The 288,358-nt window shown below is 40.0% G+C and overlaps 2 protein-coding genes and 1 long non-coding RNA gene across 5 annotated transcripts; 2 read left to right on the top strand and 1 right to left on the bottom strand.

Annotated features, from left to right (window-relative positions):
- The first annotated feature begins 129,006 nt into the window (after positions 1 to 129,006).
- Positions 129,007 to 213,434, top strand: RGS17 (regulator of G protein signaling 17). Its single transcript, XM_032216512.1, is given in 8 exon segments — positions 129,007 to 129,148; positions 181,330 to 181,473; positions 199,653 to 199,742; positions 211,106 to 211,254; positions 211,257 to 211,339; positions 212,639 to 212,740; positions 212,742 to 212,796; positions 212,799 to 213,434. Coding segments are annotated over 7 exon segments (627 nt in total). The 5' UTR covers positions 129,007 to 129,148; positions 181,330 to 181,354; the 3' UTR covers positions 212,828 to 213,434.
- A 17,533-nt stretch (positions 213,435 to 230,967) lies between these two features.
- On the top strand, positions 230,968 to 256,882 carry MTRF1L (mitochondrial translational release factor 1 like). 3 transcript variants are annotated; one of them, XM_032215937.1, is made up of 6 exons: positions 230,968 to 231,149; positions 231,816 to 231,979; positions 232,178 to 232,295; positions 233,199 to 233,335; positions 240,563 to 240,802; positions 252,000 to 252,086. In XM_032215937.1, exons 1-5 carry the CDS (start codon positions 231,053 to 231,055, stop codon positions 240,776 to 240,778), a joined length of 732 nt encoding a protein of 243 aa, XP_032071828.1. In that variant the 5' UTR covers positions 230,968 to 231,052; the 3' UTR covers positions 240,779 to 240,802; positions 252,000 to 252,086. The 3 variants fall into 3 exon arrangements, with proteins under 3 accessions (XP_032071828.1, XP_032071826.1, XP_032071827.1); XM_032215935.1 differs by lacking the exons at positions 230,968 to 231,149; positions 231,816 to 231,979; positions 232,178 to 232,295; positions 233,199 to 233,335 and adding exons at positions 253,423 to 253,513; positions 254,665 to 254,841; positions 256,061 to 256,882 and having other exon boundaries at positions 240,718 to 240,802; positions 252,000 to 252,664; XM_032215936.1 differs by lacking the exons at positions 230,968 to 231,149; positions 231,816 to 231,979; positions 232,178 to 232,295; positions 233,199 to 233,335; positions 240,563 to 240,802 and adding exons at positions 248,341 to 249,543; positions 253,423 to 253,513; positions 254,665 to 254,841; positions 256,061 to 256,882 and having other exon boundaries at positions 252,000 to 252,664.
- Positions 239,926 to 247,066, bottom strand: LOC116507644. The gene is made up of 2 exons (XR_004255231.1): positions 246,916 to 247,066; positions 239,926 to 239,972 (listed from the first exon to the last, which is right to left on the bottom strand). It is a non-coding gene; the product is annotated as an uncharacterized LOC116507644 (long non-coding RNA).
- Positions 256,883 to 288,358: the final 31,476 nt, after the last annotated feature.

The raw sequence follows: 288,358 nt of genomic DNA, 5'->3' as shown, positions 1-288,358 counted from the left end.
AGATAGTTCATCAGTGTAAACTACTCAGAGGTGGTGGCTATGTTCAGTGGAAGCAAGGGATCTATTTACCCTAGAAGCTTTCACTTGCATAACTGCACTCAGTGGCCTTCCAACCATTACACCCTGTGATAAGTCAGATGTTCTCTGCCTGCAATACATATTTTTCTGTCCTTTCACTGCATCCTCTACATCTGAACTGAGATGAAATCAAGCACGAACTCAACATTTGGCAAACAATCTCTAGTAGCTCTGATGGAGATACATATTACCATCTGCAGAATCGGAGAGATCAGTCAAGTTTGATGATGATGAGCATAATGATGTGGCTTCACAGCTGCTGACATACGGTTCTCTCCTACTAAATGTAATGATCACCCCAAGTCAGCAACTGAAAACTCTCAAGCTCAGGAACCATGGCCCTGTGTTCCTTGAACTTGCAAATTATTGGGAACAAGAAATGAATTGCTCAGTGGTAGCAGCCTGAAGGAAAATTAAATTCAGACTGTCAGACTGAGGTTGCTAAGGGCATTCGTGATTAGTAATGGGGTCTGGACACAGAAATAAATGATATTTTTTTTCTGATTTTAATAAGCCCACATACTACAAGGTCAAGGATTTCATAACGGCGTCATGGTATATTATATTTAGTGACTTGTGATTGCAAGAGAAATGTGAGTTGAGAAAATTGGCCTGGGGTATCATGTATTTTCTATGTTCAATTAAGCAATGTTGCTTAGGATTTAAATCACTGACATGTACAATTAATTGCAATAAATATTCGAACAGATGTGTCTATGGCAAGTTACATAAACGGATTGAACATTAAAATCATGTGATATCAAACAGAGTGAAAGACAAAGGCCATAAAGTTCTGTTCTGAGAAGAAGAAGGTCAGCATGAAAGTAAAAAAAGGTGGCAGTTCGCAGAAAATTTTACGCAGAAACTGACCTACTAAAATTTTGGGCTGGAGAGTTTCATCATTAAAGTACAATTTTCAGTAGCGAATTTGAATGAAAAAAAAAATGCAGTGTTGAATCATTTATTTCAGCCTCTATTTGTAACCTATCAAGAAACCTGACCACTGCACCTCTGTACAAATTTCAGGGTGGTGGGTTTTTGTTTTGGAAATTCAGGATAAGCTAATAAGGGGTTGCTTAGACTTGTGAAAGTAAAGGGAAAACCATTAGTTATTTGTTAGTTTCTTCATAGCAACTGTCTTGGTATACCTGGGTAAACGGAAATTACCATATTCTGGCTGTTTCAGGGAAGTGACTGGATCTGTAGCTGAAGTAATTTTGCCCACTTCACTGCACATAAAACAGAGAAACCAACACAATCACAAGAAAGAGGGAAATCAGAAATTCAGCCCTTTGGGTGTCTTTCTTCTTCTCAGTTCTTTTGTAGTTCTGCTTACCGATTACAGTCTGACAACAGAAGCAAAAGATGCTGTCTGAACAACACAAATAGCCATAGGCACTACACAAGGCTGGAATGTCCGGCTGCCAAAATCAAAGGCTACACTAAGTGGCCACCATTTCTCTTAAAATTCTGCCTAAAGCTCACAGGTGAAACTCAAAAAATTAGAATAGCGTGCAAAAGTTCATTTATTTCAGTAATGCAACTTAAAAGGTGAAACTAATATATGAGATAAGACTCATTACATGCAAAGCAAGATAGTTCAAGCCATGATTTGCCATAATTGTGATGATGGCGTACAGCTCATGAAAACCCCAAATCCACCATCTCAGAAAATTAGAATATTACATGCAATCAATAAAACAAGGATTGTACATAGAACAATATCGGACCTCTGAAAAGTATAAGCATGCATATGTACTCAGTACTTGGTTTGGGCCCCTTTTGCAGCAATTACTGCTCAATGCGGCTTGGCATGGAAGCTATCAGCCTGTGGCACTGCTGCGGTGTTATGGAAGACCAGGATGCTTCAATAGTGGCCTTCAGCTCTTCTACATTGTTTGGCCTCATGTCTCTCATCTTTCTCTTGCCAATGTCCCATAGATTCTCTATGGGGTTCAGGTTAGGCGAGTTTGCTGGCCAATCAAGCACAGTAATCCCATGGTCCTGCTGGAAAATGAAGTCAGCATCCCCATAAAGCTTGTCCTGTGGAAGAAAGCATGAAGTGCTCCAAAATCTCCTGGTAGACAGCTGCGTTGACCCTGGACTTAATGAAGCACAGTGGACCAACACCAGCAGATCACATGGCTGCCCAAATCAACATAGACTGTGGAAACGTCACACCGGACTTCAAGCATCTTGCAGTGTGTGCCTCTCCATTCTTCCTCCATACTCTGGGTCCTTGGTTGCTCTCATCAGAAAAGAGGACTTTGGATCACTGAGCAGGTGAACCTGCTTAGCCCAGGTAAGACGCTTCTGATGTTGTTTGTTGTTCAGGAGCGGCTTGACAGAGGAATACGACATTTGAATCCCGTGTCCAGGATCTGTCTATGTGTGGTGGCTCTTGATGCACTGACTCCAGCCTCAGTCCACTCCTTGTAGAAGTCCCCAACACTTTTGAATGGCCTTTTCCTGACAATCCTCTCCAGGCTGCGGTCATCCCTGCTGCTTGTGCACCTTTTTCTTCCACACTTTTCCCTTCCACATAACTTTTTATTAATGTGCTTTGATACAGCACTTTGAGAACATCCAACTTCTTTTGCAATTAACTTTTGAGGCTTTCCCTCCTTATGGAGGGTGTCAATGATAGTTTTCTGCACAACTGTCAGGTCAGCAGTCTTTCCCATGATTGTAATTCCTACTGAACCAGACTGAGAGACCATTTAAAGGCTCAGGAACCCTTTGCATGTGTTATGGCTTAATTAGCTGATTAGAGTGGGACACTTTGAGCCTAAAATATTGCACCTTTTCACAATATTCTAATTTTCTGAGATTGTGAATTTGGGGTTTTCATGAGCTGTAAGCCATAATCATCACAATTATGACAAATCACAGCTTGAACTATCTTGCTTTGCATGTAATGAGTCTATCTCATATATTAGTTTCATCTTTTAAGTTGCATTACTGAAATAAATGACTTTTGCACGATATTCTAATTCTTCGAGTTTCACCTGTAGTATGGAAACTCAGTTTGTTGTTCAACAGGAGCTCATCTGGAGCTTGGCAGAAATTCTGCCTGTCATCTTAAAGGCAGTCAGCTATGCAACAAAGGGATCCGTAGCAAGTCAGATCTGTACAATTGCCAGGATTACATCTGACTATGAGAATAAAAGGGCCTTGAAAAAGAGATGAGTAAGCCCAAACCCCAAAGGTATGGATATTTGGCCAGGCCAGCTAATTAAAGCTGGGAGGATGAAGCAAACACTGTTCAACTAATCCAGATTATAAATTGGAATCAACAAGGACAGTGAAAGAAAGGAGCCAAAGGTATTTTATTGGGAAACTTTAAAATTAATAAACTTTGCTAAGAATTATTCATCCAGCTTACTGTATCGCGTTATCTATAGTGTATAGCCAAAAGAATTCCAATGGTCAAAAAAAAGATTTATTTATTCAGATTGCACTTTTCTCTAATATAAAGTGGGAAGATTAACTGTATATCAGGAGTGGGATTCGACTGGTTCGGACTGGGGGAAAACCAGTTCGCTCTGTCTTTCAGCCCCCGAATTATACTCACCTATATTCCCTTTTTTGAAGCCCAGCTGATAGGTGCAGCAGAGTGGATTGCTATGACTCAACAGTTTTCCTCCAGAAGTTGCAATGCAGAATGTGGATTTCTCTGTAAACTGTGCATGCACGTGCTCAGCGAATCGGTTTGCTAACTGGTAGAATACCACTTCTGCCAACATTCCCATCACCCCAAGTCACAACATTCCTGGAAAAATGCCCCAGCTCATCTTTGGGAGTTGTAAAAAAGATGACACATAGAAGAATTATCCTTTCAGAGATACTGTATATGCTTAAATTTGCCAACTGGAATAGAAAGTAATCTGGTTACTTTCAATACTTATAATAGTACCCATATTCAACTGATGAAACTAAAATGTCCAAGATTATTTACATTCAGTTAAATTAATCCCCAGGTAGATGATTAAACTAGAGTAGAGTAGACTGTTTTGAAAGGTCTTAATGCTGTGACATTTTCCTGCTTAAAACTAAAAAGAATCTGGAGTTTCAATTATTTCTAAATTGGCTGTGGGACCGAAGGAGAAGGATTGCGAAATAATTGAAATCGGAAGTCAATTTGTTACATCCCCGTTAACTTTCTTCAGCCTAAATTCCTTCAGACGTATGAAACTACAACTTTCATTACTTCAGCCAAGCATGGGCGATGGTGCTGGTGGCAGAATCATCATCATTTTAGCGCAGTGGAGAGCACTGGAATAAATACATTTATTTCATTACCTTGACAGTGTGAGGTTAAAAAAAAAAAAGCTTAGGATTCTTGAGAAGTAATTACGGAACCAGCACCCAGGATAATGGTATCTGTCGGAGGCCTGCTAAAGTGTAATTATATTCGTTAACTAAATCATTGGATTGAAGATCTGATTATGGTTGATATTATGAGCAGATTACCTCCAGGCATAGATTTTGTATGGATAAATATAATGAAATATGGGACTCGTACATACAAAATAAGATAAGTTTTTTAAAAGTACTGTATATTAGAAAGATATATAAATACATACACACACTTGCATAATGTTTGTCTTATTATAATTATATATAAAATTGTAACTACTGATGTAGGAACATATTATAGTATTATACATATTATATTTATTTGCATTTTTCCGTGTTGTATTTTTTCACTTATTTTTAAATGTTTTATTCATTTTTTACAATGTGTGTTTTGTTCCTACTATATATTAATAATTTGGTATTATTTTAAAAGTAATTTAATCTGTTTTATGCTAAAATTTGTTTTTATTTTTGCATATTTATTACATTGTAATATGGACAATAAATACTGAAATAATAAAAATACAACAATAAACAAATATTAGTTAAATCACTAAATAACTGATTTGTTGATTTATTAAATCAATAAATAACCAAAATAATAAAAATATAACAATAAACAAATATTAATCAAATCACTTCATGGAACCATTCTATGCATTTAACTTGTTACTTCATCAAAGATAATTTTTATCAGAAGACAAATATTGTTTACTGACAAAAAGAAAGAGAGGGAAACTGCCATTTTTCACTTTCCTTTTCTGATGCCTCTAGTCAAATCCAGAGGTGAGCTCCTATCAGTTTAGGCCTGGTTTGGCCAAACTGGTATTGGTATGGTGGTGTGGGTTACTGGAACCGTCAGCCACCCAGGCCTGCCATGCTCCCAAACCAGTTCTCTGGTCGGCGCCTTCTGTGCCACCATCTTGTTTTTAAGTTCTGCGTAAGCCCAGAACAATTTTAATCGAACTGTGCATGCACGCACATCGCACATTGAGTGAACCAACAGTAAAACCATCCGGAACCCAGCCCTGGTCAAATCTAATATTTGTCTGGAAGCATAACTCATAGAGAGCATAAAACCTAATTGTTCAAGGTATGCTAGAGACATATTTAAGTTTTAATATTAAAGTGATTATGTTGAAAAGGAAATATTAAACTTCAATTTAACAATTACTGAATTATGCATGACTGAGAGCAATGGACAACATCCTCCTGGAATAATGGGCTAATCCATTGTATCTTAAGTAAAAGTCAAATGACATAAATTCATGTGAATTGTATGCATTTAGATTTAATGGACACTTGGAAAAACAGATTCTGCATTCCCTTAAGTAATCCTTTAACTGAGTTTTTATTGTATTGTGCAATATTCTATAAGAAGATTACATGTATACATTGTGCACAGAGAATGAATATCTTAGTATTAAAGGCTTTCACAAAATCACAGGTGATAAAAATATAATGTATTCAATTTCTCATATGGAAAAATGTATATTATGCTTTAAAAAGAATTGTCATAATATCAATGTTCTTTTATGAATACAAAATTTGGAGGGAAATGAGGAAAAATCTTTAAAATGAGTAATTTGAGTAACTTGCCACAAAAAAGGAGGTTGATCAACTTATTTTCCAAAGGACAAGAAATAATGGATAGAAACTAATCAAGGAGAGAAGCAACCTGGAATTGAGGAGAACTTCCTAACAGTGAGGAAAATTAACCATTGGAACAGCTTGCATCCAGAGGTTGTGGGGGCTTCATCATTGGAGGTTTTAAAGAAGAGACTGGACAGTCACATACAATACAATACAATAGCAGAGTTGAAAGGGACCTTGGCGGTCTTCTAGTCTAGTCCAACCCCTGCCTAGGCAGGAAACCCTATACCATTTCAGACAATGGCTATCCAACATCTTCTTAAAGACTTCCAGCGTTGGGGCATTCACAACTTCTGAAGGCAAGCTCTTCTACTGATTAATTCTTCTAACTGTTAGGAAATTTCTCCTCAGTTCTAAGTTGCTTCTCTCCTTGATTAGTTTCCACCGATTGTTTCTTGTTCTACGCCCAGGTTCATTGGAGAATAGTTTGACTCCCTCTTCTTTGTGGCAACCCCTAAAATATTGGAACACTGCTATCATGTCTCCCCTAGTCCTTCTTTTCATTAAACTAGACATACCCAGTTCCTGCAACCATTCTTCATATGTTTTAGTCTCCAGTCCCCTAAACATCTTTGTTGCTCTTCTCTGCATACTTTCTAGTATCTCCATATCTTTCTACATCGTGGCGACCAAAACTGAATGCAGTATTCCAAGTGTGGCCTTACCAAGGAATTATAAAGTGGTATTAACACTTCACGTGATCTTGATTCTATCCCTCTGTTATGCAGCCTAGAACTGTGTTGGCTTTTTTAGCAGCTGCTACACACTGCTGGCTCAAATTTAAATGGTTGTCCACTAGGACTCCAAGATCCCTCTCACAGAGACTACTATTGAGAAAGGTACCACCTATTCTGTACCTGTGCATTTTGTTTTTCTTGCCTAAATGTAGAACCTTACTCTTTTCATCATTGAATTTCATTTTATTAGATGGTGCCCAATGTTCAAGTTTGTCAAGATCCTTCTGTATCTTTAGCCTATCTTCTGGAGTCTTGGCTATTCCTGCCAGCTTGGTGTCATCTGCAAATTTGATGAGTTCCCCATTATTCCCCTTTTCCAAATCATTGATGAAGATGTTGAAGAGTACTGGACCTAAAACAGAGCCTTGGGGGTACTCCACTGCATACTTCCCTCCATGTAGATGCAGTTCCATTGAGGACTACACGTTGACTGCGGTTGGTCAGCCATTTACAAATCCATCTGGTGGTGATGCTGTCTAACCCACATTCTTCTACTTTATCTAGTAGTAGGTTATGGTCTACCTTATCAAATGCCTTACTGAAGTCCAAGTAACTATATCGACGGCATTCCTCTGGTCCAGTAATTTTGTTACTTTGTCAAAGAATGCAATAAGATTAGTCTGGCATGATCTGTTTTTGACAAAGCCATGTTGGCTTTTGGCTATTACTTTGTTTACTTCTAGGTGTTCGCTAATTCGTTGCTTGATTATCTTTTCCAGAATCTTTCCTGGTATTGAGGTCAGGCTGATAGGTCCATAGTTTCCTGGATCTATTTATTTTTCCTTTTTTGAAGATGGAACCACATCAGCTCTTGTCTGAAATGGTATAGGGTCTTTTGCTTGAGCAGGGGGTTGGATTACAAGACCTCCAAGGTTCTTTCCAACTCTATTCAGTTTTAGAAAAGAGCAAGAACTAGAATTTAAAATAAGTATACAAATGAAACTATAAATGTAATTTTATAACTGTGTAAATAAATTATATTTTTAAAATTTTTAAATGTTCTTTAAGCTTTGAGATTTAGGCCATTTCTTCTCTTTCTTTCTTAGCTAAATTGTGCAGATCAAAGAGATACTGAAATGAGCAGAAACTATAAAAAAAACCTGAAAGAAAAAAAAGGAGGAAAGCAGATCACTGGCTGACATACAGTACATATATTGGAGGCTAAATATGGTTTAAGTAAGTCAAGCCTAACAGAGACTAGTAGAGATTGTCAGGGCTGGCAAACTCTTAAACAGAGTTTAATAGAAGAAACAGAGAAGAAGTAGTCAAGGAGTATACAAGCAGTCCTCACTTACCAACTGTTTGCCCAGCAACCATTCAAAGTTACCAAGGCACTTAAAAAGGTAATTTATGACAAGACTCACACTTACAACCATTGCAGCCCTCCCTGTGATTCAGATACTTTGCAATCTATGTGCATTTATGAAGGTTATAATGTCAAATGGTCACATGATCACCATTTGTTACCTTCCCTGCCACCTCCCAACACAATGGAGAAGCTGGCAAGAAGTTACAAGCTGCAGTCATATAACATTGTGCTTAATGATTATGGGTGATTTGTTTAACAACTGCAGCCAGAACTGATGACAGAAGTCAGCATATTCATGTAACATTTCACTTTGTGTTTGCAATACTTAATAATGCAGTTGCAAGTCCCAACTGCAGTCAGTAAGTGAGGACTACCTGTAATAGTAAATTTAAAAACTAATTAGCTAATTATAAAACACAGCAATTGGATTCTGATAGTTATTGCTACTGCTGAACTTTTCAGAATTACTTGGATATTTCAATGCATTGATCTTGTAAGAGCTGACCTATCATTAGGATCTCCTATCATTTTTGGTAGATAGGGAAGCTTGCTGTAAAGTAGTTCAATAAGATCAAGATCACCAGGTCACCAGATCAGATATTTGCTGGAAATATCAAAAAAGTTTCATGCTGCCACTGGGATGATAAATAGCCAACACACATATCCTCCATTATTTTGTTCAACTTGCTTAAAAATGTTGGCTTGAAATACTGAGCCGAAATCTCAGTTCTTAAATATACCAACAACTATATAAGATCAGTGGTTAAATGGCAAACACAAGATTGAATTATTTGGACAGAGGATCCTTTAAGATCTGTCATACTTTCATATAAAGTTAATTCATAAATTAACAAGAAAAAGTTATATGTACATTCACTGAAATAAATCATTTTGACTTATAGGAATCATTAACTTTTCTTTTTAGGAACATTCATAAATGTAGAAACCCCATCTTCAAACCAGAACATAAAAATGTGGGCTCATTTATTCATCACATTTACATTACAAGCACATTTTTCAAGTTAATTAAAGGAACAGGAACAACACTGTAACAGTAATGTTATCTAGGTTAAATTAGTTTTGGCAAATTGTGAAACCATTATGATTGGCTTTACACAGACTGACGGCTTCCTTGCAAAGATAAATAGCAACGACTACATAAAAATACTGCATGCTCATAAAATGCAAATAATAATTGGCGAAATGGAATAGAAGCAAAGTGCGGGAAAGTGAGTAACTTGGAGATTAGAGTTAATTTTAGAATCTTTGTCATTCTTAATAATTGGAAACATAAAAGAACATAACAGTGTTAGAAGGAATGCTAATTATATGAACCATATAATGAAAATAGTTTCTGGAAATATGGATAGTCATGTTGCAAAAGTAATAACTAGGGATGGTATCTAAATTGGAAGACAGCTGGTTCTAGCAACAATTCACAACACCTAGGTATTTTTTTTTAGGTATAAGAATCCATTATCATATGTCAACAATATTTCCACTTTATAGTTTCCTTTTGTTCTGGACTGTGGACAGTGATCTTCTCTGTTTATTGATAGCTAAATTTACTGCTTTCATATCAAAGATAGATGATTTTCAATATAGCCTTCATATTGACTAGAGTAGAGATGACAAAAGCTTAAGTCTAATGGATACATAATTGGAGAAGTCTAATTTATGATATCAAAAAGAAAAAAATCTATATTTGAAAAATACACTAATTTCTTTATTTGTGAAAGTGACTAAACTAAGGAGCAATTTCTCTTTAACATTGCACCCCCAACCTTTTCTCTGCTTTACAATTCAAAAAAACTTTCATGGATATCCTTGATAATTTTCAATCCAGATACTTATGAAAACCAAGCTTACACAGTTGGTTATTAAAGGACTCCTTTAATATCTAGAAATATTGAATTTATTGAACCTGAACACTAATTTTACAAAAGCTGCTCTGCTTGGAACTCCCTATATCCTTAGATGCTATTTAATCATTCTTAGGTCCTTGGTTAGAACTTGAATTATTAAGTTTCCAACAGCCTTAGACTGAATTTAACTGTAGATTACCAACACATAATAACAGTGCGACTCTAAGATGCATACACTATTGCATTTACATTTCAAAAATCCACCAAGATGCAATGGAATAGTGCCAGATTATATTATATAACATATAAACTGTAAAGACTCATTTCTATGATAGCTTTGCAAATACAGATCCATCTATCCAATTGTTTGCTTTGTTTTTTCAGGTCAGTAATAAACTAGAAGTGATGCATTCAGTCATATATTGAGAATGTGTACTTTCTCCAATTACTTGACAATGATGCTTCTAGTTAGTTTACACCAAGGGCATATCACTTTCCAAGTTTTATTTAATATTATAATTGTGCAGACCGATATTCAGCAGCTTTGGATAGAGCTGTTTGAGGTTAAATTTGGAATGACATTTTCTGTCCAAAGTATTTAATTAGCATGTCATGCTTGATGCAAACCACTGAGACAATTAAGACTTACTGACAGAAAAACCATAAGTGCCTGCAGCTTCTCATATGACAAGATGGAAAGTAACAAATGTTTGGATTATTGAAATAAGTGCTAATGAATTCATGCCTTCAGTACAATTCAGAGTTATGGCTTCCATATTAAAGAGGATCGTATGTCAAATCATAGCATGCGGCAATATTGTATTTCCCACAAAACCACTACTGGTTCTTCTGCCTTTGTGATCAGTATGAATGCCACAGCATCACTGCAGAAGATACCATGGCAACACTCAGATGATTCCAGAAGAAATAAAAGGCAACTTTGAATCCGCTTAGCTCTAATAGGCTAACAGCATGGGAAAGTACCAAAAAGACCACCTGATCCAATCCGTGTGACTTGTATTCACCAAATGAGTTGAGAATACCAATGAACAGAGGCTTTTTGGAATCCAAAGCTGAAACAAAATCAGATTTCCTTGAACACACAGGTGTTCAGGATTCCTGATTCTAGCTGGTACTTCTATGTATATGACTCTCTCTTTATAAATTACAACTTCAGATTTGCAATTGAAATATGAAACACATCTAGAAGAACATTGTGGAGAAGGGGGGTGTCCTGACTGAAAGATTATTCCATGGAGAAAGAGTGACATTTCTTCTTTTATTTATTTATTAAATTTATATCCTACTCATTTTGCAATTCCAAGCGATCCTGAGTGGCTTCTTCTCATATTGCTGAGCCCTTAATCTGAATTAAGGCAGCAAACTTAATGAAAAAGGAAGCAAATTATATTACACGCACTTTGTTTTTAGACAGTAAAATGTAGGGTGGCATTGCTTGACATTAAGATGTGAACTCTTTCCAAATTTATTTTAGAACACTCTGAGTGTCTTGCCTTTCACAGCAAACAGGATTATTCCACACAACTCCTAACTGACACTTAGAATCACATTCAAGTGAAGGGCAGGAAGGTGATGCAAAGTGGAGAAGATTGAAGCAATATGCAGATGCACCTTCTGCCACTGATATTTTAGGATACTCTCCTGTATGCCAGAATTATAGATTTGCTGTATATATGAGCAAGTTACAGCAAGTTCTCAAGCAATGCAAACATATTTACTGTGACATTTTAGGCAAAGCTGCTCCAAAAAATTATGCTAGATCTTAGTACACCCTCAAACAGTCTTTGTGGCCTTTCAAAAGGATCAAAACAAACTCTTATAACAACAGCACTGCTTTTTGGTCATATTATGGAGCTAAAAATTTAGAAATAGTAACATGATTTGTGTGGCATTTCAGGTGTCAGGACAACACCCTAGCCTCTTCCTCAAACTGCAATTATACCAAAATATTGTCACTCACACAAGCGACATCGCCATTACAAATGCTGCCATTACAGACCTGCATCCTGATGTTTGATGCAATGATACAAGTCCTGGCATTTCCATGATGAAACCAATACATATTGTCATTTGCCCCCATTGCTTTCCTTTGGACATCAATGGGAAAACTATGACAGTTGGGAACTTGTCTCCCCCAAAAACAGAGCTTTGCTATAACTTGAGACTTAACCAACATAATTTCAATCCACTTCAATTTGTTGTTCCCTTATATGTTAATTTTCATCATGTAAGATTTTCTTTTTAAAAATGCAGGAGAATAATGCCATCTTCTTGCTTCATGAATACTATATTGAAATAGTGCAATTCATTCTTCAATGTCTGTATTCGTTATTGTTTTATTTATAGCAAAATATATAATAGGGGCAATCAATTTGATAATCTTTAGATGTTTCAATTACAACACATTTCAATTGCCAATATAGTTGGGGAACAGTGGGAGTTGAAATCCAAACTTTCTGGATTACATTTGCTTTCTCGACTGGCAAAGAGTTTTTAAACTTTGTCTTTGCTAATATGATAACAGCAAAAGCTTTGAGCTCTTGGGCTCCTTAAGCTGCTTATTTTCCATGCTGAAATGGGCTGGAAGTAAAACTGGCATAAGAATTGCAATCCATTCCTCCAGTTTGGCAATGGTACTTATCAAGTGATTTGTCTAGACAGCACTCTCCTACTTTAAACCAAGTACCACTGGTGAACTCTCTCTTTATCACTGTTAAAAATTTATTTTGTATAATTTAGATAGTTTCAGTCTTTCAACTATCCCAGCTTCTATTCCATCTGTGTTATCAGTGAATGATGCACATCACTCACACACACACACACACACACACACACACACACACACCAGGGATGTGCAGTCACTAGAGGCAAGGGAGGCGGGGGCCTCACCAGTCTCCTAAGGAAAGGAAAGAATTTTAAATATTTTTTTAAAAATAATTAAAGCCAGGGTAGTAGCTACCAGATTTCAAGTCACAGTGGCTTGGTGTCTGCTCTCAGTATTAACTAGGAGGAGGCCAGAGAACTCGGGGCCTCCTTTGCATAAGGAACTTTTTGCCTTTTAAAAGTTAAGAAAGGGTTAAAAAGCAAAAACTTTCATATGCAAAGGAGGCACTGATTCTCCCGCCTCCTGATCGGGGAGCAGCGAATCATGCCTTATGAGCATGCTTACGTTGAGCACGCTTATGTTGGGTGGACAAGAGGAGAGTTGAGAGAGTTTCCACAGCTGGAAAAGGTATGTGGATCGGATGGAGGGAGGGGAAGGATTCAATTTATTGTAATTAAATATGTAATTTTTTATTGTGGAGTATTGTGTGTGTGTGTGTGTGTGTGTTTCTTTCTTCACAGCGGTCCGATGGGGTCGGAGGAGGTGGGGGGGCAAGGCGGTGGAGCGCGGGGCGGCAGGGATGTTCTCGCCGCTGTGTCCCAACAGTCCAAGCTTCTCGCGTTTATGTCAGCCATAAATGCGAGACGCCGAGCCTGTTGGACGGGGTGGGCTGGCTGGCTGGGGAGGGGGGAGCCCTTTAAAGCCCTGCTGCCACATCTTCCCAGCAAGACTTCCTTTCGGTTCGCAGTTTCTCTTGCCTGCCTTAACTAACTTTAGAGTGCCGGCAGGCAGGGCTCGGCCGCCATTCAGCGAAACATGTTTCGCTGAATGGCAGCCGAGCCCATGCTTTTAAAGTGCTGGCTTGCCTTCTGGGCCGGCCAGCGCGGAAGGCAAGCCGGCACTTAAAGGCATGCCGACACTTTAGAGCTCGGCCACCATTCAGCGAAACATGTTTCACTGAATGGCGGCTGAGCTCTAAAGTGCCGGCATGCCTTTAAAGTGCCGGCTTGCCTTCTGGGTGTCCCGGCTCCATCTGAGATGCTTCTCGTGGCCGTCGCGCTCCACCACCTTGCCCCCCCAGCCTCCTCCGACAAACAATCCTGCTGCCCTGGCCTGCAGCCAGCCCAGCACCGAGTGGGGAGGACGAGGACAAGGACGAGGACGAGGACGAGGATGAGGAGAAGAGCAGTGAGTCTTTGTGCCGGCCGGCCGGCCAGGCAGGGAGCAGGTCGGGCGGGGGGTGGGTAGGCTGGCTGCAGGCCGGGGCAGCAGGATTGTTCATCAGAGGAGGCGGGGGGAGCAAGGTGGTGGAGCACGATGGCGGCGAGAAGCAACACCCCTGCCGCTGTGTCCAACAGGCGTCTCGCGTTTATGTCCGCCATAAACACGAGACGCCTGTCGGACACAGCGGTGGGGACGTTGCTTCTCGCCACTGCTGCGGTCTTGCCTCACCAATGGTAACCCTCACCGCACGTCACTGACACACACACACACACACACCAAACATTTGACTAAGATCAGGTTTAGTAATGTGATGGATCAGCCAACTTCTTTCCCTTTTTCACCCATGCCAGAATAGCAAGCACTAATTGCTGTCTTTCCCATGGATGATCTTTGCAGATAAGTAGCTTCCGCTTTCCAATCTTCTGACTGAGCCTTCTCTCTGTTGACTCCCCTTCTTTATGAGACTTTTGAATATTCCATTCTAGTGTGTCCAGTAGTCTCCCCAAGAACTCTGGAAGTTCTTTTCCATGTATTCCTGCATTTCATTCATTCATCCATCCATCCACAGAACCGTTTTAAAAAGGTTGAAGGAAAGATCCAACAGTTTATTAATTCACCAGTGGACTGGTTATAAACAAGGATCCAGCAGTTATTGGGTGGACCAGTTAAAAGAAAAAAGAAAAAAAACCATCAGTAGAAGGTTAAAATAATTAGGTTTATCAGTGAAGGATTTGTATAGTTGATACCTGCTGTTCACATTTTTCACCAGAATATTGGTACCCATATTTGCTAAACTGGGTCTTCAGATGAGCAGTATCTCCGTGTCCCCAAGGAACCCATGTGAGGCTTGAAATAGGCCTCTGTCTCTGTGCATGGCCATCTGATCCATTTTCCTTCTCGCTTCTGGAAGGGTTTTCTCCTGGGCAAATCAAGAGATTGCTTAAATATTCTCCTGAGAGGTTAACTACACTCTGCTGCTGCTTCTGAAGTGACTCCATACTTGCAGCCTCCAACTTCTTACTAAGTAAATGGCACTGAGACATTCTTTTTCAATCTGCATTGTGTGCTTGCTTACTCTCTTGTAATCTCTTCCTCTCCAATGAGTGTAAAAACACATATTAATTTTCCCTTGATAGTTAGCCTAGAACTAAGTGAGGATTCCAAAGGGCAAGGGAATGAGTGAAACGGACTATAAGAGTTACCCCTTTTTTCCAGCTTCCTCTTGAGTCAAGTTCCAGAACATGAACCTTCTCGTCATTAAGACTCACTTGGCTGTTTCGGTGATATCCTCCTGATGCTGTTATTTAGGTACAGTATCTTAATGAACATTTCTTCAAAACATTCCTTTCTTGGCATCTCTCTTGGTGTTTTCCTTCTTTGACATCCATCCTGCAAATTCTAATTCAAGTATCAACACACTGATTAGTGGAAGCAGCTTCATACAGCAAAGTATGTTCCATCTTTATGAAAGAAGGTCTTTTCAGAAGGCAACAAATGTTCTAGCAGCCCATGATTAAATGACCATAGCTAGTACCAACTAGTGACCACGGGAGACAAGGGTTTTCCACCACACTTAGCAATAGCAATAGCAGTTAGACTTATATACCGCTTCATAGGGCTTTCAGCCCTCTCTAAGCAGTTTACAGAGTCAGCATATTGCCCCCAACAACAATCCGGGTCCTCATTTTACCCACCTCGGAAGGATGGAAGGCTGAGTCAACCCTGAGCCGGTGAGATTTGAACAGCCGAACTGCTGAACTGCAGTCAGCTGAAATAGCCTGCAGTGCTGCATTTAACCACTGCGCCACCTCGGCTCTAGCCTTTCAGGGAATTAAATAATATGCAGAAGACCAATCACACAGCACTATTAGAAGGTGAAAAACACAACTTCTGATATCAGAAGTTGGGAACCCTATGCATTTCTATCTTCAAACAATGGTTAATAAATCGTAACCATGCTGGACCAAACTAATGAGCATTTTGTAAAAGTTTTTCACTTATTAACTACTTATTTCCACATAGCTGTGTTCTAGGTCAACAGTCCTTCATATGGCCCAGCCAGAAGTATTTGGGGAAAGTTTAATGGCTTCTTGATTAGGATTGAATGACAATGGTTACTTCTGGTAATGTTTAATTGGTTTTTTAAAAATGTGGGATTGAATTTTGATTATTTGAGGAGAAGAAATGGGCAGGGGGGGCTATTTAAAGGGAAGAGATAGAGTCAGGTTCGATGTCATAGATAGAATTTGCAATACTTAAGGATAAGGTAGTCAGGACATGGTGGCTCAGTGGCTAAGACACTGAGCTTGTCAATCAGAAGGTTGGCAGTTCAGCTGTTCGAATCCCTAGCGCCGCATAATGGAGTGAGCTCCCGTTACTTGTCCCAGCTTCTACCAACCTAGCAGCTTGAAAGCACATAATAAATGCAAGTAGAAAAATAGGAAACATTTTTGGTGAGAAAATAACAGCATTCTGTGCACCTTTGGCATTTAGTCATGCCGGCCACATGACCATGGAGAGATCTTTTTTAGCTTTGAAACGGAGATGAGCACCGCCCCCTAGAGTCAGGAAGTACTAGCACATATGTGTGACTGGAGCCTTTACCTTTACCTTTTAAGGATAAGGTTTGTGGGTTAATACAAATTGGGGGAAGATAGGGAATGAAGATATTTTCTTATTTTAAGAAATAGTTATAATTTCTTAATGTTGATACTTGCTGGGAATAAAAGGGAAGGTTTTCTCTTTTCTTTTTCTTTTCTTTTTTTCTTCTTTTTCTGCACTTTCTTGATTTTTAATTTTCTTTAATGTAACACTTTATTTCATAGTTGTATAATCTTTACTTGAATAATTTAATCTCTAACAAATTATAAAGTCACTTGCTGAAAGGGGCATCCATAGGAATCAAATAAATAAATCAAACGCCTTGCCAAGAAACACACACAAAATAGCCCTGATAACTTCCTTTTCTTGTGTCCATCTTCCCTGGCTTTTAAAAGACAAATTAAATGGCATTTATTTTTCTGCCTTTCAATTTTCAGATGTTGCAGAGATAAAATTGCTTGCTAATAAGGCTAATCCACATGCAAAAGCTAACTATATAATTAGTAGTCTGAAAGATTAAGTGATTTAGATGACATTTAATTAACTTGACTGTTAGCCATGTAAGGCCGCATAAAGCACAGCATGCTTACATTGGCAGTCTTAGGGCTATTAACAACATTTGATCATCTTTATTGCCCTGATCATTGCCCTCTTTATTGAAGGTTTTCCATTTGAAAGTTTTCCATTTGAAAGTGGCAATTTAAAGTTGACTTTCAAGGCAATTGGGTGCTGCCTGTATAGGAAAACCAAGCTAAATTCAGTTATCTACATGTATTTCAGCCAGACTGAGCAGTTGCCTTTTTTCGAAATAATAATTCTTATCGCTTCTCAAAACTGACATTTAAAAAATGACTAAGACCATTTTGAGTTTGTATGTAAATGTTACCCATTTAAGAAAATGTCGCAAATTAGATTCAAATAACTTCAAACACATATAGCAATGAAGTATAAGAAGAAAGTTCTGATGGGGAGGGGAGAATCCTGTCAAATATTTGGGATAGCAATGGGGAAACTTAAGGCAGATTTGTATACATATTTGCATACGTATTTAAGAAGTCAAATTTATTGCAAATTCTCAGGTTCTTGATCAATCGTGCTTCTTGCAAGCCCATTTTTCAATCATACAACCCTTCTTTAAAGTCCATCTAAAAATGAAACCTGAAGGTTTTTTTATTAGGAATAATGTCTGTGAAATACAAAAAAGAAATCCAGTATTTAATACTACATATAATTATGGCAGCAAGGATTGCCTTTGCCCAGAAATGGAGAAACAAATTAATTCCAAGCAAAGATGAAATAATAAGAAAGGTTATGGATTGTACTGAAATGGACAAACTAACTAAAGAAATCCAGGGAAAAGAAGAATCAGAATTCTACCAGATATGGGATAAATGGTATAGGTGGATGGAGGAAAGAAACAAGAATCAATGAAGGAATATAACAAAACTCAAAATATAATAGTTATGAGTAAAATAAGAGGGTTAAGAATTGTGAAATCCAAATGAAATACAATAGAAGGGGAAATAATATAAGATGAGCGGTATTGATTGATAATTGCTATTAGAAAGAACAGGAAGCTCCTGTTCATATTGTATTGTGTAAACGTTGTATACGTCTAGGTTTTGTGTGTCTGTATTTTACATGTTTGTTAATAAAAAATGAAAAAAATTAAAAAATGAAAGCATACAAGCAATGCCTGCCTATCTTCCTTTCTCCTTATTCCTTTTTAAAATTACAGTGCAAATGAACAAATCCCATTTGAAAACTTCTCACAGGCTTTTAAATGAATGCCAATCTTCATCCTGATACACAAAGATGAACAAGAGCAAACATGGAAGACAAGCATGGGAATTCAGGATAAGGAACTGTGGACTGCATTAGATAAGAGCAGGCTACAAGAAGAGGTAATCAGAAAAGAAACTATAAGACATGATTTCTTTCCTTTAAATAATACGTAAACAAAGTGAGGTTATCCATTGACTCTCAGTGTAGCTAATAAAAACCTTTCAAAGTTCCCAAATGTAATTTTTTAATGTAACCACAAGGGGAAATTATTACATACACGATTGGAAAATAATTGTGTTAGCTGTATTCCATTTAAACAAAATGAAACCGCATTTAGTTTTTTTACTTTACCTATATGCTATTTTTCAAGATGCAGCTTCCTGCAGCATAACCTTGATAAGAGAAGTGTGTCTCATCGCCAAGAAAGAATTGACCATCTCTCCTTTAAATGGAAGCAAATAAGCAACAAATAAGTCTTCCAAAAGTTTTAATCAGACCTTGAAACAAGGAAAGGAAAGAAACACCATGTTTTCATTGAGATAATAGAATCTAAGTGAAGTAAGAAAGTCTTGCAAACTTGCAATGTTTATAACAAACACACACACATTATGTCAATTTAGATGTTGGATGTAAAGTTTCTTTTTTTCAATAAACTATCCAACTAGCTCAAATATTTATATAATTGGGCTTCATATCGACCAAGTTGAAAAATGTGCTATAAAACATCCAGCAATAAAGTACATCCAGCTTTGAATGTACACTCCTACTGATAGAACCTGCAAGGCAAAGAATAAGTTTCATGTCTCTAAATTATGTCCTTGGCTTGGGAACTAATAGTAAAGAGATTTTATACAGTGCTTCTAAAATTTCATTTGGATAATTTTGCAGTATAATATTTCATCAGGTTATATTGGTGCTCTAGATAGTAGGCCGATTTACAAAATGTGAGATAAACAGATGAAAAAAATAAGATTTAAAAAAAAACACAGTCTGGGGAATCATTTAAAATACTTATGTCCAAATCTGCAGAGTGTAGTCCTCTATATCTGCCCCAAGTTAATTTATATATAAAGACTGAAGTATCATATTTTGAAGCTGCCTATTATTGGCCAGCCTGGGGCAAGAGAAGATGGGGCAGACACACAAAAAATCTAGTTAGAATCTTTCTTATGATGGAGCGATGCATTGGCTTTCTTGTATTGAAATTATAGTGATTATTCTGAAATGTTGCATATGCAAATGTTGGTATAAATTAGTAAAGAGAAATGTCACCCAAACTGCTGTTCTCCTTTGTTCTTCTCCTTTTGCTTTCTGATTGGAAATGCATCATTTCCCATTTTTGGCAATAGGAAACTACTCATGAAATCTTTGGCTAGAAAATATGGAATGACTAAAACACATATAGCTCCAGCCCATATGAATTTAACTCAAAAGTAATTCCCAACAGGGAAAAAAAACAAAGACATGACAGGGTTTTCTCCCAAATATCTGTTTTATACTAAAGCCTTTATTTGTATTTTCCTAGCATTAATAATTAATTAATAATTAAATTATTATGTGTTGGGGGAAGAAGGACATTTGTCACTAGGTATATGATTTCTATCTTTCTATGACATGTACAAATCTTGGAAAAGCCTATGTTAACTTGAATGCCATATATCATATGGAATTCTGTAGAGCAAACTGAATGCCAAATCTATGGATTCTGTATTTCTCATCTCCTTCCTTCCTTCCTTCCTTCCTTCCTTCCTTCCTTCCTTCCTTCCTTCCTTCCTTCCTTCCTTCCTTCCTTCCTTCCTTCCTTCCTTCCTAGATTTACAAGGAATTTGACTCAAAGCAACTCAGGTCAGCTTACACTAAAATTAGGAAACAATACACAGAAGACAATAGAAAGTAAATCCTACATGTCTGGAGTTATCTCACCCAAAAACACAAACCACTGGCTTCCACAAACGCCCTACCCCAAAGTCTGGGAGAACAGCCAAATTCTTAAAGACTTCTGGAACATCTCAACAGTGAGAGCTACACAGATCCATGGGAAAATATTATTCCAGACTTTTGCCTTTCCTGGGTCCTGAAAGATGACACTATTTGATTGAAGGGACCTGAGGCATGCTGCCCAAACTTATTGGATGGGCAGAAAGAAAGGAAGATTGGTGGTCTTTTTTCTCTTTCTTTCTTTCTGTCTGTCTGTCTTTCTTTCTTTCTTTCTTTCTTTTGTATATGAATAGTAATAATAGTGGCATTTAAAAAAATCAGTGCATTGACAAAATTTCACTAGCCTACATTGTTTGAATCTGCAAATATACTACACCTATATATTAACATCCTAGGCTCTTGGGAAGAAGTTAATGTCTATGAAGGCCAATACCAGTTAAATAACTGGCAGCTATGACATTACATTTTTGCAAATAGATTATAATACAAAGCAAGACAACATATTACGTAGCCAGTACATTAAAAAAAGAAAGAAAGCCAAACAGATAACAAGACCTGCCAAGAGAAGGAAAGTTGAAGAAAGAGACAGAGATGCTAATTCTGGTTGTACAAGACTAAGTCTTTAAAACAAATGCATAGAAAAACAGAATTGAGAAGACAGCAAAAGCTGCTTCTGCAAAGAAGCTAAAGAAACAGTAGATTACCTAGTTAGCTGCTGCAAAAAGATTTTATAGGCTGACTACATTGACAAAGTAGTAACAATAGCACCTTGGAATATAACTGCAAGAAATACCAGTTGCTTGCAAGCAAGAAGTGGTGTGACCATAAAATAAACAAAGTAATTGAAAATGAAGAAACTAAAGTGCTGTGGGACTTTAGAATTCAAACTGAAACAAATAAGCTCCTGCCACATAATATCTCAGATGTAAACCATCTCAGTGAGAAAGACCAAAAAAAAAGTCTGGATAGTGGACATTGCAGTACTTGGAGACTCCAGAATAGAAGAGAAAGAACTGGAGAACATCACAAAATACAAAAACTGCAAATAGAAGTAGAACGATTGCGACAAAAGAAAGTAAATCTAGTTCCAATAGTGATAGATGTTTTGAATACAATCTCAAAACACTTGGAGCATCAGTTGAACACCATTGGCATTGACAAAAATCACCATTTGCAAAAGGCAGCATTCTGTCATGATACCTGTAACACCCTCAAACAGTATCTAATTATCCCAGGTCTTTTGGAAGGATTCAAAAGCTAGATAAAAATATCTAATCCAATCTAAACATTTGACTGCCTGTGCAACAAACCATAGTAACACCATGCTTACAAACTAAATGGGGAACAGAATGACTGTTCAGTGTGCATATGCGTCCTTACCTCCTGCGATGCCAACGTGAGCCTCCGCAATGCTCCAGCTGCTCGGCAGAGTGTCACCCAGGCACTGTGCACTCCTTCTGCATGTGTGGAAGTGCCAAAGAGCTCAAATACAAGTAAGGAGCTTGGGTGGGCGGGTAAGCCCTCCGGAGCACCATACTGGAACGGTACCCAGTGCTCAGGGCAGGGACTGGTACGTCACAAACCACTCACAATAGAAACCACTTCACAATAGAAAAACCAGATAAACTTGGTCCTACTGTATTAAACCTATCACTAATTTAATTCAATTAAATAAAATTAGACCAGATGCAACAGAAAAATTAAGCCAGTTAGGCCTATCACTAAGTCCAATCCTGATTTTTTTTTACCTCATTCATCGGTCAAAAAACAAGCAAAACAACTCTTCCTTGAGTAATCTACAAAAATAATAATAATAATACAGTAGTTTATTTTGTGGCCTCATGCATATAATCATACAGACATACCACCACAAGAAAAACAAATTAGGAGATTGTGGGAAGACAAATAACCCCTATCAGCTTGGCAAAAAATAATAATGATGGAGAAGTCTGGAATATTATCTCATTTATCTCTTTTAAACAACAATGAAGAAAAAACAAATTTTACCATAAACAATTCTACGAGCAGAATTAAGTCTTTGAAGGCATTTTGTCGCCTGACAAAAATTGCTGCACATCCTTGGCAATGCAAACCTAACAATCATACATATAATAACTCTTTTATTTCTTGTCTTCATAGAGAGGTTGCTCAAGCTGGCTACTTTCCAAATCCAATATCCTTCATAGGCTTTTTGATTGGCAGAAGATTTTAATAAACTGTGGAATTCTTCTGGTCTGTTTCTAATTGAAGCCCTGAGCAATTCAGAAATCTTGGTAGATATTAAAAGAAAAGTGAGAAAACCCTTATAGTAAGTTCTTCAAATATTTTTTCAGCTAGATTTGCATTTAAAGTTTTTTTTTTTCCTGAACTTCATTCACATGTCATACATGTATGTCTGTATACTATACTGTTTTAGAGGGAACTCTTCTCCAATTTTGATTTCCTGCTGATTTGGATTGTGGAGGTTGTTTAGCTGAGTAATTGGGTTATATAAGCCTCATTACACAAAAGCTTCAAAATGCTTCAATAATTCTGTTTCTATGAATTGAGACCAAAATCAACCCATAATTCAAATTCATTCAAATCTGTTGTCCAAGGTATACCATTTAATTAGCTGCAGCATTTATTTTTCATTTACATGGCTGAACGTTTTGAAAAGCAGCATTAAATGTTATACCGCAAGCATGCTGGGTACAAGAAATACAATTATTTATTCTATTTTCAACTAGTGATTAATTGACAAATACCCATAGTGGAGCTTAAAATGTTTGTATTATTAGACATATTGTGTTGCCTACAATTTCCAGGCACTCTGGTTCCTAATTTTTTTCCTTAGTGAAAGCTTTGTGACTTTCTTTTTTGCAAAGGAAGTGCAAATAGAAATCTCGATTTCTATTTGCACTTGCACGAAGCAGTAATAGTTATAACAACAGTGAGATTTAAATGAAATATTTTCCATTTATTTTAGGCAGTGACATTCCTATTTCTGCAAAAATTATACTTATCATTTTTGATTGCTTATTTTGTCTCTTACTACAGATCAAAATATGAGGGATTTATTCTTGTGATAGGGCAAAATAAAGTAGTCCAGCTACTAAATGCCCAACACTGCTTCTTTCTCCTTCAAATTGGTAATTAAGAAAGCAGACAAAGAAAGAAAAAAGTTTCTGTTTATTCATAAAGTAGATCTAGAACAAGAATTTAATTTAATGTATTAGATTTATAGGCCACCCAATCCCGGAGGACTCCGGGCGGCTTACACAGGACAAGAGAAGAAAAACATACAAAAAATAAAAATAAAAAAATTAAAAAAATTCTCCACCACGCATACATTCAGATTGGGGCTGGACCCTACATAATAAGGTCAACAGCCCCAGGCCTGCCGGAACAGCCAGGTTTTAACAGCTTTTCTGAAGGCCATGAGGGTGGGTGAGGTCCGAACCTCTGGGGGCAGCTGATTCCACAGGGTCGGGGCAGCCACAGAGAAGGCCCTCCTCCGAGGGCCCACCAGCCAACACTGTCTGGCTGACAGCGTCCTAAGAAGGCCCACCCTGTGGGATCTTATCGGCCGTTGGGAGTTATGTGGCAGTAGGCAGTCTCGCAAATACGCTGGTCCTGAGCCATGTAGGGCTTTAAAGGTAATAACCAACACCTTGAATTGCGTTTGGAGACAATTGGAAGCCAGTGCAGCTCGTGGAGGATATGTGTAATGTGGGTGTATCTTGGTACACCCCAATATCGCTTGCGCAGCTGCATTCTGGACTAGCTGTAGTCTCCGAATGCTTTTCAGGGGTAGCCCCATGTAGAGTGCATTGCAATAATCCAGCCTTGAGGTGACAAGGGCGTGAGTGACTGTTTGAAGTGCACCCCGATCCAAGTAGGGCCGCAATTGATGCACCAGGCGAACCTGGGCAAAGGGCCCCCTGGTCACAGCCGACAAGTGGTGTTCCAGTGTCAGCTGTGAATCCAGGAGGACCCCCAAATTGCGGGCCCTCTCTGAGGGGTGTAAGTTTTCATCAGAACAAGGAGGACAGGCTGCAGACCCCTCATTTAAAGGGTTTTGGCCATCTAAAAAGTCTTTTCTGCTCTAGCCCCCACTCTTAGGAAATATCTTGCCACTTCAGCTGAGGTTTTCCCCACCCTTTTGACCTTCTGGAAAAGTATTAAAAGCTGGTTCTGCCAGTTAGCCTGGGGCTCTTTGTTGTAGGTGGTTGGTAGATTCACAGAGAAAATGCTACCGTTGTACTGATCTAGCCTTTTGCCACATCTCTCTGTCATGTTCTGAGCATGCGTTAAAATAAAGAGTTTAAGCGGGAAGCGCGCGACACCTGATTGGCTGATCGTTTGACAGCTCCTGTATAAATAGGGAGCTGTCCAAACGAGCAGCGCGCGTTCCTGTCTGAAGCCGGTTCTGAAAGTTAGCCTGTACTCGTTAGGGAATAAAATTTGTTAGCCTTTTATTCCCGTCTCCGCCTCAGTTCTTCTGGCTACCCACTGGTCTTTGGTACACACCACTGGCGACGAGGATGGGATCGCCAAACTGAGGTGTGGGAAGCTGAAGTCACTCACTGCTGAAGTCCCTCGTTGAGTCACTAGAACCGCGCTTATTTTGCCGCGACGAGACGTCGTTGTGCCTGACAGGAATGGCCACGTTAAACTTCACGCCATTCAACTATGGCACTGAGACGTGGGAGTCCTACATGGCTCGGTTTGAATGTTACCGAGTTAACGGACGAGCGAAAATGCGCCTTCTTCTTGTCCATCTGCGGCACGGACGTCTTCCATACTGCCAGGGCTCTCACAGCCCCTGAACCCATCAAGGCCATACCATGGCCCGTCCTTATGGCAAAGCTGATGAGCCATTACGGCCCGTCGCCGTCGAAAATAGCCCGCCGGCACGCTTTCCATCAGCGCAGCCAAGCCGAGGGAGAGTCAGTCAGCGCCTACGTTGCTGCCCTACGATCGGCTGCCCTCCACTGTGAGTTCCGAGACCTCGATGAAGCTCTCCTCGACCACCTCGTGTGTGGCCTCAGGGACCTCAAACTGCAGAAGCGGCTGCTAACTAAAGCAGACCTTTCCTTCCAGACTGCCTTCGACGAAGTTCGAGCTTCCGAAATGGCTGCGGCATCCCTAGCTATCATCGCAAAGAGCCGGTCTACTACAGCAGCATAGTCTGCTAATACGTTCAACACAGCTACCGGTCTACTGGAGACTGAAAGCGCTGATTCCGATCTCGAGAACCCGGAGGAGGACGTTAACCGCCTTCATGAGGCGAACAAAAAGAGCTTCCCTCAGCGGAAGGGCGACCCTAAATCTGAATGTAGTGGGTGCGGAGGCAACCACAAAAGAGCTGAGTGCAGATTTAGGCAAGCCCTCTGCCAGCGGTGTGGCAGAAAGGGCCACATCGCTCGGGTGTGCTGAGCCGCGCAGCCCATGTCCTCCTTTGAATCCCAAGCCGATCGGTCCCGGCAATCTCGGACCCGGGCAGAAGGCTCCAAGAAAGCTAGGATGGACTGCCATGCCATCCTCCGCAACTCTAACCAGGGACTCTCATGCCACCAGCTCCAGAAAAAGATCCAGCTAACTGTTACTGTGGAAGGGAAGCCCTGCGAGATGGAACTCGACACCGGTTCCGCAACCTCTATAGTGTCTTGGAGCACTATTAAGCGTCTTTTGCCGCAACTGTCAAAGCGCCAATTACAAGACTGTAACCTCACATTACGGGACTATCAGGGCAACCTGATTCCCGTAATTGGCGCCCGCAAAGTCAGAGTGCAGTTCAAGGGGTTTGACGGCCGGTTACCCCTCATCATAGTCGAGGGACGGCTGCCCAGCCTCCTCGGCCTCGACTGGTTCCAATCCTTAGGGCTGCAGATCAGCGGCATCCACCATCTCAGCACAACCGCCCTCGATTGCCTGGTCAACGAATTCCCAGCCGTATTTAATGGCACCTTGGGCAAATACACAGGCACACCGGTCTCCTTCAACCTTGACCCATCAGTGCAGCCGGTGCGAATGAAGCCACGCCGCGTACCCATCGCACTCAAACCAAAGGTGGACACCGAGCTGGACAAGCTCGTGGCTCAAGGCGTCCTTGAGCCAGTGGACCATGCATGATGGGAAACACCCATCGTGTTACCAATCAAACCGGACGGCAGCATGAGGATTTGTGCAGACTACCGCTGCTCCATCAACCGCGCTCTGCCCTCCAACGCATACCCGGTGCCAGTGGTCCAGCACCTACTCCACACTCTTGGTGAGGGGTCCATTTTCGCGAAGCTCGACCTCGCACAAGCATATCAACAATTAGTGGTGGACGATGAGGCAGCTGAGGCACAGACAATCATCACACACCGGGGCGCGTTCCGATGTCGCAGATTACAGTTTGGGGTGAGCATTGCCCCCGGACTTTTCCAAAGTTTGATGGAGTGCTTGCTCCAAGGACTCAGAGGCGTCGTCCCCTATTTTGATGACGTCCTCGTCTCAGCAACTTCCTTAGAAGAACTCATGGCCAGATTGTGAATGGTCCTTCAGAAATTTCAGCAAGTGGGACACAAAGTCAAAAGAGACAAGTGCCTGGTTGCGGTGCCCCAGATAGAGTTCCTTGGGTTCCTCATTGATGGCAGCGGCATCCACTCTACTGCTGCCAAGACCAAAGCCATCATTGAGGCTCCTGCACCCACTAACAGAGCTGAACTACAGGCCTTTTTAGGCCTACTCAATTTTTATGCGGTATTCCTGCCACATAAGGCTTCTGTAGCTGAGCCACTTCACCGTCTCCTCGACTCAGGGGCCCCCTGGGTCTGGGGCCGCCAGGAGGCTTCCGCATTCCTAGCTGTCAAACACCTACTTATCTCTAACGACGTCCTCGTCCAATACAGCGAACACTTGCCTCTTGTGCTCGCTTGCGACGTTTCACCCTATGGGGTGGGCGCCGTTCTCTGCCACCAGTTACCCAGTGGGGCAGAGGTGCCTGTTGCATACTTTTCTCGCACACTCTCTGAACGCAACTACGCACAAATTGACAAAGAGGCTCTTGCTATTGTGGCCGGGGTGCGGCGTTTCCATCACTATTTGTACGGCCGCACATTCCAAATTGTCACCGTTCACAAGCCATTGCTAGGGTTGCTGGCCGGCGATCGCCCTGCCCCGCAGGTTCTCTCTCCCCGAATGACACGTTGGTTCGTGTTCCTCGCATCCTACGACTACCAGCTGCATCACCGCCCCGGGAAGCAGATTGCTCACGCCGATGCCCTCAGCCGTTGCCCCCTACCAGAAGCTCCGGAAGACCCTGCTGCTGCGGCCCCTGTGTTCCTCATCGACGATCTCCACCTTCCAATTTCTGCCGCCGACATCGCCCGGTTGTCCACAAGGGATCAGGTAATATCCCGGGTACTAGACTGGGTTAGGCGGGGGTGGCCAAAGGACCCCGTAGATCCCGTCTTCCTTCCCTTCAAATCACGCCTGGCAGAGCTGTCCGTCCAGCACGGCTGTTTGCTTTGGGGTCACAGGGTAGTTGTGCCTGCCTCACTGAGGACTACCGTCCTGCAGCAGCTGCATCAGGCACACCCCGGCATTGTCAGGATGAAAGCCCTGGGCAGAAGCTATGTCTGGTGGCCTAAGCTTGACCAAGACATAGCTGACCATGTCGCAGGGTGTCACCAATGCCAAAGCTCCCAGGCCTTGCCTCCCAAAGCCGAGCCCCGGATGTGGGAACCACCATCCTCTCCCTGGTCCCGCGTTCACGTTGACTTTGCCGGCCCCATCCAGGGCCGGATGCTATTGATTGTTGTGGATGCCTTCTCGAAGTGGGTTGAGGCAATCCACATGTCCTCCACAATGGCAGAGGCTCTTATCGCGACCCTGCGCAACTTATTTGCCACCCACGGCCTTCCCGACGTGTTGGTGTCCGATAACGGCCCACAACTGACAGCTACCAAATTTGAGGCCTTTCTGGCTTCCCAAGGCATTCGACATGCCCTTACCTCTCCTTTTCACCCCTCTAGTAATGGCTTGGCGGAGCGTGCCGTGCGGTCCGTCAAAGAGGCCCTGGATCACCTGCCCTGGCAAGAACGCATTGATGCCTTCTTGTTAGCACATCACTCCGCGCCCTCTCCAGACTCCAATACCAGCCCAGCCGAGCTCCTTATGGGACGGCGGCTGCGAACATCCCTTGACCGATTGCACCCTGCCTACTCCACCCCAACCCCTTTGGATTCTCAGGGAGGGACCCGCTCCTTCGTCCAGGGGGAGGCAGTGTATGCCCGGAACTATGGAGGGCATCCCTTGTGGCTACCGGGCATAGTGACTGACCAAACCGGGCCCTGCTCCTACAGGGTCAGGCTCCACGACGGCAGAATTTGGAAACGCCACTGCGACCAGCTGCGGAGCAGGCGCCAGCCACTAACCGGCCAGCAGCAGCCACTGGCCGATCCACCAACTCCAAAAACTCCAACAAGCGACGCGGGGCCCAGGAACGAGGAGGCCGCAAGAGAGCAAGCAGCCAGTGCCCCAAACCGAAGCGGCGACTTACTTGGTGGGCCAGCTCCATCCTTGGCTGTTCGACGACCCGGGCGATCACCATCCTCCGACGCAAGGTCCTCGGGCGAGCAACCAGAGCCTCCAAGCGGTGCAGAAGGGCCCCGAGCCTCCAGCCGCATCAGGCAGCGTCCAGCATACTTAAAGGACTACGCTTGCGCGAACTTAGGGGGGAGGAGTGTCATGTTCTGAGCATGCGTTAAAATAAAGAGTTTAAGCGGGAAGTGTGCGACACCTGATTGGCTGATCGTTTGACAGCTCCTGTATAAATAGGGAGCTGTCCAAACGAGCAGCGCGCGTTCCTGTCTGAAGGCGGTTCTGAAAGTTAGCCTGTACTCATTAGGGAATAAAATTTGTTAGCCTTTTATTCCCGTCTCCGCCTCAGTTCTTCTGGCTACTCACTGGTCTTTGGTACACACCACTCTCTATATCTATATATTGCAAAAAAGATGTTGAGACTTTGAAAAAAGTGCAAAGAAGCACAAATAAGATGATTAAGGGCCTAGAGACAAAAACATATGAAAGACGGTTGCAGGAATTGGGCATGGCCAGTCTAGAGAAAAGAAAAACTAGGGATGACATGATATTAGTATTCCAATATTTGAGTGGGCTGCCAAAAAGAAGAAGAGGTCATCTTATTTTCCCAAGCACCAGAAGGCAAAACAAAAAACAATGGATGGAAATTAATCAAGGAGAGAAGCAACCTAGAATTGAGAGAAATTTCCTAACAGTGAGGACAATTAACCAGTGGAACAGCTTGCCTTCAGAAGTTGTATGTGCTTCACCACTGGAGGGGTTTAAGAAAAGACTCTATCTGAAATGTTATAGGGTCTCCTGCTTGAGCAGGAGGGATTGGATTAGAAGACCTCCAAGGTCCCTTCCAGTTCTATTCTGATTGTTGAAATAAATAATAAGCAAGCAAGCAAGCATGCCAAACTCTGAAAAAGAGCCCAAGAAAAATTGGAACATTGCTTTCTAAGTGGCAGCTAATCTAACAATTTCACTTCACTTGCTCTTTTTCAGAATCCTGGGGCCAAATGCCACCTGTATCCTTTGATTTCTAAACTTAAGGCCTCAGTACATTTCCAAACACTGAGTACTGGAATGCAGAGAAGCAAATGTGTTTGCCTCAGGCCATTAATTTTTAAGGTCTTGGTTCTTGTAGAAATTTAACAAATGACTAGACCACTCTTAAATCTGCAAACAATCAGCTGTGACCACACTTGGTTCAAAAGAATATTATTTTTATTTTCTCCTTCTCAGAGGTGAGTATTGGACAGGGCAAGATCTGATTGTATTTTTCCATTTATGTTTTTTAATAATCAAAGGTTTCCATTATTTGAATGCATAACAAAACCTATTAATCAGAGTGACATGACTTGATGGGTGGTATATTATTAGGGCATTTCCCATTTGCCCATAAATGGGTCCAGAGAAAGCAGTAACCTGTGATAGATGATGATTTGTAAAATGCAATTTTCACTTATACCCAAATGGCCAAATTCTGTAGAACCGAACTGCAGGGCAGTTCTACTAGCAATTTCAGTACTCTAAAGCAAACTCTGACACAGAAACTGAGTTTCAAGTTTCTTGTAGCTCATTCTTCCAAGGGAGGTATGGTAAACTGAAGATAGTTTGGTAACCATGATCTTGGAAAATTCCACCATCGTCCTGGTCGTGGGATCAAGAAGCTCCTGCAAGGAAGCTGCTATGCTGCAAGGGGGATGTTATAATAGTAATAATCCCGGCTGATTCTTAGAGGCCAACCTAACAAACAGGACCTCACAGCCTGAATTCCACTAGAAATTTTTCAATAACAATCATCACACATCCACACTTTCCCTGGGATCTTGCCATATGCTATATCCAAATCCCAGCAAGGCACATTTCTGAAAAGGGTCACTCTATACAGGCCCAGTTAGGTTTCAGTCATACACATCAGGCCAGCTGTCTCATCCATGATCACATCATAAATTAGGAAGGCCTTGCTACTACAGGCTGATCTGGTATTCAAAAGCAGCAGTTCAAAGCACAAATTTCCAAATGTCCTGGTATATTGTCCAAGAAATGGGTTTGAGTGCAGGAAACTGAATTCAATGTGGCATTGGTTCAAGACACCATGCCCTATGTTAGGGCCTTAACCCTAACCCAAAGGTATCCTGCTTTCTGTCTCCACCATAACTCCTGCTATCTAGTGCCAGAGAGATGTTCTAACCTGCCTTTAACCCTCATAGATCCTTCCTCTCCCTACCCATCCTGCTCCATTCCCAGGATTGAGGGTTCCAACCATATCACAACAGAAAAGTAATTTATAGTCCCAAGAGTTGTCTGGGTTGTTAGGACACTTTTGCTCATGCTCTTAATGCCGTCAGTCAATAACACCACTCTTCAACCAGCAGCCGCACCCACACATTTGGCACCCTAAGCCAGCCCCCTCTCACAAATTGCGAGTGTTACCCCCCCCCCCCAAGAATGACTTAAGTTGTTGTCCTCTTTCCAGATCTTACACAGTGGCCCTCATCTCTTACCAAAACAAAAACAAAAAAGCCCAACCCTTCACCAAATTTCATTGTTTTGGAATAATCCAAGAGAGAAGGAAATATTATCAAGTTATTCATCATGATCTAAATGCATGTCCAACTGCAAAATGTCTGCAAAAAAAAAAGTTTACAAATTCTGTGCAATTTTGTTTTCTCCTTTGGAAATATCTTGTACTTTCCCCTCTGGAAAAGTTAAGATATCCTTTCAAATCATTCCAGAGTTTGCCCCTATGTAAGAGGGAAATCTAACTTACAGCTACTATTGAAACAGAAAATTCAATTGGATCTTCACCCAATGAATTTCACAAGTAAGTTCAAGAACAGAGTGAAGTTCCTAGTTTTCATAGCTTACTCTAATGTGATGTTTACTAGTATCTTGTGGATATTACCCGTAGTAATGAATTGTAAGTTATACATAAATATGTTGTTTTAAATTTGATAGATCAATAGTTCATAGCTATGTTGTACTCACTTTTGTTACTGTGTTATCTTTTTCTTCCTTTTTCAGCCTTCCAGAATTAATACTGGCAACTTCTTGTTATCTTAAGACATTGTTTTCCCACAAGTAGCTGACTGGAATAGAATAAATGAAAATTCCACTCAGCAAATTACCTTGCAATGTATTTACTCTTAGATATGTACATATTTATTGTGGACCACAGTCTCTGGCCCTCATTTTACTGACCTCAGAAGGATGGAAGGCTGAGTAAACTTTGAGCTGATTAGGATTGACACACCAAGCTATGGGTAGTGTTAGCTGCCATAGATGATTCTAACCACTGCACCACCTCATCTCTTCCTAATTTTTAACAGGGAAATCCTCCTAAAGTTTTGTTTTCCAATTTCTCCTCAATATTCATCTTAGTAAGTTTTCTTAGTGGTTTGTAGCTCAAATTCATTTAATTGTATAGTGTATATAGTCACCAATAAATTAGACATCAACAGCCTTTTAATTATATCTTAAATAGCCCTCTAACTTGCCCTGTATCAATTCCCACGAGGGAATGCTGTAATTATTGACTTCTCTTAAAAATAATTCAAAACAGTGCTATTGATCTACAAATAAACAATGCAAGTAGATCATTAAAAATACAATAATCTCTCCAGTTATTACAAAAATGTCATCGAACCAATGCAAGGAAAAATAATGGGCAAAACTCCAAATCAAGATCAATACATGTAAGTTGAAATCTATGGCAGAAAAAGAAATTGGAAAAAAATGACAATAAATTCAGAAATGTTATAAGGTTTAGAATAAACTGAAGTGGTAAAGCGAGTGAGAGCAATGTCAGAAAACTATCAGTATTTCTCCAAACAAAACTTTTTCTAATACACTGAAATAAAAAATAAAATAAAATAAAATAAAACCAGTTGCTCAGAAAAAAATTGGCATTTTTTTGTTAACAATGAAAAAGCAAACCTATTCAATTCTTATTTTAGTTCAATTTTCTCCAACAAGGAAGTAAGTGTCTTACCATACAGCTAACAATAATAAAAGATCAAAAATATACCCTGACACTGGCATAAACATGGATAAGGAATACCTTTTTTAATTTTGAAAGCATTCAAATCTGTGAACAGAAGATGGAGGGAATTCTCCAGATTCTAGGGTATTGAAGAACATTACCAGCTAAATCTCTAATCCTTATCTATTAGAGAAATCCTTTGAAAAGTCCTTGAGGAGTCTTCCCACCAGGCATCATCCCTATATCAAAATATGGAACCATTAAACTGTCAGATTGACATCAGTAGCTAAGAAAATATAGAAGCTATCATAAAGTGATGGGTTGTATCAACAGAAGTATAATTCCCCATTGGGGAAAGTTACAGTTTCACTTGATTCTGAATGCATCACAAGTATTAAACAGTATACTTTAGGAGGACTCAGATAAAAATAGAATCGTTTAATGAAAGGTAAACACAATGTCCAGGTGATTGAAAATGACATGAAATTTATAGGAAGACAGATTTCAACTGAATATTAGGAAAACATCTGTGACTGCAAGAGGATTTTAGCAATAAAGTTATCTACAGAAGTGATTTCCTATCATTGGATGTCTACAAGGCAGGACAAGATCTTTAAATTAGTTTCCTGCCCTCATCAATGGCTGGAGTCAATGATTTAAGGGTTTCTTTCCAACCTGGTCTACCCAATTATGGGACAGAGCATACTGCTCCATTTTCCCTTGGTATAGCCTACAAAATGAAGAGAGCCCATGGCTTAGAGATTAATACATCTATCTAATATACAAGTAGCCCAGGTTCGAAAATACCTTGAAATAGATCTATAGTAAGCACCCTTTGTTTCTTTGTTGGTAAAACATAAATTCAATATGAGCTCTTTTGTTTATTCACTTATTTGTAAGAGTTGATAAAGCTTTGTCCAAGCATAGAGAGAAAAAAATTGCTGTCATATTTTCTGGAAGATATTCTTGGACTGAAATGATTTGACGTCCTTGTCTTTTAAGGGTTCCTGGTGTGCAAATAGATTGTAATTCTGGAGAAAGCAACTGTTTTAAAACAGATCTTGTAGGAAATCATTATATATCTGGTACTTTTTAAATAGTTATTTTATTAGACATAATTACAACAGTAAAACCTATACAAACTTTAAAAATATAGACAAATAAAACAGTAGAAGACGCAGAGAAAGGGGAAAAGAGAGAGAGAAAAGAAAGAAAAATAAGAATATAGTAAATAATACACATGACTTCTCATTGTCATCATAAGGAGTGAGTATAAACTGGGTAACTTATCACCTCCTGTTAAAATATAGACAATGATTTAATCTTCCCAAATCTTATACTTTTTAATCTACATTTTGTTGTGGCACAAGAATGAATTTGTATTTTTCCCTCTATTTTTGCAATGTAGAGTAGCATATTACCTCTCCAGTTTGTCTGTGAGTCTTCAGCCAACACTGTTTCATGGCAAAAGATTTGCTGTTGTTATTCCTATAGTTATTCCTATAGTTCTATAACACTATATATTGTATGGAGATAATGGAAATCAGAGGGCAAGGGAAATGGTTCTGCCAGAAGATCAATGACTCTTTTTATTTTGGTCTCCAAACAAGTCCCAATTCACAGGCTGCTGCTAAAGATTGTAGGAGGCAATGAAAGTGGAAGGGAAAGCAGCTTCTGCTTTTTTGGAGCTGGGACAAAAACTAGTTATTTCTATCTGGGTTTCAAATAGATCACCAATAAAGAAGAAAATAAAAGAAGAGTATTCATAGATAAGGATAATCTTTGCAAGTGCTCCTTTGCAGAGCTGTGGAAATCATAAATAGCGTTCAAATACAAATATATTACTCAACATAGTGACTAGACCAGGGGTCTCCAATCTTGTCAACTTTGAGACTTGTGGACTTAACTCCCAGAATTCCCCAGCCAGCAAAGCTGGGAGTTGAAGTCCACAAGTATTAAAGTTGCCAAGGTTGGAGACCCCTGGACTAAATTACTTGCACTGGCTGTCTAGAGGTTAATTTTTAATTACCCTCTCTCTGAATATTGAACTTCTCAGGAGTGTATGAAACTCAACATGCTAGGGAGAAAATGTTTAGAAAACACCAGAATATTCTCTTTTGGGGGGGGGGGATTCATAATCAAGTGATTCCATGAGTGATTTGGTGTTCTGACCTAGCCTTGGGTCAGACCCAGAAACAGACACCTTGTCCCCCAAAAAAACCCTCTTTCTTTAGCTACTGTGAATTCATGGCATTCACACAGAGAAAAGTCCAGGCAATAATCCTTCCAAGGGTTAACCGCAGAACAGATCTTATCAGTTCCTTGAATAATTGTCAGGCCAGTAGCTTCCAGCCAAAGTTGTAAATTAAACTCTGTCAAGCAGTGTCTGAGACACAAAGAACAATGAGCAAATCTTCCAAAAGAAATCCGAACAGTTGTCTCCTGCAACCTCCCCTCCCCTTTCCTCCTATTTATTCCCCAGCCAGGGAGAGGCCATTCAGCATCCCTGTGTGTCTTTCTTCCCAAGTTGTCTCCTTGTCCTCAGTTGTTCTCCTTTCCTAGCAGCTCTGTGCATACGCACATCTGGAACAGGCCCCAGCTGTTCCTCTTCCTCACTTATCTCTGACTCTGAAGGCAGCTGAGGAATGTCAGACAACCCTGGGTCTATCTCTGCTTCTGATGCAGAGCGTCCATCAGAGCCTTCCCCAGACTCCAGGACTGGCCCAAGTTCCTCCCCAACCTCCTGATTATCTGAGTCTGCCACCAACTCTGCTGGCAACTGGTGGGCCACAACATTTGGTAGCTTTCTAGAAGCACATCTTCTGGATTAGAAAGTGAGTCACACTCTTCCAGATGTGGTTCCAGTCTGTTGTTAAAACATTTACCAGAAGGTGGAACATTCAGAGCTTATCCAGTGTCAGGTTGGATTGTGGGTATGAATCAGCAAGAGTTTTTTGAAGTCAGAAATGAATGGTCTCCTGCTCACCTCCAGCCCACTATAAATGTAATATCCACCAGTATTTTCCTGCTCCAAACACAAAGTAAAGTTTGTGTTTGTTTGTTTTTTTTTGGCTCAGGCTAGCTCAAGAATTGTCATCCATTTGCCTGCTGATCTTTACTTTGTTCTAATCAGTTCCCTGCAGTTTGATTTGTAAATGCATAGAGCCAGGATTACCTCCCTAGTCATATTTTTCCTTGGCATTTTCTCAAAAAGATTAACTGCAACTTTTTTTTTACAGATCTTTCATAGTGGCTTATTGATTATAACACTTGGTTGACATACAAAATATCCCTGGTTCTGCAGAAACATTTTATAATCATTATTTTTCTTTCTTCCACTGCCTACATTTCCTCTGAGCTATTCTATTCTTTTTTAAGTTTGCTGATCCTTGATTTCATTGTTTACTAATCATTTGAGGTAAAGACCTTTCATTCCCAAATAACTATGTGGACTATTTGGTAGCTGAGATAAAACCCTTCTACCTCAGTAATTAGGAAAACAATGAAATGGAGCAAAGACTTTTAAAAAATGCAATGGAAAAAGATATAGAGGAAGGAAAATAGTAACTAAGTAATTAAAAAGAAAACATGAAATATTTCACCTAGTTTTTAACTGACAATGGTAAGCAAGTGGTATAACCATTAAGGCATTGAAGAAGAGCTGGTGGCAGATTTTGTTTTGAAAAAGGTAGGAATATGCAAGAAGGGGATATTTAAAGCCGGTTACTGGGGAGAAGGAGGAGCCAACATCGCAATAACACAACATGCGGTCTCGACAGTCCGAGACTGCCGTTGCCACTGTTGCCACTGGACAGTCCGGCAGGACCTAAACCGTCCCAGGGAGATGGTAATCAGGAAGTCAAAGACTTGCTGGTCTCAGGGACACTGGAAAGTCCCCTATTGACCCAAGGGAAGCGCTTCAAGCCAGCAGCAAACAGGCAGCCCCCAGGCTGATGAAGTTGGAGACGGCTCTGGAAGGAACGAAATGAAAGTGAGTCCATTGGGTGAGGTTTTTTTTTACTCTGAGAAAGATTGCCCAAAGAAACTAATATATAACTAAAATATTTTTTTCGTTAACCACAATAATAACAAGGAAATGTTAATGGATATTTTTGGTGATTAATAAGTAGGAATGTTAGCATTTTGTAGATTGTTTTAGATTTTTACTAAATGTTCATTTGTTAACATATAATTAACTATAATAATAATGAAATGATAACCTTAATTAGTAAAAATAACTTGAATATAAATTGTAATTTGGAATTTAGGGAAAAGACCTATAAATTTTATTAATAAATTTTTGTTTAGAGCTTGCTATAAAGGTATAATTTCTTTTGGGCCTGATGAGAGGAGAGGTGATATAAATAGTAAATAATTTTTAGTTAAATACAATAATAACAAGGAAATGTTAATGGATAATGTTTAATGATATATATTTGTGTGTGTTATACTAGTTAAAGCAAATTGGATATAAGCTTTAAATTGTGAGTTGTGGGGGGAATGCTTAGATATCTTACCAACTGAATTTGTTTCAGTATATTTCATAAAGATGTAATGTTATTGGACGTTTATTGAAACTGCGAATGAATGCCAGTAGGTGGTTGTGTCTTTAAATACAAATGATTTTAGATAAAAATATGTTTAAATAATTGTAATTAAATGAGAATTGTGGTACAGTGATAGTAAAATACATAAATTTTCTTTTTTGATTTAAAATGTACAATTCAATTTGAATGAAGTATATGTAAGGATTGTGGAAGAAACGCACAATATGTATTTGTAACCATTTGACATGCTTTCTACAAGATGTAACGAAAGATTATTCTTTTTTTGTGTTTTTATTTAATTAAAACAATGAAACTTTTTCAAAAAAAAGCACCGGTTACTGTGCTTACACATGTGTGTATTTAATATACGCAAATGTTATTAAGCTTTGTCTACACACACAACTGTATATTCAATAAGAATTGTAGACAGAAAGAAAAGTGATTGGCAAATGCCGTCCTGGAATAGATAATTGGAGAAGCACAGCAAGAGAAAAATTGCCCAATGTCAATCCCCATAGTAACCTGCAGTGTCCTTTGCAAGCTACTACTGAAATATCTCTGAACTGATTTTTCTTAAGCCAGATGAGAGTTAAGATAACAACATCACAGGACAGGTACAGCTTAAAGAGTACAGTGTGGATATGCTCTCAATGGGTGGGTTCCAGTGGTGGGTTCCAGATCCCGTTGCAATCGGTATGGTGCAACGGGGCCGGGCATCCAGCACATGAATGTGTGCAGCACGCGCACACATGTGTGCAGCACGCGCACACATGTGTGCAGCACGCGCACACATGTGTGCAGCACACACATGTGTACTTACCGCCCATGACACTCCAGCTGCTCGGCGGAGCATCGCACAGGCGCTGTACGCTCTGTGCAAGTGCGTGGAAGCCACAAACAGCTCAAATACAGGTAAGAAGCATGGGCGGGCGGGTGGGCTCTCTGGAGCACCATACCAGAACGTACGCCTGTACCGGGGCATATTAGTTGTATCCCACCACTGGTGGTTTCCCTTATCAAATTTGCTCTTAACAATCTTGTTTACATGATGACCTGGGAAGTTGATTTAATGATACAACAACTGAGCATAATATTTAATGGCCAGATTCATATATCTCTGTGGAGTTTGTTAAAGTGTTAGTCACCACTGAATTGCAGCAATTCAGAATCATCAGGTGGCCCATTGTTTCATCCTGTTTTAATGGCAAGCAATTTGGGATGCGGCAAACATATGAAGACCTTTCCTAATAATCAAACTTCCTCAACAGTGCAAGTTAAATATGTGCTTGAAAATATTTGCCTGAGTTTAGCTGGTATAAAGGCTGTAAATTTCTAGTGATTAAATAAGGCCAAAAAGGAGGTTTCATGAAAATGGAATATGATGAAATCTATGAACATCTCAGTAACGTTCTTGCAGCCTTATCCAATCATGTACACTTTTGTATAATAATAGCTAAAGAAGCATGCATTGTATGCAGAAGAAAGACTATTCTGTTCTGCCCTGCCTCTGATTCAGGCATTTCCTATTCTAAAAACTAACTGAATGGAGAAATAAAGAGTTAGGATAACATTGACCATAAAACCTGTTCAGGAATTTCATTCATAAGCAAGCATGTTAAATTAGATGGAAATGTCCAGGTGAGACATGACTAAACAAACAGCATATCTGAGAAGCACTTAGGCACAGTACCAATCTTTCTAAACTAGAATTGGACTAAATTTCAATTTCTCCTTCAATCCATGTCTACTATTTAGCCAGCGATCTCCTATAAAGATGGAGGAGGCTGGATGAATGCAGCTTCCATGGCTCAATGTTTTTATGTGCTTTACTACATGATACAATAACTCCACGTGCCAAAGGAGAGAAAGGTTTGATTTACACAGCAACATCCAGAAGGTAGACTTCTATGAACTCTGTATCTATCTGCCATATGTTACTCTTTTAATCCTCTAGATCAGGGGTAGTCAACTTTTTTCTACATACCGCCCACTTTTGTATCTCTATTAGTAGTAAAATTTTCTAACCGCCCATCAGTTCTACAGTAATGATGATTTATAAAGTAGGGAAGTAACTTTACTTTATAAAATTTATAAAGCAGAGTTACAGTAAACCCCTATCGCCCACCACTAGTGGGCAGTAGGGACCAGGTTGACTACCACTGCTCTGGATATTTCTAACAATTTCTGAAAATTGTCTAGCACAGTGGTCCCCAACCTTTTTATCGCCGCGGACCAGTCAGCCTTTGATAATTTTACCGTGGCCCGCTGAGCGCGCGCAGGGGTGGGGGGGCGTTGTTCGCGACGACACATTGATTGTTTATATATCAGATTGTTTTGATTAAACAACTTTTATTTTATTGTATTTAAACATGCCTTACAAAATAAAATACAATTACATAAATATAAAGTGCAAGGCTACGCTACTAGCGCTGTCTACGCTAGCCCTACGTAGCTGCGCAGGCGCTCTTAGGTTTTTTTCAGGAATCGGCCAGCGCTGAAGTGCTGAAAAGGAATGAGAAGGGCGGCGCTGGACACAGGGGGGCGGTGGGCCGCTGGTGACGTCAGAGTGCCACCAGCGGTCCAGTAACACCCCTTGTGCCAGTTAGCCCTAATTTGCATACAGAAAGAAACTATGGCCCCCGGCCGCTGCAGCGATCATGGCCCCCGGCCGCTGCGCGGCCCGGTGCCAGGTACTCCACGGCCCGGCACCGGTCCGCGGACCGGGGGTTGGGGATCACTGGTCTAGCAGAAACCAGTAGAAAGAAGGCTGTACTTTCAAGGCTTCAATATTTCAGAAGAACATGTTTTCTTTTTATTGGAGGAAAAAGTGTGGGCTGCCTAGTTTTCATAGCAAGCAAACTTTGATCTGAAAGTGTTATTCTAATCCAAACAGATTAACAGTAGTTAGGCAGATACAAAAACCAGTGAACATCAACATTTATAGTATGCTTCAATTAGCTACCTCGGTCTTACAGTTATGAAATTCTTTTGCTCTCTCTTTCTCTCCCTTATAACTAAAGAATCCAAAGTACACCTATTAAGGTTAGATTTATATTCTAAAATAGCATCCCATGCGCTGTTAGTTTATTGTTCTGTATACATTATGATGCCTTAATATTCCAGGGAATTCCAGTACTGTATATATTTCAGAATTAGACGGATTGAATTTCTTTTGGGATGGATCGGCTGCACAGAATATGTTTTGTTATTTTTTTCTTAGCCACAATGATTTGCAAAAGCTTGTCCCAGAGACTAAGCATATCATACCCAAAGTCCCGAAGCATCATTCAAATAAAATACACTTAAAGGAGATAAATACCTTCTCTGTAGAATAGACTTTGGGACTAAAACCCACAAAGTCCCAATTATTCTCCTTCATAAATATAACAATGCCTTTTAAAATGTCTAACGTGATGGACTCCTGGTATTTACAATTTCTATGAATGAAAGCAAAAATCACCATCAATTACCAATATGATCTACTGTATGTTTTTTCAGTTTCTGTGAGTTTGCAGGCTTAAAAAATTATATTGAAATAGGGGAGGGACGGACACAGAGACCATGCTAACCAATCAAATCAATAGAAATCATAAAACTGAAAGATAATGATACAATGAGCTAAAATGTTTGACAAATAAACAGACTTTAGCCAACAGGAGAAAGATCACAGTGTTGGTTATAATAAATTATCCCTGGTAGTGGAATTCAATTTATCAGCTATCATCTGTCTTTTCTTGATGTTGATCTTGAAGCAGTTCTAAACATATTCAGAATTGTTGCTGCTGCTGTCATTATCCATACAATTCAGTAAATATCCATCCTGCCCTTTCATTTCACCAAGATGAAATACAAGCCAGTAAGTATAAACAAAATACATAATATTAAACTCAAATTACAATAAGAAACATCCAAAATGAGAATAACGTGTAAATCTATTTTTACTGCAGTACAATGATTCAATGGCAGACTGAAATGAGAGAAAAAGAGAGAGATAGGGAAAACTTGATATTCTTCAGTCATTCAGCTGCTTCCAGTGCTTTGTGACCTGATGGATACCATTGTTTTTCATTCTATTGAAGTTTATTTTAAAATACTACTTTTAGAATAGAGATATATTTGCTGCTTACTAATTTATTATATTACTGAATTTTCATTATTTCCATAAGTTGCTTATTGTGGGTTGTGTCCTCTTTTTGAGCAGATTCATCAAGCCAGAAATTGCATTTATTTCTGTAAGCAAGTATTCCTTTAGAGCAGGGTTGGGGAACTATGGCCCTTTTATGACCCGTGCACTTCAACTCCCAGAATTCTTGAGCAAGCATGGCTGGCTCAGGAATTCGGGGAATTGAAGTCTACAAGTAACAAATGGACCATAGTTCCCCACCTCTACCTTAGAGGCAGAGCGAGGAGGGTAAGTGGGAGCAAAACATTAGTCCAATCAGCATTTAGCATTTTCGCTGAGATGCTTCTATGTGGAAAGTTTCTTGTATTTACCAAAGTTAGTCTGCAATTATTCCACTTTTTTTCCACCCTATTTCTTTCTTGGAAATTGGAAAGAAAAAAGTAAACAAAGATGTGAAACCATACAATGCCATCTGGACTCTGAAAGCAATTGCTGTAATAAGCCACTTGAACACTAACGGGATTATGGCCCATTTCCCAAGACAAAATGACTCAGCTTCATCATTATCCTTTCCCAATAAACGCCTTACTACTGTACATCAGTAATATCTATTTGCAGTTGCTTTTTGTATATTTCCAAGAAACTGTAGTTTGAGGACCTGTTATTTTCTGTACAGCTTCTCTTTTTCCTAAGCTGTTTAAAAAACAAACTAGAGTGTATTTTTGGAGATATGCTATCCAGATCAAGTCCAGAGTTCTTGTTATTTATTTTTGCTTATTCTTGTGTTTCATATACTAATTAGACATGGGGTAAAAGCAGAAAAAGAGTATTGTAAGAGTAAGGTGACCAGATTTTCAGATTGGTAAAGAGGGACACCATTGACCGGGGGGGGGGGGGGGAGGCTTGATTAAAAATTTTATATTTTGTCAAAAGGTCACCCCAGGACACTGAAACCAGCATAAATACGAATCTGTTGCCAAAATTTTGATCACGTGACCATGAGGATGCTGCAACGGTCGCTAAGTGTGAAAAATGGTCGCAATGGTCGCTAAGTGTGAAAAATGGTCATCAGTCACTTTTTTCAATGCCATTGTAACTTTGGTCACTAAATGTTTTCCCCCTCCTCGAGACACCTCACTTCTTCCTTCATTCCTCTTGCTTATCTACCTTCACCTTATCCGTCTTCTGCTCTTTCCCTCTCTTCCTTTCTTTCTCCTTCCATCCTCTCTTCTTTCCTCACTCACTCCCTTCCCCCTTTTCTCTTCCTTCTTCCTTCCATTCTTTCAGCTTCATTTCTTTTGCCTATCTACCTTCTCTGTCTTTCTGCTCTTTCCATTTCTCTCTTCCTCTTCGCTTCTGTTCCTTCCTCCTTCCATCCTTTCACCTTCCCTCCTTCCTATTTCTTCCTTCCTTCTGCTTATCTACCTTCACCTTCTCTGTCTTTCTGCTCTTTCCCTGTCTTGTTTCCCTAAATTCTTGTGGCTCATCTTAACTCAAAGTGTTCTCTCTTCCTTCCAGCCCATTTTTCTTTTCTTTTTTTAAGTTTACAAAGTAATTTTCACCAATTCAGTGGAAAAAAGAAAACAGACAGCCCTCTGTCTCAATACACACATTCAAATAGAGAGAAGTTCCCTAAGGATGGGCTCTCCAGCACAAGTCCCAAAGCTTGGAAGAGTAAACCTCTGGTTCCAGTGAATGATACAGATTGTATTCAGGCAGTTCTCTGCTCCAAAAAAAAAAAAATCTTGCAACGGGCCAGCTTTAAAACATCCCCACCCCTAATTGAGATACACTGGACAAAGGTCTCTTAAGAATGGGGTGGGTGTATGAAGGAGAGAGAGAAAGGAAGAGTGAGAGTGATTGTGAGTGGTGTGTGTATGTGAGACAGAGAATGACTGAGTGTGTTTGTGTGTGAGAGAGAGAAAGGAAGTTGAGCATGAGTGGGGTGTTTGTGTGTGTGAAAGAGAGTATGATTGAGTGTGTGTTTGTGTGTGTGAGAGAGAGAGGAAGAGGAATCCCTGCCCTGAAAAGGGAGCATCCTCCGAAGAGAGCAAACAAGCCCTTTGCGGGTAGGAGGCGGTGAGCGCTGCTTCCCCAAGGAAGCTGCGCGCCTTTTCTTTTGCAAGCGCGCGACACAACTAGCCCGGGAAGCTCTGCCACCTGTCTGGCTGGTTACCAAGATTTAGGCGGCTCCCCGCAAGTGAGGACGGGCCCGCTTTCTTAAGTAAGTGCGAGAACCGGGCTTGCCCTGCTCAGCTCCTGAAGACAGTTTGCGAGCCAAGCCTTTCCTTAGAGGATCTCCTGCAAGAGCCACTCAGCGAGGGATCTGCTTAGGTGGCTGGATCCGGGGTGAACGGGAGGCTGGGGTGGGCACGGAGGCACAAGCGGAGGGCAGAGAAGAGCAGCACCATCGTCGCCTTCGCTCTTTCTCCCGCCTTTCCCTCCTGTTGGCTGCCAGCCGGAGGAGGTGGAACTGGGGCGCGGGCAGAGAAAGGAGGCTGGGAAAGCCGCCCCGGACGGCGAGGGATCTGCTTAGGTGGCTGGATCCGGGGTGAACGGGAGGCTGGGGTGGGCACGGAGGCGCGAGCGGAGGGCAAAGAAGAGCAGCGCTGTCGTTGCCTTCGCTCTTTCTCCCACCTTTCCCTCCTGTTGGCTGCCAGCCGGAGGAGGTGGAACCGGGGCGCGGGAAGAGAAAGGAGGCTGGGAAAGCAGCCCTGGACGGCGAGGGATCTGTTAGGTGGCTGGATCCGGGGTGAACGGGAGGCTGGGGTGGCCACGGAGGCACGGGCGCTCCAGACGGTTGCAGCCCTGACTTGCCTCGCCCAGCAGCGGCCTGGACTAGCTTCCCTCCCGCCTCGGAGGCACCCCGCTCACCATCTGCCGGTGGGCATCTCCGGCAATCAGGTTGGTGAGCTTGACCACCCCGCTGACAGCGAAAAAAAGGCCCAACACCACGCGGAGGGCGGAGAAGAGCAGTGCCATCGTCGCCTTCGCTCTTTCTCCCACCTGTCCCTCCCATTGGCCGCCAGCCAGAGGAGGTGGAACTGGGGTGCGGGCAGAGAAAGGAGGCTGGGAAAGCCACCCCGGACGGCTTTCTCGCACATAGGGAAGGGGAGGGGGTGGCAGCGGCTGTTTCACCTCACGCAGAGGGAAGCGACCACGCCTCGCGGACTCGCAAAGGCGGGCTCGCTCGGGCTCTGGAAGAGGCGGAGGTAAAGAAGGCGGCGGTGGCGGTGGGACCCGCAGCTCGCTTCCCACCGCAGCAGAGGCTGTTTCACCTCGCGCAGAGAACTTCCACTCGGAGCAACAGCCCGGAGTTTCTGCCACCGCTGGCGGCGCCTGTGCTGCAGTGGGAAGTGACCACACCTCACGGACTCGCAAAGGCGGGCTCGGGCTCTGGAAGAGGCAGAGGGAAAGAAGGCGGCGGCGGCGGTGGGACCCGCAGCTTGGTGGGCATCTCCTTGCGGGACGGAACCCTGACTCGCTCGCTCCCTCTCGCCACCCGCCACATCCTGTGACTGCCACCATGGACGGGGAGGAGGAAGAGGTGGAGGAAGAAGAGGAGGAAGCGGTGGCCGAGCCAAATCCTTTTGAGAGGGGACGGGCATGACCTGGGAGACACAGGGAAACCGTTACTCACCAGTTAAGCTGCAGCAAGCAAAAGACAAATGAAATGGAGACTCGCACCGCGTGCTTAAAGTTTTCCATCCCAGCCAGCTCACTGATTGGCTGGAGTCCAGGCCAATCAGTGAGCGGCAGGCTGGGCTGGCTTAGATTTTTAGTGTAGATAGATGGAATGGAACGAGCGAGCGAGCTAGCAGCTGATGGGCGGGGGAGCGAGCTGCAAGCGCCAAAATAAAGCGGGTTTTTTTTAGAACGGCCCGGGACGCGGGAAAAATTATTGAAAGGCGTGCCTGTCCCGCCAGATGCGGGACGTCTGGTCACCCTATGTAAGAGGCCTTTTCATGGCCTCTTCAAGCCTCTTAATGTTAGGAGAGGTAAAGTCAGTGGTGGGATTCAGCCAGTTCGCACCACTTCAGGAGAAACAGTTGTTAACTTTCTGAGCAGTTTGGTGAACTGGTTATTGGAAAAAAACATTAGGCCAGCTGTTAAATTATTTGAATCCCACCACTTGGTAAAGTGTTAGATAATCCCATTGGAAAACGTCTGTGACATTATGAAAGGTTAAGCATGGTTAGGGCTAATCTAACTTCCTCTGATGAGTTGACTGGGTCAATCAGCCCTTCTTTGAAAAATTCATGATACAATAAAATGTCTTATTGATTCATTGAAGTTTATTTATTTAGCATATGGCATGTGTTAGCCAGGGATCACCCAAGTGGCTGGCTGCCTCTGTGAAAGGATTATTTTCAGATGATGTTATCTTACCCGCGGGATGCCTAAATGCCAGTAGGCAATCGAGGGAGGCTCCTTTCCTGTCCCTATGTGGTTTATTCGCTCACGGGAATCAAGCCGCCAAGCTGCCGACCTCAGAGGAGTGCTGGCTTGGCATCTTACCACATGAGCAATGGTGGGATTCAGCCAGTTCGCACCCCTTCGGGAGAACTGGTTGCTAACTTTCTGAGAAGTTTGGTGAACTGGTTGTTGGAAGAAATCATTAGGGCAGAGAAGCAGTTGTTAAATTATTTGAATCCCACCACTGCACGTGAGTCACTGCAGCCCCTTGAAGTATGTCACAAGAAAAGGCTAATAAAAAGTCTGGAAGCTTTCCTTGTTTTTCCAGTCTGCCTCTGTCTCTAAAGCAATTTTTCATTTTTTTTTCTCCTGTAGATGCATTACATATAGTACTAAAGTGCAACTTTATTCCAAAAGAGTTCAACCTTTCAGGGTGCACATAAAATTTACTCTACTGCAGAAAATCTAAAATGTGCAGGGCTATTTCATACACTTTTCAGTTTTTGGTTTACTAGAGGAAGAGTCTGAGATTGGGCCTGTTTTGTTACATGGTTAGAAGAATCATTGTGAAATTCCTCATAATTATCTGAAAGGTCAAAGCTAGCAATTGATACTAAATATAAGAAAATATACTGTATTTTTCAGAGTATAAGATGCACCTTTTTTCCTCAAAAAGAGGGTGAACATCTGGGTGCATCTTATAGACTGAATACAGCATTTTTGGCCTCCTGAAACCCCACCTCCTTTGCAAAAATGGCCATGCATAGTCTTTAGGAGGCTTCCAGGATGTTCCTGGAGATTGGGGAGGGCAAAAATGAGTGAAAAACATGTTGTTGTTTGCTCATTTTTGCTCCCCCCAGCCCCCAGGAGCACCTATAAGCCTCCTAGAGGCCATGCATGCCCTTTTTTGACAAAAACAGGTTGTTTTTTGCTCATTTTTGGTCCCCCAACCAGCCCCCAGGAGCACTCTACAAGCCTCCTAAAGGCTTTGCATGACCTTTATTTTTTGTGACAAAAAACGGATTCGTTTTAGCAAAAACAGGCCGTTTATAGGAGGCCTGCAAAAACTTTTTTTTATTTGCCTCTTCAAAATCTTGGTGTGTCTCATACTCTGGTGCGTCTTATACTCTGAAAAATAGCCCAAATCATAGTTTCATTTTTTTTAAAAAAAAAACCAGCCATTGGGAAAGATATCTTGGAGAATCATTCATTCTGCAGGCTGCCTGACTTACTACTCTTTTCCGAGGTTTACTTCCTTAGAGATTACAATTCTCTTCTGTATGGTGCAGTTGTATTTCACCAAGAGTTCATAGGTACATATCTGTTCATCTCACAAAAGCATTATAACAATTTTTTTAAAATACTGCAATACCTATTTACAAAAATGGGAATTTGCAGTGATCATTTGCAGCTTGTTCTTCCCAGTAAATTTTGGAAAATCTCCTGGGATAACCTAACAACACTGTATCTGATTAAATATCCTGTGTGCATATATGGAAATTCACGTCATTCTCCTAATAATATAACCTGCTACAGAATAGGTAGCACACACAATTATCTTTCTCTTTTTTTAATTTAGTAAATGAATGTATATGTCCAAATAACTCACACATTTGGTGACTCTTTCCTCAACCATCCTCTCATCCATTTTAAAAATCAACAACTCCTAACCATTCTATGCATTGAAAAGTTTTTGGAAATGTGAAAAGTTGCACCTAGTTTGTTAACCTTAAGCTGGACAAATATTGATGTTGCCTATATTAATTTTAGATTGCTTTCCTCCCCACCTTCAGTCAGTATGATCCCAATTTGCTTTATCCTGCTTTAATTTTTTACTCAAAATTCAACAGCAAGAAGGATGACAGAAAAAGAAATATTGGAATAAATTTACATTAGCATGATAGAAATATTGTTAGAAATTAGCATTAGATAGAAATGCCATTCAGAATCTGGACAAAAGTACAGCATTAACTGACTGCATCAGACAGAGCGTAGAAGAGAATCCCCATTTTACTTGTCTAATTAATTGATGGCATTTAATCCCTATAAGATTAAACAAGATTTCTCAGATGAATGCTTTCAAATGATGACCATGCATATTGATGTCATCATTAACTAGAACAACTTTATATCCAAGAAAATTGATTTCCTAATTATAAGTGTAAATTGTCTTAAAAATGAGTTTATATAATGAGTATATTTTTTACACAAAATATTTTTGCCACAGGGGGAAAATGGCATCATTTATTTAGAAGCAAGTCCTATCAAGCCAAATAGGAATTATATTTTAATATGGTGGCCAAGGCTAAATTAGATTTCATAGGACAGTGTTGGCGAACTTTTTTGGCACCAAGTGCCAAAACGGGAGCACTTACACAGGGGGGGAGAGAACCAGAAACTGGAAGAGCAGCTGCCCGGTATGCATGCGCAGGAGTGCTGGAAACCAGAAGAGCAGTTCCCCGGCACACATGCCACCTGGTATTCCGGTTTCTGGCACTCCCATGCACATGAAGACCAGCTGGTCATCACGCATGTGTGCGCCAGAACCCGGAAGAGCAATGGGCAATGGCTGGCATGCCCGGAGAGATGGCTCTGCATGCCACTTCCGACACACTTGCCATAGGTTCGCCATCACGGTTATAGGATTAGAGCAAAATATCTTTGAAACAAGAAAGTTTGAGTCTGCTTTGAGCATAATCATGATTTCTTGTCCTTATATCAGGAATAGCCTGCAATCGCCCAGTGTTGCTCCTGGATAATTTTAAATTCTGAATTTAATCATCTTAAATCTTCTCATTACTTAGTGCAAAATATTAGTCTACTGCATTAGATAATACTCTTATTTTGCCAAAGATCTGAAGGAGAGGGTAGGGCATGTCAATTTTTTCAACTTTCAATTTCCAAACTTTCGAACTACTCAAAAGTTGTGACCCTCCTTGGGGATTGTATAGATATTTTGGTTACTTTTAATATAATTTAGATTTGCTTGGTAAGCAGCTACATAAATATAACTTTTTAACATGTTGTTTGTTTCCTTTGGTACAAGACAGAGAGGCATGGACAGTGATGATCCATAGAATGTCTGAAGGTCACACATGACAATGAATAGCTTGCAACCATGCCTAGTTACATAAATAATATGTAAATAAACATGTAGCAGTAGAAAATATTTCAGAAGCATGAATCTAAATGTTACCATAAAGAATAAGCATTCTTAGGAGTTCCAATTAAGGACCTGCAAGACTTGATGCAGGAATTAATGCATAGAACATATTTGTCATGTCCCGTGGTACCAGTAGAATAAGATACCCTGTGTGGACATATGGAGTGTCTACTGTCATATTCCCTGTCTCCTTCATCAAGGCAAGGTTTGTAAAAAAAAAAAAAAAGTATTCTATGTGGATGTTCAATCATTCAGGTATGGAAAACCCAACCAACTCTAAAAATTTTCAGTGTTCAGGGTATTTGTTAATCCCTAATAGATGTGATTCCATCTCTCTAAAAATTCTACAAAAGTATTTGAGTTCTGGATACACAGAAGGGATTAATTTAGATTTCTGCCCATGACCCCAGCTTGTCAAGGTTGTCTACTGGCCTTGGTAGATAAAGTCTAAGCAAATTGGTTTTTAAAGAGGAGAATAATTTTGGAGACAGGACAGTAATCATAAGGGAAATGTTGTAGAGGAAAGGATTTAAGTGTTGCCCCGCTATCCATGCTCAGTCCAAATCTGATTTATAGATACTGCTCTTGCCAAGTTATAGATGAAAAATCATGTCTATTCTGTCTGCATCTCCCTGGGTATAACAGAAATTTTCTGCTCAAAGCTAATCTCTGTTTTGAACTGTGCAGACAACCTTTAGCAAACTTTACCTTAACCCTGATCATTTGTTGAATCAATACTATGGGCATTCCTATTTTACACCTTTAAGGCTGCATTTTGAGTTCTCTGAAAAGTAAATATATAGAAAAATGAACATTTAAAATTCTTATAAAACTCCTTTCTCCTATTTTTGTCAATTGCTTGCTGGTTTATACTAATACAAATGATAGAGAGACTTGAGAAATGATGGAGGAATAAGTGAAGCCAATGGACACAAGACAATAATTACCTATTTTAATTGGTGGTATTAGTATAATACCAACTGACAATGAATATTTGCTAAGCAACAGTCCAAAGCCAAAGCCAACATTACAGTAGAAGTTCCAAAGAGATTACTGAGTGATTATCTTGTCTAAAGCATTCATTTATTGAGCAGATATGACCAACAAAAGTATTACTCTTGCTTTATTAGGATAATTAAGAGGTGGGGGGTTGTCCTCCAGGGCACCAATCATCAATGATGAAGAAAGTCAGGCTAGAAGAAATTTGGCATAAAAGCACAGACACCTCTGCCTACAAGAGGGAATTCGTGTAATTTTTTTCACATAAATGTAAATATGAAACTGCTTGTGATCACTGACTGATTAATGCTGAATTCAGGGGTGAAATGCTACCATTTCAGACCAATTCACCTGAATCGGTAGTAAAAAAAATGCTACCGGTTCAGGTGAACTGGTATTTCCGATGATCAGATGGGCGATGATCAGCTGTGATGTACAATTTATATTAGCTAGAATTGTCGGATTTCCTGCTTTCTAGCTAATCTAAATCATGTGACACAACTGATTCTCCACCTCACTGTTCTACTTACCTTTGCAGACTTGGAAGGCTTCAAAATGTTCCTTTTTTGGTGCTGCACGGGTACCCCTCAGGCGCACAAAGTGTGCGCTCAGTAGCAGACTCACTGAATTGGTAGCAGACTTCAGAGGATTACACTGCTGCTCGGAAAAAATTACCATGGTTCAAAACAATCCAGAACCAGATATAATCTTTACTGTTGTATTCATGTATACATGCAATGAGTCAGACAGCAAATATTGGTTCCTCAAAACAGAAACCTCTGAGTATATTAGTAGACAGTCTGTCTGTACCATCTGCCTCAAATTGGTATCCTCCTATATTTTGGGATCACAACCCCAGAATCCCTGCCATGTCTAGAAGACACTGGATAAGGCCTAAACTACAAAGCATTGATTCAATGCTTGGAACATGTGCATAATTGAAATGAATTCAGTGTAGAAAAACTGTTCCTACATTCACACATTCAAAATTGAATTCTTTATGAAAAAAGCACCTCCTTTGTAAGCAATTAATTCTCTCCCCTTCTGCTCCAACATTTTAATATAGCCAAAGATACATTCTTGTCTTGCACCTAAGTAAGAGATAGTCAGCAGAGATAAGAAACTGAAATGAAATTCAGATTAGAAAAGTGTCAGAAATTATTCTTTTCAACATGCAAACGGGAAAGATGGAAGGTAGGAGAAAAGAATGACCAGCAACAAAGAAGATATACTCAGCTACAATGGCAATGAACGAATCATTGAAAAATCTGAAGAACAGTTAAGGGACAGGTTGTCATTGAGAAAATTTATCTATTGGTCACTAAGAGTTGATAATGATTTAATGTCACATAATCAATCAAACACATAATAAAACAGCAATCAATAGCATCCGTAACAAATTGCAGTGGTATCAAAATAATGACACTTATGTGATAACATTAAAGGTTCCCCCAGCATATGCATGCTAGTCATTTCAAGCTTTAGGGGGTGGTGCTCATCTCAGTTTCAAAGCTGAAGAGCCAACACTGTCCGAAGATGTCTCCGTGGTCATGTGGCCGGCATGACTAAACACCAAAAGTGCACAGAATGCTGTTACCTTCCCACCAATGTGGTGGTTCCTATTTTTCTACTTGCATTTTTTATATGCTTTCGAACTGCTAGGTTGGCAGAAGCTAGGACAAGTAACAGGAGCTCACTCCGTTATGCAGTACTAGAGATTCGAACCACTGAACTACCGACCTTCTGATCGACAAGCTCAGTGTCTTAGCCACTGAGCCACTGCTTTCCTGTGACACGCCACAATTATGCATTTGCAACACATCTGATGCAAACAAGTAAGTCATTTGTGTGATGATGTCGTTTCTGTATCCTCTATTTGCTGACACCCCTGATATTTGTGATAGTAGTTCTTTAAATGGTAGCCTTCCTTATGTGGTCCCATTGTCAGAAGATGATTACATTCTGCTTACATCTTCTCTGTCCATTATTGTTCATGGATTAAAAGGCTGAATCTCTAAAGTAGAGGCCTGCTGAAAATAAATCCACAAAGATCCTTGTGTCACAATGTTCTTAAAGATCTGCCTGAAAGTAGCAGAAAGCAGTGACCAGATATGACTTAGAATTTTGTTAAGAGTTCTCTGTTTTAAGGTTTTTCAGCCTAAACTCAAAACTTTCAGACACCTCAACATAAATTCTAAAGAGGAGAAAAATTACATCACCATTTATTATGAATAGCAGACTGAGTAAGTACACAACTCACTTAGATAGTCTTCCATTCTTGTGATCATTTCACATTTTATACTGGAGAACATATTTCATGAACAGCCTTATTTAAAAAAATGGATCAAAGTTAGTATGATGTGCAAATGCAGCTTCTTGGATTTGCTGAAAATGTTATGTGAAAATAACTATTAAACCCACAAATGATAAAACCGCTAAAATTGCACTAGCATCGATGCATCAATAGAAAATACTTGAAGCCCATTGACAGAATGATAAAGTTCTACCCTTCCAGAACTTCGCCCAACCACCCATTTGATTGGATGAAGCCATCTGTTTGCAATTCTTCACTCAGGATTTCAATCTGACGTCTCTGCAAGGTGAGACAATTTTCTTGCTTTTCCCTAGGTCGATCATTCCCTTTAACAACTTTGAAAAAATGAAACCATTTTTGCTGCAATGCACCAAATTCATTATTTTAAAAAAAGTAGAAGTAATATATTTGTCTTTGTATTTGTTTATGATGCTGTAACTGTAGGATTAATGAGGTAATGGATTGACATTTACCTGTGTTAGTCTAAAAAGTTAAAAAAAAAAACCTCAATATTTATGATCCATAGAGAGGCTGGCATGTACTTCTTTGCTGCCTGAAGCTGCCTTGGAATGTAAGCAGAATGCATTTCAAGGACCACTGCAATTTTATCTGTCTCAAATGAGGCTCTTCCCTCAACTTTGAGGTGGGGAAAACATTAAGGTCATGGGATAATCTTTAGAAGCACATTCCACACTTCTGATGATGTCACAACCTTGATCCATTTCATACAGTCATTAGCTGGCAATCCTGTGTGGGTGGACTTTCAGTGCAGGTAAAAAATGATGGGCTGTCACTTTATATGCATAAATATAGGCTCAGTGGCTAAGACACTGAGCTTGTCAATCAGAAGGGTTGGCAGTTCGGTGGTTCGAATCCCTATCACCATCTAACAGAGTGCTATCACCATTACATGTCCCAGCTTCTGCCAACCTAGCAATTCGAAAACATGTAAAAATGCAAGTAGAAAAATAGGGACCACTTTGGTGGGAAGGTAACAGTGCTGCATGCACCTTTGGCATTTAGTCATGCCGGCCACATGACCATGGAGATGTCTTCAGACAGCACTGGTTCTTCAGCTTTGAAACGGAGATTAGCACCACCCCCTAGAGTCGGGAACATAATTGCACATATGTGCGAGTGGAACCTTTACCTTTATCTTATAGCCATGCACACATGAAAACATATCCCAAAAGGTTCACTGCTAAACAAAATAGGGCATGCATTCAGAACTTCTAATCATATACTGCAGGGCTCATAGGATCTGTCTTTGGGTGCGTGTGCCTTCATGTGTGTTTGTGTGAAACAAAATACCACATATTACTAAAACATGTCTGTGTTCAGAGGGAGGTGTTTTCCTCTTACAAATGTTTCTGGTGAGGCAGTTATTATCCAGGAGTATCTTAAGGTTTTCAGGGACACTGTGCTACAAGTTGCCAGATGTTTCTGTTATATTAGCTTCACAGCTGTATAGAGAAGAGCAACAAAGATGATTTGGTGACTGGAAGCTAAAACATATGAGGAACAATTGCAGGAATTGGACATGTCTAGTCTAATGAAAAGAAGGGCTGGGGTGACATGATAGCAGTGTTCCAATATCAAGGAGAGAACCAATCTAGAATTAAGGAGAAACTTTCTGACAGTTAGAACAATTAATCAGTGGAAAGACTTGTATCCAGAAGTTGTGGGTGCTCCAATACTGGAGGTTTAAAAAAGAGATTGGACAATATTTTGTTTGAAATGGTACAGGGTTTCCTGCTTGAGCTGGTGGTTAGACTAAAAGACCTCCAAGGTCCCTTCCAACCTCCCAACTTCATAACCTCCTTGCCTGAGTATCTCAACTCTGCCTCAGAGTCGGCATTGGAATTCCCCAGGCTTGTGATCCATTATGCTCTTATTAGCATTGAATGGTGTGAAATCATTCCTTTCTGATTAGAGCTCTAATCTGTTCTGATTTTTAAAATTGCTTGTTTGCTGCCTTGTATACCCACCAGAGGTTTTGTGACACCATTTTTTTAAGACACACTGAAGTGCAGAGGTTTGATGCGAGCTACAACTTCAGGGTGGGATTAGAGTTTCATAAAAATCAGAGCTGGAGAGACTTTCCATGGTTGGGAAGGTGAGGTTGAAGATTAGCAAAGGAAAAAAAAAACTGCTGGGAATGATACAAAGCAAAGCAGGAATGTTTCATACACATTGGCAAGCTCTGGATCCGTTTTATTTGCCTGGAGTTTTGAGGAAGAATGTAGAGCTTTCCTTTTCATATAATAATGTTAAACTTATTTCAGGGTTTAATTGACAGTGTTTATGCTTCTTGTCTCAAAATGGTGGTAGCCATACTTTTGGATTTTGATCATTGTGGATCGAGGATAAGCAAAAGATGCATGGGTACACAGACATGTGTTTCAGGACTTGGCACCTCTTTTTCAAGATCATTGTTGGAAAAAAAGATTTTTTTAAATAACCTTCCCCATTTCACTTTCCCAAGTCTTACTAAGCTCTCCCTACAGCTGCTATCTGCATTTATTAAATGTTTCCCATAATTAAGAGACATATTTAGCATGCAGTTTGGTGGAAATAGTAATAGCAATGTTTTCTGCTTATTTCAGCACTGCAGTTTAATCTTCCAGATTTTTGTTGCAAGGTTCACATGATTTAATTATTTCTATTTTAGCTATAATAGATCTAACCTGTAGCATATGGTGCAATGATTTGTCTCTCATTTACCATGCGACATAGCCTACAAAACCAATGAGCCTTTCACCGTCATGTAGACACTTAGATCTCAGCTCTCAAGGATGATGCCACACTCAAAAAGAGAGAAAGCAACATATTTATTGCATTTGGATGAACAAAGCATCCTAACTTTTAGATCTCTTTTTCCTGGAAACAGTTTTTTTCCAAAAGCACTTTAACTTGAAAGTAGCTGACTATTGTATGAAAATGTTGTCTTGTTGGTTAAAGGGTTCTTATGTGCCTGTGTTAAGCCTAAATCCTTCAGATTATGCTATGTTTTAGAAGAAAATAAACAAAACTATTAATCTTAAGTAGGTTTGGTTCTACTCTTTCTTCATTCAAGAATAAAAAATAGGCTGTGTTTTCAGAAAAGTACTTTTCTAGATGGAAATACACATCTGAGATATAGATGTGGTATGTAAACAATTTCAGTAACAATACTAACACCCTATAGATAATTTATACAGTTCTTTATGTGAAAATATTTTAATATGAAATACTTTTTCGATTCTAGGAACTCTCCTATCTGAAGAAAACATTTTTTTAAAAAAAAATACAATATATTTATTGTTTTGCCAACAGTTTTTCAGATGTATTCTAAAGAACTAAATTTTCCCTGGAGTTAACTTATGATAATGATGTGGCTACGCCATGCTGTTTTCTTGGTAATAATGTCAAAATAATTTGCCACTGCTTTGTTCCATAATATTTGCTTTTACCTGCTTATTAAAATTGTTCAGATGGTTTCATAACCAGGAGGTAAGCAAGTCATAATTGGCTTATTATTTTCAAGGTCAGTTGCATGCTGTTATCTCTATGTATTTCCCATCATATTGGTTCCTTTCTTCAAACTTCCCTTTATAAATAATCAAAATTGGATCACCATGAAATTTTATAAACCAACTATATAAACCAGGGGTCTTCAACCTTGGCAAGTTTAAGCCTGGAAGACTTCAACTCTTGGCTGGGGAATTCTGGGAGTTGAAGTCCACCAGGCTTAAACTTGCCAAGATTGGAGACCCCGGATATAAACAACACACTCAGCGACCATTTTAATGGAGAGGAACAGTTTAACTGCTGGAGATAATATTGTTGTATTTTATTTTATTAGAATTTGGCATCCACAGAATCCGCAGATCTTCTCAAGTTTGATAATAAGGCAGAGGTAAAGCAAATCCTTTACCTTCCCTGTTATCTAGCCTTTGTTTAATTTCATGAATATTTGCTCAAATTTCTCCTCTAAGTACATTTTCAAAATACTCATGATAATTTAAAATAGATTGAAGTAATTTTAAATCTTTCATGGCTCCGGATTTTATTTTTTTCAAGGATTCCATTCACAGAGTGGCCTGATAAGGATCAGATAATTGTTTGTATACATTTAGATTATTATTATTATTTTCTCATATTGTAGTTCCATCTGAAGTTGTTGGTTTTGCAGTTTCATCCTGGACCAACTGAGTAGCAGTGGAGAGGCGAACATTTTCAACAGGTTAATAGAAGGAAATAATCATTTACCCCTTTCCTTGGGAACCATGTGGTGATTCTTGACCAAGCTCTCTATGGCTGCTAGTTTTTTTAAAAATAAACAATACAGTGTCTGAAATGAAATTCTGCATTTCAAGTAGTTTGTTGTTTCTCCATAAGGCCAGAGAAATAATGATGCATGCTAATTCAACCTTCCTCAGCCCAACTGTTCCAGTCATGCTGTGACCACAGTTCCCAGAATTCTCACCAAACTTTGGTCATGCTGTTTGAGGAACTGAAGGCTCACATTCCCAAAATCAATCTTTTAATCAATACCAGGGCAGGAAAGGCAGCTTGTTACAAACTTGTTTTCTTGTTAAGTTGGGTAAGAGATCTCATAGCCTGAGCTCAGAATAGAGCTGATTGATTGTGTCCATGCATACCGTTCTATATGCATCCAGTACCACTACTCGTTCTCAAGTTGGCCAACTGAATGACATCATTCTAAGAGATCCTCAAAGCAAAGCCAGGCTCCAGCAACTTCATTTGTAGACAGATGTCACCCAGCCATATCATCACGTGTCCTTCTCATTCATGCAGAAGAAGCAGCCAACAAGCTATTCCAGAGAGCTATTCACTTCAGATGCAAACTGTGCCACCATTAAGTCAGGTGACCAGAAAGTATGGTCTCAGTGTACCAGAAGTGGTATTCAGCCACTTCTGACAGGTTCTGGAGAACCGGTAGTGGAAATTTTGAGTAGTTTGGAGAACTGGCAAATAGGCTGGCCCTGACCCCTCTGCCTCCCAGCTGATCTTCTTTTGTTGCCCTGAACAGGAGAATGGAGGTGGAAAGCAGGTTAGTGGGGTAGGGAGGAATGGGGATTTTGCAATAACCTTCCCCCAGGAGTGGGGAGGGAATGGGGATTTGCAGTATCTTTCCCCACCTTTGTGGGTGTGGCCCATCAAGCCACACCCACAAAGTCACACCCACAGAACCGGTAATAAAAAAATTGAATCCCACCACTGCAGCTTACCCCCTGAAGTAGTTTTTGCACTGCGCCTAATGGTGTGAGTCGTGACCAATATCACCCCCCAAAAATGACGTTGCACCAAATTTCATTTGTGCTAGTAGTTCCCCACCCTCCAAATGAAGAAGTTTCTTGTAATTATTAAGAGAAAATTCATTCAGCATAACTAGTTCTCCAACTACTAGAATGTTTGCTTTCTGCTAAGAAATTGTTGACAAAGCAAAAAACTATGCATTCTTATGTATCTAGGACATGGCAATGATAAAAGACGGAGCATAGCAGCATCTTTATGTACTCACTGCTACCTGCAGTCTCTCTTTCTCTCTTTGAGAAGATTGATATGGAGCTATAGTGAATTAGAGATTAGCATCTGTCTTTTAACTCTTCTCTAAATTCATGAGGTGAAGTTTTATTGGTATCTAATGCAATGATTTTAAAAAGGAATGTTACCATTTCAGTACAAAATGCTAAAAAAAAAAAAGTTCTAGGCTTTAAGCCAGTTGAAATTGATTTGCTTAGTATAATGCACTAATAAATAAAGTTAAAATCTCTCATTTTACCTATCATGGTGGAACATCACATTTCCCAGGATATTAGCTTATAGAAGATGAATTTTATAACTTGATGATTGCTGAATAGAATTAGACACTTTTAATTCTACAGCATTATTTATAGCGACTATTTTGTGGACGGAGACAACCTTTCATACATTGAGAAATCTTTTCAGTTTATTATTTTATTACTTTATTTTCATTTTGCATAATTTTATCTTGTCAACTCAAATGTGTATTTAAATTAAACAAAATAAAATTGAAATTATAATTAATTGAGGCCCAAAGGCATCATGTATCTGAGAACAATATTCAGATGTTTCACTGCCACTACCTTAACAGTCTCTCATGTGAATCTCTGCAGATTGACTTCCTCCAAACTCCTATTTTTTCCAAAGTAGCCATGACTGCAGTAGCCATTATGAGGGAATCTGATGCTTCTAGTCAGATTGATTTATCTTCCAAGGAAGCAAGGAAAGACCTAAACTTCTACTAACCTCTATGCCAGGGACCTCCAACCTTGGCAACTTTAAGACTTGTGGACTTCAACCCCCCCCGAATTGAACTCTCGGAGTTGAAGTCCACAAGTTTTAAAGTTGCCAAGGTTGGAAACCGCTGCTCTATGCTATGTGATCAGGAGGGAGCTTTATTGAAATAACCACCATGTTTTTAGTTTTGACATTTTAATTGCCCAATAGATCAGTGGTGGGTTTCAATTTATTTTACTACCGGTTTGCTAGCAGGCTCACGCGACACTTTCCAGTCAAGTCCAATTCTCAGAAACTGTCTGGACAGTCTCTGCAGTTTTCATGGAATATTGTTTCTCAGAAGTGGTTTGCCATTGCCTCCTTCCTAGGGTTGAGAGAAAGAGAGAAAGCCCAAGGTCACCTATGCCTAAGGGAAGGCTAGAACTCATAGTCTCCTGATTCCTTACTACTACTAGTTCTCAGAACAGATTTTCAATGTTCAAGCGTGGCGGCTGGTGTTTTCTTTTACACATGGATTTTTTCAACTATAAAGCTTATGTTCAGATGTATATGACCTATACATAAATGGCTATCCTATTCTTTCTCTTCTTCTCTTAGACAGTTCTGATGGGGACTATCCCTCTTTTGCTTCTCAAATTCAGAAGCATTATGACATTACTGCTTTATATTATAAGCAGGGATGTCAAACATAAGGCCTGCAGGTTGGATCGGGCTCACAATGTGGTCAGATCCAGCCAGTGAGCTATCCTGGAAAATATAAGGGGCCAGCCCGTGTCACTTCAGCCTGGTCTATCCAATGTGAAGAGGAAACATTGGGGCCAGTGTGGCTTCAGCGCGGTCAACACAGTGTGAAGAGGAAACATTCCAGCAGTTTGGGGAGTGGCATCAAGCTGGCCACACCCACCCAGTTGTCCATGCCCCCTCAGCCCCCCGAGGTCAATCACAGCCTTGATGTGGAACTCACGTCAAATGAATTGAGTTTGACAGCCCTGTTATAAAGCATCATAGCAAGCATTATGATATTAGAGAATTACTTTCCAGAAGGGATAAATATATACATTTTCTTTTGATTTCTGCATTGCATTATTGAGGCCTCTATATTGGCCTCAATAAATGAGGTCATAAATGAGTAGACCAGAGTCAAAATGGACATGCCAATATTTTCTCTCTTTCATCCATACGTTCCTTCTCTCTCTTCCTTACAACCACTAATAGTAACACATACATACCAATTGTGATACAATGTTCCCATCTGCTCCATGTTCATCCTGCAATGAACCCATTGTATTTCTGGAAACCCTGACAAAATAAGTTTAATGGTCACATAGAAACTTCTCTCAGATAAATGTGAGCAGAAACAATCCTTTCACATCTACAGTTTCAGCACTGAAACTGAACCAGAAAGGTTCCCCCACTGATTTTGCTTGTCAGGAGGTTGCAAAAGGGAATCATATGACCCTGGGATACTGCAACCATCATAAATGTGAGCCACCTCTCAAGCATCTGAATGTAAATCACATGACCATCGGGGTGTGTAATAGTCATAAGTGTAGGAAATGGTCATAATCACTTTTTTCAGTGCCATTGTAACTCGAATGGTCGCTAAGCAAGCTCTTGTAAGTCAAGGACTACCTATATATCTTTTAACCTTGATCAAATAACCCAACTTTATATTCCCTTTTTTTTTGCTTTTAAAAATCTTTATTTCCTTTAAATAGTGCTTCAAGAGCTTATTTCTTTTCATTTCTTTCCTTGTCTTTTCTCAGGAGCTTCTTCATAAATATAACATATTCTTCTGTTAGTCCAAATTAAGAAAATTGTCTAAGTCATGGAGAAATCTATATGGAGCATGATTGATTGATTGATTGATTGATTGTGCAGTCCCAGGTCTTCCTCTCTATCCAGGGAGGAATTTCCAGGCTCTGAATCATTTGCTGGCTCCTTGTTCCTTCATGGTCATCAGCTCTATAAAAAGCTGGTTTTCGGTCCACCGTTGCCCCCCACCAGAAGTCCTCCAAAGAGAATAAATTCTTAATGAAAGGTTCCGGGGTGATCTTTAAGAAGAAATTTAACATTATGAAATATGAACGCACAGGATGGTCTGTTGCAACAAAACCCACACAGTCTAGTGTTCAAGATCTGGAAGGACAAAAAGCTGAAGAAACTTCTTGGATGAGAAGCAAAATGTCTTCAAAGAAAAACCAGAAAGTCCAGTGCCTCTTGAAAAAACACCATTGGGACAATCATGACCTGGATGACTGAGAATCTCCATAGACATTTAGCCTGCTCTGAGTCCTATCAACAAACAATGCCATTCTGAGGGAAACATGGAGAAATGCCTCTGCTTCTGCATTAGGAAATAGTTTTCCTTTCCCTCCCAGCCCATAAGATGCCAACCCAGCTGAATCTCAAGGAGGCATTACAAACCTGGCTTTTCTAGAAAGTCTACAAGGCAGGAAAATTTGTGATGGATTGGCATGGAAGATTACCATAGTACCTTTTTCTTATATTCCTCAATGCACATTATTATTTCCTATTTCTATACTGCCTGAATTACTGCTGTAGATGGGGCAGCTTTATAAATGTTTAAATGAATAATATTGCACCTGTTTCTGTATTGTTTATTATTAGCTTTTGACCCAATGCATGCTACCATGAGTCAATTTGATAAGGGGATCATGTTAAATGAATTCAATAGTAGCAGTTGTATTTTAAAAATTAATCGACTCCTTTGTGAAACTTAGTTTGTATTGATTATACTTCCAAACAAAGGCTTTCCTTTACTTTTGTGTCTCCCCAAGGTAAAATATGTCTCTCTATTATTTTAACCCATCATAATGAGGCATTCAGAAAAGGATGTGCTGGTCACCATAAACAACTCATTATTTATAAAATGGAGAGAGAGGGAGACAGAGAGAGAGAGAGACAGAGAGACAGAGACAGAGAGGCAGAGACAGACAGACAGAGAGAGAGAGACAGAGGGAGAGACAGAGACAGAGTCAGATGGACAGAAAGAGAGAAAGAACATTCTAAAGTAAAGACATGAATTTAGAATCAAACATTTGTCTTAAAAACTTGAAATTAACGTGAATAGAATAGAACAGAACAAAACAGAACAGAACAGAATAGAATATAATTCTTTATTGGACAAGTGTGATTGGACACACAAAGAATGTTTCTTTGGTGCATATGCTCTCAGTGTACATAAAAAGACAATATATATTCATCAAGAATCATAAGATACAACACTTAATGATAGTCATAGGGTACAAATAAGCAATCAGGAAACAATCAATATAAATCATAAGGATACAAGCAATTGTATTGTTGTCATAAGTCGGAGGAAATGAGTGATAGGAATGACGAGAAGACTAATAGTAATAGTGATGCAGCTTTAGTGAATGATTTGACAGTGGTGAGGGAATTATTTGTTTAGCAGAGTGATGGCATTCGGGGAAAAACTGTTCTTGTGTCTAGTTGTCTTGGTGTGCAGTGTTCTGTAGCATCATATTGAGGGTAGGAGTTGAAACCATTTATGTCCAGGATGCAAGGGGTCTGTAAATATTTTCATGGCCCTCTTTTTGACGTGTGCAGTTTACAGGTCCTCAGTGGAAGGCAGGTTGGCAGTAATTGTTTTTTCTGCAGTTCTGATTATTCTCTGAAGTCTGTGTCTGTCTTGTTGGGTTGCAGAACTGAACCAGACAATTATAGAGGTGCAGATGACAGACTCAGTAATTCCTCTGTAGAACTGTATCAGCAGCTCCTTGGGCAGTTTGACCTTCCTGAGTTGGCACAGAAAGAACATTCTTTGTTGTGTTTTTTTGATGACATTTTTGATGTTAGATGTCCATTTTAGGTCTTGAGAAATGATAGAACCTAGAAATTTGAATGTTTGTCTGTCTAATTTTGCACTTCCTTACTTTCTGTCTAATTCCTGATCTTCTTATTCTATTAATTGAGGGACAATTGTTTACTTTAAGCCGCCTTCTTCTATTGACCGAGTTTTTCTTCTATTCAAGAGTTGTGTCGATATAATATTTATCTCCCTTCCCATTTAAGGAATGATAAAGGTGAATATTTACTAACTAATTATGAAAAATGGCCCTTTATTATTCACAGAGCTTTACTAGGAAAGCTTTTTTTCCCTTTTGTTTATAGCAAAACCAGAAAAGGAAGAAAAGATACGCAGTACAAAAACCGTGACACTCTCATCTGTAGCTTGCTCAAAGATGTCTCTGTTTTCTAATGGCAGGTGAGTAATTACAGTGCTTTAGCGCCTTCTTGTGTTGAGCTCTAGAAATGCAGAGTAAAAAGAACTCACTACCTGTACTTCCTGTTCTGAACAAGATGAAAAGACAGCATGCTTCAAGGTCTTTGTTATTCTTATTAATGCTGGAGTTCAGAGAAGAATTTTATTTGTTTTCTCCAATATCAGAAATATAGAAGCACTTTGAAATAACGTTGCCTAAATTTTTGTAAATATTGACAATATACCTTATTCTATTTTCCAATGCTGAATGGCAAAAACTTCCCAGGATTTTAGATAAACATATATCACCCTAGTCAGACCTCATCACTTGGCAGTGGGTGATTCAATTTTAGCCATTTAAATCACTGCAAAGCCCTATTGCTGAACAGAGAAAAAAAATAATAAAACCTCCACCTGCCAGAAGCAGTCAAGGCATTAAATGCCACTCAGCATTCACTACATTTTCAGCAAGCAAATAGACAACAGTTCTGCTACACAAAGGAGATACAGTATAGATAAAAAATTCTTCATGGAGAATTGTTTAGAGAAAGGCCCACATTGTTTATAATGGATGAGAACATATGAACTTTGTTCTCATATAAACATTAGAACAAAGCCATTGAAATACATACAATACATTGAAATACATACAATACATCTACAACTTTAAAAATTACAGAATTAGCTGGATACCCGTGCTTCGCTATGAAACTATGTGATCGGGCTTGATACTTAAAGCTTGAAACTAATGTAGAATGTGTAACTCCTTAGCATCAGAGCGTGTTAATATAAGGCAACTTATATTGGAACATGCAGTTGGAACAGATTTTTTCAGGTGGGGAGGGGGAGTAGAATGTCTAACTCCTTAGCATCGGAGCATGTTAATATGATACTGTATAAGAAATACTAATGATCTTATGGTGATTTCGCAAAATCCTTTATTAGCGAGCACCTAGGAGCCAAGAGGAACATACATGCCAAATTTCAAGTTCGTAGACTTTATGGTTCTGGAGATATCATGATTAGTGAGTGGTACTTGCCTTTTATATATATATTGATGGATATTGTATTGTATACCTGTTGCAAAGATTTCATGCACCTTTTATATAAAAGATCTTTGATCCTTTCTTTGTATTGAGACAATGCTTCAATTTCTAGAATAACTTCAATTTAAAAAGTAAATCTAATGTAGAATTCAATTATATTTGGAAACAATTTCAGACTATAATTTTATACATAGAGTTGTGCCACATTCAAAATTGGGCCCATAACCAGTGTTAGGTAAGCTCCCCATTGGGAGAGCGGGTACGTTCAGCAAAGTGTTGTGAAAGTTCTGCTGGAGAACACACAAACCAGCATACAGAGACACTGCAGTTTAAATAGGCTTTTACTTTTGTAGAAATAGAGGTATCAGAGTCCATCAAACAGTCCAAGTCATATACGGATAAGACAGTCAGTCATCAACGTCTTTCAGTTAAGGATAATCCAAATAACAGTCCAGGAATTTATAATCAGTTCAGTACTCAAAGTTTGCTAACAGTTGCAAAACTTACAGTAGCTCACAGCACTTTCTAACAGCCAGCTTCCAAAAACACTCAGGTCAGATCAGCCCAGCATCTAACGAAACAGAGAACTAACAGTCGTTCTGGCTCCCTCTTATGGTCAATTGAGGGAAAACAGCAACCAATCACATTTACAGTATGCTTTAAAGAAACAGGTACAGCATTGTTACGTGATTTATATATTGCCAACCCAACCGTTAGATTTATATTCCTAACAAGGTTTAAGAGTTTAAATCTTGACATATAATTGATACAAAATTTACAATATTGTCTTAATGTTTATCATCTATAGCTTCATTTCATTTTTTAAATGATTTGAATTGTGTCTGCCAAGTGCCTTTAAAGTTTAATAAATATTGTATGAATTTTCCAATTTGTTGATTATCCATTCATATTTTACTGTTTATAATTTTTATCTCTATTATCTATTTTTAAATTCTTTTACACTTTGACTTATATTTATATTGTCTGTTTTCTCTAAAATATTTAATAATACATACAATGTGAAGACTCCTTTCTCTTATATAGGAAGCTATACTACTGGCCCTATCCTTTTTTTTTTTTTTTTTTTTTTTTTGCACAATTTTCCACAAAAATAATATAAATTCAGTGGATTTTATTCCTAAATTAGGAGAACACAGAATTGTCCTTGTCATTTCCAGAAATAATTCTGGTTTTCAAGAATTGATCACGTTTTTGTAATGTCATTTATTCATTTATTCATTGGAAAATGAGGCCTTTTTGCAACAATCCAAACAGCATTAACAACCTCATCTTCAAAATAACTTCAAATTTCATAAAGTAGCCACAACACCAAAGGCCAATAAAACCCATCACGGAGTCAGTAAGCTGTGACACAGCCAATATTAAAACCAATTTGAATATACATTAGCAACAAGTTTATCTAAAGGTACCCACCACCAGAAGCTTGGATATCAAGAACCTTCTGTTGTGTGGCTCCAAGTTAATGAAAAGTACTCTCAAGCCATTTGGCTTCTCAGTCTGTATTTAGGTAACAACACATCTGTTTTGTCAATCTTTTATTTTAAGGCCTATTTTGACTTTTGGATTTAAAGTAATTGTTTCAACTTTCTAACACTTTCTAATTTGTTTTATTGTTTTGTTTTGTAATTGTCACAAACTGGATAGTAGAGATCAATAAACAGATAAGTGGAATATTAATTTATAATTAATATTATAAATACTGAAAGAAAGTCAGCTTAAGCTTCCTTATAATTATTATGTGAAGATGGCAAAGGAAAATCAGCTTTTACATGAGATGAAGTTTCATCCAGCTGTGATAGTTGAATATGTTATTTTGCCTGCTTCTTTGTTCTCACTTTCTTTTAACTATCCAAGCCAATGTTTGTGGGATTCATTTCAAATTTAAACTCAAGTTGACATTTCCCCAAGACTTATTTATTTAATTTATATATCTTCCATCTTACTATTGAGTAACTCTCGGCAGCTAGAAGAGCAAGCACAGGGATTTCTGAAAATTGGAAACAGAATGGGAAGCAATTGTTAAACAAAAATGACTTCTTTCCAGTAGGGATGGATAAATATTTCCTTTCTTTACAAGAAATCACATGAGAGAATAATAAGGCTGATTAATCCATTGGCTTTGAATGTGTAATTATTAGAAGTTTGGCTTTGAATTCTTGTACTACATTTGCATTTCTTTTCCCTAAATACAGTAATTCCTCTTTTTCAACAACCAAATAGCAGCCAGATATGAAAAACATCACTTTGCATGGGAATAGCTGCACTAGATGATTTGGCCACAGCTGATTGGAAACATTTTCTTCAGCTCAATGGTGGAGTTGATCGAAAATAGAAGTTTAGTTTGCTGGTGTGAACTCATCAGGCATAGTTCATGGACACACTTATTTGGAAATTCTGCTTGTAGCTCATATGTTTGCGTGTTGATGCAATCAACTCTCTAGGGTCAGGTGATATTTTCTAGTATTAAAATAACCAGAACCTTTTCCCATGAAGCTCCAGTCTTCTGGAACCATGTTCCATTCAGCTGGAATATGACTAAATCAAAATTGACATTTATGACAAGAACACGTTTCTTTTCTTGAGGTCTTTGTGAAGGCAGCTGGAGTAGTAATTCTTCATTCAGAAAGGTATTATTGGTTAAATATATGTGCTGATTATTGTTTTCAGTGTTAAATATTTAGGTTACCAAAGCTTTCTATTTTAGTTATGATCTTAATTGGGACTGTGCTAACGTATTGCATTAATCTCTTTGTTATATTTTATTATTTTGTAATGTTCCTAATTGCAGTGCAGGGCATGAAATATAAGCTATTGGTAGTGTTATCAGTATGAATCTGACATGTATAAGAAACTAAGAATCTGAGGTTTTGAAACCTGCTGGAAAAAAATGAAACTGGCAACAATAATTTAATTCCTAGATTAATAGAATACCCTAGATCTTTATTTTGAGAAAATTCCTGGGAATTAACCCAGAGGTAGCACCTCCAAGATAGCCTTTCAACTTTCAGATTCCCAGGTCTAGGGTTAACGTATTTGTGGGCCTCCTTTGTTTTTTGTTATTACTGCAACTGTTTACTGCCTGAGCTGTCCATTTTATTTTATACTTTTTTAACTATTTTAACTGCTTAGATTTTATAATCTGCCCAGAGACTACTGCAGTGGGCAATCATATTAAATTTAAATAATAAATACATGTCATTCAGAATCTAAATTAGATTTGGCCAGTTAAAACATAGTGCTAAGGGAATAATCATAGCTGAGTGACAGCCTACAGAAAGTTGCAATTTTAATTTGAATAGAGTTACTGCCTTTTAGAGAAAAAGAGTGTTAAGCTTAATTTTATTTAGTTTATTATACTGTCCAGACCACTAGAATTCTGAGTACAGTCCTGCACTAGGTAAATGAACATATCTGCACAAGGCAGCTTTGTAAGTTTCTCTGCATCACAGCATACAAATGGAGCATTTCTACCAGTGTGTAGGTTCTTAAGAACCTCTTGTTGGTAGGACTCCCCATTGCAGCCCTTCACTAAGCTGAGGTGTGATAGTTGCTTGTCATGCACCCTTTAAAATACAAAACAATTATGTCCTCTAGAGGGAGATACTTTACCAAGGCAGTTAAATGAGGCCTACTTTTACCTTTTGGAGAAGGGTTTTACCTTCACCTTAATTAAAAACAAATCAAAACATGAGAATGGTTAACTCTACTTCCTTCACATTCTTAGTGCCTCTTTAAACTATGACCCACCATTTTCAATAATCACATACTATGACTCAGTGCTCAATCAGAAAGATGGAACCTAGCTATTTCAGCAATACTGGAGAATTATGTTTACCAGTCTGCCAACTTGGCATGCCCAAAGTATTACAGGTAGTAGCTATGCAACCAAGCCTTGCATTTATGATTGTTGCAGCATCCCATCAAATAATTACCACTTGTGTACTTTGCGACTGGCTTGTGACAGGCAGAATTAATGTGTTCACGTGATGTTTTGCTTAGGACTTGGTGATGGAGTTGCTGGCCCCAATTGTGTTTGCTAAGCATGGACTACCCGTATTTGTTGAGGATCGTTTGTTATTTCTATGCTTGCTCTTAAATTTAACCAGTGAGTATATCGGCCGATAGTGAACTTCAAACAAAGCAGAATAATCAGACAGAAATGTAACAATGGCCCATAGATGGTACTGTACATCTGACCTGACATTGTTCCTTATTTTGGGATACATCTCAGGGGCTGCCACAAATATCTAAGGGGCAGCCACAAAAAAGAGGGGGGTCAACTATTCTTCAAAGCACCAGAGGGCAAGAGAAGAAGCAATGAATGGAAACTAATCAAGGTGAAAACAACCTGGAATTAAGGGAAACTTCTTAAGGAGAAACAATGTGGACAAAATAACCAGTGGAACTGCAGAAGTTGTGATTGCTCCAACACTGCAACTTTTTAAGAAGAGATTGGACAACCCTTTGTCTGGAATGGTATAGGATTTCCTGCCTGATAGGTGTTTGGACTAGAAGACGTCCAAGGCCCCTTCCAACTCTGTTATTCTGTTCTGTTAAGCAATCTTAGGTTTTGCACCAAAAGGCTTTTTTTTTCATTCTCATTTACCTATTTCTGCAAATATTTGTGGAAAACTATTGAAGGGGAGGAAACAATTTTTGGATGGCATGTGATATCAGGCTTCAACTTTACAAATAGAAAATGTTGAGCAGATGGGATAGAGAACCACTGAAAAAATGAAGCTGTTTTATATTGGTCAAGTTCACTCAAGATCCTCTGTGTTGTTTTTCCTAGCTGACAACAGTTCTCTATTAATCTCACTAAAGACCTACAACCTATTTATTGCTGCATGAAACTAAGATGATAAAAACTAAACTAAATCGACATGCAAATTAGTATCCTCTTCCCCAGGATACATAAAACAAATTAGAGCAACTGCTGATGTTCCATAGGGAACTGCCATTATATTCTTCAGTTCATTCAATATATTTTAAAAGCAACTATTTTCCTATAATTATCTCTATTTTTCCCTTACTCCTGCAGATCCATCTCTCAAGAGCTTCTCAAGAGTCAGCAAAACCATCACTCAATCAAATGGTCAAGGAATACTTAATTAGAGAGAATCACAGCCAGTTCTAGGATCATTAAGGAGCTACGCCTTAGTGTGGGTGTCAGTAGTTTTCAATGCTAGCTGGGTGAGTTTCACAAAGTACATTCATACTGTTCTATTTTTGCATCAATCTCTCTTTAATGCTCTGCATGAAAATGCACATATCAATAGGCATTGACACACACACACACACACACACACACACACACACACCACACACACATTTAATGCACATTTCCCCTAAAGTTTATCTGATTTTTTTTCCAGAAAAACATGCTATCTTATGTCCTTTTCTAAAACAGAGATGGTCAAATAGGTTTTTGAAATTTATAAAAACAATAAAGATCAATAATGATGTGTTAATCAGCCTAATATTTAAGAGACAGCAATCACATTAAGAAAATTTGGGGGGAAAATATCCTCAGATAAGTACAGGTAGTCCTCAACTACAATTGAGCCCCAACATTTTTGGTGTTAAGCAAGACAGTTGTGCCCATTTTATGACTTTCTTTGCTTCAGGAAGGTTGTAAAATGGTGACCGCATGATCCCGGGGACACTGCAAACGGCATAAACACATGGCAGCCATCAAACGGTCAAATCTTGATTATGCAACAATTGTTAAGTGTGAAAACCCATCATAAGTCACTTTTTTCAGCGCCATTGTAATTTGGAACGGTCACTAAATGAATGGTTGCAAATTGAGGGCTAACAGTATATTTACAGGAATCATACTGTCTTAAGTAATACACCCATAGCAAACAAAACTCAGAGGCAGGTAGATTCTTTGAAGAATAGTTTAATTGGATATATCATATTGGCAGTTCTTGTGAAAACTGACTCTGAAGGTCCCAGTGGTTTTCACCTAATTAAAAGTAAATGTTTTCCCCCTTCCCCAAACAATCAGTCACATGGTCCAGTCAAGTTTCCATACCAGTTGTCTGGTAACGTCACTCCTCCTCTCTCTCCCTCTCTCCCTGACCAGGTGTGAGAATGTCCTTGGTTCCCAGGAGAAAGTATGTTGTTTTGGCAGTGGTGGGTTATGACCGGTACGCCCTGGTATGGGTGTACCAGTGGCTGCCAAGAGCACCAGGTACCGTTCCGGTACGGTAATCTGGAGGGGCCCCCTGCCCGTGCTCCTTACCGATATTTGAGGTTTTTGGGGCTTCCACGTAGGCGCACCGAGCACATGGCACCTGAGCAATGCTCTGCCAAGCAGCTGGACCGTCGTGGAGACATCGCGGGTGGTAAGTGCACATGTGTGCACGTGTGCATCTGCACGCAGGCTGCTCATGTCAGTGGTGGGTCCCCGGCCCCGTTGCACCGTATCAGTTGCAATGGGATCCGGAACCCCCATAGTGTTTTGGCTACAAAACCCCAGATATCTCTATTCCAACCTCTCTATCCCTCAGCTCCAGTGTGGTAATACTGACGCTTCAAAATGGCTTCGGTCAGATCAACTTCAAGGTTGACACATACATTCCAATCTAAAGATATTTTCCTTCAATCAATAATACATCATTAAATTCATAGTAATATAAACTCTGGTAAATGTAATCATATTGTTACATTATATCACAAACAGAATATTTTACGCATGGAAAAAAATGAAATTTTCAAGCACAATATGTTTGTTAGCATTGGCATTGTCCTTCCCAAGTTGCCAGCTGATGTTTTCAGATACTTTCCAGTCTGATCTTTTATAATTGATATAACTAAGCCATAAATGATTGGACAGGTAAAATGAAAGCACTGGCTTCCATTATTCCAGTATTTCATAGTGTACAGCATCAGCAGCTCAATTTTTTATTATTATTTTTGAAGTTTGTGGGATTCACTTCATCTCAAAAATGCAAACCTACTGGTTTCTATAGCATTTCATCTTGTTCACAGGATCTGTGATGCTTAATATTTTCAAGGGAGTCCAGTTTATTTGGTTTGCATAATTTTAGAAAGAAATAAGTTAAATTGTTAAAATTGTCTGTATGCCCCTCAACCAATGTGTGCTCTGGTAGATAATGAAACAAACAATGGGAATTTGCTTGCATTTACTTTTAGATAAATGCATAGTAACACATGACAAGTACAAGGAAATTTTTCTCATTCCCATATTTTAGACAATATATTCTTGGGAAGTGCATGATTTATATTTTGAATGTTTTGTTGTATTCGTGTCTTATTTTTACAAAGCTTCAAAAAATGTACACTGAGAGCATATGCACCAAGACAAATTATTTGTGTGTCCAATCACACTTGGCCAATAAAGAATTCAATTCTATTCTATTCTAAAAAAGTAAGAGGGCTTTTTTAAAAAAAAGTGAAATATACACTCATTCCTTAGACTGAGAACTCTCAGAAGGCAATGATATTTGAAAGCCTTTGTAGACAAAATTGGACAACCCCATGAAGACCTTCCAATTTTTTCCTATAGCCTTTAGCCTAATTTCAAGAGACTTTTGTGAGCATGTAATGGTTAACTAATTCTTTTCTTTTGTGAGTTCTACCTGGTAAAGGGCAAGAAGGAGGAGGATAGCAGAAATGAAATTCTAGGAAAAAAGAGAGACAGACAGGACAAGAAGTGGGCTCAATAATGACTAGAATCACAAGGCTTCACTGATCACTTGCTTAGAGCTTAACCTCCATGGGATGCAGATCCCAGCCAATTATCCAAAATAAGTTCTTGTGACAACAGCCTCCAAAGGTGATCTCAGTTGGTTAAATAAACATAAGCCCTACTCAACTTTTATAGATTAAGATATCATATAGATAAACGAGTACACCATTTTATGGGTGTTCATGCAGAACCTCGTTAATGAACTGCATGAACATCACCAGTGTCCCTTGCAATCCAAAAGGCATTACTCGATATGGTAGCTCCCGAGGGGACAATTAAAAGCTCTTTCCCAGTTGTCCCCCTCTCATATCCTGACCCTGTAATACGCCTCACAGAGGTTCAGTTTGGTAAAAATCACCCCTTGCAACAAATGAGCCAGCATATATTTGATAAGTGGCAGTGGATACATGTGTTCTACACCCCTCCCATTAATACTGCAAAAATCCACACAAAGGTGTAACCCTCTGTCCTTCTCCCTGAACAGTACAGGGGCTGCTATAGAGGACCTAGCTGGTTGTATGAACCCTCTGGCCAGGTTTTTCTCGATGTATTTGCATATTTTATCTAATTCCTTAGGTATCATTGAATACATTTTCGGTTTTGGAAGCTTAGCTCTGTGTAAAATCAATGGCGCAATTGGTGGAACGATGTGGCAGAAGTATGTCACAATCCCGTTCACTAAATACTTCAGCTAGGTACATGTCCAGGAATGCTAGTTTATCCTTTACGGTCTTGGCTACCATTGGCTTTTTTCCCCTCTCTATAAGGACCATATAATGTTAAAAACCATAAAGTTGGGGTTACAGTTAGGTTCAAGTTTTAATATTTCTAAAAAGTGTATGTATTTTCAACCCAAATGGCTCAGAATAGAAGAATAGTGAAAGGACCTTTGTTCTGGTTATCCACAACTTTGAAGCTCCCAAGTATTCTTGGTAAGATTCCTTTTTATTATCTTCAAAATAATTGCTTTTTTGATATACCAATCTACTTTTAATTAAAATGCTCTATTTTCTATACATTTTAATTTAAATTCTGTTGTATTAAAGCACCATAACTTACAATTGCTATGTACAGTGCTATGTAGTTATAAATTTTGCATTTATTACCCAACTGCATCTATAAAATGGTTTAGATTATTATCACGATGTGTTAATTGCATTCATACCCTTCTCTTTTTCCGTCTGTAATTTTATCCCCACAAAATCATGTAAGATAGATTGGTCTGTGATAATATGACTGACCTAAAGTTACCCAGTAATCAAATGAGAACAAATTGATGTCTTCAAGTATTTGAACCAAATCAAATATTTCAATCATTATAATACACTGTTCTTTGTTTCTAAATAAAATAATTGTATTATCAAAAGTTGAATTAAAAAAAAAGAGATTTCATTATACCCAACTATTGTCCATGAGTTTGATGGTGGTGGATTCGAGATATCTAGAACACAATTGGGTTAGGGAAAAATCTATTGGAACTTATCTAAATAAATTAAATTTATTGGCATGCTGATGCCTCAACAAAACTTTCATATATACAAATCATTTTCACAGCATTAAAATAACATTTAAAACTAATTAAAATTGATTGTTGGTGCAAAAAAAAAATAAAGGTATGAATAAAATAGGGGGTTCTGTTGTAATACTATCATTAGACTAATAGTGTTTTATGACATATTACTTGAGTTAAGCTGATATTTGGTGAATGCACATTAATATGTTATTAGTTGAAGAATATTAAGAACTTTGGACCCTCACTTCTCTGCTGGGTTTTTATAAATTATACCTAATGGACCCACAGTGCTCTGGTAAGCAATCTCTAATTGAAAACCTAGCAAATTCTGGTAATTGTATATAAAACAAATGACTGCTCTTGTGCACACTGAAAGCTTGACATTTGTCAGTTTGTTTCCTGGGACTTATAAGTAGAAAGGCTTTTCTAAAACAAATTAAAACATTTTAAGACAGGTTCTTACAATTGAAAATTGGTGTCTGAGGGGTGCACAGCATCACAACTGCTCAGTTAAAAGGAGCAAATAATATATTTTCAAAAGCATTGTGGGACACAAAAGCATGGGGACGCTATATTTTTCAGCATTGTGGCATATTTTGATGATGTCCTGGTTGTGAGATCAACAGGAGAAGCTTGCTGTTACAATTCGGGAAATTCTGTATCATGTTGACAAATCAGATATTCAGTTTAAAAAAGAAAAGTGTGAAATTGTATATTCAGTGTCACAGGATGTCCTTAGACTTTTTATTGATGCTTTGGGTATGTATCCAACTCAAGATAAAGAACAGGAAATCCATAATGGACTTACTCTAAAATCAAAACAGATTTTTTCAGCTTATCTGGGGTTCCTCAATTTTTAGCACAAATTCTTTCCTCGAAAAGTTGATCAAATGGCTGGGCCATTGTATAGTTTACTGGACAAAGGATGTTTTCCAGAAAATTAAGAATATATTGACTTCTGATGCAATGACTACATTATGATAAAAATAATGCTGCAAGTCACTGATATTTTTCTTTATACTGTGGAGCTTTCTCTAATTATAGATTGGCAGATGGCAAAGATCTATCAGTTACTTACTATTCTAGGACCATGTCTTCTACTGAATGGAACAAGTTGACAATAAGTCCTTGATATTATCCCAGGAGTCAAAACTTCCACAACTATCTCTATTGCTAGAAAAATATTTCAGGAATCTTTTCAAAATACAAGCTCATTGTGTATGCAGTGTTGGATCCTTGTGCTTATGGTTACACATTTGTCTATAAGCCAAGATAATAATGGTCACTGCAGATGTTTTCTACTGTATCAAATGCCAGATTTTGTAATGCCACCATCATTGAAAGTCTTGATCTGGAAGTCCTCCCAGACCTTCCACTTCAGGCTGATTAAACTGCAAGATTTACTCTTTGGTATCCAAATTAGCTGAAATGGGTATAGAAGACTGGCCAGCTTACAAAGAATTTAACCATCCCCAAACCACCAGCATGAGATGTCTGCTATAAAGGATGTTTCCTGTGAGAGAACCATGTTGTCATTCTGGAAGGAAAGACAGTCATAAACCATTCTAACCAGATAGCATGTAGCACATCCTTGAATAATTCACACAAAAGCTTCAACTAGAAGTTGTCTAGTGGCCAGGATTTGACTCAGTCATTGAAAAAAAAATGTACATATATGCAGCATATGCCAGCCTGTTCAGCATATACCCTAGCAGGTTTTATAATTTTTGTTGGGCATCCTACCAGAAAAATATAACAAAAGGACTATATATCTGCTTTACAAATACTAACTGCATCCAGAATGTACTTACACAACAATGGAAAATGATGAGAGTCTGTCAGAGAAGAGTGTAATTAAGAAAATACTAGAATGTGCAGAAATGAATAGGTTAACGCTTACTATTAAGGATAAAGAAGAAATTGAATGTTTTTTGATATGGGATGCATTTTATCAATGGTTAGACAATAGAAGCAGAATTTATAAAGGAGGAGACATAAAAAGAGGAAATGTTAAAGTGGAGAGTTGTTAAAGAAGATAATGTTAAGTATTATTGTTATTATATTATTATATTATCAATGTTATTCTGATGAATACTATAACAAACACATATATTAGGACGCCTTAAAACAACTGTACCCAGCTCACACACTGTTTGATGGAAATTGAATTTTTATATTAAGGTGGCTAAAAGGCCCAATTATGATCCATAGTTCTACAGGTCATGTTTAATATCAAAGACTCTGATTAAAGTTAAGGTTTTGCACCACTAAGCAGAAAACAATTGCTGATAGTTGCTGAAGGAGCAATATATATTTTTACACGTCCGGGAACAAGTCGACCCAGACAGGGAGTTTCCTGTCATCTTGCAAGATGTGTCCTGTTTATGACACCCATGATCTATAAGGTGCTGACCATGTATATTCTAACTGTTGGCCATCTGGCATAGACAGTTTTTGGTTCCTCTCATTACCTTATATGCTTAAACACTGCCTCTATAGATGATGACGTAAAGTGCACTATAAATGTATGGCTTTAAGAACCCTTCGGGGTTCAACTTATGATGCTTGATTTGGCATGTTTGAACCTGCGCATTCAATAAACTTTTCCTATATTGCATCGCTTGGCTTCATTGTCTCTTAATTCTACTACATTTTCTGGCACCCCAGATGGGACAGAGAAGCTAAGGCAATATTTTGCTGAGGGCCACTTTGCCCCGTTGGGGTGTGGGGCTGCTGCTCCTTGCCTTCCAGGCGCCGCGGGCCTTCTTTTGCCCAGGGAGCTGGTAACAGCAGCCCGATCACGTCAAGGGGAGCACGCATTGTGAGCCCAAGAACCCTGCAAACTTAGAAAGGAGCTGTGGTGTTTCCTGGCCAGGATCCGTGGGGAGAAGACGTCTCAGGCGAGTATCTTACTAATTGTATTGTACCTATCTCGTTTTGAAGATAGAAGAGGGGGCCTGATCACCCCCCTGGACTCGGGACGGCGTTCCTAATGAAGTCCGTATAGGTTGTGTGGGTGGTAAAACCAGCGCAGTTCCTGCAGGTGGCCATTGAGTTCCGGCTTCTGGGCCTCAGGTCGCTGGTAGTGTGTTAGGAATGGGTGGGGGGTAGCAGCATACCCAGCACACCGCTGGACTGCATGATTAAAGGATTTGACTCATATTTTAATCACACTGAATATAGAGTCCCTTACCCAAAATTGACCAAGGATAGGCTTATTTACTTGTGTCAGAATCAGTGGCCACATATGGGGGTAGATGGCCAATGGAGGAACATTTCAGAACCAAATAATAGATGATTTAACTTCGTTAATTGCTGCAAACGAAGAACGCTATCTAATCAGTTTCCATATATAGATCAGTGGGGGAGACGCTGTTGCAGGACAGGCTGATGAATTATTACAGTGCCAAGCTGAAATGGTTCGCCTGTGTGTGGTGAGACCGAAGGAAAAGGGGAAGTTGAGGTCAGCTCCCAGACGTACCATAAAATAGCAGCTTCAGAGACAAAAGAGTCAGAGAAGAAAAGGATTTTTTGCCCAGGATGAAGAGGAACTCTTCAGGCCTACCCCTCCCTATGCCTCAGCACCCGTGGGCATTGTTGTGCCCCAGGCTATGGGTGCGCTGCTGTAGCGGACAGTGGAGATAAGGACAGTGCTGTGGGAACAGGGGATCCCCAGGCAATAGGAGGGGCAGTGAGGAGAAAAGAGCCCAAGGAGGGTGGTTTAGGGGCTACGGGAATTAGGAGGGAAGGGCCAGTAACTAGACGATTGGGGTGGAAAGGGCGAAAGCCGAGAAAGAGGAAAGTACGTTATTAGAAAAAAAGGAAGGACTCTTTCCATTAAGAGTCTCGGAACAACAGGTAGGAGTGGATGCCCAGGGGGATCCTGAATACCGCCCTTGTTTTCAATATATCCCCTTTTCAACTACGGATCTATTGAATTGGCGGAAGCATTTTGGTCCGTTGTCCGTGAAGCCCACGGAAATGACGGATTTGTTTCAAACCATTATGCATAGTCATAACCCCAATTGGCGAGATATACAACAGCTGTTAACAACGTTGCTAACAGCGGAAGAGAGAGAGAAATGTAAAGCAGGAATGCGGGAGGTTTTTAGAGAACGATACCATACAGAAGCAGATAGGGCTCAGAAACTTTTGGAAGAGGCACCGGAACGGGATCCTGGATGGGATCCCAAAGTAGCCGGTGACCTGGCAAAGATACAAACGTATCAAACCTTGATAGTGGCAGCTCTCAAGAAAGCAGGGAAGCCCCCTGTGAATTTGTCTAAGCCCTCGTTGTTATGCAGGAGCGGATGAGAGTCCAGAGGCATTCCTTCAGAGGTGATTGAGGCTTATGAGTTGTACACTCAAATGGACCCGAGGGCTCCAGAGAATGTAAGGATGTTGAATGAAAGATTTATTGCGCAAAGTGCATTGGACATTCGTAAGAAATTGCAAAGGTTAGAGGGAGCATTGGGAAAGAACACCACTGAATTGGTGGAGGTGGCTAGAAAAGTGTATGTTAATAGAGATAGGGTTGAGAAAAAGGACAAAGATGACCGTATGCATAAGAAGACAGAGTTGTTGGCGTTAGCCTTACAGGGAGGAAGGGCAGGCTTAGGGCCAAATCAATGTGCCCATTGTGGATCTGAAGGTCATTGGCAGAGAGAGTGTCCAAAGAGGTTAGCTCTCAGGGGACGTGGAGTGTTTAGGGGTCCGCCCGGGCGACGCCCGCTGGGCCGCAATATGGCAGGTCGAGGAATGACCGGGCGAGGGATGATGACAGGCCAAGGGGGGCCACCCAGACATCCAGGTCGTGGATGGGGGTCGCAACCGGCTCAGGGTCCAAGAGGGAAGAGGGTTTAATGCTCAAGTAGGTGCAGGAGTAGAGGGTATTGGACTAGCCGGAGTTGGTTGGTCAGATTGACGGGGACCTGGCTTGGAGCAGACTCCCCCCGAGCCAATGGTTACTTTGAATATTGGGGTCAACAGACTACCTTTTTAGTAGACACAGGGGCTGGACGATCGGTGATAAATAACCCAATAATACCCCCTGGTCCATACCAAATTCAAGTACAAGGAGTGTCTGGACAAGTTGTAGGACGTCAAGTCTTAAAACCAGTCACCTGTACTTTTAAGGGGTCCGAAATTCAACATGAGTTCTTATATATCCTGAATGTCCTGTCCCATTGTTAGGAAGGGATTTGTTGAGCAAGCTGGAGCTACTATTTCCTTTGATGAGGGAAAGCAGTATCTCACTGTTAGTCACCGGCCGGATGAAATGTGGAGGTTGATGGTGGTTAGGACTTCTGAGGAAGAATGTTCGGACGTATGGAGGGAATTTGATGTACCAGGACTATGGGCTGAGGATAACCCTCCGGGGTTTGCAGCACATCACCCCCCTATTATTGTGGAATTGAAGCCCCTGGCAACTCCTGTTCACATTGGGCAGCAACGACCCTATTGGAGGGAAGCCATCCTATCTATATACGACTGTATTCTAACATACTTAGATGCTGGAGTATTGGTCCCTATTCAATCCCCATGGAACACCCAATTCTGCCTATCCTAAAACCAGACGGGTCTTTCAGACCAGTGCAAGATTTGCGCGTGGTTAATGATAGGACAGTCACAATTCACCCGTCTGTATCTAATCCATATACTCTACTCAGTCTCATCCCCCCTAATGCTACATGGTTTTCAGTGATTGATTTAAAAGATGCCTTCTTTACTATCCCCATCCATCCTGTTAGCCAGCCATGTTTGCTTTTGAATGGGAAAATCCGTATACTGGAACCAGGAGCCAATATACCTGGACAAGGTTACCTCAGGGGTTCAAAAATTCCCCAACTCTCTTCGGAACCCGCGTTGGCCAAGGATTTACAATATTTTATCCCCTTCCAACAAGGAGATTCGGTTTTACAATATGTGGATGATGTGCTGGTTACTGGACAGTCACGGGATGGTTGTTGGGAAAATACGAGACGTATGTTGTGTTTATTGTTAGATTGTGGATATCGGGCATCCAGAAGTAAGGCTCAGTTAGTCCAACAAAAAGTCCGTTATTTAGGCTATGATATAATGCAAGGGCAAAGAGCACTAGGCCCGGAGAGAAAGCAAGCGTTGCTTAATCTGGCAAGGCCAACCGATAGGAGACAATTGAGAGGTTTTCTAGGCTTGGCAGGTTTTTGTAGGATTTGGATTCCAAATTACGCACTAATGGCAGCTCCACTGTATTCGTCTACCAAGGGAAGTAAAACGGACCCCTTTATTTGGACAAAGGAGCAGGATCAAGCCTTTGATGCAATCAAGAAGCTCTGTTAAGAGCTCCGGCCTTGGCCCTGCCAAATCTGAGTAAGCCCTTCAATTTGTATGTAGATACGCGTAAGAATGTTGCTTTAGGAGTATTGACTCAGCAGCTCGGCCAGTGGCAACAACCAGTTGCATATCTGTCAAAACAGCTAGATGCTGTGGCGCAAGGGTGGCCGCATTGTTTGAAAGCTTTAGCTGCCATTGCGGAATTGCTGCAAGATTGTAATAAACTCACTTTTTCCTGTCCATTAAGGTCCACACCCCACACTCTGTTCAAGCAATTCTTGATCAGAAGGGCCATTTGTGGATTAGTAACCAACGAATCATCAAATACCAAGCCATGATGATGAAAACCCCCAGGTTCATCTGGTGGTTTCTACCTCATTAATCCTGCTACTCTCTTGCCTACGGAGACAGAGGTGAACATGATTGTGTACAAGTGTTGGAAACCGTTTATTCCACACGACCCGATTTAACTGACATACCTTGCCTCAGGGGATTATAACTGTTATACCGATGGGTCTAGTTATATACACCAAGGGATGAGGGTTGCAGGCTATGCCATTGTTGATGATGAGGGGGTAATTGAAAGTGGACCGTTGGGAGCAGGAAAAAGTGCACAAGTGGCAGAATTGTGGGCCCTCATTCGGGCATTGGAACGAGCTGAAGGTGAACGCTTGAATGTATGGACAGATAGTAAATACGCCTTTTGACTTTGCATGCTCATGGGGCGGTGTACAAGGAAAGGGGCTTAGGGATTCAGCTGGCAAATATATACAACATGCTATTTAATTCAGAGATTGATAGATGCGGTTCAAAAACCAAAAAGGTGGCAGTTATGCATTGTAGAGGTCATCAACGGGGTGATGATAGAATTGTGTAGGGAACAGGACAGCAGACGCTGAAGCACGAGCTGCAGCATTGCGTCATGAGCCTCTACCAGACATGTATATTAATGTTGCCATGGATTTAGGGGTTATACCAGTAGACATCCAACCCTCCTATTCCTTAACCGAATGTGATAAGGCAGTCAACGATTTGATGGCGGTCATCGATAAGGGCTGGTATGTTCTTCCGGATGGAAGAATATACGTGCCTTCTACAGTGGCATGGCAATTGGTTCGTTCCACTCATGAAACCACCCATATGGGGAAAACAGCTTTGGAATCCGCCCTTATGAGGGATTACTATATAGATGGGTTAGCAGGGATGGCGGGTAAAAGTCGCATCTTGCCTGTGAAACGGGGCCAAAGTTAATCCTAGGCAAGGTCCTTCCCTTCCACCGGGAACTATACCTATTGCCTACTGTCCTATGGACACAGTCATGGTTGACTTTACTGATATGCCGCGAAGTGGGTTTTATCGGGCTATGTTAGTTATGTGGATTTATACACAGGATGGCCAGAGGCGTTCCCTACTAGAACGAAAAAAGGCTCAGGAAGTAGCAAAGGTTTTACTTAAGGAGATCATTCCTCGATTTGGCAACCCCTCCTTTATTTCATCAGACAATGGCCCGGAATTTGTCCATCATATTAATCGAGCCATTGCACAAGCTATAGGGGTGAAATGGCGCTTCCATTCTTCTTTCCATCCACATCTGGTTCTCCCGTGGAAAGGATGAATAGGACTTTGAAGGAAAAGATAACCAAAATTTGTGCGGAAACACACTTAAAGTGGCCCGACGCTTTGCCCCTTGCGTTATATGCGATTCGGAGTTGCTCCCAGATGACAACATAGACTCTCCCCATATGAGTTGATGTTGGTTCGAGGCCTCCGACGTGTATTACGGCGTAATTTGGCTGGATGGCCTGATTTGGGGCATAAGGGGGGAGTTTGGGCCATGGAAATGGTGCAGGAATTAAATAAACAGGTTGAAAAGTTGAGGAATTATGTATTAGAGCATACCTCCTCCCAGATTGGTAACTAGATGTCATTCCTTCAGGCCAGGGGACCGTGTCTGGGTAAAACATTGGAAAAAGGAACAATTAGAAGGGAGGTGGAAGGGACCTTATGAGGTAATTATGACATCTCCACTTGCTGTTAAGATTGCAGAATCTAAAACCTGGATACATTGGACTCGAGTAAAGAGAGCCGCTGACAAACAATGGACCACACATCCAGCGACCAACCGTTGAAGTTGAAATTGATTCGTCAATAAAGTCCAATTATATCCTTTGTTGTATTGCCATAGGTATTGTGATTCTTGCTTTCATTGTGTGCATTATTTGTATTGTGAAATACGCCAACCTGACGGTCCAATGATCAATCGGCGGAACGGTGAGAGCGGTTGACTGGTGGCCATTTGCTGGCGTCCCCTTCGCTAACGGACAATTGCATACAGACCATTCAAGGGGAAATCCAAGCCGATCCTGCACCTGAAGCAGATCCCGCACCTGGAAGGGAAGACGGAGAGCCAGCGCAGCATTCCCCCGGCGAATCTTCCAAAGGTCAGCAGTGGAGAACCCCTTGCTAAGTCACTCCGGAAGCTGACTTTCTTCGCACGGGTGAAGAATAGTGGACCAGCATACTAATCTTTATTTACTTTCATCCTTTACGAACCATATGTGTTGGTTCTGTACCTGTAAATGTGGATGCTGCTGCTGTGCCCACTGTATTGACTGTGTCCAGCATAGCTATTGTGACATTAAGTGCGATATAGTTATTATAGAAGACGCGTTGGCACCCTATCTAATCACTGGATCCGGCCCGGCATACTACACACTAAAGTAACCCCTACAGTTTTGCTTGCATTACAGGATCGGAGAGATCACGATGTGTGCGAACAGGATGCACGAAGGTATACCGCTCGGTTTGGTCTATTACGCTATAGTGATATGGTTTATACGGTGTTGGGAGCAAATGCAATCTTGTTGATGTGGGCAACTTAGGATTGTGGAGCAACCCAGAGGAAAGACCCCATATCATCCGATCTTATAATGTCGGATCCAGGGAAGGGGAGGGGACAACCCCCATTATGTTTTCTCCAAATTGTTGGAATGGAGTTTCTACCACACCCTTGCAAACTCCCTGACCTATTCGATAAGATTGCCAGAATTACTTGTCAGTCTCGAGGTTTTTTCCAACCCAGAGGTATGCCCGTATGTGGGATATCTAATGCGAAAGGGAATGTGTATAAAAGCCCGACAAAAGGGGGGAGAAACCACCTCTAGTTTTGGATTGTGGAGTCCCCCATTATTGGGGCTGGACCCGTATTACTTCCCCATCACAATTGAAATCGGGATGGCAAGGGGCATGTATAGTACAAATGCGTCCATTGAATTTGGGGTTAACTATACGAGGAAAAGCTAAGAGACGCAGAAATAAGAGAGAGGTGGGCCTTTATCAGGATAGACCACCTTCTAAGCACCATTTGTATCAAGGGAGGAGAGTTCAAAAAGGAGAATTCCAGTATTGGAGAACAACCATAAGGGATGTGATATCACAATAGAAGTAACGCCAAAACTAGCTAAAAAGGGATTAGCCTGGTCATGTGGAAACCAAATGATGAATGGAGGAAAGGAATTTACGAATTATGTAAAAATGCAACCCAGAAAGATCTCTATATGGAGACCCAAGGTGCCTTTGGATTCCATATAACCCTTGTGGGCTAGTTGTTGTAGAACTACAGAACACAGCCCTGAAGATATACTATTTCTTTTGTAATAACAAAAAGAGCCAAACGTACCATTGGGATGGAGTGGGTTATGTCAAGATTATGGGAACCTTCACGGGACATCAAACCCTATTGGAATAATGATAGCCTACTCGAACTAACGGGTACCAACTGCGGCAACCAAGGATGAGTCAGACGATTGCGCACCCTGCATTACTAAAGCTAAAATAGGGATGCGAACTGTTAACACCTTGGTATATCATACACAGCTACCTCAAGGATGTCAATCCACTAGAATGAATTGCCTGCATAACAAAACCATGTACAGCCTATGTACTTTACAAGGGAAAGACTGTATGTTATAATCCCAACACTCCAGTTCGCCTCAATTGAAACCCTATGGACAGGTTTGCCCAAAGTGGGTGTGCTACAATGATCCGGAAGGAGATGGCAAGCTGTATTTCCTTAATTATACTGTACAATTGCAACAGGGCAAACAACCCCTGATTCTGTGGTTTGATGCATGCGCCGCCACTAAGAGAGGCTGGAGTGTGTCTTGTGGGGATCAGTCTTGGGTTGATGCTTATAAAAATAATCATAAATATCTATGTGAAAATTGAACAGTTGGAAATATGGTAATCCTAACCAATGGTTACCTTGTGCAGGCCCTGTGCAATGTACTGGGTGGCAGTGTGTTTGTGATTATACAGGAGGCGGATATAAAGGATGTACCCATATAACTTCCTTTAGAAGGGGCAATGGAAATATGATACAAATGGAAGTATCTCGTAACATCCCATCCATAGTAACGTATGGCTTTGGAATTGACGGTAAAGGATTGGACCCAAAAACATACCTGACTATAAAAGTTGAGAAGGTTAAGGACGGAGAAGTAAAATCCCTCGGATGGTCGGTGTATGATACCTTGCAAAAATTTGTTATTTATAGAAATGGCCGAACAGGTGGCTAAAACCTTGACTGTTAAAAATTGCTTTGTTGTGGAGGAACTAACATGGGAGAGCAGTGGCCATGGGAAGCCATGGAAGCTGATCCTGTAATATATAACAATCTTTCCTATGCTGGTAATATTACAACAAGGAAAGAGTTTACTGGGATTGTATGGACCTTGTCCACTAATCTGGTAGGAAGAAATTGCTTCGTAAGAAATGGATCAGTTCATGTCGGAGATTTGATTTGCCTAGGATCCTGGAATCCTGACTATAGTATCTGGTCTTCGCCAGCTAACATTACTCAGCCCCCACGTTTTGATATGACTTATTTGACATACCTAGATTCTTCCTCTATTGAAACCTATGGAAAGCTCCAGAAGCTATGTATTGGATTTGTGGAAAGCTGGCTTATGAAACTTTGCCTAGAGATTGGTCTGGTTCATGCATCTTAGGATGGATTAAGCCCTCATTCTTCTTGTTACCCATGAAAGCCCGCCAGGTGTTAGGGATCCATTGTACGAGAAGGTGGTCTACAGACTAGAAGGAAACGAGAACTTGATACAGTTTTTACTAATTCCTTTGTAAGGATTGGGCCACTTGGAAGACAGTGATGTTGGAGTTCGGATGGAATTGTATGTACGTACGGCAGGGCTACGTGGGCAGAAGAGGGTTCATATGGATATCGCACACCATTTATATGCATAAATAGAATTATTCGCCTTCAAGCAGTACTAGATTTAGCGGGCCAACGTATGATAAGGCCCCTTAATATAATATCCGAAGCTACAGATAAAATAAGGACAGAGTGTATCAGAATCGCTTAGCTTAGATTACTTGCTGGCGAAAGAAGGGGCGTATGTGGTAAGTTTAATCTTTCTAATTGTTGCCTGCAAATAGATGAAACTGGAACTGTTGTTAAACAATTGACTACAGAAATGCGTCAATTGACTCATAATCCTGACCAAGTGTGGCGAGGATTCAATTTTAAAGAAACCTTTGGTTCCTGGTTTCCTAAATTACCAGGTTTACAAGCTATAGTTGCTTTAATAGGCTTAATTCGCTGCAGGATGTGTATTAATTCCTTGTGTTTTACCTATTTTTATACGCACTATTTCTAATAGTTTATCCTTGGTAGCAGAGCGGGAAAGCAACGGCACAGGTAATGGCCTTATGGGAATACGAAAGAATGCAACCAGTGGGAGAATATCCACTGAACCTGAGTATGTGACTCTTCTGGATATGTCAGATGAGTCCAAAGGGGGGACTAAGGTGGGCTAAAAGGCCCAATTATGATCCATAGTTCTACAGGTCATGTTTAATATCAAAGACTCTGATTAAAGTTAAGGTTTTGCACCACTAAGCAGAAACAATTGCTGATAGTTGCTGAAGGAGCAAATATATGTTTACACGTCCGGGAACAAGTCGACCCAGGACAGGGAGTTTCCTGTCATCTTGCAAGATGTGTCCTGTTTATGACACCCATGATCTATAAGGTGCTGACCATGTATATTCTACTGTTGGCCATCTGGCATAGACAGTTTTTGGTTCCTCTCATTACCTTATATGCTTAACAACTGCCTCTATAGATGATGACGTAAAGTGCACTATAAATGTATGGCTTTAAGAACCCTTCGGGGTTCAAACTTATGATGCTTGATTTGGCATGTTTGAACCTGCGCATTTCAATAAACTTTTCCTATATTGCATCGCTTGGCTTCATTGTCTCTAATTCTACTACAATATGTTATATAAATAAATAACTAAAAAAAAAAAACCATATGTCCCAGTGGGATTTTTTTTCTTGGGATAAACCAAGGCTTCTTAGTCAAAACTTAATATAGTTTGCAGAATCATATCAGGGAAAGAATCCTAATTGTATTGGACCCTAAAACACAAATGATTGGAATTGATTTTAGTGTTATAAACAAATGTTGAGTGCATAGTAGCAGCACTGCACTGTTTATTTACAACCTATGGATTTTCTGACAATGTCATCTCAGCAATCAGTCTCCATTTATTTCAAAGTTGAAGGATTCTGTGGGTGGTAACTTTATCTGAGTCATCATTATTACCATAAGGCTTGTGATGTCGCTCTGACCAGCTGACTTCAGCCTTCTTTTGAGACCATTTTTCATCATCCGGAGACTTAGGAAAGCCTCCTGAAGGTCCCTGAAGGTTCCGGTGGGCTAAAAACAACCCTACGAGCAAACTGGAAGTACTCCCAGTTTGTCTGTAGGGCCATTTTTAATCCTCCTGAGCCTTCAGGGACCTTCAGGAGGCTTCCCTGAAGGCTTCAGAGGATGACAAACTACCTACGGACAAACCGGAAGTGACTTGTAGTTTGTTTGTAGGGTAGTTTTTGCCTCCGAGGGCTAAAACCGGCCCCATGAGCAAACCGGAAGTACATTCCTGAACTTCCAATTTGCCCATAGGACCGATTTTCCGGCTCCAGAGGCTTCAGGGAAGTTCCTGAAGCCTCTGGAGGGCCTCCTGGGGGGGAGGCTGTTTTTACCCTCCCAGGCTCCTATAAAGCCTCTGGAGCCTGGGGAGGGTGAAAAAAGCCCTTCAAAAATCAGGCGGAGTGCTGGTCATGCGCTTATGTCCGCTGGGGACCATGCACATTGCATTATGGATGTGGCACAGCTGCGCCTGACCCCCCCCCCCTGCGCTCCCCTGCTTTTGGCACGTGAGCCAAAAAAGGTTCGCCATCACTGCCCTAAGGTAATAAGGGCATAGTAAGGCTTAAACAAATGGTTGAAACAACAAGGAGAGAGTTGTTGGAGAATGGCCAATATAGCTGGCCAGATTCCTGCTTGTATGATATTGCTCCTTCCTGAATCTGAGCAAAAGTCATTTCTTTTAAAGTAGTTTAAAGTAGCTCATTGCATCAATAAAAAACAGAGAGGCAGTACAACATTCATATAGCAGAGAACCATACAGTGGTAACAAATAACTAGTAAAACAAGAGTTTCATCAGAGACTACAGTTGACTTATGCATGATAGGCCAACCAAAATGGAAGAAACATGGATCAAACCAGGCACGGTATGCCTTTCAATCCCCCAAAGAAAATATAATGAAAACTAAATATAGGGAGTTTGGTTTAGTAGTTAAGGCACCAGGCCAGGAGATTGTGAGTTCAAGTCCTGTCTTAGCTATAAAAGCCAGCTGGGCGACTTTGGACTAGTCACTCGCTCTCATCCCAACCAGAGATGGTATTCTGCCAGTTCGCACCGGTTCGGCCAAAACCATAGTGGTGGCAGCGTGAAGCTCCACCCATCACCCTAGACGACATCACAGACCTTCGCACGTGCTTCCGCTACCAAACCAGTAGTGAAGAAAAGAGTGTACCATTACTGAACCCAACCCACCTCAAGGGTTGATGCTGTGGGCAAAATTAGAGGAGGAAGGTGTGTAGGATGTGTTTGCCCACCTTGAGTTATTTGTAAAAATAATAAAAGCAGGATACAAGGTAAGTAAGTAAGTAAGGCATACAAGTTTAATAAACCATAACCATAACCATAAGTAAGTAAAAGATCATACCTTTAACATTTGCCCAACTATGCAAAGTTATAGTGCTGGAATTATCTCCCAGTTCCCCACTGCAAGAGGTCTTGTTACCTGTCTAGTGACCAGTGGCATAGAAGACTTAATCCAACACTTTTACCCTCTTAGATTACAACAGAGGTGACAAGATAGACTGATCTATTTGCTGTATTTGGAGCAAGAGCAAAAGCAGTAAAGACTTGGTCTTGACCATTTAAACGAGTTATTTGCATTTCTAAAATGCAGAGGTGACATGAAGGACAAGATAAAGAAAGAGTAATAATCGGAATCACTCAGCAAGGTTAGGATTAGCAGAGCACTTTGAAGATAAATTGGCCCTTCATTTCCATCATTCACTGAAGCTGTTGACATCAAATGGTGTGTGCCTGAATGAGAACTGATGAAGGATCAAACCAGGGCTTTCAAACTGAGCTTTTGAATTCTGATTTAATAGCCACTTACCATGCACAGGCTCTGAAGAATACTTAGCTTTTCTCTAAAAATGGAATTAGAGACCTGGAATGAGATTTGGTCATATTTTGAAAAATTAATGAACATTAAGGATGCCAGGCATATGGCGAGACAGAGAGATACAACAGACAAGGCCACTATTTCAAGTGTTAGTATTAAACTGGATGGATCTTCTGTTTTATTAAAGTTGCACATACTAATGTGAGACCAGGTTCTTGAATTATGCATTGGTCTATGGATATTGTCACTTATATAATACAGTTAACATCAAAGTATGCCTTTGAAGAAGAACTGTGGATAAACTGATGAATACAATTTCAGCATGCAAAGAGGTTGTATGTTGGGATATTATGATGGGGAAATCCTCAATAAGGAACTCTGGGGAACTGATGCAATTTTTGTAGACAAGACTAAGCGATGTGATTCATTGCTCTGCTTTCCTCTCTTGGCAACAGGTGGTATATTTGTAACAAAGCAAATGCCTGAGGCAAAACAATTGTTTTAGAGAAATCCTTTATGGTCTGGATGACCAATGCGTGGCAGGATAGAGATATAGAACTATGATTTTTCGGTTCACCAACAAAGGCGAAGGACAAAACCGCACCCGACTAAACCGCATCGCTGACATCATCAACAGGGCGACAACAGCGCGGAGACAGAAGCACGCTGTAACCCTAAACCTAAACTTAACCCCTAAATCTAAACCTAACCCCCCTTAAACCTAATCCTAAACCTAACCCAAAACCTAACCCTTAACCTAACCCTAAACCTAACCCTAACCCTAACCCTTAACCTAACCCTAAACCTAACCCTAACCTTAACCTAACCCTAAAGCTAACCCTAAAGCTAACCCTAAAGCTAACCCTTACCTTAAGTTGAATCGGCTTTCTTTCAACGCGCTATTTAAAGCGCCCTTCTTTCTCTGTGCTGGCTGTTGTCACCGCGTTGATGACGTCAGCGACACGGTTTAGTCGGGTGCGGTTTTGTCGTTCACCCTTTTGCGGGTCACGGAATTTTCTGCCATGTGATAAGGATTTTTCAAACTTCGCAACTTTTAAGATGTAGGGACTTCAACTTTCAGAATTCCTCAGTCAGTCATGCTGGCTAGGGAATTTATTTATTTATTTATTTATTTATTTATTTATTTATTTATTTATTTATTTTATCAGTTTGTCAAACATGTACAAGATAGTAGGTATAAATATAAACATGGATATGAATGAAAAAATAAATACAAATAAATAGGGACAGTAAGACAGGGATGGTAGGCAAGCTGGTGCACTTATGCACACACTCTTTACGGACCTCTTAGGAATGGGGTGAGGTCCACAGTAGACAGTTTAAGGTTGAAGCTGTGGGGGTTGAGGATGTAACAATGGAGTCTAATAGAGCATTCCAGGCATTGACCACTCTATTGCTGAAGTCGTATTTTCTTCAGTTGAGTTTGGAGTAATTTACCTTGAGTTTGTATCTATTGTTTGCCTGTGTTTATTGAGGTTGAAGCTGAAGTAGTTGTTGACAGGCAGGACGTTGTAATAGACAATTTTGTGTACTATGCTTATGTCAGACTGTAGGTGGTGTAGTTCCAGGTTGTCCAAGCCCCAAATTTTGAGCCTGGTGGCATAAGGGATTCTATCATGAACAGAAAAGTGGAGTACCTTCTGGTGAAATACTTCTCGACCCTCTCAATTGTATTAATGTCCAATAAAAAGTGTGGATTCTGAGAAATGAAATCTACTCATGTAGTGAAGTACTGTATTGATAGTGTAGTACTCACTCATGTAGTGTTGCTGTAGTAAATGCTTGGAATTTTACTGTTTATGCTGTAGCTCTGGTAACACAGGTCTGCGAAAACATTTTTTTCAAGAGCCGTTTTGGTTCTTTCATGTAATCTGTATGTTTTTGGTGTGCTGAATCTGAAAATGATCTCCATTTTGTCATAGGACATCACGTTTCCTGACAATTTAGGTAACTATATTAAATAAGGCAATACCTCAAAATAAATGGAAATATATAGCAATAGCAATAGCAGTAGACTTATATACCGCTTCATAGGCCTTTCAGGCCTCTCTAAGCGGTTTACAGAGAGTCAGCATATTGCCCCCAACAATCTGGGTCCTCATTTTACCCACCTCGGAAGGATGGAAGGCTGAGTCAACCCTGAGCCGGTGAGATTTGAACCGCTGACCTGCTGATCTAGCAGTAGCCTGCAGTGCTGCATTTAACCACTGCGCCACCTTGACTTATAAAATTAAAGTTTTATGACAATATTTTCATGAAAATCCTTTTTTTAACTGAAATGAGCTCACTTACACACACTACACTCAATTCTTCTTCCTTGTGAGGCTCCTCTTGGTCCATTTACGCTTGTGAGTAGCCTTTGGAATGTCTCTCTGGAGGATCCAACAGTAGTGTGCCATCATTGTAATGCTCCATTTTCCCTGGTATCTCCTTTCCATCTCTTTAATGTCTTGGTGGAATCGTTCACCTTGTTCTTCACTCACAGTTCCCAAATTTTCAGGAAAGTAGTCAAGGTGGGACTGGAGGAAGTGCACTTTCAAACTCATCAGGCAACCTAAAGCTTGAAATGCTTTCAGCATTCTTCCGATGATCTTTTTGTAGTGAGGATCTTTGTTATTGCCTAAAAATTTCTGTACGACTTCTTTAAATGGAATCCACCCTTCTTTTTGAGGATCCGTTATGGTATTGACAAACTCTTGATCAACTATAAGCCTTTTAATGTCTGGTCCGACGAACACATTTTCCTTCAATTTTGCCTCCGACAGGCATGAAAACTTGGTGACCAAGTATTTGAAGCATTCTCCATCTCTTGGAAGTGATTTTGCGAATTGCTTCATCAATCCCAATTTTATGTGGAGAGGTGATAAAAGACCTTTATGGGAAGGTACCAAAGTTTCTTGGAGGACATTTTTTTCACTGACTGTTAGCATCTTCGGCTGCCAACTCTTCTTGGTCCAGTGATTTTATCGGTCTCGACTGTCCCATAGACACAGAAAACAAGGGTATTTGGTATACCAAGCTTGTTGTCCGAGCAGCATGCACAAGACCTTCAAGTCCCCACACACTTGCCAACCGTGGTCTTCATATTTAAGTTTACGAAGAACCAATTCCAAGTTCTCGTAGGTTTCCTTCAAATGTATGGAATGACCTACAGGTATGGAAGCATAAAAAACATTGAGGAGTAAAACTGCTTTAAGACTTCTTTCTGAAGAATCTATAAAAAGACGCCATTGCTCTGAATCATATTGGATTTTAAATTGATCCATCAGACCTTCGACATTGATGCAATAAACCAACTTGTCTTCCTGGGCGAAGTAAGGAACGAACTCCTTTTCATGATCTCTGAACCATGAAGATGACACTCCTGGCAACAATAAATTCCTGCTTTTCAGCCTTGATCTCAGCAGTATCTTTGGGAAGATTCAAGTCTCTTACCAAATCATTCATCTCCTCCTGAGAACACAATTTTGGTCTTGTATCATCTTCAAAATCAGAACTTGATTCATCATCTGGTTCAGGTATGACTTCACCTTCATCGGAGCTAGGTATCTCTTCCAATATAGCTGGTATATCTGTGCCATTGGGGATGGGACAAATTGCTGAATGAAGATTGGGGTATGAAATGGAATGCTTCCATTTGGAATTAAACCCTTTCACATCGCATGAACAAAAGTAACAGTCATCACTATGATTCTTTTGCTCTCGCCATACCATAGGAATCCCATAACGAAAAGATTTTTCTTAACCTTGAACCAGTTTTGGAGGTCCTCAACACCGTTTGCACACTTTATGAGGTGCCCAAACTTTATCTTGATCTCCAATTTTTAGTCCAAAGTATGCAAAGTATACTTTTTTTCATAAAGTCTGTAATATTCGGCTGTTGCTTCAACACTGTATATTCACCACAGATGAAACAGAAGGTGTCTGGCGAATTAATACACTTTCGCAGAGCCATAACATAACTGTTGAAGAATGACGAGCTAACATGAATTGCGATGAAAAAGTGTGAACAGTCTAGAACCAAGAACCTGATGATGATTCATGCACAAGTGTGGCATGCAGGAGAGCAGCTCTGTGTCTGTACACGAGACGTCACAGTGCTGGCCATGCCCCCTGCACTGACTGGAGATGCTGCTATCCGCCCTGTGTCTCCCTCCCACTGGATTCTTCAGGATTCTTCTACCATTAGAAGCACAGACTTATAGCAATAGCAGTTAGGCTTATATACCGCTTCATGGGGCTTTCAGCCCTCTCTAAGCGGTTTACAGAGTCAGCATATTGCCCCCATAGTCTGGGTCCTCATTTCACCCACCTCGGAAGGATGGAAGGCTGAGTCAACCTTGAGCCGGCGAGATTTGAACCGCCGAACTGCAGATAGCAGTCAGCTGAAGTGGCCTGCAGTACTGCACCCTAACCACTGTGCCACCTCGGCTCTTGGTAAAACTTGCTTAGCTTATGTATATTGCTGACCATCAGATTTACAGTGCTATATTTTTTTACATAACTTGGACAAGCCCTTTAAGGGTATTTTGGCATTTTATATCTTAAATGCACTTATGTAAATTAATTAATAGTAATTTGGACTTTAAATTTGGTTAAAAACCCATAATATAAAAAAACCCAAAATTTTAAAAAATTGATAAATAGGAAGACAATTTTGCACGTTGTGGCAAATCATGATGTCTAGGAGTTTTTTCAATATTTATTTGTTTTCAGCATACCAAATACATGGAGATTAGATGAAAATAATCAAACAGCTTTTTAGATGCGACCTATGTTCAAAAAAGGTTCCTAAACCAGTTTCACCAAGAGCAGAAAGGAAAATTGCATACATATTGACCAATGGAAAACAGGCAGATCCGTTTTTTTTTTAAAAAAATAACCCCCACAATTATGCTTCTGAATTACAGTAAAAAGGTAACAAATGATTCATGATTAGGTCTTGTCCAGCCATAGTTCCCTTTCAGCTTCAAATTACAGGAATGTAATTCATCAGTCTTTGGGGGAAAATTGTACTTAAACATAAAAATATGGTGTGGAATATATAGCTAAAGTGTGGCATTGGCAAGAGAAATTTTACATAGAAAGGGAGAAATATGCTAAGGATTGTACATCAGAATAAGTGCTTGTTATCAATTTTTGTGAACTAGTTTATAGTCTGAAAAAGAGAAGATGTAGCAGTATATTTTTATATGGTAAAGATTTAGTGTAAATTTGAATAATTATCTTAAATCAACATTATGCGATTCTTTTTCTGTGTTTTTATTAGTTTCTTTCTTTTCTTTTACTAGCTTAAGTTCTATTCAGTTTACTTTAATCACCAGAATGCATATAATCTGTTTTTTACAGGATAATTATAAATGTAGCATTTTCTTTTATATGTTACACTTCACATTGATAAATATTTTTTAAAAAAAATAAAGTTCAAGCTATAAAATTTAGAAGACCAGCTAAACAAATAGACAATTCTGGATGTGCAAAAGACATTTATTTTTCTGAAGGAGAGAACTGTCTTAAGGGGCAAGATTGAAATACTGTACAAAGTTTATCATCTGTCTTTGCCAGATGCAAAGCATCTTTAGTTTGACTCTAGAGATGGATCAAGGATCACTGAAATAGGTGTGCTTTTCTCAGGAATGCAGCTGAGAAGGACATTTTTATTAGGACTATGACAATTTGCCGCAACCAACTCGCCATGGCCAACTAGCCAACTCACTGCAGGACAACTCACTACACAACAAGAATTACACTAATATCAAACAAATGTGGAATAGAATCATTAAAGAAAGGATGCAAAAGGAGGGACAGAATGAAATGTGAATGGTACTTTTAAAAATATAATAAAGAATAATGAAATAGAATTGTTAAAGTATCCCATAGCGAGTCGTCACATGGCGAGTTGGCTATGGCGAGGTGTCCAGCAATGAGTTGGCCATCGTGAATTGGCTCTGGTGAGTTGTCCAATGGCATGTTGACCATGGCAAGTTGGCTGTGGTGATTTGGCCTCAGTGAGTTGGCTGTGGCACATTGTCCTTTCTGATTAGATTCCCACTTAATCATCTCCAACCTAGAGATCTGTGAAGTAGGATTGCTTCCAAAATGTAAAATCAGCACACAGTTTTTTTTAAAATCCTAAAATATACAAAGTGCTATAATCTTAAAAATCAGAAAATGTGTGATTTTGCTGTTATTATTGGAAAAAGAATGGTAAATATGCAGAAGATAGTTTAGAACGGTCAAGCATTGAAATGCAATACAGGTTATTAAAGGTGGCTATAAGGCAGCAGCATAAAAGTTTCTATCTGAAATTAATTTCAAAATACGTATCAGTGATAACTCCCTCCACAGAAAATTCCTACTTGAGCTTAGGTAGGAACTACTGTACATATAATAAACAAGTTGTATTACAGTAAAAGATGAGAAATATAAATCAGATCCCCTTTTGTGTTTCATTTTTATGAGTTTACATTGCACCTAAGCAAATATTATTCTTTTGCTTAGAGAGAGATCTGTGACAACTAGGTCTGAAACAGTAAAATATGGTGATGGAACAATAGCAAGAAAGCTATGATAAGAGATGCTTTTAGATATGCCATTTGGTTCCCATGCTTAAATTGGGGTCTTGGACTGCCAAACTCTGTTGCAATTTTAAAAAAATAAGCATTTTGCACATCTAAAGAGTTGCAAATTAAAAACGGAACTTACAGGAGAAAGTTAGACAGGCTTTGGCTTGCTAATAATTTACAGATCATATTAGCTATATAACACAATGAAAAAGGCACATATAAATATGGAATGTGTGTTTCTGGCATTTCATGCACTCTTTCCATTTCTCTCAAACTTTCTATCACATTATAATTTGGAAGAATGCAATAGTTCATGGGCTATTTTAGCAGTCAAATATCTCAGAATTTGTACGGGTCAGCAATTTCTCATGTAAGTAATTGGATTTTTAATTAGTTCTTTCAAGTTTCTTATTCTGGAATTTCCAGCAAATAAGCCCTTATAATGCAGGCATTGTGATTAAAGAAAGCAAGTCATAATTATGAACATTTCTGACCCTCCTCACTAGGATCATGGTTCACTTCCTAGCCTCTTTATTCACCTTTGGAGAGGACCTAAATAATGCAGGTCATAATGTTCAACCAGTATAAAGACTTTGTGAATTAAATATTCAAAGCCGACTTTTTGTCAAGAGAGAAGCCACTATTTAGGGCCTTCTTCATTGTGCCATCTCATTTGGTTATGCATGTGGGACACACATCCCCAAATAATGATGGGTGGACATGGATTGTATAATCAGTAAACTAATGAACTGAAACCACACAAACTGAGAAGATAATTATGGGCCTGCTTTCTTCACTACCCAGCTTTTCATACCTGATGAACAACCCTGACTTTTCTTAGGATTGTCCATGTTTAGCATTGCTTCAAGATGAAACCTTTCCTCTTTAAAGTTCAGCATATGGATCCCCAAACACAGACCCCAAAATCTGGGAAACAATACTGCGGTATATTCTGACCCCTACTTAATTAGCATCTGATTAGAGTGGTAATTTGTCAGAGTTTGTTGCAGAAATCAAATCCAGAAAGCACCCACACTGATTCAGCAGGATTCATTAACTTCTCTTATATACAATAACATGAGACTATATATGATACCAAGAGTGGTTCTTCCAATGTGGTAGAGAGATTGATTTCAGTTCCAGCAGCAGAACAGTTTGCAGCTTAGCACACGACTCAGAGCTGTAGTACTAAGCCACGACCAGGCTCCAAAGTGTTTCAGTTCCATTGGCTGACCTTGTTACTAAGCCCTATTCCAGTTCGTGAATATATCTACTCTAGCATAATTAAATTATATTTAATTTTTTGAAATGTCATTATATTTGGAAGAATAAATGAATATTCATGTACACTGTAAGAATATTCAAGTAATACACCAACCTTTAATCTGTTTGAAGGATGATAGGGTTTCAAGCTTGTCTCTTTTTGCCCCTTCTAGAGTTCTAGATCAGTGGTTCTCAACCTTCCTAATACCATGACCCTTTAATACAGCTCCTCATGTTATGGTGACCCCCAACCATAAAATTATTTCTGTTGCTACTTTGTAACTGTAATTTTGCTATTGTTATGAATCATAATGTAAATATCTGATATGCCGGATGTATTTTCATTATTACAAATTGAACATAATTAAAGCATAATGATTAATCTGCCAATCTTGGTTTTGGAGAAGATTAGCCAGGCTGGGATTTTCCAGGATAAAATGACCTCCCTGCCTGCCTCCAGCAGCAGTTCGTGGTTTACATGAGTTTCACTTTATGAAGTTTACTTTTGTTACATTCCGTTCCCCACACCCACCCTCCACCCCATTTTTCTCTCTCTCTTCCTTCTTCTCTTTCTTTCTTTCTTTCTTTTCTTTTCTTTCTTTCTTTTCTTTCCTTCCATTCCTCCCTCCCTCCCTTTTCTTTCTTTCTTTTTTCTTTCTTTCCTTCCATTCCTCCATCCCTCCCCTTTTCTCCCCTCCCTTTTCTTCTTTCTCTTTTTCTTTCTTCCTTTCTCTTCTTCTCTTTTCTTTTCCTTTCCCTCCTCTTTCCTCTTTCCCTCTCTTTCTTTTTCCCTCCTTTTTCTCTTTCTTTCTTTCTTTTTCTTTCTTTCCTTCCACTCCCTCCTCCCGCCCTTCCTTCCTTCCCTTCCTTCCTTCCTTCCTTCTTCTTTCTTTCTTAAAATCGTTACAACCAGGTGTGGGAGCACATAGCGGTTAATTTGTGTAAGCAATCTATTTAACACAGATTAAGAAGTTGCTCTTTAAATGGGATTTTAAACAGAGGCTTAAGCTACATCGAACTGTGCTTCTGTCCCAAGTGGAATTCCTCAGGATGGAAGGAATGGGTGGGCATGGCCTGTCCTCCCCTCCGACCTCTTCCTGTCAGCCCTTCCTGGGGGCCAAAAAGCCTCTGAGCTCAGTTTAGCCTGCAGGACAGGACCAGCAGCAGGGGCAGCAAAGGCAGCATCCAGGCCCAAGGCGGATTGAATCCTGGGTGAGAGCCCATCCCACCAGCTGAAGCAGGTGGCCCGACTGCACCGCTGGTCTCATGCTCTCCAGGCACTTTCAGTTCCTGTGCAGGCAGCTGGGCTAAGCAGCACCGCCAACTACGCTCGCTTCGGATGTCCATCAGAGCCAAGGCTGATCCACCACCCAGAAGAATCCGTCTCTCTCCCCCTTAAGCACCTCGGCCTTTCCTGGTGTGGAGACTGGGTAGGGCGGTGTCTGGGTTGCGCCCAGAGCTGGGAGGAGGCTGCTTTGTCACCCTGAGCTCTTCATGCACCTGCCGCTTCAGGACGCGCTCCTGAGCATGGGCAATGCCGGTGGAGTTGGATGGTCTTAGATCAATCCCTGTGAAAGGATCGTTCGACCCCCAAAGGGGCCACGATCCACAGGTTGAGAACCACTGTTCTAGATGAACCAACCTAAAGGTTTCTTCATAATTCTACTAGATGGTACTGTGGAAATCAGACAGGCATTGCCGCTTCCTGGGCTCTGAGGTTTATCTAGCAGAAACTAGATAATTAATGAAGAAATCAAATTTCACTTCTTAATGCAATCATTGTAGGTAATGCTCAAACAATACAGTTCTTGTTCTATTGCTTTCCTCCAGCGGCATTGTTGCTACTTGTCCCTCACCTCTCTGGCTTGGCTGTTCTTTCTGGAATTAAGGTCTGGAGCCGGAGTCCATTGATCATTCAAGGCACAAATTCACATAGAATGTAGGATAAGGGAATTCCTGCAGTTATATAATACCTGCCAATGAGACTTGCAATCCCCCATACTTTTTAGACACCACAATTCTCCATACTCCAAATAGAAAGAAGAAGGAAACACTTGTGCTGATAATTTATCTGGCTATCAAATGTTTTCCTATATTAATTGTAATAATAACATCCCTTAATTGAAAGAAGTACAGATGATTACTTAAAACATTAAAAAGTTACAATCAGGCATAATTAAACTTTTTTGCAAAGCGGTCTCAGTATCATCAAACAATATATACACTGCAGTGGGGCGGATTCAAATTTGTTTACTACTGGTTCTGTGGGCGTGGCTTGGTCAGAATATAATAACCACTTTTTTTTTAAAGGAACCCTTTCAGTTTCTTCTTTTACATCTTTTTTCTGTTTCCATGTTTAGCATTTTTGTTCAGTTACTCAGAGGCTTTCAGTGTTTATTTTCTTTTTTTGCTGTGGTTTCCGAGTTTCTTCCTCCTGAAATAATATTGCATTGTACTTGTTTGTTTTTTTGTTTTCTTGCAGAGCATAAAGCTTGTGGATCAGAGATAACAATAAAACAATTGTTTTGGTGAGTTGTGGGAAGATAGCCACACTGATGTTTCCTATTAAGCTATTGAAAATTATTTTGTATATGTTTAAAAAATATGAACACGATTAGCTCTTTTTAAATGGACTTAACAGAATTTCATATCCCTAGCATTTTTTCCTGTTTATAAATTTTCAGATAATTCCTGAAGTTAAAGAAAACTATTGTAATCCTAATTTCTGAAAACCCAAATAATATAATATTGTGTAATATAATCTTTTATGATAGAACAAGGCCATCTTAATCAGTTGTGCGATCTAAACTTTTTTTTTGAAATGCTGACTTGTTTCCAAGTCTGATTTCGGTTTATGCAGCATGGAGCTATTTATTTCATGGTAAATTTCTTTTGGATAGAACAGCTCAGCACCTTATTCTTTACAGTATGGGAAGGCAAGTTAAACAAATCTACCATAATAAATTCATTTTACATTTATATGAAAGGAACCGGGTATTACAAATAAAATAAAAAATAATGCTCAAGTAGTAAGTACCACTCTCCTTTAGACATCAATCATATCTACAATAACTCTGGTGTGCTGCCAAGGAGGATGGGTGGACACATATAAAATGACACAGAAATGGGAGATTATTATAGTACTGAGATGGATTAGAGAATAACAAGGTAATGGTATCCCCAAAATTGCACTCTTGAATTTGATTAGGAAAACAAAAGCATCCCTGTTAAAGTAATGGGCACAAAGATCTGACTTTTGACAGAACATTAGGACAGGCACTCCTGGAACATTTTGCAAGAGAAAATAAATGACTGGTAAATGTTGTGAGACAAATTGCAGCATTATTACACATGGAAATGAAGATAACATAGAACAACAAGTAAAGAACATTAGGACAAAGAATCAGGTACTCAATCTTCAGAGCAATCGTGTATGAGCATCAAATGATTCCAACCACATCATAGAATTAAAACTCTCCTGTGCGAAACTGATTTCTGACAACTCCTTACATGTTGTCCAGGCAGTCCTTGACTTACAACAGTTCACTTAGTGACCATTCAAAGTTGCAACATCAAGTGTTTTCACACTTACGACCGTTGCAGCATCTCTATGGTCATGCGATCAAAATTGGGGCACTTGGCAACTGGTTCCTATTTATGATGGTTGCTGTGTCCCGGGATCAAGTGATCCCCTTTTGCGACCATCTGACAAGCAAAGCCAATGGGGGAAGCCAGATTCATTTAACAACCACATCACTAACTTAACAACTGCAATGATTCACTCAACAACTGTGGCAAAAAAGGTGGTAAATGGAGCAAAACTCACTTAACAAATGTCTCATTTAGCAATACAAATTTTGGGCTCAATTGTGGTCTTAAGTTGAGGACTACCTGTATTATAGATTGTTACCATACTTTCCATGAGTGTTTCAAATGTTCAAAATTATACTAATATTTGGGTGACATCCAATGAAACATCAGCAGACTTCTGCTCACATCATGGGGCTTTCCCATGCTCTCCTCCTGCTTGCTCGCCACCACATGGGTAAGCATGCCGTGTCATCAGCAGTCAGTGCTAGATAAAAACATGCAGGGTTGGCTCATGCCTATACAAACATCCCTTGTTGTTTCATCATGAGACGGCTGGCTTTGAAAGTCAATGTGTTCCAGATGACTTTAAGAGATACAGGCAGTTTTATCTGTGAAGAATAATCAGGAATGGTTTGCTATCCAGATAGGAATGGTTCCTGATTCTGCCACCCACTTTGAGGAAGATGTTTCTCTGAAAAAAAGATCTCCCCAGGTATTAAGCCTAATCGGGCTTTTGAGCACATGCGCTAAAATAAGCCCTCCCTCAAAAATAAGCCCTCCCTGAAAATATTGCAACACAGCAGCAGCCATGAGGTGATCACACTTGCTGCACCTCAAAAATAATAAGATCTGCCTGAAAATAAGGCCAACTGCTTATTTCAGGGCTCAAAAGAAAATAAGACTGTCTTATTTTCGGGAAAAACATGGTACAAACTGAGCCCAGTCTAGCGGAACAAGTTCAAACTCCAGGCATTTTTTTTCTTCAACTGTAGCAATCTGCTGAAATTCAAAAATATTGATAGCAATATTGATAGCAAGAAAACCAATGGATTGCTGGATCTTGTTTAATTCTTAGAGAAGAGGAGCAACTGAAAATGTGATTATCTAGATATTAAAAGGGAAATTTGTTGTCATTTGGTGCAAGAAAAAGAACTGTATCTAAGGCATGCATTTAATTCTACTCCTCTGTGGTATTTACTGTGGAGGTCTGGCTATTATCATGCCTAATTCTTTTAAATATTCTAGCTTTCATTAGTTTTTCCAAAGTAATTTTGACCAAAGGAATAGACCGTTGTTGCTTTGCCCTTGACATGTTGTCTGAAATAAAAATAAAGCAAAATTGCTTACCATCTGCAAAAAAAGCAAGTTTCCTTTGCTTTTTTAAAATAAAACTGTTCCCATCCGAAATAAATAAAGTGTAAAACCAAACTTCATTCCTAGGGTTAAAATTAATGAACCACAGAATGTGGTGATAGGGAATAAATTTACCTAATCTTGACCTAGAGTACTAGCATCTCTGATTATTAAAGGTTCTCATTAGCTTCCTGGACCGAATGCCTGAAGGAAAACTATCTCTAACATTTGCCCTAGGAACACAATTACTACATGCTGCTCCATTAAGCACTGTTCGCTGCAATCCATTAAACTTAAACCCTTTCTACTATTGTGATTACTTTTTATGCAAAAGACTTTTAAGACCTCCTAAGGACATTTGTTTGTGCTTTTAAATAGTAGGAAAAAAATGAGTACAATTATTTTTTTAAAAAAATCTATAGATAGAAAGTGTTTCTCTGAAAATAAGACCCAACCAGAAATAAGACATAGCATGATTTTTTAAAGGATGCTTGTAATAGAAACCCTACCCCCAAAATAACTCCCAGTTAACATTGTCAGCCAGATGGATGCATTTAATACTGCCACCACCACCCCCGAAAATAAGCTCTAATGTGTATTTTGGAGCAAAAATTAATATAAAACTCAGTCTATTTTGGGCAAACATAATATGACAACCATTTGTATTTGTTGATGAGGAGGCTCTTCCCCTTGGCCAGACTACTGTCTTCGGGGTTTGTCTGGTTGGAGTCCTATTTGGAGGACAGCTCCCACTCCCTGGGTCCTGCTTTTTTAGCACTTCACATCCTCTCATCTTTATGTTCAGTGTGTACATGCACTACTAAGGGATTTTACTAAATAAACTGGATTGGAAATGCATATGCTGATGATATATATTATGTAGTGTTGTTTGCAGAAATTAAAGAAGGCAGCCTAATGAATCTGATTTATTTAGAAGTAGCAAAATATGCCAACTGAGTTTTTTTTTCTTGTGGTGGTTTTGCATATCTAAGATTTCCTGGACAAGTGGGATTGGTGCCATCTTGGGTCATGGTGAGTCCTTTTCTGGATTTAGAGATTTGAATAAGTTCCTGAAATCCCACTAAAAAAGTACTTAAGGTCCAAATTGTATGGCCAGGTCTTAAAACTCTCAACACTCTTTTGGAAGATCAGAAGAGTGGGGATCCATCTCATTTTGGGGGGAAGAGGGGTAAGGTGTTCCAAATGGTGGAGGACAACAGCAGAGAAGTTTCTCTTCCTGGATCCTGCCACTCAAAATTCTTTAACTGATGGGGTATGCACATACCTTCCTTGTCTGATCATGTGAGATGGGCCGATCTGATTAAGATAAGACAGTTCTTCAGGTAATCTCTGGTCCCATGCCATGAAGATCTTTAAAGGTGATAACCAACACCTCTTACTTCATACATACTGCACATTGGCACTTTAAGTCAGCAGTGCGACTGAGATATCTACCCAGCACCCTTGCCTGTAATTCAGCCACTTCGGGTAGGTGCTCTTATTTTTCACGTGAAACTTCCATTTTTTTTGGCAATCGCCAGATTAATTATTGTTGACACACCAGAAGCTTTATAGTTATTCTACATACTGTGATCAACTGCATATTCTGTATACTGTTGTCAGGCAATGGTTCACTTTTCTCTCTCAGCTTGAAAGTTACCCCACACAGAAGTGCATTGAATGAGCTAGCCTCAGTCATAAAATCTCTGTAATTTTTTTTTCTCATTGAAAATATAACTACTTCCTCATCGCTTTCATCTGTACTCCATGATCCCAAGTGATGTTACTAAATAGTTTCACTTCTACTTCCTTGTTCAGGTGACCCACAAGCTCTACTACCTTGCTTTTTCATACCAGAGCATGAAATTATCAACATAATTGTTCATGTGTTGTTTTTAAAGCTTGAATGTAGAGAAAATTCTGCCTTGCTGAAGCCCCTCTTTAAGCAACATTCGATTTAGCTTTCATCCCACATTTTGTTTGCCCTTTTTTAATTCTTCAAGACTTTTTTGTGCTTGACCCAGAAGCCTTGTCAGCTTAAATGAGCCCAGATGGCTGTTCCATGTAAATGTCTTCCTTTAAAAAGGAAAACAGTAGTTGCTACCATCAGATGGTCAGTTTTCCTTCCTCCTCCTCCTGCTTTGGTTAGGATAGTTGCTATGGGCCAAGGTTTCTCAGATTTCTAGGAGAATCCCTTGCTAATAGCTTTATAACATCTGCATCAGTGGTGGGATTCAATTTTTTTTACTACCAGTTCTGTGGGCTTGGCGTGGCTTGGTGGGCGTGGCTTGGTGGGCATGGCAGGGCAAGGAAACTGTAAAATCTCCATTTCCACCTCACTCCAGGGCAAGGATACTGTACAATCCCTATTTCCACCCCCCTCCAGGGCAAGGATATTGTAAAATCCCCATTCCCTCCACACCCCACTAACCTGCTTTCCAGCTCCGTTCTCCTGTGCAGGGCAACAGAAGAAGACCCAGATGATCAGCTGGGACTCAGGAAGCAGGGAATAGATGGGGGCGAGCCAGCCAGAAGTGGTATTTGCCAGTTCTCTGAATTACTCAAAAATTCCACTACTATTTCCTGAGAACCAGTCAGAACTGGCTGAATACCACCTTTGATCTGCATGGTTCCATCATCTGCATGGTTTTTGGCCATGAAGATCCCTCAATTTTTTTTTATAGGAGATTATTACACAGGTTGCAAAGTCTTTAAAAAAACTATCTCTCCATATGTTGTTTCTTTCCATTTTTTAGCTCCACGAGCTTGCACCTCCTTGTGGCTCTGGATCTTTTCTTCTCAGCTATGGATGAGAGCCCAGCCTGGTAGGTGAGTATCTCTTCCTTAGGTCTTTATGGTTTTAACTGAGGCTCAAGCTCAGTTGCAGTTGTTCCAAATTTCCTTTTGCAATCTGCCCCATCTCAACTGTTATTAGCCATTTCTAAAACTGGCTGTAATATTAATTTAAAACTAGAAATAGGGAATAGGTGTGTAATATTGCCTGCTGGTGGTTACTATCTACAGATCTTTAGTACACTGTCCTCAAAAAAAGCCATGATCATTATTTTAATTCTTCCTATGATTGAATTTTGCATTTTATGCCCCTTTGTGCTAATTGTGTCATGATGCTTTGTTCAACTCTATAGTCTACTTTCTTTTCCTTTGGGAATGTAACCATATATTTTAGCTCCCAACATTCTAATATAATTTATACTGTGTTTTTCTCTGAACAATAAATAGTTCAATAGGAATGCCTTTTCAGCTTCTGTGGGTAAATTGTTCTGAATGTAATTAGCAATAGCATTTAGACTTATATACTGCTTCATAGTGGTTTTACAGGCCTCTCTAAAGGGTTTACAGAATCAGCACATTGCTCCCAATAATCTAGGTCCACATTTTACCCACCTTGGAAGGATGGAAGGTTGAGTCAACCTTTAATTATTAAAATAGTTTCTCTTCACCACCTTTTTTTCTGCTTCACACATATTCAACAAGGGATGATGGTCCCTTTCCTCTAATTCATTTTGTTTTTATATAAAATGAATAGATTTCTTATGCATAATCTCCTTTACGCTAAATAATCCAAAATCTGCCCATTGAAAAAATCCTGTTCAATTGTCAGAGTCTAAAATTGGTGGCTTTCTTCCACCTTTATTCTTTACATAAGCAACAAGCCACTGGATTCAGCTGAACACTTCATTCCTGCATCTTATCAGATGTAAACTTTAAAAATAAGAAGGTGGGTTTGAAGAACTGATAGAAAGTCTTTGTATTTGATTCAACAGGAAGGGATAAGAAGTCAGTATGGATTTTTTTTTATTCAATAGAAATTGCTGTTATTCTGTGCTTTTTACATTTTCCATGCTTCTGACAATTTTTATACTGTGTGTTACTCTTGAGCACATTTCTCACATAAACACACAAAACTGGCAGTGACTGGAACATTTGCAATTCTGAAATGTATAGTGAGTGATTTCCTTTGCATTTGCTAGATTTGCTCTGTGATTCAATCAATTTCCTAATTTCCTGTGCCTAATTTCTTGTGCCAAGATTCAGGGCAATTTCTCTCTTGTTTTACAAACTCATCTGATTTTCTTTTATGGGAGAAATCACAATCCATGTGGAGAAGCCACTCTGAAAAGTCCAGATTCTCCATCCTTGTTACTGAGCATAAGTTACCTCTAGCAGTAACCACCTTACATCTCCTTTTTTATTAATCGCATGAGTAACACTTGGCAAGTTGAAAATTTAAATCTGGAGAGTACAGAGTATAGTATATTTTTCACATGGAAAGAAATTGTTTCTTATTCATTTTGGATTGCATGTTATTATAACATCTTCAATCCTTTTGAAGTGTATTTGCTTTTCACTTGCTATTATGATCTGCCCTTTTTAAGTTGAATTAAGTTTAAGAAAAGAATATTTACTTTTACACATTAGAGCTGTTGTCCCACTGTCCAAATACTGTAGTGTGAACGTAGCTTGCCATCTTTGGTGCTCTCACAATACAACATCTTTCCAATGTTTTATTCTCTTTCCCAGAATGTGTTGTTATTGTTAGTTGTGAAGTTGTGTCCAACCAATCTCGACCCCATGGACAACATTCCACCAGGCCTTCCTGTCCTCTACCAACCTCTGGAGTCTATTTAAGCTCACACCTACTGCTTCAGTGACTCCATCCAGCCACCTCATTCTCCGTTGTCCCCTTCTTCTTTTGCCCTCAATCTTTCCCAGCATTAGGCTCTTTTCCAGTAAGTCCTTCCTTCTTATTAGGTGGCCAAATTATTTGAATTTCATCCTCAGGATCTGGCCTTCTAAAGATCAGTCAGGCTTGATCTCCTCTAGGACTGACCCATTTGATTGCCTTGCTGTCCAAAGGACTTGCAAAAGTCTTATCCAGCACCATAGTTCAAAGGCCCCAATTCTTTGTTGCTCAGCCTTTCTTATGATCCAACCTTCACAGCCATACATTGCAAAAAAAAAAACATAGTCTTGACTATACACATTTTTGTTGGCAGGGCTATGTCTCTGCTTTTTATTATGCTGTCTAGATTTGCCATAGTTTTCCGCCCCAGGAGCAAGCAACTGCATTATTTCCTCCTTTTTAGATTTAGTTCCATTTCTTCTTTAGCCTTCTCCTATTTTATTTTCTCATGGTTCTTTTATCTTCAGTCTGGATATGGTCTGGAGAACCCTTCAAGTTGAAAAATTGCCTTTTATACTGAAATCCTGTTTAGGCTTCCAGCCAACCAGGAAGCCTTGTCACAACTCTTGCAGTATCCCATCCCATTTTTCTTCTTTGGTTCTGTGGCTGCAAAGCATGTTCAGTCTTCATTGGATTGGTCTCTTGTATTTTTATAACCTTAGTTTTTACTTTTTAAGATAGCTTTTCTACTTCAGCCACCATTGGAAGTTCCTCTTTTTTCCTTTTCAGCATCTTTAAACAGGCCCTCTGGGAGAAGTTAAAATGCACCACTATCGATAAACGCCCCCTCTTCCTCATACAAAAATTGTATGCCAATTCCACCCTGAAAGTGAGGTGCAATCCCCAAGGGAGTTTAACCGGCTCAATAGAGTACAAAAAGAGGTACGGCAGGGTTGCATCCTGTCCCCCTCCCTCTTCAACTTTTATATTAATCCCGATTTATCTTTTACAAGAACCCTGTTTCCATCCTCCTAACCTAGCACCAACGCAAAGTGCCAATTCTTTATATGCTGATGACACCACTTCATTTCACCACAACCCCCATAGGACTGAAGAGAGCAATTAGGGCAATACTCGGGCTATTGCAGGCAAAACAAGCTGGTCATTAACTTCTATAAATCAAAATTTTAGTTTTTGCTAAAAGACCAAGCCAATACTCCTGGCAAATAGAAGCATAGTTTGGAACAGGTTAGAACATTAGATACCTTGGTGTGGTTTTCCACTCGCTAGGACATGGAAGGCACACCTGGATCACACATTGCAAGTAGCCATTAGGTCCTCAAATGCAATCAAACATTTATTTTATACAGGTGGAGGTCAGTTAGTACCGCTGCCTTAAAAACTTTTTGAGGGCAAAACATTGACACAAATTCTTGTGGGGCACAAACAGGAATCCTTGCAAAGAGAGAGTTATTAGAAACCATTCAAACAAAATTCCTGCGAGCCATCTTAGCTGCTCCCAATGGAACTCCAAATGCCCAGTTAAGAATTGAGACAGGCGTGCCTCAATTCAAGTAAGAGCCTGGAAGATGATAGTCATTTATTGGCTTAAAATGCATTTCTTTCCAGAGGGACTGTCCCCACTAGTGTTGACTGACAATTCCCTTTCCCCCGGAAACAAGCAGTTGATCACAAGCTGGGCTCTTATGGGCTTTCACCATTATTCTTAATGTCCCTAGGCTTTGAGCAAGCAAAGCAAGTAGTAATCAATAGAATGAGGGACATGGAGTTCCAAGAAGAACTAAATAGGTTGCCTTTCCACAGTAGGGACAGAATCAAACAGGGTGTGTGGAATTGGCAAGATATCTAAATGACCTGATCTCTCCAAAACAAAGAATAGCTTTCTTCAGAGCCAGATTTAACATTCTTCCTTCAGCACTCCTCCAGGGCAGGTATAAGAGAACACCTATAGCCGAACGTGTTTGTATATGTGGTAAAGGAGAAGTGGAAGATAATTCACATGTACTATTACACTGCGAGCTATACAGAGCTTGTATGTCTGCATATATTCTCCCTTATTAGAGAGATTGCCAGGGAGGGCAGACAATTTTTATCTAGGCTTTCTCCTCCAGACACACTAACCCGGTTACCACGTATCCAGTGGCAAAGTTCTGTGCTGCTGCAATGTCCATAAGAAAAAATTGGCTACTGTATAGTACCATCTTGTACCAATTATCTGGACATACCTTAACAATCTTTGGACCATAATGTTATTATCCACTTTTAATGTAATACTTTTAATTATATTTTAATGTTAGTATTTTAATATAGTGTAAAAACAAATGTATATTGCTGGTCTTGACCATAATAAAGATCTTACTTACTTACTTTTCAGCGTCTAGGATTTCATTTATAAATTTGCTAATGTTGGTGTCCTAAAGTGTTTAATGAGAAAACAATTTAACAAAGAATGACCCTTCCTTCCCATTAACAAAGAATTTTGAAGACTAGTTTTGTTTTTGGGGTTAGCTGTTCACTTTTTTCTTTTAAACAAATAGTTGGACAACTGATTTCCCCATTGGTGACCTCTCTTTTTAATAACATAGTATTTTTTAGTAAACATAGATGGGAAAATAATAACTAGTTGTAGACCTTTTATGCAAGGGGAGAGGGAATGTATCAATATTTGAAATATATTTTTTCAGCATTCAATCAGAGTGGACATTTTATGTTGATGGTTAATGTTCATGGTATATTTGTTATTTGTTCTACACACATTTTTTATTGTTGTTTTTTATTTCGCTAGGTGTTTTCTTTGTACTTGATGTCTTCTTTTTTTCTTTTTTATTGTGTATTTTAACCTTGGAAATAAATTTTAAAAAATATTATTCTTTTGAACTTTTGGACTCATGCTCAGGGAATTTCTCTCTACAGGAATGTGTGCTTTAGGCTATTGTATGGATCATATTTATGTGGTGCCTGATTGGGTGTGGCTTCCTATTGGTTGATTGGTGTTTTGATGGCCCATTAGTGCCTGTTATTTCTTGTGCTGCCAAATCCTCAGACCTAAGTACCTGATAAGGCAATGTAAATCACCACTCTTATTCACTGACAAGGTGCCCATTTCCCAGGCTTCAATCATTTCTCTGGCTATCCTTGTACCTGCTCAGCCAACAATCTTAGTAGCTGCGAAATTGAATGTATGTACTTGTTTCCTGCAATGTGAGACTATAAAAAAAGATTGATCCATCTTTACCTAAATCTTCAGTGCTTATTCTTCTTGCAAATCCCCACGTATTCACTCTTTTTTGAGGTGGCATTTACTTTTTACTTTTTTGCCAGATTCATCCATATTTTTCTTCCCCACTACTTGCATATCGCTTTTCTATTCATTTGCAGCAACCATTGTGGTTTATTTGTGGGTAAATCCACCCCCACACACATAACTATTTAACATTCAGAATATTTCAAATGAATAAAATTTAGAGAAGATGGTAACTGGCCTATTTGGCCCATTGGATCTACCAACTCTAATTCATGTAAAAGATTTTTTAAATTGTTTGTAATGCTACATATAAAAAGCAGATCTCTAGATGGGTTTCATAAATGTTCATTGTCTTCCCCAGTTCAGCCCCTTATTTATATGACCTGTACTTGATTATATATTTCAGGGGACATCCAAGCACAATGACTCTGAGTAGCTTAAAAATATAAGAAATAAAACAGAACAGCTTCTGACAACATAAGAATCTCCATATACATAAGATCATTTCATTAATAATTATTTCTGTGTTCCCCCAACAGCATGGAATAGAAATAAAAGGGTTCAGAAGGTGTAGCAAGATAATAAATATCCAGCACCCCAAAGTTCATTGCTACTGAATAATCTCCCCATCAAATTATTCTTGAGGATTGTGGCCCTTGATAAATAAATAGTTGCATACCCCTGATTTATTTCTGTATATTCCTTTGATGAATATGAATATTTGTGAAGAAAGAAGATAATTCCTCTTTTGAGCTAAGTGTCTGAACATGGACAAGCCCTTGAGAATATCAAAATTCTCAGCATGGTAGAATCCTAAAGCCATAAATCATGCGTTCACTGTAGGTTTCTATCAACATTGTGGGTTGAAATGTGTTTTTTTTTTCAGATTGGATGCAGTCCAACTGGCAGCTAAATCAGCTTCCGGCCTCTCTTTATACATAGCTTTTCTCAGAGTATATGAGCTCATTGCTTGCATCTTCCCCTGTTGACCCATGCTTGATTTCTACCAAGTGCAACAAGTTTCAATGTTGATCGTAGTACTACAAAAACTGAAATTTACAATTCCTATGAATAATCTACAATTGGTCTCAGAATGACAAGTGAAAATATTTTCTTTTTTAAAAAGCAGAAGATAAAAGCAATATTATTTATTAGCTCATAAAATGGATGGATGTGAATGCACCAGTGAAGAATTCTCATTAGAGATCTTTAAAGTAGGCGGGGCGGGAGGGGAGACTAGTTTTTAACCTATTCTTTAAGCAAGTTCACTAATACAAGAAGAATTGGAGCAATAACTTTCCAGATTTGGCTGACCTCAAGAACTAACTCAACACTATCGGTTAAACTGGGAATTTAACAATTCTCTTGGCTTATACATACTGTAGATTTTTAACTTTACCAAACAGGGATGCTGAATCCAAATGTGCACCGTGTATCTGAAGCTATCACTTAATATTCCATACACACAATTAAGATATTAGGATCTTTGGTACATTAAGTTGACCCTCTCATTCATTCCCCACTCCCAGGCTGTTGCCCATTTGACAGCTGCCAATCAAGATCTCTTTTCCAATCCTGCAGTGGTTAGGGTGCAGTACTGCAGGCCACTTCAGCTGACTGTTATCTGCAGCTTCAGAGGTTCTAATCTCACCGGCTCAAGGTTGACTCAGCCTTCCATCCTTCCGAGGTGGGTGAAATGAGGACACAGACTGTGGGGGCGATATGCTGACTCTGTAAACAGCTTAGAGAGGGCTGAAAGCCCTATGAAGCGGTATATAAGTCTAACTGCTATTGCTATTGCTATTGCTAACTTCATATCTTTTATAGAGAATGCAATAGATTTAGAAAGGGAAAGCCTGTGTTCTATCAGCGAGAATATTTTTCCCATAATGTAAAAGTGACATCTAATCCAGTCATAAGCATGATTAACATCTAACTTCTCTTGGGCATAATTGCAGTGCAACATTTGTTTAAGTGGCCTATCTAACATGTAAATTTTTGGAGCGTACAAGTAGTGCCCTGAGTCTTAACAGTCTTAACAGACAAATGGAGGCTATAATTCATAGTGATTGTTCACCACCAATGCATAATGCGACAAGGAGCATTATGAAGAAGACTATATACCGTGGTTTTCCCTGGAGCTGACATTGAGTTGGTCAAATAGTATGGTCTCTGGCTACTTAACACATCTGCCCATCAGACTTCTGAAAAACTCTCATAGGACTGAAAGTTCAATGGTTTACAGTATTCATAAGGTTCCAGTAGAAAACTATGGTGCAGGTTTGAACTTTGGGTCCTTGGTGCTTATTGAGTTTTGTTCTTTCCTGCAGGCAGTTCATTATCTAGTAGGTAGGATTCCATGCTAAGTCCAGCACTGATGGTATTACAGTGATGATGTTACTTAGATGGGTAATGAAATGTCTGATACAAGTTATTGGAAGTCCTTCAGTTCATCCCAATTATAATGTATACTCAAGGAGGCATCAGATAAGCAACCATTTCTTAGACTACTCTCTGCAATATATCTGAAATCCAGCTGCATCACCAGCCTTGCACTGCATTATCATTCTTTCCTGCCTGCCAGATTCAATGAGAGAAGATGAATAGCTTAATTTACTATTATGAAGTGCATTTTTGGGAATGCAATTTCCACTATAAATCATTTCCTTGATAGATCAGATCCTGATATTGCATGATAAGTTTTGTTAGATACGTTGCCCAAAGCGAACAAAATTTTGGACAAAAAGTATACTTGCTTATGAAGATTTGAATTTGGTGCTTGTTAATGCGTAGCTGCATTATTGGTCAATGTCTTGCATTATGTTACACTCTTCTTTTTATTTAGTTAGATAGGGTCTTGTGTTTTTGTTTTTTAATTGTAGTTGCCATGACATTCTGGCTAAGACAATAAAAAAAATCTGAATCACAATCTGTTGAATCTCTGCTTTAGTGTGAGACAGGAAACATAATTTTATTATTTGTAGACTGACACTTCAAAAATTAAAATGGATTTTCTATTGGAAATACTGGTTTGGGATTTTCAGACCAAAACTTGCATAATTAATTGTCTGCTACCCTATCTCCTGACAGATTCTCTTAGATTGGTTGGTGGGGGTTCCCAACAATCCAAGGGAGATTTAATAAACAAGTAGGAGACTTGTCAAGATGACTACACATCCTTCTGTTTTCTTGTTTTTTGCACAACCCTTTGAAAATGTTTGTGGGTTTTTTGGTGCTTTTCCCTACAGTTGGTATGATCCAACACTAGTACTCTTAGACAACTTCCATTATCTTCACAAATTTGAACTGAATCATTTCTAAATATTAGTCTCTCTGGGAGATCCCACCTCTGTAGAACCAATAGAGGTAAATGAGGATCACTCTGTTCTTTATAGTGGAACTACCTGATAACCTGGCATTGCACAGGTGTTTATTTATCCCAACCCTGCTTCCATGAATGTTGCCGCAATTTCTAATTTTGGATTTTCCCCCTTACCAGTGGGAGCCCCCTTGTGTAGTATTTGAAGCCATTACCATGACAATTCCACAGCATTGTATAGTAAAAGCCAATTTAAGGCAGTACGGTAGAAACCATTTTAAGGCACAACAGGCTGTATCTTAACAGAACACACACCCCAAGGGGTGTTAGGGGTGTCTTATCCCCACAGTATTTGGGGGGAGAGAGGGAGGGAGGGAGAGGGCTTCCAGTAAGCAAAGTCAATGGGGGGAACCGGATTGTCTTAACTATTGCATGATTTGCTTAACAACCATGAAGATTACCTTAATCACTGTGGCAAAAAAAACCTGTAAAACTGAGAATGGCTCATTTAACAACCACATTATCAAGTTCCAGTCCCAACTGTGGTTGTAAATCAAAGATTGCCTGCAGATTACTTGGACTCTTTCCATTCCTCTCTCCTCACTTCTCTACAGAGATAGTATGAATATCTTAACCTTCTAGAAAGGGCCTGAAAACATTAATTAAAATGCATCTGAATTCAAGAATCCCACCTTTGCATCTCAAGGTATCTATTGCTCTTATTTGGCTATTCATGGCTTTTTGTTTTTCAATGGCTATTGCTAGAAATAATTATTGTAAAATTGTTCTCCATACTTTGGAATGCCTCAGAAATTTGGTGTGTGTAAACCATTTTATGTATGACAATATATCACATAAGCTGAATACTTACTTTTCTACGCATACGGCATACAACTTTTGATTTTGGCATTATTGTCTGAACACAAAAATATTTTTAAAATTTATTAGCACAAAAAAGACAATTCCCTTCTGAACTTCCCTTTGTCATGGGAAATCCACAAAGAACTGTGCTTTCAATTAATTTCTTTTTGTTTTTATTTCTTAATAGAGTTGAATAAAATTTGGAAGCCAATCTAAGAGAATAAAGCAGAGGATATTCTGAAATGTAAATATGCAGTTGGGTAATGTCCTCCTTTAAGGGTGGATGTAATAATTAACTTTTATAAATTTGGGACAGAATGATTTGCATGCTTGCTCTCTTTTTTATGGCTATTCTGTCACATTTCTGGTGAATTGGTTCTGAGAATTTTGCATGAAGGAACTTTTTATGGTTTGGAGATAAATAAATCTATTTTTCTGAAAACAGCCGACATTGCAGATGTGTCTTGTGATTGAAAAATGTGCCAAATAACCGAAAGAGAAACGCAGAAACTTTTTCTGCTAACTGCCAGTGAACTTGGTTTGGGCTAAGAGGGATGGCACAAAAAAAATTAACTTCTCCCACTCTCGAACTGAAGTTAAATGCAGCTAGCAAGCTGTCACGGCAAGAAAAAAAAATCTGGAATTTGAATTGGAAAAGCTACTACAAAGGAAAAGTCCCAAGCAGAGTTGTCCACAAACATAAGTTTCATTATGTCCCTGATTTTAATTTGGTGAGAGACAAGAAAAGTACCAAACCTTGTGTCAGCACAAAAAAAAAGACATTTAATTAAATAGATATCAGGCCTGGAAGCCATCTTTTTGCATTAGGCCTTCAGGCCTGCCACATTTATTGCTGTGGGAAACTAGGAGGGGAGATTGTATGGAGTGGGATAAATATATCAAAATAACATTCCTTTCTCTGTGAGTCAAGGACAGCTTGTCCTGCACCTGAAGTGGTGTGACATCTGCACCTGGAGTGGTGCACCTGGAGTGGTGTGACATCTGCAGTTGGGACGGTGCTTGATTGGATCATGTGATGGACATGTGGTGATGGGCAAGGGCTTGAACTGTGGTTTGGGTGGAGAAAACCTGGAAACTTTCAGATTCGGGTTTTCCCCAGATGTGCCATGTGACAACTCCAATAAAAGGGAACTTTAGGGAAATTCAAGCCTTCTTTCATTTGGGGGTGTTACTTGGAACCCTGACATATGGACTTTTCATGAGAAATGAAGATAAAGGACGATTGGCAAGCAAAACCAACCTGGTGCAAACTTTAAACTTCTTCAGATTGGAACTTTTGAAGCATAATTTCCTTCATATCCACCAAACATTCAGAACCCAATAAGGAAGCACTACTGAGTATGAGGGTTTTACATCCACAGCCAAGCAAACTAACATCTATTTTCAAAATGCTAACCAAGACTGTCCAGCAAAGGAATTAATTCACAATCTCCTCACCTGTGATACTCCCAGCAATGAACTTCATGGGCAAGACCGCTTTCCCCAGTTAATAAATTTTGACGATTGGGAGAATGTTTGATGATATCTAACTCAAATTGTGTGGTCTAGAAAAAAGGTTAAAATTACAAGACATCTGTTCTAAATGTTACCCTTTGCAAGAAGGAGCAGGGGAACACTCGTTCATGATGTTATGTTAAGTGATTGTGACTTACATCTTTGTACCAAGAACTCAGAATGCTAATAATAATGGTGAAATTTGTATGAAGACATGATTGCATGCCATCATTCAGTCAGTGCTATGGATACTGCTGACTGGAGTGGGATTACTTGCTCTGAGCAGATGCAAAGCAATCCAATAAGAACATATAAACATGAAAAAACATAGCAACAGCATATAACAAAGTAAGGATGGTATTCATTCTGTTTCCAGGTTTTATCCTGGGATTCTGCAGGAGTTGAGATTTACTTTCAAGAACGCCAGCTGCTCCACCACGTCAGGTCCTAGGGAGATAACAATAGCACTTAGCACTTAGACTTATACCACTTTATACAGCCTGTCTAAGCTGTTTTCAGAGTTAGCATATTGTCCCCAACAATTTGGCTCCTCATTTTACCCACCTTGGAAGGATAGAAGGCTGAGTCAACATGAGTCACCTGAGCCTTGTGAGATTCAAACTGCCAAATTGCAGTCAGCTGGCAGCCAGCAGAAGTAGCCTGCAGTACTGTACTGTAACCACTGCGCCACAGCAGCTCTTCAGATGCATTCAAATCACACATTCTGCTGCAGAACTTTTCATCTGCAATACTGGCTGACAGACAGATGTCAGCTGTGACACTTGTTATAAGCACTTGTTATAAGATTGCAGTAACAAAGTCTTGCAAGTCTGAAAGTACCTCTTATGTTTATTTTCCAGAAAAATGAATGAGGATCCCTTCTGAGATATTTTTTCCAGTCCTACCCCTCTTTTAGACTCAGGTTTTGTTTATCAGAGCATTGCCCAGGTGACACTTTCCTTCAGTGTCACTGCCTCCTACTATTACAGCATGATAGGTGTTTCTTCAGCAGGTTCAGGACTTTAAGGGAGTTTCCCAGAGACTTTTATACTTCTTCCCATAAGTAGGTGACAAAACAGAACTTCTACATTCAGTCACAGTATTTTTCCATATAGCATTAACTTGTGAACTCTCAAGTTTCGTCTTTCGCTACGTATTCAAAATAGACAGTGATGTGTCTATATGTAGCATTGTGCAGGTATAAACGTATGTATGTATATAGCATGTGTATATGATGTGTTTGAGTAGATACACACTTCTCTTGAGAGCAGGCAACATTAAGAATTTCAGTTTTAATGTGGGCCAGTGTGCTTGGCAGTAAAAAGTGACAAAAATGACAATAAAGTTGTCTGTCTGTCTGTCTGTCTGTCTGTCTTTTCATTGTGTCTATCTATCTATCTAATTATCTATCTATCTATCTATCTATCTATCTATCTATCTATCTATCTATCTATCTATCATCTATCTATCTATTCATATGGTATTCAACCTTAAATCCCTTCTCAGATACAGTCACTCAATACAGATAGATACTGTATGCAGCAGTCAAGGAGGACTTTTGCTGGGGTGGAGTGGAAGAAACTAAACGAAAGATGATAAAAGGAAGGAACTGAAAGAACTGTGATTAGAGAGACATAAGCAAAACCTGGGGATTAGGTCAGAGTGAGATGGGATTTTAATAAGATGTAGATTTGGAAAATGATACAATCGCACATAAAGCAGACCAAAGAAGTAAAGCTACAGAGGATTATAATTCTTCTCTGTCCCCTCCCCCACCACTCTAGGCTGAATAAAATGCAGAGAAAGGAAATAACAGAATAACAGAGTTGGAAGGGACCTTGGAGGTCTTCTAGTCCAACCCTCGGCCTAGGCAGGAAACTCTACACCACTTCAGACAAATGGTTTAAAAACTTCCAGTGTTGGAGCATTCACAACTTCTGGAGGCAAGTTGTTCCACTGATTAATTGTTCTGTCAGAAATTTCTCCTTAGTCTAGGTTTTTTCTCTGTTTGATTAGATTCCACCCATTGCTTCTTGTTCTGACCTTCAGGTGCTTTGGAAAATAGCTTGACTCCCTCTTCTTGGGGCAGCCCCTGAGATATTGGAACACAGCTATCAATTCACCCCTACTTTCATTAAACTAGACATACCCAGTTCCTTCATATGTTTTAGCCTCTAGTCTCCTAATCATCTTTGTTGCTCTTCTCTGCACTCTTTCTAGAGTCTCAACATCTTTTTACATTGTGGCGACCAAACTGGGATGCAGTATTCCAAGTGTGGCCTTACCAAGGCATTATAAGTTTTCTAACTTTACTTTTTCACCATTGAATTTCATTTGTTAGATAGCGCCCAATGTTCAAGTCTGTCAAGATCCTTCTATGTCTTAAGGCCTATCTTCTGGACTGTTGGCTATTCCTTCTAGCTTGCTGTTGTCTGAAATTTGATGAGTTCCCCATCTATCCCCTTGTCCAAATCATGATGAAGATGTTGAAGAATACTGGGCCTAAAACAGACCCTTGGGGTACCCCACTGCATACTTCCTTCCAGGTAGATGCAGTTCCATTGAGGACTACATGTTAAGTGCGTTGGTCAGCCAGTTATGAATCCATCTGATGGTGATGCTGTCTAATCCACATTTTTCTATTTATCTAGTAGTATGGTCTACTTTATCAAATACCTTACTGAAGTCCAAGTAAATTATATTGACAGCATTCCTCTGGTCCATTAATTTTATCACTTTGTCAAAGAATGCAATAAGATTAATCTGGAATGATCTGTTTTTGACAAACCCATGTTGGCTTTTGGTTATTACTTTGTTTGCTTCTACGTGTTTGATGATTCATTGCTTGATTATCTTTTCCAGAATCTTTCCTGGTATTGAGGTCAGGCTGATAGGTCTGTGGTTTCCTGGATCTATTTTTTTTTCCTTTTTTGAAGATGGGAACTACATGAACTCTTTTCAGTCCTCTGGCAGTTCCCTGGTGCTCCAGGATTTTTGAAAGATATAGTTCAGTGGTTCTGAGATCTCATCTGCCAGTTCCTTCAGAACATTTGGGTACAATCCATCTGGTCCTGGTGATTTGAAACTCCTCTAGGGTAGACAAGTGCTCACTTACCATTTTTCCTTCTTTTAACTTGTGTTCCTAATCTCTTTTTTGTAGTGCTTGTTTTTGATAGGTTGGACTGTTTTTACCCTTTGTGTAAAGACAGATGCAAAAAATGAGTTAAGTAGTTCTGCTTTCTCCCTGTTGCTTGTCACCTTCCTGCCACTTTCTCCCAGCAATGGGCCAATTATTTCCTTGACTTTTTCTTGTTTAACATGTTGGAGAAATCCTAGTAAGTAGAATGAAAAAGATAAGGGAGAAGAAAGACAAACCAAGGGAAAAATTTGGATAGGAAGGAATCAATTAAGCGATTAACTTTAATTGGCCAGTTACGCAAAAGAATGATGGAAAGCATATTACACCACTCATCTTGCTCCTAGCCTTCTCTATCTGGGTACCAGAGCTGCAACATAGTATCTTATCTGTTGTGGCCCAGCAGGTGCCATTGGAACTGCCACCAGACTCCGACAGCGAGGGGCCCTCCGAGTCAGCTCTGGAGGATGTGGAGGACTCTAGACAGGGTTCCGACTCCGAGCAGGGCACACAGAGGCTGGTTGGCCACCAGGAGGCACCTGAGCCTAGTACCAGTGGGGAGGAGACAAGGGAGAGTGAGCTGGAGGCCAGTAGTGAGTTGTTCCTGGATGCACTCCATTGAAGAGCTACTAGACATCAGGAACAATTACACATTACAGGAGGTGATTGTACTCAGCTGGTGGTCATTAGGCTGCTCTCCAGACTATAAAAAGCTGCTTGTGCACACGGCCCTCTTTGCAGAAGTCAACGGAGGATTGAATGTCAGAGGACAATACTGTGAGCTTGGCAGGCTGGATTGCTGCCAAGCCTTATCTGTGTTTATTGCTGCCTGAGTTTGTCTGAGTTGCTGCCAAGGTCCTTATCTGTTTGTTTTGCTTGGCTTTCAGCCACCGAGGTTTTGGTGTCTTGCTATTAAAGTACATTCCAGTTAAGCTTGTCTCGGCATTCGTTACTGGATGGAGGAGGAGATCAGAACACTTATCTATCAAAATCTAGCAAGAAGCAACAGAATAGCATTGAATCCCCAAAACACTTCTTAGCCACCTGATTTTGTTGCTTTGAAACAGCACCTGATTTAATTGAGAAATCTAGTTTGAAAGGATCAGTTCATTTAAGCTTTATTTATCTAGATTAGCCATATAAAGTTAGCATAGTCCATGCAGGCAGGAAGGACTATGAAAGGAAAATATGGACTATCTTCATGACTATTTCAATATTAAGAGATGAATTGAATTATTCATAATCTTGTTCACTTACCATATTTTTTCCAAAGACAGCATCTTTGTTTATGGTTGAAAGCCAAGTCATTATACAAATACAAAGAATATGATTAAACTGAGTAATTTATGCAACAGCACTGATTTTAAAAAAATCTAATTCTGGCACTAGATCCAGGTCTTCCTTATGATAGTTACCATCAAGGAAAGTTGCCAATCTTCTGAGATATTTCAAGAGAGTCATGTGCTTACAAGAAACAAACTTCTTCCTTATTCTGCTTACCCAATCAGCATGCAATGTCTTCCACATTAGTGTAGAGCAGGGCTGTCACACTCGCAGCTCACGGGCCAGATGCATCACACGCTGGTCATGCCCATGCCACGTTTAGGTGAAGGGGGGGGAGTCGCAATATGTCATGTGATGGTGGCATGACAATGCAAGTTTGACACCCCTGGTGCAGTGTCAAAACTATTAATTGAAACATTACCACGAGCCAAATGGGAAGAACTCTACTGATCTGTTAGACAAGGATGTTTCCTTACCCAGATGCAGCTTCACTTTGTTTTGACCATATGAAGGACCAGAGTTACAGTGGGATATCCTAAAGTTCACTTGCAGTGAAAGGATGAGCCTACAGAATAACAGGCTAGAGGCTACAATCCTCCTCTCATGGAGTTTGTCTTATCTACACATCCTGACTTGCTTCCCACCTTGGTTCATTGTTGGTGATTACTGCTGCCACCAACTACCTTCAGAGGTGTCCTTCAACTAACAGAGATAGGGCTCTCGTACCTTGTCTTGTCCTTTGGACAAATGAAAGTCTATATGAAAGGAGTTAAATAAATGGAGATAAATAAAATTAAACTTTGAAAGAAAACACCTTGAAATATAAGATATATGAAATTTGATAGGCAGAGGTAAATGCAGTAGTTTTGGCAGACCATAATATGATTCAATATGACTCATTGGAGAAGAGCCTAATGCTGGGAAAGATTGAGGGCAAAAGAAGAAGGGGACGACAGAGAATGAGGTGGCTGGATGGAGTCACTGAAGCCGTCAGTGTGAGCTTACTGGCTCCAGGGATGGTAGAGGACAGGAAGGCCTGGATGAGCATTGTCCAGGGGGTCACGATGGTCAGAGACGACTTCGCAAGTAACAACAACAACAATAGATGCATTCCCTCTATAATTAATGAGCTAGGCAGGAGCTCTGCTTCCAATTAAATTTTAGAGCACAAGAACTTAATAAAAAGCACAATAAAATATATTTGCCATGACCAAGACATTATTCAGAATATTCTTACCTGTGGCAGAGAGAAAAAAAACAAGGGACAGTAAGATATAACTAGGACATGCGCACAAAGAAAGATTAGAATGTTCACTGTCCTGGCTAGATAGGATTACTTCCTAAACAGAACCCTTTCAAAGCAAATGTTTTCCTCTTGTTCTCCTGGATCCTCTTAAGCTTCTGAGGAATCTCCAGCCATTAGCCAGAGCTATGAGGGCATGGTGGACCCCACTCCCTTTCCCATTTCAGGCAAGCAATGTGTTACTCCATTTCTGTTCAAGTTCTTAAAAGAACACTTTTTTTAATCCAGGAAAGGGAGTTAGAATGGCATCTACTAGGCCTACATGCCAGGACCATTTCTCCTGCCTAAGGGACAAAGGACAAATTTCCATCTTAAATGTGGACTGCAATTCAAATGCTGGCTGCTGGCCAGCCAACGCATCATAAAAGTGGGGTTGCAGCATGTGCATATGTAATATGTGTGTTACATGTGACATTGAACCTGCACATAGGTGACAAATTGGTGTTTCTCAAACTTGGTCACTTTAAGATGACTGCATCTCATTCCCAAAGAGTTGAACTCCACACATCTTTGAGGGGCCAAATTTAAGAAATACTAATTTAAAGAAAGATGTTTCATTTATTGCCATCTAAACCAGGGTGGGTTTCTGTTGGCATGCCTGCCGGTTCAGTGCGTGCATGTGCAGTTGCCTATAAATAGGTCTGTGCATGCGCATAACATTAAAAATGTAAAAAAGATGTTGCAGCGACTAGGGAACTAGTTTGGGGGCATGGCGAGCATGCCATCCCTACCAGTTCGCCGACCGAGTCGCCATTTCCACTACTAGTTCCACCGAACCAGTATGAACTGGTAGGAACCCACCTATAATCTAAGCCTTTCAAATTCAACAAAAATAGTTCTTATATTTACATCGTGTTCTTTCCTTCGGAGCTCTAGGTGGCATACATGATCTCTGCTAATTTTATCCATATTGTTCTCTGAGGGAATTTAGGTGGAAAGAAGTGTCTTGAACAAAGTCATCCAATGATGAAGGTGAACTTAGATTTTTTTAATGTCAAGGTCCAAAGCTACAACCACTACTTGATGCTGGTAGTGTATATTACAGATATATTTCCAAATATATTAAAAAGATATGTGAACAGTGATGAATGATGCTCTTCAATGCAATTAGTTTTCTGCACGAAGGGCCTTTGGGGGTAGGGAGGGAAGACCGACCTTCAGGGAAGAAATGGACAAACTGAATAAGGCTCTGCTAGAAGCAATGCAGCAGTTTCCAATTGATTAGAGTAACGGAAGATGTGGAGACAGCAATCTGCTCAAACCCTACCTTGGCACTTTGAAAGGCACTGGGTTCATAGTTCCCTTTCTGATCACTTGTGATTAGAAATGTTGGTCCAGAAAGTTTAGTAATGGAACTAGAAATAGAATAGAATAGATTCTTTATTGGCCAAGTGTGATTGGACACACAAGGAATTTGTCTTGGCACATATGATCCAGTGTACATAAAAGAAAGATACATTTGTCACGAATCATAAGGTACAACACTTAATGATAGTCATATGGTACAAATAAGTAAGCAAAATCATACTAAGAAACAATCAATATAAATCGTAAGGATACAAGGCACAAGGTTACAGTCACACAATCATAAGTGAGAGATGGGTGATAGGACGATGAGAAGATTATAGTAATAGTAATGCAGACTTACTAAATAGTTTGACAGGGAATTATTTGTTTAGCAGAGTGATAGCGTTTGGGAAAAAACTGTTCTTGTGTCTAGTTGTTCTGGTATGCAGTGCTCTCTAACATCGTTTTGAGGGTAGGAGTTGAAACAATTTATGTCTAGGATGTGAGGGTGTTTGTAAATATTTTCACAACCCTTTTTTTGACTCGTGCAGTGTACAGATCCTCAATGGAAGGCAGGTTGGTAGTAATTGTTTTTTCTGCAGTTATTATCCCCTGAACTCTGTCTGTCTTGTTGGGTTGAGAACCAACCAGACAGTTATAGAGGTGCGGATGACAGACTCAATAATTCTTCTGTAGAACTGTATCAGCAGCTCCTTGGGTAATTTAAGCTTTCTGAGTTGGTGCAGAAATACATTCTTTGTTATGTTTTTTTGATGGTGTTTTTGATGTTAGGTGCTCATTTTAGGTCTTGAGAAGTGATAGTACCTAGAAATTTGAAGGTCCTCTACTGTGATACAGTGTTATCTAGTATTGTAAGAGGTGCTAGTATGGGAGGGTTTCTCCTAAAGTCTACAACCATTTCTACAGTTTTGAGTGTAGAAATTCCAAATTCCTCATACCATGAGGCTAGTTGTTCAACCTCCCGTCTGTATGAAGGATTCATCATTGTCTCAAATGAGACCAATCACTGTTGATTTTGGAATTAACTATAAAGAATCCTCCACATGGGAAAATGCTTTTGTTTGAATTATTAATAAGACTTTAAAATTAAACACTAGAAGCAACTAGGAGGACTTAAAAGTTACACTTAAAGAAGAAAAACACTCAATCTTATTTTATAAATACAGAATGAAGAAAAATATTTCAACATTAAGCATGTTGAAGAATATGTTTAACAATGGACCCAGAAGTTAATTTTAAGTATGTCTGCCTCTATAGATAATCCTGTATTTAAAATATATTAAGGAAGAGGAAAAATGTTTTACCTGACAAATTTAGGTGATTTGAAAGTAGATTTAAAAGTAACAGCTAGGAGAATGACATGGAGAAAGATGTTATACTGGACATACAAAGGAAATCGACTGATATTTTAATAATTTAAAAGGATATATAAATAACAAAAGAAGAAATAACCTAGAGAATTTTCCTATATTGGATTTACCAAATTTACCACTTACTTATTTAGAACTCTGAAGAATTTTCCCTAAACTCCGCTGAAGATGTTACCTAGCCAGGTAATAAAATGTTTGGAAACCAACCACAAGTTCGGAGAATGGACCTTTACCCTCAAGAAATCCAATTCTAGAAAATTATTTCAGGGACAAAGATCAAGATTAGAAGAAGTAAAATGAAAGAATACAAAGTTGGCTTACTTGATCAAGGGTAAAATAGATCTGTTGTTATCTCTAGTAATATTTAATGGACTTTTGCTGACATCAGGACTAATGATGAGGCTTTAAGGGTTTGTTTATAAATAAGAAATGAGATATGAGAAAAGAGACAATTTGTTGTATTTTAAGAAAAGATGGTAACTTACAAAAATGTTTGTTGTGGTGAACAACAAGGCAGAAGTCATTTTTTATATATTTCTTTTTTCTTTACTATATTTTTAGTTTTTCTTTCTTTTCTATTTTTTCTACTGTTTTCCTTTTTTAGCTTTTCTGCACCTTTTATTTTTTGTATATTACTTTTAATACTATTATTATAAAAACAACTCACCAACATTTGGAGAAAATTTCCATTTCAGATTATTAACATTACTTTTTATTCCATCTTTCCTATGCAGATCTCATAGTAATATCTTTAGTCTGCACAACAATACTTGAATAGCTGAGCTAAGGTTTGAACTCAAATGAACTAAATTTCTTTTCATGTTGACATTAACAGTTATACTACTACAGGGTTCAGAATTAGTAATATAAAATTATTCTGCATGAAAAACATTATAACAAAGTGTTTTTCTTTTCCTAAAAAAATATTGATTGCAGATGCATTTTAAGGCACATTTGTCAATTGATTTTTGAAATTCTGTAAGTATGATGAAGCTGATGGAGAGTTAAATACAAGAGGGAAAAAGGAAAGCTGGAGAAGCAACTTCAAAAAACAGGACAGTAGAATCCAATTACCTTCGCTGTTTTGTCCTTCCACTCTGAGAATCAACGATTTGTTTACAGCCATCTTGAGTGCTAAGAAACTGATCCAATATCTTTCCAAATGATGTTGTTATTTATAACTCAGAAAATACAGTGGGTATGCTTGGAAGATTGAATGCTCATTTTCCCCCACTCAGTAGAGTCACTGTTTGGTTCTGAAACAACAGTAAACATTCGTTATTCCTTCTTGTTATGTTTAAATGTTTGTACCACAAATACAACGGCAGATAAGCACATGACAGACATATGCAGATGACCAGAAATCTCAGAGTTGATCATGATTCTGTGGGATATTTATTTATTTATTTATTTATTTATTTAGTTATTTATTTATTTATTATCTTCTTGTTTACTTACTTATTGTGTTTCAAGACCCCCCATTTCGCTCAAAAGAGAGCTCTTCATTTCCATAAGAATCCAATTCTTCTTAGTGGAATGGAGTATACATTTCAACCAGTCATAACAATATTGCAGGCTAAGATTACAAGAAATATTGTCTTTAGAAAAAAAAGAATGATGTTCCTTCATATAATATAGCAACAAACCTAGCCTAGCATCTTCCTGAAAAACATATTATAATCCCCCCCTTTATCCAATTACCCCATCTCACAGGCAATTATCAACCTTCATTCATAAAAAACTTCAATCTAGACCCATGATGGCAAACCTGTGGCATGCAGTGCCCTCCCTGTGGGCACCTGAGCCGTTGCCCCAACTCAGTCCGCCGCACGTGTGCGCATTTCCACAGCACAGCTGGTCTTGGGTCTCATGTGGGGGGAGCGTGGAGGAGTCCCACATATGTATGCATGAGAGGAGGAGTGCAGGGGGGCACACGTGTATGCAAAGGGTGCATGGGGGGGCACACACACATGCATGGGGGTAGGGTACATTGCATTTTGAGGTTTGGGTGTGCACATGTGAATTCACACAAACACACACACTTTGGGCACTTGGTCCGGAAAAGGTTAGCCATCACTGATCTAGGCTTTCAACCTATCCTTATGCCATGGCTGTATGATGGACATCAGTTGTCCGTGCTATGGCCATAGAAGCCTCAGGACTTTGCCTATGGCAAGAGGAATTCATGTTCGCTCTTTTTCTCTTTATACAAGTAGGATAAGAGAGCTGCCCCAAACAGTAGGCAGAATGGATCCAGTGGGAGGTGAGGGGAGAGTGGAATGTGTTCATTCTTGCTGAATGAGACTGCAGCAGTTGGGATGGGGGTTAAAATATTAATGTTAAACCATTTTAGTTTCGGGCTAATGAACACTATAGAAGCACTATGGCTTATAAACCATGGCTCTTGGGCTTAACAATACACCAGTGGCAATCAAACCATAATTAGCATGTGTTAATTTTGTCTAGGAAAGAATAAAAGCGCAAACACAAGGCAGAGCTTCAAAACAAAAACTACTGAATTCTTGAAGACATTCTAAAGCCTGCTTTAAGTCATTTTACTTAGCCTGCACACAGTCATTTTAAGTATTAAATGAAATGTGATTATGAAAATGTTATGGTTACAGTTACAAGTACATATAAATAGTTGATTGACTATATCACTCTGTGCTTGTAAATAAAGCATCAGAGGATGTGTTAAACTCATCCTCACACTCAGGTAAGTCAATTTGTGTGTGAGAACAGTAGATGGTTTGAAAGTTCATTTGTGTTCCTGATAGCTTGGGTCAAACGGACAATAATTACCTTGGAAACAAAAAATTAAGTCAGTTCTTGGCAAAGTATTCTTAATCTTAATGTGCAATTTCATTCTTTTAGAATGTAAGACCACACTACTATCGGTATTAAAATTACATGATCATTGCTTTCAGAAATTGTAGGTGCTTCATCATTGGAGATTTTTAAGAAAAGACTGTACAGCCCATCAGTCTGAAATATCATAGGGTCCCCCTGCTTGAGCAGGGATTTGGACTAGAAGACCTTCAAGGAACCTTCCAGCTCTATTCTGATTGATTGATTGATTAATTGATTAATTGATTGATTGGTTGGTTGGTTGGTTGGTATTTTGTGTGATGATGTATATATGGTTATTTACTACATAAGATTTAATTTATAAGATTTAAAATGATCAAGCAGGTTGTCCGGTAACATTCTCAACTTAATGCATAATACAGTTCTTATGGATCAGTTCTGAATAAAGCATGTCAGATCAAGACTCTTTCTTTACCTCAAGGATCTTAGAATCACATTTAATCCTTGATTAAGAAGTTTTTGAATCAAAGTTGTATTCATTTTGCATTTACAATTTATACACGACAAGCACTTTGTTTATGTTTTAATTAAAATTTATTTTATGAACATTTCCCAAACCTAAGTCAGGGAGGAAACTCACAACACTGAACTTGACATATTCACCAATCCTTCTGTGCAATACACTTAATGTTGCATTCATAACATTAAAAAACAGAAAACGGAAAATGGAAAATAAAACATTTTACTCTAAAAAAAAAACAGAAAGGAGCAGAGTTAGCTATCACATCAACAAAAATACAGAGGATACAATGTGTGGGGGAAATGTGATTACCCACGTTATATTTCTGGCTTCCAAGAAGCTGCCTTAATCCACCAATATCCATATGTTCAATACATGATCTGCATTTAATTTAATTAATTAGTTGCCAAAGTTGGTATAAAGTCTTAAAAGTTGGACAGTCTTTGAGGATCAACCAGGAAAGAGGAAATCAGTAAGAACCTGCTTACACAGGTTAAAAAATATCTTACTTACTATTTTGGACATCTCTGATTTTTTCCCAGGATTCCCCCCCCCCCTTCCTGGTCAGATTATTCCAAGTTTCTTCTCTACTGAAAACCCTTTCTTCCTGAACAGAAAACAGCAATCCGACAATGAAGAAAGTCTCTTCCTTCTTTTTTTGTGGGATGTGGGCTACAGTCTTGATATCAGTCTTATTATCAAACTTGATAACAAGAGGAAATTGATACTAATAAGCCTAGGCCAATGGTCTGATTCAGTAAAGGCAATGATGAACACAGGACCGGGGACTTCATGGACCCCACAACTGTGCAGTTGTTCCTTTCAGGATGCTTGTTCAACTTTCCCGTCTAGCCTGAACGTAGATTTCGTTCTAGCCTAGGCTTCACCAGAGCGTGAAGAAAATTCCTTGTCCCGACAAAAACCCCTTTATTAATTACTGTGAATTATACTCATTTACATCCAACAAAGTGTTTCGAGGGATGATTTAAAATAACAAACCTTATCTGGCTTGGGAAGTTGCCAGGCTGATATCTGCAGAACTTGGCAAAGAGAGTCATGAACCAATTAAGCAAACTAATTGTCTCCTGCAAACTCCACTCCCCTTTCACTCCTCTTTTTTTTCCTCTGGGAGGAGCCATTCATTGTCCACCTGTGGCCTTACTCCCAAGTCAACCCATGTTCTTTAGCTGTTCCCTTTGTCTAGCAACTCTGCACATGCACACACTGGGAACAGGCTCCAGCTGTTCATCTGCCTCACTGATGTCTGACTCTGAAGGCAGCTGATAATTGGCACAGGACCCTGGCACCCTCTCTGCCTCCAACACATAGCCCTAATCAAAACCTTCCCCAGACTCCAGGACTGGCCCATGTTCCTTCCCAATCTCTTCACTGTCTGAATCTGCTGCCAGTTCTGCTGGCAGGCCACAACAGACTTAGACTTAGAATAACTTTATTGTCACTTTGAATGTACACTAATTGGCATACATTAAAATGAAATTTTGTTGCATATAGCTCTCAAGGGATCTCCATATCTAATATACACTACATAAACATGACAAGATAAATAAATACAAAGTTATGCGTGTACCCACATATGTTATATGACACGGAGAAACAATGCACTCTAGTTCAGATGTATACATGTACATGGCGAAAGAAACAAATCTTGCAAGTTTACCAGATGGATAGCATAGGGAACAAAGCTGTTACAGAATCCTGCTAGAAATACTTCAGAACCTCCTCCCTGGAAGGTTGGAAGATTGGATTATGTCCCTGACAAACACTAACTGGGCCTGACCCTGCTTAGCTTCTCTGCACAGGGAAAACAACCCCAAACAAGCCACCTATCTCAACTCCCACCTTCCCATCCCAGGGATAAAAGGGCATTCATGCTTTCTTTGGAGTCAAAACAAGCTTGTGGTAACTGTTCTACAGGGCTGTGCTAGTTTATCTTCAAATGTCCCTGGGTGGACATATCCCATTCTTTAAAAAAAAAAAAAGTCTGTTGCAAGCATTGATTAGATCGTGCTCCATTAGTTTTAAACATTTAAACAGTTTTACACATTTTTTTAAAGGCCCTCTGTTCGTGTGGGCGGCATCACGCTCAGATTCCCTGCCTCTTCGCTGTCCAACCTAAAGTACCGTGGAAACCCTGTGCGCCTCTATGGCAGCGTTTGGTTCACCTTTCACAGCATCCTCCCTACAGCTTGTCACACGCCGCTCACCTGTACGCGAGAGCCCGCATCCCACTAAAAACACGTGGCCAGGCGCCCCGCCACGCAGAGGGCTTGCGAGAGAGAGAGAGAGAGAGAGAGAGAGACGGAGATCTGCCAGCTCCTTCCCCCACGTCTCCTCCCCGCGGATCCTGAGGGCCAGCCGCCCTCTTCGCCAAATCCTGCCTAGATCGCTCCCGCTTGTCCTCGCCCCCCACTTCCTCCGTGGAATCTCCGGGGGCAAGGAAGAAGCCGAGGGAGGGGGGAGACGCGGAATGAGTCACGCTTGAGCGAAGCAGGGAAACTCCAGCTCCTCCGCCGAGGCCAACGCTATTAAAAAGCGCATGCGCGCCCGGAGCCTCTGCTCTGCTCCCCACCCTCCCTTACTCGCTTCCCCTCTCCCTCTTTCCTTCCTCCCTCCCTCCTTCTTTCCTTCCCTCCCTCCCTCTCTATCTCTTTTTCTCTCTCTCGCTCTCTCTGTCTTTCCCTGCCGGCTGGGTGCTGAAGTTGGGCGGATGGCAGCAAACCAGCTCCGCTAAGGACCAGCTGCACCAGCCTTTTCCCCGGGACCGTTCAGTGCCAAGCACACACCACCAGGCGGGGGTGGGTAAGATGGACCGCTTTTTTTCCCCCTTCTCTCTCTTTCGCTCTCTCGCTCTCTCCTTTCAACCCTCCGCCTTGGACAAATCGCTGGCACCAAAATGTCTGCTTTATAGACCGGTGCTTGGAGATAGATCTAGATCTCGACTAGGCGAACCGCGAGGGGCAGGGAGGGAGGCAGGGAGGGAGGGGCTGCCTTCCTGCCTGCCTGCCTGCGTGGAGTGCGAAAGCGAGGAACTGGTATGACTGAGGGCGACCAGAGGTGCACGCCTGGGTTTTTGGGGTGCGCTCGGTGTGTTTTTGTGTGAGGGAGTGAGTGTGTAAGTGAGTGACTGCGCGCGCACGCGCTAGTGTGTTCGAAGTGTGTGTGTGTGCGCGCGCGCGCGCGTGTGTGGCGGGGGAAATGTTGTTTCTCTCCAGTGATGCAGAAAGAGGGAGGGGAGAGGCTCGGCGTGGTGGCTTCCCTGGACCTGCCCTGCTCACGCCCGGGGCTGCCGGCGGGAAGATGCTGAGGGGCTGGAGCGAAGGACTTGAACCTGACAGGAAGGCAGAAGAGATTGGAAGCGCTGAAAGAGGACCTTAGGAAAGGGGGAATTGGGGGGGGGGAAGAGAAAGGTGGGGAAGAGGAGAGAAGCTCCGTAGAAGTACAGGCGTCCTTTGCAGATGTAAAAAGAGACATTTCCCTCCTCCTTACCAAGAAATAATACAATGTTGGAACTTGCTTTTGCCTTCCCCAATCTCTTTGGCAGTTATAGAATCATCTTCTCCCTTCTCTTCTCTTCTCTTCTCTTCTCTTCTCTCCTCACTTCCAATTTTATCTCCTTCACCACCTCTCTGTAAGAAATTGGCATCCTTTCCTTAAAACAACTGGTCTTAAAAACATCATAGAATTGGTCAGAAGGAAAGAAAAAGAAATGAATCCTATAGCTTTGATGTGAAGAGGCTACCCGACCCCACATACACACACACACACACACACACACACACACATAACTGAGGAGGTGGGGTGCAGAGCTTTTCCTTATCATTCCTAAGGTCAGCCAAGAAAACATTTCCTGGTCTTGCCAGTCCATTGGAGTTTCTTCTGCTTGGCCGAGACCTATTTAGCTCCTTCTCCCCGACTGCTCTTTTGAGATTGCATGAAGTTGGAGGAAAGGCTTAGAGACCCAGATATGTCAAATTGGGGCGGCAGAGGGGGGGGCAGTGGCTGCTGTAGAGACAGGCAACCAACAGGATGGTTGTTTCTGATTAGGCAAGAGCAACAGAAGGGGTCTAGTGAGGTAGAGTCAAAATCTGTCACCGCCCTTACCACTCATTGGAAGTGGCATCTGAAATTTTGGCTGCTTCATAGATCGTCTTAGCAGGATTACTAGCTACCCTGCTGGTATGGAAATGTCAAAAAAAAAAAAAAGGAAGAAAGGGCCTGGTCTTTTTGCTTTCAGAATATCCATCTTTCCCTCCAGGATATAGCAGAGTCTGATGAATCAACACACTTTATTTGTAACTATCTACTCTGCTTCATTTTATTCCTTTTGTAGTTTCAGATTGCTGTAATCTCCAGCAGGTTTAGACAGAGGGGTGGCTCAAAATCTTTTCTTTCAAACTAACTTTTAAGAGATGGGATCAAAAGCTACTACTTTTATGTATAGTTTCATTGTAATCTGTTGTGTTACAGACCACTCCAGAATTGCAGTTATGGCACTATTTTAAATGCATACACAGGGATAATGTTCAGACTTAATATGGGCCATAGGGTGTGTCTCTCCCCAAAAAAGCCTATTAAGCCTTCAGTTACAATATATTTGTAAATGTACGTCACAGAATCTACTTTATAATAACGATTCTTGTTATTCTAGTGTCCATAGAGGCACTATACTCAGGGTAGCCCCCAACCGGGTCTCAACCTATTCTGAATTTGTTCATTTATTTTAATAGATGTTCCTATAAACAGAAAGCATTTGAGCCTTCATTTATCATGGTTGGTTATAGTTTAATTTGGTTTACATAATGTTAATTGTGGTTTTCTTAATTTGTGGGCTTTTACCAGATGTTCTTTTTTCTTTTCTTATGTATCTTTTTTATTCTTGTGGTAGTTTTGGCACTCAATATCAAGCCCTCCTGCACGGGGTGCTTCAGTACCATCATCAACGATAGGTCAATGTTGATACCCCAGTTTTAGTGGTTTTGGTTTCTACTTGCTGTTTCCATAGCAGTCAGGTTTTTATAGGGACGCAGTGGTTCAGTGGCTAAGACACTGAGCTTGTAGATCAGAAAGGTCCCTAATCCCTAATGCCATGTAATGGAGTGAGCTCCTGTTACTTGTCCCAGCTTCTGCAACATAGTAGTTCGAAAGCATGTAAAAATGCAAGTAGAAAAATAGGGACTACCTTGGTGGGAAGGTAACAGCATTCCTTGTGCCTTCAGCATTTAGTCATTTTGGCACATGACCATGGAGACGTCTTCGGACAGCACTGGCTTTTTGGCTTTGAAACAGAGATGGCACCGCTCCCTAGAGTCAGGAACGACTAGCACATATGTGCAAGGCAAACCTTTACAGGTTTTTAAAAGGTAGGGTTGCTAGCCCTATGCCTAACTCTTTTCTTTATCCAGGCTTGGGACCAGCAACAACAGCTGCTGAACTACTCAATCCATCCAGTGGCCACCACAGGTGGAGTTATCTTCTCTTACTGGGAGTCCTTAGGGATTCAGCAGTCTATAAATGTAAATCATCATCATCATATTTTATCATGTGTTTTGCTATAGTTTACTCAGAAATACTGACATGGAATTTATTGGGAAGTTAATATTAGTGTGGTTATTTCATTTCATTTTATGTTATCTGAAATTTGCCTTCTGCTTCCTGTCTCCCTTCTTTTGAATATTTATTCAAATGAGCCATGCTGAATTCAGTGAGGGTTATTTCCAGTTGGATGTTCATAGGACTGCAATTTTAGATTGAAATTAGAAAAGTATATTCCTTTATGATCCCTTAGAAAAAACAGATTAGCTAAAATTAAGCATTCATGGAAGAGTTCTCCAACAAATTGTGTTTTACATGAGTGAAAAGTATGAATCAATTCCAGTGGGTAATAGAATTTGATTGGTGTATGATCAGAAATGTTCTGTTCTTGAGTGTTGGGATAGCAAAGCTTCACACAACTGTTCCTCAATTTGGCAGTCTCTTCAGTGTGACTCATTGTTAAGATCTTCCTAGGTTCTACATTTTGTGTTTCTCATGCCTGTGTGACAACGTGTCACTTTTAACTACTTTGGAAATTTTGTTGAAAGGTAGTAGGTAAAATATTTATAAAAATAAAATAAAACATTTTGAAGCTCGGTGAGGTATGTAGAAGTTCTCACATTGTCCCTGCATAAATCAGACCTATTTATAATATGTATACATGTCATCAGTGTCAAAAGGGCAAATTTTACTTTTGAGACACCAACAGTTAGATTTTGCCTAATTGATACTTTATCCCATTCCACTTTTTGCTAAAAGCCAGAGAGAGATACCTCAGTTATAATTTCACTAGGTTTACTACAGAAGTTTTTAATTTTAATTTTCCCCGTAATTCCCATCTCAAAAATGAGGAGTATAGTTGTAGAACATAATGCTTATTCTAAACATAGGCAGTGCCACAAAGGAAAGCATTAGATATAAAAACATCAGCCTTGCCTCTCTTGCTCAATACATTTGCTCTTATTTGGAAAAATCCAATACTTCCATTTAATTCCCAATCAGGCCGTTGGCTGAGATTCTTAAATTTAAGAAATTATAAACAAGTTGCTATTGACCCTTTGTACTAATACTCTTCTAGGATATATTCTGTTTTGAATTTAATCAATAGAGAGCTTTTCTCTAAGCACTGCTACTTGCAAAGGAGCCAAATGGACTTATCACAACTCTTGTTCCGTTCCTCTGTTCTAAGAATAAGAGTGTTTTTTAACAAATAGGATAGAAAAGTAATGCTAGACAACAATAGCACTTAGACTTATATACTACTTCATAGTGCTTTACAGCCCTCTCTTAGCGGTTTACAGAGTCAGCATATTGCCCCCAATAATCTGGCTCCTCATTTTACTGACCTCGGAAGGATGGAAGGCTGAGTCAACCTTGAGCCAGTGAGGATTAAACTCCTGGAAGTCAGCAGAATTAGCCAACAATTCTAACCACTGCACCACCATGGTTCATAGGATAGTATCTCTAGAAAGGATGTATCTCCCATACAACAGGAAAAAAGCATTGATTTACAACTTATTATTTTCATGGTCTGCATTTTTATTGGAGTATTCCAATAAAACTCCCCATCTGTATTGGCGAAACTAGAGGCAATTCATGAAAATATTGCAAGTGGCCCCTGAGTGAATACACAATGAAATTTTATGAAAAAATTAAATGGCCAAAATGTCAGAAAATTACCAATCTTTTGAGAGGTTGAAGCATTTTGCAAAATCTCAGGTAGGAAAGCTATTTTGAGATTTGGCAATCTCCTGATATTTAGCCTTTAAAAAAATAATATGGGGGTCTATGGACACTGCTGAGATGTATCATTCTGCTATGGTGGCATTATACTGCAATTGTCTTCAAATAATAATGGAAGAAATTGAAACATTTAGGGATCACTGTTACAAACTTCATAACTTTTAAAGAGAGCGCAGACCGTTTTCCCTTTTCTCTTTTCTATTATCTGAATGTGATTACCTTATTTCAAGAGTTTCTTTGGAACTCTGCTATTTAACATATTTATCTGAGCCCCTGGACTGTTTATTTAAACTTCTCAAAACATTTCTTAGTATGTTTTCTGATATCTGGTATCTCTGGATACTACTACATTTTTTAGGGATGTTTCCCACAAGTTTAGCACAGCCGTAGCACTCCTTCCTCCATTTTTGCCACATAACAACAGTGTGAGTTAAGTTAGGCTGAGAGAGGATGACTGTTTAAACTCACCAAGTGAATTTGGGTAGCTGAGGTAAACAAAGCCACAGTCCTAATCCTTATCCACAACACTACACTGGTTCTCCTAGCTGCTTCTGTGGAAGGAATTTCTACTGCATAATTATGCTATATAATTACATAATTATGCTATATAAAATTGTTCTCCCTTCAAGAGATTAGGGAGGCAGGGCATTAGTGTTCTTGAAGCATTATGTTTCAATGACATCAAAATACATGAAGATGAAATATATTTATATGTGCACGATATAAATATATTCTCTGAAAGAGAAGTGTTCTTATTTTCTGTTGGGGCATTTTACCAGGGGATTCTCAAATTAGATACTTCTTTAAACTGGGGGGGGGGGGGAACTAGGAAAAGTTTTTTTAAAAACTCAGCAGGAAAAAGAACCACAGGAAATTATATTGCAGCCCATTTCTTAAAGATGCAGTAACAAACATCATATCTGCCTTTTTTCAGTTCTGAAGTGTATCTCTTTTCTTGACTTTGACAGTGTTATCATGCAGAGTAGGTAGTTACTAAATATTTGACTCTTGGTGAAGCTCAGCCTTTACAGTTGACTCATATCGTAGCCTTTAAACTTGTTAGGTAATCATATAAACTCATCTTTCCAAGACTTTTGCTTGCCACAATGGGACACATGTAGCCGTTCCTCCTGAGTCGTGGTTAAGAGTGGGAAAAATGAATCTCGCATCTGATGTTTTCTAAGGATTCTTCTGGACTCTTAGATGTACCCATATGCAGCGGCCAAATCTCTTCTTGAATGCCTTGGTTTTTTTCCTAGATGACTTCTATTTGGGATAAACACCCCTATAAATAGGATTCACAATTCATATCTTTGGAGTTTATTATCTTTAGAGACCCTGACTGAGCTGCATCTCTTTTTGTCTGGTTATCATCTTGATTATGGCCTCCATTTAATTCTTACCTAGTTTCACATTTCTTTAATGATTTTATGTCCCACGTAGCTCACTTCATTGATGATAGCAATAGAGATTAGACTTACATACTGCTTCATGGAGCTTTACAGCCCTCTCTTTTTTAATGATAAACTGTATTTTGTCTTTGTTGAAACACCCATTGCCAGAGGACTCTCCATCACCTTCTTTAGAAGGTCATCATGCTCTGCTTTATAGAAGCAGCAGTTATCAGATCATTGTGTACAATTCTTCGATATTTTCAAAACATTCATGGTTCCTTTCTTAGAATATTTCACTGTGTTGATTTGATGGCAAAAAGATAATGCAATTAAACTATGCTGCCTCAATTGAGAGTTCAGTGTGCATAGCTATGTTCATGTTGCATCTAGAGTTGTTTATTAATCATAACCTTTCTCATCTGAGATGGTGAAGATATGGTGGGGTGGTTTTTATTTTTGGCTCCTCTGATGTTCTTTGCTGCTGGTATGGGGGATTGTTTTCCTTTGAATGCTTTGTTGAAATCTTTTGGACACACCAAGAGTTGCATACCATTTACCCATGCTAGACACCTTGTCACTCCATGCACTTTTATGCACTTCTATGCTTTTCCATGACCCTTTAAGCTACTAACAGTAGCAAAAGGTATTTTCTGTATACAAATCCATATTGCATCTGTGGTTGTAATATTTTCCCCTTTATATTCTGGCTTTGGGGTGCATTCTGGCTATATGTATCATATGTATGAGATTTATGGCAATGTGAATCATGCTGATTAAGTAGCAGTTGCTACTGATTATGAGAAACCTGAGGTCAGTGTCTTTTGACTTCATATGAGATATCGCAAAGGCAGATAGTAGTGTTTTGATAGCCCACTCCTAGTTGTTCAGCAGCCGCCTGTAGCATGCCTTAGAATCAATGAAGATTTGAAGCTGATCTCCAATTTTGTCTGTGTACTATACCTCACTTCACCAAAAACAGTTTTGAAAGTTTATGTTGTCATTGAGAATAACCTGTGTCTATACTCTTAGTTCAGGTTAAGAACTTTGTACTGCACACTTTAGTGAAATGATTTGAACATTGACACTTCCAACATAAAACATTATAAGAATGTTCTAGGTTGATGCATTGGTTCACAACTACATGTGATTTGACTTGACGCTAGCAGAACATCCTATTCATTTGATGGTCATCTTAGCAGAAGGTTTTACTTTATCCATGTGATAGGTCTCTCTTGACATGCCTTTCAGCTGAGTCCAAATTAATGGCATAGGTTCTGCAAATATCCACCACCTGTGAATTTGGGACAATGGCATCCTCAGGTCAGAAGAGAGGGTGTCAAACAGGTCAGTCTAATTAAAACAGTATTGCTCAATTGTGATGTGAGCACGTCTCTTTTCTGCATAAACTCGAGAATGTTAAATGTATGTCCAAAACGGGCAGAATTTGTAGTTGATAGTCATCATTTTATCATTTTGACAAAAGTAGCAGGAGCCTGAGGATATGTGTGTCCAAGGGCAAACATAGTGATTACAAATTCAAGAAAAACCAACAATTTAGACGTTGGTTTGGCCAGAGAGCTGATTAGTGGAATCCCATAAAAAAGCTTTATACGAAGGAGGCTCAGCCATTGTTTCTAGTTGATTTGTATCTTTCCCATACTATCAAGCTATCCTATGCCTGTTTAGCAGAATCTGGGCTTTGTTGAATGATGCAGTGTAGCAGTGATGCATACATTAAAATTCTGGACATTTCTAATGAATCATCCAAGCATCTTGTCTGTGACATACAAGTAATAAGAACAGTGTGAAAGGACTGAATGCTAAGCTTTGTGGTTACTAATTCTGTTTGCACTTTGCCAAAAGTAAGTAAAGCTTCTTCAGGTTGAACACGTGTCTTGGTACCTTCATGACGGGACCAGGTAGTTTCCTTGGCAGCAGTACAAAAGTGTTTGCCATTGGTTATTTTACAATTCTGACATTCCGTAGAGCAGGAGTCCCCAACCCCTAGTCTGTAGACTGGCACCGGTCTGCAGGATTCCAGAAACCAGGCCACGCAACAAGCGAAGCCCCATCCGCAGAATGCAGGCAGCATGTGAAACCACTCCCCCTCTGGTCCATAGAAAAACCTCTCTCCACAGAATCAGTCCCTGGTGGCCAAAAGGTTGTGGGCCACTGCTCTCGAGTTACCTCAGCCCAGGCAGAATTGGTCAGGTTCCATTACAGCAGCACAAACATTTGTGATAAACACTGAATTCAGCATTTCACCTTTTTTTAAAAAAAAACCCCATGGAAGTGCATTTTTATCTGTTGCTACCAGTAGTCGGATTCCACTGGTGTAACAACCGGTTTGCTGAGTGTGCACTTTGTGCATGCGCAGAGCGTTTGAAAACTTACCTTCTACTGCAGCCCCAGTGCAAAACAGCTGAGGCCCGGCAATCCGCTCTGCCACGCCAATCAGCTGAGCTTCAGAAAAGGGAATTGTTTTTTTTTTTTGTTTTGTTTTATTTGTCATTTATAGGCTGCCCTTTTCCCTGAGGGGACTCAGGGCGGCTTACAATTCGTGGGAAGGAGTGCAAGACAAAACATAAAATATGTGAATAAAATAAAATAAAACAGTAAAACACAACATTCATTCAACATTCGGGTGGGGCGGATTAGGATCTTATCCCCAGGCCTGACGGGATAGCCAGATCTTAAGGGCTATGCGGAAGGTCTGGACGGTGGTGAGGGTACGAATCTCCACGGGAATATAGGTCAATATAGCGCAGGGTCAGGCGGGTGGAGTTACCTGATCATTTGAGCAAACTGGTTTGCTCTCAGCTGATAGTCAGAGCTACCGGTTCACCCAAACCGGTCCGAACTGGCTGAATTTCACCCCTGGTTGCTACTCATTAACATAGAGGAAATAAATCATACAAAATATCCCGAATAAATACGTAAAGGATGCAGGTTGGACAATTCTGCTTTTATTGAAAAAGTGCCAAGGTTTGTTTTTTAAGATAATACTATGGAAATCATAAAAGAAAAGTATGGTTTTACATGCAATTGTTGTGGCCCAAACAATCAGCAGCAGCATTACATCACAACTGCACCTTTCTGTGGAGTGCATTAGTCTCCTTTTTCCACTTTTCTCAATTCCCAGGAGAAAAATGATCCACACTTATCTGCCTTTTCTTGATACGTTTGACTTAAAGCAGGCCTTTCCAGGTTGTGACCTGCCAAGGTAAGGATATTGCACTTAGACTTGGTTTACTTCTCCTTTTTCCTACCTATTTGAGCTAAATGGTAAAAGCAGATTATCAAAAATGAAAAGCTTAGTAAGAAAGTTATTATTTTTTGCCCTGAACTTGAAAACCATTAATGTTTTCTAGGAAATGAAACAGAAGCATGCTTCCAAGCCTATAAGATAATTAGTAGCTCCCACTCAGGATACATACTCTTTCTCAGAATCAATGTCAGTGGCTGAAGGTTTTAATGAGAAGGATGCTACTGCAGTCATGTTCTGCTTGTAGGTTTCTCTCTGTCACTGGGTGGCCTTTATGGAAAAGAAAATAATGGAATAAATATGGCTGGCCTGGCCTTTTTATGTTTTTTATGGCTAATTAAATGGAAAATGTTATTGTTTTGTTTCTTTTTCTGTTGTTATGCTGAACCACAGTTTAGAAATGGTACTCTGAACAGTTTTTAGAAGACACATCGTCATGATACAGGCTTTGTCTCTTCTAAGCCCTCTCTTAATTCTTAGCTGTATCCAGTTTTAAAACACTTTTTTTTCTGTCTTTTCCAATACAATTCTGGGTGTGTCTACAATCTTCAAAATCTTGGCCACCAATAAAAAGCTAAATTGAGTATGGAAGTGCCTGTTCAATTCTGGCTACTAGCCCCTACATCTATGATCTTTTTGTTTTGGATCACAGGATACATCACCTACTCATTTAAGATGCAAATTTCTGTTCAGGTATTATGTGGGCTTCATCTATACCGGTAGTCCTTGACTTACAACAGTTTGTTTAGTGACCGTTCAAAGTTACAACGAAGCTGAAAAAAGTGACTTATGACTGTTTTTAACAGTTACAATCTTTACAGTATCCCCATGATCAAAATTCGGATGCTTGGCAACTGGTTCATATTTATGACCGTTGCTGTGTCCCAGGGTCATGTGATCACCTTTTGTAGCCTTCTGACAAGCAGTCAATGGGGAAACAAGATTTACTTAACAACCCTGTTACTAAGTTAACAACTGCAGCAATTCTCTCAACTGACAAGAAAGGTTGTAAAATGGAGCAAAACTCACTTAACAAATATCTAATTTAACAACAAAAATGTTGGGCTCCATTGTGGTCATAAGTTAAGGACTACCTGTACTTATATGTTCTGGAAAACTGTCAGCGTTGATATTGAGGATAGTGGTTACAAAAGGATTGTTTTAAAAGATCAAGCCATTTACACTAAGAAATGGATACATTCCAGGCCCCATCCTATTTGCATTCAATTCTGCTAAGGAGTTTCACATAACAATGCTTTCTGTTATTATTTTGCAAAAGAAGCAGTGTCATTTTGCCTATTCTACCATCATTTGAAATACATTATCTTTGTGCTATACATCCGGTTGTTGTCAAGTGCTGTTTTCAAATGCAGCCACTCATTGCTAATTCTGATGTTCACTTGTAGCGTTTTTGTCAGTTTACTTATTTAGAAGCTGGGATGAAATTGTTGCATTTTGGACCAGTTCCCTCTTCTAGCCCAGGTGACAGGAAGTCAGTAAACTTGTCTATCAGTTCTGGGATGCTGACAAACCTCAAACCAAGATTAGCCCAATCAGCCAGTCTGTAGTGGAAGATAAATTGGGACGAAATGAGAGAAAGCTCACCTTACTGATCTTCCAGAACACTGGCACAGCACACATCAATTGTGTGTTGACACCCATCAATTCTGATCCATGTTCAGCCTAAGTCAGTGGGCTCCAACCTTTTGGGCACCAGGGATCGGTTCCGTGGAGAGAGGTTTTTCTGTGGACTGGAGGGGCCGTTATTTCATGGGCCACATCATCACATGGATGGGGCTTTGCTTGTTTGCACGACCCGGTTTCTGGCATGCCGTATCCCAGTGCTGCTTCATGGACCGGGGGTTGGGGATTCCCTGGCCTAAGTGACAGTTTATAGTTGTGGTGCATTTCTATGCTGACAATCTATCATAACATGAATAGTGGCTAAACCTTGAATCCCAGGGATCTGTCCACATTCACCAAACCTCCCCCACCACAGTTATTTTCTCCAACAGCTGGGAATGCTGGGTGAGAATGGGAGAAGAAACATAGCCTGAGGAATCTGCTCTGAAACTGTGGTGCAGCAAAGTTGCAAAAACAGGACTGTTAAGTAGCCTCAGTAAAACAGAGCAGATCACATCTGTCAGGCCCCTGCAAATTGTGTTGGTGCATTTTTCGTGGACTGCAGGAACACACTTGAAATTCCCGTGAGGAAGAACCTTTAGATTGTATCCTCTTAATTCTTGTTCTAAGGAGATGTCCCTAAGCAAGAAATTTCAAAATGATTCCGGGGGGTGTGGGGGGGGTGTGGGTGTCATCTTGTAAAATTTATTAGTAATGTTATGAATTGGTAAAGAATAAGACAAATTTAGCAGCTGGAAATTATGTTCTAGAGAAATCTAAAATTTCAAAACACTTTCTAGAGAAAGTAAGTTTTTCATATATTCTAAAATCAAAAGAAATTTAGTTTCCTTTTTAGTTTTCATTCTTAATATATATTTTAGAAGAAAAATATTTTCTTTTGAGTCAGGCTTTCAAACTATTTCAAAGTAAAATCTGAATTCATTTGATTTTAGATTTAAGTACCACTAAGCATTTTCATTTTTTTTCCTTACCAAACGTTTTAGTTGAATTATTTTAAATAATTTTTTAAGCATTTTCTTAGAATGCAAAATTGAATACACTTTACTAAGTTTAATTCAAATAAACTAAATAAATTAGGATATGTCCAGCTGTACAGCAGCAGATGTACACATTGCTTTTTAAAATGCTGTTTTTTTAAAAAAGGCAATAGCCGAGATGGCCCTGTAATTCCTCTTTAATTGCTTTTTTTTTTTTTTTGCTGTATCTTCCCTTGGAATTATATAATAATGGGATGGAAATTCAGCTGAAAAATCTACCATTAGAAGTTCTTAATATTGTTCCCCAGAGTGTCATATCTTTCAAGGTCTTTATGCAATTTTAGGATATGTATGTATGTATGTATGTATGTGTGTGTGTGTGTGTGTGTGTGTGTACACACACACATACACACATACATACATACACACACACACATTAACCATATATATATATATATATATGCTTAATGCTGAAATCCATATCACAAAGCAGAATATACAAACCATCTCATGCAAGGGAGCATATGTCATAGCCCTTCTATTGTTCCCCTTAGCTAAATAGATTTCATAACTAAACTGGACTACTTAGTTCTAGTAAGTATTCAGCTGCCAATCCAATTGCTTTTATATGTAAACACACAGTAGATAAAGGCAGCATCTTGCTAAGGCAGCAAAATGATGACTTGGTTTAACTCAGAAACCGAAGTTATGATGCTATCTTTAAAACAATCTTCTATACCTTCTAATTGGAAATCAAAAACCTCAGACATAAAGTAACAGAGTGACAGAGTTGACAGAGTCTGTCAGGAAATTTCTCCTTAGTTTTAAGTTATACTTTTTCAGAGTATAAGACACTCCAAAGTATAAGATGCACCTAGCTTTTGGGGAGGAAAACAAGAAAAAAAATCTGCCTCTGCCTCCCACCTAGTTGCCTCCTTGCAGCAAACAGCAAACAATCCGTTTCAGCTTCAGCACAGCCTGATTAGCACAAACAGCTAATCGTCAGGACTCCTGACAATCAGCTGTTTCAGGCTGCCGGGATTGTTATAGTCGCCTCCATGCGTCCCATTTTCAGCCTCCACATCCCATTTTCAGCCTCCACACACCCCATTTTCGGTCTCCGTGTGTCCCAATTTCTGCCTGTTTCGGATGGCGGGGATCAGAATGGGCAGAAAATGGGGCATGCAGAGGCCAAAAAAAGGCACGCGGAGGTGACAATAGGCAATGGCAATTCCTGCAGCCTGAAACAGCTAATGGTGAGGAGGCCGACAATCAGCTGCTTATGCTATTCAAGCTGTGCTGAAGCGGAAACTGAAACAGGCTGTTTGCTGTTTGCTGCAAGGAGGCAAATTGCTGGGAGGCAGAGGCCAAAGGGTGGGAGCTGATGGGTGGGCACTGGTGCGTGGGCGGGGTACATTTGGCGATGCACCCAAATTTTCATCCTCTTTTAGGGGGGCAAAAAATACGGTAGTTCTCTTTTTGATTAATTTCCATCCATTGCTTCTATGATGGAACAGATTTCCTTAGCATCCACCTAAGATTTAGACTGCAGAGCTCTTAAACATGCATTGATACAATCAGGATGAAATTGACAGAAGAATTCAGAGTGAACGAAAAACTTCAGGGCTGAGAGGCTTTTACAATAAAAATGCCTTTTGAACACAGGAGCTGTTCATTTAGTGCACATTTTCTTTGTGCAATTATTATAAAGGCTCCACACTGCAGACATTGGACTGATGCTGACCTCCTTCGTTCACTGCCTAGTACTGTTTCTACTAATTACCATTTGCAAGGTGATATATTTAGTTCCATTCATTTAGTCCCTTGGGTGGAGGGAGGGAGAAATCAGTTGTTTCATTTCTTCAATTCAATAACAGGATAATTTCAGGCAGAAATAATAGAATTCTGTATGAGCTGAGAATTTCTTGCAGAGAAAGAATGTATGTTATTTTAAAGCTATTTAACATGATTTTGATTACCCGTTTTGTAAGTGGTTTCAAATCCTTGCAATCATACTTAGTATTATGCAACTGTAGAATGCTCAAAGCAGTTCATATACACAGTATTTGGTAGATATTCAATATCTACATAAATAGCACCTTTTCATTGCGATATAGAAGAAAATACTTGTTTGGCTCATAGGGGGCATCACTCAATAAGTATACTCAATAAGGTTAATTGAACCCACCGCACATATAATAAGGGAGAGGAAGTGATCAAAAAGCAAAGCTCCCTGCAAAGAGACAAAAGATTTAAAAATTAAAGCTACTATTTGTATTGTGAAAGTTTGGAACTGGTGTGGCTGAAAATTCCTTCCTTCTTTCTCTCCTTCCTTCTTTCCTCATTACCTACCTACCAACCTACCTTTTCTGGGATAATTATGAACTCAATTCTAATATCAGAAATATAAACAGCATTTCATATTTATTGGGTGTATTAATTTGATGAGCGCATCTCTTTACCCATGAGTTCAAATCATCAATGAAAATGATGAGCAGACCCAAACTGGGACAGTTACTTCTTGAACCTTCTTGACAATAATTACTTTATAAGTATTCAGTTGGTTACTCTATCAAAACAGCTTGTCATCACATTACAGTGACATGCAGTCACTGGAGGCAGGGGAGGCGGGGCCTCACCAATCTCTTGAGGAAAAGGAAACAATTTTTAAAATAATTAAAAAGGCCAAGGTAGTTGCTGCCAGACTCCAAGTCACAGAGACTCTGAGTCTGCTTAGTGCTAAGTGTAGGAGAAGGCGAGAGAACTAAGGGCCTCCTTTGCATAAGGAATTTTTCGCTTTTTAAGAGTTAACCAAGGGTTAAAAAGTGAAAAATTCCTTATGTAAATGAGGCACATGATTCTCCCGCCTCCTCCTCCTCCAGAGGGCACTTTGCTTAGAGGCTATTTTAAAACATTTAAGCAGAGTCATCCATGTGGTGACTCTAGCAGCAACTATCCTAGCCTGCCTGGCGCTGGCTAGACCAAATCTTGCATTTTTGATGCAGCTGGAAGGTATGTGGGTCAGAGGGAGGGGGCAGGGGGGAGGAATTCAATTTATTTGTAATGTAAGTAATTGTAATTTGTTTTTATTTTGTGTGTGTGTGTGTGTGTGTGTGTGTGTGTGTGTGTTCTTACCCACCTCTGCTGGCGCGCGGGCTGGCACATCAATTTTTCATTTTTTATTTTATTTTTTTAAGCCATGTGGCCTCGGCGCACAATAGAGCGAAACATGTCCTGGTTTGTGGCTGGGTGGCATGCACTTTAAAGTGCCAGCATGCCACTCGGCCACAAACCAGGACATGTTTTGCTGAATGGCGGCCGAGCCGGCCACCACTTTAAAGTGCCGGCATGCCTTCCGGGCCGGCCATTCAGCGCTCGCACCCAGCGCTCGCACACGCACCGGACGGCACTGGGGAGGAGAGGAACCGTGTGGGTCCCGCTGCTGACGGTACAGGCCAAGGGTTGGCCGGCTGGGGGTGGGGGTGGCTGCTGCCGAGGCCTCCAGCCTTGCAATCCTGGGCGGGGAAGGCGAAGGTTCGCTCTGGAGCTGCGAAAGACCGTTGCACAGGGAGGCCTCTGCCCCAGGGTTCCCCTGCTCCCCCATTCAGATCACCCCCGAACCCAAAGGAGCCTGCATGGGTTGCGTTGCATTGCATTGCATCGCTTGCATTGCATGGCATAGCATGGAGTTGCGCGTTTTGCTCGCCTTTCCAGTACAGGGGTGCAGGCCAGGGAAGATGGGGTTTGGGGGCATAGAGGAGGAAGGGGCGATCTCCCCCTATGTCCATCTGTCCCGCTGCAGAGCTCCTCCCGGGGGAGGGGGAGGCAGCGAGTGCACTGATCCCCGTTTGCAAGACCAGCCCTCCGCCTTCTTGTCCCGTTGGGAAGAGGTGGTGGGAGACAAGAAGGGGGCAGGCTGGCCTCGCCGCTTGCATTTCCCCTATTCCCCCCTCTCCCAATGTAGGTGCAGAGAAAGAGCCAGGCTTTATAAAGGAAAGGATATTTTTAATAATTTTCTTTGTCTGAATATGATTTCCCATTGAGGAAAAGGGGAGTTTTAATTCCCCACCAGTAAAAAAACGTCTAGTCTTTAAAGGGCCCTTGTGTGACATCTTCCTGTGTGTGTGTGTGTGTGTGTGTGACATCAGTGCCTCACCAGCCATAAACCTCACCGCACGTCACTGTCACACTATATACATAAGTGATGATAGCTTCCTTCTGCCATAATACTTTCTTTGGAATCGTAAAGCTGCCATATAGGAATTGATGGTGGGTATCTTAGGCTACCATCCTGAACATCATCAGGATACAACACTCCAACAGAATTAAATACTTATCCTTTCCAATCTGGTATGTCAGCTTTCAATTTACATAAATATTAGCCAGTACTTTCAACATGTCTGGATGGATGATTTGCAGATGGCTTTTTTGTTTCCATTTTCATTTTTGAATCCCTCCCTCTCTCTTTGTCCTTCCTTTCATTGCCTTCAGACAGCTTCCTTCCTCTTTCCTTTAGCTCAGTCTTTTCCTTTCTTTTTTTGGAATCTCAAGCCTATGGAATTTTTTTTCTCTTCCACCTTTCTCTCAATTTGGCATCCCCTGACCTTCATAAATTAGGCTGAAGGCCACATGCATAGATTGCCCTGGCTGTCTCAGGACCAAAGTGCAGATCAATGAGAACATTTGATGTGTTTGATCACATTGCCAGCAGCCCTGACCCTTTCTGTATTCAGTAATGTCATAACTCTTTTCAATAAATGTAATTAACTTCAGTGCCAGGAAAATAAATTTGGACACCATCCTTACATCCACTGATGTGACTTAATTCAGTGGCACTTATTGCTGAATAGATGTTATTCATACTTTTATAATGATGCTTTTCTCTTTAATTGCATATTTAGCCCACCTATCCCGTTTCTTTTCATTGTCTTGTCTCTGTCTCACAAAACTCTTTTGTAATGCATTTCCTGAATGTAAGTGTTTCCACTCCCAAAATTTCAATCTTAGCTGTTATATTTTGGCTACATGTTTAAAAATACTTCATTTTCATAATTGCATCTATGTGCAATCAAAACTGCTGATATGTGTTTAAGACAAGGAGAGTGAGTATTACAAAGTATCCAAATTCAGTTTCTTTTACAATAAAGTATTATCTTGCCTAAATAACATTAAAATAAAATATAGTATTAAAAACAGGTCCAGTGAACAAGTTATATCTTGCTATATTTGAATGTTTCCCAGGAGCACAACTTGCATACAGACTTGCTGAGTGACAATATTGTTTCCTTTTTTATCTTAATTCACAGACTGGAAGGATGTACTAGCATACTTCCTGAGCCCGGGGGCGGGGGGGGGGGAGTTGAGATTCCTTCTGAAATGTTCATTTTGTCATGTTGCAGTTATTACTATTCTTTGATGTGTAATTTGTTCCCACATGTATCAGTAGGAATAGACAATTGGCAACAGACATGGTAAGCTTTGAAAGCTGTTTTATCATGTCCTTGATCCTTGGTCTTGTGGACAACTCATCTTCCAGCTGATATATGTTTGCTTAAATTCCCCCTTGTCATGAATCACCAACTACCTTTTTAATTTTCTTATGGCGTACAGCAGTATTTTTCAACTTCAGCAACTTGAAGACTCATGGTTGAAGTCCACCCATCTTAAAGTTGGCAAGGTTGAGCAACACTGGGGTACAGCAGCATTCTCTCTGGATGCCCTAGGGCAGTGATGACTAACCTTTTCTGGATGAGTGGCCAAAGCACGCCCAAACCCCCAAAATGCAATGTGTGTGCGGCCATCATGCATGCACACCACCTCCCACACATTGCCCCCATACTGCCCCGGTACATCAACCCCCCCCCCACAAGTGCCCCTGTGCATGCATGCACGCCCCCCTTACACACACCCAAATACCCTGTGCATGCACAGCAGAGACCTGAAGACCAGCTGGCTGATGGGAGGTGTGCGCACAAGCGCAGTGGAGCTGAACTGGGGTGACAGATTGCGTGCCCACACAGAGGGCACTGTGTGCCAAGTCTGGCATGTGGGCCATAGGTTCGCCATCATGGCCCTAGGGCTCTGCCATCAGTCTTTCTATTTATCTTGCTTCCTTATGGAAGGGCGCGTCTATTTCTCTGGTTGAAACTCCTTTTGTTGAATATGTTATCCTTTGTGATCAGCTGATGTGTGGTCCTCACATTTTTCCCGTCATTTTATATTTACCTGAAGGGCTGCAATGACAAACCTATTTCAAGCACTTGCAAGACACAGTTTTAGATGTCTAGCCATTCATTTTCCTTCTTCTTAATAAGCTACCAACAGAAAAAAAATATTTCTTCTTCTTGTACTTTCTCAGAATCTTGTGTTAGTCAGCTATTTGACCCCAAGCAAACTGCTGTTAGCTCTCCTTGTTTGCTGGTTCATTGAACCCATGTCCTACCACCAGACCTGATTATATTCCACTTCCCATCTGTAGGCTCATCTTTTTATCCTGCTTACATTGATACAGAGGTACATCAGTAACTGATTTAAGTGACATATTCTCCCTCCTCTTCAAATCACTATAGAAGCAGACTGAAGTTTTCTAAACTGTTTTTTCCCCTTTTCTCCTGATTGAAAGCTTGCAATTTGACAGTTTGTGATGCTTCATTGATGATAGGGTCAGTGACAAAGTTGGGCTGTGATCTGCTCCACATCTCATTAGATGCTTTAGTCTGCTGTCTTTTTACTGGTCACTGACCATGGCTTTTTATGTCCATCTTGTTTTGGGGTGTAAGGGACCAGAATCCTAGGTTAGTAGACCTGCTAGCAAGAATGGATGGGTGGATGGATACATATAGAGGTAGATTTGACAAAAATTATTACTGCCATGCCTACCAAGCCAGACCCACAGAACTGGTAGTAAAAAAGAAAAATGAATTCCACCACTGCTTAATATTCCTTGTACAGATAGCCCTCAACCTATGACCATAATTGAGCCCAAAATTTATGTTGTTGAGTGAGAATTTGTTAAGTGAGTTTTGCCCCCTTTTGCAACCTTCCTTGCCACAATTGTTAAGTGAATCACAGCAGTTGATAAATTAGTAATCTGGTTGTTAAGTGAATTAGGCTTCCCCATTGACTTTGCTTGGCAGAAGATTACAAAAAGTGATCCCATGACCCGGGAATGCTCCAAGGATCATAAGTATGAACCAGTTGCCAACCATCTGAATTTTGATCACATGATCATGGGGATGTTGCAAAGGTTGCAACTGAGAAAAGTGGTCATAAGTCACTACTTTTTGTAACTTTGAACGGTGACTAAATGAACAAGGACTACCTGTATTGAGCAGCTATTCAAGAGATTGACATTTCACCTTTCAAAACTCAGTGAAATTGCAGAATTCTCAAAATACAGAACTTTTCCTATATGTTTTTCCTCTTTCTGTTCTGTTAAGTTTATTGTTCACAACAATGGGAGAGCCAATTGGATAAACAGCTCAGATAGTTGAAGACCTACATTCTAAGCTCACCACTCTTTTCCCTTCTGGTCATGTGATCCAGAGCAAAGCACCTGCAGCCCACTCTGTGCTTCCCAGTTCACTCAAATACATGCACACCACACAAGGGGAAAGCAATAATAGACCCATCACATTCCTTTGTTCCAAAGAAGATCCCTGCTTTGGCTGTGGTTGATAAAGCAACCTGGGAAGAATTCCAGCTAATGTATTGTGCATGCTTTCCTCATGATGTTTATTCTTTCCAAGCCAACAGAATGTCTGAATGAAATTATGTAAAGGGGGGGGGGGGGTTCAGATCTCTGTCACCACAAAACTCTCTATAACTTAACAAATGTAGCCTAAGGAGGAATGATGGGGAAAGAACAATAGAATTCAAAAACAGAGGTAACAGAGGGGAAAAAATTCAGAAATACCCCCCCATGCCTTCCAATGGGAAAGGCACTTCGGCAGCACAATGAAACAATTGCTGATTCCTCCATTCAAAGGGCCTTCTATCCTCCCCCATCAAATTACCTAGAGCCGAGCTATTATTAAAGGACTGGAAAGAAGTCCAGAAGCCGTGATATGCACATGTTCCCTGACTTATTATTAAACTTTCTGTTTCTATTCATTAAGGCTGGGCAAAGATGCTGCACAAAACATGCAATTGCAAACAGTTTTTCCCTGAATGCTATCCCACAATACTGTCAAGTTATGTACTTAATACTATTCTTCTCTTCCTTCCTAGTACCTATCTCTACTTATGACTATAACCATGTTGCTTGTATCTTTAAATTTATTTTGTTTTATTTGTTTCCTAGTATAATTTGATTGCTTATTAGCAACCTTTGACTATCACTAAGTGTTGTATTTTATGATTCTTGATGGATGCATTCTATTTTATTTTTCTTTATGTACACTGAGAGCATATGCACCAAAGACAAATTTCTTGTGTGTCCAATCACACTTGGCCAATAAAGAATTCTATTCTATTCTATTCTATTCTATTCTATTCTATTCTAATGCCCCTCTGCTAGAAGGGAGAGGAGAGTAGTTAGTTGCACGTTTGCTGCAAAAGCCGTTTCATGGGGTTGCACACAAGCACTTTGTTTTGCCAGCAGTCCAGTGGAAATAGTGTCTCTGCATGCACACCCATGTTCAGGCACTGCAGACAGCTTTCAAAGCAGCTGGTGAGCCTTGCAAAGGACATGCCTGTTTTAATGCTTCAACAAGAAGTACTTTTTCACCCTGAAGCACCTTACAAACCATCTCTTTTATATTCTGCGCAGAGCCCAACCATTCAGTCCATTTGAGAACGTTCTCAATTAAGTCTGAATATGGAATAATGGCAAGATAGAATTGCAGTAAATGCTATAATTCATAGCACTGAGTAAGACCTATTACATCTTATTTGAAAGGTACTTTGGCAAACAGACACTTTATATTTTAAAAGTGAATCTCCTATATACCATTAGGCAATATAATTATTCCATTTAATTTCACAGCTTTTACACCTAGTAGTCTGCCATCTTTCTCCCTATGTTTTGCAAAGTCTTTTTGGCCATATTCTGTTGCATATTGTCCATTCTTGCAGTGGGACTGACTAGTCTTATTAAGTACCACTACAGAGTTGTGTAGGAGATCAAAATAGAAAAAGCAGTTTGCTCATATAATCGTGAATCAATCCTGTTGCAATGACATTTCTTTTTTATAATAGTTGACAGTTGGTTGATAGGTACTGTAGAGATAGATAGATACATAGGTAGGTAGGTAGGTAGGTAGGCAGGCAGGCAGGCAGGCAGGCAGGCAGGCAGGCAGGCAAGATTGATAATGCAGTACACTCAAAGTCTATCTTTCATTTGTCCTTTGAACATTTTCTAAAGACTACACTTGTACTGGGCATTGAATTTCACTGAACTGGATTTCAGTTCATATAGAAAAAATGCTGGGAAAGCTATTAATAATCAAGTTTGTATATTATTAGATATCCCCTGGGATTTGATATTATGTTACAAGTTGTCTGTTGCTTAGGGAGTGTAAGTCCCAAGAATATTTAAAGTAACCTAAATTCCAGTAAGATACAACGTCCAATGTTTTTAGTAGCCCAAAGAACGACTTGTATAATTTATGTTTGCATTTTCAGTCTGAACTTTCCAGGGGGAGGGGGATGTTTTGAAAATGATAGACTAATTTTTCTAGGCTAAATTGTCCAATCTTACAGATCTACATAGAACATGAAGATATGCTAGTACAGGTCTCTGAATTTCACTTTCTAATAAGCCTGCTGATACCTCTAGAGAGAATGGAAAAGTAATTGCTGTGAGCATTCACCCCTGGCACATCAATATATACTGACTTTTGAAGAGAAATAGAAAAGTTAATACCTACATTGAAATCCACAGATTTCAACATAACTGTACTTTCAATGGAAGCTAAGATCAAACCATAGTAACAAAATCAACATAGGAATTTGGGAATCTGTATTCTGGAAAGAACCTTCCTTCCTCTGTTTTTCCTTGAAAATATATAGTGTTTACTTAATTATTTGTCTTAATTCCATAAAGTAAAAGTGATAATTCTACAGCTTTATGTCCTATATCCAAGAAATAAAGCTCAGTTTATTCCTTATACGGTATATCTGAGTTTACCTTTAAGTATTTTAAGAATGCTAGGAAAATGCAAATATTTTTAGCATTTGCTAGTGCGTTTCTAGAAGGATTATTTCTAACATGCTAGATTAATTTTATGTTTAAATATAATCCAAATTGGAGTATAAATCCTTGCACAGAGAATTCCATTGCATTCTTCAATATCATTAGAATTAATTGCGCTGCCTTACAAAGAGAAAGCAATATATGTTTGTAAAATTATCTTGAAACATATTATTCAAAACCAGACACCATTTGCAGTGGGGAGGGATTCACCAACTACATTCCTTCACATCAGTAGAGTGTATACAAGCATATAGATGTGGTCAAAATGCCAGTTCTTCGTTGTTGTTTTATTTTCTGTCTTATGCATCAGATTGTTTTCCATTTCTTTAGACTCAACTGCACTTTCTGGTGTTTGTGGACAAGAAGAAAGTTGCAGCACATGATTTATATTATCTAGGGAACGGGTTCTAGTTCTAACCTTGTACAAAGTTAGCACCCTAATCCACAGAGGATTTTTTTTTCTTGTGATTATCAACTTTCTGAAAATGATAATTAAGTCACGAAGATCTGGGATATAATGTTTTCAGTTTCCTAGACTATGGCTAGGCAAAGAAGAGATGACAATGCCAGTGGTGGGATTCAGCCAGTTCGCACCACTTCGGGAGAACCGGTTGTTAACTTTCTGAGCAGTTTGGTGAACTGATTGTTGGAAGAAATCATAGGGCAGAGAACTGGCTGTTAAATTATTTGAATACCACCACTGAACAATGCCTCCCCCACACCAAACATCTTTAAAGGTAAAGGTTCCCCTTGCACATATGTGCTAGTTGTTCCCAACTCTAGGGGGCAGTTCTCATTCCCATTTCAAAGCTGAAGAGCCAGCACCATCTGAAGACGTCTCTGTGGTCATGTGCCAGCATGACTAAATGCCGAAGGCGCACGGAACCCTATTACCTTCCCACCAAAGTTGGTTCATATTTTTCTACTTGCATTTTTTACATGCTTTCGAACAGCTAGGTTGGCAGAAGTTGAGACAAGCAACAGAGCTCAAACTCCCTTCCACTCTCCTTTCTTCATGGATCCCCCTACCCCAAATTTGTTTGTAAAAAGCTGTGAAAATTATTTGCACAGGGATGAACTTCAGAGAAGAGAAGAAATGCATCTCTGGCGTTCTTAGTGTTAAAATGTTGAATAAAGGCAGAGTTCCACTTGGAATGTACATGCCCTTGAAAAGAATGTGGCACAGACAGAGAAATAAAAGCCCCATACTGGAGCGTGGATCACGTTTTACAACAAAAAGCAGTTATTACTTATCAATAGCACATAACTTTCCTTAAGTATGTGAGCAGATATGCACCCAAATTGACATTATTGCCTTCCTGGCATGCAGATGATCATGCAGCTTGATTTTAGATAAAAGCAAAATGCATTATTTTAGAACAATGAACACAGTCAATGTTTCTCAACCTTTAAGATGTGTGGACTTCCAACTCCCAGAGTTCCCCACTAGCCTTGCTGGCTGGGGAATTCTGGGAGTTGAAGTCCACACATTTTAAAGTTGCCACTTAGTGAATGTCCAATCAGGTAACTGTCATTCCTTGTCTTGTCCATTTCTCTAATAAAGTGTTTCTCAACCTTTGCAAATTTAAAATGTGGATTTCAACTTCCAGAATTCCCTGCAAGGCCAGCCGGGGAATTCTGGGAGTTGAAATCCACACATTTTAAAAGTTGCTATAGTTAAGAAACACTACATTACAGAAATGGACAAGACATGGAATGACACCTGATTGGACCCAGTTATCTTCTCCATTTTGTTTCATCAAAACTAGGACAACTGTCCCATGAAATTGTAACCAAGCTGCCATAAATTGTGTTCACTACATGATCTCAGTTTACATCACATCCAAAAAAAGGATTGAAAAAAAGAGAGATTGTATAGACAGGTGTATTTGTATATCACTGCTCTTTCATGTGGTTATCAAAATCAGAAAAAATTAGCACTAACTATTTCCAACTGTTAAATTTGGCAGTGAAATATCAACTGTTTTTAAAAATATCAGTTATATCAAACTTGGAAATATTACATTGCTGTGATGCATGTTAAAATTGACTTAGCCTATATATAACAGTAGCAAATTAAACAAGAAAAAATGTACATATAATCTATCACATCATTACCTTTTGGGAATAAGCAATATTATACAAAATGCAAAAAAGAGAAGTAGTAGTCAATAGACAAGGGGTAAAAGAAAAAAAAGGACATTAACCTGGTCCAGTTTAAAAAGTCACTTTTCATCACCATTGTCATTGCAAACAGTCACTAAATGAATTGCTAAAAGAAAGACTACTGTTACTTATTTTGGATTATTATTCTGTTATCATTCATTTATTTCATAGCCATTCTATGAGATATATATTTTCTATGCAAATCATCACTATTCAATCTATTTTTGTATTTTCATATACTGGGGTCGCCCTAGATCAGTGGTGGTTTTCAAAAATTTTTACAACCTCTTCTGTAAGTGTGGCCTGCTTTGTGGGTGTGGCTTGCCAGCAATGTGACTGGGTGAGAGTGGCTTGCCAGCCATGTGACTGGGTAGGCGTGGCCAACTTGTAAAATATGGTGAAACTCACTTAACAATGCTCTTGCTTAGCAACCAAAATGTTGGCTGAGAAACTGGCATTTGAAGCACGCAAGTCTTAAAGCTGTCAAGTTACAAGACCCTTGCATTCGTAACCCTTTAGAAAAAAATCCCCAGGGGTGTTCAAACTTCACAACTTTAAGACTTGTGGACTTCAACTCCCACAATTCCTCCTCTCGCTCTTCATCTTGATGATGTGCGGACGGGTGGGGAGAGGGGCGGTTCTAAACGGCACTGTAGATTTGTGGAACATCTTCTATAGAAGAGGTTAGAACTGGCAGGAACCCACCCCTGCCCTAGATGAGTCTATACTTACTGACTTTTACTGCTCATCATAAACAAAGTGTTTTTTCAGTAAGACGGAGAAAGAAGGAATAAACTAACTTCCTACCTTAGTCACAGCAATAACATATGCAGCATTTTTGTCAAGCACAGGAAAAATCAGATCACTTTATATTCAAATGAGTATAAAGATTTATTGCAAGCTTAAGGTCTCTATAAGAATCTGACCAACTAATGGTCAAGGAAAATGAGCAGGAGATAAGACAAACATTCAAGGTGGGCTAGACTTAGATCTCTTGTGGTCACACAGGGACTCATGACTTATAATGCGTTTGGCCCCTCCCTCGGATTCAGCTTGATCTCTCTTACAATTTCCTGCTGTTGATAGCTGGTAGCTTTGGGCAAAAGGTAGCCAGTAGATCATAAGCACAACCACAGCTTATTTAACTCCAAGCATGCTCTACACAAGCTAGGATTTCTAATTTAGAGGTTATTTTTCCATCATCATTCAGTCATTTGCATTGGGCAACCAGGAAACATGTAGAGTATCTTGACAAACACTTGGAACTGAAGGATAAATTTATGAAATCAGAAGCTTTCCATTAAACTCACTTAAAAGAAAAAAAATACCATAATCATTAGCTATAACCATACAGATGTATAAGCAGTTTGATACCTCTTGTGCCTACTCTTCTCTGGCCTACTCTTCTCTGTTTAAATCTCAATCTACACACAAATGTTCCTCAATCTTTTCTCCAACTGACATAACCAAAAAGATACTTTTTGTTGTTGGAACATGCTTGACAGTCTACCTTCCTTGAACCCAAACTAGGGGCAGATCCACAAACAGGGCATACAGTGGCAGGTAGAACACGCTGTATGTTTTATCTCTTACAAGTAACATGTTAATCCAGAATGCTTTATCTCCTACCTTCCTTTTTATCTCCATAAGCTGTCTGATTTATGAGTAATCTTTCTTTCACTTTAAAGATTTCCCCCCTTTCTCTTGAGCAATCTTCCTGTATGTATGTGTATGTGTATGTGTATGTATGTATACATATACATATACATACACACACACACACACACACACACACACACACACATATATATATATATATATACATACATATATATATATATATATATATATATATATATATATATATATATATATATACACACATACATACATACATACATACATACATATATATATTGCTAAGATAGCCACTTTCTTTTCTTTTTCCAACCAATCTTCATGGCTTGGTCAGGCATGGTTGGATCAGACCCCTCGGTCTACATCAGTGGTGGGTTTCAAAAATTGTTGGAACCTACTCTGTGGGTGTGGCCTCCTTTGTGGGAGTGGCTTGCCACCCATGTGACTGGATGGGAGTGGCTTGCTGCCCATGTGACCAGATATGAAATTATGAATTAGTACTTAGGTCGGTCCAAGTAGCTATTCAGAAACTCTGGCATTGAAGCATGCAAGTCTTAAAGCTGTCAAGTTACAAGATGCTTGCACCCCTAACCCTTTAGGAAAAAAAACCCAGGGGTCATCAAACCTGACAGCTTTAAGACTTGTGGACTTCAACTCCCAGAATTCCTCCTCCAGTCATGTTGTCTCAGAAACTCTGGCATTGAAGCATGCAAGTCTTAAAGCTGTCAAGTTACAAGATCCTTGCACCCTTAACCTTTAGGAAAAAACCCAGGGGTCTTCAAACCTGACAGCTTTAAGACTTGTGGACTTCAACTCCCAGAATTCCTCCTCCAGTCATGTTGCGGCAACGTCATCTGCGCGGATCTGCTCCATCTTTGGTTTTTTCACAGGGGGCAGGGTTGCCGCTGAAGATGCCGACAAGCCCCCGCCACCCCCAGAATAACTGCTGCCGCCTCTTCCTCCTCCTCCTCCTCCATCAGCACCACCACATTTGCTGCCCAGTGCTGCAGCTGAGGTGAAGCTGCCAAGCTCCCGCTGGTGCCCCCACCCATGGCAGCAGCGGCGGCACCTCCCCCTCCATTCAGAGCACCTGAGCTGGGCCCCGCGTTACCCCCACTGCCTCCTCCGCCGCCGTGCTTTTGAGAAGCCAAAACACGGGATGCCTTTCTTTCCTGCTCCCGCTCCCTCCGACGCCTTCCTATTGGCTCCCATGGTCTCATGGCTCCTCAAAAGCATGGCGGAGGAGGAAGGGGTAGGGATAACGTGGGGCCCAGCTCAGGTGCTCCGAGCGGGGAGGAGGCACCACTGCCACGGGTGGGGGTGCTGGCGGAAGCTTTGGTGGCTTCACCTCAGCTGCAGCATCAGGCGGCAAATCCGGCAGTGCTGTTGGAGGAGGAGAAGGCAGCAGATATTCTGGTGGTGGCGGGGGCTTTGGGGGTTCACTTCAGCTGCAGCGCCAGGTGCAAGCGGCTAGGACTGGCTGCCCACAAAGGACCTCCCAGGGCTTGCTTTGCTGAAAACGGGGCTACTGGCACTAGTTTGAGCGGCTGCAGCCGGCGCAAACTACCGTCAGTCGCCCAGTGCTCAACAAAACAAGTCTGGGGAGGTCCTTTGCGGGTGGCCAGTTCTAGCCGCACCTTAGAGGGAACATTGCCAGCATTCCTGGAAGTTAATTACTTCCAGGTTTACCGACCAACCGGTCCGCAAGGACCGGCAAGGACCAGTAGGAACCCACCCCTGGTCTACATGCTTTCCTAGGTCTGCATGCATGTTTTTGCACCTACAACTCCATATCTTTTGTATCTTTTTTAAACTTTGAACTTCACCTTTGCTCAGGGGTGAGCTTCAAAAATTTTAGCAAGGGGTTCTCTGCTCGGTGGGCATGGCAACCTCCTACACCATGGTGGGAAGGTTGCACTCCCCAAGCTCCATATGCTTTCCTGGAGCCTCTGGGAGGGCAAAAACGGCCTCCACAGGCTCCGGAGGCCATCTGAACTTCCAGTAAGCCCGTTTTTCTCCCTCCCTGAGCCTCCATGCGCACTCTGCACTTACCTGCATCCAAAAGGGGCTGTGTGGGGACTCCTGAGAGGGGAGAGGCAGGCAAGGCCAGCCAGGAGTGGGATTTGGGGGTTCTCTGAACTGTTCAGAATCTTAGCTAGAGGTTCTAGCTAACCCCTGCAAACCCCCAGCAGCTCAGCCCTGACTTTGCTCCTTCCTCAGTTTCCTTCAGTCTCCTGAAATACTAGCCATCCACTTCCCTAAAAGGTGACTTACCACCATTGCAGGATCCCCATGGTCACATAATCAAAATTCAGATAGCAATAGCACTTACACTTTTATACTGCTTCATAGTGCTTTACAGCCCTGTCTTGAGCATGGTGGGATTCGATCTGCCAAACTGCTGGCAGCCAGTGATCATCTGTCCCTGCAGTACTGCATTCTAACCACTGCACCACTGTGGCTCATAATAATGAGAAGAGGGCTCCACAATCCTCCTTTGTTAGGTTTTCATAGATCTAGACCTGATCTCCTGTTACCTTGATCTTCTCCCTCACCTAGTCTTGGTAAGACAAACATTGGTAGAAAAAGAAAACTAACCTGGGAAAGCAGATTGGGAAATTTGGCCCAATCCTAAAGATAGCATTTTCAAACCGGAAATTACTCATTTTTTAAAATCAGTTTGGAAATGTCAAGTGTGTAGTTACCATCATTCAAAAGAGGGTGCACTTCACAAAGACAGGTTGTTTTTGTGGAATGTACGTCAAACAACTAATCAAAGGTTTGGCAACCATGGATACTGAGGAAAAAAAAATGGCCAGAGCCTTGATTTGAAGAAAATTATAGATAGCTCTGCTTCTTGTCACAATGAAAGCTATCACCTGATATTAGTAAGACAAATAAATTATCAGTCAACTTCTGTCTAATTGCAGCAAATTCTTCATTTCTTTCAGAGTGCTAGAGTGATGTTTTCCCCTGTCTTTCTAGCCATTTGCTTCTGTGATCTAATGAGTTGGTTGGAGCTTCACTTATAGCTCAGCTAGATTTTCTAGGACTTTAAATGTAGGTTAAAAATGAATGTTCTCTTTCTCATTGTATTTATGCTCAGCCTAGTTGCTCACAAAGGTGCAACATAGTAAGTTCAGTTCAGTAAGTATTAATTCAGTCAGCTCAGTTTGATCTGCCACTTATTACTCAATATTTTATTAGTTGATGCTTTATAAATTGAAACACCAGGGACTGAACCTGAGGCCTTTTCAATTAATTATACTCTCTTTCTAAGCAATGGATTTACACTACGGTTGTTACAATTTAATGTAGCTGCATTTTGGTGGTGGTTGTTATGATCTATCAAGTCAGCTTTGACTCCTAGTGACCATAGTGACAAGTTCCTGCGGTTTTCTTGGTAAATAGTTCACCAGTATTTTCTTAGGACTTAGAGAGAGACTGGCACATAGTCACGCAGCTGGCTGTTATGCCAAAGGCAGAACTAAAACTCACAATCTTCCAGGTTCTAATCCAACACTTTAACCACTAGATCAAACTGGCTTCCTCTGACTCTACAGTTATTCTTATTTTTTTTGGGTGGGGGGTTGTATTTTATTTTCATTTTCATACACTCACATGTATACACCATACAGTATTAAACAATCATTGCATCAATTCCTCTTGTCAACAATGCCCCAGAAAATAAAAGCCCAATATACCTCTTCCAGGGGTGGGTTCCTCCTGGTTCGCACCAGTTCGTGCGAACCGGTTCGTCAGCGAACCCGGAAGTAATTAACTTCCGGAATGCCGGTACCACTCCTGGCCTCTATCGCTGGGTGCCTGCAGGGTTTTTCTTTTTAAAAAATGCCTCTCCAGATGATTTTGAAAACCTGCAAGGTTGCTTTGGAAGGGGACAGATGGGCAGCATTTCCCCCTGCCCCCCTCCTCGGGAGCCTGCAGTTTTAAAGCAAGCCTTTGCACAATAAAGAAAATCTCAGTTGCGGAGAAGTTGCGGAAGCTTCCGAGGCTGCAGGCAACAGAGATGGGGTGGGGGAATGCTGCCTGTCTTCCCCCTCCCAAAGCAACCTCTTCCAAAGCAACCTCTTCCAAAGCAACCTTGCAGGTTTTCAAGATCATCCAGAGAGGCGTTTTTAAAAAATAAAATCCTGAAAAGGATTTAGAGAGATGGGCAGCTGGTCTTTTTTTTGGGGGGGGGGGACTCGCCGGCTCCTCTGAGTGCAGCCCATTCCCGCTCCCAAGAAGACTGTTTTCTTTTTAAAAAACGCCTTAAAAAACGCCTCTGCAGAAGCTTCTCTGTGGAAGCTTCCAAGGCTACAGGCAACCAGGAATGGGGTGGGGGAATGCCTCGCAGGTTTTCAAGATCGTCTCCTTGTTTAGGTAATTCTGAGGTGGTTGATGGTTCTGTGAGTGCCTGTCCTTTATAATTTTCCACATTGCCTTGATGGTTTTTATTCCAGTGACTTTGTCTTAGGCTTAGGAAAAAAAAAAAACTGGTTTCATTGGCAGTCTTTTTTTGAGGGGGATTTTTATTTTTTTGGTGTTTTCCTAGCACTGTCATAGTTTGTGGGTGTGGGTGTGGGTGGGTGTGTAATGTCCCACAGTTATCTATGCATTAATAATGATCTAGTAATATTAATAATATCTAGTAATTAGTAATATCTAGTAATAACATTGTCTTGGCCACTCCCACCAGGTCACATGGGTGGCAGGCCACTCCCATCCGGTCACATGGGCGGCAAGCCACTCCCATCTGGTCACATGGGCAGCAAGCCACTCCCACAAAGGAGGCCACGCCCACAGAGTAGGTTCGAACAATTTTTGAAACCCACCCCTGACCTCTTCCCTTCTCCATACACCTCTTTCTTCCACCACCCTCCAACTTTCTATCTTCCCTCCATCAACCCCCTCTACCCTACTTCCCCTCGCCCTCTACCACTCCTCTCTCCAGAACCGCTCCCCCCCTTCCTTTTCGCCTCCCCCCCCACCCTCTCTCCCTTCCTCTCTACCCATCTTTCTTCTTTCCTACTTCTCCTCCCCTGGTGTATTTCCACTATATGTTAATGTACTTGGCTTATCCTATTTTTAAAGAAAAATTAAAGAAAAACAATATACATGTGAAGTCACATTGCATTGAGATCTAACACATCATGTTTAGCCTAATATATATCCCTCCCTCCCCCCACCCTCCCCCCTGACCCCCCACCTTCTCCCCCCGACTTCCCAGAACCTGTACACGGTATAGATTTTTAACAAACACAGTCTAAAATCTATTGAGAAAAAAAGAAATAAAGAAATTAATAACCATCTCTACATTGATCTTAGCTTCTTCTTGCTAAGCTAACTTTAAACAATTTAAATCATTCCTGATCTTAAGCCATAGGCTAACTGGAATTTCTTGGTCCCGTATTTATTTTGTATATAATCAATCCATTTTTTCCAGTCTTGTTTATATCTCTCATTTGAGTGATCTTTAAGATATGCCGATATTTTAGCCAACTCGGCTAAATTTGTAACTTTCAATGTCCATTTTTGAGTTGTAGGCAGGTCTTCCTTCTTCCAGTATTGCGCCACCAACAGTCTTGCTGCCGTTATTAAGTGCAGGATCAAGTTAGTCTCTACCGCTGTAAAGTCAGTACTTATACCTAACAAAAATAACTGAGGAGTAAACTTTATCCTTCTTTTAAAGATATTTTGCATAATCCACCATATTTTTATCCAGAATGCCTTAACCTTTTGGCAAGTCCACCATATATGGAAATAGGTAGCATCAAGAGAACCACATCTCCGGACTTCTGGGAGGAGCCTGCTGGTGGTGGCAGCAAAAAATCAGCTGCCTCTGAATTCCTGGCTACGTACCTGTTTAGAGGATCTTCCATCTGACGTCTTATCAGGTTTTCTTATCCTTCAGGCAAGAAGGAAAGAAGAAACTGTTTTGCTGGCAAATGCTCTTCGATTTTTGCAGCTTTTGTGCTTGCAGGGAAAGGGGGGCTAGTCCAAGGCAGAACGGCTGTCCGTGCTGGGAACTTCAAACTGCCTTGTGCAGGACAAAGTAGGTCTCCCCCACTCTGTTCAAAGTTTTGTTTGATTTAATCTTATCATGAGCTGAATCCGTTTGCGTGGACAATAATTGTTTATCAACATTTTAGCTTCTTTTCATTTTCTCCTCCGAAAAATTATTTACTTAGAGGCTTTTAAAATGGCGCCAAGCAGGCTGGTTTCTCCGGTAATAACGAACACTTTTTCTTAATGCTCACAAGAATTCAAAACAAAAGAGATTGCTTATCATATGTTTTGGTTTCACAATAGGCCAGCAGAAGCTTTTTATTTAGTTTCATTTTTACAAGAATTTTACTCCTTCATTAACCTTGCTTTATCTGGAAGTAAATGGTGATGAATCTGCTGAACGGTCTTGTTACAAATGTTTACTCACTGAAAGTTTTGCCAAGCCTTAAACTTCAAAATAAAGGGGAACTCAGCCTCCTTACTTAAAGCTGCATATTCAGGCAATAGAGTTTTATTAACTGCAGGCAGATAAATTTTGAAATGGCCTCAAAACCAAATATTAACTTGAAGTCGTCACCCTCTACTTCCAGGGGCACATCTTCAGTGCCTGGCACAAAGCTGCAGCCTCCGCTTCCTACGCCCCCTGCTGGGGATGTGTTAACGAAAGAATTTTTCCTGAGTAATCTAAGCGAGGCTCTTAATGCACAGACAATTAAAATGGAAGATAAGTTAGAGATAATAGAGAGGTGGTTAAAGCAGGAGAGAAAAGAGGAAATAAAGAAATGAAAGAAGAAATTAAAAGTGAAATAAAAGGACTTAAACAGGAGCTGTATGAGAAATTTGATGCTAAGGTTGGTAAAATTAAAGACGACTTGCTGAGACCTTGTAACTGTATTAACAGAACATATTTCTGGACTGGAAGATACTGTAGAGGTTCTTAAGATGCCAATGCTAACTTGACATTGAAAACAGAGGTGGTGGAACAAAAAGTGGAAAATGCTGAAAAAGAAATTATTATGATACAGTACCGACAAATGGAGTTCGCATTAAGAGTAAGGGGGCTGCGTGAGGAGAAACAGGAGAACCTGAAACAGATCCTATCGGAAGCTTTGACCGCCTGATGGGAAGACCAGGGACCAACCTAGACTGGCAAATTGACAAAGCTTACCGCGTTAACTCCTGGCTGGCAAAGCAGAAGCAGCTTCCTCGAGACATCGTTATATATTTTACTACAAGAGAGCTTAGAAATATGGTACTGCAAGCGTCTTATAACACTAAGCTTCAAATTGGCGGTCAAGACCTGGCTGTTTTGAAAGAGATACCACCTCAAATGTTAAGAGCCAGGAGAGACATACGCTTTTTGGTTGAAGAACTCAGAAATCGTCAGATACAGTATAGATGGATGCACCATTTGGCATCATATTTACATTTGATAAGCAAAGGTACCGCCTCAACTCGGTATGGAAAGCCCGAGATTTTTATATAATATATTGAAGGCCGGACACCCTGCACCATCTGGACCTAGAGAAAGACCACAAGAAGGACAGGATAGACAGCAAACTACACAACCACCAGACAAGATGGAGCATCTCTCTTCTCTAGAAGTGCAAGGTGCTATGGAACCAAGACCTAGCCGCATGACTACTAGACGTATGGAGAAAACAAGCTAAAAAGCAACAGCATCAACAATCATCGGCCATCGATCAAGGAACTACAATAACAAATCTGGAAGCAGTGGGAGGAGCTAGACCTAAGGTTAAACAGACCATGCAGGAAGCTCTAAAATGCTTCAACCAACCAAAGATGACAACTAAGATTTTAACATGGAATGTCAACGGACTGAATTCTCACAGAAGAGGAAGAAAATATTTCATTATCTCAAACAGTTAAGAACGATGTAATTTGTTTGCAAGAAACTCATATCAAGTCAACTGATCAAAAATATTTGATCAACTCAAAACTTGGTCAACATTTTGCAGCTTCCGCTATGGAAAAGAAGAATGGTATAGTTTGTATACTAAGAAAAGATATGAAAGCTGAATTAATAGAAGCAGATCCCTTAGGAAGATATATGCTTTAGACTTAACTTAGAGGGAAAAAGACATTACTTTTGGGAATTTATGCTCCCAATCAACAGCAAGATAGATTCTATAGAAATCTTTATGCTAAATTAGTACAGTGGGACTATAGTTCCTGTATACTATGGGTGACTGGAATGGAGTGATAGACCATAAGAGAGATAAGAAGATTTCCCGCCTAAATACCAGATGCGAGCAAAGTTACCCAAATCTTTCTTGACATGATGGATGATTTTGAATTGAGAGATATTTGGGCGAGAAAGAAATGCAGAGGATAATGACTTCACCTTCTTCTCGGACAGGCATCAATCCCTTTCAAGGATTGATTTTAGTCTAACCACTAATGATTGCTTTCTAGGGTCAAGAAAACAAAGATTGCGGCTAGGGTCCTTTCGGACCATAACCCAGTTTGGATGGAGTTGGAAGGGTAGTGCAGGCAAGAAGGTCTTGGAGATTGAATGAAAACTTATTTAGATATGAAAGTATATTAATGATTGTAAAAATTACTATCTGATATTTTGTTTGAATATGAATAAGGGTACATCTATGGAATTGTATGGGATTCAAGCAAAGCGTATATGAGAGGAGTCTTGATGAATATACATAAACACATAGAAATAAGCAAGGGTTAAAACAAACAGAACTGGAAGAGGAAATTAAGAGAAAGAGCTGGAGTTAACAATGAACCCAGACGATACAAAGGTTAAGGAAGCTATTAAACATATTAAAATCTCAATTTGATATGTTGATCTCTGACCAGGTAGCTATAATTATTATATGCAAAACACAATACTTTTGGTAATGCAAACAAACCTGGCAGATGGTTAGCTTATCAGATTAGGAAAACAAAGGAAAACTCGAAATATATCTAACATGATTTACAGATGGGAAGGAGGTGTTTCAACAGGAAGAGATTCAAAAGGCTTTCTGGGAATTTTTACGGAACTGTATAAAGGGGATAAAATAATGGTTTAGACAGACAATATTTAGACAAAGGAGAAAATACCTTCAGTTAGAGAAGAACACAGGCAAAATTGAATCAACCGATAACCTCGGGGGAAATCCTGCAGGTAATTAAGCAATTAAAGTCAGGGAACAGCACCAGGTACAGATGGCTTGACAGCGGTTACTATAAAAACTACAGTTAGAAAGGTTAGAACCTCTTAGAGAAATTATTTAATATGATTCAAACGGAAGGTAAAGTCCCTCCCTTTGGAAGACAGCGTTTATATCTTTGATACCCAAAGGAAGATCAAGATACTACTCAACCCCAAAATTATAGCCCTATTTCATTACTGAATGTAGATTATAAATTTTTTACTAAAATATTAGCAATAGGTTACTGTTGGTTATTCAACAATTGATACATACGGACCAAACAGGTTTTATACAAGGGAGGACAGATGAAAAGTAATGTCAGATAATTATTAATGCATTAGAATATTTGGGAAAGAACAACCAGATCCCTGCTGCGTTTATATTTTTTGGGATGCTGAGAAGGCCTTTGATCGAGTTAATTGGGCAATTTCTGCTGAAGATACTGCAAAAAATGCAGATAGGCGATAATTTTTTTACAGTCAATTAAAGCAATCTACCAACAGCAAACAGCACAAATCATAGTCAATGGAAGTTTTAACAGACTCTTTCAAATTGGAAAAGGTTCAAGACAGGGCTGTCCTTTGTCCCCATTATTGTTATTATAACTTTGGAAGTATTGTTGAATAAATACGGGGCTTGGATGGTTTAAAAGGGATCATGATTAGGCAGCAAGAATATAGAGTCCGCGCTTTTGCGGTATGATTTGGTCATATATTGGAACAACCGCAGGAATCCAGTATGGTTTTAATGAATACGATTAATCAATATGGTCAAGTGTCTGGCTTTAAAATAAATTTAGGAAAAACCAAAATATTAGCTATAAATATGAATATTAAACAAAAGGAAGAGTTAGGAGTGATGCTAGGATGTGAGGTAGTTAAAAAAGTCAAATATCTTGGAGTTAACATTTTAACTTCAAATGGGAAATTATATAAGCATAATTATGAACCACTATGGCATAGCATACAGACAGAGATGAAAAAATGGGAGAAATTGCACTTATCTTTGCTGGGTAGGATAGCGGCAGTGAAAATGAACATTTTACCAAAAATTTTATTTCTTTTCCAAATGTTACCTATACTTAAAAAAGATGCGAACCTTTTAGAATGGCAGAAGGGTATCAACAAATTTGTGTGGGCAGGAAAGAAGCCGAGGGTAAAGATGAAAATAATGCAAGATGTACGTGAGAGAGGAGGATTGAAACTACCTAATTTAAAACTATATTATGATGCAGTGGCATTATCTGTAATTAGTGATTGGACTCATTTAACCAATGATAGAATATTGAATATTGAGGGACACGATCTGGTATTTGGTTGGCATGCTTACCTGTTATTCAACAAAAAAATGGATAAGAATTTTAAAAGTCATATTTTAAGAAATGCTTTATTGCGGGTTTGGAAGAAATACCAATATAAATTAAATGACAAGATACCCATGTGGGCAATTCCTAGACACGCAATTGAAAATATGAATACAGCACAAAAACAGGACAGAATTACTTACAGACAGCTTCTTACCTCGGAAAGGGGGGTATTACAATTAAAATCTTTAGAGGTATTAAAAGAGGAGAAGGTAGTTCAAACATGGTTCCAGTATGGGCAATTACAGGCTAGGTGGAAAATAGATCAAAAAATTGGTTTTATCCAAGTTGAGGATAATCTGTTTAAACAAATAAGAGATCAAAGCTTGATGCATATAAAGAGGATATATAATGTATTAATACAGATGGATTTGGAAACAGAATTAGTTAAAGATTGTATGATAAAATGGGCTCAAAATATTGAGGAACCAATAATGTTGGATACATGGGAAAGAATCTGGGTAAGAAATGTGAAATTCACACAAGCTCAAAATCTGAGAGAAAATTTTTACAAGATGTTCTATAGGGAGGGAGGGGCACACACACAAAAATTGTATTTCAATGTCTTAACGATTGACAAATGATGAAATATTTGTGTTTTTTTTTTTAAGAAATAAAATAAATATTTGCAAAAAAAAAAAAAAAAGAGAACCACATCTCCAACATTTGGGTTGTAAATTCGGATACATAGAAGCCAGCTTTTTAGGATCTAAATGCCATCTATAGAGCATCTTGTAAAAATTTTCTCTCAGGTTTTGAGCTTGTGTGAATTTCACATTTCTTACCCAAATTTTTTCCCATGTATCCAACATTATTGGTTCTTCAATATTTTGAGCCCACTTTACCATACAATCTTTAACTAACTCTGTTTCCGAATCTATCTGTATTAATACATTATATATCCTCTTTATATGCATTAAACTTTGATCTCTTATTTGTTTAAATAAGTTGTCCTCAATTTGGACAAAACCAATTTTTTGATCTATTTTCCACCTGGCCTGTAATTGCCCATACTGGAACCATGTTTGAACTGCCTTCTCCTCTTTTAATACCTCTAAGGATTTTAATTGTAGTGCCCCTCCTTCCAAAATAAGAAGCTGTCTATAAGTAATTTTATCCTGTTTTTGTGCTATATTTATATTTTCAATTGCATGTCTAGGAATTGCCCACATAGGTATCTTATCACTTAATTTATGTTGATATTTTTTCCAAACCCGCAGTAAAGCATTTCTTAAAACATGACTTTTAAAGTTTTTGTCCAGTTTTTTGTTAAATAACAAGTAAGCATGCCAACCATATACCAGATCATATCCTTCAAGGTTCAGTATCCTATCATTAGTTAAATTGATCCAATCACTAATTACGGACAACACCACTGCATCATAGTATAGTTTTAAATTGGGTAGTTTCAAGCCTCCCCTCTCGTGTATATCTTGCATTATTTTCAGCTTTACTCTCGGCTTCTTTCCTGCCCATACAAATTTATTGATACCCTTCTGCCATTCTAAAAGATTCGCATCTTTTTTAAGTGTAGGTAACATTTGGAAAAGAAATAAAAATTTTGGTAAGATATTCATTTTCACTGCCGCGATTCTTCCCAGCAAAGATAAATGTAACTTCTCCCATTTTTTCATCTCTATCTGTATACTATGCCAGAGTGGTTCATAATTATACTTGTATAATTTCCGATTTGAGATTGAAATATTAACTCCAAGATATTTAACCTTTTTGACTACCTCACATCCTAACATTCCTCCTAAATCCTCCTTTTGTTTAGTATTCATATTTATGGCTAATATTTTCGTTTTCCCTAAGTTTATTTTAAAACCAGACACTTGACCACATTGATTAATCATATTCATTAAAACCATACTGGATTCCTGCGGTTGTTCCAATACTATGACCAAATCATCTGCAAAAGCACGGACTCTGTATTCTTGCTGCCTAACCTTAATTCCTTTTAGGCCCTCCAAGCCCCGTATTTTATTCAATAATACTTCCAAAGTTATAATAAACAATAGTGGAGACAAAGGACAGCCCTGTCTTGTACCCTTTCCAATTTGAAAGGATTCTGTTAAACTTCCATTAACTATAATTTGAGCTGTTTGCTGTTGATATATTGCTTTGAATGCTTGTATAAAACTATCTCCTATCTGCATTTTTTGCAATATCTTCAGCAAAAATTGCCAATTAACTCGATCAAAGGCTTTCTCAGCATCCAGAAATATGAACGCAGCAGGGATTTGATTGTTCTTTCCCAAGTATTCTAATGCATTAATAATTAATCTAACATTACTTTTCATCTGTCTCCCTTGTATAAAACCTGTTTGATCAGCGTGTATCAATTGTTGGATAACCAGCATTAACCTATTTGCTAGTATTTTAGTAAAAATTTTGTAGTCTACATTAAGTAATGAAATAGGTCTGTAGTTTTTTGGTTGAGTAGTATCTTGATCTTCTTTGGGTATCAAAGATATAAACGCTGTCTTCCATGAAGGAGGTACCTTACCTTCCATTTGAATCTTATTAAATAATTCTCTAAGAGGTTCTACCATTTCCAGCTGTAAGTTTTTATAGTACGCCGCTGTCAAGCCATCTGTGCCTGGTGCCTTCCCTGACTTCAACTGTTTAATTACCTGTAAAATTTCCCCCGAGGTTATTGGTTGATTCAATTTTTGCCTGTGTTCTTCTTTAACTAAGGGTATTTTTTCTTTATCTAAGTATTTGTCTATATCTAAACCATTAATTTTATCCCCCTTATACAACTCTGTAAAAAATTCCCGAAATGCCTTTTGAATCTCATCCACACCTCCTTCCCTTTGTAGATCAATTTAGATATATTTCGAATTTTCTTTTTTTTCCTAATCTGATAAGCTAACCACCTGCCAGGTTTATTTGCATTACAAAAAGTATTATGTTTTGCGTATAACAAACTGGTGGCTACCTGGTCAGAGATCAACATATCAAATTGGGATTTTAATATGGTGATTGCTTCCTTGACCTTTGTGTCGCCTGGATTCATTGTTAACTCCAGCTCTTTCCTCTTAATTTCCTCCTCCAACTCTGTTCGTTTTGCCCCTTGTTTATGTCTATGTGATTTGTTTATATTTATCAATACTCCTCTCATATACGCTTTGCTTGCATCCCATACAAATTCCATAGGTGTACCCTTATTCATGTTAAAAACAAAGTATTCAGTTAGCAATTTTTTACAATCATTGATATACTTTTCATATCTAAATAAGTTTTCATTCAATCTCCAAGACCTTCTTGTCTGTACCACCCCTCCCAATTCCATCCAGACTGGGTTATGATCTGAAAGGACCCTAGCAGCAATCTTTGTCTTCCTCACCCTAGAAAGCAAATCATTAGTGGTTAATATGAAATCAATCCTAGATTGATGCCTATCAGAAAAAAAGGTAAAATCATATTCCTCTGCATTTCTTTCTCGCCAGATATCTCTCAGTTCAAAATCATCCATCATGTCAAAAAAAGGATTTAGGTAGCTTTGCTCGCATCTTAGTATTTTGGCGAGAAATCTTCTTATCTCTCTTGGTATCTATAACGCCATTCCAGTCACCCAGTAGTATACAAAACCTATAATCCCACTGTACTAATTTAGCATGAAGATTTCTATAGAATCCGTCTTGCTGTTGATTAGGAGCATAAATTCCCAGAAGCAATGTCTTTTTCCCTTCTAGGATTAAATCTAACGCGATGTATCTTTCATCAGGGTCTGCTTAAATTAATTCAACTTTCATATCTTTTCTTAGGTATACAACTATACCATTTTTCTTTTCCATAGCAGAAGTTACAAAATGTTGACCAAGTTTTGGGTTGATCAGATATTTTTGATCGGTTGATTTAATATGAGTTTCTTGCAAACAAATTATGTCGTTCTTAAACTGTTTAAGATAGTGAAATATTTTCTTTCTCTTCTGTGGAGAATTCAGTCCATTGACATTCCATGTTAAAATCTTAGTTGTCATCTTTGGTTACCTGAAGCTTTTTTAGAGCCTCCTGCATGGCCTGTTTAACCTTTGGCCTAGCTCCTCCCACGGCTTCTGGACTTGTTACTGTAACTCCTTGATCGATGGCCGGTGATTGTTGAGGTTGTTGCCTTTTAGCTTGTTTTTCCATTCGTCTAGTAGTCATACGGCTAGGTCTTTGTTCCATGACACCTTGCACTTCTAGGGGGGAAATATGGTTCATCTTATCTGGTACTTGTGTGGTTTGCTGTCTGTCTTGTCCTTCTTGTGGTCTTTCTCCAGGTCCAGATGGTGCATGGTGTCCAGCCTTCAAAATATTGTAATAAAAATCTTGTGCTTTCCATACGGAGTTGAGACGATATCTTTGCCTGTCAAATGTAAATATAATACCAAAAGGCGCATCCCATCTGTACTGTATCTGACGATTTCTGAGTTCTTCCACTAAAAAAGCATAGTCTCTCCTGGCTCTTAGCATTTGAGGTGGTATCTCTTTCAAAACAGTCAAATCCTGACCCCCAATTTGGAGCTTGGTGTTATAAGACTCTTGTAGTATCGTGTTTCTTAGCTCTCTTGTAGTGAAATATATAACTATATCTCGAGGAAGCTGCTTCTGCTTTGCCACCCAAGAGTTAACGCGATAAACTTTATCGATTTGCCAGTCAAACTTAGACCCCGGTCTTCCCACCAGACAATCAAAAGTTTCTGAAAGAATCTGTTTCAGTTTCTCCTGTTTATCCTCACACAGCCCCCTTACTCTTAATGCCAGCTCCATTTGTCTGTACTGTATCATAATAATTTCTTTTTCAGCATTTTCAACTTTTTGTTTCACCACCTCTGTTTTTGATGTCAAGTTGGTATTAGCTTCGTTAAGATCCTCTAGACTATCTTCAATTCCAGAAACATGTTCTGTCAGCACAGTTACAAGCCCCAGCATATCATCTTTAATTTTAGCAACCCTGGCATCAATTTTATCATACAAGTCCTGCTTAAGTTCTTTTATCTCCTCTTTTATCTCCTCTTTAAAATCTTTAAGGTTATCTTCAACTTTGATAGTCAAGCTGTTAAAAGTTTCCAAGAAAAATTCTTTCGTTAGAAAGTCTCCAGTAGGGGGCATAGAGGGTGGAGGCTGCGACTTTGTACCAGGTATGGGCGATGTGCTTCTGGGGGCTGGAGGGGGTTTCAGATTAGGATTTAGTTTTGAGGCCATTCCAAGTTTTATCTTCAAGCAATTAATCAAACTCTACTGGCCCGCTATGCAGCTATGGAAAGAGGTATTAAATCACCCCTTTATTAACTCCGTAGGACTTTGCAAAAGGTTTCAGAAAAAAAGCATTGTAACGAAACAGCTCAGCATATTCATCGCCATTTTAAGCGTCTCTGTATTAGAAATATATATTAGCAAGATTGATAAAAGAGAATCTTGTAAAAATGAAACTAATTAGTAAAGAATCTGCTGGCGGGCTATGAGGCAAAGTGAGTCACTCCCTTCCTTTGAAGTTTTATAGCTGTTCTTTACAAGAAGATTAAAAAGGTAAACATTGTTACAGAGAACTCATCGTCGCCATTTTAAAAGCTTTTTTAAATAGCCAAGTTAACAAAGGAAGATCTTGTAAAAATGAAGCTAGGATTTAAATAAACAAATGAAGTTCTCGCATACGAGCTCTGCTTGTATTAAAATCAGATAGTTCAAATGTTGTTCTAAGTGGGAGGATTCTTACTTCGTGCTGCAGAAAGCAGCTGGAGATTCCGGCACGGAGACGGTTCTGCCTTTGGCTGGCCCCCCTCTCTTTGCAGACATAAAAGCTGCAAAGATCAAAAAGGCACTTTGCCCAGCTGGACCTCTCTCCTTCCCTTCTTGCCTGAAGGATAAGGTACCTGTCAGATGTCTGATAGACGATCATCTAAACAGATAACGCGACCAGGAACTCGGGAGCAGTTATGTTAAGCTGCTTCCATCAGCAAGTCCCGCCCAGGAAGCCCAGTTATTCTTATTCTTTATGTTAATCTTCAACAGGCTTCTGCTTAGGTCTGAAAAAATACCCAAAAGTTTTAGGAAATTCTAGTACACTGTTCAGAAAAGGACAGTGAAGAAACATCTTCAAGCATTTACTAAAAATTGGAAGTAATTATAAAAAACATACTGAAATTTCTAGAATCATTCAAGTGTTTACATGTGAAAGGAAAATGGAAGCTTAGCACTGAGCTCTATTGAGGACACAATCCTAGCAATCACATACCAAGTTGATGGTATCTGAAACAAACCTGGGACTTCTTGCTTCTACTTGCTTCTACTGTATAACTTTGACTCACATTGCCCTTTGGGGCTATTTACTGTGTATTTATCTTACTATGTTTTCTTGACTTGAAAAATCTTTCTGCCCTGGGTCTTTTGATGAATATAAATCACTGAGCCTAAATGTTGACTTTAAGATGCTGAATTCTGATAGCCCTAGCTGCTTTTGGAGCTAATTTCCTCATTACAGATTTGAAGCTTGCCCTTGGTTCTGCTGCAAACAGCTCAAATATGTTGATTTCCCATTGAGACTAATTTATTGGAAAATCTCTGAGATAATTGATATCCTTGTCATAGTTTATTCAGCAGTCAATGAAGGAAAGCATTCTAAAAGAATCTTGACCTTCTTTATCCAAATTGAATGCATTCACTGTTTTTAACTGTATTTATAATTGGAGGAAGTTCTTAATAGTTTATATAGTAATAATGCAATAATTTGTGCTATTATTCAGTATAATATCAGAGAATTGGGAATCTGACAAAATATCAGTGACGTGTGGTGAAGCTTATGGCTGGTGAGGCAAAAAGAAAAAAAGCGGCTTGACAGCGGGCAAAAAGAGATTTAAAGGAGGAGAAGCTACTGGGAGGGGGAGGGCCAGTGTGGGGAAAAGGACCAGTAGACGATGCGGTGCTGCACAGGCTCCGGGATAAGCTCGAACCGCTCCTCCACCCGCTGGAAGGGCCACTTCTCTGCCACACGCCATGCCACGATGTCCAGCAGGGACTTCGGGCTCTGCGTCTTGCCCAAGGGCAGCACTCCAAACGCAGCATAAGCCGTGGCCAGGGCAGAGGGGAAAGCGGCGGCAGTGGAGGAAGCGGCAGCAGCAGCCGATGAAGTTCCCATGACGCAAAGTGCGCCACCAATGCCGCCACCCACCCGCTGCCCCAGCCTGCAGCCAGCCCAGCACCATACCTGGGTCTGCAGTAAAGGCGCTTGGTGGTTCCCACGATGCAAAGTGGAGAGTTGAACTTGCTTGGAGCATGAACTTTTCCAACACAGGAGTGTTTTACAAGCAAGGCAACTGCTGCTAGATTGTGCAGTCGCTCAACTGCAAGGCATGATTCGCTGCTCACAGATCAGGAGGCGGGAGAATCACATGCCTCCTTTGCATACAAAATTTTTCGCTTTTTAACCCTTGCTTAACTCTTAAAAGGCAAAAAATCCCTTATGCAAAGGAGGCCCATAGTTCTCTAGCCTCCCCCTACAGTTAACACTAAGCAGACTCAAAGTCACTGTGACTTGGAGTCTGGAAGCAACTACCTTGGCCTTTTTAATTATTTTTTAAAAATTCTTTAAAATTCTTTCCTTTTCCTCATGACTGGTGAGGCCACGCCTCCCCTGCCTCTAGTGACTGCATGTCCCTGCAAATTATAATATTTATATGGTAGAATTTGAATGCACTAATAGGATTTAAAGCATGAAGCTGGGGATATATATATATGACTAACTTTAACCTATTTCTAATTTTTGTACCATTAGTGAGTAATTTTCATTTCAAGAAAAAAATTCAAGCATTACATAAATTATATAAAAAATTCTTTCGTAATATGAAATTACTCACCAGTGGTGCAATAATTAGAAATAGGTTAGAGTTAGCCTTTGAATTAAATCATTAGAAAACAACTTCAAGGTCCATCATTTTCTTAAGTATTGTTAGCAAAAGTAGTCTTGCATATTTTTAAACTGATGTATAAAGAAATTTGAAAGAATTCTACTGTCTCTAGTAAATTTCTGTAACAGAAAAACTTGCCCACCCACGCGCTGACTTCATTCAGGCATGTGCCGTGGGCGCTGCTACAACATGTGTCTTGCTGCACCGACCTCGAGTGAAGGAGACCCTGGCCACAAACTGCCTACCTGTGTTCAAACCAGCCCACCTCCTCTCTCCCCACACGGGATCTCTGGAAGAGGAGGAGGGAAGGTTTCTCCCAAGATCAGCTTCTTTCCCGCCCTCCTGTGGCGTCAGTCCATTGAATCACGAGCCAGCTGAGTGACAGGAGACTCTCTCTCCCCCTTTCTCGGGGTGGGAAACCCTGCCAGCTCAAGCTGGCACCAAAAGTTTGTGGGGGTGAGAGGGTGACACAGTCAGTCAGTCCAGTGCGTGCCAGGCAGAGAATCCCTGGGTGCTGATTCTTAGCAGTGCCCCCCACCAGTAGGACCCCTGCTTCTACCTTAACACTGAATGATCTGCCCCCCCTCCCACACCCAAGCACCTCGCACTTGCCCTGGTGGAACCTCAGTGGTAGCAGCTGAGCAAGGGAAGGAGAGGGACCGGAGAACAAAGCAGGCATGGCATACCAGAGCCACTGCTTCTTCGCAACAGCCAACAACAGAAGAGGCATCTCTTCCATCCTCTGCTATTGCAAAGAACTGGCGGCTCTTGGTATACCACACCCACTTCATTCTCTTTGAGAGCTGCTTTGCACCTTGTTTGCAAATCTGTCCGCTTGGAACTCACCGCCGGCTGCCCCCCACTGCTTGGAGCTCCAGGCAGCTGGTGAAAGGTGAGCAAGGATCCCCCTCAGCATTTTTCCTGCCAATGGGAAAAGTGCTGAGAGCTCACCCCTGCCGCCTCACCCACCACTTGGAGGTCCAGGGTGGGGCTGCAATGCTGGTGGCTTTGGGAGGTGCTGACTGGTGGGGAGTGGGGTTAGGCTAGTGTGAATGCTTACCTGTGTATAGGCAGGAGGAGGCAGTTCTGTGGATGCATGTGGTGAAGGCAAGGCAGGGTGAACGTCCGAGCGGGCCAGTTCGGGGGCATGGCCAACCAGCCGTCACTACTGATTCAGTGACCCAGGCCCAATTACAACTACCAGTTCACTCGAACTGGTCTGAACTGGGAGCAACTCATCTCTGATACATGCACACTGTAGATAAATGGTTAATTGTTATTTTGAAATATTAACTGGACATACCTTTAACAATCTTTGGACCATAATGTTATTATCCACTTTTAATGTAAATACTTTTAATTATATTTTAATGTTAGTATTTTTAATATAGTGTAAAAACAAATGTATATTGCTGGTCTTTGACCGTAATAAAGATCTTACTTACTAATTTTGAAATAAGTATCAATGTGTGTATAGGCATTCATACTCTTCAATTTTTAAAACGGGTTAATTTTTGAAGTGGGGAAACTAAGGAGAGCAGATATCAGCTTGGCTTTCTTGTGTCCTGGCTGTCAAAGTAAGTCTTATTCCTAATTTAAGAAAAGCTGTTTGCTGTAGTTATTCCAGTTTGGTACAGTATGACATCTGGGTAGCATATTCCTTTTGTAATAGTGTTAAAAGTAAGCTGAGATCAATCACAGTGACAAGCATGTAACTTGCTTGGAGCCATCTACGATGCTTTCTTTTGATATATTGTTTTCTGAAAACTTTGTACTGAAAAGATCATAGAACTTCAGTCTGTGAACAATTATACAAATCCTACTCTCCTTCACATACATTAGTTCAAAGGATGAGGAAATCATGATCACTTCTTATTTGCAGCATTCATCTCAATGTTTAAATTATTTTCCAAATGAGAAAAAGCAGCAAATAAATGTACACTTGATTAATTAATTAATTTAATTAATTAATTTAAGTTAGAGAGTCCATAACTAATGATAACGATGTGCCATTTTTATTCTAATTTGCATTTGCAATTGGATGTACATAAATTATAGAGTAAAAGATGCCCATTAATCAAAGGCACTGAGTAGTATAACAGTCAAAATTTAGATGAATTTAGAAAATTGAGTAAATTAAAGTGAAGCTCAGGAAATAAATAGTTGAAACATTATATATGAGGGTTTCTGAAACATACATGCAGTTTTACATAGATGTTTCAATAAACGATGACAATATTTCATTATAATGGTCCATATATAATCAACATTTAGAGACCACTCATTCAAATATCATAAATGTCATCAGCCCTTCAGTCCATTAATTAACTGGGCCATACATGTGTCTGTCCAACATTATTGTATTGTATTACAATACAACGTTATTGTAATGATATTTTCTTAACAATAAGAAGATACCAAGAATCCATTTCCATTGTCCAGCTGTCAGTAGTAATGTCATTCAAAAAGAATGTAAGCATCTATATATTAAACTTTTCCTCAATGTCAAGATATATATTCATCCCAGAACATAATAACTTTAGGACATTACAAAACCATATTTTAATGAAGTTGTTCAAATAAGCCATACTTTCAGAACTGTTGAGATTTTTGATTCTAAGGTTAAAGGTTTTTATGTATTAGTTAAAATAGAGATCTCATATTCCTATTAGCATATCAAATTGTTTTAACGGATATTTATAGAGACTAATAAGAGGCTTTTTTGTTTTGTAGTATTTAGTGATCCTTTCTAACAACGATCCTAATTTTAGACTAAGGCTGGGACAGATGATAGCATTGTTTCTCTTCTTATCACCCAAGGCTCCCAAGGCTCCAAATGATTGACACACGAGTAAATCTTCCTCTTCCATACAATATCATCCCAAGGCTTAAGAAGCCCAAGGCTTCTTAAGGATACCACACAAGTTTTCTTTTTAAAACAAATCTATATCTTTGATTTAATAAAAGTGATATTGGCACTTCTGTAGAGAAATGCAAATGTTGAGAGGAGAATTAATTCAAGGAGGAGTGAAAAGAACCACACATGGTACAGAAAAAAATCAATAAATGTCTGTCTCCTCTTATTCTACTATCAAGATTACCCAGAAAAACTTATATGAGGCCCTAAAGAGTTTTTCTACTTAAATCCATTTCTCATTTCTGTGCCCACTTGTTTTCCTTGTATTTTTCTTTATAACAAGTCCATCCTTTCTAGAGTATTTTTCCCCTACAGTACTTTTTTTCTCCACTAGTATTGATTTGGGGAAAGAATATGGCAATTTTAGGGGACACGGTGGCTCAGTGGCTAAGACGCTGAGCTTGTCAATCAGAAAGGCCGGTAGTTTGGTGGTTTGAATCCCTAGTGCCACGTAACAGAGTAAGCTCCCGTTACTTGTTCCAGCTGCTGCCAACCTAGCAGTTCGAAATCATGCAAAAATGCAAATAGAAAAATAGGAACCACCTTTGGTGGGAAGGTAACAGCATTCCGTATACCTTCGGCATTTAGTCATGCCAGCCACAAGACCACAGAGACATCTTCGGACAGCGCTGGCTCTTTGACTTTGAAATGGAGATGAGCATCGCCCTCTAGAGTCAGGAATGACTAGCACATACGTGCGAGGGGAATCTTTATCTTTACCTTATGGCAATTTTAGTCAAAAACACATATATTGTTATTTCTATTACTAAGAGGTGGTCTTCTCATTCTAGGAATGTTGTACTGGGTTATGTTCTTCAAGAGGAGAATACAAAAGTAGAAAAAAAGAATATTTGCTCCAATACATGACTACTCCTACAAAACTTTCATGATGATATTTGAACTGTCCACTTTGTAGAAAGTTAGGGTCAAAGTGGGATTAAAGGGGACCAAAAAAATATTCCAGTTATAATACTGAATTAAAAGTGTTATTAAATGAACAAGGGAGAGAAATATAAAAACTGACAGAAGCAGAAGCAAAAACAGAAAACCCAACAGATTTTAAAGGCTAATTTCTGTCAAGGAAAGGTTTTGTGTGTAGCTGTAGCATAACTTCAAAAAAGAAAAGTATCATTTAAAAAACCACCTCTTCGTGTTTGCCAGATGGTGCATATTTGGCATTGGCAAGCTTTGCTAATGGTTCTTTAGAATCTAATTGACAAAAGGGGAAAGAGCTTGATTTAAAATGGTCAGAGAGCAATGGCTACCCTACTGAAGCGAAATAGGTTGAGTAGGAATACTACATTTGATTTTAATACTGGACACGTGCATTAGAGAATTGGACTCTCTGAAGTAACTGGGATTAATCTGGAGTTAAAATAACACTGCACTACCAGTCTTTGACTTCTTTTGGGAAATGAATGTAATAAGGGTTGAATGGAAGATAAATTCTAAGGCTGTACTAGTATAGATTAATTTAGATATTCAAGTCAAAGGTCCAATCAAATCTTCAAATCAAACCAGCTTTCCGAATTGAATAGGATAGTTGATCTGAATCATCAAATAAGATTCTTTAGAATCAATTTAGATAATTTTGTATGTGCAACAACAATGGCTTTTTCTAGATTAGTTTGGAAATCTTAATTAAATTAACGGAAACTGATGATTTGGTATGAACACCTGAATCAAATCAGATTTATTTTTCAAAGCAAATCAGTATTCAAGTTGAATTTTCTCCAGGTTTTTTCCCCTTTATTCATGATTTTTTTTTTCTGTTTGAATGCGGTAGTTGATGCTGTTTCTGGTGTGATGATGCTATAGTCAAGATACAGGTCGGGTAATATCATAGTTTTCTGCAAAAGGAATTATGGGAATTGGCTGTAGGAAATGAAAGCACATAGACCAGGATGTTTTAGATGCCACTTGTATAGTTCCTGACTATTGGAATTTATAAGAGTTGTAATTCAGATCACCTGGAGTAGATTGCCTATCCCGATGCAGACAGTCATAGAATCATAGAATTTATAAAGGGGTGGTGCATGCAAGAGCCATGGTAGTGGCACAGTGGTTAGAATGCAGTATTGCAAGCTAACTCACTTCTCACTGCCTGAGTTTGATTCTAACTGTCTCAAGGTTAACTCAGTTTCCTATCCTTCTGGGGTCAGTAAAATGAGGATCCAGATTATTGGGGACAATATGCTGACTCTGTAAACTGCTTAGAGGTGGCTGTAAAGCATTATGAAGTGATATATAAGACTTTTGCTATTTAGTCCAATGCCTGCTCGATTGAGGAATCTACTAAATAAGTTTTTAAATCTTCAGAGGGATAAGCCACAGTTCTTATCTGCTGTGTTGGGAAATACATCCTAATATCCATTTTAAAGTTCCTTGCTTTCCATTTTACCTGTTGGCTATTGTCCTGTTTTAATAAAGAATTAAATCAATAATGCACCAGAACCAGATTTTCTCAGCCAAAAGCAGGATCATCTCAAGATATTTTACTGCTTGAGACAGAGAAGTCTGCAGGATTTGGGTCTAATTCTAATTCAGCCTTAGCAATAAAAAGCATCTTCCCTTGGCCCTGGATACAACAACTGATTTGTGTAATTGAATGGACAAAAGGGATTTTTCTGGCATGCACAATTTTGTCTTTGATGAGAAAGGGTTTATGGCTTCTCAGCAACTCTTATCTGAGACAATTGCCACACTCTCTCTAATCGTAGAACTGGCCCTGGCTACGGTCTTTACACTTTGCTTAGTCATAGAATTGTCAGTGTTAATGAGGAGGGTGGAGCACGTGTGAATATATAGGTTAACAGTGCTGGTGGCAGTCTTATATCTGTCAAGATTCCATTTCATGTCATTGTTTCAAGGCCACAGGGATCGTTCCATGCTAATTACTTTTATGGGAAGAATGCAGTATGTGAAAATTAATTATTCCTAAATATGGCAGCAGGCGTCTATGCAGTTTATAGTGAACTATGCTTCATAGGGCAGCTTGCTGTTTAATTATAAAGGACAACAGAACAATCTTGGTCTATGAATGAAAATTAATAATAACGTTTCTCTAACTTGTTTCTGCTTAATGGTGTCCGTCAGTGCCTCAGCTGATTGATTGCTTCTCTAAATAGAAATGACAATGACAATATTAGTGGCAACTAATAGGGGATGTTGCTGGAATAAAAGATATGTGCAATTGTGCTTCTCTGAGAAATAGAAATACTTGGTTGTTTCACTATCAATATGTTGCCCATAAACAATCTATTCTTTGGACCCTATGTATCTAAAGTAGAAGTCATATAAAGATTTAGACTATTGAAATCAGTAGGATATATTTTGGGGCATAAGTACACATGGATACGAACTATACGAAATTGTTTAATCTATTCATCCATCTATCCTTGATGGGTTTTTAAAATCATTCATAAATTTGCTTAGGCTCCAGACACAAGTAATATATTGGATCTTCTAAATATGGTCTTCCTGTTTCTTTAAATATTGAAGTCATATTTAGGACCAGACAGAAAGAAAGGAAAAACATAACATGATATACTGAATATGGTTATTGACAGATTCCTGCTGAAACCAATTAAGAGAACACTTAATTGGTTTTAACCCAGTTTAACTATTATGGATATCTCTAAAGGATACAAAAAAAATGCAGAATTTTTTCTTTCAGACTGCAGAATCTTGCTCCCATAATTTGGCAATGGGGGAGGCATCTGGGATACTCAGCATTAAACAATGTTACCTTCATTATACAGACCTATGCGTCATTCATCTGCCACATATATGGACCACCAGAATCTGAACAAAGATCATATTCTGCCTGTAATAATAGTAATGGTGACATAGCCAAGGATTTGGCAGAACAGAGTTCCTAGATCAGGGCTGTCAAACTCTCAGCCCGCGGGCCAGATGTGTCATGTACTGGCCATGCCCATGCCCAGTTTAGCGAAGGGGGGAAATGTCCCGATACATCATGTGGCACCACTGTGACAATGTGAGTTTGACACCCCTGTCCTAGATGGTAGCATACAACTTATTTTGTATGTTATAAAGCTGACTTGTACGATACTATTATCTCCCATAGTACCTAGATATTAGATATACTTTTCTGTTGCTCATTGTCACGTTTCATGTAAACAATGACTACATCTGGGTATCTCCAGTACCATTATTTTTCTAAACAGAAAATGCAAAATGCTACAACAGCTTTATCACTTTGTCTTAAATATCACCTAGTGTTACATAAACTGTGAGATGCACTTCAGAGATTATGAATAAGAAAAAGAACTCCTGAAGTTAAATGAATATTGAATAATAAGAAAGGACCTGTGAAGGATTTTAGTTAAGTTCTGCAGTCTGAATCTCAAAGCCTAATAATCTCACTGCCTCTGGGCCAACAATAGGCAGTGGGCTCTTCTTGTTCTCACAACTAATTGCCATTGGATTAGCTGATTAGAGTTGAAGTCCAAAATCTCTGTGGAGGATCACCTTGCCTATCTCAGCCCTGCTCTTCCAAAGCATCTGGGCAGGCAAAGAAGTTGGTCATGTCACCCTTTTGCTTCTCCATCCAATCCCAATAGCCACACAAAGTAATTATTTTGGTGAAGGGAGGAACCATCTTCCAAGCATTTCATGGAGGGAGAGAATGTCCTTAAACCTGAATTCTTGATCTCTTGGTCTGAAGGGAAAAACTTGAATTGGGAGAAAGGTAAAACTGTCCAGTGGGTAGACACATGCTGCCAAGTCTTATTCCCCACAGACATGAAAGAATTTGAAGGGAAAGGAAAATCTTTTGGTTCCATGAACATTTCCTGCAAATAGAGGTTCTTTTTGATTACTACCCTGCAATTTTCTCTCCTTTTTTCTGCCAAAGGAAATCCTGCTTTATTAATTAGGGACAGCAAAACTACAGAGATTAAATTTGGCCCCTGTTAAGTCTCTTAAACCCTGCTGTGGTTGATGGCATCTGAGGTTTTGAGCTTGAAGGTGGGTCTGAGCTATTGGGATCTTTTTAGCTGCATTCCCTTGATTTTCTCTTATGTCCACATTCTTGTAGCCACAGGGGTGCTGAAGTAGCTGAGATGAGAAAAAGGCAACAGTCCCAAAATGAAGGAACATCGGCTGTGTCTCAAGCTCCTGGAACCCAAAGGGCCAACAACACGTGTTGCTTCTGCTGGTGCTGTTGTTGCAGCTGTTCATGGTATGTCATGCCATCTCTTGAGTACCCTTTCCATATGTTATATGACAGCTCCAAACCATCAGCTGCCTGATGCAGAAACTAGTTGGGGGGACAGGGGAGGGATGTTCTGCATATAAAAGACATTACACAACAAGTGTAGTGTTCATTTGGTGCTGATTTGTTGTGAAAAATGCCTGTTTCCCTTAAGTTTTTGATTGTTGTGACTTTTGTGTGATTTCAAAAATGTGATTAGTTGGCAATCCAGATAATAGCAATGCTATCTCCAAGAATACCTCCATATCTGAAAAAGGAAGCTTCATTTGTGTGTTTTCACACTTGGTATATAACTTGGCTTTATTAATTGTTATTGTATCAAAAATAGATAACTTGTAAGGTGCCTTAAAACCTAGGGTATTTGATCAGTTTTCCTTCTATGCTCTTCTTAATATCGCCATGTTTTCATAAAATAGGGACATGGTGGCTCAGTGGCTAAGACGCTGAGCTGGTTGAACAGAAAGATCAGCAATTCAAATCCTTAGCACCGCATAATGGAGTGAGCTCTCGTTAGTTATCCCAGCTTCTGCCAACCTAGCAGTTCGAAAGCATGTAAAAATGCAAGTAGAAAAATAGGGACCACATTTGGTGGGAAGGAAACAATGTTCCATGCGCCTTTGGCATTTAGTCATGCTGGCCACATGACCAGGGAGATGTCTTCGGACAGCGCTGGCTCTTCAGTTTTGAAACTGAGATGAGCACCGCCCCATAAGGTTGGGAATAACTAACACATATGAGCGAGGGGAACCTTTACCTTCATCTAACTCCCATTGAGTTCTCACAAAGAAAGGGAGAAAGTTTAGATCTAGCTTAAGAAACATATGCTACATTTTCTGACTTTTGAAAGGATTCCAATTTTTGGGGTGCAGGTGGGGTTGTATGAAGGAATGAAAAGGAACAGAGAGAAAGACAGTGCATGTTGGATGAAAGGTACATATGAGCAGGATCATCCTGCTTATTATTGTTTGATAATTTGATGAATAACCTACAGAATATATTTATAGTCTAAAAACATTCAAATTCCACCAAGATTCTTCAACTGGCAAAAAGCCATTATTTTAATAGGGATGGAGCCAGGAAAATTGTTGCTACTCAGCTCTTCCTAAAAGAATCACCAGCTCAGGAAATATGAGGCTGAAATCAGTGTTTATTTTCTGTTTTTAAAATAACCTCAACTAATCATGTGATATTTCCAGTATATCCAGGGTGCCTGTCACTAAAGCATATAAAACTTTAATGTAACAAGATTTATATGCATGTGAAACAGTCCAGCGACATCAACAGGGCTGTATGAATTTATACAGCTACTTCATTTGCTGAGGGGTTCCATATAGCTGACATAACCTTCTCTCCACCCCCCCTCTCTCTTTTTCTGTGAAATTCCATTTCCAAAATTTCTTTGCACTGTAGCACTGGGACTGGTAAGTTGCAGCTTCTAGCATAATTTTACAGCTCTCAGCCCAGTTTTGAAAGACCTCTGCCAAAAATCAGCTCAGAGCCCTGGCATGAGCAATTTGTTCCTTCTCTAGCAATCTCTTGGTTGGGGAGGGAGGGAGCGAAGGGATTGACAGAGAAGGGAAAAGGGAGTAAAAACTGAAGTTGGAAAATGAGAGAAAGAGAGTCGGTGTGGAGCAATGGTTAAGGCACCAGGATGGAAATTGTGTGAATTCTAGTCTTTCCTTAGGCATGAAGCTAACTGGGTGACCTTCGGCCAGTCATTCTCTCTCAGTTCCAAAAGGAGACAATGGCAAACCACTTCTGAAAAATCTTGGAAAGAAAGCTGCAAAGACAGTCACCAAACAGTCACCAGGCATGAAAACTGACTTGAGAAAGTGGGAGAGAGGGAGGAGGGAAGGGGGTAGTAAATCCCAATCATTTCTAGTTCTTCCATTTTTGCTATAAAAGAAACAAAGCCCTGGATTAGATATGTGCCTAGATGAAAGAGCAAGACTGTGTAAATAGATTTCATTCTCCATGATTGAGGGCATCAGGTCCCAAAGTATCCCAAAATAGTTCAACCTTCTACTTTCTTCTGACTAAATGGGAATAGAATATTTTCCTCATGGGGAACTATGGCAGTCTTCCCCAATCTGGTGCCCTCTGGATCTCAGAACCTCCCCAATCATGTGCCCTCTAGCAACCAGACCCTCCAAAGAAGAGACTTGAGATGGGAGCAGTCCAAAATTTTAGAGCTGTTTTCAAACGTACTGTGCTCAGCGAACCAATTGTTACACCAGTTGAATTCCACCACTGCTCCCTTCTATAGTCTTTGCAGCTCAAATTACCAGTTCTGTAAAAAGAAGAATCTACTATGAGTGAAAGTTTACTTTCACATTGGTAATATTCCATTCGATTGTTTCTTCCCTCTTGCTTGCTTGTTCTTCATATGAAAGATACAAATGAAGAGACAGAGATGGGGTGAGATGGGATGGTCATTTAAGTTGCACAGTTTCCTCCCCCCTTTCAGATTCAGAAGGTATCAAATCCACTCTCCACATCCACATTCAGAGAACTGTGACTCTATGTACAACCTATGGAGATTAGGCTGTCACCCTTCCTCTTAATGAAATCCCAGGTGTGAGCTGAAACACAAGATTTTGCCACGAGAGCCGAACTTTGGTGCCACAGCTGTACTCTCTAATTGCCTAGACATGTCCAGTTAATCAGCATGGACTGTTCTCGCACCATCCCACTTCTGATCAGCATTCCCCAAAGCTTTTCAAAATATGACTCCCTCTCATAAGTCTTTGGATGCAGTGGGCAGATTTTTTGCAGATGATAAATGGGAATGTTGTCCCTGATCATTGTTGTGCACATGTTTTAGGCAGTCTCTCCCCAGAGTTGCTTTTTCAGCAATCGACTGCCTTTCTGGAAAATTGGACTTCCTATCTGACTGCATTTCAGAAGCTTCCCTAAATGTATGAATTAAGCTGTAATCTGTTTCACCACAAAGCCAAACCTGATCCTGGCAGCATCTCCAATACATCAACGCATTGTATATCACTTATCCCAGATTTCTGATAACACAAGATAAGTGTTTCTCTGCTGTTCTGAAAAGGGGGATGGGACATAAATGCTCACCTTTAAATGACAGCGAGTGAATTTTTTTAAAAAATTGGAAGATAAATTGGGAATACAGGTAGTCCTTGACTTAAGACCACAATTGAGACCAAAATTCATGCTAGTAAGTGAGACATTTGTTAAGTGAATTTTGCCCGATTGTGTGACCTTTCTTGCCACAGGTATTAAGTGAATCATTGCAATTGTTAAGTTAATAACACAGTTGTTCAGTGAATCTGGCTTCCCCATTGATTTTGCTTGTCAGAAGGTTACAAATTATACTGGAACACTGCAACCGTCATAAATATGAACCAGTTGCCAAGCTGGTTGAGAGTCGTGGTGGCACAGTGGTTAGAGTGCAGTACTGCAGGCTACTTCTGCTAACTGCCATCTGCCTGCAATTTGGCATTTCGAATCTCCCCAGGCTCAAGGTTGCCTCAGCCTTCCATCCTTCCCAGGTGGGTAAAATGAGGACCCAGATTGTTGGGGACAATATGCTGACTCTGAGCTTGTTTGGAGGTTCTAGCAGGGGAGCGCAGAGGGCTGTAAAAGCACTGTGAAGCGGTATATAAGTCTTAAGTGCCATTGCTATCTAAATTTTGATTATGTGACCGTGGGGATGCTGCAATGGTCGTAAGTCACTTTTTTCACTTTGTAACTTTGAACAGTCACTAAGCAAACTGTTGTAAGCTGAGCATACCTGTGTATACCCTTTATATATGATATAAGAACTGCCAAGGACTAATGGCTTAATTAAATTATATTTCCACTACTCTTCAAAAGCAGGCTTAATTTATTTATGTTAATAATTCTTGACTGGGACTTTTGAAGCAGGGAGTTCTTCAAAAACTATATTGGCAAGGATCCAAAATACCATATATCTGTCTATATACAAACTTGCAAACATCCAGAGCTCACATACCATCGTTCTTTACTTTTCTAATGCTCCAGGGTATGTGTTTTTTGTCAACACTAATACTGTGTACGTTTATACAAAATTCTTGTTAGGATTGGGACAAATCTCCATGTGAAGTTCCATGCTCTAGAAAATTAGCAGGGTAGGTTCAAGGTTGTGGTAGAAATACTACTGCTGACAATTCAAACCAGACTCATTTAACAATGGTGTTACTAATTTAACAACTGCAGTGATTCGTTTAACAAATCGTGGCAAGAAATGACATAAAATGGGGCAAAAATCACTTAACAAATTTCTCACTTAGCAACATAAATTTTGGGCTCAATTGTGGTCATACGTTGAGGACTACCTGTAATGTTATCTTTCATCTTTCATGTTTGAGATGGAAGATTTTTTTAAACTAAAGGATACGATAGACTGAGAATGATACAACACAGACCTACGAACTAAGTCCAAACATAAAAAGTTTAGTTCTAAAGGCTGCTATAATTATTATGACATATACACGGCAAATTGGAAGAATAATAAAACATACAGCGCTAACCCAGTTGACATTTACCAGATTGGGAAAGGCTGATCTGATCTGTTTTAACTCTCCAACTCTGGGCTGTTCAGCTCCAGCAATAAGGCAGCTGTTCAGGTCATTTCTGATTGGTGCAGGTGCCTACAGACCAGTGGTGGGATTCAAAATTTTTTACTACCAGTTCTATGTGCATGGCTTGGTGGGTGTCGCACGGGAAGGATACTGTAAAACTTCCATTCCCTCCCCACTCCGGGGGAAGGTTACTGCAAAATCCCCCCCCCCGATCCTGATCCTCCCAATCAGCTGGGACTCGGGGACAGAGAACAGATGGGGGCAGGGCCAGTCAGAGGTGATATTTACCAGTTCTCCGAACTACTCAAAAGTTCCGCTACCGGTTCTCCAGAACTGGTCAGAAACTGCTAAATACCACATCTGCTACAGACCTAAGAGAAAGAATGCAGAGTTTCTGTAGCACATGCAATGACAAGAATGCTGCAGTTTTGTAAAAAAAACTTTTTAACATGAATTAAAAATCAGATCAATACGTCTTGATCACACCCTCCTAGTCACCACGGTTGCTTTTGGGCCCCACCCCATGGACACCTATGTAGAGATTGTCTCAAATATGCTTTTTCAAGAGATAACTTGAAAAACTTGAAAGAGGAAACTTTCTACACATTCCAACAACAAGGTATTAGGACTGATATCAGTGACAAACCTTTATTTGTGCAATACAATCTATACACAATCTATGAAAATTCTCAGTCATCCAGGTCATGGTTGTCTCAAAGGTGCTTTTTCAAGAGGCATCTGGACTTTCCATTTTTTCTTTGAAGATATTTCACTTCTCATCCAAGAAGCTTCTTCAGGTCTGACTGGATGGTAGGGATGACATAGATAGACCTCCAGGTGGCCTCAACGACTCTTTAAAAGAATGCAAATGACCAGCTGTCTGCAAAGAGTATAAATCTTCCATTCCCCACCATCCAGTCAGAGCTGAAGAAGCTTCTTGGATGAAAAGCAAAGCATCTTCAAAGAAAAAATGGAAAGTCCAGATGCCTCTTGAAAAAGCACCTTTGAGGCAACCATGACCTGAATGACTGAGAATTTCCATAGATTGTGTAGAGATTGTATTGCACAAATAAAGGTTCGTCACTGATATCTGTCCTAATACCTTGTTGTTGGAATGTGTAGAATCCTAGCATGGTTAAATCTAAAGCTGGTTTCTTGGTCTGTTGTTTGTTGTTTTAATACCAGAAGTGCCTATATATTTTTAATGTTCTTTCAGCTAGGAATATGATGATGCCAATTGAAGACTGCGCTTGAGTAGCCAGTCCTTCTAAATTGAGAAGAATTAAAATAAAGGCATTCCTTTTTCTTGGTAAAGGAATTCAGGAGAGCCAGTTTGGTGGAGTAATTAAAGCCATAAAGCTAGAAAGTGGGAGACTGGGAATTCTAGTTCTGCATTAGACATGAAGTCATCTGGGTGCCGAGAGGAAAAGAGAGATGAGAAGGGATGAAATCATACTGGTAGAGGAAATGAAGCAGCTTCTTTCCCCCGCTTATCTTATTTCTTCAAAAAAGAGTTGGATAGGACTACCCGGCCTGCAAAAATCCAGATATCAATCAAATGGAAGCAGAGTTTTTGTTTTTTCATCTCTGTTGCCATCCAATGGGCATCCAGATATCCTCATCAGGCTGTGAAATTCAGCACCAGATCTGTCCTGCCATTGGGACGGCTTACCTGTGCATCCAAAAGCTCTGGGTGATTTAAGGATGTCCATGGAAAATAGTTCTGATGGGTTAAGACACTTAGATTTGATTACCAAGAAAGCAAGAAAAGATGAAAGCAACTTGTTTGGAGCAGAATTCAGATCATCTTTCTCCATCTGGATACCCTATAAACCCTACAAATGGCAAAATAACTTTGAGTGCATCTAGAAAGTGTCAGCTTGGAGAAGTGACGGTATTTCTTCAGAGCATTTCCTCCTGTCTTAATCAGTGGCAGTGGGAATTTTCAAGTTCATATTTATTAAGGAATTGGAAAATGCATTGCTAATCAGAAGAAAGACTTTAATAGCTACATTTCTAGGGAACAGAGCAATACAAATGAGCCAAGGATATGCTGCTTGAGCGATATTATTGATTCAGCCTAAAGCTGTATCTCTGCAGTAAATTTTTGATTGAAAGTTTGATTGGCAGAATAGAAAGGGGGGGTCACTCCAGCCACAGTTTCACTCAGAATGAGAATGAACTGTTCTACCTTTATAGTTAAATAATTCACACTTCTTTAGTGGATAGTATCTCTACACCATTAATAGAAATACTAGATATTTTGCCATTTAAGGACACCTCTGTTTTAGTCTATCTTTTAAATTGTTTTGATATTAGGAAACTACTACACTATTTATGCAGTAAGGTACACTGAGTCATGGAAGCTACCGTAAGAACAAAGCAAAAAGATTATTTCATTTTTTTTAAAAGACAAATAATCCTTCTTATTCATCTTCTACTGGCTAGAAACAATTCATTATTGAATCAAGGTTCTTCACATTTTTGTGAACTTTCCCAACTAAGGAAGTATTAAGTCTTTTGTATTGTCTAAAAGTTATCTACATATTACCTGCGCACTCCCAACTACCAATTTACTTGGTACAATTGTCTTAGAGCTTTGAGGCTGAAAGTGAGAGAATGTTATGATTGAACACTTCTATACTTGTCTAACATTTCCTGACTCTGGAAGGCAGTATGTGTAAGATGAACAATGTAACTGGTTCTTTTTCTTCCTGTGCTGATTTGCATGTTTGACATGGTTCAATTATTCAGTCACTAAACTGGATGATGAAGTCATATCTTCATTTCCTTATCAGTTATCAGAGTTTACTTTTCATACAAAGGGGTCTGTCCCTAAAAATGAGGCAGAAATAATAAAAATTTCTAAACTTTACATTTAGCTTACAGTACAGTAGTAAACATTTGATAAAATGTTAAGGAAAGGAAAGGAAGAAAGAAGTACATGCAAAGATGTAGGTTTACTCAATTTTTTAAATTTTATTTTCTCAATTTCAGCTGTAAAGTAATAAATCGCACCTGTACTCATCCAGTTTATATTCCATTACTTATAGAAAAATAATAATATTCATCTGAGATATAGCTAAGGTAGATGCTCCTTTCCCATTCAGTTCAGATGACAGCTTTAGTGGTATTTTTTTTCCTCAAGGGAAGCAAGAACTTCCATTCCTAAAATTGAAGCCACCCAATCAGCAACAGTATGCGGGAATGCCTTGGGAGAAAGGAGGAAGATCTACAGCTTAAACAAGTCCGATAAGCAAATCTGAGATGGAAAGAAGGATGGGGGCAGAGAAGATGTCTCAGACATTCCCTGGTTTTGGGAGAGTAAACTAAAGTGAGGGAGAGGGGTACTTTCCCCTCTACCTGATTACTGTTACTGTAACCATATAGGAAAGGTAGTTTCACCAGCTCATGCTTGATGCTTCTTGTCTGGAGTACCTCACTTGTGATAACTTCACAAGTCTGAAAGTACTCCACCCATGCCTTGTCTTTGTTCTCCCCAAAACATCCCTTCTGAGGCGATTTCTCCAACACGTCGCTCCTTTGGACTGAGACTTTGTTAATCACACCATTGTCTGGGCTTTTCCCACATACAATAACCTGTCATTCTGTCTTGTAACACCGCACTCATTTTTAGATGGAGTGATGCTTAAAATCAAGAGGGAGCAAGTGAGGATGTGTTTGTCTTCCCCTTTCTTCCTGACACCACACTAAAAAGTACAGAACAAAAGAGTTCAGCCCATATTTTACAGGTAGCCACAGCCATTAGTTGCATCAGAGCTATTCCCCAACAATAACTAACTTTAGCCTAAATAACTAGAGGGACAGACCATCTTCATATTGTCTTGATTAGAAAGACTCAGCTTCGCTTCCTACTTTGTAAGAAGATGTACAGCACTCTGTTTCTCTAATGGCAAGCAGCTTACCAATGAGAAAATGAAATAGGGAACAAAGTCCAGGTGAAAAATGTCTTCTTGTATTTTTGGCCTATGGCCGGACCTCCTTCCTCGGCTGATGTCTTTCCTTCGCTATTCATATTGTGCTGGCCTTCCTGAACCCATGACAACATCTAATAATCGTTTTGCCTGTTCCAGGAAGAAATGTTACCAGGAAAGATGACTGTATTTCTTTTAGTGAAGAGAGGAACCACTTTCAGATAGCAAATAGGAGTTTTTGCATAAAGGTTTTTGCATTTTTCATACATAGTGTTTGTACAGCTTTGCTATGATCAAAACGAAGTATTATTCAAACACCTGAAAGGAAAATACTGAAAGAAGGAGAGAGGTTCACAAGATGTGAAATTACAGTTTGTCTAAATTGGTTGAGGATCCCTAGCCTTCCAAATGACACATAGATTTATTTATTTTTATTTTTTAGCCAGCTTCAGGAATGGATATTTTTGGGCCTATAACAGTACCATACCAGTGTTGGAACACAGGATTCCAACAGCTTCCAGGAGTGAACTAAGAATTTGGAATCAGCAGCTGGCATAAAACCCAAAAATAAAAAATGATTTCTTTCCCTCTGCTTTGGTAATCTGAAAGCACTTCTTCCTGGCCTCGTTATACAAATATAAGTATTTTATTTAAAGGACTATTTCCCTTGTATGGATTTAACCGCGAATAGGTACATGAGCCGTGCTTTTGTCATTATTTTTACAGCAATTTCGGGACATATTTGATAATTATACCCAATTTTTTAAAGTTTCAGGATTTTTTTTAAAAAAAAAAGAAAACAGAGGGAGGGAGGGAAGGAAGGAATGAAATTGAGGCTTCCTCACTATTTTCTTGTATTGAAATTTCACTATCTATATTAATTTTCAGGCTCCAGGATTTTATTATGTCATGATACATGTGATGTCACTTACTTCCTCAGTTTTCCATTTGGAACCCTCCCATGCTTTCTCACAGCTTTTTTTAATCCGATCTGTCTCAAGGCATCCAGTGATTTAGGCCTCTTCCTCTGGCAAGAGTACTCAGTTGGGCAAATCATAAAGCAGCAGCCTGACTGGCAATTTGATAGAGAAGATGAGAAAATACTGCTGTGATGTTGGCCGACATTTATGACTGTACATGGTGAACTGACTGCTTAGTACTTTGATATAGTATCCTTGGATTTCATTCAGCAAAGTTGTTAAGTGTTACCAGTTGCAAAATGAGGATGTGGATCAGGATTTGCAGCATATGTATTTACTATTCTGCAAAGACGCCTGAGGTCTTTGCATCCCCTTCCCCTCCCTCCCTCCCCCCACTTGCTCTCTCTCTCTCACACACACACACTACTGAGCACAAACCTACTTTGTGTGAAGCAAGATTTTAGAAGAATTGAAGGAGCATTGCTTAGGAATCCATTGTCAGGTGTTTACTGAACAATCATTTCCAAGCAAATTTTTCTAGTCATAGGAGAATCACATTGTTGGCTTCACTTTTTAGAAAACAGGTCAAGAAGCTATAAGATATGGTAGTTTACCTATAAAAAATCAAAAGCCAAACAGAGGTCCTAAACTAAGATGACCAGATTTTCAGATTGATAAAGAGGGACACCTTTGATCCGGGGGGGGGGGGTGATTAAAAATTTTATATGGAGCAACAAAAATTTTCATACAACGCAAAAATAGTATTGTAATTTTTTTTTATTTCAACATAACTACAATTTACAAATATAAATTGTAACTGTTGCCAAACATCAAAATTTTGATCACGTGACCATGAGGATGCTGCAATGGTCGCTAAGTGTGAAAATGGTTGCTAAGTGTGAAAAATGGTCATCAGTCACTTTTTTCAATGCCATTGTAACTTTGGTCACTATACCACCTTTCTTGCCACAGTTCTTAAATGAATAACTACAGCTGGTATTTTGTATTTTTGATAGAATCTTTTTTTAAATAGTCTAAGACAATTTAAAAAAAGAATCCACACAGAATAAAACTATTTTAAAAAATCCTATGCACAATAAATAAAATATTATTTTAAAATACATTAAAAAAATAAAAGAAAAAAACCCAGCTCACTTACCAGCAGGCTTGCACTCCAAGTCAATCCAGAATGATGTAGATGTTAATACAAAGAACTGAGCAAATTAAAATGGTGAAATTAGTCCCAGGGAAATATTTTTCAAAGAAAAATATTTCACCATTTTTCCCACACGAACTGACCTCCAACCTCCGTGCCCCTCCCCTCCGGGAAATCCAGGAAGGAACACTTGCTACTTTTCTAGCCAAAGTATTTCCTGAAGCTCTATGGTACTGGGTCATCTTTTCTTATAAAATGAGGTAAAAGGGGTGCAGGGGGGTCCGTTTTGTTGCTTTAACATTTTAATATCTTCAATGAAAGTACTGAGACAGAGAGAGAGAGGTTAGACAGAGTGTCTTTTGTCTTGCCCCGGTTAGGATTTCTTAAGCAAATCTACTGGGCTTTCAACATGAAGCCAGAAAATCGAGACTTTTTTAAAACGCCCCGGGACACGGGACAAGTTGTTAGAAATTGTGACTGTCCCGCCGAAATCGGGACGTCTGGTCACCTTATCCTTAACAATTCTTTCAGTACATTGCTTTCTGCAGCTTCTTTAAAGATAGGATATATTTCCAGAAACAATTACTACTTTTCAATTATTTTCATTTGTGTGGCATTCCTAGAATCAATCAACTTAATGTGACCAAAATATTTATTTATGAATTCCTAATAAATTGAACCCATCAAACATACTGGTGATGTTTTGTTAGGCATGAATCAGAATTATTACATTCAGAGCCAAATATGATCTTTCTACTCTTTGCAACTTGGGTGTGGTGCCCAAGGTTGATGGCCTATAAGTCACTCCACCTATCAAATATTTACTCTGCAAATATACAATAAGTCCTGATTGAGGAACTATTTTCTGTAAAGCATTTTTAAAATAGAGAAATCAGTCTTGGGGATAATGATTAAAATGTTAATTTCTTTTGTCTGATATGAATGATTAGTTTTTAATTTTTTTGATCACCTTTCACAATAAGACTGAAGAAATTGCATGCTGTGATTTAAGTTTGATGGGTATCTCTTGGGCATTCTTTTAAGACCAGCTATTCCAGTGGGGTCAACTTGCGTCGTCACTGCGTCTAGACGTGATGTATCACAACTTTTCCCCCTTTGCTAAACTGGGGATGGGCATGGCCAGCGTGTGACACATCCAGCCCGCAGGACGCAAGTTTGACAACCCAGAGCTATTAAAAAACATTTTGTTAGGAATTCCCAAGCAGACAGCTGTATTTGGTGCTTTCTAAGCACTTTGATCTGTGTCAATTTGGAGGCCCAGTCCAAAAAATCCATTAGGTGCCAATTTTTCTGAAGAACCGTGATTCTTGATTATCACAGTGAGGGTGGCTGTGTGAAATTCTGTGTGTAATTGCTTACATTCTGCAGGAATATGGAAAGTTTCAGCACTTGATTAATTAAATGTTGTGTCTTTTTTTTATAGTTTATGAGATCATTTTTGCCCTCCCCAGTCCCCAGGAACACTCAATGGAGCCTCCTAAAGGCTCTACACCAGCCATTTGGTGAGAGGGCAGGGTTTCGGAGGCAAAATGCTGTATTCAGTGTAAAAGACGCCCCAGATTTCAACCTCTCTTTTGAGGAAAAAAGGTGCTTATTAGACTCCGAAAAATATGGTAATAACTGCAGTGATCACTTACCAACTATGGTAAGAAAGGTCATAAAGGGGCACACTCTCTTAACCACTGTCTTGCTTAGCAATGGACCATTTTGGGCTCAATCGTGGCTATAAGTTGAAGACGATCTATAATACCTAACACATTTAATTCAGAAATCTGACCATGGCATTCTGTCTCTGATTACCATCTGCTTTTAAACATTTAGAGTTAAATCAGACTAGATTATCTGGTTATCATTATTCACTGGTTTGGAGTTTTAGTTATGACACTGTTTCTAAAAATTGCTGATAAAGCAGTATAAATAACAGTTCAATATTTTTAAACACTTGGAAATAGGGCACTAAATATCTGGAAGCAGGGAAGCTAGAAGCTAGAAATCACTACTTAATACAATAAAAGTGTTGAGCTTATAGGGACACACATCTGGTTTTATTGAATGGCTGAGCAGAATTTAGTGCTAATGACCAGATAAAGAAAAATTACCACCCCCTGAAGTGTAAGGTGAAATATGAAACTTTTGACTAATTTATTATCTCACAGCCCAATTTCCTACTTTCACAAGGTTTATTGTCTAACCACATATCATTCCAAATCAGCTTAATATATCAGTTACAGCAGAACTAACAGTCTTGAATTTTGGAACTAAAGTACTATTTTGGAAACAGTGAATTAGGCAAGTCTTTCAAGACTGGCCTCTTTTCTTATAAACCAAGCAACTTATGAAATCCTCTCAGCTAAAAAGAAGCATTGCTGTCAGCTTTTGCCCTTCTTAGAAATCTGGTAGAATATAAATAACTCCTTCACCGCACAGACTCAAACCAGTCTGCTTAAAGAAACTTTCATAGTCTCACATAATGTATCTTTATTTCATTTAACCATCTCAGTGGATCAGGGTCTTTTTCTTTTCTTCCTTCACGGTTTGCATTTGTTTCATTCATTCAGTTGAATGAATATTGGAAAGAAATTAGGTAAAAGGCTCATCTGTCCATAGGAGATAATTGCAACCAGCCCCAAAGAAAGATTATTTCAACCTGTACTTACATCCCTACAATAAGCACTTGAATCAGGTGATGGATAGGTGACAATGAAGGACAATTGGACTCCTCATTCCCTCTCTTACTGCTAAAGTACATTCCTCGTGGTCAAGCAGCCCATCCTCAAAACAACAACCTGCCAGGTTTCACAGCAGGTTCCATTCCTTTCCCTTCAGGCTATGTGAGAACCCATTCCTGCTCCAAGCTTTCAAGGCTGATAAAATTAAACAATTAAGGCAAACTCTTAATTTCACAACACATGGACAGACTTCGACATAGTTTCATCTGGGGAACTGTGACGATCCTAGACTGAGCTAAGTTCAAAATTGGTACAGAAGCCTGGTACCAGGGGTGTAAATTCATCAGGTTCTGACAGGTACTAGAGAAACCGGTAGCGGAAATTTGAGTAATTCATAGAACCAGCAAATACCCCCTCTGGCTGGCCCCAGAGTGGGATGGAAATGAAGATTTTGCACTATCCTTCCCCCAGGAATAGGGAGGGAATGGGGATTTTGCAGTATCCTTCCCCTCCCATACCCACCAAGTGGAACTACCATCACAAAACCGGCAGTAATTTTTTTTTTAATTTCACCACTGCCTGGTACTCTGACAAATTGGCCATCAATGGTCACATAGACGTAAACTTTATCTACATACCATTCAAAAAACGACAATCAATAAGCCAAAAACAATGGTGGAAGATCAAAACACCTCCCCCCCCCCACTAGTAATCAACACCCAGATGAGCAGAGATAAATGCCAAGGTTAACATCAGACCAATAAACAAGAAGTAAATAATATCCCAATCAAGGAACTAATGAATAAGCTAACAGTAAACAGACCTATGAAAAAACCTCCAAGACCGTTCCTCCTAAACTGATAGGGCAAGTCACTAAAATATAGAACAAGAGCAGACCCCACTCTCTTCCAGCACTGATGATGTTATCTAGTTTGGGTAATGGAAAGAAAACAATCTAGGCATAAGTCTTTAAGACTCAGTGGTTGGAAATGAAACTTGGGACACTGGCAAGGCAAAATTGATCACAGTTCTTGTTTCCTTTAAGCAGACCATGACTTTTCTACTACACTCTGGATATAGGTCTATTTGCCAGTCTCTTGGGAAAAGTTCAGCTGGTCCCTATCTTGTCCAGTTGTCAAAGAACAGCTTAAGATCCTGTTCAGCTAGGCAGGATAACAACTGCTCCCGGACCCATCTACTTTTTAATTGAATTTTGTTTTAAATATTTAAACAGCATACTTTTTTATTGTAGTTTATTTTATTGAATTGTTTTTCAGTTTTTGCTTTTGTATACTGTTCTGGGACGTTCCCCGTTCTTCATGGGAGAAAGAGCCATGTAGTAATAAAATAACAAAAAGTATTTACCTAAGATATTATCTTCTGACAAGAAAAAGCATGGAAATACACACACACATTCACAGAGTGTTAACATTTGGTGTACCTGTGCATTACTGCTCAATATCTTAATCCCCAGAAGCAATTTTCTCAGGAAATGCCAATAGTTACAAGGTACAACTTCATCCAGGAAGCAGTTTCTTTACATACATTTCAACATCTATCTGCTTAAAAATTTCCACATTCAAAGAATTGGTCACACTAGGACCCACTCAGGTGACACCCACCATCCCCATGACTCTTTATCAAGCCAGGAGGGGCATGGATCTAGAGGGCCAGTGACTGAGTTCACAGTCCTATGTTTATTGTTGAATTACTGCAAAATCTCAATTACTGTCCAAAAGCCATGGCATTATGGTGTACCAACATTATGGTGCCTGGAAGGATGGAACATGTTCAGAAAATTCATACTTTGGAAAAGTAGATTCTAGCGCAATCACAGCATAGCATCAGTTAAAGAAAAATTAAGAATCTTGAAGTTAGTTTACTGCGTGCACTAGATCATGGTTACAACCTCTCCAATGCATAACCTCCTCATTAGAAAAGAATTCGGTATCAGGCCCGATATTCTAAGGCAGTGGGTCTCCACCTTCCTAATGTCGCGACCTTTTAATACAGTTCCTCATGTGGTGACCCCCAACCATAAAATTATTTTAGGTTTTCCGTATTTTTTTGAAAATATGTGTTTTCCGATGGTCTTAGGTGACCCCTGTGAAAAGGTCATGTGACCCCCAAAGGGGTCACGACCCACAGGTTGAGAACCGCTGTTCTAAGGAGTAACAAATCCTCCATATACCATTTATTCAAAGTGCAAAATAATATAGGTAGAAACTAAATAAAGAAATAGCCAAAGACCCCTAAAAATAGTCATTTTCTGCCTCTTCAGGATTGTCCACATAAACTAGTAGTTTTCTCAATGATTTTCCTTACTCTTAAAAAGTGTTGTTCATTTTCAGTTATTCTAAATGTATTTAAATGCCATCCATACATCCTGTTTGACTGTGATTTTATCCATTTATTGAGGGCAACATTTCCTTTGAGTTGAACTCAACTCTTTGTAACACAAAAAATGTTCACGAGAGCTGTGTTGACTCTGTTTCTTTAAGAAATCATTTCTAATAAAGAATTAGACTTTTGGACAAAGACATTATCTTGGGAATAATATGCCCTCATAGATATTACCACACTACTTGCTCATTTAGCTTTTGAGAAATAAATATCTTGCTCTGGTAGAGAACATTGAGGACATGTTAAGCTTGGAGTCTGTTCCCTTTGGATGATAACACTACGTTTTGTTGTTCTCATGCTTATTTTTGCTTAGAGTCAAGCAATGGGTGGGTTTCCATTTTTTTTACTACCAGTTTTCTCATGCGCTCATGTGCATACGCAGAAGCATCCAGGCGGTGCACGGAGTCTCCCGCTGCCGCCACTACTGGTTCGCCCAATGCAGGCTAAACCATTAGAAATTCACCTCTGGAGTGAATTAATATAGAAATATTATTAATAAAAATATAAATATATTCATATTATCAAGATGTAATAATGAGAAATAGTTTAGTATTAAAATAAACAAATTTGTATTGGCAAAGTTTCTGAATCAAAATGCTATTCATCATTTTTATGATATATATTGAGTACATTCTGCCAAGGAATCCTCTCATCTTAATATATACAGTGTATCTATCTATCTATCTATCTATCTATCTATCTATCTAAAAATGATTGCAGGCACCTAGAGGCATATGTTTTATTCATTTAAAATGATATATAACTTGATTAATTCTCAGGACAATGTTATCAATCATTCTCTGACAAGCACCTCATACTGCTGAGGAAATGCTATTGTACTTTTCCCCCTTGTTTCTATTTTTTTGGAGAATAATTTAACTCCTTACATATATATATATTGAACACAACTTTTGCATTTAACACACAGAGAGGATAAGTTTAGACTGGGAGTGGTTTTTTTGTCCTCAAGTCTTAACAGCTGAACCTTAAGACATGTTTACATTGTGTGTGACTGGCTATTCTGTGATCTCATTTGGTTTGTTCTTCAATTTATCCTTCTGCAACATGAGTTTTCTGCTCTGGTCTCGGCCTATTATGGGGATACCACACATGGCATTTGTGTCAGTAGGGAATTTCTTCAGCAAATTTTCAACACAGAAACACTTAACTTCCAGTTCTACTGTAGCATTAATTAAAACACTGATGATAGTTTTTCAGGATTAACATTACAGCTTGAGGCAGCTGTTTCCCATCCTGCCTCCAGGATCCTCGTCTCTCCCCTCTACTCTAGATTATGCGGTTTCTAGAACATATAAAACAGGGGTGTCAAACTCAAGGCCCACAGGCCAGATCTGGCACATAGGGTGCTTAGATTTGGCCTTTGGATACAGTAAAGGATTGGCCATGGTGCCTCTGCCAGTGAAAATGGAGTTCAGGAGGGCTACCCATAGGCCTCCTGGGGTCCATTTCTGGTCATGATGGCCTCCTGCAGCCCTGTGCTAGTGAAAATGGGAGCTCGGGAAGGCCATATGCGGCCCTCCCTGACTCAGCTTTTACTGGCAGAGGCTGCAGGAGGCCACTGTGGCGGAAATGGAGCCTCGCTGAGTGACGTTGAGCTGGCCAACCCAGACCATGCCTACCTCATCCCGCCCCCCCCTGCCCCCACGAGGTCAAACGCAACTCTGATGCAGCCCTCAGTGAAATTGAGTTTGACACCCCTGGTATAAGATAACTAATGGCACAGCACAGGGACAGTGATTGGTGTCTTAAATTGTTTGTGACTTTCTTATGTTATATATGCCTGCCTATATAAAAATATAAATTAGGTAATGTATTGTGCTTAAAAGATTGGAATTAAACAGAGGCTGGGGTCAGCTCTGAAATTTTTTTTAAAAGAATCCAAGCCCCTTTCATAAGAAAAGGAAGGAAAATGTTATGATTTCAAATTTTGGAAATTAAAGACCAGTACCACTACAACAGAGGAGCTATGAACTGATTAATAGCACTGCTAAATTAGAGCTATTAAAATATGCAAAAAAAATAAAATAAATCCCTTGGTTAGAATTTATGTAATGGTTTTTAATTCTTCTACTCAGTCTTGAATTAAAGCATAATAAAACCCCTATACTTTTTCTTTCTCAGCATGTTTCTATGTATGTGATTTTACTTAATGCAGATAGAAAGATGTATTGGAGAGATTTAATTACCCTATTGAATGAAACATTCGAGAAATTTTAATTTTAAAATTTAATTTTAAAAAGGCATATTCTCCTTCTCTTGATCTTATGACAGTTGAGGAAATACTCTAAATGGGAGCCTTCCAAGACCTCTTATGGGGAGGTCAACCATTGGTTTGCACTTGTTCAAATTCTGCCATTTCTCTTAAAGCTGCGGCTTGTCTTATATGTTTTACATTCATTACTTTACGTTAATTTTCTCTAGACAAAATAAAGTGTTGTACTACATTGCAGCCTCACTGTTAGGAATGAAGATAGAGGGGACAGCACAGGAAGACCGACACACACTAGCAAACTGGAGAGTATCCAGGTCATCGAAGAGTGGTAAGTTTTTCAATTGTATTGTCTGGGGAAAGTGCTGAGGTTCATTTCTACTTGTTTAGCGACTATATTCCAATTCAGTTTTTAAATAAAATGGTCATAAGTGAACACATGACACACACGTACACACACACACACACACACACACACAGAGGATGAAAGGAGGAAGAGGAAGGAAATGGGGGGGGGAGAGAAAGAGAGAGATGCTAGGGAGATCCCAAGTTGCTGTTGTCTCATTAGATAAAGTTATCTCAATTTTATCTTAAGAGACACAAGCAACCTGGGATTATGTCCTATGGCTGACCTGTTTATTCACCTTTTCTGTCCCCTCAAAAGTGGGAGAGCTGGCTTACATCAACTGCAGTCTCACTTCCTGAGCTACTTTTCTCCATGGCAAAGTGTTTTCTTAAGAAATGCTAATGGGAAGTTAACAAGCTTGTCTGGTGCACCAATTGCGACCCTATTGGATCGGGAGGCACTTCAAACGGTTACTCATGCCTTTGTCACCTCAAGGCTGGATTATTGCAACGCGCTCTACATGGGGCTACCCTTGAAAAGCATTCGGAGACTGCAGTTAGTCCAGAATGCAGCCGCGCGAGTGATATTGGGGTGCACCAAGGTACACCCACGTTACACCTGTCCTCTGCGAGCTGCACTGGCTACCAATTGGTCTCCGGACGCAATTCAAGGTGTTGGTTATCACCTTTAAAGCCCTACATGACTTAGGGCCAGAATACCTTCGAGACCGCCTACTGCCACATACCTCCCAGTGGCCAGTAAGATCCCACAGATTGGGCCTCCTTCAGATGCTGTCAGCCAGACAGTGTCGGCTGGCGGGCCCCCGGAGGAGAGCCTTCTCTGTGGCTGCTCCGACTCTTTGGAATCAGCTACCCCCAGAGATCCGGACCATAACCACTCTCATGGCCTTCAGGAAAGCTGTAAAAACTTGGCTGTTCCGGCAGGCCTGGGGCTGTTGATCTCACTGTTGAGGTCCAACCCCAATTAGAATGAATGTATGAGGTGTTGCTATTTTAAACCGTTTTCTTTCGTTATGTGTTCATTATGTGTCTTTTTTTTTCTCTTTATTTTTGTAAGCCGCCCGGAGTCCTTCGGGATTGGGCAGAATATAAATGTGGTTAATTAAATTAAATTAAGCTGAGCTCTGTGACCTTAATTAGTTGATTAGAACATTCCTGCCTTCCACTGCTGCCTGAAACTGATAAGTCCTTAATCAGTTTCACACCGAAGGCTCTTGTTGTCATTAAATGGACACACTGGTTTAGAAAATGATTTTTTATTACTGTTTATTACCATCTATTTGCAAATAGTCACTACCTAAAGTAGTTGCTAAATGAGGAGTGGCTGTATGCCTTACCTGATCTTAAATCCACAGAGATTTTTCTATGCATGTGCATAAATAAGAAAAGCTCATATAAAATTGCCTTATGTAACTGAAATGCCCCAAACCAAAATAAGCTTTTTCCCATAACAATGAAAAAGCAAGTAAGGCATAGAAGAGAACATATATACTTCCATACATACAATTATATATGATCGTTTGTATATAGCTTACTTTAAATAGCCAATAAGAATGGAGGAAGTGTCTAAAATTCAGAGATTTTATTTAATAGAACTTACGAGTTTTTCAGGTGAGATTTTGGGAAGGCAGGAAGCATTTGTATTACCTTGTAGTAAAACAAAAGTGTCAATATTTTCTCCTCATATAGAGAATTGCTCATCATTTCCTCCATTAAATTATAACAATTCTCATTTTGGGGCATTTACTCCTAATTTGTGTTTATGGGCATATTCCTGAAATAATTTAACAATATTAATATCCCGGTGATGCAATTTTCAATCGTAGGTGGCTTTTTTTTTAAAGCCACTTTTCTTAAAGTGGAATTGTTCTCTGTTTACAATTTTCATTCCTAGTTTTCCTCTGGCTTTGCTCTCTATCACAGTGCCATCTTGTGGTCACAGTATGTTTCTGGTAATACTGTGTCTAATTTCAAAGCAGGTCCCTGTTATCTACTGCTAAGGATTCATTTTTTTGATCCTTTATAGTATTGGATAATGTATGTCTCCACACAAATAGATGGTAATATACCAGGGGTGGGTTGCTGCCAGTTTTATTACCAGTTCACAACCCACGTGCAATGCGCGCTGCATGCAAGTGCCCAGAACAATTTACCGTGAACTGCCCATGCGCGACTAAAAACCAAAATGGCAGCAGCCCAGTGGCGGCAAGGGAACCAGGAACATGGCAGGCCTGGGTCGCTGCCGGTTCTGCAACCCACGCCTGATTTCCACTACATGTTCAGCCGAATCGGGAGCAACCCACCTCTGTAATATAATTTTCAAATGCATTCATACATATGTCAGAAGTCCTGATGTAAGTGTGTGTGTGGGTGCATGTGCACGTGTGTGTGTAAAGCCCCAAATCAAGCGTGATGCATCCTTGCTATTTTCTTGACAGCAATAAGAAACAGATTCTCCCATGCCTCCTTTCAGGTTATTCTAACTTCTCAGTTTAAGTTACATGCCTGTAATTCCATTGTAAGCTCTCATCCAAGTATGAACCAGAGTCAACCTCGTTTAGTTTCTAAATCCAAACAAAAGTTAGGCAATTATTGCCACCTACTACTGTGAGACATTTTTTATAGACTGCATATCACAGCATAAATTACTAACTAAAGGAGAAGGGGATGTCAGAGACAGTTAGATAATATCATCAACACAATGAACACGAATTTAGGCAAATTTTGAGAGACAGTGGAGGACAAGGGGTGCTGGGCTGGCATGCTATGGTCCATGGTGTCTCAAAGAGTCAGACACAACTTAGCGACTGAACAACAATTCTGTCTTCTTTATTGCCAGTTTATCAGGAGAGTTACCATATTTTTCAGAGTATAAGATACACCTTTTTTTCCTCTAAAAAGAGACTGAAAATCTGTGTCTTATACATCGAATACAGCATTTTTTGGCCTCCTGAAGCCCCTCCTGTCATGTTCTGAGCATGCGTTAAAATAAAGAGTTCAAGTGGGAAGCGCTCGACACCTGATTGGCTGATCGTTTGACAGCTCCTGTATAAATAGGGAGCTGCCCAAACGAGCAGCGTGCGTTCCTGTCTTAAGCCGGTTCTGAATGTTAGCCTGTACTTGTCAGGGAATAAAATTTGTTAGCCTTTTATTCCCGTCTCCGCCTCAGTTCTTCTGGCTACCCACAGGTCCTTGGTACACACCACTGGCGACGAGGGTGGGATCGCCAAACTGAGGTGCGAGAAGCTGAAGTCACTCACTGCTGAAGTCCCTCGCTGAGTCACTAGAACCGCGCTTATTTTGTCACGACGAGACGTCGTTGTGCCTGACAGGAATGGCCACGTTAAATTTCGCGCCATTCAACTATGGCAATGAGACGTGGGAGTCCTACACGGCTCGGTTTGAATGTTTTTGGTCGCACACGACCTTACCGAGTTAACGGACGAGCGAAAACGTGCCTTCTTTTTGTCCGTCTGCGGCATGGACGTTTTCCATACTGCCAGGGCTCTCACAGCCCCTGAACCCATCAAGGCCGTGCCATGGCCTGTACTTATGGCGAAGCTGATGAGCCATTACGCCCCATCGCCATCGAAAATAGCCCGCCGGCACGCTTTCCATCAGTGCAGCCAAGCTTGAGGGGGAGTCAGTCAGCGCCTACGTTGCTGCACTACGATCGGCCGCCCTCCACTGTGAGTCGAGATCTCGATGAAGCTCTCCCTCGACCGCCTGGTTTGTGGCCTCAGAGACCTCAAGCTGCAGAAGCGACTGCTAACCAAAGCAGCTCTCTCGTTCAAACTGCTTTTGACGAGGTGCGGGCAATCCGAAATAGCTGAGGCATCCCTAGCTACTATCGCGAAGGCCCGGTCTACCACAACAGCGCAGTCTGCCAATACTTTAACAACAGCTACCGGTCTACTAGACTCTGAGAGTGAAGATTCCGATTCTGAAATCCCTGAGGAGGACATTAACCGCCTTACGAGGCGAACAAAAAGAGCTTGCCTCGGCGGAAGGGCGACCCTAAATCTGCATGTAGTGGGTGCGGAGGCAACCACGAAAGAGCTGAGTGAAGATTTAGGCAGCCCTCTGCCAGCGTGTGGCAGAAAGGTGCCACATCGCTCGGGTGTGGCCGCCGCTGCACAGCCATGTCCTCCTCTGAATTCCAGCCAAGCGGTTTTCCGGCAACCTCGGAACCGGACGAAGACCCCAAGGAAGGCTAGGATGGACTGCCATGCCATCCTCCGCAATTCCACCCAAGAACTCTCATGCCACCAGCTCCAGAAAAAGATCCAGCTAACTGTTACCGTGGAGGGGAAGCCCTGCGAGATGGAGTTAGACACCGGCTCTGCAACTTCTATTGTGTCATGGAGCCAATTAAGCGCCTTTTGCCGCAGCTGTCAAAACGCCAATTACAAGACTGTATCTACGTACGGGACTATCAGGGCAACCTGATTCCAGTAATTGGCACCCGCAAGGTCAGAGTGCAGTTCAAGGGGTTCAACGGCCGGTTACCCCTCATCATAGTAGAAGGACGGCTGCCCAGCCTTCTCGGCCTCGACTGGTTCCAGTCCCTGGGCCTGCAGATCAGCGGCATCCACCACCTAAGCGAGTCAGCCCTTGATTGCTTAGTCAACGAATTCCCTACGGTGTTTGATGGCTCACTAGGCAAATACACTGGCACACCCGTGTCTTTTAACCTCGACCCGTCAGTACAGCCGGTGCGAATGAAGCCTCGCCGAGTACCCATCGCACTCAAACCAAAGGTGGACGCCGAGCTGGACAGGCTGGTGGCTCAAGGCGTCCTGGAGCCAGTGGACCATGCCCGATGGGAAATACCCATTGTGTTACCCATCAAACCAGATGGCAGCGTGAGGATTTGCGCTGACTACCGCTGCTCTATCAACCATGCCTTGCCATCCAACGCGTACCCTGTGCCAGTGGTTCAGCATTTACTACATACCTTGGGCGAGGGGACTGTTTTCGCGAAGCTCGACCTCGCCCAAGCTTATCAACAGCTGGTGGTGGACGATGAGGCAGCGGAAGCACAGATAATCGTCACACACCAGGGCACTTTCCGTTGCCGCAGATTGCAGTTTGGGGTCAGCATTGCCCCAGGCCTGTTCCAGAGCTTGATGGAGCGCTTGCTCCAAGGACTCCGAGGCGTCGTCCCCTATTTTGACGACGTCCTCGTCTCAGCCACCTCCATGGACGAACTCATGGCCCGTCTGCACTTGGTTCTCCAACGATTCCAACAGGTGGGGCTCAAGGTCAAGCGAGATAAGTGCCAGGTTGCGGTATCCCAGATAGAGTTCCTTGGTTTCCTTATCGATGGCAGTGGCATCCACCCCACGGCTGCCAAAACCAAAGCCATCGTGGAGGCCCCTGCTCCCACTAACAGAGCTGAATTACAGGCCTTTTTAGGCCTACTCAATTTTTACGCTGTATTCCTTCCCCACAAGGCATCGGTAGCTGAGCCACTTCATCGCCTCCTAGACTCAGGTGCACCCTGGGTTTGGGGCCGCCGAGAGGCCTCCGCTTTCCTAGCTGTCAAGCACCTGCTCATCTCCAACGATGTCCTCGTTCAATACAGCGAACACTTGCCTCTCGTGCTCGCTTGTGACGCTTCCCCCTACGGGGTGGGCGCTGTTCTCTGTCACCAGCTACCCAGTGGGGCAGAGGTGCCGGTCGCCTATTTTTCCCGCACACTCTCTGCCTCTGAACGCAACTACGCGCAAATTGACAAAGAGGCTCTTGCCATTGTGGCCGGGGTGCGCCGTTTCCATCACTATTTGTATGGCCGCCCATTCCAAATTGTCACTGATCACAAGCCCCTACTTGGGTTGCTGGCCGGAGATCGGCCTGCCCCGCAGGTCCTATCTCCACGCATGACTCGTTGGTTTGTGTTCCTGGCGTCCTACGACTACCAGTTGCACCACCGCCCAGGGAAGCAGATCGCTCATGCCGACGCACTCAGCCATTGCCCCCTGCCGGAAGCTGCTGAAGACCCTGCTGCTGTGGCACCTGTGTTCCTTATTGACGACCTCCACCTTCCAATCTCTGCCTCCGACATCGCCCGGTTGTCCGCAAGGGATCAGGTAATATCCCGGGTGCTAGATTGGTTAGGCGAGGGTGGCCAAAAGACCCGGTAGACCCTTCCCTTCCTGCCCTTACAAATCACGCCTGGCGGAGCTCTCCGTTCAGCGCGGCTGTTTACTCTGGGGCCATAGAGTAGTCGTGCGGCCTCACTGAGGACTACCGTCTTGAGGCAACTGCATAGCGCACACCCAGGAAATCGTCCGGATGAAAGGGCTAGGCAGAAGCTACGTTGGTGGCCTAAGTTAGACCAGGACACTAGCCGACCATGTCGCCGGGTGCCCACAATGCCAGGCGCGCCCAAGCCTTGCCTCCAATAGCCGACCCGCGAAACGTGTGGAGCCACCTTCCACTCCCTGGTCCCGACTCCACGTTGACTTCGCGGGTCCCCATTCAGGGCCGCATGCTCCTTATTGCTGTGGACGCCTTTCTCCGAATGGGGTCGAGGTCGTCCACTATGTCATCCACCACAGCACGACGCACTCATCGCGCCGCTGCGCCACCTGTTTACCACCCACGGCCTACCCGATGTGTTGGTGTCCGATAACGGTCCACAACTGACAGCTGCCAAGTTCGAGGCATTCCTGGCTTCCCAAGGAATCCGACATGCCCTCACCTCCCCCTTTCACCCTTCTAGCAATGGTTTGGCGGAGCGCGCTGTGCGGTCCGTCAAAGAAGCTCTCTCCAAAATGAGCCACCTTCCCTGGCAAGAACGCATTGACGCCTTCTTGCTGGCCCATCACTCCACTCCTTCGCCCGAATCCAATACGAGCCCAGCTGAGCTCCTCATGGGACGCCGCTTGCGAACAACCCTTGACCGTTTACACCCTGCCTATGCCACCCCAACCCCCTTGGATTCCCAGGGTGGGTCCCGATCCTTCGTCCAGGGGGAGGCAGTGTATGCCCGGAATTATGGAGGGCATCCCTTGTGGCTACCGGGCATAGTGACTGACCAGACTGGGCCCTACTCCTACAGGGTCAGGCTACACGACGGCAGAGAGTGGAAACGACACTGCGACCAGTTGCGGAGAAGCGCCAACCACCAACCGGCCAGCAGCCATCAGGCGACCAACCAGTTTTGACAGCTCCGACGGGCCGGCGCTGGGCCCCCGAAACGAGGAGGCCGAAAGAACAGCAGCCAGTGCCCCAAGCCGAAGCGGCGACTTACTTAGTGGGCCAGCACCACATCCTTTGCTCTTCGACGGCCAGAGCGATCACCATCCTCCGCCGCAGAGTCTTCGGTCGAGGCAATCAGAGCTCCCAAGCGGTGCAGAAGGGCCCTAGGGTGTCCGAGCCGAATCAGGCGCGGTCCCGCATATTTACAAGACTACGCTTGCGCTAACTTAGGGGGAGGAGGGCTATGTTCTGAGCATGCGTTAAAAATAAAGGTTCAAGGGGAAGCGCTCGACACCCTGATTGGCTGATCGTTTGACGCTCCATGTATAAATAGAGAGCTGTCCAAACGAGCAGCGCGCGTTCCTGTCTTAAGCCGGTTCTGATGTTAGCCTGTACTTGTCAGGGAATAAAATTTGTTAGCCTTTATTCCGTCTCCGCGTCAGTTCTTCGGCTACCCACAGGTCCTGGTACACCCCACCTCCCCTTCACCAAAAATGGCGTACATAGCCTTAGGGAGGCTTTCAGACAGCTCTTGGGGGCGGGGGAGGGCAGAAATGAGCAAAAAATGGGCCATTTTTGCCTCCCCCCCAGCCCCCAGCACACTCTATAAGCCTCCATAAGGCTATGCATGCAATTCTTTGACCAAAAAATGGCCCGGTTTTGCGAAAAACGGTCATTTTTTGCTCATTTTTGCCCCCACTCCCCAGGAGCACTCTGCAAGCCCCCCTCCCCAAGGCTATTCAGCCTTTTTTTGGAAAGAAATGGGCCCGCTTTCGTGAAAAACAGGTCCTTTGGGGAGGTTTGCAGAGTGCAAAACTTTTCCCCCTGAAAGCTGTTTAGTTAGAGTGATTGATGAGAATTACATTGGTCCAAGTGCTGTCCCAGCAGAAACAAACTTTTAGGTGCTACAGGTCAGTGATTCCTTCTCCAGCCACATGGATAAATACCCTGGAAACATCTACCTACCTACTACTCTCTCCCCCCCCTCTATCTACCTACTGTATTTCTCTCTCTCCCTCTACCTACCTACCTTATATATCTACCTACCTACTCTCTCTCTCCCCCTACCTTTCTACTGTATTTCTCTCTCTCTAGTTTTCTCTCTCTATCCCTCTACCTACCAACCTACCTACTCTCTCTCCCCCTACCTACCTAACTACTGTATTTCTCTCTATATATATATCCCTTTATCTATCCACCTACCTACTACTCTCTCTATCTCTCTCTCACTCCTTCCCTCCCTCCCTCCCTCCTCCTGTATTTCTCTCTCTTTCTCTCACTCTCTACTCCTCTATCTACCTTCCTACTTTTTAAAAAAAAATGCCTCTTCAAAACCTGGGTGTGTCATACTCCGGTGCGTCTTATACTCCAAAAAATATGATATTGAGCTTCAAGTTTTTTCTTAGAATGTTTAAAAGTTAAAAAAAGATTTGCATCTTGTTATATAGATATTTTGCACACATGTTTTCCTAATGTATATAAATATCGATTTCTGAAATGTTTATTTAAAAACACACAAAGTGTCCCGCTTGTCCTTTGACACTTCAATTCTGCAAAGAAAAACTTTAAAATGCTTTAAAAAACTTTAAAAATTTAAACTATTTATAAAAGATATATCTGCAGCTGTTTGCATCCATTTGCATACTTTTGGAAATATTTTTTTGAACAGATTTTTGAACTGGGAATCATAAAGCCAGTAAGCTATACAACAGCAAAGTGTGATGCATAAAAGCATCCAAGTTCAGAAACTCATCAGGGAATAATAACTAATAGTGTGCTTTGATGTCAGTATACCATTATAAAGTCTGATAGGAACAAAGCATACAAATTTGCTCCCAATAGAATAAATAATACTTGTTTTATATATCTTTTAAGTTCACCTGTCCCTATTAATTGATCTGTGATTTTTTTTTAATTCCAATAATTCCACTGCTAACCAAGGATAGCAATAATTGGCCAATAGGTGCCAATAAACAGAATTACCGTACATTATTTAAAGATTTGCAATCTATATTTGAATTATAAAATTGATTTTAAAAACATGAAATCCATAAGTATATAAAAATATATAATGAATATTATCAAACATAGAATAAATATAATGCCATCATCTATCTTTCTACTTCTTTTAATTATAAAAGATATATTTTCTCCCTAAATAAAAGGAAGATGTTTTATTTTTCATTAAAAGCCAAGATAAACAGATCAAAATGCAGAGGGACACATTAAAAGATATTTGTTACAAAAACCAATGACTGAAGCATTTAGCATTAAGGAATTTCTCATCATTCCATCATGAATTCAATTGGAAATTAATCCAGGACTTTCTTGGGTCACAGTAGTAGATCTCTCTCAGGACAAATGGTAGCTGGAAAGGATCAGTGAGTCTATAAACCACACAATATGAACTAAGCCGTAAGTTGCATAGATATGATTTATAGACTGGGTACAACTTTTCGAGTTGTCTTGAACCACACATTGGTTTTTCCCTCACTGTTTCCATTATGGGTATTAAAGCTAATCTGAATAGGGTTTCAGGTGCCTGTGCACAATAATGTTTTAAGTTAGTATTCCAAGCATAGCCTAAAATGCTAATTTGAGGATGAAGTGGTGGCTCTCTTCCTGTTTTGTCTTCTGTATTCTGGAAACATTTACAATTTTTCACCTCAAAAGAAATACATAGCTAATTGGAGTATCATTCAAGCCAGTAAGACTAAATAAAGAGAAGCATGGGAATGCTGGGTCAATATAAAAAAGAAGCATTGCATGTTAAAAATTCATTATTAACAAGCATTTTTGATAGCTCACTGGGATTTCTCTTTCCATTGTTATTTTCCTTCCTTCCTTCCTCTGCCAACTCTTTCTAACCATGTATTCCTTGCTGAAAAGAAGTAAAAGGCAACCCACGAGGCCAAACATTATCCATCTCCAAGCAGCCTTATAATGTTTCATTGGTGCATTCTTGAAAGAGAATTTGTGATTACACTTGAACATTGATGCCAATGCAGGAGCACTTTCACTGATTAGATGCAATTTATTTTGGTGGGCTTTGACTCATAATTCACAGCATGTGGAGCATCTTTCCTGCGCAGTCTATTATTTTTTAATCCAGTTGGCAAGAAAGAGAAATCACTTTCAGAGCCTCTTCAAAAAAAAGTTAGAAGGTGGTTCAGGTATGAGTCCTGCATTTCACCGTAAAGTCTTCCAGTGCTGTTTTTGGACTCCCTGTGTCTATTTAAAATTCCAAAGAAATACATTAGCAGCGTGTCTTGTGTTTTTGGCAGTCAGGCATGTTGCGAAGTGGTGGAAAACTAGCTAATAAGAAGTAAAAAACAACGTAATCAGTACCGACAATCATTCTACTGCCTTACAACAATAAAGTAAACTCAAAATGCAACTATAAGAAATTTAAGGATAGTGGATATAGTGGTGAAGACATTTGGACTGGCAACAGAGCAATCTAGAGTCTTATGCAGAATGGGGAATGATGGCCCTTTTATGATTTGTGGCACTTCAACCCCCAGAATTCCTGAGCAAGCAACAGTGGCTCAGGAATTCTGGGAGTTGAAGCCACAAGTCATAAAAAGGCTATGATTCCCCCACCTATGGTCTAGTGCATTCTCAGCCACAGAAATTCTGAGAATGACTTTGGGCCAGCCACCATCGCACTTAGCCCAATCTATCTTTTCACAGGGTGATTCTTGTGGGGAAAAATTAGGACGAAGGAATGCTCGAAGGTCTTGAGTTCTGAACCAAGAGGCAGTGAGATGCTTCACAATAAACATTTGGTTGGAAAAGATACTTGGGGAAATTCGAAGACATTTCAGCCTAGTTTTATTATTTATTAAACAAAATCCAATGGAAAATAAAATACATTCAGTGAGGTTGTAGACTACACAGAGTGGCCCAGGGATATGAATTCTATCTCGAGAACAACGCTAGTTGTAACTGGCTTAAACAATATGGCTTCTTCAGGTGTCAGGTTCAACGCTATGCCTACTTCATTGGGGTAAATCCCAGTAAACACTATAAGACCCGCTGCAAATCAAACCACTGTCTGGCAATATTTATATTTTCTGACACTTTTGGTGTTTGTCTTTGGATTGCTATTTTTTTTTACAGCCAAAATCCCACCGCTGATGAAATTCTATCCTGGGCTCAGAATTTTGACAAGATGATGAAAACACCAGCCGGTAGAAATATTTTCAGAGAATTTCTCCGAACAGAATATAGCGAAGAGAACCTCCTATTCTGGTTAGCATGTGAAGACCTGAAAAAGAACAGAACAAGGATGCTATTGAAGAAAAAGCAGACTTATATATGAAGACTACAGTCTCTATACCTATCGCCAAAGAGGTACTCTTTTACCAAAGAATATTGGATATTCACAAGGCTCTGTTTGCACGTACAGTATAATACATTTAGAATATTTCTCACCACCAGAAATCTCTGTCAGAAATGTTACCATATGATGGCAGTAGGGGGTGGTATAATAAATAAATTGTTGGGATAATCCTAGATGTTAAGATAAATTCTAATCTACCTTCAGCCATGGTAGCATGTTTGTATGTCTGTGGCTGTGTATTTGTGTTCATGTATGTGTGTTTGTGTCTGGTGTATTTGTATTTAATATGTGTATTAATTGCAATGGATCCAGAATTTCCATGAGCAAAACTCTGAAGTAAGGATAAGGGATTTTCAGTTAATCCTTCCTCATCTGCCTCCATCCCCGAAAACATGACTCTTCTCATCCTTCCATTTCTTCCAACAGGAGGCATTCTTGATTTTTTTCTACACGTGATAAGAAATTCTGGATCCAAAAAATTCAGATGGATTTATTCTATAGTGAAAAGTATTTAGGAGTGCATGCTTACATTTTTAACATAATTTCCTCTCAAATTCATTAAGAAACTACTTTGTTCTTTGTTTATTGTAGCATAGCATTAATTACTTACATTTATGTCTCTAGAGATTGTCAATCATCCAAGTTATTGTTATCCCAGAGATGCTTTTTCCAAAAGGCAACTTGATTGGGGTTTTTTTCTTTGAAAAGATTTCACTTGTCATCCAAGAATCTTCTTGTTAGAACTGAAGAAGTTTCTTGGATGAGAAGTAAAACACTTTCAAGAAAAAAAACAAGAAAGTCCAGTTCTCTTTGGGAAAAGCACCTTTGGGATACTTATGTTAACATTAAACATTCAGAATCCTTGTTTTCAAATGAATATTAGTGTATTGTTTCAGTTTATGATTTCAGTGAAATTTTTAAAACCTAAAGTATGGTATTTGGTACCAAGGCAAATCTAAACATTTCCCAATTAAAGATTCGATGGTAATTTGATTTTAGTGCCAATATGGTTTCTACATGTGTCCTGACCTAAAGAATATTATATTTAACATCAGTGTTGTAATGACATTAGACTAAGGCAAATATCTCTAGTCCAGACAAGTTAATTTATAGATTTAATTTTGGTTTCATTGATTTGATGACACCCTGGGGAATACATATGGCATACCAGTTGTAATTGGTTTGTGAAGATAATTCTTTATAGGTAAAGTCCCCAGTAAATCCAGTTGTACTTAATCTAAAAATATGCTGATTGATCTGCATAAGTTCTTCAAGGTGAACATTTCATTGTCTTTTCCTCTCCTCCTTAGGTTAGCTTAGATTCACGGGTGCGAGAAGTGATCAACAGAAATTTGTTGAACCCCAACTCTCAGATGTATGAAGATGCTCAACTTCAAATCTACACATTAATGCAACAGAGACTCTTTTCCTAGGTTTTTGAACTCTCAGATCTATAAATCTCTTCTCGAAGTACAAGGAGTTCTACTTCTGAGACTTAAAAATAATTTGGGGGTTTGAAATCTTGATTTAGCTCTTGGGGAAGGGTGGGGTAAGGACTATTAGGATGAAGACAGACGTAAAATTTTTAAGCAACAGGGCTGCTCTGGAAGCACCTTCACTGCATTTAGTCCAACATGTACCCTTCCCCTCCAGAGTCAAGCTCTGGAAAAACCCGGTACTGCCCCCTTGCAGCAGAAGCGGCTGTGCATGGTGTGATTTGCTGAAGCCCTACCCTCATGATGTCACCAAGAAACCTCCCCTGCTGGACACTTTGCACTTTAAGAAGAGTTTCCTTTTTAAATGGAGGAAAGCAGGAAATGAACAGACAAATAGTCTAACGTTCATCTGGCCTTTTGTTTTGGGTGGACAGGGGTAGAGAAAGAGACAAGACTGGAAAGCGTGCAAGTTTTTCAATTGATTGTTCTTCATGGCTGCCATTTCAGCTGCCACTTCTGATGGAAAGATGGGCTCAACCAGAGCTGAGGATGAACTGAAAGCTCTCTTTTATATTACATCTGTCTTCACCTTAGTAGTTCAATTATACCTGGAACTGAGTTCCTGGAGAACTAGCAGCAGTTAGCAGTAGACTTATATACCGCTTCATAGGCCTTTCAGGCCTCTCTAAGCGGTTTACAGAGAGTCAGCATATTGCCCCCAACAATCTGGGTCCTCATTTTACCCACCTCGGAAGGATGGAAGGCTGAGTCAACCCTGAGCCGGTGAGATTTGAACCGCTGACCTGCTGATCTAGCAGTAGCCTGCAGTGCTGCATTTAACCACTGCGCCACCTTGGCTCCTACTACAGTTTTGGCATGACTCTGGCTACTGTGAAGACAACAAATACTCACAAAGGTCTTTGTCTACATTTATCAAGGTCTATCATTCTTGATTTTGGAAGGGAGGGAAGGTAGATTTGCCAATCATACTTATTCAAATACTTTTACACCTGCAGTTAAGATTACAATGATGTTCTTGTCGTTTTAATAAAGAGTTACCTGTGTATCCTTACACTCCTGTGCAAAGCAAAATGCTTCACTTCATCACTTAGTTGTTGCAATATTTAATCCACAACATAAATTATATCTATATTTAAGAACATTGTGTGCAATATGGCCTTATGGTACAACATAAGGATTATTGAGTGAACCAGAAAACAACCTGACTTGGTTTTAGTAATGTTGTTCCCCATGTTCTGTGGAGGAAAAACCCTTGCTATGTAGACAGACAACATTTCTATGTAAGAAAAGCAAGAGGTGAATGTTATTTATCATCATTATTTAAAATTCAAAACAGAGGATTCCTCTGGTTATTGACTGCCAGAATTGTGGTACTTTCATTACAGAAATGTCAAAACTGACCAATAAACATCAAAGCACAAGCTACATGAAAGAAATCAAATGGAGAGGACACAGTCTATAAGCTGACATTGTTTATAATTGTTATAAAACAGATAATCAATGTACATTTCAGATGTCAGATACTGTAATGGATTTATTAAAGACTGGCTATCCAGTTATCTAAAATTGTCGTGTAATGTATGTAATTTGTAAAGGAAAGAAACAAAACAAAACAAAACTCTTCCATTCACAGAATCAAGTCTAGAAAAATTTATGGTTTTAATTTAAAAGATAATTTTTGAAAAATGCATAAATGTAGCATTTTGGTCAGCATTGGAGACTAGCATTTGTCTATACATTTGCTTTTCTTAACGTTCTGTCCTGTGAAAAGGAAATTTATACTTTTAAAGGAAAAGCTACGGAAGAATATCTTCTGGCATTCCTAATTTGAAAGGGTTCATTTATGGGCCAGTATTATGGAGATTTAATAAATATTAAATTCAAACCTACTGGTCCCAAATAGTGGCAACAATTGGTTCTTTTTTTCTTTTTAAAATAAACATACTTTCTAAGAACTAGTAAAAATGAAGACAGTTATGGGTCCTGTGTTTACCTTAAATTGAATTTGCCAGGATTAATTCTTTGCAGAAGCCATCCTATAATGTGGATTTAGCCAAGAATTGTTTTTTTTCCTTGTGAAATTCCCATTTACTTCAAATGTGCAATTGAAAAGTCCCTTGGAGATCCTTTCCTTTGCTGCTAGTTCAGTTTGTAAGTAGCTACCTGAATTTTATTTCAATTTTTAATCCTAATTTCCCTAAATGCTTGCTTGCATCTTTAAAAAGAAATAGCAAATTTCTAAACAAAACAACCAAAAAAAACCCCTTGTCTTAGAACCTGTTCATTTTAATATTCAGTCTTGAGATTTCTTTGAAGAATTGTTAAGGTGCCACAAAACAGATACCTATTGAAGGTATTACCGGTATTGTGAACTCTAGATTTGATGCTTGGGGACATTCTATAAACTGATTCTTCTCCCTGAAGTTAACTTCTTGTTGCAGTCCATAATGAAGATATGGTGTTAAACAAATAGAATCAGTTATTTAATATTAGCTGTTTGTCTGCAAATTATTCCCGAGTTAATCTACATCTTAATGTGGATGTATTCGCTAAGCATGCTGAGTCTCATTCATTGAAGGAGATTTTTGCTGGAGCAAAGTTGTGGATTTTGCCCTCTGAGGTTGCAGTGGCCAAAAGAACATAATGTATAGATGACATTAAACACCTGGATTGTTCATTCTAGTCCTAACGACTGTGTCAGCAGTGTCCCTTCTCCCACATGCTTGCATAATACTGGAATCTCTTGATCATCTAGTGTCCTTAGAGCTATATTTCTCCAGTGTAAGTCCTTCATTGCTAGTAATTATGCCATTCATTTATTTTGGAAGGGACTCAATTCTTTTTCCTCTTTCACTACCTCTTCATATTTAATTTATTGAACATGTGTCAAGGGGCAGAAGTATGTGTGGTGGAAATATACCTATTACTTTACTTACAATACTTGAAATCTGTAAGCTTAAGAGGCATGGTGGGGAGATATGGACAATTTAGCTAACTATTTTTTAAGGTCTTTTGGTTTTGTAATTTATACAGAATTCAGGAGACAAGACTTTTGTAAAAAAAAAAAAAAGGGCTATTCTTTATTCCCTATGCAACTCTTTTAACTGTTGTAGTGTTTAACGAAATGGGATTTTAAAAAAAAGGCAAAAAAAAAAAAAGTAAGAGAAAATTCTGCAAAGCAGAAAAAAATAAAAGGTCTGTTTACACTGGCGTTTGCTGACTATCCTACCATACTCAGCACTTTTAAATATTGTTGTGTATGAAAATGTAGTTTAAAATGCAAGACAAATTATTTATAAAGGACATTCTTTAATAAATGCCTGTTTTATCTGAAAAGTGTTATTGTGTTATGATATACTTTATTCATGTTGGTTATTAATTTACCATTATGAATAAATTTTAAAGGTATGTTGATAGAATCATATCTTCGAAGATGTTTACAAAAACAACCTTTTTTTCCTAAAGGAGAAGGTAGCAAGAAAAAAAAGCAAACAACTGCCTCCTCCTACTGTGAATTTCTCATAATGAAATAATTTAAGGCTCATTATCTGAAATAACTGTGGTATTACATATTTATAGCACCACAGTAAAAAGTTACATTTCCTATGGTGTGTGTGTGTGCGTGTGTGTGTGTATACATACATACATACATACATACATACTGTCTGTACATATTTATATGACGTGGATTCTGGTTTGTTATGGTGTTTGAGATACAACTATCTCTGGTGCACACAACTAGGTCTATGTAATTAGAAAATATCGCATGTATTCAATATTGAGACTTCATATTTTCAATGTTACTATTTGAGGGTGACCTGTTAACCAGAAGCGATCTTTATAAGATACTTTTACTATAGTCAGGGAGATGTCAGTTTGACAGGACACCTTTCCTGAGGAACCTTAACCAAATAAAATCTGTGAGGGACTGCCATAGCACCTAGAATTATGGTACTAGACTTCCTTGTATGAGTATTTGGTCATGATATGGGAGATATCATTATGAATAAGATGTCACATTTGAACTGTTCTCAAAATTACTAAGTATGTTGTTGCAGTGAGACTATGTTACCATAAGAGCCTAAATCCTGAACTTTGCTGGATTTGAAGGTTGGCCTATTGAGCACTCTGTATTTATATATACTTTCTAGGAATGAATGTACATTTTAAATCCATCTGACAAATAGATGTAGTCACCCACACCACATAACCCTTGGGTCATTTAAAGAGATACAAAAACAAGGTGGTTGCTGATGTCAACTTTCTGCAACTAAGAGGAATAGCCAAATTTATCTCATTCCACTTTTGCATACCTCAGTTTTCAGTTCTCCGAAAGGAATATTGACAGTGTTTTAAATGACAACATAATCTCATTGCTCTCAGTCAATTTGCAACATATGAGCAGCCAATGATTACACTTCTAAATGATTATTGTGCATGTACTATACAATACTTTTTAGTATAAATGAATTGCTTAATTATACTTACCACAGGCAGAAATAGACTGAAGATGTATTTACTTCTTGTTTGGGATTTTAATGAGATCACAAATATATAAAATAAATATAATGCTTTTGATTAACAGATCATTGTGACTAAGTTATATGTACAAGTGGTCATGAAAATATCATTTAGGTCTCTCAGTCATCCAAGTGAAGTTGATGATTCTACAGGCTATGATCCCATTGTCTTTTTTCCTGTCTTCTTGGTGGACTCTCAACCCACAAACAAGGTTTTCATGGACATTCCTTCATGGGAAGGGGAAAATTATGGTTTTAATAAAATTGGGGTGTAAGCTGTAACCTCCCTCCATACTGATGTCACTTCATATCATATTTCTTCTCTTACTAAATATTCATTCTATTGTTACTAGATAAATAAAAGTCCCATCAACTTTTCTATGGATATGGAGCAGGAATTGTTTTGTTTATTAATATCATTAATTGAAGGTTTCCAATCTAATTTAATTATAAAATAAGGAAAAAGAAATGCCAAGTGTTAGTATCTGAATGATAAATATAGTTGCCATATGACAACAAGACAGCAACAAACCTTTTTGTTGCTTATACAACAGTTAACATGTAGATGTTAATCCTTTAATGAATTCATGCTTTCAAGAAAGTTTTCAGTTTAGGTGAAAAATATGAATCTTTGCAAGAATTAAAAAGGGATACAGTTTAACAGGAACTAGAATGATGTGTGACTGGGTGATTGTTAAGCAAATAGTTTCTATATTGTTTTCATGAGAAGTCCATTGATATGTCCATGAAATTACCAGGAATCATATTCTATTTGGATTCTGAAATGAATGAAATCCTTTTAGAATGCATTCTTTCTTTGAACCACAATATCTATAGCAGTGATGTGGTATTGCAAGACAAGAGATTATACTGTTTTTGGAACATTCAATTTTTTTGAGAGCAGGGGACGGGTAATTTTCCTCTTTTTTTAGTTTGTGTGTCATCCACACTCTTGTAGAAGAACTGCCATTGGGAAGGACTGCCCAGTCACAAGGCCAGTCACAAAAGTCTTTAAAACAGGGTGTCCATCCTTGGAAACTTTTAAGACCTGTGGACTTCAATCATGCTTCATGCTGTCTAGTGATTTCTGGGAAATGCAAGTCCACAGGTCTTAAAGTTGCCAAGGTTGAACACCCTGCTTTAGAAGGGCAAACTGATGAAGCTGCTCTCCGTCAAACTCTTCTTGTATAGCTTTACTTTTTTTCTGGTGTATTTCCAAAAAATGCACTGGGCTCGTAGATCTCACAGGCCCTCCCATATGCCATGTGTTTTGCTGTGCTCATCCCAGATTTCTGATCCTTTCTTGATTTTTTTTTTTCAATTAAAAGAATCTTATAATATTGAAATCAAGTGGATGAGGGAGTTCTGAGGAATGTCAAGACAAATCTCTGCTGACGCCCCAACTGTCCCCGTGCCCTAGACCTAGGCTCACACACTGTAGAACAAGCTATTTGAGCCCAATGTGTTTCCAAGAAGACCAATGTTGCTACTTCAATTTAATTAATGGGACAAAAGCGGGAAAATTCTGAATGTAAAGTACCTTTTGAGACAGTTCAATTCCTCTTACTTCACAGTCAGACTTCTTCTGTCCCATTCAATTAAATGGAAGTACCAGGATTTGGTCTTGTTAGGAGGGAATACAAAAGGGCTTTCCCTCTCTTCTTTCTCACTTGCCACATTATGCAAAGAAAGTTCATTTTAATGTATGACAATTATTGTACATTCAAAGTGACAATGAAGTGTCTCACACTAAAATTCCTAGATCTCTCACACAAGTACTAACTGGAATCCACCCTATTTAATTTCCAAGTACAAATTAAATCTATCTATCTATATCTATCTAGCTATCTAGCTATCTAGCTATCCTATATTGCCAAAAGTATTCGCTCACAACTGAGTCTGATTATGTGGAGGGGTGAGCGAATACTTTTGGCAATTAGTCTATCTATCTATCTATCTATCTATCTATATATCTATCTATCTATCTATCTATCTATCTATCTATCATCAGTTATTGATGGCCCTCTCATAGTTGGAGACAACTCTTTAAATCCAACTTAGTTTTTATTTATTGAATATTTATTCTGCCTTTTGTACATGAGCTTCAGAGGTGGGATGCTATTGGTTTGCACTGGTTCGGGCAAACTGGTAGTGAAAACTGGGACTGGGTTGTGAACCATAGAGATGACAGGCTGGCCACACCCCCGAACCGTCCCAGGTTGTCTAACATATTTTTTACTCCGTTTTTAATGTTCAGAGCATGCGCAGAAGAATTTGCAGGCAACTCTGCACATGTGCAGAGCGAACGGGCAGTAATGCCGGCAGCAACCCACCCCTGATGAGCTTATTTTGGCATGGGTAATGCCCTCCTCCTACTGTTTGTTCCTACAGCAATAATCCTAGGAGATAGGCTATCTTGAGAGAGATGGCTGGCCTAACATCACCTAGTGATCTTCTGTGGCTGAGAGTATGAATCCTGTCCATTTAGGCAGCAATCCTTCTAGCATCCAAGAGACCTATCCTAAGGACCACAAACCCAAAAAGATTTTTTTGTGGTTGGAGACACATCTCCAGTCTTGAGTATCAGAAACTATCCCTGTCTACAGCCCCTAAATAACAATGGGGAGATAAAAAGATTAAGAAGATTAAAACAATTGCCTGGTATATTTCAGTGATTCCTTCCTTTTGAAAGAATTTTTTCAAGTTCATTCCTGGTTTCTTTTAACTGGGCTTCTCCATTCAAGGAAAATTCTAAACAAGCTAGTGAGAGGGCATAAATTATTTCCAATGATTCTATTTCTTGCAATTACCTCATTGGGGAGAAACATGACTTTCCTAGGAGGGGAATTAGAAATAACTCTCCACAGAGATTTTCACTTGCTGGCTGTAAACAACAGAGCACTTGTTTTCCTCGGGAGCTCTGATACTGAGCCTTTCTTGAAATTACTCTGTAAATATTTACTGACCGAATTAGAAATCCAAATTACTTTATACACAGCATATAATCTGCTCCCATGGGGATTAAACAAACTCAGAGTTCCCTATAGTGCATCAGAAAGAAAGGGGTTATTAAACTAGTCTTCTTTAAATTTCTCTAAACCAATGGTAAATTCATACATGAAGCTTGTTTAAATTGTTAATATAAAAGGGAGTGGTATAATCGGATTTATTTGTTCCAACTGAGTAGAGTTTAAGATTACCTAACAGAGATGTACAGATAACAACACTCCAAGTACAAGCAAGTTTTAATCTTCACATTTAGGTTAAAGACAATGCACTCTTATCGCACTTTCTCCAAAATAAATATGTCCTGACAGATTGTTTTTGCAAAGAAAAGCCATGCATTTGGGAGAACTACTCAGAAAAAAAAACCTTGCATCCTAGATTCCGCAAACATCTGTTTTCATACTTAAATGGGATAAACAATGCAAGGCCCTTGTGTTATCCCTCAGCTCAGCAGCAGACTACCAACAAATGCTGTTTGATTTCCCTCAGATTTTCAGCAGGAAATGAAAGTGTTACATTGAAGTTTTAAGGCTCTTCCTCATATCCTGGTAGGGTGCCCTACTCCCACCCTGAGACAGGAGGAAAAAAGAAAATTCTTTAACGGGCCTGGAAAAAATACTCAGCAAACTTGCTTCCCCTCCCATGAAGGGTCGTTGGTTTCTGCACAATTGTTGGAAAATGGGTAGAAAAGGGGGACAGTCAAATCTAGCACTAGTAATGCTGGCCTTGTGAATATCTTCCATGAGGTCGATATAAAAAGGAAGGAAAATATTGGCTGCTGGACAGGCTGTTTTCTCTAATAGATGAGAAAGGAATGCTCAACGTGATTGGATGAGAGGAGGCAGTCCTGTGGCAAGCCCACTAGAGCCATGCAGTTGCTCGACCTCCATTATATTCCCTTCCACACAAATCGAGAAGCTTCCAGAAAGGAAGGCTTGTTTCATTCAGTTGGAAAGCACTAGTTCTAAATTGCTGATAAAGCAGTATAACAATTCATATTTAAATATTTGAAACTAGGGCACTAAATATCTCGGAAGCAGGGAAGCTAGAAATCACTACACACACGTTTCACAGGAAGATATATCATTTTTATTGAATGATTGAACCGAATTTAGTGGTCAGCGCATTATAACTAGATAAAGAAAAAAAAAAATCATCCAGCCCACTGCAGTGAAACATGAAATAGGAAGATTACGTTAGGGAATAGCATAGAATAACAGAGTTAGAAGGGACCTTGTAGGTCATCTCATCAACCCCCTGCTCAGCAGAAGACTCTATACAAGGAGTGTCAAACTTGCGCCCACAGGCCACATGCATCATGTGCTGGCCATGCCCACATCCGGTTTAGTGACCGGGGGGGGGGGAAGGTCACAATGTCACGTGACAATGCCGGGGAATTCAAGTTGACACTCCTGCCCGATACTATTTCTGACAGCAGTAGTCCAGTCTCTTTTTGAAACTTCCTGTGATGAAGCTCCCACAGTGTCCAAGACAAGCTATTCCACTAGTTGATTGTTATGTCAGAAAATTTCTCCTTATTTCTATGTTGAATCTCTCCTTTATGTGGGGACTGACTCAACATTAATTTGACACATAAACAGTCAACGCTGAGTGGACTTGAACAGCATTAAGCCCAGCAGCACTTTATATTCTTTTTCATGCAAATCTGGATGTTTGCAGAAAGGAAGGTTTGTTCCATTCAGTTGGAAAGCACTAGTTCCCTAACCAGATTGGCCTGATCCAGCTTCACCTTCCTAACCAGAAGAACTGTCCCAAGTGGAAGCTCCAATGTGAGAGGAACATGTCCCTAATAAAAGGTAAGCTAAACCTCTTTGGAACCCTGCAGGCGAGTCATTTGGGAGCACCAGTATATTTTATCAGGCACACAGAATAGACAACTGAAAAATAAACTATCATTGAGAGGGTGGAGAATAGCAAGATCTGCCCTTGAAAATCATTAGGAACTTCAACTTAAGATTCGCGCTGCGCAATAGTGTGGTGGTAAGATACGTGGTGGGACAGTGGTTAGAATGCAGTACTACAGGCTACTTCTGCTGGCTGCCACAAGTTGGACAATTCTCACCGACTCAAGGTTGACAGCCTTCCATCCTGCCAAGGTGGGTAAAAATGAGGACCCAGATTGTTGGGGGCAATATGCTGACTCTGTAAATGGCTTAGAGAGGACTGTAAGCACTGCGAAGCGATATATAAGTTTGAGCGCTATTGTTATTAACTGGTGCTAGATATACGTCACATTGTAACACCACTCCTGCATGAGTTGCACTGGTGTTGCACTGGGTTTCTAGGTGCAATTGAAGGTGCTGGTTGTCACCTACAAAGCCCTACATGGCTTGGGATCAGGGTTTTCCTTTTCTCCATAGTTTCTACCCTCCAGCTAGATCAAACAGGATGAGCATGCTGCAGATCCTGTCAGGCACAGAATGTCAGCTGAGGGAGGGGGGACTAGAAGACAAACATTTTCTACAGCAGCCCCTGCTGTAGAACATCCTTCTTTCGGAATTATAATAGTCCCAACCCTGTTAGCCTTCTGTAAAGCTTTAAAGGACTGGCTATGTTCCCGAGTCTAGGGGAATACACAGTGTCCTGGCTATAATGTTAACAGGCCAAATATCTTATTTGTATGTACTTGAATTAGACATTTTAACGCTTCTTTATTGTTTTCATGTTTTTTACCTTTTTTATGTTTTAAGATGTTTTAGATTTTAATTGTAATATATGATTTTGAATTGTGAACTGCCCAGATTCATTTGCTGAGATGGCGGCTATAAAACTCAAATAAATACATCTCCAATGAGGATTTAAAAAGTAAGAGCGACATGAGGTTTTCCTTCCCTTCAGTATTAATGCCTTCTGACAGATAGGACATATTCCCTTTAAATTTATTCTCCAATTGTGCACTGTTTGTTTGATTTAGAAAAGGGGTATTTTAAAGGACAGCTGTAGCAGCTGTCTCCTTGTACTTGGGAGACATTAAAGATAATTCCATTGGACTTTGAACCTCTTGAGGTCCCTGAATAATTTAATTAGCCATTCAATGGTACCCACTGTTTCCAATTCTTCCCTCTTCGCCCTTATTATTTGTTATGGGTGGAAATGATGATCATAATGTAGTAATTAAAGATAGTTCTATGCCTTTGCCTATTTCTAACCCTAACCCGTCAACACAGACTTTTCCTGGCTTATGTAGCACCAACACGAGTTGAAACATCCACGATAAGATTAACACAACTGCAACAATATTAAAACAAAAACCATGCCATTAAGCCCAGATAAGATCTATAAAAGTAGAGTTGGCAGCAGCTGTCCCATCAGGGAAAGTTATCTGAATAGTTTGGTCTTTGTGAGTTTTTCTGACTTTCTGAAAGACCAGCAGACAGCCTAGGCGCAGTTGTGGAAAAGTCTAAATCAAGTTGTAGTCCAATAGACCCAGGCCACATAGCTTCGACATTCATCCCGCTCCAGTCTCTTCCGTCCCATCTAAGCTTCGTTAAAGCCAGCGCATTTCCAATCATTGCTGAGGCTAACCGTAGAAGGTTAGTCTAGCTTGGGACTACCCTTGATAGAGCCGAGGTGGCTCAATGGTTAGAGTGCAGTACGCAGGCTACTTATCCGCTGACCGCTAGCTGCAGTTCAGCAGTTCAAGGGTGACTCAGGCTTTCCATCCTTCTGAGGTCGGTAAAATAAGGACCCAGATTGTTGGGGGGCATATGCTGATTCTAAACCACTTCGAAGGCTGTAAAGCACATGAAGCGTATACAAGTCTAAGTGCTATTGCTATTACTATTCAGGCAATTTTCGGCAGTTGTCGCAGTTCTTTTTAGCCTGGCCCTAGCTTTTTTTCTTTTCTTTTTTTCTGGATTCTTAAATGAATTGGAATAACAAAGAGGAGATGATGATGACACTCAAACATTATACTTCATGTTCACATGTGTGTGGGGGGACCACCTTAAGATTTGGGGTCTGGATAGTCTAAGCTGGTAGTCAACCTGGGCCATACGGCCCACTAGTGGCTTGCCAGCTTTCATGGTGGGCGGTAGGGGTTTGCTGTAACTCTGCTTTATTATTTTATAAAGTTACTTCCCTACTTTATAAATCACCATTACTATGGAACCGGTGGGCGGTTAGAAAAATTTTACTACTAACAGAGATACAAAGTGGGTGGTAGGTATAAAAAGGTTGACTACCCCCTGGTCTAAAGGAAAGAAGAATTAGGGGTGAACATGATAGCAGTATTTCAGTATTTGAAGGGCTGCACAAAGAAGAGGGGAATCAAATTATTCTCCAAAGCACCAGAGGGCAGTACAACAATGGATTGTAAATTATCGGAGAGAGAGCAACCTGGAATTAAGGAGAAACTTCCTAACAGTGAGGACAATTACCAGTGGAACAGCTTGCCTTCAGAAATCGTAAGCACTCCATCACTGGAGGTTTTTAGGAGAGATTGGACAGTCACTCGTCTGAAAGAATAGAATGGAATAGGATAAGAATAGGATAGGAATATATAGAACAGAATAGAATTAAAAGAATTTGCCTTGTGGTGCATATCTCTCAGTATACATGAAGAAAAATAAATTGAATATTTATTCAGATCATAAGATACAACACTTAGTAATAGTCATAAGTTACTAATAAGCTAGCCAAATCATTAGTAACAAATAAACAATATAAATTTTAAGATACAAACAACATGGTTGTAGTCAAGAAGAACCGGTAGGTAGGTAGTAGGTAGGTGGGTGGGTGGGTGGCGTGTGTGGGGCTGGACTAGAAGACCTCCAAGGTCCATTCCAGCCGTACTCTGTTCTAAGGGACAAATGCTCCCTCCTTTGTGGTATGACGGTGTCCTGCTTAGAACGCGAATTACAACCTAACTAACTCCTCGGTCCTCATTTATTTCGCATTTACTGGTATCCTCATAGAGAGCAGAGGATAGAGCGGCGACTTCCGGCAGGCATTGCGCTAAGCGACACATACGGGAAGCGGAAACGTGGCGCCCGGTTGACCTCGGCATGTGTGGTGCTTCGGCCGGAGTCCACCGGCCTGGCGGAAGTTCGCCGTTTATTTTCCCTCTGTGCCTGCCGCCCGTTCGCGGATGCGGAAGGCAAACCCTGCCCGCGACGTTGGCTCAGCAGCCAGCCGTATTTGCGCGACTTGTTCGCCAGACCGGAGCTTCGGCGCTACCTGGACCAGCATTCCCGGCCAGGAGAACAGCCCGGCGGCTTCCGTTCGGCGTTGGCGGCGCAGATTCGCCTCTTGGGAGACAAGGAAGAGGAGCTGCGCGAGACAGAGCGCTTAGCGCGAGAAGGTGAGACGCCCCCACCTGAGGCATGGAGTGGAAGAGGACGGTACGCGCTGGGTGGCAGCCTCCAGCTCGCCTGGCAGGGGTCCCTGCACAGATTTGAACTGCTGGAACCCTGCAGTAGTGCATTTAAACCTAAGGTGACCAGATTTCAGATTGGTAAAGAGGGACACCATTGACCCCCCGGGGGGGAAGGCCTTCATTAAAAATTTTATATTGTGTCAAAAGCTCACAAAAGGCGATTAATGACCCCAGGACACTGAAACCATCATAAATACGAATCTGTTGCCAAACAAAATTTTGATCATGTGAACCATGAGGATGCTGCAACGGTCGCTAAGTGCGAAAATGGTCATCAGTCACTTTTCAATGCCATTGTAACTTTGGTCACTAAACGTTTCCCCCCTCCTCAAGACACCTCCCGTCTTCCTTCCTTCATTCCTCTTGCTTATCTACCTTCACATTATCCATTTTCTGCTCTTTCCTCTCTTCCTTCCTTTCTCCTTCCATCCTCTCTTCTTTCCTCACTCACTCCCTTCCTCCTTTTCCTTCCTCCTTCCACTCTTTCAGCTTCCTTTCTTTGCCTATCTACCTTCTCTGTCTTTCTGGTCTTTCCATCTCTCTCTTCCCCTTCGCTTCTGTTCCTTCCTCCTTCCATCCTTTCACCTTCCCTCCTTCCTAGTTCTTCTTTCTTCCTCCCTTCTGCTATCTACCTTCACCTTCTCTGGTCTGTTTGCTCGTATCCCTCTCTTCCCCTTCCTCCTCCCTCCTCCTTTCCTTTCTAGTTGCAGCTTTTCTTCTTCCTCGCTCCTCCCTTTTCTTTCTTCCGTCCTTCCTCCTTCCGCTTGCCTATCAAACGTCTAGTCTCTTTGTCTTTCTGCTCTTTCCCTCTTCCCCGTCTCTTCCTACCTCCTTCCCTCGTTTCTCCGCCCTTCTTCTGTTTCATTCCTTCTTTCTTCTTCCATCGTCCTCCTTCTCCTTTCTCCACCTTCCTCCTATTCTTTCTCCTGTCCTTCCATCTTTCTCCTTCCAGCTTCTCCCCCGTCTTCTTTTCCTTCCCCCTCCTCCCTCCGTCCGCTCCTCCCACTCTCTCCTTGGGAGGGGAACAAAACCCAAGGGCTAACGGGGTTGGGGTGGGGGGGGCAGCAGAGACCAAATAAAATCAGAAGATCATTATTACAATTTTCCTATTTGTTGGATCGCATTGGGCTGCGCACGATTATAAACCAAAATCAGGGGAACATGTTTGCAACCGAGGGTGCTGCAAGGAAAAGGGTGGGAGGGAGGCAGCCCGGCCGTTTCCCTAGTTTTGCAAGGAATGAGAAACGATGCTTTAAAATCCGAAGCAAAGACTGACTGCAAATCGAAAACGCAGACAGGGAAAGAAAGATCCTTGTAGCATAAAACCCACCTTTGCATGGTTGTGAGAACATAGGTAAAACAAAACAAAAAAACCACAGCGTCCCTCTGCCCTCTGAATGGGACTCAGCATGACTCCGATTGATAGAAGGATACGGAGCCAGGCGGGGAGATAAGCACCTTCATTTGCATTCTCTGCGACCATGAGGCTTTGCGAGGAACAATCCCAGGGCCTCCCCGTGACTTTTTGCAGATTTTTCCTTTTGTGCTTAAAAAAAAAAAGGGACTGTTTAAAAACGCCACAGAATGCGCTGTCAGCCTGACAAAATGCAACCCCTTCCTTCGTCCTCCTCCTCCTCCGTCACTAACAGACTCAGAAATCGGAGCGAAAAGCCATCCTCCATCTCTTCCCTCTTCCTGGATTCACTCTGAAATTTTTTAAATCCCCCTTCTGTGCATAAACACTCCTTCAGGCCCCCCCCCTCTGTATCTGACAAAATGCAACCCCTTCCTTCGTCCTCCTCCTCCTCCCGTCACTAACATACTCAGAAATCGGAGCGAAAAAGCCAATCCTCCATCTCTTCCCTCTTCCTGGATTCACTCTGAAATTTTTAAATCCCCCTTCTGTGCATAAACACTCCTTCAGCCCCCCCACTCTGTGTGGCTCTTTGCCTCTATCTCCCTCCCTCCGTCTCTCTCTCTCTCTCTGTTGTTCTCTCTGTGTCTCTCTCTCTGTCTCTCCTCCCTCCCTCTGTGTGTGTGTGTGTGTGTGTGTTTTCTCACTCTGTTGGTGTGTCTCTCTGTCTCTGTCGGTAAGGCCGCTGTTGCGCCTGTCGTCCTGGATCAGGCTGAGCTGCCTGTCCTTCTTCAACATCTCCCGGGGGTGCACATCCATCGTAAAATCCATCGGGTCGTCCAAAGTAGCGGGGCTCAGCAGAACCTTGGCTGAATGCATCCAAATGCTCAAGTCCGCTGCTTGCCGCTCCTCAGCTAGTTGCAAAATTCTCTCCAGAGATTCTGGCAGGCGGAGGCAGCGCTTGCCTCTCGAGCTTTGGCGAAGGGGATTTTTTCTGCGGGACGGAGCCTGGGCGGCAGGGAATTTCCCCGCCGAAGTAGAAGGTGAGGCTTTCAAACTAGTCTGATCCTGCTTGAAAAGGTTGCTGTGGCGGAGCAAAGGGTGCCCTGGCTGAGGATTCCCTCTTTCAGTCGGTCTCTGGAATTTCTTTCCCCCTTTTTTTTTTCTACAGAAGGAAAAGGTTTTTTGACTGGGCAGCTCGACATGATTAAGGCCGTTCTGCTCCTCTTTGCGCTGCCCTCCTCTTTCTGATAGCCGCCTGGTTAAAAAGGAGGAGGAGCCCATCGAGAAATACGAGGAACGCGAGGGGGATCCCTGCCCCCGTGGATGGGCTCCGGACTAGCGGAGCCTCCTCTTCCTCCTTTTTAACCATGTGATCTTTTTAACCACGCGATTTTCGGCTGCTGCATAAGCCCACGGGCACACGCTGCCCTCTTCTCTCTGATAGCCGCCTGGTTAAAAAGGAGGAAGAGGCTCCGCTGGTCCGGAGCCCATCTGCGGGGGGAGGCATCCCCCTTGCGTTCCTTGTCTTCCCGGATGGGCTCCGGACCAGCGGAGTCGCTTCCTCCTTTTTAACCAGGCGGCTATCTGAGAGAAGAGGGTAGGGCGTGCCCGTGGGCTCGTGCAGCACCCAAATTCTCGCCTCCTGTTCTTTGGCTGTTGCACAACCCCAAGGGCACGCGCTGCCCGGTTTGCTGAATCCGGCGCGGCTTCAGAGAAGAAGGCGTGCGAGAAAGGCCCCCCCCATCCCCGCTGCCTGAACGTTTGAATTAAGGAGGCTGCAGGCTCCTTTGTCCTTGATATGCGATTTTCTTTCGTTCTCGGCTGCCCGAACGAGTGAATGAGGCAGAGGGAGAATGAAAGAAGATTGCGTCCCTTCTGTCTCCCCATTGCTCAGAAAAGCAACTCCAGGAAGGTCCTTTGGTGGTGGCAGGTGTCCTAGAACCTGCCTGCTAGGAAAGGACCTTCCCGAAGTTGCTTTTCTGAGCAATGGGGAGACAGAAGGGACAAAATAGCGGCCAGCCGGGACGAATATACAGGGCTGGGGGCAGGGCAGGCTTACTTCCAGGTCCGTCACAAAAATCGGGTCTTTTTAAGAACGCCCCAGAACGCGGGACAAATTGTGTAAAATCGTGACTGTCCCGCCAAAATCGGGACATCTGGTCACCTTATTCTAACCACTGCACCACACTTCTACCATATTTGCGCAGCCCCATTCTGAAGTTGAAGTTTCCTAATGCAGGGGTCTTCACTCTTGGCAACTTTAAGTCTGTTATTCTATGTTATTCTATTCCCTGATCTATTTCACCTTTCATTGCAGGGGGCTTGATGATCATTTTCCTTTATCTAGTCATAATGTGCTAACCATTAAATTCTGTTCAACCATTCAGTTTAAAAAGATGTGTCTCCTTATGAAAGTCAAGGCTTGTATGTTATTATGTAGTGATTTCTAGATTCCCTGCTCTGAGATATTTAGTGCCCTAGTTTCAAATGTTTAAAAATATTGAATTGTTATATTGCTTTATCAGCAGTTTAGAGAAAATGTGCAATAAGTGTAATTCCAAAGCAGGAATTACAATAAGTGTAATTCCAATGTGCAATAAGTGTAATTCCAAAGGTTAGTGTAACACTCACCAGATTCACCAGCAGTGAATAAACCTAAACGTTTGGTCTGGTTTACTCTACATTTTAAAAACATTTTTAAAAGATAGTAATCTGAGATAGAATGCTGTGGCCTGGTTTCTGAATTAAATGCTAATTTATTACAGGTAATCCTTGTGACACAATTGAGTCCAAAATTTGCATTGTTAAGCAAGAGAATTTTGCCCCACTTTATGACCTTTTTTGCCGGTTTTGTTAAGCAAATCACTGCAGTTGTTAAGTTAATAATGTGGTTTTGAATCTGACTTCCCCGTTGACTTTCTTTGTCAGAAGGCCGCAAAAGATTATCACGTGACCTTGGTCCTTCAACCGTCATAAATACATGCAGTCTCCCAGGCTCCAAATTTTGATCACATGATCATGGGGATGTTGCAACAGTTCAAAAAAATGAAAAACGTTCATCTTTTTAATGCCATGGTAATTTTGAATTGTCACTAAATGAACAGTTGTAAGTGAAGAACTAACTGTATATCTTCCATATTTGTTGATATCTGGATGGGAGAATAGTTAAAAATACCAAATAGCCAAGAGAGGAAAGGGATTGTGAGCCAGAGAAAAAAAATATTAATAGTATTATGACAATAGTGTGCTAACCTATTCTAGATGAAAACGAAGATTTGCGGAAGCTTGCAGAAAAGGAAGTTATTTCCTGTGAGGAAGAGATAGAAGAATTGAAACATCAGGTAAATCACTTATTGAAGCATGATATTTAAATTCAAGACTAACTTCTGTTTTGATAAGGGACTGTCAAATGCTATTATTTGGCAGTCTGCTGCCCCACTTCATTTCATGTTTATTTTTTTCCACATACTGCTGAATTTCAGTTCTTTTAAGTATTTAATTTCAAGGAGGAATCCCATTAATCTGTGGAAGAATTTTTATTATGAATAGAAGAGAGTATGTATGGTCTAGGAGTGAACTGTTCAGTTATTGATGCTTTCTGAGCTTAGTTGGTTTCTTGAAGATGTTTCATTACCAGGGTACAGTTTCAGTGAATTGGAAGCGATTTGATGTTGAATCTTATGTATACTTAACTCATCTAAACCAATTCATCAACTAACACTAACCAACTGTACAGTAGGTGTATCCTTTGGATTTAGGGGGAAATATTGCACAAGTGTAATACATAATATTTAAAATATATGTACTGGTACATTTTTTTTATTTCAGCACATTCCAGGGAGCATTCCTTGCTGAGGGAAATTTTACTTAAATAAAAAAGGGTTTTTTATGTATTTCAGATAGTATCACTTTTGATTCCTTCAGAGGAAACTGACAAAAATGATCTTGTCATAGAAGTGACTGCTGGAGTTGGAGGGCTGGAAGCAATGTTGTTCACTGCTGAGATGTTTGATATGTATCAACAGTATGCAGCATATAAAAATTGGACTTTTGATACTCTGACATACACTTCCAGTGTTATAGGCAAGTAACCTTTTGAAATTCTGCCATGTATTTCCAGTACTATCAGCAAGTTGTCTTGAGATAACAAAAGAATTTCCCAAACTCTATAGTATGTAACAGAGAGTGAAGGTTCTCATCTTCAGTATCTTTTCAAGGATACTTGTTGAGAATCATATTATTTCATGTTTTAGAGACCTTAAGCGTGTTAAGAATGCTAGAGGTACCTCATGTAGTGGCATATATTTTTATTTTACTTTGACGTTGCCTTTATTTTATTTTGACGTTGCCTTTCTCCAGGTAGTTCACAATATAAGAACACAAACACAGCACAATAAATAAAAACACAATAAGAGAAATAAACAAAATACTAGAACCATGTAAGGGCATTTGTATATGTCAGAAATCAGGCAAATGGGACACATGCAAATGGGACACATAAACCTACATGAAAGACAGCTATTCTTCATGAATGCCTACATCTGCAGGCCTTGCCCACCACTGTAAGATGTAGACCTCCAATAAACTTCAACTAGGTGGATCATAGCTCAGCAACAGACACTCATGAACACACATGATAGGTAGGCAGACAGACAGACACACTTTTTTTGTGTTTCTGAACTTTTAAATAACTTTTTTTTCTGAAGACTTACATTTTGTGATTGCTTTTACTGTTTTTACTAAATTAAGGTGGCTTAAGACATGCATCTGCCAGTATAAAAGGCCTTGAAGCATATGGACAATTGAAGTTTGAAGGAGGAGTACATCGTGTTCAGCGCGTACCAAAGACGGAGAAGCAAGGCCGCATTCATACCAGCACAATGACTGTAGCAATTCTACCACAGCCAAGTGAGGTATGTGGTTACTATAATACCTTCTGCATTCAGACAAGAGGATTCCATTCTGTTACACTTTCCCCCCCCCCTACCTATTGATGACTAATTAGCAGCATTAATAAATTCACCAAATCTTAGAGTAAATAAGTTTGTTGAATTTGGAGTTCAAATAGTCTGTTGTTAGAGAATAAGCAAAATGTTTCTTCCCTGTTCCAGATAACTCTGACAATTAATCCTAAAGACCTATGTATTGAAACTAAAAGAGCCAGTGGAGCTGGTGGCCAGCATGTGAATACTACTGATAGTGCCGTACGGATAGTGCATATTCCCTCAGGTATTATTGGTACATGACTTTCAAATGAGTGAATTTTTTAAATATATGCTGTCATCTTTTATATGATGATGCTCAGCAACAAGATACATGCTTTATAGAAAATCATAGCTATCAGTGTTGTCTACAATTTGGACTGAGGTTGTTATTGGATATAGAACATTTCAGCACTGTAGCATAAGGAAGTTAACCAGCCAAGATAAGTTCTATTGAACTCTCATTCTGAAGATGTGGAAAGACATGACCCAGAGTCTGTTTTTTCAGTGCTCCAGTTAAGATTGGGGAACACATTGGAGAAAAAAATATATGAAAAATATTCTTGCTTTGGAAAAGATGGTGTAATGTATAAATTAGAAAATGCTAATTCACATACATACTATACATATATTATATAAAATATTGTACAACAATGCAGCCCAATACATCTTTATGCAGAAAGGTGTGTGTATATTCTGTGTGTGTGTGTGTGTGCAGACAGAATTTTATTTGGGGCTTTCCCTCAACAATCTCTTACACTTTTTATTTTTTTACTTGTACCTATACTACATTCATTTTCTTAGAACTAACAATGTACAGTAGATTATACATTTCACTGCATACAAATGTTTTACAAAAAAGGCCATAGAAAATATCATTGGCTTCTGATAGAATATATAGCACATATATAAAAATATATAACAAAATTTGTCATTCTAATCAAGATCTGTTCTGATGCTACTACAGCTTCAATAGCATATTTGTTTCCAAATCCTGGCATCTTATTTTTAAGTTTAAAAATAGAGCAATTGTATAATTTAACTAAAAATGCAAAGTAGTCTTCTTAACATACAAAATACATGTTTGTGCTTTACATACTTCTGATTTATTTATTTTTTTGACCTAACTTCTACATTTCCTCTGTTGTAGGCATAGTATCTGAATGTCAACAAGCAAGATCTCAAATTAAAAATAAAGAAAAAGCTATGGAGCTTCTTCATGCTAAACTATATAGCATCAAACTTGAAGAACAAACGGCAAAGATACATACTGCCAGAAAGATTCAGGTAAAATGTTTTGAATTGTTCTTCAGATCTAAGGATGTTCTGCTATAATAACTATGGCTGAATTTGCAGCTGAGGTGGGAGATGGAGTTAAAAGACAGGCTAGCTTGAATCTTTGCAGAAGAGAAAGCAATGGAAACTTGAATTCCCCCCTCCCACCCACCCACCCCCCAAAAATATCCTTGATGTGATTACCTGGTTGTTCTCAAGAGAGTGCAATTAGTCTAGTGAGATTCTTGTAAATAAGCAAGTTGCAATAAAGAAACATCTCAGATCAGCCCATGGTTTCATTCTGGTTCCTTGCACTTGACACTAGGCAAATCAGCAGTGCACTGATACACGCTGTTTCACTCAAGCCTCAGTTGCAAAGAAAAACCAGAACTGGTGAGAAAAACTGTTTTTCCTAATATCATAAAGAAATAAAAATAATTGACAATACCATCCATGATTTATTTGCTGTACCTGGTCAGAGCATATCAGTGAGGGTGATCTAAATAGCAGACAGCAGCATACAGCTTTGTTAATAAGCCATAATATCTTGTGGTGTTGGACTAAACCAGCTCATGTTGAAAAGATATGGATTATAACTTGGATATATGTGGTTGAAACAAAGTGATGCAGTGTGAGCCCTGAAATGTTACTGAGCATTGGTAGAAGGAAAGAAGATATAGTTGTGTAGAACAGCATTCTGCCAAATTGGTGCCCTTCACGTATTGGTCTTTCAAAATTTCCAACCAACAAGCTGGGCAATCATGAAAATTGTGGCCTAAGACATTTTGAGGGAACTTGGGACAGGTTAATTGTTTAAACTGTTTTGTTTCTATTTCTTTACTCCTTTCTCTTCTCCTGTCGACTTTATTCAAAATTTCTCCCTGATTGAGAAAAAGCATGTTTAGATGGAGATATGTAAAAGCGGTGTTATGCATGTGTGTCATGCTTACAAGAATTGCCTTCTATGAGTAAATGTAACAAAGGTTCACTACCCTTCTCCAAATTTCTTGTCCCCGTCTTGAGCAGTTTAGACTGGAAGCTCTTCAGAAAAGTTTTTGCTTACCGTATATTGACTTTGTAAAGGACTTTATATATTGATGCTTTACTTTTTTCATGGATATACATGTTAAGTGAGATGTTTGCTCCATTTTACAACCTTTCTTGCTTAAGTTGTTTAGTGATTCCCTGTAGCTGATGTTAGTAACCTGGTTAAGTGAATTTGGCTGTGCCACTGACCTTGTCAGGTCACAAAAGAGGATCACATGAATGATGAAAGAATCTTACCCAGATTCTTTCCCATGTATCCAACATTATTGGTTCCTCAATATTTTGAGCCCATTTTATCATACAATCTTTAACTAATTCTGTTTCCGAATCCATCTGTATTAATACATTATATCCTCTTTATATGCATTAAGCTTTGATCTCTTATTTGTTTAAACAGATTATCCTCAACTTGAATAAAACCAATTTTTTGATCTATTTTCCACCTAGCCTGTAATTGCCCATACTGGAACCATGTTTGAACTACCTTCTCCTCTTTTAATACCTCTAAACATTTTAATTGTAATACCCCCCTTTCCGAGGTAAGAAGCTGTCTGTAAGTAATTCTGTCCTGTTTTTGTGCTGTATTCATATTTTCAATTGCGTGTCTAGGAATTGCCCACATGGGTATCTTGTCATTTAATTTATATTGATATTTCTTCCAGACCCGCAATAAAGCATTTCTTAAAATATGACTTTTAAAGGTCTTATCCAATTTTTTGTTGAATAACAGGTAAGCATGCCAACCAAATACCAGATCGTGTCCCTCAATGTTCAGTATTCTATCATTAGTTAAATGAATCCAATCACTAATTACAGATAATGCCACTGCATCATAATATAGTTTTAAATTAGGTAGTTTCAATCCTCCTCTCTCACGTACATCTTGCATTATTTTCATCTTTACCCTCGGCTTCTTTCCTGCCCACACAAATTTGTTGATACCCTTCTGCCATTCTAAAGGTTCGCATCTTTTTAAGTATAGGTAACATTTGGAAGAGAAATAAAAATTTTGGTAAAATGTTCATTTCACTGCCGCTATCCTACCCAGCAAAGATAAGTGCAATTTCTCCCATTTTTTCATCTCTGTCTGTATGCTATACCAAAGTGGTTCATAATTATGCTTATATAATTTCCCATTTGAAGTTAAAATGTTAACTCCAAGATATTTGACTTTTTTAACTACCTCACATCCTAGCATCACTCCTAATTCTTCCTTTTGTTTAATATTCATATTTATAGCTAATATTTTCGTTTTTCCTAAGTTTATTTTAAAGCCCGACACTTGACCATATTGATTAATCATATTCATTAAAACCATACTGGATTCCTGCGGTTGTTCCAATATTATGACCAAATCATCCGCAAAAGCGCGGACTCTATATTCTTGCTGCCTAATCTTGATCCCTTTTAAACCATCCAAGCCCCGTATTTTATTCAACAATACTTCCAAAGTTATAATAAACAATAATGGGGACAAAGGACAGCCCTGTCTTGTACCTTTTCCAATTTGAAAAGAGTCTGTCAGACTTCCATTGACTATGATTTGTGCTGTTTGCTGTTGGTATATTGCTTTAATTGACTGTAAAAAATTATCTCCTATCTGCATTTTTTGCAGTATCTTCAACAGAAATTGCCAATTAACTCGATCAAAGGCCTTCTCAGCATCCAAAAATATAAACGCAGCAGGGATCTGGTTGTTCTTTCCCAAATATTCTAATGCATTAATAATTAATCTAACATTACTTTTCATCTGTCTCCCTTGTATAAAACCTGTTTGGTCCGTATGTATCAATTGTTGAATGACCAACATTAACCTATTTGCTAATATTTTAGTAAAAATTTTATAATCTACATTCAGTAATGAAATGGGTCTATAATTTTTGGGTTGAGTAGTATCTTGATCTTCTTTGGGTATCAAAGATATAAACGCTGTCTTCCAAGATGGAGGGACTTTACCTTCCGTTTGAATCATATTAAATAATTCTCTAAGAGGTTCTACCATTTCTAACTGTAAGTTTTTGTAGTAAACCGCTGTCAAGCCATCTGTACCTGGTGCTTTCCCTGGCTTTAATTGCTTAATTACCTGCAGGATTTCCCCCGAGGTTATTGGTTGATTCAATTTTTGCCTGTGTTCTTCTCTAACTGAAGGTATTTTCTCCTTGTCTAAATATTTGTCTATGTCTAAACCATTAATTTTATCCCCTTTATACAGTTCTGTAAAAAATTCCCAGAAAGCCTTTGAATCTCTTCCTGTTGGAACACCTCCTTCCCTCTGTAAATCAGTTTAGATATATTTCGAGTTTTCCTTTTTTTCCTAATCTGATAAGCTAACCATCTGCCAGGTTTGTTTGCATTACAAAAAGTATTGTGTTTTGCATATAATAAATTAGTAGCTACCTGGTCAGAGATCAACATGTCGAATTGAGATTTTAATATGTTAATAGCTTCCTTAACCTTTGTATCGTCTGGTTTCCTTGTTAACTCCAGCTCTTTTCTCTTAATTTCCTCTTCCAGTTCTGTTCGTTTTAACCCTTGCTTATTTCTATGTGTTTTATTTATATTCATCAAACTCCTCTCATATACGCTTTGCTTGCATCCCATACAAATTCCATAGATGTACCCTTATTCATATTCAAAACAAAATATTCAGATAGTAATTTTTTACAATCATTAATATAGTTTTCATATCTAAATAAATTTTCATTCAGTCTCCAAAACCTTCTTGCCTGCACTACCCTTCCCAACTCCATCCAAACTGGGTTATGGTCCGAAAGGACTCTAGCTGCAATCTTTGTTTTCTTGACCCTAGAAAGCAAATCATTAGTGGTTAGAATAAAATCAATCCTTGAAAGGGATTGATGCCTGTCCGAGAAGAAAGTGAAGTCATATTCCTCTGCATTTCTTTCTCGCCAGATATCTCTCAATTCGAAATCATCCATAATGTCAAAGAAAGATTTGGGTAACTTTGCTCGCATCTTGGTATTTAGGCGGGAAATCTTCTTATCTCTCTTAGTGTCTATCACTCCATTCCAGTCACCCAATAGTATACAGGAACTATAGTCCCACTGTACTAATTTAGCATGAAGATTTCTATAGAATCTATCTTGCTGTTGATTGGGAGCATAAATTCCCAAAAGTAATGTCTTTTTCCCTTCTAAGATTAAGTCTAAAGCAATATATCTTCCGAAGGGATCTGCTTCTATTAATTCAGCTTTCATATCTTTTCTTAAGTATACAACTATACCATTCTTCTTTTCCATAGCAGAAGCTGCAAAATGTTGACCAAGTTTTGAGTTGATCAAATATTTTTGATCAGTTGACTTGATATGAGTTTCTTGCAAACAAATTACATCGTTCTTAAACTGTTTAAGATAATGAAATATTTTCTTCCTCTTCTGTGGAGAGTTCAGTCCGTTGACATTCCATGTTAAAATCTTAGTTGTCATCTTTGGTTGGTTGAAGCATTTTTAGAGCTTCCTGCACGGCCTGTTTAACCTTAGGTCTAGCTCCTCCCACTGCTTCCAGATTTGTTGTTGTAGTTCCTTGATCGATGGCCGATGATTGTTGATGCTGTTGCTTCTTAGCTTGTTTCTCCATACGTCTAGTAGTCATGCGGCTAGGTCTTGGTTCCATAGCACCTTGCACTTCTAGAGAAGAGAGATGCTCCATCTTGTCTGGTGGTTGTATAGTTTGCTGTCTATCCTGTCCTTCTTGTGGTCTTTCTCTAGGTCCAGATGGTGCAGGGTGTCCAGCCTTCAATATATTATAATAAAAATCTCGGGCTTTCCATACAGAGTTGAGGCGGTACCTTTGCTTATCAAATGTAAATATGATGCCGAATGGTGCATCCCATCTATACTGTATCTGACGATTTCTGAGTTCTTCGACCAAAAAAGCGTAGTCTCTTCTGGCTCTTAACATTTGAGGTGGTATCTCTTTCAAAACAGCCAGGTCTTCACCGCCAATTTGAAGCTTAGTGTTATAAGACGCTTGCAGTACCATATTTCTGAACTCTCTTGTAGTAAAATATATAACGATGTCTCGAGGAAGCTGCTTCTGCTTTGCCAGCCAGGAGTTAACGCGGTAAGCTTTGTCAATTTGCCAGCCTTGGTTGGTCCCTGGTCTTCCCATCAGGCGGTCAAAAGCTTCCGATAGGATCTGTTTCAGGTTCTCCTGTTTCTCCTCACGCAGCCCCCTTACTCTTAATGCGAACTCCATTTGTCGGTACTGTATCATAATAATTTCTTTTTCAGCATTTTCCACTTTTTGTTCCACCACCTCTGTTTTCAATGTCAAGTTAGCATTGGCATCATTAAGAACCTCTAGAGTATCTTCCACTCCAGAAATATGTTCTGTTAATACAGTTACAAGACTCAGCATATCGTCTCTAATTTTATCAACCTTAGCCTCAAATTTCTCATACAACTCCTGTTTAAGTCCTTTTATTTCACTTTTAATTTCACTTTTAATTTCTTCTTTCATTTCTTTTATTTCCTCTTTTCCCTCCTCTCTATTATCTCTAAATTTATCTTCCATTTTAATTGTCTGTGCATTAAAAGCCTCGCTTAGATTACTCAGAAAAAATTCTTTCGTTAACACATCCCCAGCAGGGGGCGTAGGAAGCGGAGGCTGCAGCTTTGTGCCAGGCACTGAGGATGTGCCCCTGGAAGTGGAGGGTGACGACTTCAAGTTAATATTTGGTTTTGAGGCCATTTCAAAATTTGTCTGCCTGCAGTTAATAAAACTCTATTGCCTAAATATGCAGCTTTAAGTAAAGAGGCTTTTATTTTGAAGTTTAAGGCTTGGCAAAAGTTTCAGTGAGTAAACATTGTAACAAGACCGTTCAACAGATTCGTCACCATTTAACTTCCAAATAAGCAAAGTTAATGAAGGAGTAAAATTCTTCTATTGTGAAACCAAAACATATGATAAGCTATCTCTTTTGTTTTGAATTCTTTTGAAGTCTTGTGAGAATTAGCAAAAAGTGTTCGTTATTACCGGAGAAACCAGCCTGCTCGGCGCCATTTTAAAAGCCTCTGAGTAAATAATTTTTCGGAGGAGAAAAAGAGAAGAAGCTAAAATGTTGATAAGCAATTATTGTCCTCGCAGTAAACGGATTCAGCTCGTGATAAGATTAAATCAAACAAAACTTAGAGCAGAGTGGGAGAGACCTACTTTGTCCTGCACAAGGCAGTTTGAAGTTCCCAGCACGGACAGCCGTTCTGCCTTGGGCTAGCCCCCCTTTCCTTGCAAGCACAAAAGCTGCAAAAATCGAAGAGCATTTGCCAGCAAAACAGTTTCTTCTTTCCCTCTTGCCTGAAGGATAAGAAAACCTGATAAGACGTCAGATGGAAGATCCTCTAAACAGGTACGTAGCCAGGAATTCGGAGGCAGCTGATTTTTTGCTGCCTTCACCAGTAGGCTCCTCCCAGGAAGTCGCTTCTCCAAATTTCTTGTCCCCGTCTTGAGCAGTTTAGACTGGAAGCTCTTCAGAAAAGTTTTTGCTTACCGTATATTGACTTTGTAAAGGACTTTATATATTGATGCTTTACTTTTTTCATGGATATACATGTTAAGTGAGATGTTTGCTCCATTTTACAACCTTTCTTGCTTAAGTTGTTTAGTGATTCCCTGTAGCTGATGTTAGTAACCTGGTTAAGTGAATTTGGCTGTGCCACTGACCTTGTCAGGTCACAAAAGAGGATCACATGATCTTGGGACACAGCAACGTCATAAATATGAATCAGTTGCCAAGCATATGGATTTTGATCACATGATCATGGGGATGCTACAAAGGTTGTAACTGAAAAATGGTCATAAACCACTCTTTTCAGTGATAACTTTGAACAGTCACTAAATGAACTGTTGTAAGTCGAAGACTACCTGTATTCTGTCTCTATTTCTTTACTTCTTTCTCTTCTCCTATCTACTTTATTCAAAATTTCTCCCTGATTGAGAAAAAGCATGTTTAGATGAAGATATGTAAAAGAGATGTTATGCATGTGTGTCATGCTTACAAGAATTGCCTTCTATGAGTAAATGTAACAAAGGTTCACTAACCCTTCTCCAAATTTCTTGTCCCCTTTCTTGAAGCTCTTCACGCGCACACAATTTGTTGGATTGGGAGCATTTCCTAAATACTCAACTATTAGGACGTGTAAAAACTTTACTTATTTTTTTCCCCCTGTTTAGATTGGAACCAAAGGAAGATCAGAAAAAATCAGAACTTACAATTTTTCCCAGGATCGCGTTACTGACCATAGAATAGGCAAGTCAGTACATCACATCGAAAGATTCATGCTGGGAGAAGAACTGCTAGATGAAATGATAGAGTCACTAAGAAAATACAGTGAATATGAGGTGTTAATGGAAGTTATTTCAGAAAACGATGCAAGCAGACCAAATTGACCTTCATCAAATCCCAGGCCATAGGTAGGAAAATGCTTTCCAAACTAGTTCATTGCATATTTGTTTGCTTACACAGAATTGATTTACAATCCCAGACATATTGCATATCAATTTTTTTTGTGTTGCTTAACACCCAAACAACAAATATTGATTACTGTAACAAGGGGGTTGAATGCACCCTGCCCCATGGCCTGGGAATAGCCAGGTATTTAAGGCCTTCCTAAATGTCTAAGGTGACCAGATTTTCAGATTGGTAAAGAGGGACACCATTGACTGGAGGGGGGGGGGGGGGGGACTTGATTAAAATTTTTATATTTTGTCAAAAGTTCACAAAAGGCGATTAATGACCCCAGAACACTGAAACTATCATAAATACGAATCTGTTGCAAAACAAAATTTTGATCACGTGACCATGAGGATGCTGCAACGGTCGCTAAGTGCGAAAAATGGTTGCAACGGTCGCTAAGTGAAAAATGGTAATCAGTCACTTTTTTCAATGCCATTGTAACTTTGGTCACTAAACGTTTTCCCCCTCCTCGAGACACCTCCCTTCTTCCTTCCTTCATTCTTCTTGCTTATCTACCTTCACCTTATCCGTCTTCTGCTCTTTCCCTCTCTTCCTTCCTTTCTCCTTCCATCCTCTTCACTCACTCCCTTCCTCCTTTTCTCTTCCTTCCTCCTTCCATTCTTTCAGCTTCCTTTCTTTTGCATACCTTCTCTGTCTTTCTGCTCTTTCCATCTCTCTTCCCCTTCGCTTCTGTTCCTTCCTCCTTCCATCCTTTCACCTTCCCTCCTTCCTATTTCTTCCTTCTTCCTATCTACCTTCACCTTCTGTCTTTCTGCTCTTTCCCTGTCTTCCCCTTTCCTCCCTACCTTCTTTCCTTTCTAGTTCCATCTTTTCTTCTTTCCCCTCTCCCCCCTTTTTCTTTCTTCCTTCCTCCTTCCTCTTGCCTATCAACTTCATTCTCTTTGTTTTTCTGCTCTTTCCCTCTTCCCCTTCTCTTCCTACCTCCTTCCCTCTTTTCTCCCTCCCTTCTTTTTCTTCCTTTCTTCTTCCATCTTCCTCCTTCTCCTTCCTCCTTCTATTCTTTCTCCTTCCTTCCATCTTTTCTCCTTACATCTTCTCCCCCCTTCTTCTTCTCCTTCCCCCCTCCTTCCTTCCTCTCCTTCCCACCCTTTCCTTGGGAGGGGAGAAAACCCAAGGGCTAACGGGGTTGGGGGTGGGGGGGCAGCAGAGACCAAATAAAGTCAGAAGATCTTATTAAAACTTTCCTATTTGTTGGATCGCATTATTGCGAACTTATAAACCAAATCAGGGGAACATTTTGCAACCGAGGGTGCTGCAAGGAAAGTGGGGAGGGAGGCAGCCCTGCCGTTTCTCCAGTTTTGCAAGGAATGAGAAACGGTGCTTTAATCCAAAGCAAAGGATGACTGCAATCGGAACCGCAGACAGGGAAAGAAAGATCCTTCTAGCACAAAACCCACCTTTGCATGGTTGTGAGAACATAGGTAAAACAAAACAAAAAGCACTGCGTCCCTCTGCCCTCTGAATGGGACTCAGCATGACTCCGATTTGAATAGAAGGCCATGGAGCCAGGCGGGGAGATAAGCACCTTCATTTGCATTCTCTGCGACTATGATGCTTTGCGAGGAACAATCCCAGGGGCTCCCCGTGACTTTTTGCAGATTTTTCCTTTTGTGCTTACAAAAAAAAAGGGGGACTCTTAAAACGCCACAGAATGAGCTGTCAGCCTGACAAAATGCAACCCCTTCCTTCGTCCTCCTCCTCCTCCGTCACTAACAGCTGGGGGCTCAGAAATCGGAGCGAAAGGCCAGTCCTCCATCTCTTCCCTCTTCCTGGATTCACTCCGAAGTTTTTTAAATCCTCCTGTGCATAAAAACTCCTTCTGCCCCACCCCTCTGTATCTGTTTGTCTCTCACTCTGTGTGGCTCTTTGCCTCTATCTCCCTCCCTCCGTCTCTCTCTCTGTTGTTCTCTCTGTGTGTCTGTCCCTCTGTCTCTCTCTCTCTATCTCTCCTCCCTCCCTCTGTGTGTGTGTGTGTGTGTTTCTCACTCTGTGTGTGTGTGTCTCTGTCTCTGTCTGTAAGCCGCTGTTGCGCCTGTCGTCCTGGATCAGGCTGAGCTGTCTATCCTTCAACACCTCCCGGGGGTGCACATCCATCGTAAAATCCATCGGGTCGTCCAAAGTAGCGGGGCTCAGCAGGACCTTGGCTGAATGCGTGCAAACACTCAAGTCCGCTGCTCACCGCTCCTCAGCTAGTTGCAAAGTTCTCTCCAGAGATTCTGGCAGGCGGAGGCAGCGCTTGCCTCTCGAGCTTCAGCGAAGGGAATTTTTTCTGTGGGACGGAGCCTGGGCGGCAGGGAATTTCCCCGCCGAAGTAGAAGGCAAGGCTTTCAAACTAGTCTGATCCTGCTTGAAAAGGTTGCTGTGGTGGAGCAAAGGGTGCCCTGGCTGAGGATTCCCTCTTTCAGTCGGTCTCTGGAATTTCTTTCCCCCTTTTTTTTTCTACAGAAGGAAAAGGTTTTTGACTGGGCAGCTCGACATGATTAAGGCCGTTCTGTTCCTCCTTTGCGCTGCCCTCTCAGGAGCCCATCGAGGAAGACAAGGAATGCAAGGGGGATCCCTGCCCCCGTGGATGGGCTCCGGACTAGCGGAGCCTCCTCTTCCTCCTTTTTAACCATGTGATCTTTTTAACCACGTGATTTTCGGCTGCTGCATAAGCCCACGGGCACTGGCTGCCCTCTTCTCTCTGATAGCCGCCTGGTTAAAAAGGTGTCGCCTCCTTCTTTTTAACCAGGCAGCTATCAGAGAGAAAAGGGTAGGGCGTGCCCGTGGGCTTGTGCAGCACCCAAATTCTCGCCTCCTGTTCTTCAGCTGTTGCACAATCCCAAGGGCACGCGCTGCCCGGTTTGCTGAATTCGGCGCGGTTTCAGAGAGAAAAGGCATGCGAGAAAGGCCCCCCCCCATCCCCGCTGCTTGAACGTTTGAATAAAGGAGGCTTTAGGCTCCTTTGTCCTCGGCTATGTGATTTTCTTTCGTTCTCTGCTGCCCGAATGAGTGAATGAGGCAGAAGGAGAATGAAGGGAGATTGCGTCCCTTCTGTCTCCCCGTTGCTCAGAAAAGCAACTCCGGGAAGGTCCTTTGGTGGCGGCAGGTGTCCTAGAACCTGCCTGCTAGCAAAGGACCTTCCCGAAGTTGCTTTTCTGAGCAACGGGGAGACAGAAGGGACAAAATACTGGCCGGCCGGGACGGGTATACAGGGCTGGGGGCGGGGCAGACTTACTTTCTTGTCCGGTCACAAAAATTGGGACTTTTTAAGAACGCCCTGGGATGCGGGACAAATTGTGCAAAATCGGGACTGTCCTGCCAAAATCGGGATGTCTGGTCACCTTATAAATGCCTTCCTAAATCATGATACAAGCTGATATCATGATATAGTTTAAGGGGACCTTATTCCACAGAATATGTCCTTCCCAGATCCTGAAAAATGACAGTTCAAAGGTACCTGGAGCATGCCCATTCTGTTGGCTCTTACTGATTGGACAGAAACCACAAGAAAAAGGCAGTATCTCAAATAACTAGGCCTTATGCCATGTAGGGTTTTATAGATTAGGTGATAACTAGCATCTTAAATTGCACACAGAAGCATACTTGCACTCTAGTGCAACACAAGGAAGTCAAGTGGGGAAGGCTAAAAGCATGCTGTGGCTAAGCTGGCCTGTTTTCTAATTTGTTTTTGAAGGATTTTTATGTGTATATTAAATTTATATGCTGCCTAATTCCCATCGACTGGGTGGCATGAAAGCCTACTTTTTTGTGAAAAAGCATCAAAGCTTCTGGTAGAAACTGTTAAATATCTGTATTTATTTAATTTATATAGCTGCCCATCACAATGAGTAACTCTGATGACTAATTCTGGTGAGAAGAATTAAAATAGAACAAAAACAAGAGCGAACATTATAAACATTAAAAATTCAGATAGCCAAGAAACAATAACCCAAATCATTAACACAACCAAGCTGCTAAATTCTAAAAACTGGGTTATTATAGCTTCCATACTTGAATAGACAATGGTGAGAAATTGGAAAACTGAGAATATGCCCATTTTTAAGTACTTGCTCACAGTCAACTGTGCAGTTGAAGTGTTTATGTATGTTTTATTTCTAGGCAGTTCATTGGCTCTAGGCAAATAGCAGTAAGAAATACTAATAAGCTTCCAAATTGTAAATTAAATATAGTATCAAAATTCTACAAAAAACTAACACAGACCTTGTCTGCCAAATTAACATTTTCAAACACAGCATACCCCCCTGTGCTTGATGGAAATAACCAGATCTTAATCAGGTCTTGACAGAATTGCGTCATGTAATGTTGCATGAGTACATAAATGACAGTGGTGGAAATTGGTGGATATAAATGAATTATCCAGATGACCTTTGGATATATCAGGCACAGTTCAAACATTATTTTTTAGAGATGTCAACGTTCAAATTTAATCTGTTACATTTGAAATCTTTTAAATAGGATAAATAAATAAATCAACACTTCTTAATATAAGAAAATGCAATGCAATGTAATGTCTCTGTAAATGCTAAGATGAATATTTTTCTTTATTATATTTTCAGTTTTGCAAGGTGTTTGGGATTTCCCCAAAAAAGCTAGCATCTCTTGATGTTCTAAAACTGCACTCAGTCAGCCTGATTGAAATTATTTCTCTTAAGGATTTACTCTTTGCTAATAATTATAGGTGAGGTTCCATATCTTACATACAATAGATTTTTGTCAGTGTTGCCTCAAAGATGGGAGAATCTAGGATTTAAAAAAAATCTTTTAAAACTCTGCTCCTGAGCAGCAGCAACGCTTTTTCCAAATTTTTCAGGAAAAAAAGAATTCCCAAATTAGTTTTCCATTTGAGGGGAAACTCTCTGAGATGCTTTCTGAGCTTAATTGTTTTCTTATAGACATTTCATTACCCAAACTAGCTAACATCATCAATGCTAGTAATGGAGCTTGCTCTCAGCTTTCCTTTTCCATTTAGATAATCATATATACTTGTGAAAGGCAAGTCAAAGCAATTGTCTATGTTAAGAAAAGAGGAGTCTCTGTATAAATGATAAGGAATTTATATTTTGTATCAACTTTTACTTGAAATAAATTACATTGAGAATTGTCTTTAAGAATCTGATTTTTCTGAATACTAATATCGTACTGAATACTAGTATACTAAATACTAAAACGGAAAAAAATTCCTTGACTACCCAGCCTTCATTTAGAGGCAGATTCAGGTTCTCACCCATGCTTCTATTTATTGTCTTATTTTGTCTCCCGGTTGTGCCCAAAAAATAAACAGGGCAGTGTAGTTGTAAATGATGAAAATAGCCTACTTGTAAAAGATCAAACTCTTCCCGCAACTCTCTCCCATTGGACATTTAACTGTACCCTACTAGAAATAAAGGGGATTGTATCCCTTTACATATGCATTAGCTTTCAGTTCAAAATTTGAAATAGCATATAAAAAGTAGCTGCACCCCAGAACTGAAAAGATCCCCAAACGTCTTACATAAGATAAATAATGAATGTATGATTTTATTCTAAAGTCTAAAAATATGTAACTGAAAGTAAATGATGTGGAAATAAAAGCTCAGATTTAGTTCCTAATATTTGATGAGAATGGGTTCCCAAGGGAAAAAAATAATCTGATATTTATATCCACATACAAAGACTTAAATAGATGTGCCAGTTCACTGTCTCCAAAACTCATCCTGGACGGAATAGAACTACCCTTTTAGTTCCAACTTACAAATTTAGTACAGAATACCATATTTCAATATGAGAAAATGTAATTTCTATGTAAATGCTAAAATGAGCATTTTTCTTTATTGTATTGTTTTCAAATTTGCAAAGTGTTTGAGATTTTCCAAATAAAGCTAACATCACTTGATGTTTTAAAGCTGTATTCAATCAGCCTGATTGAAATTATTTCCTTTAATTAAGGATTTACTGTGGCAAGTAAAACTACCAAAATTCCCGACCCTGTACATGTAGCCTCTACTTATGACCACAATTGACCCCAAAATTTCTGTTGTTAAGTGAGACGTTTGCTCCATGTTACAACCTTTCTTGCTTAAGTTGTTTAGTGATTCCCTGTAGCTGATGTTAGTAACCTGGTTAAGTGAATTTGGCTGTGCCACTGACGGTGTCAGATCACAAAAGAGGATCACATGACCTTGGGACACAGCAACATCATAAATATGAATCAGTTGCCAAGCATATGAATTTTGATCACATGATCATGGGGATGCTACAAAGGTTGTAACTGAAAAATGGTCATAAATCACTCTTTTCAGTGATAACTTTGAAGTCACTAAACAAACTGTTGTAAGTCAAAGACTACCTTTATTCTGTCAGTTGATGGTTTCACATCATGAAAGAATTAAAGAATTCTTAAAGAATTCCAAACTTTGTCCCTCTTCCAGAGTCAATAACTGAAGCCATTTGTATTTCTGCAGAGCACCTATCCTTAGGTCATGCTTTCTGTGTGCTACTTTTAATAATAGTGTATCTTTATAAATAAAAGAATCGAATGGAATAAATGTATCATTTAGGTTTTAAAAAAACATAAAATAATACTTTCTTGTATGAGGTTATTCACTTTGATGAAAGTAAGTTTGGTTAGAAGCCTTTTTTCGTTCCACTTAAACCTCATTTTATATTTGTTTTATTGAGAAATTGTATGCTATGTTGACATCTGAAATATATGCCTTGAATTCATCTGATTTTAGTAGTGACATTTCTTAATGATAATATTGCCAGGTCATCTCGAAAGAGATTTTAATGAAAAATTGATGCATAAGTGTTTATAGTTTGGGGTATCTGTTTAACGTTACTAAATGTGATAGGATTTCTTCATAAATTAACCGATATACTCCCTATGGCCGTAATGGTGAATCTATGGCACGTGTGCCAGATGTGGCACACAGAGCCCTCTCTGGGAGCACATGTGCCATCGCCAGCTGGTCCTCGCTGTCGCCAGAGCGCTGGAAAACAGCACGAAAAATGGCCAATAAACAGGCCATTTCAGGCTGGTTTTGGACCATTTTTCAAGCCATTTTGACCCAAAAAACACACTCCAAAATTGGCCTGAAACCGTCCAAAAAGCAGCCTAAAAACAGCCAAAAAAACAGGTAGGCATGCACCAGCCAGTTGGTCTTTGAGTTTCCGGCACTCCGGCGCGCACACATGCACATACATTCCGGTTTGGATTTGATTTATTGGATTTATATGCCGCCCTTCTCCCAAGGACTCAGTGCGGCATACAACATTAAAAAAAACACATATTACAAAAGTTAAAAAAAAAAAATATCCCAAACAAACCCAATTAGGATTGACATGATATTTTTTTTAAAAAAAATCGATTAAAATTAACAATGAACAATAATTTATTTTGTTTTGCTGGAAAAGCCACCTTTTTAGGGCACGTCGGAAGGACCGGCACTTGGTGACGAAAAGGTTCACCATCACTGCCCTATGAGCTTTTAAATAAATAGCTTTGGACTTTAAAATATATGATATAAAAACAAAGGGAAGAAAATACAGTAGCAGTAGCCCAAATCCTATCTAATGTAGCTTTTTACTTGTGGGCTTGTTACACGTGGAAGGGCAAGTTAGTCTTTCCATTTCTGTTCAATGCCTTTACTTTGAAGGCTATAAATAATTGTGGGAAATAAGTGCATCATTCCAAAGTCACATATAGAGCCTACTTAATTTAATGGGAAAGCATGGTTCTCCAAATAACATGCAAGGCTCAAACAGTAAGGTAAACACAGGGGAACTTTCCATCGGTCCAATGCTTTGGATGGCCACAGCTTGCCTATTTATGTCCCGAAATAAATAAAAAAATCACTATTAATTTTCTTGCAAGTTTAGGGTAAGAGATATAGGACAGGGGTCCTCGGATATTACAGGGACTACTGTAATACAAATCAGGTGCCATTCGGAATAGACGGCAGCTCCATCTCACCAACTTCCACCCAAGTTGAGTTACTTTAGAAAACGTGCTAAGAATCGCGGCGGCCCGAATAAACGGCCAGTAAACCTGCACTTAAAAGGAGCGAGATGGGATCATCGGTGCCTTATAACCCGACCACAGGGTCTCTTTTTTTCTCCTCCTTCACGCCCTGTAGCCACATCCTGTCCCCGCGCTGGGGATGGACGCCCAATAGAACGTCCCCGAACAAGAGAGAGGGCGCGAGCCTTGCCTCACTCCTGGGCAGGCGCCGTAGCATCTCCCGCGCTCTGTAGCTAACCCTTAAACCATCCCCCTCCCCTCAAGCCTGCAAGAGAGGGCAAGGAGCGCGCGCTAGCCGGCCTCTTTTTCCTCCACCTTTTCCCCGCGCGCGCGCTTCAGTCTTTTAAATCCCTTGGCTGGAGCTGAAGGCTGGCGGGCAAAATGGGAGGGGGGGAGGGAAGAGTCCCTTTCAACGGCAAGGCACACCTCGCGAACCGGCATTGGCCGCCGCCACTGGCTTCTCCTTGATTGGCTGCCGGCTGGCTAGAGCTCCTCCTAATTGGCTCTTCGGGTTTTGGATACCAGATTTAAACCTTTTAAAAGTGCCCGGAAAAAAAGTGATTCCACCCAGAGCAGACGGAGACTGGTCAGTCAATAAGTCGAGACTGATTTTGAAGAAGAAGAAAGCGCGAAAGGAAGCAGAGCTATTGCCCGCTAGAAAACCAGCCACTTCAGGTACCGGGGCTTGTTAGCTGGAAACTTATTTTGCAGGAGACTCTTGTTTATGATGCGGCCCTAAGCGGATTGCTGATAAAACGAGGTTCCGATCCCCAGGACCACGAGATTCGAATGAGTAGGCTGACCCATAAGGGGTATTCAGTTCTGGGGTCGGAGGGGAGAGGAGAAGGAATACGGACTACAATACTGAAAAGTCTCCCCCCCCCCCCCCAATTGCCATGGATTGAGAAACTGACGCGGGCATAAAGTCCCGCCAGCGGAACAAGCCCATCGGCTTCTTCCCGCTTCTTGGCGGGGGAGGGGGGGTGCCTATAGAAAAACCTGCATCGCTTCCCAGCATGTCCTTGATCTACTCTACGGGTAAAAATATTCTGGGGGTGGGGTGGGGACGATCATTTCCCTTACCCCAACCCCCCCATTGACTTTTCCCCAAAAAAATGCAGCGGGGGGGGGACGCATGCCCCTCTGCGATAGGAGGGGTACATCTTGGATCGCTTGGGGGCCGTTTACCTCTTTCACCACACACACACACCCAAACTCTTTCTTGGAGGCCGCCTCGCAGTTACCGCGCCCGGCGGACTCCATTTCCAAAAAGCGCGAGGCGGGTTTGAGAGCTCCCTCGCTTTTTGCTGGAGCGCGCCAGTAAGCCACATTGGATGGCAAGGACAGTTGGCGTGGCTTCTGCAGCCCCTCAGCTCCCCCCCCCCCGACCTTGATTGAGCACTTTCCTAAAAGAAGCGTAAAAAAAACCCGCTGCATTTTTAAAAAGCCCCGAGAAAGAAAATTTAGCAGAAGCAGAACTCCCGCCCTTCCCGTTTGTCCTCTGCCTTTAAAGGGATCCTTTCTGTCAAGTTGGAAGCTTTAAAAATTAGGGGGGGGGGAATAAACTGGACTAAGATCAGATGAGGCAAAAAGAGAAGGTTGGTGTGTGGCCTCTGATAGGAATGTGTGTGTGTGTGTGTTTGTTATAATTGGGGCTTACCAGGGGTTGTGACACTATATATATAAATATACAAATAAAGGATTTCTTCATATATTTCTTTATATATATATATATACATACATACATACATATATATACACACATACATACATACACACACTGAGGGGGTGGTACTTAAACCAAAAGTAAGCACTGGATTTGGTTATATGCCCAGCCTAGGTGTTTGCAATCAATTCTGAAATGTGCTGTCCTTTCTGGTTCCCTTACCAATAATCCTTTAATAATAAAATAAAGCTTTCAAAGTACCTTTATGGCTCCCCAGTTTTCTTTTTAACTCCTTGAAATCTGGGTATTCTCATCCACGATGATTAATAATGTATGATACCTTTTTCACTCAAAGCACATGTCTTTAAATAGCTCTTGCCATGCACTGGTTGTGCAATTCAGTAGGTTTCAAACATGGTTCTGAAACTGACAGACTTCATTGTCTCACATATCTGAAGGCAGTGTAACTAGGTTAGAACCAGATACCATATCCTGGGTGGCGGCTGCATTATATTATCCATAAATAATACCTGCAATTGATCTTTTTCAAATTCACTGAATGATATTCTAAATGTGTAGAATCTATTAAATACTTCTGGAATGGCTTCCATTAGCAGATTGGAGTAAGGTTGTTTTTCTTCCCTATATTCATCCCTTGTGTAACCTCCATATCTACACAGCCCTACACAGGGAGAGAAAATTATGTGAATGGGAGTTATTCGTGCCTAGTTGGAGTCTGCCAAATCCAGCTATATGGAAAAAGATCTAAATTGCATTGCTAGCTTCCTTCAGAAAAGTCCTTACTTTGTATTTTGGAGTAAAAGAAAATTGTCTACTAACTTTACTGAAGCAGAATTTTCAGCACAATAAAGGTTGTTGAAAAGGGTTAGACAAAGTTAGTGTCATGTGTTCTGATTAAAAAAGTAGATCAAAGACTATTCAATCTTGCCCATACAGGAAAACCACTGTTACAGAGTCTGAAAAATGGCTGACCAAATTCAGAGTCTTTAAGCAGATGTGATTTGCTAACACCTTGCCAGTGCAGGAAAACCACTGCTACAGAATGGCTAGAAAAATTCACAATCCTTAAGATTTATTAACTACTTATTGTATACCAACAATTATGTGTTTTAAGTTCCTCTAATTAAATTTGTGATAAACATACCATATTTATTGCCATCTTTAATTTGAGTTATGTTGAAATGTCGGTATGGAAATCTTACTGAGTTACATGCAGAATAAAACAGTATTATTTTCTTGTTTTGTCTCAGGTCAATACCTTGTCAATTGTATTAATCATTTCTATAGAATGCCACATTTCCACAATGCTATTTACAATCAACAAAATAATCAAAAATTATTAAAATGAAGGCAACAATTTGTTGATTTTGTTTTTTAAAAAACCTCTTTACTTTCCTCTAGATTAAAATTATGATTTGGACTAATATATATTTCTTAATTTCAGGGAACATTTGAAAAGCTACCCTAACCACTGAAAATGAAACGTGATTTTAATTATACCCATGTATACTGTGGATCTTCACCATTAAAACTAACTGGAACAGAAGCAACACCAGAAGAGCCTGAGAGTTACAATGAAAAATACAAAGGCTATACCAAAGAAAAGCTCTTCTATGGTGACCTGCATCATGGAAGTTCCAAGAGTTTTAACCTCAAAAGTGGAGAAAAGCTTATGCATAATAAAGAAAACCAAAAAGTATTATGGGGGCATATTGAGAGCACCAATGAAATTGACAATGAAAACGACAGTGGATACTCCTCTTTGTTGGGTATTCAGCACAAACCCAGTGATAATGATGACAGTGTGCTATTAGCAGGGAATATCAACAATATACCAAATCATAGTTTCAGTCCAAGGAAGAATTTACTACCAGTCCTCCATTTTGAAGAACTTGTCTGCTCAACTTTGAAAAAAACTAACAAACGGAATCCAAAGTCATGGGCCCTTTTCTTAGATAAATTGACTTCAAGGAAAATGGAATTTGTGAATCTGATTGGCAAAAAAATGGGATTAGATAAGCTAGATATTCTTGGAGAATTATTTCATGGGAAATTCAGACATCTGTTAGCAAACATCTTAATGCATCTTAACTCTACAGACTTGATAAAGTAAGTTCACAATGATGTGTTTTCCCTTTGCAAAATAAATATAGGCTAAGCTATACTGTATTAAATTTAAAGATTTTCATAAAGCCCACAATATGTTTTCCTGGAGAAAAATGCTATGTTTCATTATGTGGAAATACTTCACAAGGAGACTAAAACTATATTCAAAAATGTATGTCATAAATGGAGCAAGATTTCCATATACCTTACAGCATGAGCTGTTTGCTCATGTGAAATAACTATGTAAGCATTTTGTTATATCATTAGGGCTAAAAAAGTACTGAAGAGAATTCTGACCTTTGCATATATACTAGGATGAGCTTTAGATTAACTCACGAAGTTATTGTTGGGATAAAAGAAAATGTATTCCTAAAGGTTAAGCAATGATTTTTTTTAGCATTTTTCTTTTCTATATTTTAATGAAATGGAAACCCTTTCAGAAAAGGATAGCCTATATCACTCTAGTTCAGGGGTGTCAAACTCATGGCGTCATGTGACATTGGGACTTTTTCCCCTTGACTAAACCAGGCATGGGTATCGCCAGCATGTGACACATTTGGCCCATGGACTGGGAGTTTGACAGCCCTGCTCTACTTGATACTTTTCTATAAGGAGGCAAGTCCACTGAAACAATAAACTGGATAGTGTTTTTTTAAAGGGCTATATTTATGTTATATGTGTATTGAAAATTTCTATGGTTTTTGTTAAGCAATAATTAGAATGCTGTCTGATTTTAACTATGGGTTTTCTTTCCACAACAGCATGGCTAAAGTTAGCATTACATGGAAGAAAATTCTTCTTGGTGACAAGTGGGCTTTTCAGATGTATAACAAAGCACTAAAACTCAGTTTGGTAAGTCTAATGCAGTGATGGCGAACCTTTTTTGGCTCACGTGCCATAAGCGGGGGGAGTGCAGGGGGATCGTGCGCAGGCGTGCTGCACCCATAATGCACTGAGCAACATACACTCCAGGGCGCATGACAGGCGCGAACACCCCACCCACCCACCCATTTTTGCATGTTTTTGCACTCTACAGGCTTTATAGGAGCCTGGGGAGGGTGAAAACAGCCTCCCCTGGCCTGCCCGGAGGACAAAAAATGATCCTATGAGCAAACAGGAAGTCACATCCGGTTTGCTCGTAGGGCCGTTTTTAGTCCTCTGGAGCCTTCAGAGACCATCAGGAAAGCCTCCTAAGGGCTGAATGCTCCAGAAGGCTAAAATTGGCTCTACAAGCAACCTGGAAATCAAAGCCTGGGGAGGGCGAAAAATTGCTTTTAAAAAGGCTGAACTCAGCTTGCCAGCATGCACTCGCGTGCCCTGACAAATGGTTCCACATGCCATCTGTGGCACGTGTGCCATAGGTTCGTTATCCCGGGTCTAGTGCTTCTCTATCTTTATCACAGAGACTTGGTTTTTTTAAAAACAAAATCCCTGTAAACCATACAGCAGGATGTAAGAGTTTAAATGTGCAGTTTCTGTTTGTAAACAGTAGAAATGATTCAACTAATATGTCACGAAAATTTAATGTTTGTATGTAGATATTTTTAAAAACTTAAATATAATGTGCAAGAAAATAAACTTACAAAAAAAACATGAGGAAGATCTTCCTGGAGACTTGCTTTCTCCAAACATTACTGTCTACACAATCCCTTTCTCTGAAGGTTTAATGAGCAGACAATATGTAACAAGTGGTCCCAAACTATGACTGGTTAGAGGTTGAGTGACTGGCTTTGAATAAAAAAGCTAAAATAAGAAACCACTTTAAATTCTATAACATAGGTTAATTTTATGACAAACAGAAAACAGACTTTCAGGGTCTGGGAAAAAATTAGTTAAGTGTTCAATTCCTCAGTTATGTCTGAAAGACCTATTTACTGTACAGCATATGGAGAGATGAAAATGTGTTATGTTCAAGTACAGTAATGAATTATTGTATTTTCAGACAGAAGCAAATCATTGTTTAATGATATTAATTGTTTATTAAAATTGTATTTTCTCTTCAGAATAGCAACACAGTAGCTGCCAAACAGTGTGATACAAGGGAGTATGCCCTCCATCGTGAACCATTAATGTATATTCAGAAAGTAGCACCTAAGCAAATCAACTTTTCTAAAAAAACATCCCGAATGAAAGCAAACGCTCAGACCTCTTCTTTCAGCCGGCATTCACAATTTTCTGAGGTAATCCACAAATATTTTAATCTTGATTTAATATACTGAAACCAGTTGTTAAGATTGTCAGCCTTAGCTGCAGAATCTTTTGGAGCATAAGCAAACTCAAAGGCAGGAGAAAAATTTGACTATGCCTCTAAGCAAGCTCGTAGCAGGGAGTTTTACTATGACAAAGTTTGCAAACCTTTGATATCCACTGATTAACATGTAATAATAAAATTAGTTTGAATGAGTCAATCAAATGATTGGCAACATAGGCAAGAAGTTGCACCAATTCTTAATTTTAATGTTTTAAACAATTTGTAAATTGCCCAGAATCTCTGGGAGTTGAGTAGCATATACATTTATTAAATAATTACATTTCAGGACAGTCAATTATTGAATCAATAATCCACTTTTAGGGACTACCATAGCTAGTGACCATTTGCAAATAAGACAATAATAAAGAAATCATTTCCCAACCAATAGCAATAACATTTAGACTTATATACCACCCTATAGTGCTTTCCAGCATTTTCTCTGGGCGGTTTACAATGTAGAAGCATTATTTGCAAATTGCTCCCAAAATCTGGGTCCTCATTTTACCAATCTATGGTTTTGGAAGGCTGAGTCAATGTTCACTTCTGTCAGGATTAATATTTTTGCCTGCCATGCTATATTTTAACTACTGTACTTCCAGGGCTCAATAGAGTATTTACCATTGCATTATATACAGCCAAATTCCATGTGCCCAACAACAAAAGCTTCCAGTGTGAAACTGATAGTGCTTTGGTCAGTTTGAAGCAGCAAGGCCAGCTTGCTAGAGACTTCTAATCTACTAATTTAAGATCACAGAACTGAGTTTGTTAGCTTGAAGTTAGGGGCTTTTTAAGAAAGTACTATGTTACGGAAAAAGGCAACTCAGGAAGCTGTAGCCTGTTTAGGCAATTTCTATCTTGTGATAGGGGAAAAATAGATCAGGCAGAAAGCATTGTACAAGAAAACCTCATCTGGATGAGGTGGCAACAACCAATGATCTTCACAGAATCTCTTTCTCAATCACATGTTTGTTAGGAGTCATTTTACCTATTGAGAAAATCACAAACAGATTGGTCACTAAACAAGGACAGAGTGCATTGTGAACCCATCTCTTGGAATTTTTAAAACGTGTTTCATATGGTCATTCCAGGAGAGTGGTTAAAAAAAATAACTTCAAAATAAATGCTGGATTATGGTTTTTGTTTTTTAGGTTGCAAAGACTTTGAAGAATACTGAGAGTCTGAAAGTTTGCCATCGCTGTGGTTCCCCTGCAAAATATGATTCCCATCTGCAAAGGGCAACGTGTGTCCGAGAAAGCTGTGGTTTTGACTTTTGCACAAAGTGCATGTGCAGCTACCATAGTGCCAAGGATTGTTGCATCATTGGAATGCCAGTAAAAACGTCTTTCAGACTAGGACCTCTTCCTTGCAGCAAAAAAAGCAAACAGAATTTACGGAGGCTATAATTTTCCTGATACAAATTCTAGCTAGAGTCTCGTATTTTGCTAGTAGGTTCAGAAGAGGAGTGAATGTGAAAGTTGTGGTTGTCTAATTTAAAAAATGCAGTGGTTTTTTTTTAAAAAAAATGAATTTTAAATATATTTTTTCAGAGGTCCTCTTCTCCCCTTTTTAGGAGGATGTTTAGAATTTTTAAATTGCTTCTACATTTACATGGAAACTATGTGGCAACCTTGACTTAACAAATAGACCACAGTGGATTTTTATTAAGTTGGGGGTAGTAACATTTGTTTTTAAAAGTTGCTTGTTATATGGTCTCTAACTCTATGCCTATATAAAAAGCCTTTCGGAGGTTTTACAATACAATCTATAATAAGGAAATGATATTTAATGTATTTGCAATGCCAAATTTTTATTAACTGAATTTCATCTGATTAAAACATTGAACGTATAAATAGAAGTTTTTATAACCATACTTGTCCTGATAGCTGCTGAAACTTAGTGTTGTCCTGTCCCATTTCATCTTCATTACTAGGTAAAGATGCCTAGAAATGTATATAATTGTAAATACTTAAATATTTTTATATGTGAAAAATAAAAATTATCTTTCTAAATAAATACATCTGTGCTATTTGAATGTTACAGCTTTTAAAGATTAATGATACCTTGATGTTAGCCCACTAATCACTTCAATTCAATACTCATTAGGTTGCCCATTGACACACCTACATTGTACAGGGCTTTATGCATTTGGAAGCTGGGTGCTTAGCACGAGCACAAATTTGCTCATGAGGGTGCACATCGGTCTTTTCTAATTACTAAACTATGCTACATGAATAGGAAGGAAGAAATAGAATCTGCCTGATAAGAGAACCATGTTCATAAAAGGATAGAGATGCTATTGTTACAATTGTCCAGAAGTTGAGGAATAAAGCTGTCAACATACTTTATTATTGACAACCATCTGAGGCTGTTGTGACGTATAATTTGGCAATGCCTTAGCTTGTCACTCCTGTTAAAGAGAACAGATCTTTTTCTCATCATATTTAGGGCAGGACAATGCATTATTCCCCTCTGCCCCGAGATCTGGCCTTGATTCCACAGAACAACACAAAACATTTCACAGCTACAAAAAGCAACCAGAAATCAAGGCATCTTCCTTCTATTTCTTATCCCAAAGCTTAAACATAACATGGATGGAAGTTCATACTGACAAACTACTCCTTTACCACCCAATATGTAGATTAAAAACTGGCCAAGAGGAAGAGTCTTAAACTTTTCTCAGCCTAAGTCAACCTCACAGGATTCTTGTGGAGAAAATTGCAACAGCGCTGGAAAAAAGTGGCTTATGACCGGTTTTCACACTTAACAACCTTGTAGCAGCCCCACAGTTACATGATCAAAATTCAGGCTCTTGGCAACTAGCATTTATTTATGAAGGCTGCACTGTCCCAAGGTCATGTGATCGCCATTTGTAACCTTCCCAGCTGGTTTCTGACAACCAAAGTCAATAGGAAAAGATAGATTTGCTTAATGGCCACATGATTCATTTAACAATTATGGGGAAAAGATCGTAAAATACTCACTTAGCAACTGCCTTACTTAGCAATGGAAATTTGGGGTTCAATCATGCTCGTAAGTTGAGGACTATCTGTAATAGCAAGCCAGTGTGATGATATCTGAGGGGTTGGACAAAGCCTCCTGCCGCTACCGGTTCACCCAAACCGGGGCAATCTGGCAGAATACCACCTCTGCCTATGACTATCATTAAGTGTTGAACCTTATGATTCTTGATGAATGTATCTTGTCTTTTTATGTACACTGAGAGCATATGCACCAAAGACAAATTCCTTGTGTGTCCAATCAATCTGGCCAATAAAGCATTATATTCTATTCTATTCTAAATTTTCTCGAAGTTTTACATTCTTAGCTATTCCATAGTCTGAAAAGAAAAGAACCACAGGATGGTGCTGTTGTGTATTTTATGACCAAAGAAAAGCAAATGTGACTTGAGGGAAGCAATTTCCTTATTCTCAAGTGAATATTAAGGAATTAGAAAAGGCCTTGTTCATTCATAGTACCATTCATGGTACTATTATATGCTAGGGTAGAGTCATCGCCACTCCAACAAAGTTGTAGAAGTCCAGAAAGGAAAGGAAGTGTAGGGAAAGGGAGACATGCACATATTTGTAAGATTCTGAAATTTCACAATCTTCTAACCTATGGTGTTATTAACTTTCTATTGATACATCTACACATACATATATAACTGCCACATTTAAAAAATTCTACTACCATCACCAAGCTCCAAAAATGTAGAAGACCAGAAAGGAAGGGAAGTGTTGTAGGGAAAGAGGAATATATTTTGAAAAAGTGAATGGGAATTTGTGGATTAGCACTGGAATATTTTGATTCTTGATTCTGTTCACATCATTTGATTGTTCAGAATGAATCTTGTGTGATTATATTACTGTGATAGTGAAGAGTGTGTGTGAACCTGGCGAATTCTGAAAGGAGGCTGGGTTTAGGCTACAGTCGCATCATATCACATATCTTACCAAAATTCTTTTACATAGTAGCTAAAAATACAAAATAATTGAAATGGTATTTTGGATATTTTTAATGTTGTTTGGATAGTTGCTAGAGCATAACAACTCAACCACATGAAGGTGGAACTTTTTTGGACAGGTGTCGAAGGGTTGCGGTGGCATAAGCAGTCATAAGAGTATTACATTTTTCTATTTCCCTTCTTTTGAAATCTAGCATAGTAGAGTGGTTAAATATAAGATATTACAGAAGCTCACAATTCAGTTTTTCTTTCTGAGCATCAATTGATTATCTGAAATTTAAAAAAATACTTGGCTTTTTAAAAACAGGATTAAAATATAAAAACTCATGTTCTAGCCATTCTGTCATTTGTTCTGTTTCCATCTCTAGTCAGTGCAATGTTTCTAGAAGGTCTCAGAATATAAATACAAAGTAGACCTCACTTAACCACAATTGGGGACAGAATTTATGTCACAAAATGATGCAGTAGTTCAGTGGTTCCCAAACTTGGCAACTTTAAGACTTGTGGACTTCAACTCCCAGAATTCTCCAGCCAGAGCTGGCTGGAGAATTCTGGGAGTTGAAGTCCACAAGTCTTAAAGTTGCCAAGTTTGGGAACCACTGCAGTAGTTAAATGAAACAGATGAACGCTCAATTCAGCAGTGGTTCTTAAGCAGGTCATCCGCAATTGTTAAGCATAACTTCATGTGATCATGACTTGCGACCTCCTGCTGAGTTCTCTTTGACTCTGATGGTCACAAATAGCAATCACATGACAGCAGGACTCTGCAGTAGTTGTGTGTTCCAGTTGACAATCACCCGAATTGCAATCATATGACTGCAAGAGCTGTAAGGACTGCTAATAAATCTATTTTTTCCAGCACATCGTAAGTTTGAATGGTTTCTGAACAAGGCAGTCATTAACTTAGGCCTACCTATATAGAAGAGCTTATTCACTGATGTTTAGCATTATACTTCTGACTATTCTTATTATCATAAGCATTAGCCAAATTATTATAGTAAAATAATATATTCAGAATCAGAATAGAGCTGGGAGGGACCTTGGAGGTATATACCATTTCAGACAAGTGATTGTCCAGTCTCTTCTTGAAAACCTCCAGTGATGAGGCATTCACAACGTCTTTTCCATTTGTTAATTGGCCTCACTGTTAGGTAGTTTCTCTTCAATTCCAGGTTGCTTCTCTCCTTGATTAGTTTCTATCCATTGTTTCTTGGCCTGCCTGTGGTACTTTGGAAAATAAATTGACTCCTCTTCTTTGTGGTAGCCTCTCAAATACTGGAATATTGCCATCGTGTCCTCCCTCATCCTTCTTTTCTCAAGACTAACCAAACCCAAATCCTCCAACTATTTTTCATATGTTTTAACCTCCAGGCCTTTAATCATCCTATTTCATGGCTGTCAAACTTGCAGCCCATGGGTCGGATGCGTCACACGCTAGCCATGCCCATACCTACTTTAGCAAAGAAGGAAAAAGTTGTGATACGCCAAGTGACACCCCTGTCCTAGTTGCTCTTCTTTGCACATTCAAAACGTGAGTAAGAAGAAGTGAGAACTGAATTTCAAAGGTTGTAAAGTGACCAAAGCTGACCACCCTTGATCTAGCTGTTTACATGCTATGCAGAGGAGAGTCAAAGAGTCAAATGTGAGTCCAGGAAGGAAATGATCTCTTAGACAAAAAACAGGTAGATAGAAAAAGAAGCAACAGGAATCAGGTTTTTGTCCTGTATCTACAGCCTCCTGGTGAGTAGGTCATAAGATGCAGAAGCGTCAGTGTCACTGGATTCATATTTCCAGTTGATGACACATATATTGGTGTCTCTGTGTGTGTGTGTGTGTGTGTGTGTGTGTGTGTGTGTGTTTGTTTCATTCTCTTCTCTGTGGTTCTTCTTCCAGCACCAGAGGTGGCAATCTGCTGATTCGCCCCGGTTCTGGAGACCCAGTAGTGGCAGCAGTGGGAGGCTCTGTCCATCCACCCAGATGTCATCACAGATGCTCTGTGCATGCGCAAAAGGTTCTGTGCATGCGCAGAAGTGCTGCATGAGAGCAAAGTGTACGCATGCATGTGCTCCCAGTTCCAAACCGGTAGCGAAGTTGAGAGCATTTCATGCCTGTCCAGCACATGTTTGCTTCTCTAATTTTGAACGTTTGATGAATGTGTGATCTCAACTTCTGAGCAGTATCTTCTGATTTCTACTCCCTCTTTCTATCAAAAATGAAAGCAATTGTACTTGATCCCCAGGATCAGTTTAATTCTGTCTCAGCCTTTCTTCCAATTCTTCTTGCCTTCTCAAGCTTTTTCCTGCATGGCCTCTCATATTTTACCCAAATCATTTGTAAACACTGAAAAGTTTGCTCCTTTGGCTTCCTTGGAAATCTTGAGACTTGAGAGACTTGAGAGACCGCCTACTGCCAATTACCTCCACTAGACCAATAAGATCCCACACATTAGGCCTCCTCCGAATTCCATCAGCCGGCCAGTGTCGACTGGCGACTACCCGGAGGAGGGCCTTCTCTGTGGCTGCTCCGACCCTCTGGAACGAACTCCCCGTGGAGATTCGTACCCTCACCACCCTCCAGGCCATCCGCATAGCCCTTAAAACCTGGCTGTTCCGACAGGCCTGGGGTAAAGACTTGGAGCCCCACTTCGAATGGTATGATTGTTGTGCTTTTTAATTGTGTATGGTTTTTATGTTTTGTAACTTGTCTGTTTTTCCTCTCCCTTGAGTTGTGAGCCGCCCTGAGTCCCTTTCAGGGAAAAGGGCGGCATACAAATAAAGCATTTTTTTTCTATGTTCACCTTATCCTCAAAGGCTCACCCTATGGACTAAATTTACATCATTTACCATTTAATTTGTTTCCCCAGAAGTTTAACTCTTTTGCTATTCATATAGCATTTGCAAACAGCAACAACAACAAAAATTTCTTGGTTTTTTTTTTCCAAAAATGCCAGAATATGTCATGGAAATCTGTGGGCCGGATAGGATGGGGTATTTAAAAATCTGAAAATAGCTGGCATTACTCTTGAAGCCTTGCCCATTTTTTAAGCATCTACATCAGTAGTTGGGTGATACTTACATGCTGGAAAAAAAGAGATGGGGAAAAATAAAATGTGAACAATACAAATGTCCCTGTTGCTTTTGGATGAAAAATTGGAAGGATGTCTATACCATAACCAGTTTGATTATATGTTTCCCCTGGAAGAAGTTAGCAACCTTAGTAGCACTAATTTCCATAATCAGTCTGTAGAGGAGTTTAAGAAGTTTTCAGTAATCAATTTGCAGCATTGGTATATTGATGAAAATAAAAGAAATGAATGCTTTGTCTGAAAATAATAATAATAATAGATAGTATACATTAATAGGATATTAAATTGTGGTAAGGCATTAAGCAAGAAACAGGCATGTGACTCCATAGTCCATGAAGTTAGAAGCTAGCTAGGCCCTCTTTATATCACTACTGTAAAATCTTTTTCCTTCTCTTTCCCACTAAAGGGCCTCCTTCATCTTTTATTTTGCATCTTGTCAAGAAGTAAAATCAGTTAAAGATGTGTCCAAGATAATTATATTCATGGTTAATCAGGCTTGAATCATAATATGATCTAAGTACCATGTTATGTTTATCATTATTTTATAAGGACTTGCCTGAATCTTACTGAATCATATAAATATAAAATTGCTTCCCATATCAAGTAGCAATAAAACAGCCTGTTACACCTTGCAAATATATTTTATAAATATAAACATATTTTATGCATCAACGTCTTTATCATTGTGTGCAGAATACATCTCAGGTTCAAATACCATAATCATTTGGATTAAGCCATGGAAGCATTCTTTGCAATATATGCCCAGATCCTTAATTATATCCTCAAAATAACAAAGGAAATGGCTGAATTCTGTGATTGGTCTAAATAAATGCTTGTTTACATATTTATTCATCCAGCTATCCATCCATTCCAAGCATTTTTATCTTGTTCAATTAAAGAAAACCTCCAGAATGGCATGAAAATAGAGTGAGTCCATGTCCTCAAGTGTTTAACCAAGAATACAGAACCCATAAGTAGATGTATTAGAAGGGAGAAGGAACCAAGGCAAACTTAGGTAAGGATTCTGTCAGGCCTTCAGTAACCAGACCTACATGTGTAAGGTTCAAACTCAGTACTTAATTATATTCTGCATATTATTCAGGTATCTCCCAAGAATGCTGGCCTTAACCTGGGAACAGATAGATAAGGTTCTAGGGAGCTTAAGGGGGGGGGGGTCAGTTGTGGGCCTCTTAAGCAGGGGTGGGATTGAAAAATGTTAGCAACCGGTTCTCTGCCTGGTTGCTAGGTGTTTTTTTTTAAAAGAAGTATTAGTTGTTCTGGCTGGTATGGAGAACATAGGAGGCACTTAATGTACTTTTATTTCCATATATTGTATAAGTCCCAATAAAGTTGTAGGTGCTCTGCAATGCCCACCTTAGTTGCTGCTTTGCAGTTGGTTTGGGTTTTTTGACTGATTGATATTTGGCTTTTTTCTCTTTTTAATTTTTCTTTTCCTTATTTGTTGCATTTTGAGTGGTGTTTGCTCTTCATGTCACCTTTTTTCTGTTTTCCTTATTATATGGAAAAACCATAAATTGGTAAAGATGTTATGATTCTGATGCCTAATTGCTAAAATGCATGATGAAACAAGAAATAAGTAAACCAACTTTTAAAAAAAATATTGGCAACTAAGTGTTTTAATATATTTACATTATAAAATATATTTATTATGGTCATATGATGATATCCATATGGCCTGACTAAGGATTTTCCAGATATGTTACTCAGAAATTTGATATTTTTTTAAACCTTTGGTTGAGGACCTAAAGGAGAAGGCTGTAAAAAAATGATAATCATGATCACATGATCAAAGCCCCACCTCTTATAATGTAAATTGTTTTGACCAGTTCTGCTCCTCTGCAGATAACTCTATCCTATTGACTTACGTATGTACGGTAATTTATCCATGTAATTCTCTTAACAACAATTCACTGTTGCCTTATTCTTCTAGCCTACAGCCTTGGCATTTCATGCCATATGTCATCTAAGAATTAACCAGGCCCAATCCTGCTTTCCAAGTCCAGACAAGCACATCTCTCTCCTTGGTGTTCCACAAAGTTTTCTGTAATATCTGGAATGGCTCTGATGAACTCTCTTCATGATGTACCACCTTCTATGATTGTTATCCTGGTTAAGACAGAGAAGACAAATTGTTTCAAAGAGTTGCACTTGTGATGTGAACTTAAAAGTTAAAAAAAACCTACATCCTCCATGCACTGGCCTTGTGAAGAGCCAGCACTGTCTTGGTTAGGTGTGCCTCTTCAATAATGGGAGGAATTGCTGTTACTAAATGGTGGGGATGACATGATGTTCTGCCTAATGACTGCTTCACTTAGAGATGGAAATTCTGGTCCTGATTAAGGTAATTAAGCAAGGACTACCTGCATCAGAAAAAGAGCCAGTTTGGTCTAGTGGTGAAACACCAGGCTAGAAAGCAAAAGACTATAGGTATAGTTCCACCATAGCCATGAAAGCCAACTGGATGAACTTGGGTCATTCACTCTCACTCAGCCCAACCACCTTACAAAATTGTTATTATGGGGAAAATCAGTGATGGGATTCAATTTTTTTTACTACCGGTTCTGTGGGCTTGGTGAGCGTGGCTCACCAAGGCAGGGGAAGGCCATGGCAGGGGAAGGAGACTGTAAAATCCCCATTTCCTCCTGATCAGCTGGGACTCGGGAGGCAGAGAGTAGATGGGGGAGGGGCCAGTCAGAGATGGTATTTACTGGTTCTCCAAACTACTCAAAATTTCCGCTACCGGGTCTCCAGAACTGGTCAGAACCTGCTGAATACCACCTCTGGGGAAAATAGAAGGAGGAAGGGGTGTTGGATATGTTCATCGCCTTGACTTATTTGTTAAAATAAAATGAAGATGTGATACAAATATATAAAATCAAGACAATTTGGATGCTACCTTCCATACAAGACAATTAACGTGTCTTGCTTATGTTTAATGTGAGGATTGTGGTCATGTGATGCAGATGGGGATGATGTATTCTCCACTGAATCATTCTGCCAGTGGCAATTGGCATCAATATCTTTAAGTTAATTTAATCAATAGTTAACCTTAGAAAATTAACTGACAGGTAATGTGGGGGCACTATTCGTAACAATTACCAGGATTACCTATGACCTTCTTGATACAGTTCTGCATAATAGCAATATGAGAGAAGAGTTAAGAGTTTCAGAGGCTTCAATGACATTTAATTTGCTTCTGAGAATATTAAGATTTATAAATTTCTCTGCAAATGTAATTGGTCTGCAGACTGCAGAAGAAGCCCATATTGAAGTAAAGGAGGAGATGAGGAGATGTTTTCTCCTCAAGTGAACCTTGGAGATTGTGGAATTCTTTGCTACCTCCTTAGAAGCCTCATATCAGGATAATGCATATGGAGATTCTCAGTCATCCAGGTCATGGTTGTCACAAAAATGCTTTTTTCAAGACGCAACAGGACTTTTTAAAAAAAAGACATTTCACTTTTCATCCCAGAAGCTTCTCCAGGTGGCCTTAACAACTATAGTATAACTGTAGTATAAATCCTTGTCTTTCCCACTATCCAGTCAGAGCTAAAGAAGCTTCTTAGATGAGAAGTGAAACATTGTCAAAGAAAAACAAAGTCCAGTTGCCTCTTGAAAAAAGCACCTTTGGGTATTAAAGGTAAAGGTTCCCTCACACATATGTGCTAGTCGTTCCCAACTCTAGGGGGCAGTGCTCATCCGTTTCAAAGCCGAAGAGCCAGTGCTATCCAAAGACGTCTCCGTGGTCATGTGGCCAGCATGACTAAATGCCGAAGGCGCACAGAACGCTGTTACCTTCCCACAAGGTGGCCCCTATTTTCCTACTTTCATTTTTACATGCTTCCAAACTGCTAGGTTGGCAGAAGCTGGGACAAGTTTTTTATTTTTTTTTATTTTTCATTTTCCCTTTATTTGTATGCCGCCCTTTTCCCTGGGGGGACTCAGGGCGGCTCACAGTTCAAAAAAAGGGGGGGGGAGGACAAACAATTACCAACATAAAGACAATACATCATTTAAAAACACAACAGTCACACAATTCGAGTGGGGTTAAAATCCTAACCCCAGGCCAGCCGGGACAGCCAGATCTTTAAGGCGGCGCGGAAGGACTGGAGGGTGGTGAGGGTCCGAATCTCCATGGGGAGTTCGTTCCAGAGGGTCGGAGCAGCCACCGAGAAGGCTCTCCTCCGGGTAGTTGCCAGTCTACACTGGCTGGATGATGGAATTCGGAGGAGGCCTAATCTATGCGATCGTATCGGTCTAGTGGAGGTAATTGGCAATAGGCGGTCTCTCAAGTACCCAGGTCCAGTACCATGAAGGGCTTTGTAGGCGATAAGTAGCACCTTGAATCGCACCCGGAGATCAACAGGCAGCCAGTGCAGCTCGCGGAGGATAGGTGTTACGTGGGTGAAACGAGGTGCACCCACAATCGCTCGCGCGGCCGCATTCTGGACCAGCTGAAGTTGCCGAATGCTCTTCAAGGGCAGCCCCATGTAGAGCACATTGCAGTACTCCAGCCTAGAGGTCACAAGGGCACGAGTGACTGTTGTGAGGGCCTCCCGGTTCAGGTAGGGACGCAACTGGTGTATCAGGCGAACCTGTGCAAATGCCCCCCTGGTCACAGCTGACAGATGGTGTTCGAAAGTCAGCTGTGGATCCAGGAGGACTCCCAAGTTGCGAACCCTGTCTGAGGGGCGTACAATTTGACCCCCCAGCCTGAGAGATGGAACACTTGGCCAATTCGCGGGAGGGAAACACAGCAGCCACTCGGTCTTTTCTGGATTGAGCACAAGCTTGTTAACCCCCATCCAGTCTTTAACAGCCTCAAGACCCTGGCTCATCACATCCATCGCTTCGTTGAGTTGGCACGGGGCGGACAGATACAACTGTGTATCGTCCGCATACTGGTGGTATTTTATCCCGTGCCGTCGAATGATCTCACCCAGCGGTTTCATGTAGATGTTGAAAAGAAGGGGGGACAGGACCGAACCCTGCGGCACCCCATACGTCAGGGGCCTAGGGGTCGATCTCTGCCCCCCGACTAACACCGACTGCGACCTGTCCGAGAGGTAAGAGGAGAACCACTGTAAAACAGCGCCTCCCACCCCCACCTCCCGCAGTCGTCGCAGAAGGATACCATGGTCGATGGTATCGAAAGCCGCCGAGAGGTCAAGGAGCACCAGGATGGAGGCGTGGCCTCCATCCCTGGCTCTCCAGAGATCATCGGTCAATGCGACCAAAGCGGTTTCTGTGCTGCAGCCAGGTCTGAAGCCTGACTGGAATGGATCGAGATAGCTGGCTTCCTCCAAGGACCGCTGGAGCTGAAAGGCCACCACCTTCTCAACAACCTTCCCCACAAAGGGGAGGTTGGAGACCGGACGATAGTTATTTAAAACGGCTGGATCCAAGGATGGTTTCTTCAGGAGGGGTCTCACCACCGCCGCCTTTAAAGTGGGGGGAAAGACCCCCTCCCGTAGAGAGGCGGTAACAACCGCCTGGATCCAGCCTCGTGTCACCTCTCTGCTGTTTACAACCAGCCAGGAGGGGCACGGGTCCAGCACACATGTGGAGGCACCTACAGCTCTCATCGCCTTGTCCACATCCTCAGGGGTAACAGCTTGAAAATCAATCCAGCGATGGTTTACCAGATTATCCCTTAGTGCCTCGGCTGGTTCTGCAGAATTGGAGTCCAGGTCCGCCCGGAACCGAGCAACCTTGTCTGCGAGGAATTGGACGTAATCCTCAGCCCTGCCCTGCAGCGGATCGCCCGTATCCCTCCTATTTAGGAGGGAACGGGTTATCCTAAACAGGGCGGCTGGGCGCGACTCGGCAGACGCAACCAGAGAGGCAATATGTGTTCTCTTAGACGTCCTAATTGCTCGAATGTACTCTCTGGTGCAGGTTGTTAAAAGTGCTCGGTTCGATTTGGATTTACTGGATCTCCATAAGTGCTCTAGGCGTCTCCTTTGGCGCTTCCTCTCCTGGAGTTCCTCAGTAAACCAAGGAGCCCTCCGGGATCCACTGCCTTGGAGTGGCCGTAGAGGCGCAATCCGGTTAAGAGACTTCGTCGCTGCCAAGTTCCAGGCAGCAACCAGAGTCTCCGCCGGACTGTGGGCGAGTGTATCAGGAATAACCCCAAGCTCCGTCTGGAACCCCAAAGGGTCCATAAGTGGGGGTTTGGTCTCCAAAAGTCAAGCCTCAATAGGTAGTGGTCTGACCATGACAGGGGCAAGATCTCGCTACCCCTCAGACCAAGATCACAATTCCACTGCTCCGAGAGGAATACGAGGTCAAGCGTGTGACCCGCTGAGTGGGTCGGTCCTCGGATTACTTGGGTCTAGCCCATGGTTGTCATGGAAGCCATGAACTCCTGCGCTCCATCAGAGTGTTCACCGAGCGACGGCAAATTGAAATCCCCCAGAACCATAAGTCTGGGGAACTCAACTGCCAGCTCGGCTATCGACTCGAGGAGCGAGGGGAGGGCTGCTGCAACGCATTTAGGAGGCAGGTACGTTAGCAGCAAACCCACTTGACCCTTGAGGTCCAACTTCACCAGCAGGGACTCACACCCGACAAGCTCCGGAGCAGGGATCCTACGAGGTGCTAGAGACTCTCGGATAACAATGGCCACACCCCCACCCCTTCTCTGAGCTCTCGGCTGATGGAGCACCTGAAAACCCTCTGGGCACATCTCTACGAGGGGGACTCCTCCCTCCGGGCCCAGCCAGGTCTCAGTAATACATGCCAGGTCTGCCCTCTCGTCTAAAATTAAGTCCCGAACGAGAGGAGCTTTATGAACTACAGACCTGGCATTTAGCGACAGCAGCCTGAGGCCAGGGTCCTGATTACTCACACCACCTGGCCTTGGAGTGGGACTCGTAGGGCTGGAAGGAGGGATCTCTGTGACGTAGCGAGCCCTCCTTCCCCGGTAATGGCCTGCCCTAAAGTCCCCGCCATATCTGCCCCTCCCTGTTAAGACCGTAATGCTCCGGCCCACTCCCGTGTTCGTGGTCCCTCCAACCACCCCTATGGCCCCCGCATTTCCGAATAGGCCCTTCGAATCAGTCATCCTCTCACGCAAACACAACCGCTCATCCATGCATTCCCCACATAAATCAATTAAAACACAGAAAAATACAACAATAATGGGGATAAAAAGTGGGCACAGTCATCCATCAAACACACCAGTCACACCTCATACATAAAACACGAAAAATTGCGATTGCCGCAGTTAGAGATAATAGTAATAGAGCAAGAGAGAACAAGTCTTTACGCCCAGGAGCTCCTCTTCCGCTGGATCAAATAGAAGGGACAATGTTCTACAATTTAGAGTAGGTGTGGGATTAATCCCGGTCGCAAGGGGAGAGAGCAAATTCCCTACCCACGTCCTCTTTGTCCTCCACTTTCCTTTTCTGCAAGAGTTGTAGATACAGGATGGCATGCACAGCTCTCGGCGAGGACGGAGGTCAAAGAACTCCATGGCCGAGTAGCAACAGCCAGAGTGGCAGGGGCTATGTGTGGTGGAACAGTTCAGGGAAGCAGCGTTGTCTGGGAAGGCAAGCCAGGAACAGTCACAGATGGTTGCAGTAGTAATAATGGCCACAGGGATCCCAAGCCAAGATTGCAAAAGCCGGTCTGAGGTAGCAGTAGTGAGATGGTAATTAAAGTCAGATGGTAATTAAAGTTACAGATGGTTGCAGTAGTAATAGAGGCCACAGGGATCACAAGCCAAGATTGCAGAAACCGGTCTGAGGTAGCAGTATGAGATGGTAATTAAAGTCAGATGGTAATTAAAGTTACAGATGGTTGCAGTAGTAGTAGTGGCCACAGGGATCACAAGCCAAGATTGCAAAAGCCAGTCTGAGGTAGCAGTAGTGAGATGGTAATTAAAGTCAGATGGTAATTAAAGTTACAGATGGTTGCAGTAGTAATAGTGGCCACAGGGATCACAAGCCAAGATTGCAAAAGCTGGTCTGAGGTAGCAGTAGTGAGATGGTAATTAAAGTCAGATGGTAATTAACGTTACAGCCGCCAGAGCAATGCCTCCAAGCACGGCGTCCCTCCGCAGCCAAACTCAGGCAGTGCCACCCCTAAACAGTCAAGCCCGATGATAGCTGTTCATGGGAGAGGGGGGGGGCGTCGCCCACGTAGCAGACCGCTCAAGCCGCAAGATCGCCCAGGCCACAGCAGCACCCTCCAGGCACCCTCCAAGCATCCTCAGACGCAACAAGCAAAGCACCGTCCCACTCAGCCAACGCCAACCCCAAACTCAGCCAAGTTCGTCCCCAGCTCTCTGAGCTAGCCTGTTCAGCTGGGAACCGCCGTCCGTGGGAGGAGGGGGGGCGTCCAACAACGCCGAGGACCGTTCGAAGACCGTCCGAAAACGTCGAAGCCCGTCTCCAAGTTGCCAGGGCAGTGCTTCCCGAAATAAACACCCCTCCGAGATTGCTTCAGTTTTCCCTCACGGACTTTCGCTCTGCCAGGGTCTGGCGTAATGGGAGCTCACTCTGTTACGTGGCACTAGGGATACAAAACGCCGAACTGCTGACCTTTCTGATCGACAAGCTCAGCGTCTTAGCCACTGATCCACCATGTCCCTCTTGAGCCACCACGTCCCTCTATGGGTATCAGGATAATGCTACACTTTCCTCATCTTTTTAAACACCTTCCCTGACCTTCTTGATTCATAGAAAGGAAGTTATCCTTAATACCTGCCAGCAAAGTTAAAAATCAACAACCCCCAATTCTCAAATACCCCACATTTCTTGAAAAGTATGTTCAAATCCCTATTCCTTGAAAGCATATATGAAACTAGTAGCATGGGCTGTAACATTGCTTTAGGTAATGCCAAATTAGGTGTGGGATGTAAATATTCTGTATTTTGGTTAATTTCTTCTTTTGCAATGGAGGAATTTCAGTTTATCAGCAGCTGGGAAGCATTTTCCATTGAACCATTCTTTTGATTATGTTAGTTTGGTCTGGGATTTTAGCTCAGCCCAGGACAAAATTAAGCTTCCAGCAAACGCTTAGCAGAAGAGTTAGATAATAATCAGCAGTTGATCCTTCATTGATTTTCTACTCATAGAAGACCTGATTGAGTTTCTACCAATGGCAGTAATCTTAGACAAACGTATTCCATAGAGTTATTCTCCACTAATTCCTCTGCATTTTACTAGATACTGAAGACTATTGTTATTTCACATTCTATTTTTCCAAGCAGTGAAATGTTCCAAAGGACTTTATACCCCTTGGAGGGAGAACTCAGCATATCATAAAATTGGAAGACACAATTTTGGGCCATCAAGGTCGACCAGAGTAATACAGAACAATAACTTCCTGTGATTTAGAATTATACATCTATTTGATGCAACCTAAAATTGCCTTTGGCAATTATGTCACGCTCCTGGCTCATACTGTTTTTGTATTCCGCTACTATTCAAAGATTTTTTTTTTTTGGTTGAAAACTGTTTTATTTCATTTTCATTTTCATTTTATACAATCACTTATATACTGTGCATTTAAAAAAAGCAATAAACACAACTCATCTTCCACCATGGAAAACCAACATAACATTTCAATCCTCCATACACCCTTTCTTCTCCCCCTCCAACTTTCATTTCTCCCCTCCAGCATTCCCCTCTTCTACTTCCCCTCCCCCTCAGACATTCCTTTCTCCCCTTCCCTCCATCTCACCCTCCTTACATTCCCCTCTCACTCCCTCTTTACTTCTCCCTCTTCTTTCCCTCTACTCCTCACTTCGGTGTATTTCTACTATTCATTAATCTATTCAATTTGTATTTTACACTAAATTGAAAAAAAAGAAAAAAAAGAAGGAAAAGAAAGGAAAAGAAAAAAAAAGAAAAAAGAGCAACAGTATACAAGTGCGTTCTTATTGTTTTGAAAATTGAAACTATATTTCCACCCCCCCCTTCCCCCCGTAAACCCCTCTCCCTAACCCCCTTCCGACTTCCCAGGTCCCATACCTGGCATAACTCTTTTTCAAGCACAGTCTGGAGTATATTAAAACCAAATAGATTAGAAAGTAGAAGATAAAAGATAAAGGAAAAAAGAAGGGAATAAAAAAAAGAAAAAAAGAAAAACGGGAAAAATCAATAAACTCTCTACATTGAGCTCAGCTTCCCATCATTATTAAAACTTAAACAATGCACATCATTCCTAATCTCAGTTAATTTATTACTTGCAGGATTTCAAACTATGTTGAAACCAAGTAGGTTAATCAAATGGAATTCTACTCTAGCTAGGGGCCTTATCTCTTTATCTAAATAAGAGCCAAGGTGGTGCAGTGGTTAAATGCAGCACTGCAGGCTACTGCTAGATCAGCAGTTCAGCGGTTCAAATCTCACCGGCTCAGGGTTGACTCAGCCTTCCATTCTTCCGAGGTGGGTAAAATGAGGACCCAGATTGTTGGGGGCAATATGCTGACTCTCTGTAAACCGCTTAGAGAGGGCTGAAAGCCCTATGAAGCGGTATATAAGTCTACTGCTATTGCTATTGCTATAAATATCTGTCCATTTCCAAACCTTTAATTTGTCCCCTTTACCTCCTTCTCTATAAAGCAATTTGAACACATCTCAAATACTTCTCTCGGTTTCCTTTTCCAACTCCTCTCATCCTGCCTCTACCCGTGTCCATATATATATATTATTTTCATCCGTACTCCTCTCATATTTGCTCCGCTTTCCTGCGAACTCTCTGGGTATATCCTTCCAAACATTATATTCAAATAACAGTTTATACAAAAATCAACTTACTTTCTGGCTCAAAATAAGCTCTAATTGAACCTTCACTACCCTCCCATCTACACCACACTTCCCAACTCCATTCATCCTAAACCACAATCCAAGAACATCACGATCTCCGCCCTCCTCACCCTAGAGAATAAATCATAAACAATTTAAATAAAAGTTCAAAGTTATCCATCAAGTCTTTTTTAAGTCCCATACAATATATTTTCCGAGGAAATCAGCATCACTTCTTTCAGCCTTAATGTCTCTTCATCGGTATACAACTACCATTTTATACAAGACAGAAATCACAAAGTATTATTCAAGTTAAAAATTAAGCAAATGTTTTGGAAGCATAACTAAATCCTTGTTCTCTGCTCTTCTGCCCTTCCGGAGGGGGAAAGCGATACCTCCCACCTTGTAGTTGTGTGTTTTGTTGTTTCTCTTCAACTTCTCCTTGTCTTTCTCCAAGTCCGGGTAATTCAGGAAGTCCCGCCTTCAGGATCTTGTAGTAAAAATCTCGGGCTTCCCAAACAGAGTTGAGGCAATGTTTTTGGTCATCAAATGTAACTTTAATACCAAATGGCACTTCCCATCTATACTGTATCTGAGAATTTCTGAGTTCTTTAGTTAGAAAAGCATAGTCTCTCCTGGCTCTTAACATTTGGGGTGGTATTTCTTTGAAAACGATCAAGTCCTGTCCATCAATTCGCAGCTTGTTATTATAAAACTCTTGTAATATCGCATTTCTGGATTCTCTTGTAGCAAAATATATAATTATATCTCTCGGAAGCTGTCTCTGTTTTGCTGCCCACGAATTATGGCGGTAAATTTTTTGGATCTGCCAATCAAAGTTGAGTCCCGGATTTCCCACCGAACGACTGAAAGCCTCAAAAAAAGTCTGTTTCAAATTCTCCTGTTCGTTTTCACGCAATCCCCTAACTCTTATTGCAAATGCAGTCTTCTTATAATTTGTCATAACAAGTTGTTTTTCTGCGTTTTCAACTTCCTGTTGCAACATTTCAATTTTAGATGTCAGGTTAGAGTTAGCTTCTTCCAAAAGCTCCAGTTTATCCTCCATTCCAGCAATATAATCTGTCATTACAGTTATGACCCCGATCATATCCTCCTTTGTTTGAGCAATCTTGGCATCAAGTTTGTCACATAAGTCCGAAATAAGTTGCTTCATTTCTTCTTTAAATTCTTTAAGGGTTTCAAAAAGAAATTCTTTCGTTAACAAATCTCCAGTAGAGGGCGTAGAAGGCAAGAGCTGCGGCTTTATCGCAATTGCTTGGGATGTATTGTTAAAAAAAATTTAGATTGCTTTGACTTCGGAGCCATTATAAAAAGGAAACAAACAAAATCTCTGCTCACCTTGATTTAGGATAAGATACTTTCAATAAACTTTTGGCAGTTCGTAAAAAGAAGTCTTCAAGAAAACAGGGCTGGTTAAATATGTCATATATCAAATGCGGACGCTATAAAATCGCCATTTTGAAAAGCAGTTAAACAAAGGAGTTTTTATAAAATTGAAGCTGGTATTTTGAATAATAAAAAAAAGGGTTCTCAGGAATGGTCGCTGCTCGGATTGATTTTAAATAACTTAGTTTCAAAATTTGTCCGGGGGGGGGGGGGTAAACCTGCCTTGAGCTGAAAAAAACAGCTGAGAAGATTTGGCCGGAGTAAAAAAAAAAACCCAGCTTTTGTTGAACCCTCTTCTCCGTTCACAGCTAACAAAAAAAAGCTGTGAACTACAAAGAGGATTCTAACGACTGAGTTCCTCCCTGCTTCTTTCTTGCCTGAAAGAAGAGATATCTATAGATCTTGTAGATATACGAAACAAAACTCTTGAGGGCAGCTCCGTTGAGCCACCGGCGACGGCAGCCCCTCCCCCGGAAGCCACAAAGATATTTTTTTAAACAAATCTTGCAAGTAACATTAACAAGCAGGTATCCCCTCCCTCCCTCCCTCCCTCCCTTCTTTCCTTCCTTCCTTCTTTATTATTTTTATAAATAACTCATGGTGGTGAACATATGTAATATTCTTTCTGCCTTCTTTATACCTTGATTAGATTTTTTTGCCCATGAGGAATTTTACACTTGTCTCTATTAAATTAGTGGCAGCTCATTTCTCCAACCTTATCATTTCAAACTTTATTTCTGTTGTCTGGAATATTAACGATCCTTCACAATGCTGCATCATCTGCAAATCTGATGAGTAATCTCTCTACCTCTCCATCAATATCATTAATGATAACTCTGAAGAGTGGGGGATCCTTGTGTCACAATAGATACATCTCCCCAGGAGAAATCACTAATAAACACTCTAATGAGAGTCTCAAGCCAATAATGTATCCACTTATTTGTCATACCAACTAACCTATATTTAACTAATTTGTTAATCAGCATGCCATGAATTATGTTGTTACATGGTTCCCTGAAGCCAAGTTATAAATACAGTATTCCCACAATCTCTTAATCTAATCAGAAAATGAGATAAAATTAGTCTGACAAGATTTGTTCTTGACAAATTCATTCTAACTTCTGGTAATTACCATATTGATGTTTAAGTTGGTTAGAGATACTTTTACATTCCCTATAAATCAAACTCACCCACAAAAAGAATATGGCTCCCTCTATTTGGCAGCTCTCAGCATGTGTCCCTTTTACCACTCAAAAATATTTCCTCATTGCTGTAAAACATGGGATTAAATCAACAGTGTAAAGAATTAATAACAATTGGGTGGATTTCTATGTAGTAGATTATTTAATCACAGTTGATATTTGTGTATAAATTAATACTTTAACATTTGCAAAAACTGTGACTACCTATACCAACAGATCAATGTTTTACTTGTTTTTAGATAAGAGATAATCTTAGCCCAACTAAGTAGACCACACAGTGAAATTAACTCTACAGGATATCTACAATTATTTATATTGAGGTTAGCTATGATAACAGAATATTGCATTTTGATGTACCTCCTCTTGCTTCTTATAATTCAGTGAATTCTGGAAGTGTCTGTCTGAGCTTCTTCCAAACATTACCTGGATTTTAAAAATGTTTTAGATTTTATTGCCTTGACAATTGAATTGGCATAGCTCCATCAAGGTGATCTTCCATACTCTTTATAAGTAGTCCTCTCTTTGCCATAGAGAATAATCCCAATATGATTAATAGTTTACTAATGTATAAAATTTACTTTGCAAGAATAGCCAGCATGATTGCCCTCATTTTAAATTAGCTTCATTAGGCTCAGCTTTGATGAGAATTATCTGCTGAATTATTTAGAAGAGTATGCACTGAAGCTATTACATACAAAATTGCACTTCTCTCACATTTTCTTCTGCCTGAAGAGGCCTGTCACTTTCAATCAGGCTCTCGAAGATTAAGCACATTTCTTGACATCAACCATCAATGTTTGACTCTGCAAGAATATCTAGTGGGAGATAAAGGCATGAACACACTCTCCCAAAATAAGGTTGTGATTGGTTCAAAATACTCATGGATTAAATAATATTATTCTTTTCTCTGTCTTCTCTTTACGTAGGTAGCAGTATCAGATTTTTGATTAACCCAAAATGTATTTGGTCAATATCAGACTAGCTCCCATTTTGAACTGTTTGATTTTTTAAAATTCCCTATAAGCTCAAGTAGTTCACATCAGAACATATGTACATCTTAGTAGTAAACATAATTTTGAATCCTGAGCAAACAATTTCTTTTCTTGTTTCTATTCAGAAGCATAGCTTAACAAATAAAGGCCACTACAACCCCATAGTCATGTCAGATTAAATCAGGTTGGCCTGGCTTCTGTGTGTGTAATTAAGTAGCTGAATAATAGTATATTAAATCTTCAACATCAGATATTTAAAGATGTTGGAAATGTTTTTTATCACTTTAATAAAAAAAGAGAGGAAAGAGAGGAAAAAGGGGGGAACACAACACAACAAAAAACAACAACAAAAACACCTATTACATGTCACAGCCCTTTGAAATATTAGAGCAGGTAGCATATGAGATACTGGCACATTGCAATTAATTGAATAACACAATAAATTTCCAAACTGTTTTACTACATGTATTAATATGGTGTTGAAAATATGTAATTATTAGCATATAATTAACAATTTGTAGTCTGCTTCTGCTAGTAATATGCACAAACATCCTATTGCGCATCTGATACAGCATACCAATTAATCAAAATGAGTATTAAAAATAAAAGATCATATGGAACATCCATAATAAGTTCCAGAAATTTGTCTCTGGAAATTATTAGGATATTCTGAATACTTTCATCATTTTGTTTATTATTTAGATTGAATATGTGGGTGTCTGGAATAGATGGATGGAATGAATTGAGTTATTCATTTTCTGTTGACTCTGAGTTGTTCTGCAAAAATAAAAGTAAAGATGTTGGAAAACAGCAGATTTGTGCGATCAGAATAAAGTGATCACCTGTTATTAGCAACCAAATTCAAAACTTAGAGTTCAATAGGAACCTCATGGTTACAGTTTTGAGGACACAGGTGGATTCCCTGAACTATTCACCTGCATTTCTTGAAGCTGGTAGTCCTATCAATTCAGAAGGTAGGACACACAAAACTCTGAAACAATGATTAAGCAGAATTTGAAAATCAAGAAAGATATTTTGCTACACATGATAACACTAAGCCTCATTCATCATGAGCTACCAAGGGACAACTGCCAACTTGGATGACACTTACCCTCTCCATCATGCAATCCAAATTTGGTGTCAGGTGATTTCCATTTTCTCAAAATTGAAGGAATAGCTTTGTGGGCATCTGACAGAAATAAGAGTAGAAAGGGCTCTCAGGACCTGGTTGAAGTGTGGAGTTCTTTTGTGAGTTCTCTTAAAAAGCTTGTCTGGAAGTGTGTGGCAAATATGGTCATTGTATGGAAACACAAATAGAAGAAGTAAAATAGTTCATTTCAAGGATTATTTTTCTGTTTCATTTATTAAAATATCCCTATTCAAACTAAAGTTATAGAGGCAGAGGCATTATTTTTCATTCAGCCTTATAAATATGAAAAATTGTTGTAAGATATTTTCCCCCCTGATACTATTTAGAGAACATACAAGCAACCAGCCTGATGCTTTATAGGGAATATTTATATAGATTCCTAAATTGATAGAATATTTTCTTGAAAATCTGCACATAATTTAATATTATTTTTTTTGGGAGGAGGGGGTGGACGGAACAAATTAACATATGAATTGTTTTTCTGGAATTGTAATACACCTTAATTATAGAGAATATAATAGTTGGCAACAAGATGCAAACATTTTCTTCTGATTGTTACTGGCATGAAAGCCTTTTATGTTTCCGACATTGTCATCTGCTTCAACCACATTAAATTTCAATTTGTTGACATCTGGTCCCACACAAATCAAATCAGAAAGATTTGACATTACCAAGCTGTGCTCAACACAATCACAACAAAGAGCTGAATCTGAGAGAGACAGAACTTCAGAAATGACAGTAATTGCATTTTCTTCTTGTAGGTAGAATTCCAGTCAAAGACATTTCTACAGGGGATTTGAAGTTTCCTCAGCTGTTCAGACTCTTTCTGGTTTCCCAAAAATCTACTCCTGTGATTTGGGGAACCCTCTGGATTGGAATACAAAATGTACAACTGGAGGCAGACAGCCCAGGAGTCTCCTTCATGGATGATCAATTAAAAGAAAGTGACTGTCAAGGACAACTCATAAAGAAGTTAAAGAGATGTAGTCAAGCCAGAAAGAGATGTAGTCAAGCCAGGAGACCTGAATTCTTGTCCTGCCTTAGGCTAAGAGCCGCCTGGTTGACCTTGTACCAGTCCCTCTCTCTCAAACCAACCCACAAAACGCTAATAATGGTTCCCAAAACACTAATAGTTTTTTTTTTAAAAGAAACATCAGGTGCTTGAAATGTTTTAATGTCTAACCACTGAGTCCTCATTTTACCTACCTTGGAAGGATGAAAGGCTGAGTCAGTCTTGAGCCTGGTGAGATTCAATCTGCCAAACTGCTGGTAGCTGGTGATCAGCAGACATAGCCTGCCGTACTGCACTCTAACCACTGCGCCACTGTGGCTCTGATGTCCAGAATTCTGGGAATTGAAGCCCACAGGTCTTAAAATTGTCAAGGTGGACACCCCTAATCTAGGTATACCTGTTCTCCAAATGAAGGCAGGAGTGAGAGAGGGTGGGGAGGAATACCAGACCTCCAAGCTGATCTGTAACATCTTTTGCCTGAGAATATGATTTCATATTGCTTTTGAACAGACCTATTTAAAGACAGATAGAGCTTGTAGCCAAGGCTTTAAGGAATAAATAGCTATACAATAAATAGCTATATAGACCAAATGCCAAATTCATCTTTTCTCCACTAACTGTTGTCTCTCCTCATGCTCACCTATCACATTTCTTCTAAAACTTCAATCCCCTGGCTCTTCCATCACCACCACCACTCCCTGATCATCTTCCATTGTGATCTCATTCTGATCTATTATTCCTGATGCACATTCTGTGTTCCCCACACTCATGCTTCAAGGATATAGTTTGAGCAGCAAAACTTCCTATCCAAAAGTTTACTGAAAAAAAAATAACAATGATGTCAGTAAGATGAGAATTATATGAGCAACTGCAAGACATTACAAGAAAGGCAAGGAGAAGAAGATTGAAGCTGCAGTGGCCGTGTCCATAAAATCTTTACACCCCTCTAAATCAACCTCTAGACCTATATTCTCATGTTATCATCTGCATTCATGGTGGCGCAATGGTTGGAATGCAGCACTGCAGGCTACTTCTGCCAGCTGCCTGCAATTCGGCAGTTTTGATCTCACCAGGCTCGAGGTTGACTCAGCCTTCATCCTTCTGACATCAGTAAAATGAGGACCCAGATTATTGGGGGCAATATGCTGATTCTGTAAACCGCTTAGAGAGGGCTGGGGAAAACTTCTGCATCACCCCTTCTTCCGATTCACAAGCTTAAGTAGCAGAGCACTCTTTCCATAGCTCCATAAAGGGAAAAGTAGCACGACAACTTTACTCAAGAACTACTCTTGAGTCAACTACTTATGTTGTTGTTATTTAATTGCTTTTCTATGCATGACATACACTGCTCTCCCAATTCCATTTGAGAATATGAACAGTACTGGCCTAATCATTTTGACTGTTTGGGAATCTTTACAACTATTTCCCTACACCAAAGGAGTAAGAGTAAAATTCGGTCTGCTTTCCCCTTCTCTTCACCAGGCATGAGTCCATGTACGAAGCAGCAAAACTTACTTACTTACTTACTTACTTACTTACTTACTTACGGTACTTACTTACTTACGGTACTTAGTTACTCCCTCACTCACTCCCTCACTCCCTCCTCATTACCTGTAATGGTATGTGGAATTACTTTGGGAGACAGGATGAGAAACTAGACTGGACAACTGGCATGTACATGATGTTTCAGCCCACAGAAAGATGTAGAAGGTGTTCCAACTTACAGAAAAGAGAGGAGAGCATAGAAAATGCTTCAGAGGGGATTCTTCCTAGTTTTCTGATAAGGAAAAGAAAAGGGGGAGAGAAATACTTCAACCTTACAACCTTACAATAAAGATAAGGCCAGTACTCCCAGTTGTGCTTCCTGTCTGGATTGCTTGATTGGTCTAACATCACCTCTTCACCGTAAGTACCCCCCTTTTGTCTGAATATATGAAGAAGGAAGCTAGATCATATATCTCTTCTAAGCCTCAATTTTAAGCAGAATCTATGACTAGGCTACCTGACACTTATCCACAAACTCAGTTAGAAGTTCTACTTCTATTTCATCTCCCTGTACCTGAATATATCCAAATATATATTTGATATATTATCCAAATATAATTTGGATTATATTATCCAAATCCTAACAACTGCAGAACTTTAGTGTATTGTAGCCAATCTTGGATAAAGAATGCTTAACTTTTACATTTTACTGTCTCCATCAGCGTGCTATGACTTTGTATTCATCCCGAGTCAGTTCTTTACTTCTTATGTGTCCTTAAAATAAAGCCCTCCTCAACTGGGAAGTGAATTCCTTCTAATTCTTTCCCTAAAAATAATTATTTAGAACATATGCCACCTCACAGGGGACATTTTTGTAACTGCCAGCAGAATTTCTATTGACATGTGATGCTCATATTCTCAAAGATACTGAGTTTATATGGAATTATTAAATAGAGAGACACAGTTAAGAGAATTTTGGTGCTTCTGTACATATGAATTATAGTGGCACTGGAATAATTTGTTCCCTGAGGCGGCTGCCAAGGATTCATAACTCACAATTACACTTAATTCTGTTTTGTGTAAAAAAATTCTCTAGGAAAGCAGTCCATTGGTAGGATTCATACATCTTATTTTCTGAAGGGAAGGCCTCCAGTTAAGTCAGGCCCAGGGCCAAATTTCTACCTGCTTTGCTGAATTCCCGAGTCATTGGCTTCATTCCTGTGCTGTCCTGCTTGCTCTCAACTTACTCACTCACTCTCACACACATAACTGTGGTTTAGTGGGTTAATGAATATTCCCCCTGCAACTCCCTTCACCACAAACCAGGAGTATCCCAATGAAATCCAGCCACAAGCAGATCAAATGCTAATCCACAGAGCAATGGCCAATGAGTCCACAGGGCACTTGAAAGTTTCCCAATCAACATAAACCCACCAGGCAAATTAAATCTACAATACAAGAGGATTCATGAGGCAAGAGAAGTCCCAGAATTCACAAGTCATGATCCAAGTTAATCCAAAGCAAGGCAAGAATCACAATGATGAGAAAACACAAAGCTAGGGACACGTTGTTCCCAGCATCACTTCCATCTCTCTGCTGTGCTAAATAGACAGCTTCTGGTACAGCCCATCAAGAAGGACGAGGCTTTCTCCTCATGAGTAACTTGGCTGACCTCTGCTCCTGCCTTTTCTCTGCCCTACATGTTCTTGGATAATGTCCATAAGGCAGTTCCTCTTCCTCATCACTGAGCAACTCCAGCTGCATGCTTCCCCCCTGAAGCCTCAGGGCTGTCCTGCTGGCAGTTGTGCTTCAGCCAAATCCCTCTTAGATGGCTGCTTGAGCCATTGACCAACTCCCTACTAGACGTGCCTAGAACGTATTCATCTTTCTCCATGCTGACATCTGGTGGCATCTTGGTAAGTGTGTGTGTGGGGGGAATCATCATAACTCCTCCCAAGAGGTGGTATTTCAGCCAGTTCTCTCTGGTTTGGGTGAACCGTAGTGGCAGCTGTGGAAGGCTCTGCCCCACCCACCCCAATGTAATGCGCAAGCACTGCCCATGTGTGGAAGGGCACTCACATTTGCGAACCAGTAGACAAGGTATGTGAATTCCACAGCTGCTTCTCCCTTTCGAGAATTCAAGGGCCTAGTAAGAATTAAATCAATGTCCTCCAAATTTGAACAGGGCTATTCTATTTAGTTTTCTGGGGATCTGAAGTCTTTAAGCCTTACACTGGTTGTTAGGCTTCTTGGGTGGATTTGGTCCAGACAAGTGGTTTATAAATGCTTAAATATTTATTTGTTTATTTATATTATGTATTTATTCAATTTCTATGGCTGCCCATCTCAATCAACCATTTTGGGTGGCTCATAAAATATTGGGTGGCTCCATAAAACAATTAAAAATTAAAACAATAAATACAGTAAAAACAATAAAAACATTAAAAAGGTCCAATTCAATATTCAAAGAAGATTTTCATTTTCTGTGAAGAAAGAGGACAGTGTAAATCAACAGGTCCATATGAATCAGAATATCTGCATTGTGATTTAAGAATTTTTGATACACAGGGGCACTTTGGCTGATCTTAAATTTGAATGGCTTCTGGTCAGAGAATTACACATTATTTACACTGTAGATGCTCAGGCATCAACAGATGTTTTCAAACCACCAGAAATGTTCAATAAATTTTCAGGTACAGCATTTTTATAATGAATTTCTACTATCCTAAAAGTCATTGGTTGAGATACAACCCAAACTATTTGATGTGCAAACCTAATCCTTTGGTGGGGTCATTGGTGCTCTCTGAGCTTGCTTGTTTCCTTGCAGACGTTCATTATCCTAACTAGGTATCAGTGCTAGTAAGAAGTGCTTTTTTGCTGTCAGTTTATATTCTGCTGTCTTGCCTATCTGTGTGGGTGGGTGGGAGCGGTCTTAGGGATTCTTTAGTTGGGCTGTTTACTAATGGCTCCTTGGCAGTTTCTTGATTGTTGGTCTAAAGTTAACCTTGGAGTTAATCTATGTTGATCTGAGTGCTGATTACTGATGAAGAGGTCCTGGAGTCTTTTTTTCTCTTTTGGGCTGGTGGGTTGTCTCTTTTGCATAGTCTATAGATGTGGTTAATATCTATGTGTCTACTGTCCAATCCTTCTGTGCTCTGGATTTCTGCTCTGGCACAAAGGACATCCCCCCACCCCCTCCCAAGCATTGTACTTCAGTTTGCCAAGTAAAGGCCATTTAAAACCCTGCTTCCTGTGGGGTTCCCAGTCATCAACTAATCTTGTTCTTTGCCCTACAACTTTACTCAAGTGTGAATTCTGTTCCTTTATGTGGCTTTGGCTTAGGAAATGTATCTTGCTGATCCTGAATGAGGCACCTCACAGCCATTCACCAGTGGGAGGCAAAAGTTGGGCATTTGTCAGCCATAACAATTTGGTTCTTTTCGGATGCTAGATAGCAAATGGACTCCTTTGTACATACCATGGAATTCAACATAGGAGAGCATTCATGCAAGCCAATAGTTGTATCAGCCTTAAAACTATTAGTTCCACATTGAGAATGATCTGTAAATAATAGAAACAGGAAGAATGAACATACAGAGGACTCAATTTTCAAACTTTCCTGAGAAATATAAACGTCATCAGGACGAATCCTCAGATGACTCTGCATGTTGGGGCTGCTTGGCATTTCTACTTGAGAGCTTCTTATTAAGGAAGGATTTCATGCTTCCCCCATTTTAGCTGCTTTAATTTGCCTTACTGCAGCTTTGCTGGAAAACTAGAATACTGATTTTTCTACGCTTAATATACATGCTCATTCTGAGTATTTGTGGAGCGTGCTCTTTTTCAGTGAGAAAGAAAGAAAGGATTTATTATACAATTATTAAAATATCCTGCTTGTTATTGTTAATATACCCTGCCATTTTTTAGCACTCGTCATATGCTCAAGAGTGCCAGTAGTCATTGACTTATGACCAGAATTGAGCCCAAATTTTATGTTGTTAAGTGAAACATTTGTTAAGTGGGTTTTGCCCCATTTTATTATTTTTCTTGCCACAGTTGTTAAGTGAATCACTGCAGTTGATAAGTTAGTAATCTGGGTTGTTAAGGGACTCTGGCTTCCCCATTGACTTTGCTTGTCAAAAGTTTGCAAAAGAAGATCACATGACCATGGGACACAGCAATGGTCATAAGTATGAACCAGTTGCCAATCATCTGAATTTTGAACACTTGGCATGGGGATGCTACAAAGCTTATAACTGGGAAAAAACGGCCATAAGTCACTTTTTTCAGTGCCATTGTAACTTTGAACGGTCACTAAATGAATTACAAGTTGAGGACTACCTGTATAAGAGTCTAATAGAGCTCTTGCTGAATTCCAACCTCCAACACAAAGCAGGACTAATTTAAGACACATATTTAGATTAAAAATACTATGTAAAACATCAGGACATGATTTCCCTTTTCTGCTTTTGAAACATGCTCTACCCTACTTCTTCAGTCTTTATGGCCCTCTCACATGATAAGCATGATCTTCTACAAGTCATTGTCTTCATCTGCCTTTGCTAGTTAAATGCTTAACAATCATGTTCAGAAGGGCAAAATTAAGCTCCCAAGGAATCTAATTAGATTCAAGTTTGAAATTTGACTACATTGTAATGTGCTGACTTATAATAAAGCTGTGACCCAACTGTGGTTTCTGCTTTTCAGAATGACTCTCCAACATAAGTGGCTTAAAAATAAATAAGTCATACAGGTTTGTGCTATAATGCAATTTATTTCTGAAAAGGCGCAGTTAAATATACTCTTGTCCTTTTACAGAGAAATAAGCTATGCTTGAAATTGCATGCTCATTAAGAGGAATTAGATCAGGAAGGAGCTTCATTTGGTTTAGGAAGTGTCATGGCCTTAATATGTAACTTTTCTTTCTCTCTTTTAAGCTTGTTTAGGATTCCAATATTCTACAAATAATTAGCCATCTTTTCTAACAGTGTTTTGAAATGCTGCTCTTTCAGTTGCTCCTCTGATACCATAATGTTCATCTGTTACTCTGATCTTCCAACAAAAGTTCGTAATTGCTCTGCCTTTGGCTCTTTCCTAAATCATGATAAATTTTTGCAGGAAAAACATGCATGATTATTAGTTACTCTCCCGCAATCCAATCCAACCAGATAATCAAAGATGGCTTAATTAATACATGACCGAAATTTTAAGAAAATAATAGCACCCTTAAGCTGCAAAAGAATCAATACTTAGACCAAATAAGTATTTGTATAGAAAAGCGATTCAAACCCAGGCATCATTTCTGTTCATACATAAAATTGACATATATTCCCATTAATTATTGGCCAGGTTTATGTCTAAATCTGTCATTTCCAAAGCTATCCTGAGATCTATTGTATTTTAAATTTATTTGTCATCAGTTTCGTGTTTGTATTATTTTCATTATAGGTTCATTTGATCTGATTTTTCAAATAAATAAATAAATGCCTAAATATAACATTAAGAGTTACGTGGCATACAATTTAAATAATAATTTTAGATCCTGGAAATTTGTCAAAGACATACACTCTGCCAAATCCCAATTTCTTCTACCACAAAACAGATTTCTGACATGTCTACCTTCCTCCCATGCTGCTTCACACATTCTTTTAGCAATGTTTTTGAACTTTCCACATAATAATCATAAAGTCGCTGAGGATGTAGTGGTTATTGTTTACTTTTATGCTACTTTTGTGTCTCTAGAGCAGGGTTTCCCAAAGTGGTCAGTATCAGTCCCAAATGATACTTGATGGGCATATCCAAGGGGTCAATAAATGTCTGTCTTTAAAAGAGGTTCATAAAATGCCTGGGAGTCAATAAATGGTCAATAAATGATGGAAGGTCAGTTGGAATCAAATAATCTCTGTAGAGGTCCATTCTTAGGCCTGAAGGCAAGTGGTTTAATCATGGCAAGTCGGAGTTACTCTGGGTTAGATTGTAAGTCGCCAGCAAGTGTGGCCTTGAGTTTTCTCTTAATTTCTCTTTAAAACATTGCTGTTGTTGTTATTGTTGTTCACAGCACTATTACAGTGGTATTTATTAAATTATTTTCATATAATAAAACTTTGGGGGCAAGGAACAACCTGAACCTTCATGAAGAGTCAATGAGCTGAAGAGTTCGGGGATCTCTGCTCTGGAACTACCTTGAGGGTCCCTCATTTGGAAAAAATTAAAAAAAGGGAGGCTTGCTGGAAAAAAATGATTATACAAGAAAGACCAGCACACACACACACAGAGAGAATGATTTTTTTTCTTCTTGGGATGGACAGGGCGGTAGTAAGTATTTTATTTTCCATCAGGTTGAATGAAAATGGAGGAAAAAATGAGGCCACAGTTAACTGTCTTCCACTGTAAAGATCCAAAGCACTCTGTATTATATGAGATGAACAGTAAAATACAAATATGTACTGTTTGCACAAGACCTGCGGTTTCTAACATTCCAACTGTTCCAAGTTTCCTGAGGTATAATTAGACAGGGAACCCCAACTGAATGGTTCGTGTACAACAGACTTTGCAAGCCACAGACCAAAGACCAAATTTCCATGACAAATTACCTCAGGATGTCTTCACATCATTTGCTTCAATTTGTGTCATTTGCATAATGATTTCATCACACAAATTAACACAAATCACTGGAATTATATACTTTCATATTTAACACACAATTTATGAATGAAAGATACATCCTTGCCACAATTAGTACATTAAGAGGAAGTTGTTTGCAGATTGAAGAATTAAAAAGGTGTTACCACTTACATTGTATTTGGGAGATCCTGAAACCTTGATAGAATTCTAGAGAGACTTGGCCATTTTCAACCTTTAGTATTTGTCCATAATAAACTTGAAAGAAAAGGGAGGGAGGGAGGGAGGGAGAGAGAGAAAGAGAGAATTTAATTTGTATATTATTGTTATTGACTTTATTTTAGCTTCAGGTGCAAGTCAACAGCTATAATCTTTCTCATTTTAAGATACTGGGATATAAATTCTTCTTGAATTCAGATACCAAGGGTTTGTTTTGGGATATCTGTACTGTTGATGTTACAGGACAGTGTATTTTTAGGACTAAATAAAATGCAGCAGTACTTGGTAAGGTAAAAGTAAGGCAAGCTGAAGATACTCTACATTCTTTGATATCCATCCTTATCCACAATATATATCCAGGCACATGCAATTTATTTATTTATTAATAAAGTGTAATACAGGCCTTCCCAATCTGTTATTTTTATCTGAAGTAAAGATGAAAGTATTTTATGAGAATAATATGTAATTATTCTTAAAACAGCCAATACAGATAGTTCTCAATTTATAACCACATTTTTTTTCTTTTACCCTGAATTCAGGCTAGAGTCAGAGTGACTAGGTGGAGCTGAGCATTACTGGCCGAATGCCCTTCCTGACACCTACATGGAAATTGCAGCAGTTATTTTTCATTGTCCCCTTAGGGAGAAGACATCTGCCACTACCTAGGATTAAAACTTGCAACTTCTGAGTGGGAGGCAAGTGTCTTCACCACTATGCCACCATGCTGCTCTTACTTATGACCACAATTTAGCCCAAATTTTATGTGCTAAGCAAGACAGTTGTTAAGTGAATTTTGCCCCACTTTATGATCTTTTTTACCACAGTTGTTAAGTGAATGGCTGGAGTTAGTAACACAGTTGTTAAGTGAATCTGGCTTCCCTGTTGACTTTGCTTGTCAGAAGGCTGCAAAAGGTCAATCATATGACCCTAGGACACTGGGGCTTCAGTTTGATACATGCCGGTTGCCAAGCATCCAAATTCTGATCACATGACCATGAGGATGATGCAACGGTCACAAGTATGAAAAATGGTAAATAATAATAATCATTTTTTCAGTGAAAATGTAATTTTCAACAGTCACTAATAAATGGTTGTAAGTTGAGGATTACATGTACTGTATTTTGAATTCGGTAAATGTGTTAATGGCATGCCAACTCATCATATAAGAAAATCAAACTCAGGAAAGTTTGACAAAATTATTGCTAAACGAAGTAAATGGTCAAGGAAACATTGGAATAATTGGATGGAGAAAGACCAATCCCAAACTCTTCATTTTTAATGAAAATGCTGCAACTATTTTTTATGATATTGTAAAGTTGCTGTCACCACCATTAAAGCTGCTGGTAAATATCCTAATAAAAAATCCTAATATCTTCAGTTCAAAGTGAACCATAACTCAGTTTATGATTCAGCTTGTCTTACCATTTTTTAAAAAGTGATAATAAACATCAGAAAGAAATATAGGCAGAGGTTAGATATCCTTGGATTCTTATTTAAATTCAAAAAGAACATTAAGTTATACTATCAGTCT

Source organism: Thamnophis elegans, chromosome 4 (assembly GCF_009769535.1).
Source record: "Thamnophis elegans isolate rThaEle1 chromosome 4, rThaEle1.pri, whole genome shotgun sequence".
In the NCBI taxonomy this organism is placed as follows: domain Eukaryota; kingdom Metazoa; phylum Chordata; class Lepidosauria; order Squamata; family Colubridae; genus Thamnophis; species Thamnophis elegans.
Note: the sequence above shows the minus strand (reverse complement) of the source record. Positions and strands in the feature narration are given on the sequence as shown.

What these genes read in the sequence shown, in the direction of transcription:
- MTRF1L (XM_032215935.1), top strand. Translation starts at nt 252,033, where the DNA reads ATGAAACGTGATTTTAATTATACCCATGTATACTGTGGATCTTCACCA. An exon ending in AACTCTACAGACTTGATAAA is followed by an intron (nt 252,665 to 253,422) that starts GTAAGTTCACAA and finishes TTTCCACAACAG; the next exon opens with CATGGCTAAAGTTAGCATTA. An exon ending in AAGCACTAAAACTCAGTTTG is followed by an intron (nt 253,514 to 254,664) that starts GTAAGTCTAATG and finishes TTTTCTCTTCAG; the next exon opens with AATAGCAACACAGTAGCTGC.